Source organism: Limanda limanda, chromosome 15, assembly GCF_963576545.1.
Source record: "Limanda limanda chromosome 15, fLimLim1.1, whole genome shotgun sequence".
Lineage (NCBI taxonomy): Eukaryota > Metazoa > Chordata > Actinopteri > Pleuronectiformes > Pleuronectidae > Limanda > Limanda limanda.
This window is the reverse complement of record NC_083650.1, coordinates 6,623,834-6,912,191: the sequence shown is the minus strand read 5'-3', so window position 1 is coordinate 6,912,191 and position 288,358 is coordinate 6,623,834. Positions and strand designations below refer to the sequence as shown.

The following is a 288,358-nucleotide window of genomic DNA, read 5'->3' as shown; positions in this document are numbered from 1 at the left end:
GTCTTGCCCGTACACATCTGTCGAGCACCTTCTCAATTCTCTGGTGCATCAGTTTGCTGTTTGACAGGAGACGTGATACTGATTCTCAGGGAATTGGAAGAACAGCTTTACTGGGGAGCTATATTATGGTTTGGTTTCATTGACATCAAGTATCTTATGCTCTAAATACCTCACAGATACTTTCATGATCATTCCAAGCAGAGATTGGGAGATAACGGAGTACAAATACTTTGTCAGTGTACTTACTTAGTACATATGAGTATTTTTTACTTGCTACATTTAAACATTAATATCGGTACTTTCTACTCCTGACATTTTCAAAACATGTTTGTTGCTTTGGTTTTCATGTGTTTGAGTGAAAGATTCCACCCTAAATGGACAACAACAATAAAAGATGATTCCTTCTTGTGTATCAATCAGTGCATATCACTATATATACATCGACTACAATACTCTGATTACATTTCAGAGGCTGTACTTTAACACTTTAATAAAGAGGTTGAACTAGTACCCGTGCTTCTACTTGAGTAAAGAATGTGTGTACTTTTTCCACCTCTGACTTTAAGCATGTACATGTATACATCTGAGACATAAGAACTCTCTTGTAGAATGAGTGTGGGAGGAGACGCCCGAGAGGAATTGCAAAAAAACAGCCCAAAATGAAAAGGTTCTGAGATCAAAAAGTTTCGCCTCAGAGCGCTGCTGAAAAATGACGAGGTTAAGCTTCATCAAAGCCGCGCTCATTACCTGGCAGGTGCCGGCGCTTGGCTACCAACTCCAGCGAGGATCAAGGATCGGACAGTGATCCAGCAAGGCCAAGCCGATCGATGGGAGCCATTTCAAACATGCTAAACTGGGCTTTGGCTCTAATGAAATTTTGCTTCCCTGGAGGCCATAACACACATAACACCGGGAGAAGGAGAGGGAGAAAATGACTCCAGCAGAGAAAATAACTCTCGCATCAACTGTCCAAATAAGTGGAGCGCTGCAACTCTTAAGAGTTTGCACATCCTTGAACACAAACTTTTTGAATGGCCGTCCTCGGGCATGGAGAATGTGTATGAAACTGTCTTTTTAAAGGAGGAGGAACCTTGACTGGTGCTTTAACAGTCTCCTACTGCTCATTTATATTCGTGGCAATTGCATAACAGCGTGGCAATGAACCTCGCATTAGGATACTTAATGTTTCTGCAAAGCTTAGACCGGCATTCTGAAGGAATTATATTCATTGAGTTAAACATCCCGTACTGAAATCAATGAAAGGCTGTTTGTGAAGATTGTGAATTACATGCTTTGAAGCTTTTCAGGCCAAACAGACAAAGATACTTTGAATTCAGGGTTTTTCTGATGTTAACTTTCAATAGAAGGCAGCAACAACAACAAACTTGTTTTCTGGGTTACAGGATACTAATGACAGAAGTCCCCAGCCGCCACGGCACACGCCGGGAGGTGGTGACATATTTCTTACTGCTTTGTACTCCAGTGGAAGAACCTTTTCTCGTGGATTAGAAGGAAAATTCATACATCACATCCAGATATCGATTATCCTGAACTCTGGCTCTTGGTTTGAAGGCTGCGCTCATGAGGACAGCGAGATGTCCAGACAGATACATGCAGTCTCTGAATAACTGTCCATGAAGTATTGGAATTTTAAATCAAAGCGAAATCCTGAATTCATCTCAGGGTCCAAAAAGATGAAACTTGTTCCAAGGGAAAATAGCTGTAATTTATAATATTCAGCCGTTTCTGCTTGCATTATCACCTCAGACAACCTTCTGAGAGTTTGAGGCCAACTGTCACAGTTTGCTCATTGGCCTTGACCCACCAGATTTTTGTCAGTTACCCAGCAATGGTGTGGGACACATTGGAAAGGTTGAGGTGGGGCCCTTTCTGGCAAAAAGCGAGATCCGCTGATGTAGACCGACGCTTGACGTTAAGTGCCCTCACAGAAATGACACACGGGCAGAAGGGTGTCAACTCCATCAGGCAGCGGAGGAAATCCCTTTCAGGTCCGTTCACGAGATCTCGACTTCCTCCTCGTCTGCACGTGGAGCGACAGAGGGCTCGGCTCACAGTGACTTGGTGAGACGACCTCTGCTGTGCAAGTCAAAATGACTCAGCACCTGTCTCTCTCTCTCTCTCTGTCTGCTGAATTGAAATGATCCTTTAGAAAAATCAATTAGCTGATAAGTAGATTATCACATTTTAGAATCAATACATTTTTCCTCGCTCCCCTTTGTTCTACTTATACAGTTTATATTAAATATGAAGACTTGCGGCCTTGGCTGTTTTCATTGCAGAACTTTATTCAATTAATACATTTTTTAAAATCTCATTAATTGTCGGATTGTCGGGAAATTTTAGAATCACATGTTCTACATCTGTCAACAAACAGTGTTTCTTTGTTTTATGACTGAATCCATGCAAAACTTACATCCCCAGCTCAACTGTTTTACATGCTTATTGTTTATGGGCCAATTGTTAGCATGCTACCACCCTTATATAAAATGTGTTAGCATTATGTTCAATGTGGTTGATGATATTACCCACATATGTGACTACTGTCCTCATTATAATGGTTTTGTTTTGGTGCTTGTGTATATAAGTGTTTAATTTTACAGTCTTGTTTGTGAGGTGGTTTTATTAAACTGCATGCAGAATGTTTACCTCAGTGTATCATTTTCTAATTAATTTGATAGCATAGCAGAAAAATGAAAGGGTTGCAGGGCAAATTATTGTTTGTGTTGCTTTTAATTATTATTTTATGCATCATTGGATGTAATTTAGAAACCTTATGAACGGGATTGACTAATGGGACCAAAATAGAATCACGATCATCAACAAATTTGACAATTTCTAATTGTCTTTACTCCGAAAACATGCGAAACGTGCTGTGGCTTCTTCATTGTATAAATTAGCTGCAGTGCTCTGTTTTGATATCATTGTAATTTGTAGAGATGTATTGACAACATTTATCTACTCACTTTTTTTAAATCAGTAATTTGTATTTTATCAAATTGCAAAAAAAAATACAACATAATCATAGTTTTGAAGCTGGAATCTGTGAAGTAAGTATAGTTACACAAAGATATTTTGTGTTTTCACTGATATTCTTTCATATTTTCAACCAAAACGGTCCCTGAAAGGAGAAAATAACAGCAAATTAATCAATAAGTACAATTATTATTAGTTATTGCCCTTGTAGATGGAGTATCATAAGATCTTGTGCTGTTTGCTCAACAAAGCATCCTATGTTTTGCTTTTTTATAGATTAATAATTGATACAAATAATTATAATGATTGACAATAACAATATTTGTTATTTGTAGAAATCGCTTTCGTATGAATTGGCCTTTAAAAGTTTTTTGCTATGAACTCAGCTGGTCGTTGTTTTTATCAGGGTCAAAATTAACTGCGTCTCATAGTCTTTTCATTAAAAGTTTTGATGAATTTATTGTTTTTCTACTTTCCTCTTCTAGCATCTGTCCTCTGACTCTAACTCCAGCTCAGGTCTAGCAGTGAGAAGTTGCTGCAGCTGGTGTAACAGCGGTGGGCAGCAGTGAAAGGTTACCTGTCGACCGCAGCTCTTTAATACAGCTTGTCCTCATGATAGTGTTTGCCTGCTTATGTCTGTTCTGTTCTGGGCGAGTGTGTGAGGGGGAACAGGGGCAACTGTGAACTGATGCAGAGAGACGAGGCGAAGTTCACTCCCTGAAATATTTATCAGCGCAGGCCTGGGAACGACATCTCCCAAACTTTCACACTCATCCTCTCCCACAAAGGGCAAAGGGGCGATGTAGCGGCCGCCTGTGCATTAAATGATGTCTTCCGATCCAGCGACTCCTCGCTCTGTTGTCTTGAACGTTTTTTCTCTTATTTGTCTGGACAGAGAAAGTGCTACTAAAACGAGAGATGGCACGTTTAAATGTTCGGTGAGGGGAGCGTATCAGCTCCGCTTAACTTCGGCGGCGGAACAGCTCAACGGTAATGTGAGCAAATAATGTGCTTCATTTGAAGTAAAAGGCTCTGATTGGTCGAACTCTGCACAAACCGTCTCCTCTCACCTCTGCAGAGCGTCTGTCTCACAAAGAAGGAATTCAGAGTTTGTTTTCCTCTAACAGCGCTGAACGAGTCTAAATATGCAGCATATTGTACAATACACAATAACTTTGTGCTTCATGCTCCTAACTACCAGACGTCTGCCTCCACATCCAGACGAGAAAATTGATTCTCTTCTTCTCTTGAAGTTGCAGATGAACAGTGGTTACGGTTATTTTTAATACTGTTGGACTATTGTGTTGATTCATTATTTGATTTGATTGTTGAACATCAGAAAGCAGTTCATCACAACAGGGGTCATTTCAGTCGTTCTCTTGTTCCTTCCAACAAACAGTTGTGCGATATTCAGTTTGATAATTGTCCTTCCTTCAATAAAAGAGAACATTTTTAAAGGGACATCAATGAGTTTAATTTAAGAAACCATTTTTTTCTGTGTTGTCATCAGAAAACATTGAATATATATATTACATATATACATATTATAATATAAGCTTTAAATAAGATTTAATGTAAATATTCATGAAATGCAGACACACTATATTTGGCATTGGCATTCACATGATGTTGACTACAGTTAAAAGCAACGTATTACACTTATAATACATTTCAATTAAATCACTCATATGTAGAATAAAAAAACATGCCTATAACTACTTGCCAAATGGATTTAGATTATGTCCATAAAGAGTGTTTATGCCTCTTTTGTAACTCATGTTAACATATTTCAGTATATGGAATAAATGCAGCTGTGTCATAACAAGAAGTTGTAAACAAGTGGATAAATTATGGGAAAAGGGTCCAATCAATTACTTTTAATACTATATAATATAATATATAAAAGCTGTTCACACTGGACAAACAAACCCACGAACATATTCCCCTGGATTTCAGTCTGAAAGGGTCAAACGACTGCAGAAGTCACAGGTCGACTCTGGCTCCAAACGAGGAAAAGGAGGTAAATTAACTTTGGTAATTTTACCCCCTTTTTGCTGGACTTGCTGCAGCTCAGCTTCATCTGCGTGGGAATGCATATTGAAGCAGAGGGACAGATATGGGGCAGAGCGCTCATGAGCTATAATTCAAAGTTGGAGACGGAGAGGAGAACAGTCAGATGAGACGGAAAAGCAACAGCTTCGCCATTCGTCTTCAAAAGAATAATTGGGGAGTCACTGTAAAATAGACCCCAGCTTCCTGACAAATTATTGATACGAAGAACAGACAGTTTTGCTGCATAACCCTGGAAATAATGTGCTGTTGTTGCAACATCGCTCAACCTTGGGACTTAACTTGGGGCCAGGCGGCGAATCCTGGCTCAGATAATGTGCCGTGCAACAGTGCTGGATAATTATAACGAAACTATTGCTTTTAAATTACCAGCGAGGTAATGAGATGGTTGTAGGGAAAAGTGCTTTGGCCGTCAAAGTGATTCTGTGAATGCCGAGTGAAATGTGTGGGACATGCACAATTCGAGCTGGTATAGCTTCAGTGCAGAGCTTCACACACTGTGATTTCCAAATGGTTGTAAGAGATACGTATTAGCAATAGTGTTAAATCCCAGAAGTCGTGTATCCTGCTGGCTGTAAAAACGAGCGTAGAGAAAGATTAAATGTTGCTGATTTTTCTCTTTTTGGTTGATTATTTTCTTCCTGCTGTAAGTGAAACACGCTCCCTGACTCAGGTACGTAAATTCTTAATTCACCCTCTGTGTGCAGATCATAGACTGTCCTACTGTTGTACAGAAATATATCGAAAATACGCTGGACAGCTGCTTAAATCTACAAGAGCGACCCTTTTAGACGACAAAATCAACATCTGGAAATAAGCTGCTGTTTTCTGCTTCTGTCCTTGAAACCGATTTTTTCAAGATATCACTAATAATCATTTAATCCTTTGTAAAGGACAAATGTTCTGTGTGGTGCGGGAACTGCAGGGCGTGTTTTCCCTGCTCCTCAGGTGTCACTTTTTATTGGCTCACCAACTTGGATCAAAGTTTGCAGACCTGAACTTTACTGACTGTTAAACCCGTTTCCCCAGACCCATTTATTCAATATGAAATAATTATTAGGGACTTATTCAGCTCTTCTGCTCAGTAATTTCTGTTAATGCCACTGACATTTAAATCGGGGCTGTGTATCGCTCTGTCTGATTCTCAGGTTTTCTCGTTGAGGTGCTTACAATCAGGTTACTGCTTGGCACTGTGCTGATATGTCTTCATTAACATGCGTTTTTCACTTCCTCGGTTGGAGGAAGGAAACGTGCTGCGACTGTGGGAGGAGAGAAATCCTGTTCTGTGTTCAGACCTCTGACATCCACACAGAAATCTGACAGGAGGCTTGTGAGCTGAAAAAAACAGGACCATGGAAAACACAGACTTATGACTATTGTGTTTTTTTAGATGTGTTTTGTTTGCGCTCTGAAAGGCAGGAGCTGCTCCGTGAGAGCTTCTGTTTTCTCTCACTTGCTGGTAAGAAGACAGCGTCTGCCTGTTTAGTTGGCCGAGTCAGAGTGTTTCTTTGACCTGAAGGAATGCAGGTATCCGTGTTGAGAATGTGGTCGCTGAGGAGAAACCGCATTTCCTGCAGCTATTCTGTGAGTTTGGAGTTTTTAAACATCTTTCAGCATTTTTTTTTTTTTTTTTACACAGGCCTCCTTCTGGGTTATGCTCAAAACTATCCTGAAGTAAACTTCATCCTATAGTCTGTTGGCTCTAAGGCTAATGCGCATTCTTGCAATGTTGACGAAAGTGGGGGAAAGAAAGATCCTGATTCCGCTCACTTAATTGTTCCACTCCAAAAGTTAGTGGACTCTTCTTTGGTCCTTATCCCACTCCTCCACAAACTCTCAATAAAAGTGGATGTCCTCACTTTCCAAAAATGTCCTCACACTGTAGGGACTGTGCATAAGTTGGTCCTCACAAAGCCATAGGTACAGGAATGCACACACACACACATGTTTGTACCTCTATTTTAGTGAGGACACTCATTGAAATAATGCATTCCAGGGCCCTTTACCAGAACCTTAACCATCCAAACTAAATGCCTAACAATAACCTAAACCTAAACCTAGTTTGAACCCTAAACCTAAAACCAACTCTCAACCCTCAAACAGCCCATTAAAAAGTGAGGACCGGCCAAAGTGTCCTCACTCTGTAAGCGCAGGAACACACACACACAGACCAGTAAAAAGGTTCAGTCAGGTCAGGTAAAGTGGAGAGGATGCAATTCTGAGGCAATACGGTTAAACAGCAGTGAACTGTAAGAGAATGAAGTGACTTGTGGTATTTACGGGTTAGTGTTGGGTGATGGAAAAGTTTTTACGCTGAGACTTTTCTGACAACACCCACCTTGGCTTAAGACTTACACTGAAAAAAACGCTTGTTTGCCAAGATTTCAGTTGCCATGGTAAAGCAACACAATTCTAATTAACAGCAATGTTTATAGATCACTCAAATACAGCCAACGTTTTTTCTCACTTACACCTTCTTTAGTGATATATGTTATTAGACAGGAGATGATGTTGACATTAACTGATTGAGGCTTCACAATTATGCTCCTTTATTTATAACTTTTATAGACAAAAAAGAATGATCGAAAACATCACATAGATTTGCAGTGAGAAAAGAGCAGCCAAACTGGGGATGATGAACTGTAAACGAAAACACATGATGTCCACGGTTGTCAAATGTCCAAACCAAATTTTCCACACATTTTCTGAAGCTCATGTCTTAAAACTAAAAACTGACGATATGCTCCTTGTTCCATAATCATTAGTTGATGCAGAAGAGTTGAGGTTCTCTACGAAGCCTGCAGGAGTTTTGTGCTTTTAATGAACTAACACTGGATGTTCTCACTTTACCTTACCAATTTTTAAACAACATAAATGTTACATCATAGCGGCTCAAAAACATTACAAATGAGACATGACTAATAACTGTGTATAATTCCACTATGCATCTCTTCTTCTTGTTTGCACAGCGGTGACAACTCCAGCCAGAGGTACCATGTTGTCTGGGTGTCCGTCTGTCTGTCCGTCCATGAATGCAATATCTCGGTAATGCCTTGAGGGACCTTCTTCAAATTTGATAGAAATATTGACCTGAACTCCAGGATGAGATGATTAGATTCTATCGGTCAAAAGTCAAAGGTTAAGGTCTGTCTTGTGAGGAAATATATCAGGGGTTCTGGAGGGGATTGCATTGCATTCGGCACAAACATTCACTTGTTCGGACTCAGGACCACGGAGTGCATGCAGGGGACTGCAGGCCCAGAGTGGAGGTCAGACCCAGCTCTCCAGTCCACATTTCTGCATTATTGTCTTCATCGTTGAGTTGAAGTTCAGAAGCTGAAGAGGCTGCAGAGAAGGGCTGTTGATTTTGGCAAAATACGAAATCCTGATTATTTAACATGATTAATCATTGACTTTGGAAACATCACACATTTATTGAACGTTAAAGACAAGTAAATCAATATGCCTCGTCAAAAGATTTGAGCGTCTACACTGCCGGACTTCTCTCCTGTCTGTAGGAGTGTGTGTTTGTGTGTCTGCTCATCTCTGTCGCTCCTCACCCACAAACTGATAATCACATGTACATAGTTATTAATAATGATGTCCGATCATGAATCCGGATCATTCTGGCCACTGTAACTCTGATGTCCTGGCTTTTTGTTTGATTTGTCTCATAAACTGTTCAGGTCCTAATAAGTTCTGGTGAGAAGTTAGGACATGCGGCAGGGTGATACGGTACCAGGATACCGGGCGTATCATGTGTCTGCCGCAATCTTTAAGCAGTCATTTTGCAGCGAAGGGCCGCAGTAGTGTCCTGGCATTTAGTTGATTTCATACAGTCATCATACCAGAAACCTCATGCAGCTTTAGTGCGGCGCAGGAACTCACCACTCACGCAGGCAGTGTGCACCGGCCGGCAAAATTCAGAACCTGACTCATTGCAAAATGAAACACGGGATGAAAATCCTTTCAAATCGATAACTTTGTCTTCATAATCGTTGGAAGCCAAATCATTATTGAAATACAATTAATCGCCCAACCTTACTGGAGTGTCGCCAGCTCCACCACTAAGCTCCTGGGAGCCAGAGACTTGGCCTGCAAGAGGTTTATTAAATGCAGTAGCATTCAGTTGTTTATCCGTTCATGAAAATCACTTACAGAGAGATAGTCCAATGCAGGTCGGTGAAGCGAACTGGGCTAAAAACAAAATTATGTCCAACAGGAGTGAACACTATTAGAATTTGAATTGAGAGGATTTAATACAAAGTCCATTAATATCATTCATTGGCTAAAAGAGGTCAAAGCACAGGCTCAGGTAGATAAGTCTTCATAATTAAAAGTTCATCAGCTAACCTTAATGATTTCTGCCTCAGTCAGTATGCAGATATGTAGCGTTACACAAAATCTGAAAAAATGTGTATAGGTATTATTTCGGCCGAGCAGAGACAGATACAGAGTTGCTAATTGTATTTGGCTCTTCCTCATGTAAGCAGTTCTGCTGTTCTCTTTGAAGCTGGACTCTTCAAAGTGCAATATAGGCATCGGTCGTACCTGCTGCATTAACAGCCTTACGAGTTCTGTCCTAATTAATGTGGATATTTTACAAACGATGTTTTTAGCCACTAGAACAGAGATTTTTAAAAACCCTTACAAGGCCTCAAAATGATCATGTTAGCTACATCCAAATATAAATATACATGTGGTTGTGACGGGGCAACAAATGAAAATAACTGGCTTTCCAAACTCTGAATTGGTACCATTTTTTATTTCTTAATTGCACAAGGTCGTACCAGAGCTGATCGTCTCCTCAGATTTATCTTTCTTTATCGGTGCCAGTTGTTTCATCTGATATCCATGTGAATAATGGAACCAAGGAGGCTTCTTTACTGCTTTATAATGCATGAAATACTTAAGACTTTTAGATGAAGTATTCATGACAATTCTTCATTTCTTGCATATTCATTAGTGTTACAGTAAATCCTAAAGCATGATATTGTTACGTGACACTCTCATTGCAAAGTGATGTCTGAACAACAACTACTTCATATTCTGCCTCAATCTCGACATGAATCATTTTGAATAATATTTTAAACTGACGTTTGCGATTCCAATTAGTTTAATCCAGACACACAAACCAATAAACCTCTTTTCTTTAGATAATTGCTACATATCAGAAAAATCTCAAATGTAATTTGTGCAAGTTTTACCTCATCAAAGACTAAATAACGACTGTCACATCACTGAACCCTGTGTATGTAATACTCCTGGCACCGGTGTGATAGACGCTCATGTATAAAGCCTGCAATTTACTTCTATTTGTCTGCCACCACTCAGCACCACTTGTATTCCTGCTGCATGTCACAGAGAGTTCGCTTCATGTATATAGTGGGTATAGAGGGTCCTTTTGATTTTATGCAGCGGCAGAGAATATGCATTCCCCATAGGACCGTGATGATCAGAAATCCTAAACATGTACATGAGCCAGTCCTTTATCTTACTGACAGTGCTGTGTGCAATCCACCCCTTCATTATAAAGAGATGTCACTATGTGCTCATCTAATTGAATCTGCCGCAAATAGGACACATCCCCTCTGGGCACTCACTGCCTGACGCTTCTGTAAATGCGAATTGGTGGAAGACTTCACTGGTATTGCATAGAAAAACATTGGTTTAACGCTGCAGCTACTCTCTCTCTCTATATATATATATATTTATACTGCACATCTGAGGTGGAACTTGTAAATCGCCGGACAAACAGGTTTCTTAAATCTGCTGCCATTTCCGGGGAGGTGCAGTGCAGCCGAATGTTTACTGGAAAGGCTTCAGAGAGGCCTGTGTATGTTTGTCAAGAGGAAAGACTGTGAACCTGACGCCTCAAACAACAGCTCAGGTATCTAATCCATCAGCTCTTTCATCAGCCATCAGACGCCGTTAAAGCTTTTAGATGGGCAATTTTCAAAAGCTATTTTCAACCGGCATTTTAATATAAGTCCAAAGCACATAATGTCCTCTACAGACACAAGACTCCCTCACAGATCCTCAGATTATTCACCTCACTTCCTTTAACTGATCTTGTTTTATGTAACAGATTAATTGATTCTTATCCAATCTAATTTGCTGTCGGTGCAAACTGACGTGTCGTTTTGATAAATTCAGCACGTCAAGGGTTCATTCACACCTGAAACAAATTAGATTGAAGTTGAATTCAAACGATTGGGTCCGAACTTTCTCCACAGTTTTCATTTTGCACGTGAACAACAGAGCAACAGATTCTCAGGTCAGATGTGTTCACGACAACATGTGTATATCTGGATCGTTAGGCGAGGGTTCATCAGGCAGGAGACAGGACATGAGGTAGAAATTCGGCTGCAGATATCACGTGTTTTTGTCGGCAGGAGAAACGGTGCAAAGCCTTTCAATCAGACATTTGTCTGATTGACCTCCAGCTTAAGTAAATGAGCCTTTACTTCCTTTTACTTTAAAAAATGTATATAATATCTAATTTACCCAACCATTTCCATAAAACTATATCTGCAGCTGACCTACATAAATTATGTGTTTTTTTGGAAGCATCTGCTCCGACCTGAGATGGTGGATGTTCACCTAAGGCATAAGCACTCATCACATGACTTTTAATACCGCTGTGAAATTTCCAATATCTTTGACGCGGTAACAAAGGGACATTTGTTTCCGTGTTCGGGGCCTAATGTGCGTCGCTAATCAATAGAAAGTATGTGTTAATTCAGCAGTATTGCTTCTAGTTCATTATACAGACAAATGAAGCTTGATTCCTGAGTAAACCCTATCTATTAGGTGATAATGAGAAACTTGAGGGATGCATTATACCGTGCTATCACCACCCGCCGCTATCTTTTTCCTCTCATGCTCCGTCAATTGTCTAAACTAAACTCTTTGTTTGTGTCTATTCTCGAAAGAACATTTTGTCACTGGCTCTTTCAGATCTGACTTCCTGCACTCATCAGTCAGACACATTAAAAAAAAAGAACAACACAGCTTTTAATCATCATAACGGGTAAGCAATCTTTACTGCTTATGAGGCTCCTGAGTGGGAAGATAATACTTTCTATATTCTGCTGCTCTGTGTCCTCACATGTATCCTATCCATTATATTCCAATGTGAGAAATAACCCTTAAAGCAGGACATTTATATATATTAGTATTTTCAACTATCTAACTCAAATTTGAAACTAAGGATCTTGTTTATTTTAGGTATATATACACATCATTCCCGCATGGTTCTTGTCAGCTTTTCTTTGTGTTTTTTTTTAAACTTTAACTAGGAGGGTTTAATCGACCGTGATGTACTCGGCTCTGCTGGAGTTACTGTGGGTTTGATTTAAAGGAATCAAAACAAATAAAAGCACTGAGAAGACAACAAATCAGGAAACCAGGGGACTTATTTGAAGCTGCAATTAGACAATGATTACGAAACCATGTTAATGAGAGTGTTCACCAGAATAATTTTGGGAGATCATTGAAATATGAAATATTGAAAGATGCAGAGAAATAAAGAGAAAATGTGGGCCTGTTGCCATGGCGATGATTTGTAGTCACCACAGATACCCTTAACGAAAAACCACACGTACTTCATATGAGCAATAACATTGGGAAGCGGGGTTTTGGGGGTAAAATGGTTAAAGCACCTCTAAATACCCATGTGAAACCCATGTGATTACATGTGCACCATATGTTCTACCATGATTTTCACATTGTGGTGACGTGTCCACACAATAAAAATCATGTGGAATTTCCTAGTTTCTCTGTAAAGGTTGTGTGGTGCTTTTCTTTTTTCCTCTTTTTAAAAGCTGATTGAGTTAGCTGGCGAGCAGCAGAGCAGAATGCTGCAGACAGCCTATCCATTCCCCTGATTAGCCGTCCACTCTCCTCCATTTTTCATTCATTTTCATCATTAATGCCACAGTGGCCCGGCTTGTGCGTATCGGAGAGTGCTGTCAAATAAGGGACAAAAGTTTTCTTATCTGTTACTATGGCGAAGCTCAGAATAATGTTTCCATACAGGCCTTAGATTACCTCTGGCACCAGATTTGATGCTGCGGTAGAAATAAAACTCACAGTAGTGAAAAATCTCTTCAGCTGCAAATGTCATCCAGATACAAACATACAGAAAACTAAATGTACTCAAACAAGCAGTTGATTGATTACTGAGAGATTTATTTATTTCTTGATCTACAGAAAAGGAAATTGGCAAATATTTTTTATAATAACTTAAGTAACTTTTCAAACACAAACACTTAACTGTCCCACAGATTTAGTCTTTTAAAATATTTATTAATGTCTTAAGATATCTCCAACATGTTTTGGACTATTAATTATATTATAATTAATAATACATGATATACTATTTTTATAATTCCTGGATTTTGAATAAATAAACAATTGTTATTTAATTATTTTATTTTAATAATAAGTAAATCATACATTTGGACTTTTTAGCCAAAACATTTATATAAAATATTTTTGAAAATAGTGATAGGCAAAAAAAGATAGCATTAGAGCTGAAACAAATAATTGAAAATATAAAGTAGACATGAATCAATAATACAAATAAAATGATCAAATTATAAGGAACATGTCTTCAGTTTGCATGAAATTATTTTTCCACGGTGTCATTGGGTTTAACGTTATATAAAAACTACAGCACTGCCTGTTGTGTCATCATAACCATTATCTGAAATTATTGGCAGGAAGAAGCAGAAGCCATTGGACATGATGTGTGTAACATTACCTCATTAACATTTGACATGGTTCACGGCAGAAGCTAATCCAAAGTTTAGTCATCATAGCCAACGTAAATGAAAACCTAATGATATGCCATGGTGCATTTAATGAAATTTGAAATGGTAAATGTAATCACCTTGAATACACATAATGGCTGTTAGTTGTATTCTTGCTGCCCCATCACGATCGTTTAACATCTACACAATGGAAATGCCTGCTGGCAACTGGGGAACTGGAATCAAGCTAAACCTGCACTTACCAAGTTTACTGCCAGTTTAAAAGAGTCAAGAACAACAAGTCTTATCTTACATCAATTCGGACCATGTTTATTCAGAGAAACCTGTTCTAATACTTTGATACTTGGTGGAAGTAAATGTGAACCAACAGAGAAATGTGCAAGGACTGATGAAGAAAAGACAAATATTTGATGGTTGAAATTCTGCTTTTCATTGTGTTGAAATAGAAAAGCTTTACTTTTTGACGAAGAGTTTACACTTACCTGTGTTGTGCAATAGAAGGGTGACTCGATGTTGGCTAATTATCAATAATCATGGAATATGATTGTTGAAACAATAAAGATTATTTATCTAAAAATAATTAGATTATTAATTGAAGATGATCAGTAATCAAATAACAATAAAACTATTAATGAGTAAATGAGGAAGTTTAACAATTAAGAATTATTAAATCATTAATTTGAGAATAATAAAGTTTATCAATTAAGAATAATTAAATAATCAATGAAAAACTTAAGAATAAACAATCAATGAATAACAAACTATTAATGAAAAACAAGTAATTATCAATTAGAAAGTACAAGCTATCAATTAACAATGTTAAGGTTATCAACCAAGAATAATGAAATAATTAGTCAAAACAATAAAATTATCAATTGACTTCCGGTTTGGTTTCGATACGGAGTAGACGTGTGTAAGGGGAGCTCCATCCCGACTTTATAATTTCCCTCGCACATAAGACATTTAATCATCGTTTCGTGTACCAGAAGTGAACTGCAGCATCTTAGTCAAGATGAAGAAAGCTGGCAAAGGAAAGAAGCAGGACAAATGTCCCGGGGAGGACGACTTTGGCGACCACTGTACCATGCTAACAGACGCGTGCGAAGCTAGCGCTAATGTAGCTCGCCCTCCAGCTCCTACTACCATTGAAGACATCCTGACAGCCATAAACACGCTGGGCAGCAGGGTCGACATGAGGTTCACCGAGCTCAATGGAGTTATCTCGGACTTTAAAGCTGCCCTAGCCGAAGTCAGCGAGCGGGTGTCATCTACTGAAGTCGCCACCGAGTCGCACGAGGTGCGACTAGACGGGCTGGAGAAGCGATACGACGCGCTGGCTTCCCAGTACAAGCAGCAACAAGCCAAGCTAGACGACCTTGAGGCCCGCTCCCGCAGACAGAATATTCGGATTGTCGGGATTAAGGAGAAAACGGAAAATGGCCGGCCTACAGAGTTTGTGTCTGAGCTGCTTCCTAAACTGTTTGGAGAGGAACACTTCAGCCGCCCAGTAGAAGTGGACCGGGCCCACCGGAGCTTGGCTCCGGCTACAGACGGCAAAGCGAGAGCCATCATCGCGAGGATACACTACTACCAGGTGAAAGAGCTTGTGCTGCGGCTCGCAAGAGAGAAAGCTCCTCTACAATACGACGGGCGCCCGGTGTACATCTTTCCGGATCTCACTTCGGCCACGATGAAGAAACGTCAAGCTTTTCGAGCCATCAGGGAGAAATGCAGGGCCAGGGCGATCCGGTGTGGATTCCGACACCCAGCGCAGTTCGTGGTCACGGTCAACAGCAGCACCGGCATGTTTGCCACCCCGGCCGAAGCCGAGAACTTCCTGAGCCGCGAGGCTGAGGGATGGGATGTAGCCGCCGGCACCGCTGCGGGCCGGGCAGCGGACTAACATCCCGGACACATTAAGTGATAAATGCTGCCACATTGACGGATGATGTAAGTTATCATTGCTTAACAAAGACTGCCGGTTCATAAGGTATGCTCATGTTTAGTCTGTGCGAGGGCTAATAAGTTTTATTTTATTCTCGATGTTTGTTTGCGAAGCGGGGTGTCTCCCCCCTTTTTGGAGAGAGATGGATAGTTAAACCGCTAGTCCGGGCCACTTGTTGGTCCCTAAGCCTAGTTTTAACTTAAAGTTAGGGGTATGGAAGCACTACTCCTGTGTTCATGGGGAGGGTTTTTGTGTTTGTTATGGGGTGTTTTTTCAGCACATCTGTCAGTTTAAATGTAATGAGTATTCCTTGCCACACAGTCATGTTTTCTTTATATATGTACAATAGATACTTTCTATGTTAGCTGATTTACATAGACACAGCAACGGTGAAGTTAAGATAACTAGCTGGAATGTAAGAGGCATGAATAACCCACTGCAAAGAGGGAAAGTGTATGCACATTTACGGGCACTTAAATCTGACATATATTTTCTCCAGGAGACCCACATTAAAAAAACAGCAGCAAAAATACTTTGTCCCTCGTGGGCTTCTCAGGTCTATCAGTCAAACTTCAGTACAAAATCAAGGGGTGTTGCAATTATAATAAGAAAAAATATACCATTTATTCACTCTCAAATGACTTCAGATGAGAGGGGCAGGTATGTGATAGTTAGTGGGACTCTGAACTCCATACCGTTAATATTAGTAAATGTATACGGGCCCAACTTTGATGACCCGCTTTTTTTCCAGTACCTTTATAATGCTTTGCCAAATTTGAAGGATTCAAATGTAATCATGGGTGGTGATTTTAACTATGTTTTAGATCCCGTCCTCGATCGACAGCACTCCCAAACTAGTACATTTAGAAACAGTGGCACACTGAACAATCTTATGCAGTCTTATAATTTGGTAGATATCTGGAGGCTTCTCCACCCCACCACGAAGGATTTTTCTTATTTTTCCACAGTACATAAGTCTTACTCCAGGATTGACTTCTTTTTGATGGATTCTAAGTTGCTACAGTCAGTAGTTGACTGCACTTACCACAATATACTAATATCAGATCATGCTCCTGTCTCTTTAAGTCTTGACTTGAAACACAAGAGAGGTGAATATAATTGGCGTTTGAATAATACACTGTTAAAAGATGAAGAATTTTGTACCTATCTTTCTGGTAAAATAGAGCTATATCTAAGCACCAATGATGCGGGCGATGTAGATGATTCCACTCTGTGGGAGGCCATGAAGGCTGTCCTTAGAGGCCATATAATATCATATGAGGCAGCAGAGAAAAAAAAATCTAAGAAAAGATTGGCTGAAATTGATGATCAACTGACCAGTTGGACAGAGATATTTTGAGCTTGGCGACAAGCCGCACAGGCTGTTAGCTCGCCAGCTGAGGCAAATACAGGCTTCCAGAGCCATACATTGTATCAAGTCTGAGGGAGGTACCTTACATACGGACCCGATGAAGATCAATGAATGTTTTGCCGATTTCTATGCTAATGTCTATCAGTCACAGGGCGACCTAGATTTTCAAGCTTTTGATACATTTTTTGAGAATCTGGATTTACCTAAATTATCATTGGACTCGGCTGATGTGCTAGATAAAGACATCAATCTGGATGAGATCACGCAGGTTATTTCTTCCTTCCCTAATAACAAGGCGCCGGGTCCAGATGGTTTTAGCGTAGAATTTTTCAAAAAATTTGGCCCTAAGTTGTCACCTCTGCTCTTACGCATGTTCAACCATACGATGCTAACTTCAGGTTTGCCGCCTACCTTATATAGAGCAAATATTTCGCTAATCCCAAAGCCAGGCCGCGATCCTCAGATGGTGTCATCATATCGCCCGATTTCATTATTATCCATCGAAACCAAAATTCTGGGAAAAATTCTGGCCAATAGGCTTAGAGAATGCATATGTTCCATTATACATCCAGATCAAACCGGCTTTATGCCTGGTAGACATATGCATTTCAATCTACGCCGCCTCTTCAACATCTTATATGCCAAGCATTCAGAAGAGGCAGTTGTTATTTCACTGGATGCGCAACGCGCGTTTGATCAAGTAGAGTGGCCCTACATGATGTCTGTGCTCAAAAAATTCGGATTCGGACCCTCCTTCATGAAATGGATTGAAATAATTTATTCACATCCGACCGCATCAGTTATTACTAATCAGAATATCTCCCCTCCATTTGCAGTTCACCGTGGGACCCGTCAAGGTTGCCCCCTCTCCCCCTTTTTGTTTGCCATTATCATCGAACCACTTGCTGCTAGTATCAAGCAAAGCCCTTTAATCTCTCCCATCGACATGTTTGGTTATAAACATCATCTTTCGCTATATGCAGACGATATTCTCTTGTACATTTCCCAGCCACAAGTATCAATACCTCCTCTCCTGACTCTCATCGATAAGTTTGGCAGTGTTGACAATACAGCACTGTTCACACACATACACACACTTTAACGTGTAGTCAGATACACATAGCGTAAACACACAAACATAACACATAGTTCTTCTCCTGCTTCTCAACCTCAGAATGTTTCATACTCCTTAAAAAGGGAGTCTGGCATAGCGGACAGATAACAGGTTTTCAAACCTCTGGCTTCATGAATCACTTCATTATATTAGTTCTGCGACTCCCTCACACACACACAGCGGACAGATTAGACTAGAGGTTTTCATGCCTTTCTCACAGTTTTGTATGACCTCACTTCACTTCACACACACATAAAATAAGCGCACACGCGAGGCAATATGCTCATGAACTTTAGTAACCGCAACACGGCTTGCACGTCATCACGCAACGCCAGGAGGAGGACCAAACGACGCCAGGAGGACGACCCGACGAGATCCGACCAATCCCAATCCAAGAAGAACCTCTGTCATGCCCAGTATCAATATATAAGCTTTCTGCGTACTCTGCCTCACCGCCATTTTTTCCTGTACAGGATCAGTGGACCATGCATGATCATTTGCTAGACACCGCAGTTTCCTGACCTGTGACCTCTGAATAAACCTGCTTAATTTGAACTTGAGAACGACGCCTCCTGCCTTTGATTTCCACCCGCAACAAAATGGTAGCAGAGGATGGTTTAAGACGATTGGAAGAGCGGAGTGGAAACAACAGGTCGGGGAGGAGGCCGTCTCTCGGACGGGAAAGAACCGTCCTGAAGTGACTTGTATCGCCTTGGGAAACTGATCAAACAGCGCTGTACTATTAAAAGGTGAGCAGAGCCTATTTAATTGAAATCTGCATATTGTCGTGATAGAAAACCCAAATTTTTGATCAGTAGTACTGAGGTGTATACAAGTACATATGATAAATTTAACAAAGTAATTAAAATGGTCTGAAAATGCTGTGTATTATGCAATGGTGACGGTTGTATTTTAGTTCAAATTTTACACAAACACTGTAAATAACTGTGCCTGATCTCCAGGTCTGTGTTTGAGTACTATTTTCAATTTTCACACCAATAAGGTCTCTCACTCTAAAATAAAATTTTACACAAACACTGTAAATAACTGTGCCTGATCTTCAGGTCTGTGTTTGAGTAGTAGTTCAAATTTTACACAAACACTGTAAATAACTGTGCCTGATCTCCAGGTCTGTGTTTGAGTACTAGTTTATATTTTCACACCAATAAGGTCTCTCACTCTAAAATAAAATTTTACACAAACACTGTAAATAACTGTGCCTGATCTTCAGGTCTGTGTTTGAGTAGTAGTTCAAATTTTACACAAACACTGTAAATAACTGTGCCTGATCTCCAGGTCTGTGTTTGAGTACTAGTTTCAATTTTCACACCAATAAGGTCTCTCACTCTAAAATAAAATTTTACACAAACACTGTAAATAACTGTGCCTGATCTTCAGGTCTGTGTTTGAGTAGTAGTTCAAATTTTACACAAACACTGTAAATAACTGTGCCTGATCTCCAGGTCTGTGTTTGAGTACTAGTTTCAATTTTCACACCAATAAGGTCTCTCACTCTAAAATAAAATTTTACACAAACACTGTAAATAACTGTGCCTGATCTTCAGGTCTGTGTTTGAGTAGTAGTTCAAATTTTACACAAACACTGTAAATAACTGTGCCTGATCTCCAGGTCTGTGTTTGAGTACTAGTTTCAATTTTCACACCAATAAGGTCTCTCACTCTAAAATAAAATTTTACACAAACACTGTAAATAACTGTGCCTGATCTTCAGGTCTGTGTTTGAGTAGTAGTTCAAATTTTACACAAACACTGTAAATAACTGTGCCTGATCTCCAGGTCTGTGTTTAAGTACTAGTTTCAATTTTCACACCAATAAGGTCTCTCACTCTAAAATAAAATTTTACACAAACACTGTAAATAACTGTGCCTGATCTCCAGGTCTGTGTTTGAGTAGTAGTTCAAATTTTACACACACACTGTAAATAACTATGCCTGATCTGCAGGTTTGTTGTGTGAGCAGTAGCTAACTCAAATTCGGTATCCCACTTAAAAAGACAATATATATGACAATCAGTGTTGGAGCCCTGACACCACCCAGGGATGGAGGTCACGTGCCACCTGTGGATGTTTTGAGATTGAAATGTCAAGTTATATGAAGATTTTAACTGCTCTTACTGCAGCTCTCTCCAATCAGGTCACCAGGGCCCTGGCGACTGATCCGGAGGAAGCTGCAGAACCGAAGGTAAAAGTTGGTGACTGGGTAAGAGTCAAGGTTCACGATAAAGAGAAAGTGGCCAGAACCCAGGTGGACTGGACCGTACGAAGTGAAGGAGGTTACTTCACACTCGGCCCAGGTCAAAGGTAAATCAGGCGCACCTTGGCACCACCTGACACATTGTACCCCAGCACCTTCACCTTCCCGCCCATTGGCTGAAATAAGAACTGATTTGAATAATGCAACAGGAGCTTTACAAACCAGACACACCATTGTTTCAATTGCGCACAAATAACGGAAGGCTGTTACAAATAAGGATTTGAAAGAGGAAATTACTTATATAAAAATTATTATACTACTTTAGATTATATAATATAGAGAGGATGTGAAGTAACTAGTATGAATGGAAGTGTGTGGCTGTTGGACTGAGTGACTGGTAGAAAACGTTGGGTCGCGGCCCGTTGTATCTCAAAAGAGGGAGTGCGGTCTCTGCCCGAAATTTAAAAAAAAACGTGGCAGAGAGTGCGCTTGGGCTGTGAATGTTCGTGTGCTTGTGTGCAGGGAGATAACTCCAAGATGTGTGTGGGAGTAGGAGTGTTTGTGTGTGTGGAAACGAGAGAAAATATGTGTCAAGGTCAGCTAGCTGACTGAAGACACAGAAAAAACTGACGGAGCGACAAACTGACTGGAAAACGACTTTTTCCTAAAAAAGAGGTGGTATATGCGCTTGCCATCTGATATATGTTGTATGTATGGGTAGGAGGGGTAAATGTGTTTAGGACTTGCCAAAGAAAGATTAAGGATGTTGACTGAAGGTTTGAGAGATGAAGTAAGACAAGAAAGTTAAAGTTTAGGAGGAAGAAAGATCTTTAGGAGTGAGATGAATCTGGCCAGTGATATCTTGCTCTGAGATGGATAATAGAATGTAAAGCTTGAGTGGTTAAGAAAGTAGGGAAGAGAAGTGGGAATAGAAAGATTTAGTACATGCACATCAGAGGATGAAAAGGGGGAGATAAGAATGTTTGGGAGTCGGGTAAACCATCTGTGGAAGGCCAGCAGCCTTACAGCTTACAACTGGCGTTAAGATCACAAAGAGTCTTGGTTGTTTGTTTCTATGTTGTTTGTTTGTTTGGTTTTTACTATTGCTTCATTCAGAAGTAAAGAATTCCAGAGGGAATTGTTAAAATTACACTTTTTGGCACAAATTTGTTCTTTCAGATATTTCCAATATATCTATAAGAGGAAAGGAGAAAGGTTTTGGCCTCTAAAGTTCTACATGAAATCCAATCATTTAAATATCTTATTTAGTTTCTACCTGACACAGGTAGTTGGTTGTTGAAATGCTGTTTCATTGACTTTTATTTTCTTAGAGCTGAATAATGTGCTTTCTATATGAGCTGTCTCAATCATATTAGGATGAGAAATTCTAACTTAACTTTAAACTAAATTCTGTGCTGCCTAGAATTAGATATTTCTTTGTTTTCACCTGTAGTTGCTTTAATTCCATATTCAAATCATCCATTAAGAATTCAATAGTCAAGACATGTCAAATCTATTTACAGTTGGAATTTAAACTAGAAGTTTGATTCAACCCCCATGTAACGCTGGAGAGTCCTAAAATAAATATGTTTCACCATTGAAGAAGAATAAATTAAAATCCAGTTAAAGGTCAAATACACTTTAACTCATAGCCGGTTTCATCTTAAATGAAAAGCACAAGCCATAATACAAGCCCCTCTGTTTACACAGTTTATAGAATGTCATATCTTTAATTAGATTTCAATTTATTTTGGAACCTTTAACTTTCAAACTCTGGAAAGAAGGTTTTTATTTTGTTGTTTTGTTTCACCAGTTATCTTAACATCTAAGGCTCTTAATTTGAAAGGTGATGTTAAGCTCCAATTATTGTTTTTATTTCATCATGAAGGAAATTGTGGCAGAATAACTTTTAAATTGTTTTGAATTGTTTCAGCTGTCAACTCTGAGACGTTTGATTGAATCTAATCTCTCACACATTTGTATTTTGTATGTGATTCCTGTTTTATCACAGGACAGTTTGACGTCAAAGCTTCTGAATTATCGTGTTATGGAGCAGTCAATGAATTTTGGAAAATGGTTTGAACTCAAATACTCAAACACTGTCATATATGTTGCATATTGAAATTCAACTTGTTTAACCTTTTATTTTTAATGTCCACTGATTTGGCCGACCACACCTCAAAAGTTTTATGAAATTGTTGAATACCAAAAGAGGGTATGTATGTTTTGATTCGATTATTTTGTTTGTTTCTTTTAATTATAAATATATATAATCTACTTTAATCTCAATTACGCATCGCAGTAAATTAATAATTTTTCTGTTTGTCTTCCTTTCAAACTCTGGGAACTGGGCTTCATGAATTCCACAACTCACTCCCATCCGGTGTTAACTCCACCTCCTCCACCACGACCGATAATACGCCCTGCGCCTGGCTTGGTACAGTGCAAGCTCAAACACATGGCCTGTTGGCAAGTATTATTTCCACGAAAGGATCTTTACAAGGCTAAGATCCAGATCATTGACTCTTAAAGACTGAAAAAGCCTCACTGACAATTCTTGATAATTTTGTTCTTGGAGCAGATCTGAAAAAGCTGAAATCTGCACAGCTCGCTCCTGTACCCTGTTTGGTCACACAGAAACGAATGGCCCTGGCCCCTTCTACTGGCAGGAAGGGTTATGTGTGTGTACTGATAGGAAGTGATTGAAAGACACTTTTTCCAAACTGACCCTGGTGGCTGGGTGACCAGTGCCCTCTCCACCTCTACGCACCATGACATGACATGGTTGTAGACTCTGCTCTGATGAAGGAAAACGTGCCTCATCCCCAGCTGTTCTGTGGATGCTGAACTGGGGATGGGTGCTGTGGATGCGATGGGTGCTGTGGATGCTGAGTATGCTGAAAGGGAAAATGATGCTGTACAGCTGAAGCTGAGGAAGATGGAGATGACGACGCGACGATGATGATGATGAGGAGGGGGACGGGTTTGCACTGGATGGGATAAAGGTTGAGGGGTACATGAACTCGCCAGTAAATGGTCACACCCTAAAGGGGGATTAAGAGAGAGTCTGGAGGGATTTCAAACTTTTAACTATAGTCTGTGTCTGACAGAACTCTAAACAAATAAAGATAGAAGTAGTTTTTTAGTTTAGGCCTTCATACAAATGATTTTAATAAATGTTGCTGCTTAGTGTTAATAATTAACTTTTCTGATATTAAAGGCTTATTCCCTTAGATTCATTAAACTCACACAGAGATCCAGGAACTGCCTCTCCTGGGGCAAAGTCAGTATGACATTGTTTGGGTTCAGTTTGTTCCGAATGTTTACAGTCAGGTTTGTTTTGAGATTTTTTGTTTGCTGGCTGTGATTCAAAGAATCACAGCTATGTTTTGACGTTTTTGTGTTTTACTGAGTATTAAGTTGGGTTTGTTTTTCTGCCTTGCCCTTTTCTGCCCTTTGCCTTCCCAGTGTTGTCCGCACCTATCAGGTGCGGAAAGGGGGATTTGTTGACAATACAGCACTGTTCACACACATACAGACACTTTAACGTGTAGTCAGATACACATAGCGTAAACACACAAACATAACACATAGTTCTTCTCCTGCTTCTCAACCTCAGAATGTTTCATACTCCTTAAAAAGGGAGTCTGGCATAGCAGACAGATAACAGGTTTTCAAACCTCTGGCTTCATGAATCACTTCATTATATTAGTTCTGAGACTCCCTCACACACACACAGCGGACAGATTAGACTAGAGGTTTTCATGCCTTTCTCACAGTTTTCTATGACCTCACTTCACTTCACACACACATAAAATAAGCGCACACGCGAGGCAATATGCTCATGAACTTTAGTAACCGCAACACGGCTTGCACGTCATCACGCAACGCCAGGAGGAGGACCAAACGATGCCAGGAGGACGACCCGACGAGATCCGACCAATCCCAATCCAAGAAGAACTTCTGTCATGCCCAGTATCAATATATAAGCTTTCTGCGTACTCTGCCTCACCGCCATTTTTTCCTGTACAGGATCAGTGGACCATGCATGATCATTTGCTAGACACCGCAGTTTCCTGACCTGTGACCTCTGAATAAACCTGCTTAATTTGAACTTGAGAACGACGCCTCCTGCCTTTGATTTCCACCCGCAACAGCAGTCTCTCAGGATTCTCTATTAACTGGGAGAAAAGCGAACTTATGCCAGTCTCCGCAGCATTTAACAACGCATATTTGCAATCCATTCCATTTAAAAAATCCTATGAAGCTTTTAAATATTTAGGAGTGACTGTCACCAAAAACCCAAATGATCTCCTCCGAGTGAACTGGCAAAGCAAAATTGACCAAGCTAAAACCAATATCGAGTTTTGGAAAACCCTCCCAATATCCATGATCGGAAAGATAAATGCAATCAAGATGATAGTACTACCCCGCTTTCTCCATCTTTTCCAATCCATCCCATGTTTTATTGCGCAGTCATATTTCAAGCAATTAGACTCAATTATAATACCTTTCATCTGGAGTTATAAAACAGTTAGAATCTCTAAAAAACACCTATCAAAACCAAAGGATGTAGGAGGTTTTGCTTTGCCGGATTTTAAGTTTTATTATTGGGCTGCGCACTTATCCATTCTCGCATGGTGGAAGAAGGGTCCCGCTTCTGAGGCAGACTCCTGCCCTGCATGGTTGAGTATGGAGCGAATGCTTTGTAAAAAAACTTCACTGTCCGCTCTTCTTAACAGTCCCACTGCTGTTAAAAAGGCATGCTTTAATAACAGCTTTGTAATTGGCAACACCATAAGAATCTGGAAGCAGATAAAACATTACATTGAGGCTCCAAAAACCTACTTGGATACCCCAATATGTGAAAACCATTCCTTCTTACCAGGTCTGTCTGATAGTGTTTTCCTTCTCTGGAAGCGGAAAGGCATTTGCAACATAGGTGATTTGTACATTAACGGTATTTTTGCCTCATACCCACAACTTGTAGCTAATTATGACATTCCTAAATCTGACCTTTTTCGATTCTTTCAAATTCGGAATTATGTCAGGATGCATTTACCTGGCTTTGAGATACTGGTAGAGCATGAGGCCCTTGAGGCAATAAACAAATTTGAACCTACTGCTAAAGGGGCAGTTTCGTTCTTTTACCGGATCTTGCACAACAATACACAGTTGAACACAGCAAGTCTTAGACAGGCATGGACAGATGAGCTGAATGCAGAACTGGAAGATGAAGTATGCCTTATTCAGTTTAAGACGGTGCATAGGCTCTATTATTCCAGAGAAAAACTGCACAGTTTCTTTCCTGATGTTTCACCCATTTGTAACAGATGCAAGTCTATGACTGGTAACTTAACGCATTCTTTTTGGTTATGCAGTAAACTGTACACATACTGGAAAAGTATTTTTCACTGCTTCTCTACGGCTTATGGGAAATGTTGGGAGCCGGATCCATTTGTAGCCATTCTCGGGGCAACCACCCCTTTGTCTTCTGCCAATAAATATGAGAAAAAAGCTATCCTATTTGGAACTGTGATCGCGAAGAAGATAATTCTTCGTGGGTGGAAGTCTGACATTGCACCCACGTACGATCAGTGGTTGAGAGAAATGGCAAATATGCTTCACCTGGAGCGACTGAGACTTCATAATGAAGACAGGGGAGACATATTTGATAGGATGTGGGACCCTGTACTGCAACTGTTTCAAGGAAAGGACTAAAGTATGGATCATTGTGAAACGCCTGCTGTGTGTATCTTTTAGTTTACTCTTCACTTTGTGTAGTCTTTTGTAAATTTGTATGTTTAATTTATTGTCATGACTGTGGCTTCTGTTAATTCTTTACTAGGATGTGCTGATCCTGTTCATGCTTTTTAGTTTATTTGTTAGTTTGGGGTGGGAGTTTTTTTTGTTTTTTTTTTCTTATCCTTTTCTTTTTTGTTTGTCCTGTGTTCCTTTTTCATTCTGGAAAATAATAAACATATTTAAAAAAAAAAAAAAAAAAAAATTATCAATTTAAGAATAATACTATCTATATTAATACTCGAAGAGGGCACCACCCTGGTAACAGGGACCAACAACTTAGTCTATAAATATCAGTCTCATCTGATAAAGTTAAATTAATAACCTCAATATTTGATATTAACGATTATATAATTAACAGTGAAGGCTTGAATTCGAGCACTGGCTATAGTTATCCAACTGTGTTCACAATATCATGCACAAGTAATCACAAGACTCAAATACTTTAAGTATAAAAGAGGATTTATTAAAAAGATATAAAAGTCAATGTTGTTTAAAATGATTCTTCACTTAACACAATCCGCTATACATCATACAGTCGCATCACATTCATCACAATATATCACACTGCAATACTTCTGATAAGGCTGAGTGTGTATGTGTATGTGTGTGTGTCTGTATGTGAGTGTGTGTGTGTGTGGGAGCGTGTGTGTGTGAGAGGGAGGAAGAAGGGGGGTTGATGACTCACGAATCTTAAGAGGGCTGGCTTAACCCTGAGGGTTGACTACAAAATTGGTGATGTAATACGCCAGAACTACAACTCAAGATGGCGGAGTCGCCTAAGAAGTTTAGAGTCCTTAATAGAGGCAGGCCTCGATGTGTATTACAGTCGATGGCCGCCGGACCACGTGGCTTAGAATCAGACTGATCAAAGATGGCCGACTTGAACCCACGTGAGACTAAGGCTGAGTGAGAACAAAGGGATTCTTTATCTTAGCTTAGCTTTAGCCGAATGGCGTCGAGGGCTTAAGGCCGGCGCATGCTTCTGCGTTTTCACGGGCCCGGAGACGCAGGAGCCCTTCCGGGCCCCTCACGGCCCTTCCTACGTCCTTATGTGCGTCGGCCAATTTTTCTAACTAGACGGCAAAGCCCCGCAAGCGTCACCCGGCCGCGAGGGCTGTGATTGGTCTGCTGACTACATAATTTCCGGAGTCGCATTTCCGGTTCATGCCCGGAAACCACGGAAGATTTAGAAGAAAGAATATGGACCAGATAGAAGAGCACTTGGCAGAAGCGATCCGACACTATGTCCACTAGTATAACCCGTCACTAACCGGCGGATTTTTCCGCCAGAAAAAGGCTCTGCGGAGCCGCCGTGGCGATGTAAATAAATCGCTCTTCTTCGTGCAACACACGAAGAAGAGCCGACTTCGACAAGAAACATTACTGCGCCTAGTGTTCTGGCGGGGAATTGCATGGCAACACGCGCAACGGTTGGAGAACCATGAATGACAACGAGTCCTGCGTTACAGCTGCGTGCCTGCGGGCCCCTGACGACGCAGAAGCATGCGCCGGCCTTTAGAGCCAAGATGGTCAAAGATGGCCGACTTAAACACTCGTGAGACAAAGGCTGAGAGAGAGGACAAATGGGGTTCTTTGTCTTTGTTTAGCTCTAGAGCCGAACGGCGTCGAGGTGCGTTCAGGGGCCCTGGGTATCAGAATGGCTATGTATAAGGTGACTGTGTGTGTGTGTGCGTGTGCGAGGATGTGTGTGTCGGCGGATGTGAGAGAACAAAAGAGAGAGAGAGAGAGAACAAGCAGTAACACAGATCGGAGATGATCTTAAAAACGCCATCAGAGGCGATCTCACAGTGAAACCGGCAAACCAGTTACGTGAGAGGTCTCCTTTTAACAGATTCACAACTCAGTGAGGCCGACCTGAAGGGAGCCAAATCAAACCGGAAGCGCCGGGTCGTCACCGCGCGCTTTTCACAATAAGATCGACACGGCGGTCTTTCTATCAAATTACACTCAAATAAGACACACTAAGTATAAAACTAAACTATGCCCAGACATACGTCTCTTACTTCGTGTTGCTTCGCGGGGTTTCGTGCACGACCGTGGTAGCGCGAATTCCGGAAGGAGGAAGTTGATGATTTCCTGGCCTCGGAGCGATGATCACGGAGCCGCGGAGGCGGCGGTGAGATGACGCCGGGCCGAATTCGGAGAGGATGCTTCTCGTTCTCCGTGGCAAAGTCTGTGCCCTTCTGCAGGAAGGGACACCCGTGGCCGAATTGTCCGTAGATGGCGGGGGAAATGTCTCTGAGCTCGGCCAGCAAGTGAGGGGATTCTCTGCCGCGCTCTCTTCAAAATAAAAGCAACTTAAAAAGAAGCTTATTCAAATTAAAAGCTTTAAGAAAAACAATAGGGAAAAATAAGCTTACGATGTACTAAAGAAGAATAAGTTAAGCTTAAACTGGATTAGAAAAAAGTAGCTTTAGACTAAAAATGAACTACAGAAAGATAAGTTTTAGAAGTAAAACTTAAGAAAGGTCAAACAGCTGCAGGATGTGTTTCCTTTATGTCCTCTTAGATCACTAAGAACTAAACTGAGATGCTAGCTCTACTGTATCTGGAACCGGAAAGAAAGATTTGAGATGAGTCTGAAGTTAAATAGTATCTGTGAACTGGCTCCCCCCCTCCGGCGGGGCTAAAGGTCTCAGGCCAATAGGGAGGTCAGAGATCAAATCTGAGGCGCGGCTAGAGACACAGCAGGGGTCACTGTAGTTTGGGGGAGCTCACACTTTTCCCTCCAGAATACTCCTGGTTGGATTGGAATGTTACACAAGGCCTCATGTCTGTGGCCTCTTTTGTCCCTGTTAGGCCCAACACCTGTCACTTTTCCAAAAGGAGTGCGATAGCCGCACGGTACAAAGTCGACAAACAGCCTCACCTTTGTTCGACTAGGATTTAGAACACGGCTATTCTCGGATGCGTTGGAATGAATGTTCGAATTTCTAATATAAAGTGACATATCAACAGAATCTAGTAGGCAAACAGTCAAATGAAAAAAGCTTGAACTATATAAGAAACATCTCAGTTTTACAACTATGTGGGAAACAGCAGATAACAAGTCTAGGTCAGGATTTTAATTTTCTTTAGACTGAAAACACTGAACATGATGAGGGACATGTGTTTGTCCCTCATCGTTGTGTTGGTATGGTGATTCCCAACACAACCCATGAAATCAGCCTCCAGACGCCTCAAGTCAAACGTCAGTGACACATAACTTTGATCAATACATGTCACAGTATTATAGGTATTAAAAGATGTAGTCCTCACACATTCCCTGACCGGCACCAACACCAGAGTCCTTACTCGAGATGTTTTCCCGATTGCTTGATCAGCTTCATTAATTCTTATTGAAAACTGTAACCTGCAGCTGGATGATATGTGGCTCCGTACAATGAGGTGATTGGAGATTATACTGAACCATCTTTCTCTCTGTGCAACCGGAGGCTTTGAAAGGGAAAGGTCATAGTTGGTGGCATGACAAGGTCAGTGTATGTGTGTGTGTGTGCAGATTTTGCAGAGTACTTTGCTCTATCAAATAACTGCAAAATGAATGACCTTCCCATCAGCCTCTGTTGTTTGCTACTTTGAAAATGTTATAATGCTAACACACTAAACTAAGCTTTATTCTTCAAAGTACATTGTTTTAGTTTAGTCGGCGACTCATAATTGGTGCGGTTTGAATTGCTGTTTACCTCTGTATGTCAGCCCTGTGATAGACTTGTCGGCCCGGCCGCTTGTCTGCTGAAAACAGCTCCAGCCTCCAGCCCTCAAATGATAAATGTCTGGTTGAGCTTACAAATGGACGATTCTTCTGTTTGGTATTTGAAAACCAAAACAATTAATTGGAAAAAAACAAACATCATTAGTTGCAGCCTTACTATGTTGTGTGCTGTTGTCACAACTATTTGCTTTGTTAGTTATTCTTTTGAGCAAAGTCTGCAGAGTTGAAGCACTCAAAAGTCCAGTCGTTGTTAAAATCCACTGTGATCTTTTGTGAACTTATCCAGAGGCCTTGTCGTAGGGGCAGACCTTTCAACGGGGCCATACAATTCTTATTCATTCACTGATGAATCAATTTATCAGATCTTGGCAGAGTGGAAGCGAAATCTCAGCTGAATTAAATCCACTCGGCCACAAATATCAATGCATAATCTACCTTTGGATATGTAGACAGCGTTTATGTTCTTTTATCTGAAATGATATACACAAACTCACGATGCCCTCAAACTGCAAATTGTTTCGGTTTGGATGGTGCATTGCCCAAGTCCCTGAACGCCTCTCTCAGGCCGGTGTACAGACTTTGAACTGGTATCTTTGCATTATTCAGCTCCACGCCGCACACAAGGAATAACACTCCTGTGCATTGGATGGAGCAGCGTTCACCGAACACACGCAAGGACGGGAACATCTGCACCAAGTGTGAGCCGAACCCTTTCGCATCAACAGGGGAACAATAAATGAATGACAATGACGAGAGGGGAACCTTGTGAGACGTTGAGCCACAGCCAGATACGAAAGTGAGATTATTATGCACAACCTGGCCTTAAGTATGTGGACGCCTGGTTGCTGGAACACCTTGTCTCAAAACATGCGCATAAATATGGAGCCACAACAGTCTGCACTTTTCTGAGAGCATCTTTGGACCTGGCTGTGGGGATTTGTTCCCAGTAAGCCACGAGGGCATGAGGGATGCGTGTCACTTCCTCCAAGGTGTTTGAGTATAAGGCCTCTGTGCAGGCAAGTTCTTCTAAAGGATGGATTTGGTTTTTATTTACAGGGGACCTGTCATGTTGAAACAGGAAATTCCTCAAACTCTTTAGGGGCATAAAGGCTGCTGCACGCTAGAGGATAATTGGGCTGATTTTAGAGCTGATTCGCACCGTCCGACAATCGTGGACTGGAGGTCACTCTGTGCCGATGTCTGCCCAAATAATCCTGAAGTGTGAGGAGTTTACAAAATAATGTTAATGCTACCGATTTATTCGGCGCCTCCCTGATCTCGAAAACACCTTGGGTATTTCCGATAATCGGCCCAGACAGAAAATAGCAAGAGAAGAGAAGATATCCTGAGTTTTTGTGAGATTTCGTTTGCCAGTTTGAAGTCGTTTCCTACAAATGTGGTCTGACGTTCTGGCCAAATCATCTAGTTTGTGCGTTTTGAAGATTAAAAATCGGTTCAAACTTATGTAGTTAGTCGTTCAACAATGGATGAACTGTCATTGAATTACTTTGACGCTGTAGAAAGTATATAAATAAAATCTAAACGTTTTGTTCTGTTAATTTGACTTGAGAAGCACCAAAGGAAACTTGATTAAATAGGTTAAAATGTAATCAGCAGTGCAAAACGTTGGCTGAAACTGGCCAATAGTTCCTCCACATCCAATCAGACGGACGAGCACTGGCCAGGATTGCGTGTTAGAAGAAGGAGAAATAACAGAGGCAGATAGATAATGAAGAAGCTGGAGAAACGTGAATCCCACAGACATCAGCTACATCTCAGACCTGCATCAATAAAAGTGCTATCAGTCTTTTTTTAAATATTGAGTTACAGTCTGTGTCTGATAAGTAAAAACCGGAGAGAAAATTGAATAAAACCGAACATTGGAAATGTGGTCAAATGATTTAATGCGTTATACCATCACTATTGTGCCGTTAATTAAATGTTTTCGTGTGTATGTCCTTGTACCAACTCATAACCGAAGTAATCTACTGGACTTATCTTCACACATGCACTAGACGATGATAAAACCTCATTTGCAGATATTACAATTTCTCACACCATTTCTGGATTCTCCTCTGTCCTGAATCTCAACGTTTCAGTGTCTATTAAATTTGACACAAATGTAACTACATTTCCTATCAGTCCCATTTCGACCTCCGGGAACTGATGACCGACTCTAACATTACATCAAGGGACTCAATAGACCTTTTCATACCACTTATATCACATAGATCAATTCAAAGTAAAACGCTCTTTGGAAAACAGGCAGAGATCTGTCAGCTGAAAACGAGCCGGTAGGGAGAGGCTGGAGAAAATCAACATTCCATCGAGGAGATTTTCAGAGAACAATTAGACAAACTTAACAATGAGAGCTGCACTTCTCTACATCGATTACTGATAACAAGAACAACCCACACACTCCTCTCCAGCGTCAGCCGCCTCCTTATCCCAAGTCCTAACCTCCTTAACCTCCCTCAAGTAATGTAGTAAAAAATACCACTTAGAGAGTATTTTACCTCTCCAGAATCATTGTCCTCATTCAAACCTACCTGAAGGAAGAAACCCCCACACTTTTACATGCTTCAAATTCGAGCAGACTTCACAGGATCTGAAGCGTGTCTTTTAAAGCCGATTTATAAAGCACATTACACCAGTTTTAAGAAGCAGCAACCAGCAGGTGAGAAGTTATGCATCAATGTTAACAGTCTGCACTGCAGCTCGCTGGAATATTGTGTTGGCAAAGGGAAAATGTTTTTAGTTGTTCTTGTGGTAGTGTTTTTCGGTTTTAAAGCAGATTCATTTGTAGTCTTTACTGTAAAGGCTTCACATTACTGAGAACGAGAGGAGGGAGAGGTCATGGTTGAAGGTCAGAGGTACGGCCGACAAAGCATTTCCTTTGGTCTGAGATACTATTGGTAATGTAAAATACATATTTAAGTATGTGAATATGAACTGATTTATATTTATGTGCTTTTATCTGCTTTCTGTTTTTTCTTTATTCTATGTAAAGTGTCTTTGAGCATCTAACAATCATGGGATTTCATGATAACATATATTGTGAAACTGAAATTCCAAGCCTTAATTACATTCCTTTATCAAATGTACACACAAGTCTGGCTCTATATAAATAACCTCAACTGCTCCTGTAGGAACACAAGTATTTTGATAGGAGCTTTACAAAAACACAACATTGGTGAGCAAACATTATTGTATTGCATCGTCTAACTATTTCAGCAAAGTAAGAGCAATGTAAGAAGACAACACTAACACAACTCATGCATATGCATTATTCCCTGTTGTGTGCGCTCTCTCCATCTGCTGTTTGTTGACGACACGACGAGGAAAACACTGCGACAATAATCACTTTTCACTGCTTTACATTCTCACCCTGTCCTTGACTGTTGCTTTCAAAATCCCACAGTTTTATTTGGATTTTCCCGTCACATCACTGACGATGTTCCTCGAGCTGCTGGTGCAATAAAGACTGCTGACAGTTTTTTTCAGAGTGACATGACTCAGCAAAGACGTATAACTTCTATTGTTGCTCCGTCTTATCAGTGAATCTTATCAATTCCAAATGTAGCATTCTCTTTCTGCATTTATGGTCTTTTTATTGCGTTACATTAATGAGCTGTCAGGAGGATCATTTTGGGGAATTTGTTTGTTGCTTGCTGAAGAGGAAAAAGTTCATCCTCCTAATTACCTTCTAAAGATTTGGGTGGGGTATCATAGCTTTTTAATGCCATGTACAGATGTTGTCTAGAATTGTGTTTAATGAAATCTGATTTAAATTTAAAACTAACTTGTGTCATGTCTACCCCTATGTTAAAAGGAGTTTCCTAAATAATAATAAAATATCTACTTACAGGTCGACACCAAATAGTTGTTGAAATAGTTTATTTATGATCGTGCATCTTACTTAGATTGATTTAATTGAACAAAGTGCTTTGCAGTTGTTATATCACTGTTCAGTATATCGCAGGCTTAAGCTCTGAGCCTTTTTTATTTCTAAACAACAGATGTTCACCGATGTACATTTAAAGTCACTGTTGTGTGCTTGCTCATAAATATCACAACTCACTGACTTAATCCATCAATTATCGTTGCATATGCCTGCACACCTTTTATTGGATACAGTACCTTGAATTCAGTGTTGGGAAGGATACTTTCAAAACGTATTCCGTTACAGAATACAGAATACATGCCCAAAAATGTAATCTGTAACGTATTCCATTACATTAACTAATCTGAGTAACGTATTCTGAATACTTGGAATACTTCCGGTTTGTATTGCATTTTTTAAGTGTATGATTGCGGCGTTGTTATAGTCAGTGGAGAAGCAGCAGTTTAAACTCTCTCTCCAGCTGGATGTCCGGCTCCCATCCACTCCCACCTCTGTGCCGGCCCCACCGGAGGCTGAAGGACCCCCCCCCCTGCGCCAAAGCTGCCTCGCGCCGTGCTACGATCATTTCGGCGTCGAGTTTATTTTTTTTTGCGCTTGACGCGAGCGTATCGCTCCATGAAACACACTGAAAAATGATTTTAAACGATATTGATGACATTTTATATGATATAAATGATAAAGTATGCATCCCATAGTTTGCATTCCCCTTCTGTTGTCCTGGAGTTTTAATTTTACCAATTTTACCGATCACATTATTAAATGCCCCCCTCTGCCCATCCACTACAGACACACAAGCAGTCATAAAGATAAAAAGAGAGGGGGGGGCGGAGAATACGTAATTTACCCTCGACACCCGACATTGAACGGAGAGAACAGCGGAGAAGTTCTTGAAGATGGATGAAATTAAATTGGGACGCGGTTGCAGTTAATGTTGGAGCAACAAGTGACTAAATGCTTTTATACTACTTGGTCAACGGGTGATATTATTAGCGCTGCCCGGCGCTTCAGCGTCCGGTGTGAACCCGGCGTGCCTCGCTGGTCTCCTGCAGAGCCATGACAGCGGAGCTCTGGAAGCACAGGTCGGTCTTCTCTCACCAGGTGCTGGAAGGGCAGCTTGCGGATCAGCAGCTCCGTAGATTTCTGGTAGCGACGGAACTCTCTCAGAGCCTCGGTCCCGGGCCTGTAACGGTCCCGAGCCGGTCGCGGTGAGGCTCCTTCACGCCGCCGGGGGCCCGGGCGCTCTTACGGCAGCCCTGGTCTCCAGCTGCTTCCTGGGGGCTTTGCCGCCGGTGGATTTACGAGAGAGTGAATAAACTCGAGAAGTACCGTCATGTAATCCACTGATTTCAACAATGTAACTGTATTCTGAATACCATCTATTTAATCTGTAACTGTAACGGAATACAGTTACTCATAATTTGTATTCTAAATACGTAACGCCGTTACATGTATTCCGTTACTCCCCAACACTGCTTGAATTAAACAAATGAATCCCAGTGTTTCAAACGTTGGCCTGGGTGCAAATGTCCATTCAGGCCAAGTTCGCTTCTGTAGCTGCCAGAAACCATTTCCTTCAGAGTGTGTAACACCCACTTCTGTCCAGAGAAATCATCCGCTAACTCCAAACCCTGTGGGACAGAGGAACCCGTTTCAACTGTACAAAATTGTTTCGAAGGCCAAAGAATATAAACCAAAACACGCTGCTTTATATTCCCAGCGTCATCACTGCTGGGATATCAATTCAGTGATCTCCTCTACCTTTTAAAGTCCGGAAAAATATATATGTCTAAAGCATTTAAGCAGATCTCACACACTCTGTGATCCCGGTCAGGGTGCAGACAAAGAGGACACTGACTTACTGCATCACAGTGTGAGCTCACGCTGAGACGTCTCAAACCATTTCAGTCAAATTCTACAGGAGTTAGCAGGGGTCAGCACCACTCTGGGTTTTTGGACAGTTTGTTTCTTAACCACTGATGAACCACAAAGAGAAAACTAAGCTGATCCGACCATAACTTCAACAATAAATTCAGCACATTTCTGTACTTTTTATCCATGTAGAAGAAAACCAGGTTATTATTCAAAGTAACAATACAAAATGTTGGCGTTAACATCACATAATGACCCCTCAAAATACATATTATCACAGTAATTAGGTTCAGCAGGAATGAACTATTCCCTTCACCCTTCAGGCACAGTTGAATATAAAGTATCTACGAGTGAATGATCAATGGTTTTTCGAAACACAGTTAAAATAACTAATATAATATTTAATATAAACACATTTAAATATGTATCTCATTTATAAACAGTGTTTTAAACTGTACGGGTATTACATATTGTATTTGTCATATAATTTACAATATAGTCTGTAGTCGTCAACTTTTAAAGCTGTCGGGCAAAGTGAGTCTGTAGCTGGAAAGCAGGAAACTAAATACTAACATAACCACATTAATTGACGGAAACCATCTTTAAGAAAAAATTATTTGACTTCTGATTTTTTAGTGTGGTCTATGTACCATCCACTAAAATGGAGGAGGTGGGGTTTATAACCTATACTGCAGGCAGGCATCCTTTTGCAGTTGAGATGCTGTGGCTTCACCCTTTGCGAACCCATCATATATACACTGTCTATGGTTAGACAAACTATACAGGCCTTGAACAGAGTTTTGACATTTAAATAATTTCCTCAAACTCAATACTAATATATCGATGGTGTCATGTAGAGAAATCCTTGTGCCACAGGCTTTGTATTTTTAAAAGTTTAACACAGCAGAGAAATGCCTCTGTTCTCACTTTGATTGGTATTTAATTTGTATGGAGTAGTTCTGCATATATTCTGCCACCTTTGTGGGTGTATTTGTTAATTTTATTCACACAAAATTGCAAACATCTGTTTGTCAGAAGATGAATGATTCTCCTGCCGCTGCCAGATTGCTACCACCCACAAATTAGTCACTCGTCTATGACTTGTTAAAATCCATTAACTCCGTGAAAGAAGTTAAAAAGCCTGAGCTAAGAAAGACGAAGCTCACTGGAGCTATTCATTACAGAAAGAGGAGAGACAGGAAAAGAGGAAGATATTCTGTAAGGTCTCATGCTACGTGAATGGCACTGACCTATAGACCTCATTAAAACACAGTTTAGCCGAACGTGACCTCAGATCTGACTCGATATTTTACCAGCTAATCTATTCAGTGGAGAATACGGTCATGTTTGGCTGCTTAGTATTCTGGTGTAATGTAATGTCGGTGAGTGAACTTTAAACATGGTGTATAAGATTTACAGTAGAGGAGTTTGTGTCAAGGAACACAAAGAAATGTCATTAAAATGTCTAAAAAAACGACTATACATGTTATATATTTTGTTGATTTGTGTACTTACATTATCCAAAATAGTAGAGAACCCAAAGAAATCTCAGTTTTATTCAAGGTAACTGGACGTTGTCACCTTTTAATTGCGTCATATTAGCTTTACCGCTTTACCACCATCTTTCTTCCACTGTTGGTCACTCGTAATGGATCACGGTTATTTATTGTCGTTTGCTGAGTAACTTGAATAAAACATTGATGCATTACCTCATCCGTGAACAGGATTTGCGCCCGAGTCACGTCAGATAGTTTTTCATCGGCAATGGTGGTGAAGACAAAAACTCCCATGATCCCACAATGTGTCACAGCATCATCAAATGTCTAAACATGATATAAAATGTGTTTTTCTGACTTTTTCACTGCTCTGATGACGCTGTTATTTGTTGCATGTGACAATCAACACTTCCGAAGGCTGCCATCCCAGAATTGAGACACAGCTCAGTTTTTTTTTTTATTGTTTTGATTGAGAGACCCCTAGGTGCCATAGCTACATATATCAGTTTAAAATGCACAGGTGTTTTTTTGCATCTCTCTCAACAAGAGTTTTCTCTTGTCTTCTAGTAGCTTTGGTTGTTTGTCTGAGTTTAATCATATGAATGGTGAATATTATTATGATTGAAATTATTATTATGTTATCATTTACATCTACACACATACTTTGAAGTAAGAGCTGACACAGTATGGGGGCTTTTACAAAGTTATTATACCAACTTTAAATAATGTAAATGCTGCTATTTCAAACACCATTTAGGTTACTAAATAAAAGTCTTTACAAAATGTAATCACCATTATGAAATTATAAACAGACTTTGACTGACAGCACAGAGAAAACAACATTAGCTTGGATTACTTATAGTTATAGTTATATTTTCCATACGTGTATTCCTTTGTTTCTGTTGATTTGGCACAGTTTACTAATTACATCTCACATTCTAATATGTGTCATTTTAAAGATTGTGTTAAGGCTGGTCCAGCAAATATTTAATGAAATATGAGACCAAGGATTTTGAATCAATAGAAAGTTCTTGAGTGCCTAATCCAACAGTTGATTCAATTACTTTTATCTAATTAAAGAAATTAGTCATGACTGTGGAAACGAATAAGTCTTTAAATAAGAGTAACCCGGTCCTCAAGTAGATGTTCAAGTCAAGGTAATTATATTTTAATTGCATTTTGTGTAATGATAAATTCTGTCTAGCTGACAATTTTCATTATTGATTTTATGAAATTCTAAATCTCTCAAGGTTTGACTTTAGGAGGGAATAAAGCGCCCTTGGTCCTCTTGAAAGGCACCGTATAAATTCAGGTCATTATTATTAAAGGTGGATCACAGGAGCAGAGGCACTTTTAAAAGTTTTATTTAAAAACGTGTAACCATGTGGGAACAGATCAGAGTCCAACAGGTCGATTGTAGTTTCCCAGAATCCAGGTCCTGAGTTCAGAGCTGAGGCACTGGCAGGTGTCCAAATTAGAATCGTGGTAGTTAGAGCCGGATGAGCTTGAACATTTCATTCTCATGTCCATGTTTAATGGTCCAATATTTATTCCTTACTTGTGTATATTGCATACAATCCACAACAGTGAGCATATAAATATATGAATAACACAAAAACATGTTGAATTAACATGCTTAACCCACCTCATACCTCGATAATGTACGCACCAGGTTTTGACAATGAGGAAAAATTCCCAGATTAAAAAACGACATATATACCCTCACACCCTGACTATATAAGATATTTATATATTTTATAATGTCCATTGCGTATGCAAAGTACAGGGAACATTTTAATACTAATTGACAGTCAAAATTACAATTACAGGTCACTTTGCTCAATGTCCTCTTGAAGGTATCACTGGGCATTTTTGCTCGCTTGTACCTGAGAACTGTCCTGGATAAATATTCACAATAAAGAATAAAAAAAATCCAATCCTTTAGAAAACATTTCCATCCGCGCCACAGAAGCGATTCTCTCTCAGACGTTCTTTGACAGGATGAGACAAGTTAGATTTTCCTGGCAGATTGGTTAAAGGAGAAGACGATTGCAGCTGCCACGGCTACATTGATGCAGAGATGGAATCGATGTTCGGCTTTGATTGGACACTGAAGATAAACATCTCGCATGGATCACAGTCACTTAGGAATCGGCACGGTGGGGGTGCCAATAGGTTTTTCTTCCTCTCACACCAGAATTTCTTTGCTTTTCAAGTTAGAAAACTGTGAAAATCATTTTTTTCTTGCTTGAGTTACAGACATACCCCACATAAAAATATAAATAAAGAAAAGACGGTGACAGCCAAGTCATTCATAGAATTGACAAACCTTTCAATAAAGTGTAAGTAACCCTCAGCAGCAGCCTCCCACCCTGACGCGGATTCAGGTTCTTTCCTTTTCATGCAGCGAGGCATTAACTAGCTGGTGGTGACTTGACTTTGTGACCCTATGAAAAAAAAAAAAAAAAACACTGTCGAGAGCGGTTTCTATGGGAACAACTGTCATTGGCCCGGGTTTAGCGCCTCCTTTCATTTCACAAGTTGAAAGATAATCTGTGGAAACAGAATCAAAATGTAAATCTGAGAGAGAAATTAATCAAATTGAAATCATATTTTGTGTAGTGGAACCTCGCCCTGCGCGCACGGCTGACCCCTTAAATTGAGGAGCAACAGGTTTTGATTCGCACCCTTGATGAATATTTTGTAGTCCATTATGAGCCCCGGTAAATCACAGACGGAGCATTTGCATGCTGCGGAGATTTAAATGGCTGATGACATGTATAGAGGGCTGTTAATTATCTTGTAAATTGGCCGACTGTTAATACGTAAATATGCAGATGTCTAAGTGGCAAGTGTTCCAGTGCATCCCTCCCTGTGAGCACATAAACGGGGGTTCATGATCAGACCACTGTTACTGTCATTGAAGCTTCCTCCGATTTTTTATTTTCTTCACTCAACGTGTTGACTTGAGTGTTGTGTTTGCTTTTTGCCTGAATCGAATACAAACACCATCATGAGCTCAGCTTATTTTCAGGGTTTTCTTAAGCTTTTTTGTCATGTTTTTTGACAATGAGTTTATTCGTGCTAAGCTAAAGGGCTTTATTTATGAATTTCCTCCTTCTTAGGTTTTGAGCTCATTATTTCAGATCCTGAAACAGCGTTGAGATAATGGGGGAGGAAAAGAAAAAAGACCCTTTGAAAGCAATTTCAAGTGAAATGTCAGTCTAATCAGAAATGCAACCCTCTGAATCCATTAATCCAACCCAAATAAGCTTTTTTCTCTACTATAAATAATTTCACATGTAGACACTGAGCAGAGCTCTGTGATTATGTAATATATTTTCACGTCTGTTCATTTCTCTCCGAAACAAAATAATAAACAAGTATAATGTATACAGAGAGAATTGTATTGTGCAGCTGCTGAGGAATCGTAAAACCAACTTTGATAGTCAAAACACACATTGACATGCATGATATCATTAATTACTCTGTGCATATGCTGTGCAGATTGTTGCATTTCGCTCAGATTACAGAATAACTTCTGCTGTTTGCAGCTTGTAAGGTACCAACTGAAACACTGTTTGGAGTCAGTTTTACAAAAATGCAAATACAGCAACATGCAATGTGGACAAAAGACACCAGTCATAATAAGAGAGGAACTTTTCGGTATGCTCGCAGAAAGGTCCTGTCGCTTGGTTTTATGTTCTGTTTCTCTTTCTCTTTTTTTCCAAGAAGCATTTGGACAAAGATTTCTGAACCAGGATGAAAGTTGCGTGGGAGGAAGAGCCGCGGGCTGCTCCGTGGTGTGGATGCTGATGAACTGATGTAGTAATTTGCTAATGCGATCTAAGCTGTCTCCCCTCTCTGGATTTGTCCATATGAAGGGACATCTGCCCTGCCGGGGGCGCTGTGACGGAGCACTCGCCGTGTACAAACCGGTCAGTAGGTGTGTGTGTCTCTGTGTGTGTGTGTGTGTGTGTGATTAATGTGTGTAAGAAGACACGGACGTACACCGTTCTCACCTGACAGTGCCTCTGCTCGCGCTGCAGGGAACTGAACTTAAGGAGGAGGTCCAAACCCGCGAAGAAGCTGAGGCGTTCGACACATTTATAAATAGCACAGGAGGAAGGGGGGGTCAGAGCACAGACGTTTGGCAGGTTGCCCTTGTCAGTGTGCTGTGACAGAATCCTCTGCAGGCATTTTATGAACTGTGTGCAATTACTTAATTAGTGAATTCATTGAGTGTAGCACTCAACGTCATGCCAAAAGAACATTTTGGGGCCAAGCAGAGAACAACCAGAGGAAATTCTCGATAACTTAAACCAGCTAAGTGTCTGAAAACAGAAGTAACAGTATTGCGTGATATGATATAGTATAAGAAACATTCTATTGTTGTCACTAGCTTTTGTCATTTGGGTCGGAGCCTACTTGATGTCCACTTGGCGCTGACGCAGGGAATTTGCATGAGCACAAAAGGACGCGAGTGAAGGTGACACAGGATGAAACTTGACACACTCGGTTAATGAAACCGTGTTATCGTCCTGTTTTTAAAATGTACAACTCTACAACACGGCGCCATTCAAGGTCATGGTAACGAAGGCCCCTGTGAAGCTTTTGTCTCTCTATTCTTTTAAATATTTAACTTTTCAAACCATTTCCAGTGTCATGTTTTGTCATCCTTTGGTGTGAAAACTCCAAATTCATGTTTTTAAAAAATATAATTATGGAAATTTATGGAAATGTATCTTGCTAGCAGCTAATGAAAGGTTAGCAAGGTCGATGGCAAAAGGCTAAAACATCCTTTGGTGTGACAGAAAATATGACATCTGTGATAAGAAGAAGAGGAAGTTCTCTGTAGAAGCAAATTACAATATTAAATATAATTTTTGGAACATGACCATTGTTTTTAAATACAATAATTAAGCAATTAAATCTTGAAAATAACATAAATTATAAAATGTAATACTTTATACTTTAATTGTATGAGATAAATGAGCTGGAATTTATTAATGTGATACCTCTCACTTTCCTTTTTAATAGAATAACAATTTCTGTCCTTTAGTGTGATGTAATGTGCTCTAGTGTGATACACTTACATGGACCAAACATATTGGTATTTTAATTTTAGTTATAAATCAGTTTGAGTATTGAGCATATGGGATGATGTAAACAGCACAGTCTGAATCACACTAAGTTAAAAAACTGTTATTTATAAGTAAACCATTAAGATAAGAAAGTGTAAAATATGAAGATAAATATCTCTATTTATTACTTACATTTTTTTTCACAAAATATGGCATACATACACCCCCCCAACAAAACTCTATTGTATATTTGTTTTGTAAAAAATGTTTGCGTTATCCACAATTATCTTTATTTACATGGAAATGTCACAGTTAAAACTGGTGCTAAACCTTTCCCAATAAAATACAAAAACAAGTTTGTGCTTGTTTTTGAGTGATCACAGTTAATATACCAAAGTCATTTTCTTTACAGTAAATTAAAAAAATCTGTGTGTGACCTTATCAGGACTCCTGGCGATTTATATATTTATGCAAATAAGTGAAGATTTTAGTTTATTATAGAAGATAATGAATTACATCGATGAACAATAAGCTGTGTTCACTTAATTAATAATATAATGTTTAACCAAGAAGATATATAAAGCACCGCAAGCATCAGTAGACCATGTCTGTTATATTCCTCTATTTATTCGTAGGTGCAATTCCATCCAATAAGTGCAATATTTCTCATGTCAGGTTGTATATATATATTTATTATTTATATTTATTTAATAATTCAGCATCCCAATGTTGGTTTGTACCATATTTATCTATTTATGCTTTTATTGATTTTCTTAACTTTCGTACCTACTTAGAAAACCCATTTTTAATAACACTGGATGCAACTTCTACTCTGCACTTGTCTTGTGTAGAGACCATACAAGAATGACAAGTTAAGGCCAATTTATGCTTTTGCGTATTTTGTAAAACGGATAGATAAGACCGCCCTATCCGTCGTGGAACGCCCTCTCCGAGCGTGTCGGACAGCTTTACGTACACGTCTGATTTTTCTGACTCTCCGTCTTCATGTTGGAGACCCGACGGACAGCTCTTGGCTGTGATTGGTCCGCGAACGACATCATTTCCGTACGACGTCATTTCTGTTCGACGTCATTTCCGGCCTCAAACGTCCTGCTTGACAGCTAACCCAAACACAACTATGATTCTACGATTAATGTGACGTTTGTGTTAATCCAGCGGAGTTGTCCGGCTGACGGTGGCTCGTTCGAGCACTGACGGCATGTGTGCACGGTCACAGACGGTTAAAACGAGCTTTCAAAACGGCGCTAGCAGGCTAGGCTAGCGGGCTAGGATAGCCACCATGCTAACTGCGGTGGTAACAGTGCAAGAACCCGCCGTCACGACTTTAATCCCACTTCTATCATGACACTGTTTCTATAATACCGTCAGGTTAGAAGCAAACACTGGATAGTAGTAGTTAGTGCCGGGAGTCCCTGCTGACTGTGTGTGGAAGCTGGGGGGAGCTAGGTCCGTGTAGCTTCTAGCTACATGTAGCCTCAAGCAGATTCAAGCTGTGGAATCAGCAACACAGTTCGGAAACAAGCCCGGGGAACCGCCGCGCTAAGAAATGATAACATCAGCATCTTGACATGCTGGGTGTCACTTTATTTAGTTCTGTTAGTTGCCATGGTTCAGTGTGTGGGGACGAGCCGATAGATATAAACAGACACACGTGGACTTCTTCTTCCCAAATGGGGTAGGCTTCTCTGAGCTCGTCTTCCGTTGCGCCACCTATGGGTTTGGCGGTGAATTTTTTTCGACGTACAATGGTCGGATTAGTAAAAATCAAAAAGACCATTGCCCCCGTGGAGCCCTCTCCGAGAAACGGAGAACGTAGAAGTATATAAGAGCCTTAAGACAAATACTAGTCATCAATATCCGCGATGAGGTGAGTTGATCTCAAGGAAGAGGATTTAGTATCAAAGTGAGACGCAAAAGCTCAATTGGCAATATTTTTTAATTTGACCTAAATTCAAAAAGGAAAGCTGATATAATTAGTGAGTCATTCTGCAAACTGTGTCTAATGAAGGTGGAAGCATCTGAAGATAACATTTATAAATCTGCTAATCTAAACTAATCTACAAACACACCTTCAAATTGTCTGTCAAATCTGTGACTCTGGTGACGGCACAAATGTATCACAACACTGCTCATCTTAGTTTGATGCTCACAATTCAACAAGAATTCACTTTGAATTATTTTGCCCGAGCAGTGACTGAAGCTCACAGCTGTTTAGTTCTGCCCTGCTGCTGACACAAGCTGCGTGCCGCTAAGAAACTGCCACTTGGAATCGAGCCTGACACCTTCCTGCCCTCTTCACACACACACACACACACACACACACACACACACACTCTTGTCTGAATAAAGGCTGACTCACCCAAACTGTCAGCATAAACTTTAATTGAAGACAACTTGAACTTGGGACAGTAAGCATGGCTTCATGCGAAATGTTGCCTGTGTGTGTGTTTGTGTGTGTGTATGTGCATACCTGTATTTTTGTGAGGACCATTTTGAGCCCACAAAATGAGTGTGGACATTTTGGCCTGTCCTCACTTTTTTTAAGTCTTGGGTAAGGGGCTTCGGAATGCATTTTTCCAATGACTGTCCCCACTAAGACAGAAGTTCAAACATGTGTGTGTTTCTTACGTCTGTCTTTCCCCGTTTGTGTTAAGGAAAGTCTCTGTATCTGTCTGTTGTCATCTATCCCTCTTATCTGCAACACTTCTCAGATTAATATTCAAGCTGCACAGTCTTCCCAACACCATTACTCATACAGCATGTACATACAGCAGTTTGCACTACAAGGCCAACCAGCTCCACCCTGAGAATACCAATTATTTGCCGAACTTGTATCTCCGAAACACGATTCATCCCACGTGGCACAGTCTGTAATAGACAAATATTGCTTCTGACTTTTTGTAATAAATATTTGGAATTGTTTCTGTTTCTGTCAAGTCCCATTTGGTGCTATACAGTCATGATTTCTTCAAGAGGGGTCGTAAAAAAATCATCAGCCCAAATGGGTTCGTTTGATGCTGATTCTCGAATCCTCCACAGATTAAATTGCGGTTTTACAGTGATGGAGCTGTTTTAATGGGGAAAACAGTTGACTCTGGTTGTGAGCACATGTTAAACCAGATCAGTGGGGAAATGGATTACGTCAGTAAACAAGAGAATCAGCCCAACTCTGTCCAAACCACGGTTAGTATAAAACGTGCAGAGCAAGTTTCCCTCCTACTCCATCTCTGACCAGAGTTCTGACCTGAGGTTATCGCATGATTGAACCATCGACTGTTAATGGACGATATGCTTGCTTCCCAAAATTCTCAAAGGTTTCACCAAGTGGTTAAGACACTTAACAATAAATGAGGCTGGAAATTAGTATTCAAAGAAAAAAAAGGAAGTTTACATTTGCGGCTCTCGTTGCAGGATTGTGCACCGGATGCTGTTTCATTGTGTTGCAGTTGAGCAGAAGTCAACTCCAGCTGATTTACATCCCCATTGAAATTAATGAAGGGTTATTTTCTGTCCGAAAGCAGCTTCACCGACTGTTTTCATTCTTTGTTGGACTTAATGGGTTTTAATTAATTTGAACACATGAATACATAAGTAATGTGTAGTGATCTTCCTTTCATCCCATTGCAAAGCAATCTGTCAGACACTCTGGTGCTGGAACACCTCCATTAAGCAGGGTGAGCACACATGTGGCCAAAAGGTCAGGTTTCTCCAGCAAAAAGCACTTTGATCAACTTGCATTTTTCTCTCGTCACACTTTCTCCCTTACACAGCGTTTAACAAATATCTGTGCTGCAGAGAGCCGACACTAACCTGATTACCGAAATGTAAATGCATGTAAACTTACAAACTGTGAAGCAAAATCAAACCAAGTAAACAGATGTCGTGCAAAGGCAAGACGACAAATGCACTAGATTTATACAGTGTGTTTGGCACAAACAGCTAAAATGAAATGAGCCAGTTTGAAAAATGTCCCCTAATGCTTTCACTTTCCCCTTCTCAACAGAAAAGGACGTCATCAATCACCGCACCCTGTGTGTGAATCATTCCCTAAAACAATCCAGGTTTTCACTCGTTAGTTTAATGTCGGGTCGCACAGTGGATTCGTCTCGGACCCAGTCACACTTCAGACAGCGGAACAACACAACATTGTTGCATCAGTTTCTTATTCAGGTCAAAATTCTGTGCTGTGGATGTCAGAGGCTCTTTCCTCTGTGCTCAGAGGTTTGGTCACAGATGGTGAGCTCATGTGAAACAGAAACAATTATATAATCTTTGATGGCCAATCATTCAATTAAAGAAAGAACAAACAATAACAGGTTTTGACTTGATTTTTTATTTAATTTCATGTCAGCAACAGCCAGGAGGCATAACGTCTTCAGGATGTCTGTTTGTACAAATTATCACTTTGACTCATAGATGAACTGATTACAACTTGGTGGTCAGAGGTCAAAGGTCACTGTGACCTTACAAAACACAATTTTGTGGTTTGTGAACACAACAGCTCAGAAACAGCCACAGGGAATTTCTTCAAAATTGGCACAAACTTTCACTTGGACTTAAAGATGAACTGATTGGATTTTGGTGGTCAAAAGCATGTGACCCCATATTTTTGTGCACTTGATATTATAAAAAGCACCCTTCAGGAATTTCATTACACTTGACACAAACATTCACTTGGACTCAAGGATGAAGAGATTAGAACTTGGCAGGTCAAAGGTCAAGACCCCTGTGACCTAACAAACTTTAGCTTTTGAAGTGTGATCTCAAGAGAGAATCCTTTCAAATTTGGCACAAGTTTTCACTCAGGCTCACAGATTAACTGATTATATTTCAGTGGTCAAAAGTTACGGGTGGGATCATGAGAATCTGGTAATAAATTTATGTAGACTGAAACTTCACTGGTTGGAGGAGGCATACAACCACAATGTGGTAATTCTTGTTATTCTCTGGGGTGTGCAATATAACCTTAACACTTGTCTAACTTTCTGCTGTTCAGGAGTGCATGGAAAATGGAAAACTGCCGGTCTGTGTCTTTCCACTGTTTGTCAGAGAGAAATGAAACAAAGTGTGAAACAAGCTACCTCAGATGTTCTTGTTCCCACAGGTTTAGAAGTTGAAATGCCAGCTCTGTTCTGCAGAAAAATAATTGCTCCTCAAAAAGTCAACAGAATTTGCCAGAAGTTATCACATCAATTTGCATAGGAGCATATTTTCTGCAGCAGAGCAAAGGGTTAAACTTTGCACGGGAACATCAGATCTTCTTGGATTAAACAATCAGGTGGAACAAATGGAAAGAGTGTCAAGAGCAACTGCCACCCCCCTGAATTCTTTCAGACAAAAGCCACAACACAAACAGAAACTGAGATGACATTTGCTGGAATTATTTAGTTGCCTGAGAAGTAAAGAGAAAATCAAGTCAAAGTGAATCAGAGTGAATAAATTAGTTTATTTTTATTTTTATAAATCATTATTCACATGACAAGTTGTTGTTCTGTTTGAAGAAATCATGCATGCAAATTTGGCTTTAGAGCTGCATATTGTTCAGTTTAGCAACTGACAGAAAACATTTGACCTTTCATCAGAATTATAAATCTATGAGAAATATTTATTCTGTTGAAATTCCCATTAGGATTAAAGGGATTTGTAGTGTTTGAATATTTCTTACTTTCCACTCCACCAGTGGAGAATGACTACGCTGAAAACGTCAAATATTATCCCAGTTTTCACTGAAGTCTTATTTTTCCACAAACAATAACCCTCTTGCTTTCTCTGATTCAGAAAGTGACTGGCTATAATTTCCATCATTTGTAATGCAAATTAGTAATTATATGTATTAGGAGTATGATGATAGCTGGGGGTGGTGAATTTGGTAAATGACTAAGTAAATATTTCTGAACATAATCAACTCTTAGGCTCACTTGTCTAAGAGAGCGTTTCCTGAAAAAGTTAATTTGATCAAATTATCAAATACAGACGTGAAACACTAAAAAGCAGCGGCTTTTAAAAAATGTGCTCATGTCTGCAGATGGTGCAGGTTTTTTAAATAGCAGTAATTTCTCTTTCCAGTGTCTGAAGTTCACCTTGTTAACATTTCAACATCTGGTGGCCCTAACAAGAGACTTCATATAAATATGAATGATGCGTCTCCACGTCCTCCCACTATCCAGAAAGTCAATTACATTTTATTTGTGTAGCGCCAAATTAAAATGTACATTATCTCAAGGCACTTTACATAGTAAAGGTGAGACCTTAATAACTGAAATGAAGCCAAAAATATGCCCCGACACGAACGCTGCCATCTTGCAACGATATCCTTCTGGCCCAGTGCAGGACGAGGGGGGGGCGCAGTCGACCAATCATGAGTCAAACTAAAATGGGACTGACAATCTTTTTGCTTTTGCTTTGTAAAGACACAACTGGATTAATGATGCATAAGAGTAAACAGGAAGTGAAATGCAATTTATTTTACATTTTATCTTCACATCTCAGATATTTAATGATAACGTTTTTTTCCTGTCAGATAAAAAAAAGTACCAGTTAATGTCTGTAACTAAAGCTCCATCAGCTGTTGTTTAATGAGAAACTAACAAGGCTAAGTGCATGGAGATAATGACCGAGGCTGAACCAATTGATGTGCAACAACTTAAGAAAACAGACACAAATAAAATAGTTTTTCTAACACCAGTAATTAGGAGAAATCAGAAAATAAAGGCTGGTGATTCATCTGTTGTACTGTTAAGATCTATTTTGCTAATAGTTAGAAATTAAATAAATACGTTTGACATCCTTTAGTTCTATTTTGTTCATAATTAGACACTGTAAATGCAGCTGAATGGTTTGTGTGTCTGCAGTGGAAGTTAAACTGACCCTGCAGCAGCTCACATGGAACTGGATCAGCTTCCTGCTTTGAAATGCATGTCGCCTGCGGCCGCAGTAGCTAGGGCACACGAGGGCCGAGCCTTGGCCTCGGTTTGCCCTGAGCTTAGGTTCAGAGTGAAGGAAAACTGACGGCCCAGGACCTGGGACGTCTCTTCTGCTAAAACCCTGTCATGTTAATCCAGCTCAGAACCACTAATTTAAACATTCGTCTCAAGTTTGAGGCTGTTGTTGGGAAGAAAAACTCCAGCCCTGAAAAAAACACTAACTTCAACTCTTTGGTGGAACTTGTTTTGGTTGGATAATATTTTTGATTTGGTGACGACAAAGAAGTACAGAGGAAAGTGAGAATACCTGCAGACATTTTAGAATAGCACTTAAGCCGAAATGAGAAGAATTAAGAAATGAGAGAAAACTCTAATAAGACGCTACGTTACAATCAAGGTGTTAACATATCCATGTTCTTGTAAAGTAAATGATGTTAACATGGCAGTGACTCATATTGGTGTCCATGTAAACATTTGTACTGTGTCATTGTCCATTAGTTTTGAATGGGTTTGTGATTTAATCTTTGAATTTGCTCACTTACATTTGACGTCTTGAAAAATAACATATAGCAGCTGTAAACTATATCAACCGTTTCATGAGTCTACTTTGCAGTAGTTGAACACGTGTGTATAATAGAGCTGCTACTAATTGCAATTGGTTAATCTGCCGATCAAAACATTGGAAGTTCCTCATTGTAACTATCTTCAGTCAATGATACATTATCGTCAAATGTCTTGACTTGTCCAAGATTGCAATCATAGAAAACTGATAAAAATCAAGCTTCAGAGCCTGTGATCAGATAATTATTCAGTTATCCAGTTATTAACAAAGCTGCAGATTAATAACTTGTCCATCAACCAAGTAATTTATCGACCAACAGTCGCAGCCCTGCTGGAGATGAGAATTTATCCCCCAACATGAGTGAGCATGATGAATAATATTGAGACAAGAAAGTGATGGATCTCTGAGGTCTTGTCTTTTATTTTGACCAGATGGTTCAACAATCTGCTGCCCAAAATAAAACAAGCAACAGTCTCTGTCACGCACTTATTAATTATCATCCAAAGCTGAGTTTTTCTTTGTGTGTTATTCAACCTCTGCACTTGGGACACATGCTTCAAAATATCGTCTTCATTAAGAGTCCGGCTGCAGCAGAAGCTGAGATGCACACTGTGTGGGCGCAGAACAACCTGTTGGCAAGTTTTTTTAGGATATAAAAAGGAAAGAGAGAGAAAAAATGCCTCTGAATAAACACTGAACACAACACCAGCCAGAAAGCAGAGGCATTTTACCAATATTTTGAGCGGGAGGTTGAAAATCGAGACAGAAAAATATATTGAGATTCTGCCGGCTGCCCGAGTTGCGTCTGGTATTCAGTGAGAGAAAGAGCCTCGGCAGCATGAGGCATAAAACTTTCATGGCTCTGTCAGGATGCTGTGTTAATCCTGGATTATTTATCAAATAGTAAGAAGTTGTTTATCACACTGCCAATGCTGCTCTGCTCATGTAGCGCACGGCAGCTTCATATACATTAAGTGTCAGGACAAATATTAATCTGTTTTCCAGGTAAGAAGGAAAAAAAAGGTGTAGGAGGCACATTAATTTGACCTAAGTGTGAAATGAGATGGAGACTACACAGGTCGACAATGGAGGGTAAAAAAAACCCACTGGCGGCATAAATGATTTAATGAGGATATTATTAGTGATGGATACAGTCCAGTGTTGTTTTTTTTGCCTGATTTGAAAACAACAGTCGACACAAAACAGAAATATTGGAAAAAAATGGCACCCGGCTGCCAAAACAACAGGCGGACCCACAGAGACCCCCTGTTCTCAAACGCAGTATCTGCTGATGGGATCATGCTTCATCATTAATTGACCCTATTGAGATCCGAGGGCATTGTTTTGGCTGCACAACAAAGTCATTAAGGCGTCCTCATTAATCCCATTACAAGCTGAGCACAGGTCACTGAGGGTTGTGGGGTCTGGAGAGGTGGGGGTCGGCAGAGGCCCCTGCAGAACTGACCTGCCAGGGGCCAATTTGTTGTTAGGGTATGAACATGTGCCACAGGAATAATGGTAAAAATGTCATTTTATTGTAGATCGGTTAACATATTGGGCTAATTGATCAGAGTTTTAGCAAGTGATTAGCTTTTTCCAATATCCTTTTGTCCCAATGGTAAATCCAGTGAAGGTGGAGGTGGAGCGCCGTCGATTTCACAGTCTCTGTACGAGCTGGCAGAGATCACGCCGTAGTCCTGACTCTGTAAAAGTACTCATACTGACTCTGCTGAGGTAGTGTCACGTGTTCCCCGTTGAGTTTTCCTGTTCACAATGTTTTCAGAAAAAAGTGTTCCCCTAATTTCACTAACAAATGTGTTAAATGCATCTCCATCCTCATGAAACATTTGTAAATCTGATTGTCGGTTGTGTTCATCTTTTCACCGCCTCCGTCGGCTCTTTGCTGTTTTCTTACATCTTTCCAGCACTTAGGTGATTAAAACAAAGCTTTGCATCAAAGACACCAGCAGATGATACTCTGCCACAGCGTTCTTAAATCTTAGAGCAGATCTTAATAAAAGGAGGGAGACTTAAGGGTATTTGCAATATTACAGCTGACACTATGAATTCGACTGTCTTTGTGGATGGTGAAGACTTTACGGACGATAGTGTAAGAGAGTACGTGGCAAAGAGCGCTGCACACAACTATAAAATGCAGCAAAACACAAAGTTGGTAATCTGTTGTGTCACAATGAGAAGTGTTAAAAGCTTGTTGGGTTCATAATGAGAATGTTGCAGGACAAATTTAGAATATCACAGACGACCACAGTCTATATAATTAATGGGGAACTCTGCTTTGACACAGACAGATAGGACAGTAGCCTGGGTGGAGGTGTGCTCTCAGAAATGTTCTTTAGTTTGTGCAATGAGTTGTATTTAATAGTTACTGTGACGCAGTTCAGTTCAGCTTTGTTTTGCACACTGATGTTTATCAAAGAGAGAATATGTTTTGTGCTTTAGTAACCTGGACTTGTTTTATTTATGATGTCGTTATCCTCAGTTGAACCTATGTTTCATGTAGACATGTATTATTTTTAGACATTAAAAAACAGGAGCAGATACAGTGTAGGTGTCACACATATAAATTCCCCCTGGAATTTCCACAGCATCCCTCTGACCAGCAACACATAACAAATTCATGAAAACATTATGAATTGTGCCGCACAACAACAGAGCTCGTCGAGGTTCGTTCACACAAGGACCTACACAAAGGCCTGATCAACTTCAGCTTTAATCTCCCAAAAAGACTATTTATCTTGGAGCCCCGGCAGAGCACACGGACCAACTCAGACCTGAGCATAAAATACAGAAAATATATGTGCATACATAAATAAAACTTATGCTATAAGCTCACATGAAATATTAGCTTCACCAAAGTGCCAGCTTCACATAAAATCTGGAGATGGTCCAGAAGCCGCTGCCAACTGTTCATGGCTCCAGCACTCGTCTCCTTTCCACACAAGAGCAGACTGTTTGAAGAACAGTATCAGGAAATCAATGAGATAGTTTTTAATCATTTAACTCATTTGATTTACATTTTTCTCAACAACTTAACATAAATAAATGTGCCACGGTGAAGCATGTGACAGCTCATCAGGAAAACAGTAGTTTGAACTTAATCCTTGAGTAAGCCTGACAAATTTATAATTAATTTGATGAATTAATCAATGGTTTGTTCTATAAATGCAATTAAATATATTATAAGATCACCTCAAACATTTGGAAGAATTTTTCATGTTTTATCAACTTTAATGAGTTCTTCGATCAATATTTTTTGCAAGAATAAAAAGTGAGGCCATTTGAATTATGTAGATTCTGTTTGGATCTTTGTCAAATGATCTATTAATGAATCAACTAATCATTTCAGCTTCACTTAAGAATAAACTACATTTTGCGAGTCGTCAGTATGTTAATATCAGAGCTGATATTAACATCCATCCAGAGAAGGGGCTCGTCAGTGCACTGCAGCTGTACTGTAGAGAAAGATTTAACCATACAACAGAAGTATCAGCCATTATTTGGTGATATTGTAGCAGTGGCTGAAAAAACAAATCAAAGTATGGACACTGAGAAGCATGAAAATACGTTTGGTTAATATCCGCGTCTGAACGGGGCCATATTGTCAATATAGGTAATTGAAATTCTGGCTCAGTCGAGTTAAGATGTTGTCAAATTTGTCTGTGAAACAAGCAGAAGCAAGAAAAGTGTGACAGTAGCTGGTTTTCTTACTTCTATTTTCATTCATTTCAAGCCAAACTTGACCAGAAGACACATATCAGCCAAGTTTCAGAGCATCACCCCTTTAGATGTTTATTTAACTTTGACTGTTGCATATTTACTTGGAATAGTTAATGCTGCAGAGAAAATGGATTGGATTTCAGGGGCTCGAATCGTTTTTGGACAACACTGGAGGTCTGTGACTCAGAGGAATAATTTATACTGAGTCAATTTTGGCTGCACAGTCAGAACTCGTTAGTTGGATAAATTCTTTATGAGTTTTGGCCATTTCCGGGGGATTTGTTTACAACAATGAAAAGATGAGATAATGATGCCAGACGTGTCCTTTAACCCCTTCCGCTCCGCACATCTGCTAATGCTGCTAAATGTTGTTTACCGGCTGGAGGCTAAAGAACGTATTAACACCAGCCAACCATGCTCTGTTTGATTTGACTCGATTCACGGACACGAGTTAACCTCTTGAGCTATGAGAGATTTCAAACTGGGAGGAAGTACAACGTCGGATATTCACACTTTTGTTCTTCTCACTCCCACTCAGGGAATATTTTTCGTATTGTAAGGTGACCCTCAGAGCACGGTGCTGAGCTGTGTTTTAAATGCAGACATTATGCCAAAGTCAAACATGTTGGCCTCGACACAAAAAGGCAAATCCTCCAGGTTTGAGAAAAACTCTCCTCACCTTCTCTCCACGGCTGCGACAGAACAAAACGTTTCCAGGGTTTGTATATTTTTATGCAGGTAGTCAGATCAAGAAGACTTTACCGTAGGTGGACCACCAGATAGTTTAATAAGCAGTGACGAATACATAATTTAACAGCGGAGTTCTTGTGCAGCTTTATGAAATAACGTTGTGTAACACCTGTCCTCGCATAGCAGAGGCCCTTCAGCTTCATGAAAAATTCAACAGTTTTTAAGGACACTGTGTTTTTTATTATTATGTGAGGAATTGGGCGCGTGTTTGTTATTTCATTGTTTAAAGGAGCAGGTCTCAGTGTTTCTTCTCGTCCCAAAGGTTCACAGCATAAATATCTACTTTCCCCCACCTGGCTGAACCATAAAGTTTAATTTAATCCTATTTATTATCCTATTCTATTTCATCATTACTGTATTATGCAGGGAACACTTCCCTACTTTATTCAAGGGAGAAAAAATGATTACCATGGAAATTAATGCAGTGATTTGTGTTGACCAAAGGGGGGAACTTGCCTCTAGCGCCGCCATGAGGTTGAGTTTCCTTTTTTAGAGAATTAAATGATACATTTTCAAGTGTTTTTGTAATTTTTTGACTGTTCATCTTCTGTCATTATCAAGATTTGAACTTCCTTAGTACTTTGGTTGACTAGAATACAATAATATCTGAGCATTTTACTTATCAAGATGAGAATTCATCAGATTAAAATCTGTATTTGTACCAGTGGAGATTCTTCTCATAGACTCTGCCCAGAAATTTGCTGCAATCTGTCAGAAAAGGGGAAAGTCTGACAGTTTGAGGAAAGTGGCAAAGAGACAGTTTGGCACATATCCGCCGTCAAAATGACAAATTATCACTTTTACATTTGCTCAGAAAAGTAAAGCAAAGTAGTTAACTTCACAAAATGTCAAACTCTGCCTTCAGAGACCTGCAGTTGAATCAATTAATGTTTTCCAATTAAAGCTCCCATTCTGCTATTCGTGTATTTTAAGAAGTGATTTATTACGTTGTCCATAAATGGCTGGCGAGTAATAGATTGGCTTTAGAAAATCATCATTACCAAATACCGTCCTTTTAAAGAAGAGCGAGATCTCAATCAGAATGATTTAAACACACAAAAAAAATCATTATCCATTTACCTGTAACTGGTTATTTTGCATAATGTTGTACAATAAGTTGTATTTGTTCTAATATAAAGAAAAGCTAGGAGCCTATTTGACAGGAAACACTAAATATGGAAACCTCTAAATGAAAATCATTAAATCCAAAGTTTTGAGGGTGAAAGAGGCAAAGAGCTTTCCCCCTGGACCAGAAAGTGAAAGCCCTGTTGCAGTTTAAGGTATGATGGCTCAATGCATGGATAATGAGGCTGCAGAGGCAGCTGGACAGACGGTCAGTGATCTCCCCGCAGGGAGAATAGAAGTTATTTTACAGCAGATTGCCTCGCACTGCCCACACAAGCTAATTATACAGACTATTCATGCGAGTCATGTATGGCAGAATTGTACAATTACGAAGTCCCTGTTCTTGTGATAATGTGCTCCGTGAAAAAACTGGTGGAGACTTTGGTTTTACAAGTCATATAAGGCCATTAGGAGATTTCCTTCCATGCAGAACACATTAGCTGTATTTCTATATCAGGAGGAGATTGTGTATTAACTTCATTCTGCATTAAGAAATGTTAAAAAAAAAATTATTTTTTGGATGAACTCTTCACTAATATGCTCCGATGAAAGTTTTCTCAGTGGCTCCTCTGGAGAACTGGATCTGTATGTGAGGCGGCGACTCTGCGTGTGCTGTGTGTGATGCGGGGGTGAAAGAGGCCATGTCACAAGATGAGACTTGACACAAAGTGGTAGCAGTGGAGTGTTTGTACGAGGCACAAACAGGAAGTGCGTCCCTGACAGGACTCGGCTCCGCTCTCAAGAACAAGGTCAGTGGCTCCTTAGAGCGCAGCCATGGAGACTTCAGAGCTCTGCTCAGCACCACGTCCGAGACTGGGGGGCAGGATCGAGAGGCAGGAGAAGTGACGGGGGCAAATCAACAATCTCAACGCACATGAGCTCAGACAGATCTCCTCGCTCGGTTATGCTAAAATGCATCACACACACTCTCACACTGGAGGGAGGCAATTTTAAAAGCCTTACTTGCTTTTTGAACTTTTCAACTTTAGGGGGCAGGGTGCGGTCGAAGTGAAACCACCTCACCTGGACACACAATGTGCTACCTGCCCTTGAACCAGGCGTCGTACCGGTGTTGGTAGTGAGATATAATGTCCGTGTTGCTGCAGCAGTGACTCCTCCAGAGTTCTCGATTATTTTCTCCCGGTTCAACGCTTTGCCTTCAGGTGCAAACCAGCAGATGGAGGCTCCATGTGTAGAAGTGGAGGCAGATAATAGTCACCGGCGTCATCGGGACGAGAGCGTGGGTCAGTGATGGTGAAATACAGGAAAAAATAGCGAACAGTAAAACCTTAATTGACTCCTGCAGTCACCACACAGCTGATGATGGACACACATTTGTTTTTCCTCAAGTCGGTGATGGTGAAAAAGTTATTTTCAAAACTTCATGTCACAGAAAAAAAGTAAATAGTTGCATCTGTAGTGGTGAGCTACAAAAGAATACATCTGTTATATCTAAGTAGTAAAAGGAAATATGTCTTATATTGTCTTAACTAAATAGTAAAACTGGAATCAATGATTCTTGTAATATTTTGTATTATTATATTATATACACAAAATGATCCCTCCTGTTTTCAGTCATTATTTTAAACACTAGCAGCAGCATTCTCACGTTCATGTCAGTTAGACAGGTGTGTAAGAGACTGACATAATGTGAAGGGAAAGCTGCTGCCTGCTGTCAGCACTGAGTTTATTAAGTTAGAAACACAAATGTCTGAGACAGTTGCTCTGACTTTTTCTGCAACTCTCCGTGCGAGCCTCCGAATAAAATGTCCGAGTGAGTCCATGTGAGAATATAGCAGGGAAATTCTCAGCAAGTGCGTGAGCGTGTTCATAACGTTACCCTAACCCAAAGTAATGTAGTTTTTTTAGTTTATTATTATTGATTGATGATTTGGGGAAAAATAGAAGTAGTGAAATCGATTTTCCGAAAACCAAAGGGGACATTTTCAAATTACTTGTTTCAGGCAATAATCCAATACCATAGCAAAAAATAAATACACAAATATAAAGAGCTGGAAATGGTTAATGTTTTGAGTTTCATACAAATCAACAGCTGCTGCTTTATTTCCCATAATTTCTCTATTTCAGGAAGATACTTTTATCGTCAAAACCAGATATTTACTCATATCGGAAGTATTTTGTTCATGAATGTGTGACATTTCCTCTCGGTTGTTTTTTGTTTGACTGGATGAATTACAGTTGGTTGCAGATTCTGGACATCTCTACTGGACGTCCACCCAGCTATTGTCTCCATGTGGGGCCCCTGGTGCTGGTGCTGGCATCGGCCCCCCGGTTTGTTAACACAGCCCCCGTATATGTGTCCGTCTGGGCTGCTGATGGAGTGGAGGTGGCTTGTGAGTCAGCTCCAATGTGAGCAATTATCCTCTATTCCCCACACGGGCAGTTTTCTGTTTCTCTTGTAGATGTGTGTTGATAGATTTGCCAAGGTGGCCCTCAGGGTGGTTGTCAGGTGGTTCAATTATGAGTTGCTATTAAACGGATTAAAAACCGGTAAAATGGCCACTAGTGTTGTTTTGGGAGTCATTCTTGCTTCTCCCTGGTCGTCATTGTTGGTTGGAACTGGTAAAGATGAAATTCTATTTCAAAATAACCCCAACAAATGAAAATCCGGTGAAGAACTAACTCTTATTTTCCCCAAAGGTAGATTTAAAGTGATCTAATTTAAACTTATGCAGCCATTCACCTAAAACTTTTTCCTGAACATAGAAACCCATCAAGATTTCTGGCAGTAAACATAATTCAGGAACTCCTCCAGCATGGAAACCAAAGAGGGAATGAAGAGAGTCTGGGATGAGCTGAAGTTTCATTAAGTTTAAATTCAATACAATAAATAGGTGGTTGGGTTAGGATGCTTATTTTAAAACAACATTAACATTAATTTGTTTTAAATTTTTTGAATTAAGAAAAATAGTAAATTGCGTAAGCATTTCAGGCTTTCCTTGTTTTACACCTTTGTATAAATAATCCCAGAGTCGCAGATACTCACTGACATCACAACACCAATCCAAATGTTTTCAAACACACATCTGCATTTTTGTATCATATTTTTATTGTTTTCGTACGAAACAAGTAAATTCTTCCAATGTCGTTTAAGTGTGAAATGTCTTTTTTTTTATATCATCATGATTTCTTACAGTACATTCAGTTAATGTTAATCTGAAAGAAAACATCTTTGAACTTGGCACTTAGAAAACAACCACAAAGAATTGTCACCTTTATTCATAAAGAACAAAATTTACAAAGCCATTCAAACAGTCATTTTTTTTAATTTTTTTTTTTTTTTACTTTTGTGTTTTTTAAACTCAACTGTTGAGAATATTCAAAATACACTTTTTAATGTTGCTTCTATCTCTCTTTGTACTTACAAGTATGTACATTAAAGTCCCAGTGTGTTGTCACGAGTCCTCTTCCACTGACTCCTCCTCACTGGTGATAAAAATCCTTTTTTTAGTGTTTTATTTATATCTCCTCACACTGTCAGCTCTGTACAGTTCTCCAGTCTGAGCTTGAGTGTCTGTGAATGTTCAACGTGTTCAGATTGATGTCCCGTGGCTGAGCTCGCCGGCTTCTGGGATGGGTCCTCCTGGCACTGGTTGGTAGGACATTGGCATGGGCATCTTCACTGGGCTCTGCCGGAAGAGACCCCCGTTGGGCGCCCTGTGTTTGCAGCGGATAGAGGGCATGGTGGCACTGCTGAGGGGCAGGGGCAAGGTCCTGCCAGCCCCTGCACCCAGTGTCCTTCCTGGCCCGTGACCCTCCTGCAGGAAGGTGGTCACAGACATTTGCCGCGACCCCCGGGAGTAGTCCCGAGCAGACAGGGCCTCCAGGGACTGGCTGGGATGCATGCTGCCAATGTCCAGGGCAGAGATCTCGATAGACTGGCCCGGCAGCTGCTTGTGAACCAAGTCCTCGTCCAGGAGGCTGTGCAAACGCTGGTGGACCTGTTCCAGGTTCACCTCTTTGTCCTAGAGACGGATGAAAAGAAAGCCAGAGCCACAATGAATGTGTAGAATAAAAGAAGCCAGGAGAAAGGATGATGAGCAGAGGTTGTAATGGAAGGGAGAGCATAAATGTAATTAAGAGCAAGTGTGATAAAGAATAAAAGTGAAATGAATGTGCGGTGGAAGGGGTGAGGAGTTTAAAAGGAAGAACAGGATGGGGATAGAGAGGGAAAGAAGACAGAAGGAGACAGGTTATAAAGGTTGCTTCATTATCACCATCATAACCACCGACCACAGTACATGCTGAGCAGACTGCTCTTTCATTCAGTGAGACAAAGTCTAACACACAGCCAGTTATATTCATGTGCGTTTGAAGGATGCTGAAACAACACACTGGCTTATTTCTGCTTCATTTACAAAACCCAAACACATAAATTCATAATAATAGATTTTTCAAGCAGTTGACTTTGAGAGAGACATTACCCTTAAACACCAAGCCTTAAATATTGGGTTATAAAAAGCTAATGTCTCCACATCTGAAATGAACTTGAATGAAGATGTCTCTTCATGCAGAAGTGTGTAAATTTTCTCCTTAATTAAGTGACCACACATCGACTCTTGCATGAAAAGCATCAGCCGTTAACAAGGCTTCCAATGGATGCACCGATCCAATGAATTAGACTTTGTGACAATAAAACTCAAATAAAGACAGAGCAATTAATATCAGTTAATCAAAGTCATGTAAATCAAACTGAGGAATTCATCAATTTGTTTCACCCAGAAACAATAAGGCACCACAAATATTGGAGAAGAGGGAGAGGCCAAAAAGAGAGAGAGCATGTGTTTATTTCAAACTAGAGCCGGAGATTAACTTGTTTTTTAACCACACGTTCGCATTGGTATTTATTTGTTCCCATAGAGGTGATGTACTACTTGTGTAGTACGTATATAACCGGAGTATTCCTCTAGAGGCTGGTGGCTGGCTGCAGTGTTGGTCATAAATCCCGCCTACTCCATGTTAGCAGATGGGATATAGACAAAACTGAACAGTCAAAGTTAACTTTAAATTAATTGGTTAGACCGACTCCCGATTCCTTCACACGTGTATCGCCGGGACCATGTGACCGTGAATCCATCACTTGAGCGCTACCGTGCAGACGGCGGGTCCTAATGCTATAAGAGGGATAAAATAGACATTGTGATAATGGCGAGTAGCTTCCCTGACTGTTCCAGTACTTGGAACATTCTATCTGATGGACATTTTGCATTAATTGCTGAGTATGTGCACGTCTGACGCACCAAACCGATGCGGACTGCGAGGCAGACATGCTGCTTCCGCTTGCATACGCATGTCACACATGTTAAAATAAGCATATTTCCGGCTTCATGCTACCATGCTCACTTTTGACTGCACCCTCTCCTCCACACATGCACCCGTTAAAGTCAAGCCACCCTGAAGACAGGACAAAAAACAAGAGGGCAAACAACAGGAGGGACTATGGGGTGAGATGACAGATGAAACGACTACAATCTACCCCTGCCCGGCCCCCATGCCCCGCCCCTTCTCCCTGACACAGCCAATGACCATCCATTACTGTATGTCAGGCCTCTCCTGACCTTTGTCAAGAGCCTTGGCCTCCTCCCAGTCTCTCTCTCTCTGACTGTCCATATGTGCCGCCTCCCTTCAGGTGATGTGCTCGTAATGTCATTATATGTCAATGGACCAGAGACCCTTTCCAGACCGTAATCCTTAGTCACCTGCTGGAGATCAGACAATGATACATAACTCAAACGGCCCCCTGTCAATCTGGGTATTGACATATAATTGCAATTAATTATCAAAAAAGAATAGTTCAGCATTTTGGAAATTATTCTTTATTTGCTTTCTTACTGAGAATCGGATGAAAGATCTGTAACAGTCTGATTCAAGACTGGTGTCTAACTCTTTCAATCTAAAGTCTCAGCAAGAAAGCAAATAATAATATTTTCAAAAACCTCAACTATTCCTTAATAATGATTGTTGAGGCTTACAGTTGTTGGAAATGGCCGTCACAATGTCCACATACTGAGTGCTTGTGCTGTCATGATGCTTCGAACAATTAAAAAAGTGATTTACCTTCTGAATATTAAACACTTCAATGTAGGCTTGAATGAAAACTGTAAAACGTTGGTAGCAGGGAGCTTGAACCAACTGCTAATTAAAGTTTGCCACAGGGGCGATCACTCAATCACAATGGGACCAGGATGTCACACGACACATGCAACATAAGTTTGATAGTTACTAACATAGTAATGGTTACTAACTGTAAAATGAGTCTCAAATTTAAATAATATAATCATTTATCATTTATAGTGTTTTTTGTTATAATAGTAAACAAATGGGAGCTGAACAGACTGTAGCAGCAGCAGCAGCCGCAGTGGGGTTGGTTATTTGAGTTTCCTCTTAGCAATACAAGATGGATGGATTGTTTGTTTCACTGTCATCGATTGTGGTGAAAAATGATCATTGTAAACATCTTTGAATTTTGCTCTTTTTATCTGACAAAAATTAAAACTCTAGATTAAGATGAATATAAAACTGGAAAAAGGGAGACGTAATTTTTTGGTTTGTGCTTCTCACATGTTTAGTGTTTTCCCTCAATCAGTGGATTAAGCTGCTGTGTTCTGACAAATTTATAATTGACTTTTGATATATTTTCTCTTCCACTGCATTCAAATGTGTAACAAAGTACACTGCACATCTTTAGCAGTCACATTTCAAGCCTGAAGATAAGTGTTCAACGATCAAAAGATTACTGCATCAAATGTATTTGCAAACATACTCATGGTTGTACTGACAAAAACACATTTAACACGTCTTATGCTCCGTAAATGAGACCGTGATGTTTGTTGTAGGTTTTCTCATGACAGCAGTATGTGGTTATTATGAGAGCAGCTGTACACAGACGGAAATAGAAATCAACAGCAGCAACTCAAACTCTCGTCTGCACCAAAAAGAACAGCATTGGTGGAGCTCAATTGACTGTGATTACAGGCCTGGGTCTTAACCGGGTGTCCTTGGCCAGTGGTTTGTTGGATTGTTGGACTGTCGCGTCAGACAGGCGGGTCATGGCTCAGATTCTTTTCTCTATCTGCTTTTGCTCACACTTTAGTTTAGGGATCCATGTCAAGCCTTAGTTGTCTGGACGCCTCATGCAGAGGGGCTGCCCAGTCGACAGCAGCGAGATGAAGTCGGGGCTCTAAAGCATTAAGACTTGAATGGATTAGCTAAAGAGAGCTATTGTACAACTGAAGCACGTCGTGACTCAGAAGTACAATTTCATTATGTGGTTTTGAAACTGTAATTCAACAATATATTTGCTGACATCACTGCGGCTGCGGCTCTCTCACACGAGCACCAGTGACTGGTTGGTTTTCAGCCCAAGCTGTAGGCAGTGTCTATGCATCGGTATGAGAGAGAATCCCAGCGAGAGTGTTTGAGAGAGAAGCCTCAGAGAAGTCCCTGACAAAGCACCCCAACATGAGAAGGAATGAGTAGATCGACCACATGATGTCTGGACTATCATTAGGGGCACACCTATTACAACTGGGTGTACTGCAGCTCTACTAAATCGGGGCTGGCGTCGGCGCCTGCTGGATCCATAAAGTAGAGTGTGGCAGTGGCATCTCTGGGCAGGACCGGGGGGCCCGGGGGTCTGGGTCTCGACCGGGGCCTTGGAGGGGCAGGGGGACCCATGGTGGCCGCCATGGCCTGGTTCTGGGTTAGCAGGCTTAGGCCTGGGCCCTGGCCCGACGAGTTGTCAGTGGTCACCTCTTTGGGCTGCTCTCTTCGGCAGCGGTTGCTGTTCCACCAGGTCTCCAGTGCGGCCACCAGGAGGGCCAGCAGCAGCCCGGCAGCCAGGATGCAGAAGACACCGGCAAAGCTGTGGAGGTGCAGCGCCCGTCCCTCCGGCTGGGCGTCGGCGTAGCTCTGCAGGTCACAGCGGCCTTTCTTTGGCCACCACTTCTGCTTCAGGATGTCCAGGTCGCCTTTTTCCTGAAGCTCCAAAATCCTGTGGAGGAGAAGAAAGAGTGAGCGGGACTCTCACATGCAGCCGCAGCACAGCACCATGTGATAACACTCCAGGACACTGCACCAAGCATTCAAGAGCATTGATTCAGAAAATGTTCGATGCTAATTACTGTGCAAGTCAAATAACAAAGTAGGTGAAATAGGGAATGGAAAAATCTCATAATTTTCATAGACAAACATGAAGGCAGATAATAAAATACACTCCTCTGCATGACTGTAATTACATGGAGATCATAATGATGGGCCGTATTAGTATTGACTCTGAGTTTATTTAACACCCATAGGGAGTTAAATGCCGTTCAACTGCCGTTCGCACAGCAGCAGAGAATAAAACATTTAAGTGATGCAGTGCTGAAACTCCTCTTAAGAGCGGACAAGAGCTGAAAGACCAGTTCTATGTAAACAACGGGGAGGAAAACTACAGCAAGACGAATCGGTTTCACATCAAACTGTGAGCGCGGAAACCCAAGATGATCAAATACTACAGTCAGTCCATTAGTTAGCGTCCAGAAGGCTGATGTATGGGATGTCCTGGTGGAGACCGATGACGGCTGAGACAGTGAATCTGTCCCATCGGAGCGGTTAACTTCCTGCGCAGCATTATTCAACCTCTTCAACGGTGACTGGCACATATGCGCCCGAGCACGAGCCTGCACAATCCATTCAGAGCAAAAGGGCACACGCAGACATGTACACACAGCTGCCACGGCGTCTGACATTAAATAATAGGGAAACAAATGAAAGATCACAATTGCAGACGCCTTCAAATATTCACCAGTTTCTTTTCTTGCTGGTGATGTGTTTTGGATCTTTCACCATTGGAACAGTTTGAGTGATCAATCCTCCAATTTCAGATGTTGTTTGTTCTGAATTTAGATTTTACTTGGAGGAGAAAGCTTGCTGCCCCGATTTAAAATTCACTTATATCATTCTTGTAAGGCTGCACTGAAAAGACAGTCTGTCTTGTGTCTGGGGGGAAAAATACAGATTTAACAAAAACAACGGGCAAATGCTATGAACAGAGAATATAAAAAATGTTCCTCTAAATCTGTACTAAGCTAATATCTACACAGAATTAAAACAGAAACAACAGATTAGAAAAACTTGGATCATATTTTCACAGCTCTGGCCTTGTGTTGTCTTGGTTATGAAAATATTTTGCTCAGGAGGGTAATTACAGATGAGCTGACGTGTTATAAGCCTTCGATTTTCTCTAATTATCTCAAGCAATTTAAAGTTTTTTTTTTATTCAGACACCAGTGAGTTCAAAGTCCAATTAATGCTTCACAATCAATAAACATCACTTGGTTTTACAGTGTGTGGGATGTGATTACACGTACTTCTGAGAGAAGAGGTCTCTGTAAGGACTGCCGTGCTGCAGGGCTATGCCGTAGCCTCGGGTGCTCATGCTGCTTCCCGCCACGGTCAGCGTGCAGTCGTCGTCTGTCAGAGCGGCGTACTCCACCACCGCCATGTCCCACAGAAAGGCATAGGACTCGCGCTTCGTCTGGGAATTTGAAAATGACGCACATGTGTGTTTATGAGAGACAAAGAGTGACCAACAAATTGCATTCCCAACAATAGGAGGTCACTGTGACCTTTACTCCACAGAAATATAATCACGTAAACTTTGAGAATATGTCACGTGGTCAGAAATTGAAGGTATTCCTTAAAGCAGAGTTAATATATCAACGTGATGGCTTTTGACGTTGCACCCCCAAAATCAAATCAGTTCATTTGAGAGTCCAAGTGAAAGTTTGTACCAAATTTGAAAGGATTCCCTGGATGTTTTTTCGGAGATATTGCATTAACAAGGCAAAATGAATTGACACTGACCTTGAGCTTTGACCAACAAAATCGAATCAGTTTATTCTTACGTCGATTTAATGTTTGTCCCTAATTTAGAGATTTTTCATCAATCATTTTTTTTGAGAAATAGTGTTTTTTACAGACACAACTTAAAAACATAACGTCTCAGGCACCGAGGCATTAAAAATCCTCACTTCTCTTTATGATATTAAATACCATGTTCTTGAAGAAATCTACCTTATATCTCTGTTCATTTAAAATGTATTTCACACATCTAATTTCTTGTTTTCATGTTTAAATTTACTCAACTGTTCTTAACGTGTGCGTGTAGAGTTTTCACACAACACAATCATCTGCTGTGGCCTCAAGCTCAGACTGTGGAGAATATGTGGAACAACAACAGCTGAGATGTGTTGGTCCACACCTCTGTGGCTCCTCCCCCTCCAGACGGAGACAATGCTTTCAACAAACACACTTAAAACAGACTTTTCCACCTCACGTCTCATTAGTTCTCAAGTTCACTCACCTTAATTAAATACTACTCATGAAGGAGAAATCGTATTCCTACTCCACTGTGATTCTGACTCAAGGCAGAATGAGAAACATGCAATAGTTTGTTCGCTATAAATAACAATTTATTAATTTATCATCATTGAATATAGAAATACGAACAGAGTTAAAAAGGAGATGAGGGGGTTTTCCATTGATGTATGTAGTATCTAGGCAACTGGCCTGACGACAGTAAGCCGCTCAAATAATAAAGTTGTATAATGTTTTAAAGTGAATTTGTCTCGACTCCGCAGTGATTTGTTTAATTATGGATTATTCTTCATTCTGCTCTCTGCGAGTGTGTCTGTGTAGATGAGTGTGTGTTTGTTACTGTCTTTACAAAGAGGACGGAGAAGAGAGAGAACACATTAAAAGTTAATTGAGCAGCACACTGAGTTTGTGAGAATAATTAAAATATCTAATATTCCACAAGATTAAAAAATATCACTTTACTTACATTCGTCTGTCAATCAGGGGAGGAAATTACTGAACTAGCGTAAAGTTTGTTCCTACCTGGCGAGAGTGAAATGTTAATTATCATCAAGGCTATGCTTATGTTTGTATATTATTTACTTAGCAAGAAATTAATTGCATTTATCAACATTATTTTTTTTTTTTTCAGTTTGTGCAAGAAAAAAACAAGAATATTTGTTTTTGTTTGGTTTTTCGAGAAACAGCTTTTTCAAAAGAAGTCTGCAGAAATCTAAAAGGCAACATGAGTCCTATGGACACTAAAAACTTTATTTGGGACCTAAATTCTCACCTTCTTGATCCCATCTGATGGGCCAGAGACGGAGTTCTCGAAGCCATTGTTTTTGTTGATGGTCTTCCAGAGCTCGGCGTATGTGCTGTCCTGCTCCAGGGGGTTGGTGCCTTTCGCCCGGAAGTACTCGTACACGGCCGAGTCCCTCACCGTCCCGTACACCAGGTCAACCTGCTTGGACAGGTCCTGAAACGACCTGCAGCCGACATCGCACACCACAGACATATTAGTTCACAAGAGTTGATAGAAAGATGATTTGAAAAACGACAGGAAATAAGAAAACTATTTTCTATTTGCAGCTGGTGTGAGTTAGTTATAAAGGCCCAATTAACCATGTGGCTCTTTCCCTCTCTGTCAATGTGAAATGTATATAGAACAATTATAGACTTTTCACATGATAGACTTTTAAGGGAAAATAAACATTTCGTGTGGTTATATAATACTGTATCATACATAACTAATGCACAAGTCTGATGTCCCCTGTTTACAAGTGACTTGAAAATGCTTTATTTTGTTTTCTTGTTTTTGAGGTTATCTGTTTCCAATCTTGTGTTTCATAACAATTCACATCCTGCACCTTTACTATAAATTACCATATAAAATGTTACTGTTCCATTTCTTACATGCTTTACATGTACATTGCCTCCAAAGCTGTTGTGCTTTCAATATATTTGCTTTTAAAATCACAACCATGTTTCTCATTTTTCTACAAACATGATGCAAAACAACTCAGGAAACACTCCTCTCCACTTCCATTCATTAACCCACCTCAGCCTCTTTGTTTGTATCCTTCCCTATAGCAATATTTTCCCTATATTTAAAAAATCTAGCGTTAACTCCCTCCTGGTTCACTCCATTAAATCACCAAGCCGGAAACTATACCAGCTCCCTCTCTAATGCACAACGGAGCAAATCACTAATCAGCGTGCTCTTCATCAACTAAATTAGCTCCCTGTGTGACGCCTGCTGCTTCAGACCTCGATGCCAACACTTTCCCCCGTCGGCCAGTTTGTCCGGCTCTGCCAGCGACTGCAAACAGACCAGTGATGACCAGGTTGGCTGGTTGGGTTTCGTACTGAAATGATTGGACATTAACCACTAATTAATAGTCTGCAACAAACTCTCATCTACTTATTCACATACATAAACAAAACACACCACACACTCTATATGTGAAAACTAGTCCCTCCTGATTAAAATGCCTTTTATGCAGATGCTGTGTGGGCAGTGAGAAAGCAGCAGCTGTATTTTATATGTTAAGATAATTGGCAATTTTGTACAGCATCATATTTGCTAAATGCCAATGTCTTTGTAATTAGGGTTTGCTTCCAGTGCAACGACAATCCACCCAGAAGATTACCGGCTTCCTCGACATGCACTGGGTCGATTTGTTTGAAACTCTGCCTCGGCGCTCGTCCTGCATTTCTTTCTAAAATCCAAATACAAGAGAAACATCAGCATGTTTACAAAAACCAAGAATGTTCTTTCTCTGCAGTTTCCCCCCGAAAAAAATGAGACAATCCAATAGCTTATCTCAAGATGGTTGGACTTACTCAGCCGTTTAATTAGAAGCCTATATGGTGTAGCAGTGGTTGTTTTGGGGGAGGAAAAGCAAGTGAGAGAAAGAAACAACTGATTAGATGTTTCATGGTCTCGGGCTTATTCTGTCAGATGAAACTCCAGGCGTTACAGCACAGAGTAAAACGTTCAGCTTCAACAGCTTAATTTTATGCGAGTGCACAGTTATCTTGACCTATGGAGCACTGCGGAATTATAGATTTCGAGATAAATCCACACGCCGAATATTTAGATCTACAAACTGCAGTAAATAGAAGAACTAAAAGAGCAGATATATATATGAACAAACAATAAAGAGATGGCCCAGTTTCAACGATACCTAAAGAATTAAACGATTCACGAGTGACATTATCATGAAATTTATATTTGAAGGTTGATGCACACTGTGTATGTGTAGCGAGGACATTGTTAAGAGCTTTCCCTTGTTTGGCTTTCCTTTCTCAAAGCCATGCAACGTACACTTTGATTCACGATCAATACACAGAGGTCCAACCCGGCCCTCCGGTCATTAGTTATAATGGCTGAACAAAGATTAAACGAAGCAAAGCATGCACACACACACACACAAACACACACACACACACACACACACACACACACAAACGGAGAGAAACAGCCACACACAGCTATCCTTAGAAGGACTTTGCATTGACTAGCATTCATTTTGTACAGCTTATAACCTTAAACTTATCCCTAGCCTTAACCATTACGAATTCATACCTAACCATAAACGCAACCCACCCACAATTCAGATCTTACCCCTTCACTGAACCAAGACCTCAGCAAATGCTCATTAAGAGTGAACTTTGGTCCGCGTGAGGTGAACTGGTCCTGACAAGATCTGTGTTAATACTGGAAAAGTTCCTAAAAAGGCAACAAAAACCATAACCATCGCACTCAACAATCAAAGCACAATAACAACAACTAAAAAGAACAGCAGTGTTCAGTCAAAGAGTTCACGTAATAAGTATTTATCCATATGGTATCCTGAAGGACAAATAAAGAAACTAATCTGCCTTTTCTCTTTTGCTCTCTCTCACCGGAGGAACATACAAAGAGTTTTATGTCGCACTGTGGAAGGAAACAATTTCACCTCCGTGTCCTGAGGCATTTTATAAAAGCTTAAAAAAGGCCACGTAGTGTTAGACACAAAGAATCATACTGAAATCCTGGCTAAAGTACCTCAGACAATATTAATAATTATTCCTCTTCACTCCCACTCACTGCCCACCCTGAGACTTAAAAAGAGTTTTGTCTGATTTAGTTGTGTTTTTAAAATTATTTCTCCTGTGTATGAATCTGAAATGGTCCTAAATGCCTTCATTTGTCTTCATAGAACAAGGTTCACAACATCTAACAATTTATTTATTAAGCAAAAAGTTTGATTTAGAACAATTATGGACTAATGCAGAGTCGCCCGCCCTGTGATTTATGAGGCAAATTAGTAATAGTAAAGAAATGCCCACTTCTATAATGGTGAATGGAAGAACCCACAGTTTTTAAGTTCACTGAATCATCAAGGGGACAAGTGGAAATCTCAAGCAAGATTAAAAACAATGTAAATGGTCAATTTCTTTAATTAAGTACAGAAGAAAAGGTCCATTAAGGGTGTTGGACCTGAGGTGTAATTCCTCTTCTCAGTTACATAATAAAATAAGCAATCGAAAGCACTTCTGTAAGGATCTGGTACTAGACAGGTTCAGATGTGCACGTCAGGAAAAACGATGAAGAACAAATGAAAAGCTTGAAATGTAAAGAAACCAATATACATATTCTGGGATTTAAACTGTTTTTACTACAGGCTACGTAGGCTCCAACTATAGGTAAGAGATGGATGGATAACGAAAAGAATGTAAAAAAACATGTTCTGCAAAACAAAGCCAAGAAGTGAATCTCACATCTACGACGAGTTATACAAAGAAATAATAACAAAGTGTAATATTGGGAACAGCGCTCAGAGAGTCATGTTCATCATGTTTTGCTTGTTTCCATTTAAAAGTCACAGTCACAGTCCCCTACTCTCTAACTTCTAAACACAATAATTTGCAATTAGTTTGATTCCATTCCCCGAACAGTAGCAAACGCACTTTGAGAAAGTTCCAGTAATTGCCAATCCAAACATAAACACTCAAACACACACACAAAAACACACACAAACAGGGTGTCTTCGCAGGTGAGCTGGATGCTGCTTAGCATTCGCTGCCTGTCTCCACATGTCCACATGTGACTATTTGTTTTGCAGGAGACAGACCCAATGTAATCAAATGCCCCTCTGCCCATTCTTAAGGGAAAGACAGCAACAAATTGGATTCACTGACAAATAACTGACTTTGGACTGAGGACGGACTAGTTGTTAAGCAGCAGGTCAAAAATTACAGAAAGGCAGTCGGAGCAAACACTGTGCACAGAGAGCAGCAGATGAGAGATGCACACAAATCAACCTCCATCCACAGCAGCTGCTCCTGGGGTGAAGATATTGAAAAACATAAGGCATGCTACCTCCAGAAAACACTCAATAGAACATGAGAAATTCGACTCTATAATGGCCACAGTGCACCGCGAGGCACACGCACACATACGGTGCATTCACTGCAGACATGCATGACAACGCACAGAGGCTTTAAAGCTTAAAGCCAGAGCACAACGGTATTTGTGAAAACACTTGTAGAACGATTTTTTGTGTCACTGCTTGAAATCTGAAGAAATGTCTCAAGACAAGAAGTGAGTTTACCAGACTGAACTTTTTTAGTTCCGGTAGCATTGTGTTTAATGTAGGAACACATTTCTGCTTCCTCTTGCAATTTACATCCCATAATGTGATGCGGTTTCATTTGACTTTAAGGCATAATGTTAACTGGAGGTTGTGTTACCTGACGGCGTTGTCCATGCGTGACACTGTGAGGTAGGCAGCCAGGTTCGCTGTGTAGGACGAGCACACGATGAGGGTGAAGAGCCACCAGCTGCCCATCACGATCCGCAGAGCCACTGATCCCAGGATGGAGTCGCTGCCTGTGGACGTGAAGGTGGGGGAAGCATTCGCATTAAAACTGCACAAACCATCATCATCTTCACAGTGAACCAGCAGCATCATATGCTTTCCACCACACAAGATCCAAGCTCTAATCTCCAGTTTGGTGTAAATACTGACAAAATGCTGTATTATTTTATTATCCGGTTCTCATAGCCTGATGTTATTGTTTCAACTAGCTTCGATATCATGAGAGAACCAAGAAAATAATGTTATTTATTGGTATTAATGATCTTAATTAATGCTTTAAAAAGATTGTTTTTATTATTTCAAACAAGCTTTAATGAAATGTACAAATTCTATGAAAGAACAGACACATTTCTTGTCTCAGAGTGATGACTCTACATTTGCGCTTTACTTAAATAAATGGCTTAGTAAACTAGTGATGAGTGGGAAATCTAATGGTGCTAGCAGCTCATTGGTGTAATCCGTCATTTCAGAGATGATACTCACTACAGTATCATTTATTTTGTCTGCACTGAAATGTTTCTTTCAAGCTTTTCCTTTTCTATTATACATCTCAACCCTAATTAACCGTGTAATAATCATTAATTTTCCTTTTCTTATTGTTAGTTCCTTGCTATATTCCATCTTTCTTTGAGGGCAGAACACTGGTCTGTCACATGAACTTTGCCACCGTCACTTCTTCTCTGTCACTCTGACTCTTTCTCTCAAAATCCCCCCCCCCCCCAAAAAAAAACAGCTTGAGAGGTGCATGAGAAAAATGTCAGGACTCATTCTAATTTCAAAGAGTGGAGCCGCAGAAATGTCATCTGAAAGATTCAGGATTGTGAAATGTAATGAAAACATATTTGTCTGAGAGTGTCACAATCAACACGGCCGCACCCTGAGGACAGCTCGGGCAGAAACTGAAGGCCTTGTCAGATGCATCGCACTAAAGCATCAGTCACTTTTATTACACACGGCTTTGACTGATTTCTTAAGGTCATCAAATGTGAAGTGTGCATCTAAAGTTTTACCGGATCTTTCCCCGACTGCAACAATCCACTTTGTGGTGCAGTCACTTTCATCTTTTTTAATAAATTGATTAAACTCTCTGATCACAAGAGGGGACCTGTCTTGTTACTTTCTTTTTACAGGTTCTCCTCGACAGTTTCAGATGATTTCATGCATCTCCCCCTGACCTCCTTACAGAACAAAAGAAGGACAGTCCCTGTTTGAAGAAAGTCTGTGCGTCTGTGGGTGGATAGTTTAATCTGCAGTGGACACACAGCGAGAGACAGCCGAGTGTTGGCATATCATTACAGAATCATAGGGGAGGGGGACACTGTGGCCAAGTTTATGCTCTCTGACAAAGGCACGCTATGCATCAGCGGTCAGATCCATATCAAAGCGACCCACGTCTTCACGAGGAGCAAAAAAAAAATGCAATCCACTTGACTGGAACAAAAAGTGGCAACGGTGGAACACGAGCCGGAGACAAATAGGAAAGATAGGGAATGGACGTGGAATTTAGCTTCTCTTGAAATACAGTGGGTGTTAGGTTAAAAAAAGGCTCAAAGGCAAAGTGCCAGACTGTGATAGATGCACTTCAGGCTTTAACATCAGCTGCAGAAGTGAGTCATTTATCCACACCAGACACACCTGGATGTCCACCAGGCTAAAGATGGGACAAGGGCACCTCTAGAAAAACGCTGGGGTGGGCGTTGTGCCTCAAACTGACTCACCAGCGCATCAGCATTTATTGTCCTGTGACATTCACGTGTGCATTTTGTATTGATTGGACTTTTTCAATATATGTCCTGAATCCCTTCAAATATTTCTGGTTTATATCCAGTTTTGCATTTGACAACGGCATTTCTGCTGTTTCATGTGCCACTGAACGGAAAGAGCCATCAGGTTTATATTCATTTTAATAATGGCACTGACTTTAACACACACACACACACACAAACACACACACACACACACAGACGCACACATATGTTTGCTGTGTGTTTAGCAGGGCTGAAAAGCTGTCGTGCCTTGGCTGTCCTGCATCATGACAAATGCATACTTTATAACTGCTGTGCTGGCTCGTGGTTTGCGGCCAGAATAAAACTACATCACCCACCTTGTTGCACAAAAGCACCGTAGACGATCCAGATGGCACTCTGAAGTGAAGTGGAGACAGAAGGCGGCGGATGTCCTCCTGCACTGTTCTGGCAGCGCACCGCCTGGATGCGCCTGAGCAGGAAGATCATGATGCCCACTACAGGGATGGCTGCGGCGATGCACGCCCACACTGCCAGATCAAACGGTGCCAGCAGAGAAAAAATGTTGATCTTCTCCTCGGACTTGCGCATCAGGATTCCGACTGAGTAGTCCAGATAGCGCTTGCTGAAATCCACCACGCTCTCGCGCTCGGGGGTGATGGTGATGGCTGATATCGCCAAGTCCGCTCGCTGTGGACGGAAAGTCACCATTTAGTCATTTTCACTTTGAGGACTTTTCAAATGAACCAATAAACTTCATTCTAAAAGAAACTGAACTTTATTATGTATTTTTGTTTAGGAACATGATCAGCCCAGTTTTTCGGACAGATCTCTGAAGGAAGTGGCTAAATTGGAAGGAAACATAATGTGCACATTTTAAATCTGCTTCAATTTCAGTGAACTTTCCATCATTCAGTAAATGTACTTTCCCTGAGCTTCTTCCCCAGACGAACTGTGCACCTTCATTTTCTTGCAGCTTCATTAACTCCACAGTAAGAAAACATCATTAGGATTTTGTGCTCCTGCTTATCCTGGAATCAAGTCTGCATTATATACACTCAGTGGTATTTGAACATTAAAATCTTAAATCTTCACCAAATTGTGTTTCATCAAGTAATAAATATTTTCCCCTGAAACAATAGTGACAGGGATCACATTGAGACTGACGTGTTCAAAACTACATTGTTCTATCACACAGCTCCATATGATAAACAGTCATATATATAAATATATATGTTACTTAAGAGTCATAAACAAGAATTAACCCCCCCCATGGTCCTGATTAATGGAGTAAAATAATGAGCAGAAATTATGAAATTGGTCTTTGACCTTTTAAAATATGAAATCTCATCACTTCAGTGAATTACATATTGGTGTGAAAATGAGGAATAATTTGCAATTTAATTCTCAAGCTTTGAGAAATGTTGTGATTTATAACCTCAGCCTTTGACCTTCGACCTAGAAAATCAGTTCTTATTTGAGTCCAAGTATTTGCCATATTTTTAGCAAATATGAGGAATTCTCTAAAGGTCCTTTGAAAAGTTCCAGAGGCCAAAAAGTGTTTCTGGAGGTCACAGTGACGTTGATCCTTTGGCCGCCAAAATGTTAACAGTTATTCTTTGAGTCCAAGCAAAATAGTTGTTCCTTAAATATTGCATTCATGAAAATCCGACAGTCTAAAACTATTCTGCCTGAGGCCATGGCTGTGGCTGGCTCATAGGCTTAAAAATTTGAAATTCTCAACAGAAACATACATTTAAAGACCTTTAAGAGATAAATACTGTAGATTGCACATTTAAAATGTAAATATGTACAGACAAATATCATTTATTTAGCCATTATGTAATTGAAATCATGAAATCCTCGGCCTCTAACAAAACAACTGAACATCCCATTATCATCATGATCCATAACACCCTTTGTCATGTTCTGAAACTTTGTCAGATACCATCCAAAAATCTGAAATCCAAAATCCGACCCACTTCAAACAATCGATGATATCAACGACCGGAGGAAATGGATTTGCAGATAAGAGCAGTTGGCCTAGCAGTGTCTTTCTGATCATTTCCACTTTGCTGACCCCTATAATTGGTCCCCCATTTCAAAACAAGACAACATGGCTTGACTCCCAGAAAAATGATTTAGACCAAAGTCTGGACACTGACTGAGATAAAGGGAGAACACGCTAACCTTGCCAATGAGTTCTCCAATCATGCCATTCCAAGTTCCATTGGAGAGCGCCGAGCCGTACTTCCCGTCTCCGACCTGGTAGATGTCGTACTTGAAACCCAGGATCTTTGCGAGGGCGTCCAGGACGTCGATGGAGAAACCCTTATATCTCTTGGGTTGGCCCAGAATGTTTTCTGCCACCATCACAAAAGGTTCCTCCTGTTTGAAAGAACATTGCACAATTGGTTAAAGGACCAGCCTGTAGGATTTATGTGGATCTATTGGCAGAAACAAAATATTCACAATTATTGTTTTCATTAGTTTGTGATCACCTAAAAGTAAGAATAGCTGTGTTCTCTCCAGATGCAGGTTTCTAAATCAGAACATCTCACCACCATGTTTATAAAATAGCCCTGAATAGACACTGGGTGGAAAAAGGTCCCTTTGACATTATTCTGTTCCCTGAAGGCCACCGTAGGTTCTCACACATGCTCGGAAAAGGGACGGTGATGGTGGAGTCTTCAGTGAACTCTAGGTGTCACTAGATCTTACAAGCCGGTCCCGAAGAAGTTTCAGGGAAATACATTACGGTCATGATGATAATGCTGAGAGATGGGAAAGTGCATGAATTTTGTCTCTGAGGCCAAGAGCTGTCACCACACTTAGGAAAAAAGTGTTCTATGTGTGTATTTAATCACAGGAACGTCATTTATCAGGATGCGCCTTAATCTCCTCCGGGTCTGACTGAGGTGAGGACACGTTCAGTCATCTTAAGAACTTTGGGGTGACACCTTTATGAAGAGCTTCAGAGGTGATCGAAGTTAAACTCCGTCTTAATAAAAATAGTTTCCTCAGCAGCTGTTGACCCGTAACACACGCTGCCACGGAAACTGTTATGGTTCATCGACGCAAAAATTGCCATTTTGAATTTATTGCACCCAACCGTGGTTCTTCTTTACGGAGAGAAAGTGTCAGGGCAGGATTGAACGGGTGGAGGATTGGAGGAGAGGAGTCAGAGTGAGGGCTGTGAGAGAAGGGAAGAGGAGAGGGGGGTAAGTGTTAAGGTGGGAAGGGGCAAATGACTTGATCAAGTGACAGTGCCAGGAGAGAGCCGAGTAGAACTTATGTGAATAAATATGATGCAGGTAAATGAAGCGTGAAGAAGAGGGAAAACAGGAGAGTGGGAGGCGAAGAGTGAGACGTAGAGGGGGAGGGAATTGGGAGTTGGAGAAGTAAGTCGAAGAAGAGATGCTGCAATGTGGGATTGATTTCTTTTGCTCAGCTTTCCTCTGCTCCAGATTCACAGAACAAGCTGGAGATGAGGACCTAATATTCCCTTTTTTCCAAGAGAGAAGATGTCAGGGAGTAAAATCAAACCGTGAAAAGTTGATTATAAGACGTCCAGTTCTCCAACATCCAGCTTTGTTATTGTTGGCTCAGAATCCATGTGTGGAAACACTGAACGCAGCACAACCCGGGATTGGGGCTTCATCGTTCTATCTACTAATTCCAGAAATCTCTGTTTGCCTGTATCTATCTATAATTTTCATCTAATCGGCTTCACACAGCAAGTGCAGTGTGGAATTTGGTGGGATTTGGACACGTGATACTGGGATTCCTCATCCTTCATTAGAGTCTGCATGAGAACAGACTCTAATCCTCAAGTTGAGGATTCTACGTCGTCAGTCAGGCTTCACCAAACTTTGAATAGACAGGTGTTGGGCAAGGCCCAGTGATCCGACTTAGAACAAAGAGTCGTAAAACCTTAGGCCAGGCTCGGGAAACCCCTTACATTTGAAATCCAGCATGGGCCCTTATCTCCATGTGGCAGCAGGTCACTTCCTGGGTTCCCAATGTAAGCCCGCCCCTGGGGGCCAAATCCTGACCTTTCCATTGGCCGCAGGCCACACTGACCCCTGACCCCTCCTCCAAGGAGGCTGGCCTCCTCCCAGGGATACAAAACCCCTGGAATCAGAGAAATCCCTCTCTTCACTCAGATGCCCAAGCGACAACAGGACCCCTAGGGGTCTTAATAGTTAACTCGGTATTTTTAAGAGACTCTCTTTGTCCTCTTCTTTTTCACTCCAGCACTGACGTTCCAGTTAGGCCTCCTCCGGTCTGACCCAAGGTTCCAGTCGCTAAAGGAGGCGACTAACACTCTCTTTGTCCTCAGATGCTCAGGTCGTATCCAGACCCTCCAGGGGCCTAAACACACGACTCAGTAACTAAGGAGGCGATTAGACGTTTGTTTAAGACATTTATTTGAATTCATTTCATTTTTATTCTTTCATCTTAGTCGACGTTTTATTTTGGAAAGGACTTTTCCTGTTTTAACTTGAAAAGACAAAACAGGAATCTCACTCGGGACGAGTGAGACACGGACTTTTATTCTTTTTCCACACGATCTTCAACCGGCTCCACGCAGCCGCACATCCCTGCAGAAGAAGACCAAGCTTCATCCCGTCACGGAGCATGACTGATCCGCTCCGGTCCGGCCCAGCTGCGGTGCTCACGGGAGCTCGCCTGAGAGGCCAAGACATTGTTCACTGGACTTCCGGGGATTCGCGCCAAGTCGCATGCAACCCACGAAATCACGGTCACAGTAAGAGGCTTATGTTGTCTGGGCAGATGTTAGTTTTAATATGTAGCGTGTTGATTTAATACTTGAGTGTATTTTGTTGATGGAACTTCCGTGTTCCATTGTTTTAGCCGGCCACTACTCCGAGCCGCTACTTCCGGTTTCCGGTTTGATCGCAATGTTTTGTGTTGCAAGTAAATAGGGCCGCGAGAAGCGCCTCCGCCCGCACTGTTAACGTCTGTGTGAGTCTGCAGTGATATCACCGATCAGATCCTCGGCCCACAACGCTCGCTTGAGGGCTGAGGGGTGAATCCCTGTTAACTCATCTCAGGCGTATTTTTTTTAAGAGCTTCTTTGAACTCTCCTTACATGTTTTCTCATGTTCTCTCTCTCTCTCTCTCTCTCTCTCTCCTTCTAAACCGACCTATACACACTTCTGACCTGTATTTATAATACAGGTCATGTCACATAGTTAAATCTATGCTTAGAGAGGCTGAACACATCTGGAAACCATTCGGCCCCAAAGCCAAGCAGAGATAAGAATTCTCTTTGTCTAAAATTTCCTTTGTGTAATTCATGCCACCAGTGTGCGCTCCGGCCACATGGTGTCATTAACATATTCTCCATTTTGGATAACGTTAAGTTAAACCCACCATTTTGAGTCTATTATTGCCACGCCTCCGCTCTCTCTCTCCTCCCATCCTGGCTCTAAATTCATAACGGCTCCGCCATCTTGTTTTGTAGTCAATCCGCCATTTTGAGAGTTTTTAGGCCTTGATTCCACGAATCATGATCGGCCTCCATCTTAGATGTGATGTCACTACGCGTCATCGCCAACCCCCTTCTTTTTCTCTCTCTCTCGCACACACACACACACACACACACACACACATTGATAGACACAGACAGACACACACACACAGAGACACATAGATGGACCAGAGGTTACATGCGTGTTCTAAATTGTGATAAGCTGCTGTTGTTATCTTTGAAATATGGGAGTTTGTTAAGATGATGAATCATTAAATAACACTAACTTTATTTCACACACACACACACATAGACACACACACACAGAGAGACACTTTGACACAGACACACACACACATAGAGACAGACATACATAGGTAGACCGCAGGTTGTCATGTATTTTCTGAATTGTGATAAGTGCTGCTGCTGTGTTTACCTTTGAAATATTGGAGCTTGTTAAAATGATAAATCATTGAATAACATTATAACTTTATTTCCCCTTTTTAATAAATACTTTTGTAATTAAAGTATCTGTAGTCTGTGATTATTTGTGCATATGTATGTGATTGCAGCTGGATTATGATCGCCTGTGCTCGAACTTAGAAGCCTTCACTGTTTATTAAGTAATCGTTAATATTAAAATATTGACATTATTAATTTGACATTTATCATTATGAGACTGATAATTATAGCTTGACATCGTTGGCCCCTGGGAAACCAGGGTGGTGCCCCCCTTTCTCAATTATTAATATAGATAGTATTATTCTTAAATTGATAATTTTATTGTGTTGGACTAATTATTTTCATTATTCTTGGTTGATAACCTTATCATTGTTAATTGATAGCTTGTACTTTCTAATTGATAATTCCTATTTTCTCATTAGTGGTTTTATTGTTATTTGATTACTGATCATCTTCAATTAATAATTTAATTATTTTTGATAGATAATTTTTATTATTTTAATAATCATATTTCATGATTATTATTAATTAGCCAACGTCAAGTCTACTCCTATTGCACAACACAGGTGAACAGCTCTTTGTGCAGCAGCAGTGCTCTGTGCTCTGAGTCCTGCAGCCGTTCTTCACTTGCTCTATTGCTGCAGGTTTTTTACAGTTTGAGAAAAAGAAAACAAACGAGGCAAACAAACAACCCGATCCAAACAGGCAGGTTTACAGCAGGCTCTGCCCAAGCTACTGTCAAGTCTTAAAAAGTCTGCATCTTTTAAATTTACCTCAGATAAAATACAGGCCACTTTCTTTTTTATTCATTGCCTTCCTTCTGGCCTCTGTCTTCTTCACGTGTTAATAAGCTCTAACAGTTGTTTACTTTTAATCCAAATTCATTGTTTCTTTGTGAATTATCTGCAGAAATCGTTGCGTGTCCTCACACAGCCTTTTCATACTGATAAAAACAAGGCAAACTAGTATTTATAAAAAGGAAGTTATGGGTCTTTAGAAGCGCTTTTCTTTCTTAAATATAATTAACATGATTATTTGTCCTACGCAGGTCAGGTTCTAATAGATTCCGTTTACTCCAACAACTTACCAGTAACGTTACGATCTTCAGCGTCACTCCCTGCATCCCGCTCTCTATCCGATTCTCCTTCAGGCTGCCGTTCAGGCCACGAGTGGAGTCCCAAGACGCCAGCTAATGGGCAGAAAGAGAAATAGGACAGATGAGATTAAAGAGGCTTTTGGAGGTGGTGGTGGGGGGGGGGGGGTAGTGTGCAGGTCTTTGAGAGAAGATGATGCCTCATTAAAATGTCGATCACCGCAATAATGAAAGAGTAGAAACTGTGCAGCTGGTAAATATATGGCGAGCGAGCTACAAGTGAGGTAATCATCCGATAGTTGCGTTTTTGTGACTGGTCTGAACGGGTTTCCAAGGCAACACCCCTCTGAGGCACTTGAACCCTCCGTTCGTCACTGATTGTTGAGATGCGCTGAAAGACTTTGTCAACAATTTACATTTAACATTCAACCAAACAGACGGATGAGGGGAGGAGGATGATGAAGATGGTTGTTTATTTTTATCCAGTTGCTTTTCTCGTCTTTATGACAACTCAACGTCCTCAACAGCACATTCACACAAACATCCACACACTGAATCGATGTGCAGCTTCTGAAATTACTCATAACACCAGCGATTTGCGCATCAGCATCTTGCTCAAGGACACTTCAACTCGCTGAATGAGGGAGAATGCGATCAAACTGCAGATCTTCTTCTCCTGAACCAAAACCGCCCCTCTAATGATGATGATGTGATGATGACAGGAAGGAGTGTTTAACTTTAAGGAAGATTGAAAGAATAAAACCTCGGCCCACATGTAAAAATTGCGGACATGTTAGACATTGAAGTTCGTTCATTGAATTTTAAACATTCCTCATCTTTCCAACCCTCCTTCCACACCGTCAGCGTTCTGAGCCGTGTCTCAGGCTGCGGAGCTGATGTTTGTTAAATTCTTAATCAGCGCTGCTGGCCGGACAAGGTTCTCAAGGATCTGACACATCATTTTGAGTGGTCTTTGAGATTTGAGCTGACAGGACATGAACGGTGGCCCGAGGCCAGACGACAGGCCTCTTTGGTGTTACCCGGATACCTCTTCCCACAGACTCACACGTTCTCCGCAACAAGAGAGACAGCATTAAAAACGCAGGGCCTTCAAAACGTTACCATCTTTTTACTTTTGTTAAATACCTCAGGTTTAAATGTCTCCATTCTTTAAAGCATATTTTCTTTGTTCTAGCTTTTAACTTTGAATGTTTGAGGTTTTTTGATTAACACGATGCATCGCAATCATTTTGTAACTTGCAACTTGACAGCTCACTAAATATAACCAAAATAAATGCTTTTAAAAAATCATTTTTTTATCAAGGTGTTCCCACTGCTGCAGGCGAAGCTGCGTAACATGTCTAATTTACATGCTGCAGAATCTGAACTAGCAGCTTCTATGACTCACTTTCATCAGTGATGGGGGGGGTTTATACAAAATGCTGAAAGCCTGTTGGCCCCCGAGAAGATGGTTCTGGACGTACCGTTCAATATTAAGCATAACTAGGTAGAGATCAAAACGGTGAACGGGAGTAGGGATATTTTTAGGCTTCAAGATTTCATCTCAAGTCCTGCTCTTAACTTTGAACCCAAACTTCATGAAATATTCAGGTGTCTTGGCTCTTTAACGTGATTGGACACAGACAGCTGAGTTCGGGGGCCTGGAAATATCAGAAAAGAATAAACTGAACGTATTGTCCCCATTTCGTTTTTTTAAACTTGATGAGAAACACGAAATGAACAACCGAGCAATATGTGCAAAGGGAGAACTTGATATTACAAACAACTATACAATAAGGAGAAAAAACAATTACCGCAGCAACAAAGGCTTTCGACTGTGAATGAAATAGAAGCTCGCATGGAAAATGAAAGCGGCTCGGCAACAACTTCAGAGGAATATTTCATTTTATCGGCAGAGATCTTTTGTTCCTCACAAACCAACTGGTGAGCCTGCGATTCGCTCCGTACTTAAGTCTGAAGAGCTCTCCACCGCAGACTGATAGTGAATCGTGTTTATAACCTGCCAGCTTGTGTGGGCGTGCATAAACATTTTCTCTATATGCAGGATGTTACTCATGAAATCTACCTCCTAAGGGCCTTTATCTAAGCTCTGTGTGCATGTCAGCGATATGGAGATCAGTCCTAGCTGTTGATTGCAAATATAATACAGAGTTATGCAGCTTGTGCTATCTCGCCTTTGTGTATTGAAGAGCTGAACTCTGTCCGCTGTGCAGTTTGCTTGTAATATGAAATGGTCATATGTGGGTAATGAGTTCAATCCTCAGCACTGCACAATCTAATTCTAATAGCTTGTCTACTTCATCTGTGTATCAAGATGCATGCAGCTGTGTCCGATCTGTGTGTGTGTCTGTGTTTGTGTGTGTCTGTGGGGGGGTAAAATGTCAGCGTGCGTTGCCGGCTTCACAGCTATTTTCTCCATGAGCAGTTTTGTCCCCGGTAAAAAAAAAACGCCGAGCAATCTCTGCTCTGTAAAACTGAAGAACACTAAAGAGGAACACTTCTACTTCACAGAGCTTTGCACATCAACACGCCTCCGGGAAGGTCACAAACAAAACCGCCACGGCACCTGCATGTGAACGAGCGACACTCCACTGTACGCACTCTGCTCTCTGAATACCAGCTTGGATTTACGGATGAAGTTTTTTTTTCACTTTAACTGTGAACAAATCACACAGATATGAGATTTTCAAGGACACGACAGCGATACATGTATATACTTAGAAAGGATGCATTATGTGAAAAAAACATACTTAACGTGAAATGAAAGAAATCTTTTTTTTTTTTTTTTACAACTTTATTTATCATTTTTCCATACTGAAAACAGTTACATCATTAGTTATGCATTTCTTACAAAAATGAAAGAAATCTTGACGCCAAATCTCATCAAAGATTTTTTCTTCTAAGTGTCATCACGTCGATGATGATAAGGTTGAGACAGCCTTCCTGTATAAAGCCACAGCTATCAGAATCCAAGAGCTACTGTACTGTACTTTTCATCTATATCTCCTCTTCGTCCTGATGGGATTCAGCAATATCCCGTTTAAAAAGTCCCAAAAATAACAGTCCCGCAATTTACCTCATGGTCATGATGCATAATGCCCCAAAATGATCATCTATAATGGGGCTGGGTAAATGCCAATTACCGTTTGAAAATGACAAAGGGACTGCAGTCAAATAGCCCTGGATTCATGGAGCCCACAACGGCTTCAATTACTGTATCTCCTGGAAATGACCCACTTCCTTTTCATGGAACCTAAACTGCATCATTACAGATGCATAAGTGTAGATAGAGGTGGTTGCAGCTATTCTGCGTTTCCTTTTTCCAAGTTCAGTCCATCAGGTGCTCACATATTGACAAGACCATCATGCTACCAAGCCTCTTATTGACCCACGGGGCTTTGTCTGCCACACCAAGTCGATAGTCGAGACGCTCTTGTGTGCATGTGAGTGTGTGTACATGTGAGTGCGCTGAATATATTGTTTGTCGCATTGTCACTTCCTGCCTTATTTACTGCTCATGTCTTGAATCAGTTTTCTCTGCATCTGTCAGGGTTTCCACTGTTATTCTATTTTTTTTTTGTTCTGCTTTATTTGACAGTGACAGTAGAGAGAGGCAGGGAAGGGAGGTGGGGGAGAGATAGAGAGAGGGGGGTTACATGCAGCAGCAGAAGCTCCAGGCTGGATTTGAACCCAGGCAGCTGATGGGGTAAGGACTCTGTGTACACTCTGTGCACAATCCCCTCTTCCACAAGAGCTACAGGGAGAACCCAGAACTCCATTGTTCTACGGACTAAATGTTCTGTACACATGAATATACATGTATAGGTGTACAACTACGCAATATTATCATTTCTGCATAAGTGCATTAAGTACATATGTTCCCGACTGGATCAGTGCCAGTGGTTTAATAGCTAATCAACGGGAGCATGGTGAAAATCCAGGTCATTTCCATTAGTCAAGAAAAAAAGATCTGTCCTGGTTTAAATATATGATGCTCAAACGTGTACAAAGCTACATGATGCAGGACTGACTTTGTATCTCTGAGTTGGAAAATTAAAGTGAGTTAAAGTGGAAAGGAAATACGCATTAAGGATGAGAAGCATGAGAGAAGGAAACACGATTAAGTGTTCCTCGATTGAGCCGAAATCCCTCAGAAAATTAAATCAAAAAATTGTAGTGGCAAAATGAAAGCTTTGGGTGATCACACATTTCCCTGTGTTGCCTTAAGTATATCTGTGTCAGTGGTTGGATCAGGGCAGTGTACGCAGTTATCCTCGGCTCAGTTTCAGAGTAAACTGTAGTGTGTCTTGGAAAAGAGATGAAGAAAGACTGAGGCTCGCTACCTCGCTGCATACAGATCAGCCTTGTGATATCATGGCACAGTCTGGAAATGAACGTGAAAGAGTGAGCGGGGCTCAAACTTGCCAGTTCTCGTTAAAAAAATAATGGACTCTGTTTTCAACTCGTCGTATATGAAATAATAATATTTAATATTCTTTTTCTTCATCTTGTGAAGTGAGAAAAACAAAGGTCTGCAGGTGACGCTGTGAATTTAAATGAACTCTGTGGCGATAAGCTTGGTAACAAGTCTTCTCTTTTGTTTTAATAAGCACTTGAGGGATTCGGAGAAACATCATGCACATTTCATCCGGTTATGCAAAAGTCTCTGGAGGATTCAGGGTCAGGGTGGAATGACTGTGAGTGAACCCTGCCAGTTCGAGACGATAAAGCAGAATTATGTAAATAGAATGGCTGCATTTACAGCTCTGTATATTACAGTGTTACCATGTTGCAGAGTTATAACCTCACTGTGATACTTGACATGTGCTGCTGTGTTCGCTGCTGTTATAATAGACATGTTAGAGGAGCTGTGGGTTTATTTTAATGATGTTGATCGTTGGCTGAGGGATTTCAGTATCAACAGGTGTCTGGCACTGATCACCGTGGCTTGTTAATAAAATATAACTATCTCAGTTACCACTTAAGAGATGGGTAATTATCTAATGAGAAAACAGCTCTGGCAAAATAAAAAAAGAATTAGAATTAAATTTGAGGCGTTTAATTTGTCATGCCACATGCACGTGATTTGGAACACACACAGCGGCGAGCAGCAAGTAGAGACCCATCATCGTGAGGGAACCTTTAGAGCTGGGAGACAGAGGCTGACGTCTCCTCTGATTTGTTTGGTCACTTTCGAACTTCCACAGTCCTCGGCCTGTGGATAAGCCCAGATCCCATTTTTACTACTTTGATTTTTTATTTATTTCACGTAGAAAATAAACCCTTGATCACAAAAAACAAAACCATTTGCGATATTCAAACGTTATAGTGCTTTCTGTCCAGACAATCCTGGATGTGTTCACAGGCTAATCTTGCAAGTAGACACTCTTAGATCTATGGATACATTTCTATGCTCCTTCCTGTTGATGGATTTCTGCTTATAAATACTTATAGCTGCACTTGTATCACATGTATGAGAAAACATGCCTTGTTTTTAAGCGGTTTCTCGCTCATATTGCTGTTTCCTTTGTCTACACATGTAGGGGGAGGTTTCAGAACGACGCAGGTGCTAGAAAGTGAGTTCCTAAAAGCTTGACATCCCCAAACCTGGTCAATTAATCACTGGATCAACACCAACCCCCATGCAGATCTATTGTTGGCAAATGAGACTATTTTGTGCAATATCCCCTTGATAAGAAAGTGAGAAATAGGGTTAAATAATAGGATGATTATATCAGCCATAAACGACTACATGTTTTAAGGAAAAACTACATGTAATATTACACAAGGAGCTCATGAGACCAAGCCACTGATGAATACATCTATCAGAGGAGTGATGAAGGCACACTTGGCTCAGTTCAGGCAGCGGGAGACGATATGTGAGCTGGCTCCGGGCAGAACGTGGCTTCCAGATTTGGTTGTGGAGGGTATTGACTTGGACTAATGAGGGATGAGAACTGGCTCCAGTTAGAAGCACTTAAAACATCGTGGGGCATGAAAGCTGAATGAGTCACCAGAACATTTTAAGAATTCAATAAATCCTTTCACTTTTAAATCTAAGGCGGTTTCACTTTCTCGTTATCTTGGGCTAATGGCAATGCCACATGTCTCGGGCAACAATCCAATATATAATTATTTTCAGCACAGACAAGGTTATTTCGAAATAACACAAGAGATATGAATGGCGCCGTATATTTTATATATTTTACTTGAATGAAAAATGTATTTTGATGCACCAAAAAATAAATGTAGAATAGTAGAAATATGATTTTGAATAATACTCTAACACTGCCATCTTACTTTTGACATGTGCATGGAGATAACTACTGCATGACGCATTCCAGATAGGCAAGAAGGAACAATTACATTCAAATGAATTGACTTTCCTCTATAAAGAGGCTTTGGGTTGCGAAGCTGGAAGTCATTAGCAATATCTGCTTAGAGACAAACTGACACATCAATAAGAGCAAACTGGGAAACCAAAACAACAACAGCAGCATCGATCACTCTGCAGCATCGCCGGATGGTGGAGAAAACTCACAGTAGCCATCCAGGAAATAGTATTTCAGTCTTCATTACAGTTTCTAACCAGAAAGACGCCTCATCTAAGAGCCATCAGGCTGGGGAGAAAATGGACTGAATGCAGATAAACGATGATGGAGAGGGAGGAAACCGGGGCTGAAAAATGAGGGGAAAGGGTTGGGGATGAGAAGAAGATAGCGGAGAGAAGAGGATGGTTGATGGGATGAGAGGGGTGGGGGGGGAGAGGAGAAAGAGACAAAATGAGGATGGCTCCAAGGGGGTGGATGTGGGTCAGGGGGTGGAGCAGGACATGCAATCACAGTTAGACTCTACTCGGAAAAACACGACACGACATTACAGTACATTGCAGAGGAAAGCATGTAATGGCGTGTCGTTTCTCAGTGGCACACAGCAGCACACAGGGCGAGGAACATGCTGAATTCACTCTATTACAGAGAAACAGAGGAGCGATGCATGAATCTGTGTGTTTTCTCCCAGTAAACGTTCCTGCCAAATAGTGAGCAGAAACACAGATAGACATGCCAGGTAATGAACAACAGCACTGAATGCATTTGGCATCCCATTATCCGGCCTGGCTGTCCCCATTTTCCCTGCAATGATTCTGAGATAGAAATGCCCACATGTTAGTTTGCTCCCTGGCTCTGGCTGGCTGCTCGTCTGGCTGCACGCTCGTAGCATCTCCGTTCCACAACGCATGTTGGTGTGTGAACGCACTCTGGAGCTCCGCTGTGCTGTGAATGAATGTACGACTCTGCTGGTGAACATGTATGAGCAGGATGAACGGGAAGCGAGGTTCGTGAATGCTTTGATTGTTATGATAATGTTGTACCATCCTGCAAATACAGGCCTCCTGACCACAATCATCACAACACCTAATGAGAGAATAGTGTTTGGAATTATGGTGTTTACTGTATAGAGTGTTTATAAAGATGAATCCCAACATCTCCACTTCTAACCACTGTCCAGAAATGAAGCCAACAATACCCTGGTTATGAGCGCGGCCATTTTGCTCATTTGGAAAAGAGAAAGAAGTCTTTGGACCTCGAAGAACTGAAACAAACATGACAAATCATTTCATTCCGCAACCAATGATTCCCACTAACACAGAGGAGGCAAGGTTTTTTACCTATACTGAAGCCAGCCACCAGGGGGCAATCAGACACTTTGGCCTCAGTTTTTAGGGAGTAAACGTGTCGTCCATTTTTAAATGAAGTCATTGTGTTTGTTTTTCCAGTAGAGTTTGTGTGACTCGATGCCAAACAGCACTGATGCTGTTCCGGTAACATGTGACGATCCAACACCCGTCTGTAAATGTTCAGTGTTTGTGAAGTCTTCTATGTGTGTGTGTGTGTTTGTGTAAACACATGGCACTGTGCGTGGTGGGTGTCTCGTCCTCGCTAATGCTAATGGCCACATTATGATGAATTGGCTTCATGATTTCAGTTAGGCTGAGTGGTGATTAAATCTTCATTACCGCTTCTGGTCAGTCCTGCTCTACATAGATTGCCAAGAAACTCCATTTCTCTTCATTCTGCAAGAAGTCCCTGACTGAATCAGGACATCCACAGCGACAAACAAATTACAGCTCAGAGAGGAGAGCACAAATAAGGCTCTCAATCTCTCACTTCAGCTCTGCGGCGTTTAAAGAGCGGACAGGTCTCCCACCGAGGAGATGACGCTCGACGAACACAGCCTGCTCTTCATGAGGACAAAGTGGAGATAACTGTTCACATCACGCAACAGCGAATACAAAAGCAAGCCCTAGTATACAAACTCATCATATTTCTGTGTGCAGCGAACAGCAGGAAGCATCTGATGTATTTTACCCTCAGTGCCGCATGACACCTTGCGAGCCAAGATGGGTGATGTGGTGAAATGGTGGATTAAAGCAGAGAGACGTGGTTAATTCCAGAGCTCCAGTAGAGGGCACCCTCACACCTGACACCTCACTGACACATGTGCAAACCCTGTGACCACAGTTCTCAGGGACACAGCAGATTCTCTGTTCCACCTCCAAGTTACTCACATTCGCTGGACACAGAAAAAAGCAGGACCATGGATCTATTCAGAAATAGCACAAACAAAGCCAAAAAAAGAGACAGTTTCAAGCCTCCTGTGAAGTTTTTGTTCCTATCAGACAATCCATTAGACCCGCAGGACTTCTGAGTTAAAGGTGGTGCTCAATTCTGATCTCAGCAGACAGGCAGGTCTTTGCTCTTCCCTGTCGGTAAATGAGCCAGAGCAGGTATGTACTGTATCTACCTGACAACAGTTGTGGGAAATTAAGTATCAGGGGGGAACAAAAACCTGCAGGACATCAGTCCTCATGACTGAAATTGACTATTTAAACCAAAGAGGTTTGCAGGGGGGCCTTGAGATAATGAGCAACTATTTGGTTTCACTTCCGTATCACTCCTTAAACAGTGCGTGGTCACGTCCAGACAATGTCCTAGAAAAAGCTGTTTCCATCAGCAACTTCACAGAACCTGCTGTTCCCTCGACTCCCACCGAATGGACAGATTCGGAAGTCTAGCCAAAAAGGACTTTCTGTACAGATGCTTTAATCCAGTGTGGTCTCATGCATACAATCTATAACTGGGACACACCACAGTTGCTTTGTGAAATGAGAAATTCGGGGCGCCATGCCGCGGAATGCATTTCACTAATAAATAGCAGTGGATATATCTGACAAACCGAACGGAGAAAAAAGATAAGCCATTAATAATCTGCAGGGGGAAAAATAACAAAATATGGACACATAATCATTATCGCTGTATTATGTTTATTTACCACATTGTGAAATGTGTGTTCCCAAAGAAACAAGCAGGAAATAAACAGGTATAAAATATTCTGGACTGACCCGTTTCACATCTTTCCCAAACGTCTCGCTGTAGCTGGTTCCAAGAATCTCAAACTGGACGTGAGAGTTGGAGCCTTCGGAGCGGAAGTCCATCACTCCCGTCAGTCCACTGATGCGTCCCTGCAGCAACAAGAAGCGGAGGACATTTACTTCCTGTTTTTATTTGACTTTTAATTCTGATAAGGCATTCGTTATGCAATCAACTCATCTTAAACAATATCTTTTGTATGAACATTAATTTACCAACAGAAAAAATTAGTATGAGCATCAACACGAACATAGATCTAAGGAGAGCCACTGCTTTGTTGTTTCCTCATGCACGGTTTGGTCATCATACTGTATATGTCACAGTTGAGATTAAACCAGCATGACTCACTGGAGGAAGAGAAATTCCATTATCAGATTGAAATGGATGGAATCAAACCACTTCCCAGTATTCGCACCGTTATTTCATTGGGAGAACGAAGAGGGTTACACAAGCACAAAGAGATCAAAGCCCGAACATCTGACACAAATCCATCCCGAGGCCGAATCTGGAGATCACATTTAATAATCAGCTTCCTTCAGGGTATTTTCAAAATAATTGAATTTGAGTCTGATGCATCTTCCGCAGGGATTAGACTTCAAAGGACGTTCCACTGAAGTGTTTTGAATTCATAAACGTTAATATTTTATACTGTATGCTTTTCACATGTGCATTTATCTAGAGAATTCATAATGATAGAATACTGCAGAAGCTGCCCCCTTATAATTTCAAAGTAAAATACCTTCTGGATGGTGTCCAACATGGACCACCCTCCGTTCCATGGCTTGGTGGACTTCCTCATGCAGTTGAGACTGGCCATACTGTGCCATTTCCTGTCCTCCAGTTTCCTGTAGAAGGCATTGGCCAGCATCAAAACACTGTCGTACAGGTAGAGGTTGGACACCTGTTGGAGAGAAAAAGGAGGAACAGTTTTAATAAATGCATTATTTGTTGCTGTCGGTGCAACACAGAACACTATGATCATACAGCTCAGTGGGGAAGATATATGAATGAGGTAGTGGCACCAAAGCAGTAGGGAATAAATGGCTGCCTTTTGTTGGCAAGATTAAAACAGCAGCCTCTGACTCTCCATGTCTCTAAGTTGCCGTACTGAACAATCAGGGGAGTGAGCTGATTACATATGAAATTATTTGCACGACTTAAAATCGAGATAGTTTCTGTTTCAGTCATCATCCTAATGAGTTTCATGTTGCCATCAGCTCGGCTGTCTCCCTCCGACCGCCGTGCATGCTGTCAGATATCCTGTCTCCTGCCTCCCGTCTTGGAGTGACAGTAGATCTGATGGATCCTCTGGGTCAAGTCAAGTAAAATCCTCTCACTGAAAAAAGATCCATGGAGGCAATGCGAGCTGCCACTCCAGGCCCTCGCTTCACGACACATCTGGGCTTCGGTCCAAGCCTCTCGGTGGTTAGACATCATACAAGTCAAGACGACTTGCCTCGGGGTCACTCGCTGAGACACTATGTTGCCGTGTTTTCTGAGGTTACACCACAGCTGACTGCTTGTGACTTGTGCAGGAAAAGCACTGACTGACTCCTCTGTGTACTTATCCAATGAATGAAGCATTCTGATGAATGCTTTAACTGCAATTACCCGATATTTAACCCTCCTTTGTGTGAATTATTGAGAACTGTGGGTGAACACGCCACATGGTTTCGCCATCTGTCCGGAGCAGGGCTTGAAAGGAATGAGAACATTTCAGTAGAGCTACGGAGCCACTGCTTACTGGCTGGATTGAGAAAAAGAAAAGTCTAAGAGGTCTTAAGAGGTCTGAGGAGCGTGTGATGGGGCTGAAAAGCATTTCTTCTGTCTCAACTCTCACTGTCGTAGTGACTTCACCCTCAGGTTGGGCTCCTCCTGACAAACCCTTCATTCAAATCAATGCTAATCAGTTTGAGAGCATACAATGGTTTCCCCCCATGGTAAATCTCTATAAAGCTTGTGGCAACTCTGTACTTAATTAACAAACAATACGTTGCTTTTATTACAATATTCACAGTTTTGCACTTTAATAAAAACAAGCTTCTCTTTACTTTGAAACAATATTTCACTCCGTTCCTTATTCCCTAGCTACAGTGAGCTGCAGTCATTTATATTCATGGACACTCATGTTCGTCATAATTACCTTATCTAGGGAGTTTAATCTATATTCAGTTGCATACATAATCGCTTAATATTCATATTCATGTGGCACTTGGCAGATGCTTGTCTGTAGACCTGCATGTGCCTGCATACATATTATATTATGGGCTGTAGAGAGTGTGATCAAGTAGGAATCATGGTCTCACCACCTCTCAGCTCTTATACTCTACACAACATGAAAATAACACAAACACACTATCTAGTATTGTTTTCTTGTGCAGTCACTGCACTTGATAACAAGTATCCCTCCTGTTGGCCGCCGAAGAAAACATTCCGGTTGTTCCAAAAGCTCAAAGTCGCAGCAAATGGGATGGAAAAGAGGGAAGAAAAAAACACCCCCTTGCACCTAGTCTAATGCTCAGTGCAGCCTCATCCATCATTCTGCTTCACGGTGCACATTCCACCTCCTCAGAGCTCAGCATCTCCATTGTAAATGCCTATTTTTTGCTGAATCTATGCAAAATATACAGAGCATCTGCATGTAAAGTGGAGAATGTGGAGAGATTTGAGATTTTCCTTTGGAGGTTTTGATGCATTTTACTTCATGATACTTAGAATTGGTTTTCGGTAAGCTTCTTTTTTTGTGGGAGCTTGAAATACATAGCAAAGTTTTTTGTAGACTTAATGTTAAATATTTCAGAATTTAAACATGTTTTTTCATATCTGTGTCTCATAAGTCCAAGTGTGCTGGCCTCTGGTGTTGTATGAGAAAACACTTCGCTTTCTTCACTGTCCATTGCTGCATCTCCTCTTTTCAGCCTCTGTCTGTAAACCCCCCCCACCCCCCCCAAATGAAGTCCATTGGGCCCTAATGGCCAGCTGACCCACTCTGTTGTGATTGGTCTACCACTTCCAACGTTTTCTATGAGGGGGAGGTGCTCTCTTTGCCACATTTAAAGTTTGCAGAACTTTTACATATACGACAATACTCAAGGAAAGGGCAATCTGAAAAAGCATAATATATGTCCTTTGATAGCTTTCAATATAACTTGGTAGAAAGTTTTGCTGTTTTACCTCCAGGGACTGCACATAACCTTCCTGTGGGTCACAGAGAAGGGAGGAGATGCGATGGTTGTTCCTCATGCAGCGAACGTTGCTGTCCCTCCACAACGGGAAGATCTGACGAATAATGGTCATCCTCCCCAGAGAGCTGTGGACCAGCTCCATGATGTCGGGATCACTCACCTCCTGAATAAGAAGATAACACGAGGAGTTTATTAAGTATTTCCCTTTATTATAAGTCTAAAGTTTGTCGGCACTTTTTATTAGATTGGGATTTCAGTGCAGAGGGGAATCGTGACACGAACCATTTCAGTTTCTGAAAAGCAGTTTTCTGAGAAGAAATTCGGATTAGACACAAAATCTCTGTGGGGGATTGCGTTCGCTTCTCAGCAATTAAAGCATTGGATGACACACTGGGGGGGGGGGGGGAGCAGAGCGATTAGTTATGAGACAAAGTGAGGTAAAGTGAGGATAACTCCAACAAGGCTGCGGTTGGTGTAGCGACTGCGTTCCAGCCCGGCCCAGTGTCATCCCCTCTGGCCCATGTGTTTCATGCCTCTATCAAATAAAGCAGAAACGGCCACATGTAAAGAAATTAAAAAAAACTCGGCTAACAAAAGTTTTTAGGAAACAAACTTGAATGGCCCAACTGTCCACTTGAGATTCAACCACGCTGCACCAAACCGCTCACACTCATAAATATGAGTTCTCTAAAGCAGCCGGATTCTTTTTTCATCATAATCAATGAATTATTCACAAGGGAAATATGATAAAATGAGAAAGAGACAAAGCCTGGATCCAGCCCAGAAGTTAACGTTGTTTTTTTTATCCACACCCTGCACGTCCACCAAGTTTCAATTTTTCAAGAGGTTTTTCATGATCCTACTAAAAACAACAATGATAATGAGACCAAGGTTGAAAAATAAACTTTGCTTAAGTTGATTTAATTAATTTTATTTTCTCTGTTGCGGTTTGTTGGACATAAAATCACTGCACATTATCATTGATCTTATTAAAGTCAAGTCACATATGACTCTGTCCCGGCATTCAATCATTTCACCACTTGATTAAACCAAATCAAAATTTTCCGGCATAAACAGAGTAAGTGAATTTTAGTTTTTATATAACCACAAGTGTGTTGCATTCCTTTTTTTTAAGGTCCTGAGCTTCACCATAATCAATTTTCAATAAGATAGCAGAGAGCAGCTAAGGGTGCCATTATTTTTTAACTTATTGAGTTTCGTCACAACGTCTTAAAGGATCAACCAGGCAGTTCTTTCTATGTTGACGTAAACATATTCAAACTAAACCTGTGACTTGGCATTTTTTGCAGTTTTTTTAATTTCATTTATAAATCCATGTGCTGAAGATTAGAGCCTGAAAAACAAAAACAAATTCTTCTGCACTTGACTGTCCACCCACTCATCATGTATCCCGCTCGTCCCTTTGAGGGTCGCTAGGGGAACTGGAGCAATCCCAGCTGACTATGGGAGAGAGGCTGTGGTGAGTCCTGGACTGTTTGCCACTCCATCACAGGGCTGACATACAGAGTCTCATCTCATAGGAAACCTGCCTGTGTTGTTATTCACATTTCACCGACACATCAATGCATATTTCAAGTACATCGATCACAATAATAGTGCGGCTGATCTTTGGGGTTACTGAAAGGAGCGATGCATGTGTGGAGGGTCAGAGGCGATTCATCCTGTTAAAGGCCCGATCGATACCCAAGAGAGAGCGAGCGGCCTCCTGGTCTCCGGGGCAGGACGCTGGTCAATGCTCGGGCAGACAGCGAGTCTCCCGGGAAACGATGGGTTCATACGCTATCTGATAATAAAAGATGAGAGGGTCAAAACGTAAGCAGCTCTGGATTGATACAATTTTTCAGCACACGCCTGAATCCGTGCTCTCTATCCGTTTTCCTTATCAGACATTCTGATCTTTCCCCTTCGCATCGACCTCGCTGTTCTTTCGCCGGTCTCTGTCCTCGCTCACTGTTCTGTACGTGTGCACGGCCTTCCTCTGTTTCATCCATGTCGTTTTTAATTGTTCATTATCTTGCCTCCATTATTACTCAGCCTTTATATTCATGTTATCTTATTTCAGCTGAGTCAATCTTGATTTTGTTTGACATTATTTGTTCCTTTGTTGTGTTTTTTTTCCCCTTTTCCTCACGTTAAGATCTTGTGTCATAAACATGTTGTTATTTTCCGTGCAGCACCGCTTTAGGGTAAAATGCAAAATGAGTTGACAACATGAGAGCCGGTATTCCCTGTGATCTGAGTTGAAAACGCTTCTCAGGTGATTCCAGCTCGTCTTGTTTTATCCTCTGGCTTCTGACTCTTCACAGTCAGTCAGGTGGAAAAAAATTAATATTCATGAGTTGCCGTGGCACATTAATCAGACGAATTTATGCCGCACGGTTCACGGAGCCGAACCCTCACGTCCGAGCTAATAAGTTCCGGTGCCACCCGGTCCGAGCGCGTTGTCAACATCGCCGGTGACATCTGTGTCACACGCTGACCCGGTGGTGACACTGACCAACGGGGCACAACCAACAAAATGCGTGGCCTTAAAGTTCTGTTCCAGGAGAAAGTACAGACCATTAAGTCATTAAGGCACTTTGATGTATTTCACTTGTGCAATGGATAGGGAAAAATTATCTTAGCAATCGTACCATTAGTACATGAAGAGAATAAAAACTATGTGTATCAAGGCTTTGGACTTAAGTGGTCGTCCTGTGGTTTTAAGCACTAGAATCACTGGAGACACATTATTAATCTCACATTATTATTATCAACAAAAAGGACTAAAGAGACTTTGTTATGGAATTATAGCCTCAACAGGTGCTGAGCTCCTCGGAGGAAACCCACTCAGCACGGCCATGTTTCAATGACAGCCGACGACCAAAATACATTAATCAAATCAAGTTCAGCTGACAGATAAGCTAAATGATCCTCTTTGTGCCGCTCAGTCAATGTTATTAATCTTTTCACCAGAAATAAATAAAAAAAATGTACCCGTAATCATGACAGAAATTTAATTAGGAGTTAAGGTTTTTTGAAAGCTGCAGGCGACGGAACTGAGAAGCAATGCAAGTCAAGGCGGAAGAACAAAGCACCGTGTGTATGTCATTCCTTTGAGTTGTTTTTTCATTCACGTCCATTTTTATGCGCTTTCAGTGGATTGTTTAGAAATAAAAGCTCATTAGTAATTTAGAAAATAAGCTCAGGATTACTTTATTACTATATTTAGCGATTTATCTGATTATAGAAGCAAATAACTGAGGTCCTTTTGGCTTTTTTCACATGAGGCATTGATTTGAAAAGGTATAACAACGTAAAGTAACATAATACACAACTTTGTGTGATTTGTAAGACTGACATTTATCGGAGGTTTACATTTTCAGTACATTAACCCTACTATTGAAACATTTCTGCATATTGTGTTCTGAAAATGTAAATAACAATCATTACTCCTTGGCCTCAAACATTATATACATGCATAGGCGCTAAACATATAACTTTCTCTCTCTTTATATATTGAAAAATGTCAATTTTTGCAGATCTGCAAAAAATGTTATAGGTAGTAATTAATTTCCTCAAAAAGTGTCAGATATCTAAACACAAAAATATACTATGCAACTGATAAATAGGACTTAAATTTGATATTGTATGACAATGGTTAATAAAGAGTAACAATATCTTTACTGCCTCAGGTGACTCTGCAACTGCAAAGTTGAATTATTCGTTTTTTGGTGATTGTTAAAGCCTCGGTCGATCTGTTATGCTAATGATGATTAAGCTCGGGTTTTACTGGGCTTTAGTAATAATGCTCTCACACTCTGCCTGTAAAGACTTATCAGTTAAATAAACTCATCACAGCGTCAACTCTAGAATTATCTCTATAAACAGACTCTACTTGTGAATATGCAGAATCTGTCGGGATACGATTTCAGGGCCTTCTGGTTTCTGTTGCTGATTTGACTAATTACATCTGTGCAGGCTTTGGTCGTCCTCAGGTTAAAAGTGTGTGAGGATCAAAAGAGGCCGAACACTTTGATTGATTGCATCAGCTATAGGCTTTTCAATTTATCTGAATTCATATGTAGATAGCTGTTAATAGAGATTAGCCAAAAGGTGTGAAACATCCAGTTGTCTATGACGTCTCTCAACCCCCTTCACGTCTCATATTGCTATTCAGACTATAAACAGGGTTCAGCTAATGGAAGACTTGGCCTGAGTCTACAGTGTCTACACTAGAAGCTTCAAAATATTGGCCTTTGCCCCAAGAGGAAAATTCATCATCAGCCGACGGGCTCAGAGGTCGTCTCTGGAACACGATTAATATATGTCTGTGTCTGAGCGTCTTTACACAGACTGAAATAGAATCATTAGGGGAACAAGTTGGACATTTACCTCAGGGAGTGACACATGATTTTTTTAACAATTTCTGTGAGCAGCCGTGGAAGTGAATAAAACCTCCACAACTTCCTGACTGTCGGCAATGACGTGGTTATTTTATGAAAGAGGCAACAACTACAGCAGCATGTGGTATTATTAATATCTCCTATTACTGGTCAGACAAATTGAAGCAGTTCCATTCAGTTTATCGTATGTTCTCATGCACATTATGATTCCACAACTGAACAACAGTCTGGCTGTTCACAGTTCCTAAGTGCAGGAAGGGAAGCACTTTGAATGAAACCGAAACAAAGAAAGGACCATTTACACTTAGTCATGTGGTCTGAGAAGCCGGAAACTCTATGTAATTTCATACCAAATTACACTTCACTGTCATCAACATAATGATGGTGCTTGTGGTTTTTTCGTTGTGAGTCAGCCACTCACCACTCCCGCAGGAAACAACAACAATGAGGAGAGATCACTTAAGATTTTTTTGAGAAGCGGAAAAATGTATTCACATTCATTTTTATAAGCCTAGTATAAATGTGTAGGTCATCCCATTACACAGCCTTCGTTAACGAGACCAGTTGAGGAAGTAATGCACAGAGCAGCCCAACTGTAAGTGCAGAGTAAAGATGTGTTGGTTGTTATTGGGTTTTATTGCTATGATGGAACTTATATTACAGTGTGGAGGTGCGGCGGGGTTCTATTTAATTAAACATGCAGTGTGTAATTTGAATTGCCCACTTAATAACCTCAACTCCAAATGACTAACGGTAACATTTAGATAAGGTGGTTAGTGAAGGGAGACTCCTGTCTGTGCTCCTCCAGATTTATGACCATGACTACGGACGTCTCCTGTGGTCACCAATTGTGGGTTAGTACATCATTTTTTGACATCCGAGTGGAGTTTCAGGCCGGATGCTCCTCGTGGTTAATGATACGAAAGGGCCACACCTGCGAATCCCGTGTTTTAATAAATGCAATGCTACTTTGAACGAGCAATGAGCTAATTGGAGGAACGGCTGAAGCAGCGGCGGAGAAAGCATCGGTGGAATAAGGAATTGCCCCGGACATCAGTCACATCCCGACTGTCCTCCTCGGCTCTTGCTTGTCACAGCCGACCCCTCCGCCTAATCCATCAAACATTCTGAGGTGTCACCACTTCGCCTTTGAGGAGGGAAAAAAAACCTAATCCTCCCTGCCTGTGCAATCCATCTGAGTCCAGTAGACGGTGTCAGATGCAGATAACCTTCTGCGCACGAGCAGCTGCAGCACGCCGGTTCAGTGGGCGGGTTTCGGGGGGAGACGTACGCCTGCCTGTCACCCCCCCCCCCCCTTCTGCTCAAATCAAGTCCTGCAGCACTTCTTACACTCGATTTATGCAGCTTCTCTCTTTTTTGTGTACAGATTACTTTACTGGTCATTAGTGTGTTGAACAACATTTATACCCGTAGGGCTCATGAACTGTGTGTCATTCAAACCCACTCCTTTGGTTTTAAAAATGCATCAGGGCCACTCTCCAACTAACAACCAAGTGCTGGCAACTGAGGGAGAAGTTATTTTGAGAGAAAAGTTTATTGTGTTGCGCTCAAACTTCAGTTTTTTCTTTACACGGTCGTTCAATTTGACACATGACTGTTTTTATAACGTCGGCTGTGGCTCTGGAGGGAGTCGTGTTTAGTGCCATTACAGAAAAACCTGCATTCTTTGAGGATGTCAAAGTCCTGTAGCATTGAACCAATTAAGGTATCGTTAAAACGAAGAGGTACTGCATGAACTAAATGGCTTTTGTATTCATGTTTAAATCTGGCTCCTGCATTTCACATTTTCAATTAATTTCTCTTGATACAAACGTCTGGGCCGCTATTACCGTGAGGCTTGAGATCACCTGGTTAAAAATCAATGTTACAGATCAGTCATAACCAGGGGCAACAGTCTGCAGGCACCCTGCAAATCTATAAATCCAATAATCCCACTCTGATCCCAGTCTCATGTGTTTAAAGAAATTAAAAACCCTTGTGCACTCTGCGCCTCCAGCCATGTAAAGAGCTGCTAAGCAATGAAATCACAGGCTAATGGAAACAAAGTAGATTTGTACCCTCCTTTAAATCCAGTTCCCCTTTAGAGATAAGCAAGAATTATAGATAAATCTTTCACAGGTAGCTACTTGCCTGGATTCATTTTACACGATTATGCTTGTTGTTGGTGTAAGTATAAGAAAGAGAAGATGGTGGTCTATTAAAGTGCTCTGAGGTTTCACATTATTTTCCTCGAGACATGAGAAGAGCTCTGGAGACCAACATCTGTGAAGAAAATAGGTCGACACGAGTTGTAATTGAATTTTCTCGTTAGCCTTTTCAACATTTCTCCATTATTCTCATTTCAAGGTGATTATCAGCTTCATGGGCAGTTTATCCTGGGTGATGAAATGAAAGGCTGGCATTGAGAGAGAGAGAGAGAGAGAGAGAGAGAGAGAGAGAGAGAGAGAGAGAGAGAGAGAGAGAGAGAGAGAGAGAGAGAGAGAGAGAGAGAGAGAGAGAGAGAGAGAGAGAGAGAGAGAGAGAGAGAGAGAGAGAGAGAGAGAGAGAGAGAGAGAGAGAGAGAGAGAGAGAGAGAGAGAGAGAGAGAGAGAGAGAGAGAGAGAGACAGGACGGAAAAGATAAACAAAAGTGATTTTGAGAAAAGAAAACCGACTCAAATAAAGAGAGCAAGACAGAGGGGGCGGGTAGGAAAATGAAAAGTATATATTGAGGGGTAGAAAAAAGAGAGGAGAGAAGAGGGAAAATGTCTCACAGAGACAAACAGGCATCTTAGTTCCTTTCAGATGTTTTACCAGTGAGACAGAACTCCACAGTGAGCAACATCACATCAAACATCAGGGATGTGCTATAGAAAGTAACATGCTATTAGTTCATACTCCACTGAGTCTGATGCAATTAAAGATGATGTTTTGGTGGAGGTCTGTGAGAATTGACTCAGAGGTGTTCGATTGTGTACAGCTTCAGTTATTGTTTACACTATATGTATATAAACTATCATCTTGTTGGAAAACTCTGGATGCATTTTGGGAGAAATATGTGAATTGGAAGTTTATACACACAACGATTCTGATGTATGTTTGTGCAAAAGCATATTAATAAGAATAATCTGAAAAAAAGATAAAAAACTGAAAAAAACACATGTACAATATGAAAGTTAGATGTGTGCAATTAGAACGTCTCTGTATTTCAAATGTCATCGTCACTGTCGCACGTATCCAACAAGTACTTTGACTTAAGCTGCCAGACACACAAAGTTTCAAAGAACTCAATGTTTAATTTTCTGTGGTAAATCAATATTTGTTGTGTGAGTGGTGGAGCACACGGTGGAAACTATGTAAAGAAAAACAACAACACAAGGTCGTTTATTCCGTGAAAACTCATTACTGGCTAAAAATGAGGTAATTTTGCCTGCCAGATAGCAGAAGCTTTCCGACACATTGAGCCTCATTAACTTTTATAAATCAATACTTAAGCCACTGAAATGCAGCATGGTGAATTCATAACTAAAACAGAAATGACAACGGGTTGGTTAAAGTCTAATAATGTGTGTGTGTGTTTTCAACTTTTGTGCACAGAATGCATTTAGCACACAGTAGCAGAGCGTGCCTCCTCTACAGAGGCTTATTATCTCTGTGGGTGCTGCACAGACAACACGAGCATCCGGGGCAACGTGCACATTCATCATGCTCTCTGGGTGATGATCAATATGTGCCATGTTTTGGGTGGTGGTGGTGAGCGCAGGTTCAGATGTTGTGAGGAAGTGATATTTCATTCAAATGCACAGACTGTGATGCATGTGTGTGTGTTGGAGAGAGAACTCCTATTAGCTACGGCAAGGTACGGTTAATCAAGCGGCAGCAATGTTTTATCCACTGTCTCTTCGTCCCCTGCTTTTAGTATTGGGTCAATCCTATGACTCCCCCCCATCTCCAAATCACTTTGAATCAATTGAAATGCAGCAGCAAGGCACAAAGGCTACGGACGGGGTCGACTGCTCTGTATTCACAAAGTGCACCTGCATTTTGTGCTGTTATAGCCACTTTAGACGACAATTTAGGTCAATGTCAGACACACATAGCCCCGGTGCTGTGGGGGAAGAGGCACACTAACATCAACAGCTAAAGGCAGGGCAATTATACAATATCAAATAATGGTACAGTCCCTCAGGCAGCCAAGATAAAGAAATGAATAAAAAAAGAATGATGTGTCCCTAATCTAATTGGATATGAAAGCAAACAGTGACGGGCTTACAGGTTGCCATGTGTCTTGGTTGTGCCTTGGCAGCATTTAAGACTCTGTTTGACAGAGGCAAACTGACAATGAGGTCTAAATTCACTCTGTTGCAAGGTGCATTAAGTGTGAGTGTGTATGTGTGTGTGTGTGTGTGTGTTTAGCCTCACCTCATTGGCATAGATCCAGTGACTGTCCTTGGATGCCAGGTTGGTTTCCACAGCCTGAAGTGAAAGATAAAAAGGGGAGAAAGAACCTTTTAAGAAACATTTACATAATTTTTCAAGATCTGTGGTCCAATATACATATTTACTGACAGAACAAGCTCCGGGGTTGCTGCACAGCCTTTTACACAGAGTACAACTGTGTATACATTTTGTACAGAGAAAAAAGACCTGATGTGTGAAGAGTTATGTTTTAGTCAGAAATTGAAGGTAATCATCTGCGAACAGGGATATATTCTATCTCTTCTTTTGTATCCTGCAGCTCTGCTGTTGCGGCAAAGCTTTTCCTGTCTGGAGTCTTTATCAGGCAAATGCAAAAGACAAGTTACACCTGGTGGCACAAAATGTGAAGAAAGAAGAAAATCATTTTTGTCTACCTCAACGTGTATTTGAAGTGTATTTTAAATTCATACGATGATGTTAACTGTCTCAGTATATTTGCAGTTTCCATACACGTCCATTTAATTGTTGAGTTCTGCCACCTGTTAGATGTGTGTCCATGTTTGACATCTGTCATGCTTGATGGCTCCGCTGCAAATTGATGTCATTAGCGTCTAAACGATTTCCTGCAATGCATGTTGGTTTAAAACATTACAACATGTAAGAGAAGGAACGCTGCAGCATTTCCACTCTCGGACACCGTGCTCACCGATAATAAAGGGTGCAGAGCAAAACTACAATAACAAATCGATATTTTAACCTTGGAACTGTAATGATTTGATTTGAGTTCTCTTCTCTTGTCCAGGTTATTCTCATGAAAGGAACCAAGGACCATAATTGCAATGGTACATCTTGTGCCCTCACCAAAATAAAGCTGAACAGTGCCTCTAATCGTTTTATAGAGGTATGGTTTCATTTTGACGAAATGGTCGATCCCCTTCTTGCAGAGTGAGTAAAAACTATTTCAGACAAATCCCATTTGGTAAGGCCTTAAATTAAAAATTTGGATCTAACACATGCTCTGACACTTTGCTGCTGCAGTGAATGTTCATGAAATATCGGCAACTGTCATTCGTTGAGTGGCTTTCAAATGTGTTAAAGGTAGAGAAGAAAGAAAATATGTCACTACTGTGTTGCACAACCCCCGGGCCCGTCATAACACTGGAGGGCTCCTGCATTTGTATGTGTGAGTGTGTGTGCAAGTGGGCCGACTGTTTGCAGCCGCGGAATAAAGCTGGATTTAGAGAGAAGAAATGAAGGCTACAGCGCTAAAGGTAGATCTGCAGGGGCCACTTTAGGCAAAATGTGAACAAAGACAAAGAGCGGAAACAGACAGATGAAAGTGCAGTTTCCTCCGTGTGTGGGTGCATGTGTGCGGCCTTCTGGAAATAAAGAAATAGTCTTAGTGCTTCACGCTTTCAGTTATGGTTACCATCGTTTAATGGATTGTGTAAAAAAATATATAATTTTGCAGATGGTGCAAGGTCGATTTTTTCAAACAGAAAATTACATTAGCACAAGCACCATCCTTGAAACATATGACGCAATAGGTCTGTTTGATAGGATAAATAACTTTACAAAATTTTGCCATCAGTAAAACATGGTGTGTGAAGCTGCGACCTCACAGGCCTGACAATTGACTGTAAAGCTTTAGGTTAAATACAAAAGATCACCGTGGGGGATTTGTAATCTGATGATGGAATAATATCAGCCAAATCCAGCCATGTGTGACTAATCCATTAATTCAAATTATGATAATGTCTCCCTGGTCCGAAAGTAGAACCTGACAATGAGAACCATTGTCTGCCGCGAAGAGCCAACCTTGACATTCAGGAGAGCAGACAACTCCTTGAACTGCACTCAATGTTCCAGACAAAATCTGTCGGATGCCATGATGGCAAAAACAGAGTCAAATACTGTAGTGTGGGTTAGTTAATGTGTACCAGCTGGGACGCAATGTTTACGCCGAAGCCTTTGGGCAAAACAGAGCCCGCGAGAGGAGGTTCAGCACCAGTTCACAGCACAACCAAAACACTGACGCCTTCCGACATGCGAGAGAGAGAAAGCTTTGTTGAGCTAAATGCTGTTTGTGAGCTACTGTTTAACCTCAGCGCTAAGTGGACGTGACAAACACATAACCGCTGACACGGTGAGGTGTTTGAGAGCCGCCCGGACGGACCCAGAGCTCGGCTGGATTCACGGGCGATCCCTGCAAGGTCACTCTTCGTTACGCGGCCTCACCATTTTTCTCCAGCGGCACTCTGAGAAAGCCAAAGTGAGAACGACTACTTGAACCGCATGAGAACTGGAGCTTTCCTGCTTAGAAACGGACCAATGACCCGAGTCTTAACATTCACAGCCTGTTTTGTTTCCCTGTGAGACAGGATTTTAATTGAAAAGAAGTCCTGATGCTGAGACCTCTGAAATCACAAAGCCCAGGTTTTTCTATAGGATTCAAAAAACTTGCAGCTCTTAAATACAAAATCCCCTTGTGTCTAAGTACAGTTCCTACATTATTCTACCCAAACAACGCTTCTCTAATCGCCCACAGTCCTATTTCAGTTGAACTAAGCAAGGATTTTCCCATTTGCTTCAAATTTATCACACCAAAGCCCAAAAATCCATTTGAGACCTTAAATGCTATCGACATCCAGGCAGAGTAATTTCGCCTTTGTGTGTTTTCTTTCTTTCCTTTCACTACAGGAGATGATGTAAGAGTGAAACTCTGGCGAGAAACAGGCTTTTGGAGAAAGAGGCACAGTCGAGAGTCTGGAGTGACATCTGAGAAATATTCTATACTGTTGATACAGCCGCAGCACGGCGACAGTAAGATCTATAATCTGAGAGGCAAAGTACCCCGGGCATGTTCTTATGGAGTAGCGGTGCCACAAAGGCAGCCAGAGAATGCCAACTCCAATTTAAAAGTGACAGCCAAAAAGGAATGGAAGGGAATTGTGGTTTCGAAGGATGTGAATAAAAAATGGTGGGGGCGAAAGAAGGAGCTGAGCATGAATCTTCTGCATAAGAAAATGACAACAAACAGGTTTTAAATATTTCAAAACCATCATTGGAAAGCAAAGCCAATTTGGATTATTCACTCATTTGCTGGATCGTCAAGTGCAACCCACCTAAAGCTAATGCAACAGACCTGCAATACATCTTTAATTGTAATGTTTATGGTGATTGTGTTTAAGTACATTGTGTTAATACTCATAGATCCTTTTATCTGGTCCATCCTATTTATATCAGTGAGAGTAGTGAGGGTATAGAGAGAAACACCACAGCTGAACTCTATAAGCAGCATTCTGCATATGGTATATACTGTATGTATGAATGTATGAATGTATGCATGTCCCAGATGTCTCCAGCTACACAGCTGTATCAACTATGATTTAGACTTACACAAGACAGGCATAAATTAACAACATACTTATATTTCACACATAATATATATGGTCCTGTGTTTTTTTCTACAGGAAGTTAAGCATCTTTTACCCACGGCGTTTCTGCATAATTACAGAACAAAAGTTTGCTGCTCTCATTAAAGCAACGACCATGAAAACATCTTTTATGGTTGAATTCAATGTATTGGCAGTAAATAGAAACAAACCAGGGGCTTGAATTAAGTCAAAAGTGTCCAATCTATTACATGAACAGGAGGCTCCTCTTATTAACAAGAGGCCATTGTTGCATTACTTTATTAATCAGCGGGTGAATACAACTGAAGTGAGACGACCAATTAAGTTAAACAGCAAAGTGAATTGCTAATTATAATTATCGCTTGTGATCATTAACCAGTTGCTGCTAATCTGCACAGTGTTGAACAATATCTCTATTTCGCATTTATTGTATGAATTTCCACTGTGATGTTTCTACTTGAGCTGAACTAAAATCTGCTCGTGGAAATTGAAGCTAAGTATAGCGCAAAACAAAAAAAGAAGTGAAGAAAAACAGACAAAATCATAAAATCCCTTGTTTGTGTCGGACATTGTGTAATGATCAAGGTTTATTACAGTTTACAAATCACACATTTGTTGTAAATAACCGGAATAAAATCAAAAATGACATACAAGATCAGCTCTTTCGAAACGAGACAGTAGTTTGATACCATAAATCTTAGTTACTCAATCTATCTGTGTATGAATCATCACCTATCTGAATCTATAACTATGAAAGGGGTAAAGATTTATCGATTTGTCCTTATGCTACAATCTACACATCCGAGCACAACAATGCATTTGCGATATTCAAATGCACAACAAATTTAGACCCTTCAAACATCTCAATCAACTAGCTACTAGCAGGGACAGTCAGCAGAACATGAGTAGTAATGATAATTGTAACCGTGCCAAATCCTATAAGCAACCGAGCGATTAGCAAACAGCATCACTGAGATCACTTGATTCAGGGGGGGGACACTAAACTGCAACAAATTGTAACTCCATGTGTTTACTAGGTTGAAACAGCAAGACCTTTGTGGCTGATTCAAATTGTCTCTTAACCACAGGGTGCATCTGTCTGCTCTTCGAATATATATTTATACATATAATGAAGACATTACTGATTGTAATTATTGTCATCTCTCAAATAATCTCAGGATGCAGTCGTGGCCGTTTTACCCGTCCAACCCTCTCTCACTCACTCCTCCTTCTCGCCGCTCTTCAATGACCGGGGGTTTGTGCCTATTTGAGGCTAAGCACCATAGTTTTAAGGTCGGGTCTGGGGGCCTGGCAACCAAAGACACTCGGTTGTTTTGAAGTGGGTGTCTTTCGTGGAGTCTCAGTATTTGGTTATCATCTGGAGAGGGTGGACAATCAAGAAGGTTTTGGCAGCGGGGACACTTTCTGTGTTCTTCCGGTGCGGGCTGATCACAAAGACGCCAGGAAGCAGTAATGAGGTCTGTCATAAAAGATTCACAATAGTCCCTCTGAACCCAGCCTTGCCACTGTTGCTGTGGAAACACATCTTCAGACCACTCTATCTGCTCCATCGGCGCAGCAGTGAATACAAAGAGGCCGACAGCCCTGAATATACTTTTAGACCGGTACAGACAAACATGGTGCAAATGCAAACATATCAGAAATTAGACCATATGGGTTAAAGTCTGGACTCATCAGCACCACGTCACAATCAACTAATCCTTGAAGCCTGATTGATGCAGAAACGATGGAACCAAGAACGATGCCACTCAGGATACTGATGTGCGGTCCTCAGGTGATAATCCAACACCTGAACAAATCTCCTCTGACCTTCCACTGGCAATATCCACGACCAGGTGGCCGGGCCAAGACGATGGCACGTGTGTGATGCATTAAAAACAAATCAGGACTCCCATCTGCCACGGTACCGGGGCTGCGAGCTTCTCTCAGCATGTACTGTAGTTATCTTCCCACAGGCTTATGCTACAGCTATTAGCAGAATAGCTAATGCCCCCGCTAGGAGACTCAACAGTTGGCAAGTTAGCACATTAACCTCATTATAGGAACTAAAATTAGAGGAGACTTCGCTCCGTACCCAACGGCTGCAATGGTCTGTTCCTTGACTTATTCATGACACTATATATAAATATGCTTTGCTTTGATAAGAAAGGTTTCCCAATCCCAATGATACAACTGATTATAAAGTTGCTCCATCATCATCTTTGCTCCAAAACAGAGGGAAGCTGCAATTAGAGCATGCAAATATAAAACACTAGTAACGTGTCACAGTCTGTAGTGTTCACCTAATTATTAAATTGTGTGTTTGTATTGCAAAAAATGACTCTCTCTACTAGCCAACGAATAAAGGAAACCGTGCAAAAAATTGGTTTAAGTAAAAAAGAAATCTCATTATCTCACCCTCCTCCTTAAAAACAACTAGACGTCTTGGTAACACGATGATTCCTGTGCTGAAGACATCTCGCTGGTATGTAGTCGCTGCTCTTTAATTGTCCCTCTGACATATTCCCTCTGTGCTCGGCTCCCTGGATGGCGACTACAATGTGTGAGGAGCATTTCTGGCAGTAACAGGATTTATAAAAAAACGAGGTGTGACATTTCATGAGCACCACGGACGACTGAAGAGCGTCCCTTCCTGTGCAAAGGTTTTTGAAGCAGCTGCTGTCCTTGTACAGTTCACGGACATGGCCTGAAACCACCAGCCCCAGAAACACTTTGAGGAGGGGAAGAGAAGAAAAGAACTTGAAGTGGTTACTGTTATTTTCCTCTGATTACATTCTAAATTCATCCTCTGCAACAAAAATAACTGCATGGCATTAACAGGTTATTGCAATAGTTCCTGTGCAGCCAAATTGATTGATTGATTGATTGATTGTTTCGGGTTTAGTCCATCAAGGACTCAAACTACACATAATCCAAGCTCATAATCCAACATATTCTGCCAGGTTGTCACACATACAGCTAAACCAAATCTTAAACTCAATACTTTATGAGCCAGCCTTACTTCAAACTTTAATTCAAACATAGTTAGCATTTTAACAAGACACTAAAACACACTTCTTGAGCACCATATCTGAGCAGAGGAGGAATTACTTTGCATTTCTGCGGGGTGCCCTCGGGAACATTAACTAAACCCCTGCACCTGGGGGAAATTTATGTTGTGGATCTTTGATGATATTTTCAATTGAATCTTTATTGCACAGCTGATGGATGTAATTAACCAGAATAATTACCAGGGAACAAACTGATTATGTCACCAAAACTTACTTTATTCATCTGTGACTACAGTTACTTCACAAGGACGAGCAGAGAGATATAGATACAGAGGCAATGGGCTGTAAAAAATAACACGCTGGAGAACCCACGCCTATATTTGCAGGAAACAAACATAGATGAAGCATTACGTGTGAAAGACATTTAACGTAATGTCAAAGGATGGGATAATATATCAGAGTGAAAGCCAAACGAGGATTATTTTTAGCAACATGCAGATGAGATAGTGATCTTTCTCTACCTCCCTGACATTTCTTTTGTTTTCATTCACCTACTTCCACAGGACTGAGGCGGATCTGTGTTGCCCTTTAGTGTCATTAGTCAAGAACAATCCAGGCCAGACCAGACAAGAGATAGACGCCACGGGTCTGGGGAGCAAACTGGCAGGTGACCTCGGACAAGGACACCTGGCTAAAGTGGCAACGCACAAAAACAAGGTTGAAAAAGCAAAATCCTACAAATATAACATGCAAAGACAAAAGATAACACGGACGAACGCTCCTTTAATGCGACTGAATAATACATGTCACCATTATCTAACATTAGTCAAGTGACTTCAGGTGAGCAAAATACAGTAACTGCTTTCCATAAAAGCACTTTGTACCATTTCATGGCCATTAGCTTCAAATAATGAAACTTTCCTTTCACGTTGAACTTCTCACCCGAAAAACAAATCTTAAGCGAGAGGTAAGAGACTTTTATTTGGAAACATATTAATAATTAAGCTGTCCCTTGAATTCGGGACAGAACAGGTGGCTCCTCGCAAAAACAGGTTTGAGTAGAAAGAAGCGAGTGACAATTGCCTCTGTTTTTTTCCACATAAAAGCTGATTAGTTGGGAGCTCATCCTGTTTTATACATCCAGAAAATAACCGGCGTTGATTACGTGCTACAACGGCTGCACGAGGGCCCTTGTGGAGCATTTCAGTACAGTTAGAGCCCACTCACTATAGACACCACTATAATCACCACAATGCAGTGTCCCTACATGACGCCCAGGCCTGCTAAAGCCTCCCAGTCCTCACATGTGCTGCAGAGTTGTTTATCACGTTGCACCCAACGAAATCACTGCCCACCAGGTAAGAACACCAAGACACATATTCGCGGATGCCAAAAGACACACAGTGCTGTGATATCTGCCCGAGGGCACAAAATGACTGTGAGGACGCTGAAACACTGTCCTCCCAAGGGTGTCAGGAGAGAAGAGTGGGGTGAGAAACTTGAAAGAAAAGGGCTTGGTCGTAAGATATCATAGCTAAGTCGGGATGTGAGAGGAGCCAGGTCAGGAAAGGTTCAGCCGCATGTCACCCACGGGTGTTATTGTTGAATTTCTCTTTTTGAAGATTTTTTTAGAGACTTATTTTTTTCTTTTTCTTTAATTTCAGGTGGTCTTTCCATTGAATTTCTCAGACCTGTCTTGTAGTTTTTATACACATTTTGGACGCAAACAGAAAAGTAGTGCATGGTGTAATATTCCTGGAACAATCACCTTTTACTGTAATTGGCCTGAGTTTCTGTTAAACAATCTTAATTTATCTTTAGAGTCCTATATTATAATATATATAATCTTTCAATTTGAGTTTGTTAGCATAAGCATAGTTGTATTATTTACACTCACTGTGCATTTACTATTCATGTTATTTTCCAATCAGCCAGTCATATGTCAGCAGTTCAGGGCCTGAAATCATGAATCAGGTCATGAGCTTTATTGAACGGTCATGTCAAATGTCAGAATGGGGTGAAAATAGCATCTCTGTGACATGATTGTTGGTGGCAGATGCACTGGTTTGGGTTTTCTCTGAAACTTCTCATCTCCTAAGACACAGAACCGCTCGAGAGTGAGTAAAAAAAATGTGGGGAGGCAAAATAAATGGAAATAGCTTATTGATGAGAGCGGTGCGTGAAGAATGGCCCACAGAGCGGTTTGAAAACTCAGATGGTCGCCCTTTACATCTGTGGCGAGCTGAAAAAGCCCCTTAGAATGCAAAGCATGTCAGACCTTGAGGCAGATGGGCCCCAACGGCAGAAGACTGTGTCGAGCTCCATGCCAAACACAGAAATCCGCGGCTGCAGTGGGCACACACGCTCACCAGAACTGGGCAGCTGAAGACTGAAAAAAAGTGTAGCCCAGTCTGATGAATTTCAATTTCTGCTGAGGCACACAGATGGTCGGGTCAGAATCTGGTGTCGACAGCATGAGTCCGCGGACCCATCCTGCCTTGTCCAGGTTGCTGGTGGTGTTGGTGTAATGGTGTGGAGAATGTTTTCTTGGCTCACTCGGGGCCTTTTAATAATAATCAATCATAGTTTGAATGCCACAGCAGCGGAGCGTTGCATCCTTTTCTTCGACTCATAGAAGACACAACAACAGGTTTCTTTCCCTGGGCCACTGATTACATTGTATGGCTTTCTCTGGCGCCTTGACAATAAAGGCTTTCTATTCTATACATCACATATTTGTTAGATGTGCAAACAAACACAAAAGGCAATGTTTTTGAGAGTGTGATTGTCTCTACAGATTGGCTTGGGGTGTTTCATTGAATCTTACATGATACACTCCTAACTACACATTTACTACACTGCAAATGATAAATATACCTGTTATAGGCAGTGTACTTATTTTTTGTATTTTATTGTAAACGGTCCTGAATCTATTCAGTAAGTATCACATTTTTTTAAAATTTATTAATATTTGACGTAACAGGCTTTTATTTAGCAGAGGACAACTTGTGTACTTGAGTAATTAATCTGACTGCCAATAAATGAAAGGGGCTTTCTTTAAATTTTCTTAAATGTTGTTGCCAAAAAAATTGCAATAATTCAGAGCTATAACTTGCTAATAGGCTTGCTTGAATCTCCAAATTGTTGTTGCACATAAGGAACTGCTCCAAAATGCTCATTTGTGTGTGAGAAAATATGACCACGATTAACACATTTTCAAATGGCTACTTCCAGCACAGTAATGGACCATATTTCAAAGCCAAAGTCATCTAAAACGAATTCCATGAACATGAGCTAATTTCACCTTGATGGCCTCCTCCAGTCACTTGATCTGAATCCAGTAAAACACATTGGGACGCGGTACAATGGAAGATTTGCAGCTTGAATGTGCAGCCGAGAAAGAAGCCGGAGTCTTGGGTACCATTAAGCGAGGTGATTATACCAGTGCCCGGTGGCTAGAAGTATGGAACTGAAGGAGTACAACAGCTACCTGCAAGAGTGATTAAGAGGCTAAGAGATCCTGAAAATGTCCAATCAAGCTCAAACCTTCTCTTAAGTGAATCGCCACTGAATAAAAGGTGCATTGAAACATTTAGTCCTGCGTCTGTCCTTCATTCAATTTACAGAACAAAGCTCAAACTGCATTGCTCTAATCTTTAGCGCAGGAAACAGGAGCCTTTAGAAGTATAGGGCCAGAGGGACTGAGAGAAAGAGGAAAATATAATGATGCAAGAACAGAGGCCATAACACACGACAAACAGGTACATCAGGTACTTTGTGTTAATGATTTCTTTTCTCCTCACTAGATCTATTTTATTAAATACTGCAACGAGCCTGATGGGTCCGTATTGCTGCTGTTTTCCTCTTTTCTGAGAAATTAGGGACGTGTGTGTTGCCGCTGAGTGTTACAGGTCAGAGTAAATAGACAGGCTCTATGCACCCAACTCTGCCTGATTAGGCGCAAGCAAGCAAGATAAATGAGTAGGCAAACAAGAAAGAAAAAAGAACAGAGAGAGCAAGGGAGGTAGCTGAGGGAGGTTAGCCGGGCCAAAGATGAACATGTATCTCATCCTAATTATTTCTGCACAGGGTGAGGCATGTCTTCTCAGAACACCACGGGAAAGAAGAGGAGTTCTGGAGGGTGGCGGTGTGAGAGTTTAAGTTTTGACATAATGCTAATTCCGAACGGCACTGACAGCCGGGGAGGCTGCAGCCAAAGGGAGAGGAGGAGGTGTCAGCCCGGGCACTTTGCCAGCTCCATCCCAAAAACAATGGTGAGAGGTACTGCTATGAGATAGATTATTTGTTTTCTGAAGTTTCTCAGAACTGTGTATTTAATCCCCTTTTGGCCAGTATACTGGTATAATATCCCAATAAAACCCCTTGGCCCTGCCACTAGTTCTGTTGTGCCCTTGACTCGGTGGTAGTCCTTCAAAACTAAACAACAAAAAGTAAGAGTGAAAACTTATCCCCAATCAAAGGGGTTGGGTCAAGTGAAAAGGCAAAGGGATGGATTTGTAATTCAGTCCAAGGTTCCACGTCTGCCTTGTTTGGTTGACATGTCCAAACTAAAATAACCAAGGTCAGTTCCACCGGACCAAGATTTAGTCAGACTTAAAGAGGTGGTTTAGGTCTTTAAATAGATATTACAGTGGAAACACTGGCAATGAAGTGAATAAATTTTTCTCCAATCAAACTTTAAACAACACTCTTGGGCAATTAGAACAAGGTTTGAAGACCTTTCGATTGTACAAACAATAAATTAGGTGAATGTGATGCATCTGTACATGTCTTCTTTGTGTTCCCCCAATGGCCACTGTGGTCGAATCGAAGATTCGAAGAGATTCTGTCTCTGGGGAGTGGTTCACACTGCCGGAAAGGGAATCTAATTTGCCTGCATGCTCTGGTAGTGGCCTCAAGTAATAGTTACGCTGCTTTATAGCTGGCACAAGCTTTTCAATACACCTGAGAAGCACTTAAATTTAATCTGTCTCATCAGGATCAATAAATGTGTCTGAGCTGTGACTCTTCAGGACAGACTGCCTGTTAATAGGCCACAATGATTTTAAAGTGACCATTTTCCACAACCTAATATACGCCGAGCTCCAAAAGTGTGAAACTGTTTCCAAAGGGAAGGCGGTCTCAGAGTTTTCGACTCCACACTATGCAGTTCAGTGCTGCGCTATACAGAGAATACACTCTTATTAAGCACTGCCAGGATGTGCAATAGCGAAAAAACCCTCTAATGTACTTTAACAGGAGCATAGAAACGCCATAATAAGAAAAAGCATTCATTCTCACATACAACTCTCCCCGTACAGTTTGGAGCGAGGTGCAGATGGAGAGCTGTGAGAAAAGACAAATGTGGGAGGGTGGGGGGGAGAAGGGTTCCCAAAGCTGAGGAGAAGGCGGAGTTGTGGGAGAGGATAGAGGGTGCATGATCAAAGCCTATATTTTGAAATCACTTACTTCTCCATTAGTTTGATTAATGGGGCCAGCCTCACAATCAGACAGAGGCAAGGGGCTTGAAAAATGATGCAATTACTGCTTTTTGAATAGAGGGCTGAAAATGCCTGTTTGAAAGAAGGATCTGCAGGAGATTCTACAGGGCATCCTGGACAGCACACTACCTCCTCTTCATCTATCCATCCAACCCCCCCTCCACACACCCTGCAGGCTCGCATCACTACTGTAACCCTTCCCCTATGAGGCGGCTCTCATCAGGCTACAGCCATGCTTCACTGAGCCGGGGAAGCAAGTTATAAATTGTGATTAATATGCATCACATGCAGTATCTTTCAATATTTGCGCCGCATTTTGTTCTAATGCTCCACTCAGGTCCCTTAGTGTTCTTTTCTTCATTAAGTTGCTTTTTTGGGGGGGGCGACGTGTTTTTCACCAGTTTGGACTGACATTTAAAAAAAAATGATGCTCATCGAGCAACGTGAGAAACAGATGAAACCGTCTCAAGAGCCACTTACAAAGATGTTTAATGAGTAGCGGTGACAGCTTTGAAATCAGGTCCACTCTGATTTGATAGAAGTTATTACACACAATGCATACAACCAGGGAAACTGCCATATCCTCTTTTCCAACTTTATCTAGAGTGCCTTACATAAGCAGTCACAACCGCAGATGGGTTATATAGTGTGAGTATCATGTGGGTGGTAAAGGCAGTGCAGGTTTGTATATTTAACAAAAAGGGACAAATCTTGTTTGTCATATTTGGTGGATGTCTCATATCAACAACCACATTGACACCTACTTGTCTCTCGCCCCACATATAAGTCTGTTTAATTTAATAAAGATAATTATAAAATACATGACTTGAATAAACCTTGGATTATCAACGATCGTTGAACCTGGATGATCTTCACCACAGACGTCACCGGGACGATAACACCCACACGCTCGCACTGTGGCTGCTTTATGAGCCACAGTGTGTGGGAGGCAGACTACGGGACATCAAGCAACAAATTGGTCAGTTCCATTCAAGTTGCTAATGAGCTCCATCATTGAACAGCCAAGGGGGTGTGAGGAGGAGATAAAGAGTAAAAAATGAACAGAAGGAAAGAAACACAAAGAACAATTCACACTTTATATTCCAACGAATGGAAGTTTCCCTCTAAAGTTTACAACCTTTACCTTTATTCTGCAGCTTTGAAATGCCACCCGGTATGGCTTTGGTTACTACTTGGTTCCACCTCCCTGTTGTAGCTGTGATTGCACGGTGGGTGTTGCAATTATGACAGTAATGAGAAAACCAATGTCTGTGTTCCAGCAAAGTCTGGGAGACCCCTGCTTTGTCTGTTAGGTGTTAAATTACAGCCACTCACAACACCAGCGTCCAAATATAGCAGCAGAAAGAGCTGTCATGTTACACCAGCATGTAGGCCTGCATGCCGTATAATGCATGTCTGTATTTATGCAGGCAAAAATGCTTACTAAGCGTTTTGTAATGCTTACTAAGAGGGAAAGCCGTAGAGAATCACCCTTGGGACTAAACTCAGTCAGAGCACAGATAGATGATATCAAAAGCAGCACAGTTTTGTGTTAAATACTTTCGAAATGGTCCCTATTTGAATTTAATTGCGTTTTAAATATTTCAGCTCCAAATTATGGTTTAAATTAAACACAAGACCACGGGTAATTTTTTGGCACGATAAATCAAACAACATTCTTGGCAGCGTGTGAAACCGCAGTTCAAATTATTTCCCTCTGTGCTCATTTACACATTAGCATTTACAGTGTTTCTCACAAGAGTGCTCTTTGATTTTTTCACCAAAATCTGTTAAGGATTTCAGTCAACGCTTCCAATGCATAGTAAATCTGCTAATGCAATTGTAGAAAGCACTCACAGTCCCACGGAAAAACTCCCACAGGCTCGTGGGATAAACTCTCCACTGAGCGGCAGCTTTTTCAGCACTGAGGCATTAATGACCTGTTGCACAAATAACAGCTTCCCTGATTGAAAGGAGCAGATTCCACACTGTCCGTGATTATGAACATGTGGGCATCTGCATTCCTTTGTAACATGCTTGAATTCAATAGTCAATCAAATGGCTGCTCGCTCTGAACGCAAGGACAGTTTTTTTATTTGTGAATTTCGGCATAATCAACACCTGAGGCACACAAATCAGAAACTATGTAAAACTCTGTCATACATGAAAAACACACGGAAACTAAAACCATTTTATGTTGCTGGTGTATTTTATAAACTAAGAGATTATGGTCCCTTATTAAATGATGCCACCTGCATATCTTCACAAGCAGCACATATGCATAAATTAGATGCAGTGTATGGCCTTATCTTTCAAATGTGGGCGGTTAACACAGACCTGTGAGCGCGACATCAAAGATGAATATGCATGTGCACATGTTCAACACTGACTCATTCATATTTGTGTAAGAGCAAAATAAGGAAGGGGGAAGATTAAGCAGGTAACACAGGTAAGAAAAAGTGCGAGAAGACAATTGAGCTGGCGTGTAGGTATTTATATCCTTTCCACAGGGGCTGTACTTTAATTGAACATTTTCTCTGGAGCTTTTGGACTGTGATAGGATGTGTGCTTGGTACCAATGCAGTACTTGTTTTCCAAGTGGTTGGCTTTGCAATTACCCTTATAACTCTTTCTGTATTTGGAGTCCGCCACTTGGGAACTGGACAATAATCCTGAGCCCAGAGCAACAATTTCACAGAGACAGAACTTTTCAACAATATCACAGGGTTTTGGTATAATTGCATCTCATATTATCCTGCGGGGAGACAAATGTATGGTGATGAAGCTATTAACGTAGACAGACAAAGTGACTGTTTTTTCACCATTCCAATTTCTCAGGGATATGAAGTTCACAAGTGCTTTTGAAAAAAAAGAAGTTCTAAAATGGCTTGAATGCCTGTGCACCACCAGAAGTTATTATTCCACGTATTAGAGTGTACTTTTACATGTTGTAACCAGCTGGACTTTCTGCTCCCATCGTGCTAACTGATGCACTGAAACAACCAAATATGCTACTGTGCTTCCAACACTCACATACAACTCTAGAGGTCACTAGATGAGGAAGACTTCCCTGTGTGTTATGAGATTAACTATTTTCCCTCCTGAAGAAATAAAAAAATTGCTTGTGAGCCTTCCTGTTTCAATAATGCAGAGCATGACTCACGATCTCCCAACATCAATCAAAGTGTCTTACCATCTGTCAATAAAAGAATGTGTTTTGGGAGCTGCCCCTGAAACACACAGGCTGGGAAGGGGTTTGGTCCCATGCACATCGTTGAATTAGATATTTCCCCCTCATACTGAGCAGGGGCTTAAAGGACCTGATTAATGATCACAGGGGCTTGAAACCCATCACCCTCGGGGAAGCCGTGTCAATATTGTGGTTTTCATCATGGCCACAGGCAGGGTCTTGGAAATACTGAGCTTTTCATTTCCATCATCGAAAGTATGTGTATTTTTGCATAGTTATATACTGGATCAGAACAGCTTTAAAATGCATGTTAGTTGGCAGCAGTATAGATGATGTGGAAATTAATGATTCACAGAACAATCAGTTGTGAGATTTAGTTTGTGTTGAAAAGTCTGCAGTAGCTACTCTTCCTCTCTCATCTCCATCACCCCCATCCCTTTCCTCCTCTTATCCCATATCTCTTCCCTTCCCAATGCCGCAGCTTTTATTGAAGCTGACTTTTCATTTTCATCTGTGTCGGTGGAGGAAGTAAACACAGGGTCAAGTGATATCCATTAGCCGGGCCACTTATCCTTTGACGGGGGCTGGAGCTAATCCCTGCTCCCACTGAGCGAGAGGCGGGATGAACCCTGGACAGGTTGTCAGTGCATCACAAGGGATACGATATCAAGACAAACAACCACCCACAGATCCATTCTACAGGCAATCTCTAGTCCCTTGTTAACCTGCACGTCTTCAAACTCAAACTGAAGAGGCGAACACCGCTAGTCACAACACCACCGTGACGCCCGAAGGTCAATTTGATAATTATATGGAAATGTCATCAACCTCCTCTGGGATAATCTGTCAGTTAAGTTTCCATTGCCTCTGCCTCGGAGGTCATGTTTTCATCTGCATTCGTTCGCTTGTCTGTTCTGGTGCGGATCTGAAGGCGGGTCCAGGACAAATCGTTGTGAGATAGGAAATTGTTTGACATTTTCACAAATGTCCAAGGGAATGATTCTTGGATCTTGATAAAAAAAAATATATAAGGCACATCTCTTGGACTGATTTTTATGATTTCTATTAATTAAAGGGAATTAAGGGGATTGTTGGGCCTTGGCGGTGGGGGGTTTCAATATGCAGTCCAACCACTCGAGGTGAATTTTTTAAAGTCAGTCTGACATTGGATGGATGGAGTTAACGTTGATTCTCTTAAGCCGGCGTCACGGTGAGTGGTCGCTGGTTGACGACAGCAGACAGCTCTTCTGTCGAATGACGTCCGGGGCTGAAAAGCGTTGAAGAACAAGCAATCTGCTGGTGAAAGTCTCTGTTCACCTGTAACACGCCTCGGTGGTTTCCCCTGCCTGTCAGGTTTGTTGACATAATCAAAGAACAACCATGTTGACAAAAGATTTTGAAGTAAAAACATCATTCACTCCGCCCACACACAGGAGAACGTCTGTCCTCTGGGCTTTGTACAATATCTTCGCAGCCACAAAGCAGAATTATTTTTAGACAGGTATTTCATGCCTTGTTATGATTTTTTACACCCAAAAAACAACAATAAAACAAAGTGTACACCATGCTGACCTCAGTGCTGGCCACTTTCCTCCTCCTCATGATATTTAACTTTTAAAGGCATTTTCCAACATTTTCAAAAGACGTTGATAAATGTGAGACGATGAACCTCAACTAACCTCACTGTTTTAATTCTCCAGCGTTCCTTATGAAAAGGCAAATTATTTATGAAAGGCTCTTAAGCTTTAGCGGATGATTCATTCTGTTTGTAAGTAATAACAATCCATCAAGTAAAGAACTTGCCAACTGCCCCGGTTTCTATTTTAACCCTGGAGTTTCTATATAAACCCGTTCCTCTCGATTATTCTGACCGTCCCTGACATATGAAGAGCTTTTATCTTGAAAGTGTGAGACAAACATTACTTTTGACAAAACGCTGTGCTGCTGCACGCAACATATTGTCTGCATAGACATGTATCCTATTTCAAACTCGCAGCCAAACAATGTAGCTGAGTTCCTCACGAGCTCCCAGGAGGTACTACTAATTAATAATGGACGGAGAGGGAGCCATTTATTATTTACCTGTCAAACGGTGGCATTTATTCATCACGCAAAGCAATTAATGCTCCCTCTGTTTGCACTATAGCTTCTCCATGGTAACAGAACTTGGCTTAGTACAAAGGAAAATCACAGAGTTGCTGAATTTAGTCACAGCCGACTAAATTGTTCTGCTTCAAGCCAGGGATGGGATTGGATTATTTGTCGGGGTACACAAGGGCTATGAGATGACACACTACACATCTGCGACTAATGTTTGGCTCTATTATAGTTTGTTCTGCACAAGTTAAAGTGACTATTTCCATGTTACTGATTCACTGCAGGGAGGAAAAAGGGAGATGGTCCAATGGTCTAATGTACGAACCTATACCATAATGTATCTGTCCGTGACACGACTGGAGATGACAGAAAAAACGAGAGAATATTAAAGAACTAAACAAGTTTGTGGAGAGGGTAAGAATAAATGAACAGAAAGAGAAATGATGACAGAGACAATAGGATACAGTGCAATAAGAGAGGAGACAGAAGGAGATGAGGTTATAGGGGGAAACAGGCAAGGGCAGAGAGATAAAGCGCCCACGTAGAGAGAAACATGAAACCATTAAGACGAGGGGGGGGGGAGACACAAAGAGGGAAAGAGGGAATGTCCTGAAACTGGGACGGAAGGGGAAAGGGAGACAATGGAGGAGAGAACGGAGGGAAGAAGAGGAAGAGATGCGGGACAATGATAGATCGTCTCCTGGCAGGCTCAATTTGTCATGCTGTTATTGGGGAGGGAAAATGGAACGGAGGAGCGGCGGTGAGGGTCAGAGCGAGAGGACGGGGGTGCAGAGGTGGGAGCGTACCGCCGGGGGGGGGGGGGGGGAGCATCGCCTGCGGATGGTTAAGTGACTCCACACACCTCTTCTCCGACGACCCCTGGACCGACGACCCCTGAGGTCACAGGGCGCTGATGACTCCATCCCACGTTACCAGTGTCTCATCGTTCACTGGTTTAACATTGTGTATACGTGTGTGTTCGATGTTAGCTACTTAACATTGTGGGTTTTCTTCTTTACTGCTATTGACCGCTCCCAGACCTGTGGGCCATTTAATCCACTTTCAAAGTGGAAGCAGTGTTTGTGCTTTGTTCCTCCCACAGTCCTAACACAGGTAGGTTGGTGTGAGGCTAATTGGAGAATCTGAATCGCCCGTAGGTGTGAATGTGAAAGTGACTGGTTGCCTCTGTGTGTTCGCCCTGTGATTGGCCGGGCGACCCGACGAGGGTTTCCCCCCCCGAAACAATGTCAGGTGGGATTGGCTCCAGCTCCCATGACCCTGGGAAGGATAAGTGATACACATAATGGATTGATGGATGGATATTTGCTTTCCATCTGGCAGAGTTGTATTGAAATCTTCTAATCTATAAAACCCCGACTATGAGGAGGGCCATCACACTCACACATTATCTGGACTGGTCCCCAGTTGGAAAGCTGTTGGAAACCGCAAATTGTATTTTGTGCGTGTGACGATTAATTAATGTGCTGATCTTTCCTGAGCTGCAGTTTATTTACTTTTATCAGGCATAACAAATGGTTTCTTCAGGAGTTGTACAAGTGAACATGTACTAGATGACCTACAGGTATTAACAACCATTCACACCTTGACTCAGAGGACCCACTAGCTTGTGGGGGTTTCAACGACTGGCAGTTTAACATAATGACTCTCGAGGTAACCAGCCACACAGCTTAAACACCAAAGACCACCAACTAGTTAGTTAGACCTTCAAGAAACACAAACAAGTCCACTACATGGCACATGTACGCCACCTGAAGACACCTGGATGATCTAGAACCTTCATGGATATAATAATTATCTGTAGATGCCTACACTCAGAGACACAAAGTCACAGACAGGGAACTTGGCACTAGCAAGAAGCAAACAGAAAAAACTACAGAACAAGAGATGCAGTTACAGGCTCGGTAAGTGAGTCAGACACAATAGAGATAAATGCATCAGGTAAGGTTAAGCTCTGCCACTTTGAATAAAAAAAAAAAAAAACTTCCTTGGGTCATTCCCCACCCTTCCACAAAGTTTTATGCAAAGCGGATCAGTAGTTTTTTTCGTAATCCCTCAAACAGACATATGATAACGATCACATAAAATATTTTGGAATTTAAATGGTGACTGGTTTCCCATCAGCTAAAGTGACATTTCTTCCACAGGATAATCAGTAAACACGATTAAAATTCCCTCAGTGCAGCTACAGTCTGTTTATACACTTTATACATAATCTTGATACCAAATAGGCTCTTGTGATGTGTCCTCCGTTTAACACCTGCACTCCCCAGCTAAGCACTGACCATCGCTAATGTCTGTCCCATCTTTAAACTCCCCCAGCTTCCCTTCCCACATGACACCACTCAACCAGTAACATAGCGTGGCCTTCAAACACATTTGCCTCGCCGCTTAATTGAATCTCCCGGGTGGCTGCAAGTGTGTCTTTCTATCGAGGTTGAAAAAAAGAGAAGAAGAGGAAGAAAGTTGGTCTGGGAAGTAGTTTTGGAGCTTTTTAATTATACCTGGCTTCACTCATTAGCGCTGAGGGAGGAGGTGGAGACAGAAGTGGCAGTGATGGATCTAGCGAAGGAATGAGGGGTGACTCGGGGAAGGCGTGCACTCGTCGGGACATTCCTCCTCCGTGTGTGCATGAGTGCAGAGGCGTCTGTTTGAGCCAACACTCCGCTCCCCTGCACACACACCCTGCTCTCTGTGTCAGGTTAATGAGTCACGCTGGGATAAACGCTTCCAGGTCACGGCTGGCGTTATTTTGTCTGAGGAGGCAACGAAGTCCAGGTGCCAAGACGCGACTGTGCCGCAAGCTGGAATATTATAGAAAATGTGAGGGGGGGGTTGGAATGACTATTTAACACGAGTGCAGCTACAAGGATTTACCACTGATCAGGTGTGTGTCTGCGGGAAAGGAAAAGGAAAAAAAGGGAGAAACTGGAGCAACTATAAAAGTGGGAGGCAAATTGGAAAAAGGGAGCAAAAGGGGAAAGTACCGGACACGGGAAATGAAGAGTCTAGACACAGGGGATATTATCTGTTACTGCTGAGAGGGGCTGTGTAGGTGGAAAAGTGGTTTTGGACCTTTACCACAGTTTGATAACAAGTTAAAGTGCCGCAGATAGGAAGGAGCAACATTGGATTTGAAACGTGGGCAGATAAGACTGAGTAAATGTTTTCTTTCACTCAACAGTGTGGGTCTGCTGTCTATTATTGAAAAATAAAATAATTTATGGGGGGGGGGGGGGGGGGCAGGCTTCCAATACCATGATTTCTCTCCTATCGTTTTCAGCCTGTGACACTCTGACTTTGAGGAAACAATTGGAAGGACAGGTTGGAAAGTGAGAGATTATTGTCAAGAGGCATCATTGGCTTTCTTGTCAGCAAAATGTTGGTGAAAGTGTCTGTGTGTGTTTGTGTGTTTGTGTTGCGCTCAACCAGCCGTCAACCAGCAAAGGAAAACCATTATAGCTGTCTTCTTCCAATGCACCCCCCATAACAGCATGTCAGCTCAGGTCGCTTTTAAATCACCGTCCACAAGCGTTTCGTGACAATACTACGGAGGAGTCCTTGGCATCAAAACGCGATTCCCAGCAAGGGCAAATGTGTTTATTACATCTCACAGTCAAGTGTCACAAGGGTCCATTTTTAATCAGCGATTCATGAGCTCCAGTCCTGACAAGTGAAGCTGTTTCCACCTCCGCAGCCTCGTACGTCACACAGACCAGCGGGTTCACAGACGGGTTCCCTCTGCTTTTCTGTGCTCCAGACAAGTCCAACGTTTCACTGCCAGGTATTCCATTCTATGGTCGGCAGGATATTTAAAAAGCGAATGTTCAAAACACAAACAGAGGAGAGTTTATCTGCCGAAATGATTCATTTTCGTCTTTTTTCTCCAATTTCTGCTTAGTGATTTAATAGATGGTTAAGTATTCTGTTGGCAGAGATGCTCCTTAAAGCTGTAGATTAAAGAAACAACTGGAGCCACTCTCAGAAAAGCACGAACCTCCGCCAACAGTAAATGATGCAGCAAATCCATCATGTTTGTGTGGACGTAGTTCTTTAACTATTGAAGGCACATATACCCTCCTGGTTCCTGAATGAATCCTCATTATCTCAGCTACACATTGGTGGGAGTTAAAGGTTTGTTCTCTCTGTTACCGTACAGCGGCTGAAGGAATTCTATCCCCCAGCGTTAAACCACATTCAAAATCTGGATTTTTACTTGGATCTGCACCAAACTGCCCAGACTCATAGACATCAGTCACCTGAATGTACTTTCTTATCCTGAACATCCATATATTTTCCCCTGGAAAATCTGAAAAATGTCAAAAAACCTTGTTGTGTTAGACAAAGTGATAAATCATTGCTGAATCTGTTGGATTTGTTGGTATCTTTGAGATGCCAGATTGTAATGGATATTTTCTAGGCCCATGTCCCATCCTTCCACCAGGCTTCAGGAAAATCTGTTTTGTTAATATTGTGTAATCTTGCTGAAAAATAAACCAACAAACCAACAATAAACCAAACGTGTGCTTCTTGTTAAAAATGCTTAAGAGCACGATCTACAAGGTTAAAGAAGGTGCAGGGGAAAATCCCCAGTCATCCTCTAACACCAGTTGAGCAGGTGAAGCCTTTGTCCTGAATCTTTTTGCAGTTTACATGGAGCTCCGGCAATACTACTGGGAATGTCTGCTTTAAAAGAAATGTTTTATTCAGGTTGGAAAACCGAAATAAAAGTAGTATTTCCATCATATCGTGACAGATTCATGATATCTTTGTTTAAATATAGGGTTTCGTGACAAGCTGACTAATGATTATATTTACTCTCAAAGACAGCGACTGTATAATATTGTAAAGCCGGCACAGTTGACACAGCACTTCTGACAATTTTTCATCCCTGAGTAAAAAATAAGAAGGGGATTCTACACCGAGACTTCCTGGCAAACAACAGAGTCCATTATTTGAGAATGAAAGGGAGAAACATTGCTGGAATAGTGTTGGAATAAGATATGAGTAATAATGAGTGTTGTCAGTTGAATCTTACACTTGAGCAGCTTTACCCAATAAGATAATTATATCATTAGAATTACGAGTTCCTGTGCAATGTGCATTTTGAAATGATCTCACGTGACTTCTGATCCGAGTTCTTAACTCAAGCTTCAAGACAGAGATGATAACAAGCTACAATCTCTTCTAAGGTGATTTTCTCTTTCCTTAAAAAACAAACTGCACCTTCCTCCGGCTGAATTCACTTCAGCTGTCACTGCGGCAGAAAGGTAGGATAAACTTGTAAACATGTTTTTCTCCCTCCTGCATTAGATGTGCAGCCTGGGCAGCACTCACACTTCTCATATTTTATAGGTTTAAACGGTTACAGCTGTCAAAATCCATTCCCCTAATTATCCGTGGTCGCAAAAAGCCATCTTGTTTTTGTGTTCTCTCGCCGGTTTTCAAATGCCAGGTAAGTAGATGCCGTGTGTCGTCTACCGCACTCAGGTCAGTCTCCCAGCACTCGTCTCTTTTGTCTCTTTTCACTGCCATCTCTTCCATTAGATTCCACTCATTACGGCTTCAATCAGAGGTGCTTTATTATGTTCGAGGAGCCCTTTCGAGTCCCGCTCTCTTTCTCATCTCTGACCTTTCCGCCCAGCATCCACTTCCCAGTCCTTTATTTCTCGCTCTACCTTTGTATCCCTCATGGTTGTGCTCTCTCGTTCTCCCTCCCTCGCTTTGTCTCTGTCTACCTGTCTTTACCCTCCTGCCACCCGATGCAGCATCTCTCTCCCTCCCACCCACTCTCTCCTGGCAGCGGGCAGCACCTCACCCGTCCTCTCGGCTCCATCTATCAACTGGCCTGCAGAGCGGGCGTGCCAACTGACACCACCCGGTCTGTTTCCCCTCACATCAACACTTTCAGGCAAACACCGTCCCTCAAGCCTAGTGAGGGCAGATGCAGCGGAGTCTGAGGAGGTGTTCACAAATATTACATTTCAAAAAAAGTATGCAGACTGAAATACTTTCAGGTGTATGACGGTGTAAAAAGCATGCATGCTTACTTGTTAATCATAATAAACTTTAACTTTATATTTGTAATAAAGATTTAATATGTGTTAGTCCTACTATCAAGACATTCTGTACAGGTATTCCAATTGATTTTCAATCGTTTTAATCAGTGTTGGTGAAAATGATATACTATCTTCAAATGCAGGATCCCAGAGAGCCAAAACTCTAATTTGGGTGTCCTCAAGATATATAGCATGCAGCTGCACTGTAAGCAATTAATCGGAGAGTGACTTTGGTTACTCATAAAACGTGTCAAGCTTTTGTACCAAAATGTGCATCGTTTTATGCAAGTGATTTAGCAAATGCTCACTAATACAACCCAAGGACGCGGGAATGGGACAGCTGAAAGCCTAAAATCCCACTTTATGGCCCCTCTAAAAGCCTTTGCGTGTGTCGAGTGTGGTCCCCCCCCCCCCCATCATGACGGGAACAGAGAGTCACGAATGAGGTGCAGCCGGAGCTGACAGAATACGCTGCATCCTCTCACGGAGAATGTGAACGAGAGACGAGATGGCAAGTGTCTGCACGGGGGGAAAAACAAGGCCCTCCGAATTTCAGCATGAAAGCTCAGACACCGTCGATGACGTGTGCGTCTTGTTCTAACTATGAGGAATGACTGTGGCCTGGGAGGAGACCGGAGAAGTGACAACTGACTTGTGACGGAATATGTTACTCAGGGAAGTAGAGCATCATCAGAGTAGAAGAGAACAGAGCGGACGATGTGACCCAGGATGACTTTGGCTGACGCCCTTACGTCCTTTAATAGAAGTCGGGTGATTAAGAACTTGAAATTAAAAGTTATGAATATGATCCAGTTATATGAGTCGTTTGATGAACTGTCGTCCTTTCAAAGCTGGGTCTTTATTTCATCTGCCCAATGCATTTTGGGACATTTCTCTTCTCACACCATCTGACCTTGTAGAGGAATATGTGGGCATGGACAAATAAAGGAAACATACTTGTAGATACCTGTCATCGCCATGCATCTGTTAGTAGTTGTTGTGGGTGTCATAATTAATATGTTTAACCTTTTTGCAGCTGTTTTGCATCTTCCTGTAGTTTTGTCTCTTGTCATTAAGTCCTTTTGTGTGTTTGTAGTCATTTTGAATCTCCTTGTTTATGATTTGCAATATTTTGTCAGCGTTTTGCATCTCTTTACATTTGTATTATTGTGTGAGTCAGTTTCATATCTTTGCAGATCTGTTTTTTGTCCCCTCCATTGTTGTCTATTGTCCCTGTTGTCATCTCTTTGTGGTCATATTTCATCTCTTTGTTATCATCCTCCATTTCCTCCTTGTCGTTTTACATCTATTTGTGATCATTTTTCATCCCTTTGCAACTGTTTCATTTCTTTGTAGTCACTCGGCATATCTTTGTGGTTGCGTGTCTCTTTATAGATATGTTCACCCTCCATGTAAAGATAATGTACATTGGAAAATGAATGTGTAAGGTAGAGCGGAGCAGAAGAGGAGATAATGGAGCTGAACGAACTATGAAAAGCACAGCTGACAGATTGGGAAAAGAGCAGCAAACAGAGTGGGTCTCCGTGGTAAACAACACCATCGCTGTCCTGCTGCAACAAATCAACTCCACAGACTTTCACTGACAATACTTCACACTGTCTGAAGGTATTTTGTCACACCGAACACAAATCATTTGAGACAACCAAAGCCGTTAATCCCTGTGATTAACCGCATTCCTTGACACTGATATCACATTCATGAGAAAAAAAGATTTGTCGCCCGAGATGAGTTTTCGGGATCCGGAGTTCTGTTGACTTGTCGTCGCCATGGAAACTTTACCATTTTCTGTCTCTCATGCTAAAACGATTCAGGAGTGTTTAACTCTCAAAGGCATCATCATTATTCTCAATTCAGTTATCAGCATATTTGCATTTTCTCCCCCGGTATCTCTGGTGCGGAGCGAGAACGCTCAACAGTTACCGAGGTATTAATGAAGCTTCGGTGAATTAATAAATCTCCAGCACTTCTGATATATTCACATATTCACTGGGGCATTCAGGAGCTGTGCTTATTTCGCAGTTCCCACGATGCCTCATGTTAATTGTATAAGGGATGATAATTGATACTATTATATGCATTCTTTTGAGAAGAATAGATCTACAGGCGCATGTGTGTGTGTGTTTGTCTTTATTGGCGTACAGGAAAAAAGATCAAAGCAGTATGTAATTTATGAAACTTGAAAGCGTTGTGTATTCATAACCTGTGCACGGATCTTCTGGTCTGCAGGTGCTTCACTTTTGGAGTAACTCAAAATAACTCATAGCAGAGATTTTTTAAGTGAGTGTTAGTTTAGACTCTTTTGTATTGTTCTATAAAGAAAATGTGGGATGTGCATTGATAGTAAAACAACTGAGACACACACACTCACATGTCCAGAATTTTCCCATTAAAAGACATAGACACAGCTACCGAGTGTTTCTGTGCAGAATTTATGACAAATGAAAAGCCAAGATTTCTTTGCCATCATGGAGAACATTTCTACTCTGTTGAGATTTAGTTTGAAAAAGACGGGGTTGTCTATAATAAATTTATAGCCAGAGTCTGAGCAACAGCCATCGGCCGACACACACACACTTGACCAATTGCAAGTTGGTCTCAGCTGTCGTTCGTGAACATACATCAGTGTAATAGCTAAAATTACAGAAACCATCTTTGAGAATCTGACGTGTACTTTGACTTTTTTTGGTTTGGTCCATGTCCCATCCACCAACATGGGGGAGATGGGCTTTATACTGCAGCCAGCCACCACCAGGGGACTATCGAGACGTTTCGGCTTCACTTTAAAGGAGCTGTCATGTCGTCCATCTTTATACAAAGTCTATCGTCAGCCTGTAGTGAGTCTTTCTCCCCTGAAACTGTTTAATTAGCAGTTTAATCGGTTGCCACAGGAAAATAAAAGTGACGAAGACACTTTCTAACTTCTCCTGACAGAGAGCACCTGTCAAACAGTCAAGAATTACAGCTGCCACATGATGATGAGCTCAATCAGAAGAATACTAACTGTCAGAGGAAATGACTCAGTGAGAGGAACTGACTGACTGCAGTAACTCAGCCGGCTGACTCGTGACTGCGGCTTCTGAAAGAAATTACCTGCTCACAGACGTTCTGGTAAGTAGCCAAACACCGCCCCACTGTCAGACGACTGCGGGAGGATAAGAAAATCACGGTGCTCACGTCATCACTGAGCATATTTGTTTTGCTTCTCTTCTCGCTGATGTCTGAGTGAGCTGTGAGAAACAACAATCTGTGTTTTTCAACTGCTGCAATTAGCAAACATGATATGGAAAGGAGCAAACGCAGGAAGCAACAACAGCAATGTGAGGAGGATGCAAATCCTCTGTGGCGCCGCACAGTTGACTTTGACAAACTTTGCCTGGGGCTACGTGCAACGCTGCTGTGCACATCTGCAAATAAACTCCCCTCACCAGCAGTGTGGAGAAGACTGAATGTACATTTGACTGTAAAAATATTGCTCCGTCACATATGATGCAGAATGTTTTTTTGGGAGGGGGGGGGGGGGGCACCTCTCAGTCTGATCTCAGTCGATTGCTTTGGGTTTTGTCAGAACTCCACACGACAATTGCCTCTTGTTTCCTCAGTTATATCAGTGGAAGGCAAATCCCCAATGAAAACAAAGTGATTTATCTCTTTTGACTCAATTATTGTGTCATGTTTTTCATTCTGTGAAGCCGTTTGATCAGCTGTCAGAGTACATGTTTCTGCTCATTGGTCATCATGTTTACAGAATAAATGCTTGTTTCCTGTCTTTCTGATCACTTGATGAAGAAGAGTGTTTGTGCCTACCTGGTGGATGAAGACCTGCGCCCCTCGAGGGCTCATGAGCAGCACGGCCCGGCGCAGAGTGTCCCGGTAGCGGTTGAGCTCCTCGGTGCGCATGGTGTTGAAGAGGTTGGTAAACACGCGGCTAACGTTGCGGTCGACCCTCTGCAGGGACACGTCCAGTCCCATCCGGGAAGATTGGTCCATGAAGGTCTGCAAACCGCGGATATCTGAAGGGGGAGAAGCGGTGACAGGGAACAGGTGATGAGAGGAGACACAAATATAAACAGACAGAGAAACAAACAACACTTCAGGCGGAGCCATGTTATACAGTACGTTCCTCCTGCTGCATTGAATGAGAATTGTGGGTAAACAACGCGTACTTTCAACACGCTCTATATTCTCAGCCTTCGTTCCGAGGGCGTAAAGGCGGCTTCTGTTCTTTTCTTGTGATCTGAAGAATGACAAAACACACAGGCACTCCTGTCTTTCTGTTTCCCGGGGTTTACAGTATATGAAACTGCAGACAGGTAGAGCTGTCCCCAGAGATCTGTGTGTGTGTGTGTGTGTGTGTGTGTATGTCTGTTCACTATACAGGAAACCAACTTAAAAGAAGCCTGAGTACACACACACATATAAAAGGTGATGTGCAGCAGAGGACACACAATAAACACGCCAATCACAGCTGTCACTGTAGGAGACGCAGCCCAGCATGTGCCGAGCCGTGCCGCAATTTTAGAGAGAGGTTGGACAAAATCACTGGGGCCAGACCAACACCTGTGTGTCTGTGTGTGTGTGTGTGTGTGTGTGTGTGTGTGTGTGTGTGTGTGTGTGTGTGTGTGTGTGTGTGTGTGTGAACAAGTGTGCCTCCCATTGCATATGTAGGGGTTTGACGAGTTGTGCTTTCACTGAAGATACAGAGGCAAACAAAGGCAAAACTGTCTCCCATATACATATAGTTTGCACATTGATTTTACCAGGGGCCAAACTGGAAATTAAGCTACGATGAAAAGTCCCTGATCTGAGCACTGAAGCATTATAATGGTGCTTTGCCCCTGTTTCTACAACTTGGGGCAAAGCGAAGCATCAGAATGACTAAGTACCATATCAAGCAAATCATGAAGATATAGATGCAATGTTCGATTTTTCCTGCCATCCCTGTGTTGCAATTTATTCTTGGGAGGGGAAAAAATAATACTCACAGTTACCGCTGGATTCTCTTCAGAATGAAATTGTTCAAAAGGCAGAACAAAACCTGAAATTAAATCATTCATCATCTTGAAGCATCGCTCGCTTAATGCCGAACTTTTTCCTTTCCAAACACACACACACACACATATCATACACACACACACACTCTCACATGCCTCTCTACTTTTGTCTCTTAATTGAAATGGTTACCCCTGGTGATGTTACTCTGAATACAATGGACAGCAGCTCAGCCTCTGAGTAATCCCTCCTTTTGTTCGAGCACAAACACAATTTGGTTCCTTTCTTCCTGTCCCATGACTGGACCATTGCAATTAATTCAGGCGATAATATTTTTCTATACACAAAATTCCGCTGCAGTAACAGCAGGAGATATTAGCTAGAGACTAAGCAAAGAATCAGATGTTATATTCTTTTCTGGGTAAGCATCTCTGTTAGAGGAAATCCAGAGGCTGCAAAAGGTTAAACCCATCTAATATGTGGTGTCTCAATAAAGAAATTACCAACTCCTCCTTAGTTGGTAGGTGAGGACCTCATGTTACTGCAGAGTTTGGACTTTTTGACTTTGCAGATCTTTTTACATAGAAAAATCCATATAACACACTAGAGGAAAGAGAAACTGTTTCCTTTAACGAGTTGTAGAGTTTTCCTCTCAAATCACTCATCCAGTTCAGACTGGAACAACACGAGAGATCTGGGGAACTGACCAAAACAAAGAAGTGGTTTTTCGGCAGCAATACCATGTAGCAGTTTGGTGAAAAGCGTGTATCTCTCAAATGGGAAAATTGGAGAAATATCCAGTAAACAAATAAACAAGAGTTTTTAATCCCCTAGCGACCCAAGGGAAAGCTACCATGCGATAACTACTCGAGTACCCGATAGAAACACCGGACTTCAAAGCTGGCGTTCCAACACCGTGGCAGGCGTTCCGACGGACGGCCATGGACAGGGCTACAGAAAAGAGGATTAACGTGGAATTAAAGGTCTGATTTCGGGACATGTTTACCGGTGCATCACTTTTGAACACAAATCTGCTTCTAAAACTTTTCGATGTCAAAACTTAACCCTTCTCAAAAAACCTGGATCAGTATCCTGCTCTCTCTGTCTCTCTTTGGCTCTGACAACTCACTCATCAGGGTTTCACAGTGAATACCTGCAATAGTTTGACAGAAAAAATTGGGGTGACAATTGCTTATGTTACTCTGTTAGCGTTTGTATATTGTTTCACATTTTGGTCTCCTTGGTGCATCGAGTCTACGTTAGAATATTCTGCATAAGACATCATCTGCTGCCTGAGTTCTCCTCCCACTGGCTTCCAGAAAACTTCCAAAACAAAAATGGCACGAGAACTAAGTGAAAGTGTCAGAAGTGAAGTTGTTATTCGAGGCCAAAGAAAACCCTGGTCAGGCTACAGGGGTCTACGGTGCATGAAACTCTAAAACACTTTGCAGAAACTGGTTCAGCTGCATCCAAAGCACGACCGGGCTACAGCAACACCAGGGGATCCTCAACACTCTTTCACATTTACTGACGAAACCATGTTTTGGGATTTATGTCAGAAACAGAAGAGTGTACTGCACATAAACTAGAGAGAGAGAGAGAGAGAGAGAGAGAGAGAGAGAGAGAGAGAGAGAGAGAGAGAGAGAGAGAGAGAGAGAGAGAGAGAGAGAGAGAGAGAGAGAGAGAGGACGGAAAAGTGATGCTGCAGTGTATCAAACCCACCGTGATGGAGGGAATATTCAAGACCGGAGGCGTTTTTTTCCTTTTCTTCAGGTGGCCACCTTCGCTAAATTGACTATACCTGACATGCAGAAGCACCACTCCATTCTCAGAGACACGCTGTACCCTCTGGTTTGCAACTTGGTGGAGAGAGAGTCAAACTGCGGCAGGATAATGATCTCGAACACACCGCCGAGCTTCAAAAGAAGCCCATCAAAGTAGACGGAGGAGTCCGGACTGTCAATAAGGCAAAGGAGTGGAAGTACCAAATACCAAGATATTGTTCCAAAGATGCAACTTATCACTCAAACCTAAGCTGAAGGTATCAAAATAGAGTATTACTTTAAAACAAATGGGAGATAGTATTTTAACTCCTGTTTCTGTTTGAGAGGACAGGGAAGTAGATCTGCAGATCAAGGGAGAGCGATCATATAACCCATGAAGTTGCTTTTACATCCTTTTCAGCTCGAACTTACTCGAATCGTAACCAAAGTGGGACTCCCCCTCGGATCGGAGCAAAGCAGAAATGAGCATATCATGATAAAAGGACTCAGAGGTTTCCACTGAGCTGTCAAGTCACATTGGGATCCAAGCGGAAAAGCCAGAGAAACGGCTGCGCTGCTATACTGCACTCACTCAAAACATTGAGATGATTCATTTGAAGGGATTACTGGTGTTTTCCCAACAATATCACCAGTCAAACAGATGTTTTTTTTCTGTACTTGGCAATATAGATCTGCAATGTATAAGTGCTTTGCACAAGAGCAATTAGAGAGAAAAGCAGAAAAAGAGATACAACCACTTTTTTTACTGACTGCAGATCTATACTCCAAGTTCACAAAGTACTTATGCAGTGAATAAAAGGACAATAAAATATGTCAAACTAGAATGAAACTCACTAGAGCACATACTTCCCGCCAGAGGCTTGCAGTCCACTTAAAATAAATCCTATAGCCAAGGTCACATAATGTTTCTTAAGCTACACATTGGTAGTTGCAAGTTTCTAGCTGCTGAAAAAACGTTTACGCACCTGTAAAACATTTATATTTAGCAGTTACTGATTTTTATGTGGATCTGCACAAAATTGCATCAACCCCAAACCCCTAAAGTTGTCTGGATTTGTTGTTGTTGTCAAGATTTGCAGCATAATTCATAATTTGCATCATGTAATGTTAAAGGGACTTAAAGGGACTACACTTTTTTTGGATAAGGTTAAATTGGTATTAATAAGGTATGACACTCTAAAATGCAAGACAGACCCACCAGGAGTAAAAACAAACAATTATTTCATTCTCATAATATTTAGTGAAAACTTCAACCAATAAAATTCTTCGGACCGAAGGACCTTATTGGCCGACAGACCTGTCTGTTTGCTGCATGGACATGCAGGTTTTCCGTCTGCTTCTTGTGGCGCATTCGGGCCCGTCATCATATGTGAATGTAAATGTATATAACTTACCGGTGCTTCTGAATCCGAATCCATTGCTTTGGTAAACAAAAACTCACGTGCGCGGAGGCAGTAGGTTGTTAGTCTGCTTGTAAATAAAGTTTCTTCAAAAAAACACCGCGGATGGGAACGAGGGGGTGGGGCATTGGAGGAAGGCGGGATGATTTGAATGTGCTGTAATTCTCAAATGCAACAAAGGTAAGAGTCACTTTAAAGGAAGAGAAAATAATCCGGATCCAGATCAGGTTCTTCCCGACCACTGCCTTCCACCAAGTTCTGCTATAATCAGTCAAGTAGTTTAAAGTAAGTCAGATGGAAATTTGTAATCTTTATTATATTATTATATATAATAATATTAGTAAAGACTAATTTCCAATTGGATTTACTGACCAAATGCATCCAACAGTTTGAACTTTTGTTCATACTGACGGAAGACAGATATTAGTCTAATTCACACTTAAAGAAGAGCTCTTGAGGGAAAAGGGGAAATAATTTAGCTTTTAGAGGTTACAAAAATGATTGTATAACCATTTAGGATTTGTGCTGCAACTGCCGATTCAATTCAAATTTAATCCAAATGTATACATTCTCTGGTAAGTGAATAAACAATCGTGAAGGAAAATAATAAGCTCTGTCCAAGAAAGTCTAGACAAGACAGATGACTTGAGAAAGGATCTGTGCACATAACCAGATGTAACAAATTAGCCACTGATTCTATAATCAAAGGAGTCCCACATAAACATTTCTCTTACATGTAAATGAATAATTTACCCTTCACATCATATCGTCTGCTTCTTATGTGAGAGCAGAGCAGAGGAGGAACGAGTGGGAAAAAGCTTGTGCACATACACAGCCTCTGTATGTCTAGTGCATGTTACAACACGAGCTGCGGAGACACGTTTGTAGCTCAAAGAGTCTAAACCGGAGGAAAGCGCTGTCGACTAACTGGTTCCAATCTCATCAGTCTGGTCTGAATGTGCAGAGCAGGGTGAGCTGGTGACGCCTTTAAAGACACTGTACAATGATAGGATTCTTGGCTTGCATGTCTAAGTACAACAGGGGAATCCAATTTAATAATTAAATCAAACTCATTGCCTTAAGTTTGGCTGCCAGGCTTGTGGTAAGATACAATACTGTGTGTGGAGAAGGGAGCCAGCTAGACCTTGATGCAACCATTTTTTATATTCAAAATGTATCATTAAAAAAAAATTCTGTGGGGTTAAATTAAAGTTCTCTTCTTTTTACTTTACATTGAGGTCAAGTTTGATGTCGAAATAATCTGCTGACATTAAATTATGAAGATGCAGAAAAATGTATTTGAGACACTATGTTGAATTTCTGCTATTTGTCACTCGGCTGTTGAGCATGAGCACAGAACTATGCAAATTAGCTTTTAGCTGTTATTTTACCCTCTTGCAAAAAAAAGGCTACGAGCTTCTGTGAGCTCATGCAGAGTAAATTTCTTCAATTCTAACTAGTTTTTAACATGTATTAGTGAGGGTGAGAAAAACGTATAATATTGTGAGTGAGAGAGAGAGAGAGAGAGAGAGTTCTATACGTTTATATATAGCCCTCACTTCTCTATCATTCATACGCAGCATGAAATAAAGAATCACAATAGAAGCATTTGTCATTACAAAGAATCGTCGTCACTGCTCTCAAAGGACGCAATTTATTTATAATAGAAAATAGGCTTTATTTTCTCAGAGCTGTCACTATAACCCAGCCCTCACATTATACACTACACACATTTCCTTTGTGTTTGTGAACGTTCAGACGCTGCCTGTGTTCCAAATGCACTTTATACGTTAGAAACCACCTCCTCCTTGGGACCATAAGCAGTTGAATCAATCTCCCACCGCATCCCAGACTAATTCTCTCTTCCTCCAGCAGAGAGCCACTGACCACAGGGAGGCCAGAGAAAGATGCAGCAGCTCCACAGTCATTACTGAGCTCAGGTAGAATCAGACCAACGAGCCAAGGAGAAGACTGATGTTCACAAACATCCACCCTCCTCGAACGCTTCCTACAACCTCAGTCTCCTCTCATGGTCTCTTTGTTATAAAAAAATGACGAGGCAATTTTACAGGCGCTTTTGTTTGCAGATAGTCCGCCCACTGTCCATCCTCCCGTGCAGAATCAATAGCTGGCTCCCTTACACATGCACGGTCTTGTGAGTACACTGTAAGTATTCGCTTTATGGCATTTATAGAAGCACTATACATTGCAAACCTTTTAAACAAGACTAAAAGTCATACAATCGGCTCCGTGAAGCCACTTTGGCAGTGATTTGAGCTGAAGACAAACATCAGCATGTGAATAAGCTTGTAAAATGTTAACCAGCTAACTTAGTTTGGTATAGGTACATAGGTTTCCATTGTTGGAGAAACTGGACATTTGACTTGATGATGACGCCAAATGAGAAATTGGGGAAGTGATTCATTAATTTTCAGGTGGACATGAATATATGAATCAAATTTGATCGCAATCCGTGATGTAGTTATAAGGATTTTACACTCATTTCCCAAATAGAAAAGTGAATTATCGCTACAGTTATTAGAAATTAGTTTTAATGACTCTCCAGCCTTCTACTAAAGTCTGTCCAAAAAGTAACTACATTTGTTGCTGAGGGAAAAGAAGCTTAAGGGATCCGAAAAGTTGGCAAATCTTGTGACAAATTAACTTAGTTGGTGTGATGTGAGTACAACACTGTGACCAGTTGTGTATCCTCATCACTCATCAAAACTAGATCGTAGCTAGTTGGTCCAGCCAATGATGTTTAGAGATGAAAGGCACGGAAAGGGAAAGATAGAAAAAACGATGGACAAGAAGGAAATGGAAAGTAAGAATAAAACTAATCTCTGCATCCCAAGGAAAAGCAGAATCTTCAAAGGTGTAAAGTGATCACTGCGTGATAAGATTATCATATCATTTTGTTCTTTCCTTTTTGCCCGGAGGCACAAGAGGCAAAAGCACATAAGAAAGTTTTCCAGGCGTAACACAATAGAATCTCTGTCGAGCTACAGCAGTGTAAGAATAATGTTCTTTCTGTTGCTCTTGAAGGAAATGATGAAACATGCTCTCTCACAATGAAAAATGGAACGAGAGGAGGAGACGTCTTGGAAGTTGTTTACATAATGTGCTCTTCATACAACTGATACGGTGGTGGAGACTGGAATGAATTGGTTTCCCTGACACACCTCATTACACTGAGCAAGACTTTGCCCCTGAGGTCAGATGAACCAGCTGTTTAAGCTGTAATGGAAACTCACTCTGTATTCTCCTCCAGTGCCGTGTGCTGCTCTCCCCATCCCAAAAAATATGGATTAAAGAAATTATTTAAAACACTTGTCTAGAAACGTGGAATAAACTGCATGGTGATGTTTCAGGCATTTCTTTGTGCACAGGGCTACAGAACAACGCCTGAGGCAACAGGCAAGGACGAGCTATATCGTTCCTAACATCTGCTTTTTAGATTAATGCACCATCCGCAAATTGATGACACAGCAGCCCAGCGAAACGCAGCCCTCTCATACCTAATCCAGAAATCCATCGCAGGATGTTCCTCCCACTTCCCGAGTTCGATAAAGATGGCCATTGTGTAGCATGTACTTTCAATTACCTATATTTTACACACTTGCAGGGTTTTATTTTAAGTTTAGATATCAGTGAAAGAGATAAATCTGAGGTTGTAGGTAGCAAAAGCCATCTCAATGGAGTTCTGCTAAACCTCACATCCACTTCCAGCTTAATCTCCTCATCTGCTTGAGCCTCCAGGTCCTGACCTCCAACTCGGTGCTAGTGTGGGTCAACCCCAACCAGCATGGCCCCAAAGTCAGAGACCATCGGGAACGCCACAGAGCAGAAGATGGCGAGCAGATTACCTGCTGCTGTGACATGTGGAGTTTCGAAGGAAGATGTTCAGGACTGACAGTGACATTAGGTGTGTGTGTGTGTGTGTTTGTGTGTGGGGGGGGGGGATGACGGTGGCGTATATGGGGGAACTATAGTGGAACTGTCCTTCGCCTGGACACCAGCTGTCAAGCAGATTTTTTTTTAAGTTCTGTAACTCCAGGCAGTTGGCAAGTAACTGTGAGTAAAGCCAGTCTGCATTCAACAAACACACACACACACACACACACACACACACACACACACACACACACACACACACACACACACACACACACACACACACACACACACACACACACAGCCACAATAAAACCCAGTTTTCAGTGCGAGTGTAACTCACAAGATGGTTTCTAATGGGGCTGCACAGTTCTGAAAATGTTCAAATTGTTTCTCTCCTGTTATCAGCAGTTTCTTCTAGATTCCTTTATTTGTTATTTGATCCAATCCAAACTTTTCTCTCATTCATTCTTCACTGTCTTTCTTTGGCTCCATTCCACTGCCAGTTTTCTGCCATTCTGGATTCATGTCGTGATGGGTAATGCTGCCTTGTCATTGATTGATGGAGAAAGCAAAGACAATGCACCATTCATGGGGCGATTCAGATTCTTTGCGAGAGAGAGTAGTGGATTTCTCTAATTAAAGTGCAGCAGGATCGTGGATTAGAAATGAGATGGCGTTTCTTCTGATTGGACTTCTTCGACTATGTGCACCCACACACACACACACACACACACACACACACACACACACACTGTACCTGACTGATGTCTCCCTTACGCTCCTGTAACCTCGATGATTCTTTGTACAAAGTTTTCGTCAATCAGAGACCTACTGAAAGCACCAGTGCGCAACTTAAAGACAATAGACACTTCATCATCACCACAACGCACACAAACACAATCTCTGAGTGAATCTGGGTGAACTGCAGCAGCAGTTCCTCCCCATTCACACATGTTAAGTATGAATTCAACATTCACTTAATGCCAACACAGATCTGCCAGCAGTGCTCTTCTCTCTAGGCAGCGGTGTGGGTCACTGTAGTGCAGCTTCCACGCAGGCACCATGGGTATTTTGACTGTTCTGTGATGAGGATCCTAATTAGCCGCTACATTCCTTAATCAAATGAGTACGGAGCTAAACAGTGTAGCACAAGCACAAATGTCAATGGAGTTGCCTTCGTAGCAATTAATTATGCAGACTTAAACAAAATTCAAAAAGGCTATTTTGTTAGGGCCAACATTCTTTTTTTTTCAAAATCACTGCCTAGTTAAACTGAGCTTTCACTTATTAGACATAGTTTCCGTCTCTCTGGACTTGGGAGTGAGGGTTAGTGGGCACTGTGCTGCCGGTGTTAGATCTTGTAAATAAAGATTTCCCGGTGTGAAGGGAACCAGTGGAAAAACAGCTTGAAATGTTCTTAAAATGCAAATTGGTGTTCTTCTACCAGAGACTGATCTTTTTTCTTCTGGAAGTTAAAGTTTGCCCACGATAAAGATGCTGCATCCTGATTTCAAATAAGACTGCTCTCGAAAGGCCACATGCAGAGAAGGGAGAGGGAGGTGCAGATTGCTCCTGGCTGGGGAAACAATAAATAGCACTGACCTTGGTTAACATTTATGCTCCTCCAGAAACTAACTTCTCCTTTTCAAGAGGAGCAAAAGATATACCGAAGGGGTCTTGATGTGTGACGCATATCTGACCATGCACAAAATGAATTTGCATCTAATCGCTGTGACATTTCCAAAGCAGTAAACAAGAGAGTACACACATTACTCTCCACCTCACTCAGTTTACACAGCAGATTTGTCTACGTCAGTACTTTGAGTAAAGGCAGGTCAGGGATCAGTGACTCTGATATCGGAACAATGGATCCATGTGATCACGTCCTTGTAGTAACTGTCCATTTGGAGAACTGCCAATGAAATACAACGTCCAGGTTTAACATTGAGCTTTGTTAATGTCTATTCATTTAAAAGTTAATGAGTAGTTTAAACATAGATAAAAGAAAATGATGATGGAGAGAGTTCACCAGCACTGATGTGGGGTTGAGGCAAAGGGGAGAATCATAGCTGTAACTTTGATATAAATAATAATGTAAAGCTCTAATTGTTTGAGAGTGTGATTATTATCTCCTCACCAGTCTGCCGATAGAGGTGGTGGGTGAAGTGTCTGAGTCCAAAAAACATGTCTGGAGTTTCAGGGTTAAACAGTGTTGCATCCAAATCCAATATAATTGAAGTAACTGGTGACTTTGGAAATGGTAGTGGATATTTTGGCTCAAAACTTGGAGTAAATTATGTCGTTTCGAGTTGAATTTGAACGTCAGGGCTTACAGACACTTGGATGACAACACAGAAGCAGTTTGGAGGCATGTTCATTTTTTTCTGTTGTTTTTTTTACATTGGGAGACGTGGTCCCCATTTACTTCTATTGTACTGGATATGGCTGCTCCACTGTTTACCCCAAACGTGACTCAAACACTTCACCCACCCTTCCATCTACATGGTGGTGGGTAGATAATGAGTGAACTTTAATATATGGAACTATCCCTTTAACGGCACATGCACTGATGACACACGTGCTGGATGCATCTGCCAAGTCATTTGTGTTTGCTCCCCAGTGTGTTTGTTGGCTGGTTTGTTTGTAAGAAAGATTACGTACAAAACTACAGGACGGATTACCATGAAACTTTGAAGAAGGATACAGTATGGGTTGCATATGTGGCTGCGTATGTATACCTGGATCCAGGGAGTAATTCAGCAAACTATCTGGCACATTAGGGAACTAATATCTACGAAATTTGGTGCAGCTACATTGACTTGAAGGCGACTATGGGACTCGCTCGGCTGAGTGCCGCTCCAGTTCATCTGACATAATGTCCTCACATGATTTAAAGTCTACCCGAGTTATATCGTAGAGAAAGATGCTCCTCTTTAGCTCAGAGTGCTCTTTTTTACAAAGATGTCAGAAAAAACCCAACAGATAGATGTGATCGATTAAATGTTAAAACAACACACATGTGTCACACGGAGCAGTGACTGTATGCTGGGCTCACACTGTGTTGAGGAGGCTTGTTATGGGGACTGTGGCCCATTCCCTCGAGGGCTTGCTTTACTATACACTACATCAAGTGTAGCTCCAGTGTACTGAAAAAATAAAACAGATTTACACTCCCTTCTCGATTGCACTCTTCCAAGTAGTAAAAAGATTAGCCAGCAGTGGCAAAGTATCATCTGAGGAATGCCAATGCAGCAATACACTCCCTTCCTCTTTCTGACCTTGCGCTACCTTGCCAGTCGCTCTTCGATCCACAGACCTGTGTCTTTGCCAAACGTGGGTCAAGAAAGGACGAGTCCGCCGAGGCGTCATGGCGAGAATAATGGAGCAGGAGAATGATTCAGGATAAACAAAGTGCTGTGGGGACACGCCCTCGTTTGAGAAGCACAAATGAGCCTAGACTGGTCTTTTCCTGGAGCTGCTTTCATTGGGGAAAGCAGCAAAGAGACGTTGTTACTCTCCAGAGATTCTACTGAACATTGAGGTTTTTAGCAATGTGCATTTTAACAGCATCTGTCTTTGAGTGTGTTTGTGTCTATGTGTGTGCTTGTGTCTCTCTGTGTGTGAGTGATGATGCTCTTGCATCTCAGTTCCCACTCTGCACAATCTTTACAGGGGGGTGGGGGGGGGGATAACCCTACCAGATGAGATGGTTTTGGTGCATTTACATTTAAATGAAAGAGCTGAGATCATCTTACATACAAATGCCATGTTTATAGGACACGTTCAGCCGTCATCCCACTCGCGTTTGCCCCAACTCACCGTAGTCGCTCTCATAGAAGATGATGAACTTCTGCCAGTGCAGCTCAGACACTAGGTTCAGCAGGACCTCGTTGATCCGAACAGGCGGACGGGCGGCCAGCGTGTAGCTCTCTCCGTCCGGGCTGGGGTTGAGCTGGCAGGCAGTTCGGGGCGAGCCGTCCCCGTTCCTCTGGATGAAGAGATGGGGGATGTGCATGGCGTCCGTCAGGGACTGCAGGGCGCTCGCCGCGGCGCAGCCTGTGGACGTGACGAGAGCGAGGATCCCCTGGTTCATCAACTCGCATGCTGGACAGAGGGAAGAGAAACAGAAAGAGGGTGGAGGAAGAGAAAGAAGATGGAGATAGATGGAGGATGAGAGGTGGTGAATTTTTGGTAGAAAGAAATGAGAAAAAGAGAAGGAAAGAGATAAAACATTGTTAGATACGATTTAAAAGATTTAAAATCGCAACTATAATCAATTAAAAATGTTCATTTCATAAATCAGTTTTTCACGTTTTAAGATCGCTGCACATTATTCAGGAAAGTATGCTCAAGACGGTTCTTTATGTATCCTACTTAGGATTACATCTGAGCCTCTGCAGTTGAGAGGAGATCACAGAGAGGAGGGGATTGGTACTGAAGTAGATGCGTAGACAGTGGGGGGGCATCACCCTAATCCTTGTCCCCAGACAAAAGAGAGACAGCTGATTAAAGCAGAAAGGCTCGCTAAAGGTGAAAGTCACTTGAAAACCGCAGATGCATCAGAGAGCTGCCGGAGTCAGTGTCGGTGCCTCAGAGAAAGAAAGACACAAGGTGTTGAGCGAGTGGGAGGAATCTGTCAGAGATGAAAGTCAGCTGGAGTTTAGATGCAAAATTATGCCTCCCATGATTGTAAACCAAATACTGTTCCACCCTTCCCCTCCACGTGCACACAGTGTAAATCTGTAAACCAGCTCAGATTAAGACTCTACACACACAAGCTTGTCATGTCTGAGTCGGGTCTTAACGTCTTTATTTACATGTGTAATTTGGACAAAATCTGTTTTTGATCCTCTTGAGGTAGGTCAGTGTGTCTGCCGGCACAAAACGCCAAACATCCTCTGAAGATGAAAATGCCACCTCTGACATCATTAATACTTCAGAGAACAATGTTCTGTCTAAGTGGTGGTTAAAATTTCATAAGAGTAAATAGACTCGGCTGCTGTGTTATGGATTATTAGGCATTCATTATTATGCTGTTCAAATGATCTGACGGTTCATCAATAACCTAAAAAGTCAATGACGCCATGTAGTGCATATTTAATATTAAAGAGTTTATTACTTGATCCGAAGAAGCACTTGAACCACATTTTAAGCAAATTTGATCTACAACATTCCATTGCTATTTCTTTCACTCGGTTCTGTGTCAAGGTAAAATACAGTTTAAAAGGTTTGCTTTGTAACAGACAAATAACAATATCAGATAATTGATATCCAGTAATCGTGATACTAAATCTGTTATTAAACACAGACTGAAACCCACTGTACACAGAGTGAGGACATGGATATTTCATCCATCCATCGTCTATACTGCTTTAGTACTTTTCCTTGAGAGGTTCACAGGGGGAGCTTGAGCCAGAGGAGGGGCACACACCCTGAACATGTCAGTATCTCGCAGGGCGGACAAATGGAGACAAGCAACCATCCGCTCTCACATTCCCACCTACAGACAATCAAGAGTCTCCAATTAACACAATCTGTGTGTCTTTGGTCTGTGGGCGGAAGCAGGAGAACGCGGAGAGAAACCCACACAGACACGACGAGCACATGAACCACACACAGAGGAACCCTGCCAGAAAGATTTACAACCAATAAGATTTTCTCACTTCCAACCGCGGCTGATATTCCTCCCCTACACATCATATTTGACCCTGTTACTCTTGACCTGACATATTTGGCATCCTCTCAGCTTTCAAGATGCAAGGCACAGAAACAGGCAATTAGCAGGCAAGAGAAAGTGATGTAGATCCGAAACGCACTGCAGTTTAGATGTAGAATATTAAGCTCACATTTAATTTTAAGCTCCGTCTCTGTCATGAGCTGCATAATCATCTACCAGAGGGACTCCGAGGTCTAATTTGGCCTGTGACAGGCTACGACAAGAGCTTTCTTTAGAATTCAAGTCGCCACGTCTCACACACCAGGGCCCTGACAACTTCAGCACAAGCAGCTGAGCGTATTGTAGCCAACTGCAATTAAATATGCTGCATTTCGTAATACCACCTAATTATATGGTCTACTTCAATGCCGAGGCAACGGCACTGCAGTCCGAAACCCCATTATATCATACAAAGGCTCGGTATTCAGCATCATATGAAGCACAAGGTCGCTAACAACATGAAGATAACATGAGCGTGTGCAGCTAACGATACCATTACGCTGAATCTAATGTGATACCAGAGGGGGGTGAGGAGGGGGAGGTGTCGGAAAAAGGATGGTTGTGCCGAGAGCGCATTAAGGATGAGGAACGAGGTCTGAGGAGGATGGGCGAGGGGAGGAAGGTGATCGGTTGTGTGTGTGTGTGTGTGTGTGTGTGTGTGTGTGTGTGGCAGAGGGGGAGGACCATTAATGTGACAAATGACAATATCATCCACTGACTTCAAGCACAGCACTACATTAAGATGCTGTAAATCAGACAGCTAAACACATACTGAGGAGAGGTACGACTGTCAGGCTGTCGAGTGTGTGTGTGTGTGTATGTGTCTCCTCCTACTCCTGTCTTTCTCCGTGAGGACGAGTTTGTCTATTATTTCTTCTACAGAGTGAAGACATGTTGACCCGTCCTTACTCTGTGACACACCTGCTTCATAGGGTTAAGGTTGAGGTTAGAATTAGGTTTCAGATGCAGTAAGAGTCGGGGTTATGTTTATAAATATGATGATTAAGGGGCTATATAGAAGACTTTATGTCAATGAGTGTCCTCACAAAGGTAGAAATACACGTGTGTCTGCATGTGTGTGTTTGTAGCTGTGTGTGTGTGTTTGTGTGACAGGATGAGACTCAATGTGAAGGCCGACATGTGCGGTCGGCCACTTGACAAATATTCTGTGGTGCAGCGTGAAATCCTAATGCTCCGCTCAGCAGGGAGCTGTGAGACTGACAGTAATACAAACACAGAGCCTCCTCTTACACTGATAGAACGTCTGGATGTCTCTGTTTACCACAATAAACTCTACGACTCACTGCAAACGCTGTGTCTGCTCCTCAGAGCCGGTGCCTGTTGGATGCTGCTGTTTGCTAATACTTTACCATCTCACAACAAATTTGTACAGGGCTAAGTATGATGTGATGTGATGTTTGGAGCCTGGATTCAGTTAAGACGCTGCAGGTACAATTCTAAACACATATAAATTAGTAGAGCCCAGGCGATTTATCGTTATACTAATGTGTTTTTCACAGACATGTTCCTATATGCGTCAATTCTTGCCAATATGAAAACTCCTGTTTTAGAAAATAAATAATGGAGATAGGATGTACATATAAGTTTATTTTCTAAATTCAGGTTAATGCAGGTCTTTCTCTATTGTTATTTACAATAGGTAATGTATGATAACTTCGTCTTGGTCGCAAAAAATCCATATTGATCAGGCTCTGTGTTTTAGACCTGAAACGATTTGTCATTGGTTTCTTTGAGTTTTGCTATTAATTATATAATAAATGGTAAATATTCTCTGGTTTAAACTTCTAAAACATGGAGATTTGTTTTTCAAATGATTTCAAATGATTTCAAATGGAATCACTTTTGTTTTTTTGGACTGTAAGACAACAGACATCATCTTGCAAGTAAAATAATGGACAGATTAACCAATAATCATTATGATCATTTGTCGCAGCCCTAAATCACACGAAAAAGGACTTGATTGTGAACATATTTTCAATCTTTATTTTCTATAATGTACCCAAAAATTCTGCAGTACCATTTTGAGCTTTTATTTCTGTTCCAAGAAACTCGTAACCTTTGCTGACGTAACAGTGATCCAAACAGAATCCTTTTCTCCGCAGCCACTTTTCGTTAAGTGTGGCTAAAATGCGACAGCAGCCATTTTGGCTTCCTAATGGACACCCGGGCCCATTATACAGCAGACAGCCCAGTGGCAGGAGGGAGGAGGGGCCCACAGTCATTGGCAATGATGATAATGGTGGAATAATGACTCTTAAATGTTCCCTTTGAAGTAGACAGGCGCCATCACTCATCTCCTGCAAGCTATCTCACAGCCAATGTCATCACGTAACAGCAGTCTTACATACACCTTCAGGGAAAAGCTTCCTTTAGCAGGATAATGCTTATGAAATGTTCTTAAACCAGTTATAAATGATGACTATATATATTATGGACTAATCTCAACAAATGTCTTTTAAAAAGGAGTTACAATGGGGAGATTGTTTCTTTGAAAGAAGGGATTTACTAATCAATCAAACTCATCACGGAGAAACAACAATTTTCTTCTGAGTAACGATGTGGTTGATCGATGCTGCACACAGCGGAGGTGAATTCATTTTTTTAAACATGGTTAAACAACACCGCATTTTAAACCCTGATAAAAGAAACTCCATCACATTGACATCACGGATCTTTCCTCAGCCGTTCAACAATTCAGTCTCCAAATCAGCAGAGCGTCAGCAGAGCGTCAGCAGCGTCTCCGAAATGGCTCCAAAAGGACATCTGCCTTTCAGATTAGGTCTCATCAACTTAGAGGACACAGCGTTTTTGTTTTCCTTCAAGTCCTCGCCTCATCAGACCAGTTCTGTTATGTGCTAATGGCGGAGGGGGAAAAAACATCAAGACACCAGGCTGGAAGGAGACAACTTCTCCCCACACACTCTGTTTTCCCATAAAAACAAGAAGTCATCAGTGCCTTGCCCTCATTTTACCACTGTAATATGAAGGGATGAGATGAACCCCCCCACACCACTGCTGCAGTGAACACGGCACAAATTGGGGCTGTCGGGGTGATTACACAGTCTAAATAAGACAGTCTCATTTAGTTTGCTCTGACTCAGAGCACAATCCCAGGGTTCAAAGAGAGAGAGAGAGAGAAAGAGAGAGAATCACCGCTGGGATGAGTTCTACAATGTTGTCAACACCACTCTCTAACTTGTAGCGACAATGATGCAACACTGATCTAATCGAGACAGCTCGTACCATAAGATATGGAAAGAAAAGTCTGTTTTGTGTTAATCAGGTGCAGCTTCAAAGGCAGATAAATACTGTTTTTTTCTTTTCTTTTATCCCCAGATATTAAAATCTAACAGGGAAATTATGAGATAAGGAAGTTCCTCTACCTCATAATTTAAATTAAAGATGATGAAACAGAGAGTTGAAGGAAACCAACATCAGACATTAATCTCTTCTGCTTCTGCAAAGTGAACATTGGTTCTACTGATACATTTATACTCAAATTTGTACAATTTTGTGGCCAAGAAAATAAATATATATAAAGAAATTCGAGATCCACCATATATATTTGCATACATATCTATGTGGATTGTCAGTGCTGGATCATATTCAGCCCCTCACAGCACTTTACTAATGACAACATCAAGCACCGGGATGGAGAGACCCAACTGATGAATTAGTCATTGATGGTTTTTAGGTATTTAGCAGGGAACACAGTGCCATTTTTGTTTTGATAGAATATTCATAGGAGCCTTAAATGATCCACATCCCTCCGATAAGAGGAGAGTGGGTGTTATGTCAGTTCTTCGTTATATGAACAGAGCCTCTTGTGTTTGGAAGCTTCCTGTAACGTAACAGCTCTTCAGCACACAGAAAGGAAGAAGCAGGTAACTCACGGCGGCTGGACTACAGCTTGGCTCAACGCGGTAATACTACCTCTCCTGTAAAAACGAAGCGCCTCTTCATTGCTCTCTCTCGTTCACTCACTCCCTCTCGTTCTTTCTCTCATCTTTTGGGAAGATAAACACCCTTTGCCCCCCCCCATGCCTGCACTCCTGCTGTCAGGCTCAGATAAGAGTTCATATCCCCGTCAATACTACTGATGCCAAGACTGTCCGTGTCATCTGAACTATGATGGAGTATTTTGCTGCTGTAAATTATAGCTTCCAGACAACTGACTAGAGAGTAGACTAAGAGCAGCAGTTTGTGCTTCTAAAGGGAGTGGATGAAATAACAACAGGTCCCGTTTAGTGCAGAAGAGACTGCTGCATTGGTCCTGCATTCAAATGTTACCTGACTTTGTGTTGTGTTAGGTTTTCTTTTAAAACCATTTAACAAACTGAAACAAAGGCAAAAACAAGCACGTTAACTAAGAGCCATCTTCCTTTGCTCTCTGGTGACTGTGGGGAGTCGATCACTCGCACCGTCATCCCTCTCGCAACATTATTTTCTCTGACAGTTACAATTTTTCACACTTCAGTCTTTTTGAGCGCGTCATCTGTGACAGACGCAGTTTTCCGGCTGCTTGACAGATTTTTCTCCCCGGCTGATTTTCTTTCAGTAAAGACGACGGGAGACGCTGAGAATTTTTTCTCTTCACTCCTCGTGATTTTGTTTCCTCTCTGCAGCAGAGCATTTTACATGATGCCTTCGAAATACAAAATAAAACCCTCCTGCAGGTTCATCTGGACAAACAAACACGCAGACAGAACACTCACGAGGCTCAATAACCCTGATGCATTCACAATAGAAGGAGTTGAAAACAATTACAAGCCATAGCAACATAATAATGCTACATACAACCCATGATGCAACATGGTAAAATACTGCAGTACTTGCTGGATAGAAAACCCCAAACAAACATGTAATAAATGAACACGCAGCTGCCTAAAATGTAAAGGGTTTCTTTAAATCTATGTTTGAGATAAGCTATTGTATTATATCAAATACAGGATCTGCTTTCTCTCCAGAGTGATAGAGAACCAACAGCATAGTTATTCTGTTCTGACGTAGTGACAGAAAAACTTTAATCCCAGGAAATATGGTGTTTCTGAGTCATGGTGTTTAATAAAGGCCACAAGTATTGCTGCAGAACGTTGTGATGTCACAGTGAAATTGACTTTTGAGCTTTTGCAAAATGTCAACTCGACTCAAATTTGTTCCCGTGTTTCCGGCCAAAGATATGTTTTTTGACCTCCAAAGTTAAATTAGTTCACCTTTGAGTCACAGAGGATGTTTGTTCCAAATAATAAGGAACTCCCTCATGGCGTTATAGAGATATATATATTGAGCAAATGGATATATTGAAACAGATTGATCGAACACGATCTTTTTGAAACTAACATGTCAACATTTCTATCTTTCAATTTCCAAAATGAAGCAAGATTTCAAAAGTCAGTGTCTCTCGAGTGTCTCATTATAAACTTCTGAGATGGCTCCACCAACTCCACCACACTTTGTTTCTCTGCAGGTCTTTAAAATTATGCTACACTAAATCTTTTTCTTATCAAGAAAACTCAGAATCAAAAATGCTTTATTGATCCCCACATGGATCCACGCAGGGAAATACACTCAGGAGAGCAGAGGAGAGTAAGAAGTAAATAAATACTATGAAATAGTAATGAAAAAACGCAGCAAGTGAATAGAAAAAAGTAGTTAATGAACTGGGCCAAAAAATCCATCAGTTCGTCCGAATCCTCCTCATTTGGAGAAGCTTCTTAATCGGTGTATTGAACGTGGACTTGCAGGGCTTTTTTTCACCACATTTCTCAAATATTGAACCGTAACAACGTAAAATTCTCCCGTGGTGTGTATAAAAGAACCCATTACAGACATTTTAATGTTATCTGACCTGCACCATGGAAAGACCGGCCTTCCAAGCTCAAAGAGCTGCTGCTTTACTCTATGCGAAATCGAACGGACCATTATGTACAACAGTCATATACAGTATAAAGCTTTGTGGCTTGCAAAGGCGTAGACAATGTTTTGTAGTGTTCTGTCACTCTTTCGGTCTGGGGCTTTATGTTACGCCTGCTGCTTTGTGTTCTCTGCTGCAGAGGCTTCAATCAATCAGAAAAAGAAAAAAAGAGTATATTGGTTTGTGGGTTGACAATGAGACCCAGTTTGTTCTGTGGCGCTTTCATGTCTCCTCGCCTGGGTCCCTATGTTAAATATACTTATGAGAGCTGGTTCTTATTATTTCTGACATCGGAGCTGACAAAAGAAGATAGCTGCTGCGCCTCGTGAAATTTATGCTGGGGGATATTTTTCGACTGCTGCTACCCGAGGGGACATGACAGCAAAGGGCCTGCAGTCTAAATCTCTGCATCCTCGGAGGAGAGCATGACCTAATGCAGCTGAATCCACTCCTCATAAATTTAGTTAACAAAGTAAAGAAAGAAAAAGAACAAAACAAAAACTGGGGAGAATTGTTGCACTGGGGAGTCACACCCAGTGCACAGTTCTCGGAAAAGTGCTGTGTCACTGGCTGCCATCCCCACACTGAAACTGATGCCACCAGACAACAATACAAACAACAACACCAACATGTGATGCAACTAGCTACCATGTCTCATGGCATCCCATTCAGCTGTGGAACAATCTGAACTGACTGAATCCTTTCCCCCTGCAGCACGGAGCTTTTGGTCTCCTCCTCAGAGCAGACATGGGTGGGTGGGTGGGGTTTGGGGGTCTCAACCTATTAAATATAAGATTATGGGTTTACCTCCAAGATCATCTTTGTCTCTCTGTGTTTAAAAAAAACCCCTAACTCCCTCTTTCTTTGTGTTGGACTCTGTCACTTGTTCTCTCATCAACTTAGCACAACCACTTCCTTCCAGGGCTAATATGGCCAGTGTAATGTGCATAGCATAGTCTTTTGCATACACAACGGTGCTTGCTCCTATGCAGCTGACACGCAGCAGTTTCCGTGGTTGATGAAGTGCTCCATAGGCAGCACTGTGCTGAATGATGAAACAGGTGACTAGGGAAGGAGCCTGGCTTTACTATGGCAAACATATGTGTCGAGTTTTGAGGTGCAAAATTCAGAGGGTGTTATCAAGAAGGATAGCACTGTCGGAGGTTAATCATGACTCATCCACCACTGGGACTGGGACAGGCTGGGTGTTTGCTCCTGTGCTGGAATTAGGAAGCATCTCACGCTCTCTTGGTAATGTGTCATTTGCTCTGATATCATCTCTTTCTTTGTCGTCCCACCGAGCTCGTTCTCCACGTCTGCACGTCTCATTTCTCTGTGTCATCTCAACCCTCTGTGTTTGCCTTCGTCTCACCTTTTATGTTCTTTATCACAATCTGCTCTTGTCGTTCTTAGACCATCTGCATCCCAAGCAACACCCCAAACATACGAGATAAATAATGAATGACCAAGCGTTCAGTGTGGGATCCTCTCCTACTTTGTGGTTCAGCTGTAGAATATGAGAAAAACAGTGGAGGGGGTTTGAGTACAATTTTTTTTATATTTACTTTGAATAAGGCAAAACCAATGGTTGCGTGAAAAGTTATCAAAGGTCAATACTATGCCTTTTCTTTAAAATCAGAACCAAATGGCAACTTCATCCAGACTCAATTCCCAACTATCCTTCCCAGACCGTCATTCCTTAATTTCCTTGACAGGTCCAACGTGTGGTTTATGTGATATCGGAGTAAAGAGTTGGTTTAGGGGCTCCGGAGTATAATCTTTTAAAGTGCCTCACTGATTTATAGTTCTCTCCTGACAATTCACAGATTGAAGTTGTAGTTCTTTTGCCAACTGTGAGTTTGTTTTAGAAGTTAACACAAAATGTCTGTATCAGGGTTAGGGAGATGTCTACTGAATTGTCATATGCCGACTCAGTAGAGAAACATTGTAACCGGCGACAATGAAGACCTCAACCTATAGGCTCGCTCAGCTGCGATTGTAATACAACAATTAGCTTTAGCAGTGAGTATTAGAAATCATTCAGCTGCAGTTATTAATTAATTTGCTCGTGCTGAACATCACTGTCGCTGGTTTAAATAACAAACGTGTTGGTTCATCATATCAGCTGCAATTAACTTGACGTTGGTTTGTGTGAACGCCACCGTCACTTCTTGTCAAAGCTAATTTGTGGAGAACCTGCACATCACTGTACGGCCATCTGTGGACGTTGTGCAGTTGTGACACATCAGTGTTAATTTCGTTGACGATAACGATAACGAAAAATATTCGTTAACGCCCCTTTTCCCATGACTAAGACGAGACGAACACGTAACGAAATGGATCTTTGAAAATAAAAACTATGACGAAATCTATTTTAATTTTCGTTAACGAGACGAGACGAAACGAAAATGTTGGCGGTTGACTAAGTCACAACAATTTTTAAAAACATAATCGTATCAGGCCGTCATGAAGTACCCGGAGCTGCGAGTGTGTGTGTCTGTGTGTGTGTGCGTGTGTGTGTGTGTGTCCTGCCAGACAGCGCACCGGTCCCGAGGCTCCGCCCCCGCGCACTCGCTCAGAGAGACAGTGAGATCAGAGCTCGTTCACCTGAAGCAGGCCGGTCACTGACTCACCGGCTGCTTCTTAACTATGGAAACAGTGAAAACACAGAGTTTCTCTGGTCTCAGCTGCTCTGAGATCAGCGCCGCAGCTTCTGGATCAGAGCAGAGGCTGCAGCTGGTTTCTACCGAGCTTCAGTTTCCTCCTCCCGTCTGATCTGCTTTCACTTTTTGTTTTCACATTTCGCCAACGCCAACTAAAATATATACGCTGCAGCTATATGTTTTTATTTATTTCAAAATAGGGTACTTCTTATTTCATACATTTCCCACAAATATGGGGATGACTCAAATAACCCTACATAGTTCTGCGTTTAATTTATTTCAAAGTAGGCCTACACTTGCCTGTGTATTTTTTTTCTCCTCTTCATAAGCATTTGGTGTTTCCCTTTGTTGTAACAGGTAAAAATAAATAAAATGTCAACAGTTTTCTTTATTGTTTTTCTATAATTTCATAAATGCAATAATCTACAGATTAGTATAGTATAACTTTATATAAAATTGTATCAGCTTTGTTATCAAATATGTTTTGCGGCTCCAGACAAATTTTATTTGGGGGAAGAGGGGGCAAAATGGCCCTTTGATAGTAAAGGTTGCCGACCCCTGCTATAGACCTATAGGAGGGACATCTAATGGACAACCTAAGTACTGCAAGCTAGACTAGTACGCAGTTGTAGACACAACACAGGGGGTCCCTGGATCTGAGAAGGGAAGATAAGGAGTTTAATGTGGCTATTAAATGTGACTAAAACTAGACTAAAATGTAATTTGTTTTCGTCGACTAAAACTAGACTAAAATGTAATTTGTTTTCGTCGACTAAAACTAGACTAAAACTAAGAAGGATAAAAATGACTAAAACTAGACTAAAACTAATATGCATTTTCGTCAAAAGACTAAGACTAAGACTAAATCAAAAATAGCTGCCAAAATTAACACTGTGACACATCTTAGCATTTCGCTTCATGTAACCGTCAAGGATGGATTTAATCCAAATGGAACTCACATTCATGTCATGTCAATAAATTAAGCTCAGAGACTTCATATTTCTCCAACAATGACCAGGTCAGATACAGGCTATTTAATTACATAACATACATTTGGTATTGGGATCAGACTCTGTATCAGCAGGTACTCGAGAATAAAAAGATTTGGATTGGGGCTAAAATAATTTGATGAGGACTTGAGTAGAAATATATAAGAAATAAATCCCTGGATTTTATTAGGGTTAAAGCTAAGAGCCTTCAATTAGTAATATAATACCATTAGCAGCTGCTACGCTGAGCTTTGGTTTTCCACATCTTTGGGCGGACGTGACTCATTGGTCTTTGGATGTCAAGAGGACAGGACCGCAGGCAGCGAGGGACCACAGCTGGTTGTTTGTTCCAAGTGGAAAACACTTCACAGCTCGCTTGTTTCTCAGGGGGAAAGTGTAATGCGACAGTGTACAGGCTGGTCCAAGTTGTCACGTAATTGTCTGTGTTTATATTTTGGCAGGGGTGTGCATTGTTAACGTAGCGACCACAGGCTAAGCTGAGTTTTGTGTACCTTTTTTTTGGGAGGTTGAAAGGTTGGATATTTAATGGGAGCACAGCAATATTTCCTGCAGAGACTTGGTTGAAGGAGGTGGAAATATGATAAGAATAACAACATAATGTGTCATGTTATGCTGAAGACAATAACACCATAGATGACAAGAAGCAAACTAAAATAACACAACAGGGGCCAGGAGCATTGCTTGTTAGGCAGAAAAGCAGAAACATATAGAGACGTACCAATATATTTACTTCAGGATGTCTGGTCACCACACAAACATTTGTTCAGTGGTTGTCCTGAAAAGTTCTCTGGAGATCACACATAACCTCCTTGTTTGGCAATAAGCACAACGTGTCTAATTATGATCCAAATCCCTTTTAATACTACTCAATCTAATATATATATATGTTAAATTGAATTTAAATCAAGTTCAAATTCAAGATCGCTTTAATGAAGAGTGACAGTCAGAACTTCTTAAGGACCAGTGAGACCTAGCCTGGGTGCCAGACGAACTTAGCCCCGCCCACAACATTTGTTGTTCGGGAAGTTCGGTCTGGAGTCGCTCCGTTGGGGAGAAACTATGGCCGATCAGGAGCTGATCAGACCAATCAAATCGTCAGGGCGGGCTTTATACGATGATTGACAGATGATCTACAGTGACGTAATCAACCACGTCACCAAACAGCGCTGCCTGCAGAGCTGAGATGTGTAGATGCTTCCATCGAGTCTGTTTCAGAGACATCGACAGCGCATTCATTTTGAAAGAGGAACAGAGGAACGTGATCAAGGCATTTGTAGATCGAACAGTTTTTGCTGTCCTCCTACGGGATTCATAAAAAGTTTAATTTATCAGCTGGCCCAGATGCTGCAGCCACACAAGCAGTCATATAAATAAAAAGAGAGTGGGGGGGGGCAACTGACAACAACTATGCGTCGCTTGACATACGTCACATACTACGTTGCTCTGATTGGTTGTAGGTCTATCCAATTGAGCGAAGAGGCATTTTGTTTCCTGGTTCTGTTGAAAAACGCCCCATAATCACAGCCCAATTGAGCGGTCTCAGACTCATATTCTGACTAGAATAATGAGTATGACAACGTCAGGCTAAGTGAGACCAGTGCTATCCTCCATTGCCATGACGTTGCATTTACCAAACAGTAGACTTACTGATTGACTGTAGCTTCCACAGTACGTTGGCCATATTACTGCAACACGTCACCAGCTCTAATGAGGCTAATACTGGCATGATATCACAGCCACCTGCTCCCACAGCTTGAAGGAAGCCGGACATGTGTCCATATTCAAGCCTAGCAGCAGATTGACGTTCACCTACATCTAGATCCACCACCATCCTTTCCTGAGACCTGATTTATGGTAAACAACAACCTTCTTCTTTAGTGTTTAATCAGTTTGATGTGTTGAGAATATTGTTTCACTCTGCTGACCAGAGCAATATGTCAATGAGATGTCAAGACACAGGAGCTTTGAAATGTAGCCTCTGGCACTGGTTCTGGAGTGTAAGAAGCGTCCTTGCATCCCGTGGTAAATCTGCACAGAAACTAAATGTAGTGACAAGTGCTTCAGATAAAGCTTTCACATGTGACATGGACAGTAGATGTGCTCTGTATAGGGTTGCAAAGGGGCGGAAAGTTTCCGGTAAATTTCCGGTTGTAAGTTTCCGGTAAATTTCCAGAAACTTTCTATGGGAAGTTTAGCTCCGGAATTTTGGGAATTTTGAAAAACAAATAAATACGCAAATTAAACGCTGAGCAATAAAAACATCATTCAAAACTCTATTTTAAAGATGTATGGAATGCTGCACACGTTGCATGTTGAGTTTCAACCCTCCACTGTGCATTCTTCCATCACATGCACAGATAGTTCCCAGCATCCTGCACACTACAGCACTATTGAGGCCTGCTGTAGTGTGCAGGACGAGTCAGGTAAGTTTTGATGATATTACTGGGGAATACATATTAGCCTGCTTATGAGGATTGTGCATCTGTTCATCTAGCCTATTTCCATTAATTTATCCAGAAATTGTAAAATATGTTTACAGACGATTCCAATTGTTTGGCTAACTGTTTATATCTCTGGCATTGCATTAGCGTTTTTTTACAAACTTTTTCCTCATCTTATTCTACAGAACAATGCCACGTGCACTCATGTGTGGAGACATTGCACCCCATCCAATGTAGAAGGAAAGGCTGTGTACATTTGCAAATACTATGCAAAGACCTATGTTAAGAATGACACAACGATGCAGAAGCATATCGTCAAGTGCCCAAAGTTTCCTCAGGGCTCAAATCAGCCTATGACAAAACTAAATGTTTATATTTATGTCTGTATATGACAAGGTAAATACAGTTAGTATAAATTACTCACAACATTTCCAGTTTATTCCCGTTAATTCCCGTTAATTCCCGTATATTCCCGTTTATTCCCGTATATTCCTGTTAATTCCCGTTAATTCCCATGGAAAGTTTCCAACTTTGAATATTCCCGGAATTTTGCAACCCTAGCTCTGTACTTCAGCCTCGAAAGGGTTGGAGACCGAGAATTTAAGATTTGTAATATTCAAATTACATGTGTTTCTGAGGGGATTCTTTAAACTCTCAATTCCTTTGAGACTCTTACTTCCGTTACTTTAGTTTGCCAATCCAAGCTGTGATTTGCTCTGGCTTTAGCAATAAAAATATATAATAATATAAATTACTGTATAATTAGAAGATTTTGACATATAGGGCGCCAAAGATCCAATATATTCAGAACAGTCTGTGGCCAAACCAGGACTGAGCATCAGTAACTACTGGACTTGTGACTATTTAAGGTGATCACAGGTAATAATTAATAATTGGAACATTGATTATCTTGGCAAAAATGCAAGACAATCTAGAAAATTCAAAAATCATAGATAATCCTCCCTAATTTGAATAAAACAACGCAGCGGCGTGTTTTACATCTTAAAATGTATCATCTAATTTAAATAAATATGCAGTTAGCTGATTAAAGGAAAGACTTGAAAAGATGTTGTCAGCTATCAGATTTTAAAATGCACAGGGTATGATGCCAGCTGTTCCCATTACCCCTGAATGTGATTAAGTGTCGCTCTTTGCAATATCAGTCTGCTTAGCTGATGCTTATCACTTCTACTTTTTCCTTCCTGAGTGCTGTAAATCCACCATGTGTTAAAGGAGGCAAACCTTAATCAAATTTAGGTCTTAAAAGGAGATAGTGTTGGAAACATGTAGGAGTGACAACAGTCTCTGTTCTAAATAATGTGTTTCAGCTTTTAAAAGTCACATGGAAGAATTTAGGTACATCGTGCATTAGGCTGTTCATTACTGAAAATGACTCAAACTTTTGTCTCTCTCTCCTTCACTCTAAATGAATGGTAATCTGTCTTCACTTTCTTTCATTATCTGAAATTCCCAAGCACTGGTTGTACAAAAACAATCAGCAGCCAGCGGCTTATCCATTATCCATTTGATTTTCACAGTGAGTACCTATAATTAGGAAGGTCTGTCTTTAACGTCAATCACTATATACTAAGTAAAAGTAAAAGCAGGAATACATGATTTATGTTCTTCAACATGTAATGTGTGGTTTTGCTTCTACCAGTGTGACAACATGTTATCTGTTTGGTGGAAAAACGGCTGCTACGCTTCTACTCTCATCTTGCACATGTTACCATGACGTATTAAATAATGAGCCTATGCTTTCAACACGCACATCCAGAGTTGGAGCCCTAACTGAATACAAATGTGGCTGAGGATTGGGAGGACTGCGTCGTTTAGAACCATTCACCGCACAAAGGTGATGGCTCGGTCTTCAGGAGAAGAAAAGTCTCCCCGATCTATTGGCTCTCTTCTTAACATTAGCACTGTCCTGTGGAAAAACAAATTAGCTCATTATCCTTGGAAGGCTGGGCTCATAGGAGCAGCATGCGTGACAAGCCAAGCCTTTGGATGTGCCAAGCTGAAAATGTCAACATACTACCTGGAGAGTGCACATTAAACTCAGGCAGTAATGGCCGTCACAAGAGAGATCCCCATTATCATGTCCATTAAGGCACCACACTCCTTCCCATTGAAAAAGAAAAAGAAACACCCAACACCCAAGCAGCGAGATTTCAAAGTACGGAATGAGCATCTGTAGATAAATGCCAAGGTGACATATTGCCTGTTGTTCTGCCAATGACACACATTCCTGAGATCATTAACATTCTCCTGGAGGATCCGTGTGCCAAGCATACTTTTTTAAGTGGTCTTTCTCTGTGCGAATGTACGAGTGTGTGAGGATGTCTCGTGTGATGTGTCAATTGATTTGCATGAACACAAAGGCAGAGGCATGTCGGCACCTTAATGTGAGACACATGTGACTCTATCCAGTTCATCCAGGACTCATTACAGTCTGCTCAAAATAATATTGGCCAATCCCTTCGTGCACTGAATACACTGGGGTTTGAGGTGAAAAGATGGATATAGATAGATAGATAGATAGATAGATAGATAGATAGATAGATAGATAGATAGATAGATAGATAGATAGATAGATAGATAGATAGATAGATAGATAGATAGATAGATAGATAGATAGATAGATAGATAGATAGATAGATAGATAGATAGATAGATAGATAGATAGATAGATAGATAGATAGATAGATAGATAGATAGATAGATAGATAGATAGATAGATAGATAGATAGATAGATAGATAGATAGATAGATAGACTTTATTAATCCCGTGGTAAATTTAGGATATGAACGAATAAAGAGGAATTTCCACTTTTATTTACTTGTATTTACGTTAACATTGTTAAAACAGGGATAAAGGAATCACAATCAAATGCTGAAACATAGAGGCCGTACCACAATGTACATCCCACTGGCAGCATCTCACAAAGAAGAACAGCTGAGCAGCAAAAGCTCTGGAACACAATTCTGTGGACTGATGAAACCTTGGTTAACTTCCATCAAAGTCATGGAAAGGCCAAACTGGAAAAACAAAAGGGGTCTGTCCATGATCCCAAACATACAAGGTCACACACTGTGAGTCCCTTATCTTTATTGCCGATGGTAGGAGAAGAAAGAGTTCAGTCGAGTGTTGTGAATAATGTCCATTGTTAAATGAGGTGAAGTGTGTGCTGGCTAATAGCTGCTTGTTGCTACCTCACTGGTTTGGGACAGTGGTTACGTGTTTCTGTCCACCTTGTGGAGTATGTGAAATGACGAGAAAGTGATTTGGTTGATTGGATCCCAATCCATCCTCAGTGCATTCTGGGTGAACTTAACTTTACCCTCATCTGGTCAAGCAACATCCGATTGCAATCCAATCACCCAAAAGGCGTTTTAATGATAGGTGTGAATTGCCTCATGTCCTAAATAGCAAACCTCTTACATTTCACGATTAGGATCCAATTTCCTCTACGTGAACCCTTCTCTTTGTTCTGTTGTATTCTCTGCACTGGTTTTTTATTAATTTCCTCTTTTGGGGGATGAGTGGTGAGCAGAGAAATAACAAGAAGCAGAAGAGAGGTCCCTCATGCATGAAATGAAAGAGCTGGGGCCTCCTGCAGGGACCGACACTGACGTATTCACTACGGGCAAAAGCCTGCAGTCCCTTGTACCCTGCTAGGTTAGAAAACACAGATTCTCTATATTTGCAACTTTACATGGGTGTGTATACTGTTCGGACTATAGCATGTGGGTGGCTCCCTGGCAACCCCTTGACAACCGTTTCCCTGGCAACAGGCACATTCATGATGTTAACCCTGTTTGTATGCTCAAAGTTGTGTGTGTGTTTGCCAGCGTGTGCGCCCTGTGACTGGAGGTGGTAGCAGCCTACTAAAAACTAAAAAACACCAAAAACATTGATCAATATTTTCCGTACTATTTTTAAATATTATGGCCTGCACATGTGAGTCGTGGCTCAATGTTTTTCATATTTTCTCATCGTGACTAAGAGGTAACGTAAGGATTCAATCTGACAGCATATTTTATTACACACCACAGCCACAATAATACAACAGACTGCCATGCAGATGAAGAGAGGATTTGGTTGAAAGGAGGCTGCAGCAGATGTAATATATGATAATGTCAACTATTGAAAACTGAACCACACTTGTTTTCTTTGTATAAGAGGCACAAAAGCACAGATATCTGATAATATACAGAGGTTGCTGCATATATACAAGTGAGACATTTGCATTTGTCAATATTGAATATATGTAAAATTCTCTGCACATGAAGGAAAACAAGTTTATGTTCATTATTTCAGTGATATGAATAAAGTCTGGCGACTTTCATGATTCTTTGAACTGATACAAATGTACAAATCATATTAATTTATTAATATTAACCTCGGATACTGCAGGATTCATTTAGTTATATATTGATATGTTATCAGTGTGCTAGTGCCCTGTTTGTCTCAGTATCGTTTTAATCGTGTTGTGTTGCCACACCCGCAAACTAATCTCAGATGGTATCAGTAAAGTGTCGTCTAATCCGAGGCTCAAAGGGACGCGACGCCACATGTTTTTCAGCGTGCCAGTTCAACGGGCGAAGTGGAAGACACACAGATCGAGCCATCTGCTGGCGGATACTGAGGTAAATGTGAGCAGACAGAGAATCTAGTGGAAATATGATTTAGTTTATGTAGTCCCTAAGTAACCTGTCATCCCCCATAACGCATGAAGGGAGCAGGCAAAAGTAGGTCTATTACCATGTTGATAACATCAATTTGAAGCGTCAGTATGGGGTGAGCTAATACCCAGTCCTGCGATGCTCTCTCGTCGCCTGAGCCACAGGGTTTCCGCTTTGATTAAAATCACAAACCAGCCATTCTTCCATACACAATTCTTTCCAGTACCTCCGACAGCAATTAGATTCATTTCACACCCCCCAGGTATTTTCACTTCTGCCACATGAGAGAGAGGGAGTGTGGTGTCTGCCGGCGGAAATGTCACCAGAGGTGTTTCTGACGGTTCGGTCCCTGTCACTGATCTGGGTTCAGAATGTGACTGCAGCTGAAGTGAGAGTAAAGTTTGCCCGGACATTTTACAATCGGTCTAAATTAGGCCTCTGTGATGTCGGTTAAATCCAAATAAATGTTTGACTTCTAATGGAATAAAGGTAATAAAGTGAGGCAGACGGCAATGGACTGAACGCTCATGATGCCCCGGAGATTTCCACATTATTGTCCATTAACATGAAAGACGAGAATGTTTAATGTGGTTAATGAGCACGACTTAACTGCGCAATGTATTACAAGGGAATTTCAAAGCTTTTCAGGTGTTCAGAATTCAAAATCAAATTGTTTAGATATATATTTATAATTTGGCTTTTATTCAGATTTTAAGAGCCACATTGTTCCCGTTTAGGAGTCCAGTGATGTTAAGACGACATGGATCAACATTAGTATTAAAGTCTTATAAACTACTTATGCTTTTGGTAAAACCTGTTTTATTGACGATGACAGGAATTATGGTACATGGACACTGGGGGATAAGTCCTTGACTAACTGGTTTGGCTGGTTTAGGTAAGGTCAAGGATAGGGTGGGTAAGAATAGATAGTTTTAGGTAAGGTTTGGTTAGTTTAGATCAGGATAGGTTAAGTTAGATTGAGTTGGGTTAGGATAGGTTAGGTTTGATTAGTTTAGATTGGGTTAGTTTAGGTTAGGCTATAGGGTGAGGGTTGGATTAAAATTAGTTGATTTAGGATAGGTTAGGTTAGGTTGCATTGTTTTGGTTTAGGTTACGTGTCTAGCATTATCGTTAATAGAACTCAGATCCACAATGACAGATAGTTTGTTGCTGATTGAAAACTGTGTCTGAACACATATACAGCCGTGGCCAAAAGTTTTGAGAATATTGGTTTTCACAAAGTGTGTTGCTTCAGTGTTTTTAAATCTTTTTGTCAGATGTTACTATGGTATACTGAAGTATAGTTACAAGCATTTTATAAGTGTCAAAGGATTTTATTGACAATTACATTCAGTTTATGCAAAGAGTCAATATTTGCAGTGTTGACCCTTCTTTTTCAGGACCTCTGCAATTCGCCCTGGTATGCTTTCAATTAACTTCTGGGCCACATCCTGACTGATGGCAGCCCATTCTTGCATAATCAATGCTTGGAGTTTGTCAGAATTTGTGTGTTTTTGTTTGTCCACCCGCCTCTTGAGGATTGATCACAAGTTCTGAATGGGATTAAGGTCTGGACAATTTCCTAGCCATGGACCCAAAATTTCGATGTTTTGTTTCCCGAGCCACTTAGTTATCACTTTCGCCTTATGACAAGTTGCTCCATCATGCTGGAAAAGGCCTTGTTTATCACCAAACTGTTCTTGGATGGTTGGGAGAAGTTGCTCTCTGAGGATGTTTTGGAACCATTCTTAATTCATGGATGTGTTCTTAGGCGAAATTGTTACTTAGCCCACTCCCTTGACTGAGAGGCAACCCCACAGATGAATGGTCTCAGGATGCTTTACTGTTGGCACGACACAGGACTGATGGTAACGATCACCTTTTCTTCTCCAGACAAGCTTTTTTCCAGATGCCCCAAACAATCGGTAAGGGGATCATCAGAGAAAATGACTTTACCCCAGTCCTCAGCAGTCCAATCCCTGTACCTTTGACAGAATATCAGTCTGTTCCTGATGTTTTTCCTAGAGAGAAGTGGCTTCTTTGCTGCCATTCTTGACACCAGGCCATCCTCCAAAAGTCTTTGTGTCGCTGTGCATGCAGATGCACTCACACCTGCCTGCTGCCATTCCTGACCAACCTCTGCACTAGTGGTGCCCCAATCCCGAAGCTGAATCAACTTTAGGAGACGGTCCTGGTGCTTTATGGACTTCCTTGGGCGCCCTGAAGCCTTCTTCCAACAATTGCACCTCTCTCCCTGAAGTTCTTGATGATCAGATAAATGGTAGATTTAGGTGCAATTTTACTGGCAGCAATATCCTGGCCTCTGAATCCCTTGTTGTGCAAAACAATGATGACTGCACGTGTTTCCTTGCAGGTAACCATGGTTAACAGAGGAAAAACACTGACTTCAAGCACCACCCTCCTTTTAAAGCTTCCAGTCTGCTATTCTGTCTAAATCAGCATGACAGAGTGATCTCCAGACTTGTCCCCATCAACACTATCCCCTTTCTTAACAAGAGAATCACTGACATGATATCAGCTGGTCCTTCTTTGGCAGGGCTGAAATGCACTGAAAATGGGTTTTGGGGTATTAACTTCATTTTCGTGGCAAAGAGGGACTTTGCAATTAATTGCAATTCATCTGATCACTCTTCATAACATTCTGGAGTATATGCAAATTGCCATCATAAAAACTGAGGCAGCAGACTTTGTGAAAATGAATATTTGTGCTCAAAACTTTTGGCCACGGCTGTACACTATAATACACCAAGTTCACATATACGCAGATGACAATGTTCTACTGCTGAACCTAATTTTAACAACTAATAATTTATGCACCCGTTATGTTTGCAATTGGCAGCTCGCTCCTCCCATGCTGTGCAGTTTAGTTCTTTGTTTGCTATGAGACACAGGTGGCTCATTGCTGAATCACTCCTCTGTCCTGTGCTCCAGTGATCAACGATCTGAGTGACCCAGCAGACCTGAGCTGCCATCTGTCTGAGGACTCCCGCTGTCTTGTCTGGGTCCCTCAGATCTTTAAATGTTCTACGTGTCATGTTTCCAAACACCAATCCTTTTGTCCGTTTGCTTCCAGCCCCACTTTCCTTTCCTCTGCTGTTCATCCCCGTTCCCTCGTTTATTCTTGTGGTCCTGGAAAAGCAGTAAAATATTTTACAGGTATCATTACAGTATTTGAGTTCTAACTGAGAATTAATCACCGTCTCCAGTCGGCCCCATGATTGTCAGGGCTGCATATAATTAAACGAATGCCGACAGTACCACAGAGACTCTAAACCTATATAGGTAGAAGTACTGAGTAGCTGTGAATAATCCCTTTCCCCTGCAGGAATCCTGTATTTTACATTTCTCAAGGCCTGCTTCAATATAAGACATCCCTAGGAGACAATCACCCCCCCATATTTGACTATTCAAAAGATATGAAGCACTGAATATGGTAAATATTTCATATAGACTGTCACATGTGAATAGAATGTGTAAAATAAAACATACATTACAAGGTAATTGGATTTTTAAATTCAATTATTTATATGTATATATAGCGAACATAAGTGTATCAGAAGATATGGGATTTTCTCTTGGTCCTGTTTCCATACAGACCTCCCACACACACAGACACAGACACACACACACAGACACACACACACACACACACACACACACACACACACAGACACACACACTACTTTAGCTCTAACTGGACAGTTGTTTTTCCCTAATCTCTCAATTGCCTTCTCTTTTACTTTCTCCAGCAGCTCCACTGCTCACAGCATATCTTCGTATTGCTCTCTCTCTCTCTGGCTTCACTTAACTCCACTCCCTGGCCTCATCTCCAAGTCCATTTTGCTCCCTGGTTCTCACTTTCTCGTCGTCTTGCTCTCTCCATTAAATGAGCGAAACAAGCAGGCGAACACTCGATTTCCCACTGGCTGTGTGGTTGTTTTGCCCTGAGGTTGCAGTGAGAGCCGACTGAGCCGAGAGGGCGGCGCGAGATCAGCGACACTTATCCACTCTTGGGGGATTTGGCTGCCTATAAGATTATTTTATGTTTTAACAAGATATTACTGTATTAAAAGACACAGATTTGTCTGATTCCTTACACAGACGAGATGATTGACACCTCTGTGCTGTCTGTCTGTTAAATAACAAGTGGCGGTACAGGTGGACACCTTTCTATTATCAAGCCAATTAAATGTGATGTCTTGTTTGTTAAATCTGTGAGTGCTGGTTTGATGGGGGGGTGGTTAGGTGAAGGATTTTCTCTCTTCCCTTGGCTTGTCTCAACTAAACTCCAGATTTATCTGGCATGAAAACTGTTTTACTCACAGAGCCCATGAAATTCATGAACCAGCTTCGGTCGGGGGGTTCACTGGGAGTCATGACGATGTGGAGCCCAGCATGACAGCCAGGCACCCCCCCGCCCCCCCCCCCCCAGCTTTTGAGAATGCTGCGCCATCCCTGCCAGTGACATGAAGCGAAACACTAAGACGTCTCACTCGGTTGGATTTGCTGGAATCTCTCTCTGTGGAGTTGTGGTTCTGCCCTGACAAACTATCTTTGACAAGATATCCGTCATGATGATCACTTACAATCGACACAATGCAGCACCGGCACTATATTTTGACTTAATCCCAAATCCCTACTGGTTTGACCCTCGGGCACAGGCTAGACACTAAAAGCTGCAGCTGAATGTTTCTGTGCTACGAATGATTTCTGCTATTGGAGCTTTATAAACATGTAACCCCCCCCCCCCCCCACCCACCCACCCTCACTTCTTCATATTGCAAAGGCATTATGGTAATATGATGTAATCGTTGAAATTAGGACCCGATCCCTAAATGTGTGATTAGGTATTGAGCTGGCTACTCCAGAATCCAGATGCTAACGAGATGTTCCGAGTTGCCCACGTTCTCCGGCCCCATCGAACCACTAATAAGCAGACGCCCCCCCGCTCGTTCTCCTTCGCCTACTCCTCTGTTCACTTTATTAATTTGTGAGCCTCTAGTGCCGTCTTTATATGGGCCCTGTGTTGCTAATTGGCCAATCGTGCACTCCTGCTCTGCTGTGAACCTCCCGGGGGGGGCACAGACCTCGACAGGGATCCCGCCTCTCCTACTTAACCCGTCGATGGAGAGAGTAAATGCCGTGTTTCCCACACGGTCGCCTCAGAGCCCCGGTCGGTGTCGTGCAAAGCACACGCAGCAGGTCTCATCCATTCAGTGAATCCTCGAGAGACTCCAGTACAAACCACAGGGGCTGATTTCATTGTTTTTGGCACAGAATCACCAGTGTCAAAACTTTAACACAGAGACATATGTTACCTGTTATCAGAATAGAGTGCTAAGATTCCTCAGCTTTGACGCTTTTGTCCTCTGTTATCCGTTTTAAATGGATTAAAACAATGCGCTGGGTCTCAGTGCAATGGGGGAGGTGGCGGGGGGGCGGGTTCCAAAGGGGGGGCTGACGACACACCGAGCAAGATCAGGGTCTCCGTCGGCGGCGTTAATGGATGATTGACGACATCGTGCATTTCGGCAACTATCGCCTGAACTGACGTCTTCTCTGCAGATTCATCCTTGCAGAGCACCTGTAGTCGCAGCTCTCAGCCGTGACTGATGAGTGAGCATGAAAGCTCCCTTTGAAGGAACGCACAGCTTTCTTGTATCACCGCCACCACCACAGGCCATCTGCTTTAACAGGGTATAGACTTGGCACTGACGTCTGATACCTGATGGGATTCGCTGTCGAGTAAAGTAAGTTGAAAATAAAAATAGAATAACGGTGCTAACTACCTATAAATTCAATCAACCTTCTGGGCCTGTAATCCAATTAAAACGTTTTCTCCTCTATTTGTTTAACCCATATATTCTGCAGGAAATAAAAGGACAAATTAAAGGCTCTCTTGGATAACAGGGGGGGAATAACAAGGCCTGATTTTCCTCTGACGGAAGGTTTAACAGTGAAGGTATTTTTAGCTGAATCTCTTGGGTTTTTTGAAGGAAACAAAAAATAACTCAAAGGAGCGAACATGTAAAACACAATATTTCTACTTTATCGAAAGCACAACACGTCTAAAGGTGTTTTGTGTTTTTTGTTTCTGTGACTGCTGATGTGTTTTTTCAAGCGCTCTAGACGCGGTGCATGTGTTCAGTGTTCGAACATGGAGGCATTTTGAGATTTACGCTTTGCGACGATGCCAAATCCTCTCTCAATGTTTGAAATTGCCCTATCTGGCAGTGTTAAAGAAATTGAAAAACAAAAACCTGGAGTCGCACCAAATCCCTAATGGGTGTCTTCCCCTGACCCATTTCCACTTCCCTCCTCCTCAAAGTGTATCTGTGTCTTGTATTTTTGTTTCCACGACGGCTGCTCGTGTCTTTCAAAGCGCTCTAGACGCGTTGCATCTTCTCAGTGTTGGAACGTGGAGGCATTTTGAGATTTAGGTTTTTACGATTATCCCGAAATTCTCTCTCTTCTGTTGCCTCAGGTTTCATTTTACATCTTCTTTTACTGCTATTTCTCCCCAGTTCCAAACAACGATCGCTTTGGGCTTTCTTCTGCTGGGCTCAGAAGCAGATCCTCTGTTGAATGCCAGTGCAGTACAAAAAGAAGGAACATAAAAAAAAAATACATTTGATTTGTGCTGTACTAAATAACCTTTTGGCACACATCAGCTACCGTCATGAAGCTAATATCTGTTTCATTCACTGCCACTTTGGTCGCTCCCTATCAGTGAGGAGATCAGGCGTTTAATGTGTGTACAACTTGGCACTGTTATCCTGTTGAGTCCCCTGGGCCTATTTGTTAGCTGTCAGTGACTATCTACCTTCATCCCTGCCCCATCGTGTTTGCTGGCCCATGCTACCAGGAACTGGATCTGTCAAATAGCTGTCCCTGTGGGGTAATAGCAGAGCTCTGCATTTTGTTAAATCGATCCTGGGAGACGCATAAAGAAACAGCGAGAGTAGGAGAGCAGAGATGTGTGTGTGTGTGTGTGTGTGTGTGTGTGGGGGGGGGGTGATAACACCACACCAGGAAGCTAGTTAGAGGGAGATGCTGAGGAGCAAACAGACAGGTCCTGGGCTGACAAACAGAGAGAGACACGGAAAATAATAATAAGAGAACGGATCGTGAAAATGAAACTGAAGTATCAAGGGAGATCTCCTGGCACAACAGATGGCCGGTAGGTGAAAGGAAAAGATGAAATTATGTGACAAGGGATGAGATTGAGAAAGATATATGGAATTAATAAAAACAAGATGGGGAATGAGTGAATCTGTTTTTTCTCCACAGAGCAGTGGTTCATTGATATGTAACATCTGTGTTTAACCTTTGACCAACCCCTGATACCAAGGAACATGCTCATAATGCTGAAGACGTGTGTTTGTTTGAGTAAGAGAGGGAAAGAAAAATAACCCAGTGTAACAGAATCAGAGCAACAAGGGAGGAATGAACAGAACAAGTCCAGACTCTGCAGACGAGCGACCGCATAGAAGAGGGAGTTTCCACATGAACGTAGGGAGAACTGAGATCGTATGCATTTGTGCAGCAGGCCGGCCGGATGGCAGTCAGCAGCAATGGCCATACATCCTCATTAGGGACCCGGCTGGTTCCCCCAACATACACGACATCAGCAGAATCCCACTCCAAATGTTGAGAGGAGTCACACGCACAATGGAAGCCACTTTGCTGGCGGTGCAAATGAGCAAAACATGAGCAGGAGCCGGAGATTAACACAGTGTCTCCTGGGATGTGTTGAAACTAAAGTAGTTCACAGAAGTTGCCTCTGAAGATTATGGTCTATTCCTGCCCGGAGAGAAATCTCATTGGAAGTCCTGCAGCCTCCCCAGAGAGTGACCGACTCATGTGATCAGCTCAAAGGGATTTTCTATCGCAAACACGCCCCCCCCCTGCCTTTCATTAAGTCATTCCCAGACACACCGAGGGCAGACGCACTCTCACGTCTGACGGGAGGTTTGCGGTCTCTGGAGTGACGGGAGACGGACCGGCGTCAGGATGCGGACAGACAGCGACATCTCTCTGCTTCCCTCAGGCCCCCAGGGCATTGATAAGAGCAGACATTTTAATTTGCTCGGTCAAAACAAATGCTTCAAGACTCAGCTGGCAGGCCCAGGAAAAGCTAATGGGCTCTTGAGTACTTCGTTGGCAGAGGGAACACAGACACCCGTTCACAGGGCATCAATCTGCTGCGGTTTCTAATAGTCATCATTTTCTAATGGGTCCTGGGCCAGAAAACTTTAATGAACTAAACTAGAGAATGCACCATGTCATTTGTTTATCAGTACAATGCAGTGGGTACTATTTATAGTGGCCTGGATGTATTGCTCTTGATGCAGATTAAAGATTGCCGGAAAATTTTGATATTTCTTTCTTGCCCAGAGAAGATAAGAAGATCCATACGGGGGAAAGCTCGTCCAGCTCTATGCAAAGGTTAAAAATAAGCCCACCAGCACATCTAATGCTCTCTAACCCGAGACACTATCGCTTATTCCCCGGTTTCCCGCCTCTTTTGGAAGCTAAACAAACAGCATCTTTCTCAATCGATTAATCAATCGGACACTATTTGCCTCGAACTTTTCAAATCAGCCTTGTAAAGTGAACAGACTAAAAGCATCAGAACGTTATCCCCAAACCAACCTCCACCCACAGAGCAAAACAACAATAACAGGAACTGCTCTCTCTTCATATTTAATGGCCACATATTGAGCGCTATCGATCTTCTCATCCTGCTCTTGGCAAAACAAGCAAACCTGTGAAATTCCAAACTCTTGTACAACTACTTCAAATGCGTTTCACTGCTCAAGCACAGAAACGCATGTATAACACGTTCCAGAGTCTGATTCCAGAGAATATATCAGTCATTTTCAGCGACTGTAAACATGTACTTGAGCATTATTCACTAATCAATACAGATTCGTGCCCGACACAGTCATGTTCATCCGTGTTTCTCACCATCCTCCATCCAACTCTACAATATACTGCATTGTGTTATTGCATCAGTGTCAGTGACCAGTTGTATTTGGACTAATTTAAACTCTAGGATTGTGTGTATCTCTGTAGGAGAGGAGTAATGTAAATGCAAATCAACACCATGGGCCAGAGAGTCAGCTAAATCTTTCCAGACTTACTTTTTATTCTGCACTCGAATGTCCTTGAACAGCACCAAAGCTTCCACGGTATCATTCAACAGAGCCATTACACACCACTATGAAGAGATGCCCATAATATCTGGCTCTTCACAAATAGATGCAGGCATAATAGATCCTTAGATATTTCTGCATCAGCGTAACAACATGAAAATGAAATGATGTTCACAGTATAATGACACTAGACACCCACACACATGCTATCATCACACACACGCTCAGACCTTCTGTAGCAGCAGCACCAAGTTTATGAAAAGATTAAAAACTCCAAATACCTAAAATCCCTGTCTGATGTTATCCTTCTCAGACAAAACACTTAGCTCAGAGGAATAATATCTGTTCCCCTCCATATCCCAATAATCTCATACTAAACACCTATAAATTCAAATTGTTTTGTGTAAGCGATTCAGAAAGCTCCTATGTTCTTACAAATAAAAAGCAGAAAACCCCTTGAATTGAATGGACAAAAATACGGTGGCAAAGGCAACATTTATCAAGGAAACCACACGGTGCTGTAATGAAACCAGCTTGGCGTGAACAAGAAATATCACAAGGTAAAAAAATAGAGTCTGCAGATATCACAAAGCTATTTTGGGACTTTCTTGATGCAAAAGTGTTTTAATGTTGCAGCTGAAGATCGTCTAAGTTCTGTTTTTTGTTTTAAATTGGTAATTTGACACTTCTGGAACAACATATATCTTTTAAACACACAAACATTTAATTCCAGAAGCATTAAACTGTCAATTTAACAAGAAAATGTGGAAATAAATACGGAGTCGAGGTAAATAAGACTGGCATTTTCGTATCAGTCGAGTACCACATGAAAACTTCTGCAGAGGAAAAGTCTTTCTTTCATTTCAAGGTGATAAATATTTCGACAGAGTAAAGTAGGGCACCGAGACGTGCGGCTGTTGACTCAGAGGCATTAAAGAGTCAATTTGGAGCATTCTTTGATGCCCGGCCTGGTTGCTGAGATTCCTCGGTAATGAGCAGGGTTCAACGTTTTTCAGTCTCTCATCAGGGAGTCTTAAAAAAGCTCAAGAAACCTGCAGAGCAAGGTGAGCGCTCGCTGCGTCATTTTCAGAAATGAGGAGGGAAAGACGGAGAAAACATCCCTGTTGGTTTTTTTGGGGGGATTAAAAAACTGTAAAAACCAGGAGTGATAACACAGAAACACCGAAAGGATCAGCCTAAAGCCTAAAGCCCAAAGCCTAAAGAAAGGATCAGTGTAGGTACAAGTTATGAATTCAAAAGGGCTGGGGAGGTTTTTCCCTTTTCAAGTCTTTGTGTTTATCTCCTCACCTCTCAGTGCTCATTTGTCGGGCGTGACCGATGTCAGCTGTCTAGATTGTCCCATGCGATTTAAAAAAGAAAAATGCCTGATCCCTTTAAATTGTTTTGCAGATTGATCCTCATCAGACCGTCCGACAGCCAACGACCACTGCAGCAGACATAACTCAGAGGTAACAGAGGAGCCGGGGACGTCCTAATCATCATCAAATCCAATAACCGATCCATACTGAGTGATTTTAACTGACAGGCTGGTATCGACCTGAATGTTGACTGTCGAGCTCCATCATCCCCAAATGTTGTTTTTTGTTCTTTAACACTTCCAGCTTGACACACAACATACTGCTCTCTCTCTCTCTGTGTGTGTGTGTGTGTGTGTGTGTGTGTGTGTGTGTGTATGTGTGTCCTGTTTAATTCAATTACTTATATCTGCTTGTTTATGCTTACATGCATTTATGTTTAAATATCTGCGTTTCATCAGCGACAGTCAACACCTCTGTACAAACTGTCATTAAAAGATAAGCTTTTTATATTTTTCTAAGTAAAACACACATGATCTCAGACAGTCCACAGATTGAGTTTATTTTGACAGTCAGTGTCTTTTTTGTTTTTTTTCAGCAAAGATTTGTGTCAACTGTTTGTGGAGTTTGAGCCGGAAGGCAGCGATCCATCTTCTGCAGTGATGGATGAAAGGAATGTGACAACAAAATCCATCCATCCATCCATAGAGGAGGCAGAGAGACCGGCGATAGGAAAAGTAGGTTCATTTTCACCACTGGCCGGGAAATGAATGATAACAATAATTATCCCAATAGAGTTTTCATTAGTAGCAATAGAACAAAAGGTAACCTTTTATATAGAGAGTGGATAGAGGGAGCATATGGGGAATTATGTAATATAATTGGTTTAATGCCTCAGAGATAGAAAAAAAAAACAATCTTCACTCATTTTATTTTATTAAAGCTGAAAGAAATAATAATTTGGCATTTATCAGGATAATCATTCATATATAGACTGATAGGAATATTTTATGTTGATAAATGTTTTGGCCCACTTTCCCCCTGATGGACTGGGAGAGCAGACGCACACCACTGTAATTCAGCTGATGGTTACTGGGATGGTGGATGAACGGAATGATTGAATTAACTCGTGTTTTTCTCCAGAGAACAGTTTAAGACCCTGTTGCCTCGGGAGAAGCACCAGACACAAGGCATGTCAAAATGTCTGCTGTGAAAAACCGCCCACAGATTCATTATAGACGTCAATTTCTGAAAGAAGATTATTAAACATAGGAATTAACGAGGAAATCGTTCTCATATTGCTGCACGTTTAGGCCAATTAAACATTCGTTGCTACATAATCTGTTCAGGTGAAGAAGGACGACGTTCAGGAAATGTGCCAAAGATGAAAACATATTATCAAGATGACAACTGGAATATTATAAATGCAGAGTAGTAGGAGGAATTACGTGATCCATCCACCTTAGGCCTGTTCTGAAGGCATCTCATCATCCTTTGTGAGCAACGTACGTAGTTACCAGGATACGTGAGCGTCAGAATCTTCACTGTTTTCACTTATCTGTCAATCATCATCTTGTCATCATGTGCGTTTAAAGCTATAAACCGCACATTTATCACAATGTTTCCACCTACGTTTATACTTCGTTCTGCACAAAATGGACGTTTTCAAAAGACATATAGCCGAGACAAGATGATGAAAGTCTCCACATGATTTGAAATTACTATGATGGCAATTACATATAGAGCATGATTGCATAATGCTGCTGCTCAGTTCTGTGAAGACTCTGTACTGGCACAAGGTGACTTCCATAAAAATGAATCCTTGGATTACATCACAGTCCAATGGAGAGGTCAAATTGCACGAACACACACAGAAACACACACAAAGACAGACACACACAAACTCCTTGCACTGGCTCCTTGTACTGGAGTTGGGGAAAAGTCCCAGCCAGATACTGGCATTGACCACAGGCCTCGCTAACAATGCCAAAACAAAATGCTGCACTAATCCCAATTAGGCTTCTGTAATGAGGGGAGCCTGCACACAAGGAGGCAGCGCCAGGCTGCATCACCGAAACTCAATTACACAGCAATCCAGGCAAAAGAAAGCAGGGACAGGGACCAATAATGTGTGTATATGTAAATGTGTGAGGGCGTGTGTGTGTATGTGAGCAAGTTCACAGTTATGGCTCTAACAGTAAATTAACAACAATGGACACAGAGTGGCGAAGCAAAGGGATTGTGTGGGTGCAGCAGAGGCTCTGACTCCAGAAGGAGACACACAGAGAGAGGCTTAATTCAAAGTCGGGCTTGTTCTTAAAGGGAGCAGGAGGTTCATCCATGAAGAGCTGCAGCTGCAGGAATAAGCCGTTTGAAACAAGCAACAATTCAGCATTGTCCCCCTTAATGTTAATGATATGTTGTATTTCTAAGAAATTATATATATGTTGTTTTGCAGGAGAACTTTACGCAACAAGTTTGGGTATTTGAAGAGTTTTGTTGAAGTTGCACCACTGCAATATGTCCCACCCCCCCACCCTCCCCCGGGTGGAGCTTTTCTTACGCACCTGGAAATGAGATCTTTAAAAGGTGCCGAACTGCTGTAATTGAAGTGCTACCTTCATAGATAATAAAAATGTCGGAAGTATCAAGTCGGGTAATTTATAGCGTTAAGAATTTTTTTTAGCAAAGCTGAAAAGAGTATGAGAATGTCCGCCGTTCGGCGAGCTGGACTCAATTGTCAACTTTCTTTTTTTTCACGCAGGCTCGGCCATTGTTATTTCAGCATGCAGAGAAGGCTCAAGGTGTGAAGGCCGTTCTCTCTTTTCCTTAAGCAGTTTTACTCTGGGACCCAGTTTTTGTGATGTCCTCTCAGCTGTAAGAAAAAGCTTAAACCTGGCAGAATTAGGCAAGGTTATTTCATTTCAATACAATTACAGTCCGATGCACACAGATTCAGATGACCTGTGGACAGGAGCCATTATTCACAATGTGATACCGACTTAGTAAAAGATTGAAATTGATTTCCTTACCTTTTGTTTAATTTTTAGGTTTTTTTTGCAGAAAGTTTCTCAAAAGTCTTTTTAATCCTGTAGCTCACCGGTTCTCTCCGTCTGAGGGCGGGTATTAGCAGAGGGATGGAAATCTACAGCATTAACTCGCACTTATGATGCTTTCTCTTCAGGTGATGAATAAAATGTCCCATTTGATTGATGCCTCTTAAATTGGAGCAGGTGGGAATAGCCTGTGCTCTATTACCTGTCAATTTCACTAGGAGATGACAGGTAAAATGGCATATGGCGTGGTGATCTCACACTAACTCACCAGATTAACAGACCATGACTTTGTGTGTGTGTTTGTGTGTGTGTGTAGGGGAGAAGGAGGAGGTAAGGCGTCTCCTGTAAAGGTCACTCAGTCCCCGATTAGACACATCAGCGGGTTATTGGCAACAAGGGAACTGCTGCTTCCTTTCTCCAATCAATGAAAAGGATGTCACGTAAAAGGACAGTTACTACTCCCATCAGCTTGTACCCCCCCCCCCCCACACACACACACACATACAAATTTGCTTCTCAGTAGACAGAAGAAAACATTCACAATACGGAAATAATTTATCAGCACGATTTTGTAATGTATTGAAGTTTGGGATGTATAAAAATGAAATCTAGTTATTACAATAAGACTAAAACACTGTTTAAAAAGGAGATGTTTGGAAAAAGCTGAGTGTGTGTAAGAGACAGATGGAGAGAATTCGTGAATGCGTCCCCATTTTACTTTTAATTTCCTTATCATTTAATGTTTCAGGCAAACTTAGCCCTGAATTTTTCACACCCATCGGCGCCATTGAAACACTCAAGAATACCTCACCTCCAAATCCCTTCACACACGCGTGCACAGCCATAATTGAATTCCTCGTATTTTTCAGAGTAATCGGAGAGAGGCCCTCACCTCTGGCTATTTTTCCGTTCCATGTCGCTGTCATTCAAAGTTTGAATGACAATGGCATTCTGATGAGGTGCCTTTATGAGTACCCACCACACACACACACAAACACACACACACACACACACACACACACACACATAGACACACACATTTAATCACACTGTGTCTTTCTGAGAGGCGGCAGTGGATCATGATTGTGGACTATTCGATCGTGATGGTGGATCCTGATGGCTGCTGACCGTGGAGTATGATTACAACAAAATTGCTTGATAGATAGTATGTCTACTCAGATACTCGACCATTACTGACAATAATCCTACAATTCATTTACCTTCCATTATGCTACAAACTGTTTATTATAACCAATGCTGCAAATACTGTCATTTTTCTGATGTTCTCCTTTACACGTGGCATCTATTGCACTTCTATCCGTCCTGGGAGAGGGATCCTCACATGTGGCTCTCTCTGAGGTTTCTACGTTCCTTTTCCCCTGTTAAAAGTAGTTTTTGTTGAGGGTTAAGGACAGAGGATGTCACACCTTGTCAATACCCTATGGGACAAGCAGCGATCAAAACCTCGACAGGCTGATTGGACAGGTGCACTTAGTGGGGATTTATATGAATAGGACTCCGCAGGGAGGGCGTGGGTTTTGTTACGTGGTTCAAACTCAAGTATTTCTGTCAGTTCAACTGTGATTTCAACATTACACAATGAAAGAAAACCTCCAGTAGCCCGTCAGGCATCACACACACTGTATTATCCTAAGATAGCCCTTCACCAGCAGGATTAAAGTCATTGAAAAGACAAAAGTGTATTTGCATCCGGGTCCAGTTTTTGTGTGGCTAAAAGGGATTAGTGAGGGTTTACAAAATATTCAAGAACGAACAGTATGATTAGAATTTTTTTTTCTTGTTCACTGATCAGGTCAAGTGGGGACCGAACTAATGTTGAGAGTGTTGTAATAGAAGCCCGGTCATTTATCTTGTCAGTTTTCTAATCCGTTTCATTTCCTGTCAGTCTCGCTTCGAGTCGGATCTTTCTCACTTCCTCCATCCTCCTCTATCTCACTCTCACCGCTAGTCTCCCCATCTCTTTCTTTTCGGGGGCCTAATTTCATCAGCATGGGAATGTAGGACAGACAAACTCCTTTTCATCTCCACCTTGTGAAAGAATGTGCAACAAGGGGAGAGAAGCCGTTAGCCAATCGTAGGACAACTGACAATTAATCTTCCCTTTTTTTCTTCCACTTTCATCTCCTCTTGGTTTCTCTACTCTCTCCCGTCCGTCTACCCGCTGCACCTTCTGCACCCGGCTATCCGGGCCAATGAGGGAACAGGAGAGCTTGATGGTTATCTGAAATTCCAATTACAAAGGCACAGTAATTAGAGGAGAATCTGAGGTCGACAGACATTAAACTCCGACGGCCAATGCCAACGTCAAATGACTCTGCTTTAATTAGTCTCCGGTTCTTGAATAGAAGTGATGCATTATTCAAATGCCTGTTCCACCATTTTTGAATTAAGGGAAACCATGACCTGCCTTTTCCTTTTTTTTCTTTCTGAGTTGCAGTAACATGCTGACAGACTTATATCATTATGCAGAATACACATCCTCATATAGTAAATCCATTGGTTCCAATGCTAGGGTTGCAGGGAATAGACCCCCCATTAATCCACAGCTAACTGGTCAATTAAAATATTTCTATTGTTTCTCCTATTAGCAGAAACACATAATCATTCCTACACATGTGGTTACTTTTGAAAATTAGAAATATGAAGTGGAACACATGATGACTAAATGTATAATCCCCTGGGTTGTTCTCAATGGAAAGCTTGTGTTTTAATCACTTTCACTGCACAATGATATTAGCCTCGGAGCTTATTTAACTTTATGTGCCCCACTGAATGACTAGGCACGTACACGCATCCCAATTGAGCACTTTATTAGGAACACCATGTGAAGTGTGAGTAGGGCCTCTGCTCTCAGAGGAAGCCTCGGGGCTTCATGACGTAGATTCCACAGGATGTTGGAAACAGTCCTTTGAGAATCTGGTCCGTGCTGGCACATAATTTCTGACATATTGGATTCATATCTGGGGCTTAAAAGAAGAACACACCAATTTACATGTAAAAACAGGGAAATCATACAAAACATATGAACATTAAGGAGAGAAGAAAATAAGATTCAAACCACTAATGCTTTCTGTGCTTGTGGCCCCATAACTATTCCATGAGCACATTCCAATTGTAGGAGATACGGAGCCAGCTCGGTGGGTACGCGTTATGGAGCTCAGTGCAGATGTTGAAATGCTCGACTGATACCAGGATGTAGCAGGTGGCAGGATTCTGGAAAGTCTGACTTCTGCTTTTCCCCGATAAGCCTAAATATCCTGAGTCCTTTTCACCTTAAGCACAATAACAGGGCTACCTGATGGAATCATCCTAGTTGCTCGGCAATTTAGGAATGCATAAAAGTAATAAAATCATCTGATACCGCGCATATAAGTATGACAAGTTTTTGTGGGTAATATTGCTGCAGTGAGCGTAACACACACAGACACACAAGACACACAAGACACACACACACACACACAATGATTTCTCCAGTCCCCTTACCCAGGACATCTTCCCCACCTGGATTGTGAAAATAAACATTATCTGGAGATAAAGCCCTTGAAGCCTGGAGTTCTGTCCTCTCGTGTTGCTGTGACACCATTGATGAGCAGCTTCATCGAGCATTAACATTCATGAGATGCTTTGCATTGACCAATAATGAGCAAGTGTGGGCGTGTAAAGGGACGTGAACTCTGTTGCCATGACGGGTGTAATTGTCAATCTCTGCTAGGGGGAAATTAAATCTCTCATTTATTTGGTTTTCCATCTTCATTCACTCTGACCCAGTAATAAAGCTGCCTACACCTCAACACCTCGTCAGAATTTTAACAGTGTAACATTTATATAGATACCAAAATCATTCATATAGACCCTGTAGTTGCAGAGATATACATTACTAATTTAAGTTTTAAGCAGGGCCCTTGGATAGGGGCCTAGTAAATAAGACTAAAGAAAAGATGAAAGAGGGGTGCTCTAGAAATTGTAACCATGACTAATGTAACCCTTGTTCATTGTTAGGGGATGAATAGGAAGATAATGTTTTAATTGGAAAAGTGGGTGAAGTGACATCTGTATTTAGCTGTATAGAGAAGACATCAGCATGTGGGATTGGAGATCATATACAACATGATATAACAGAAGAGCAACTCAGAAAGGGATATAACATTTAGGTTTCACTGCATTAACACCAACCCAAAGAGGAATGCTCTCTTGAGAATTCAGTGGCACAAAAACCTCAGGCGCTGGTCCACAGAAGATTAATTCTTCGTGTGCATGTGTGGTTCACACCGAGAGGAGGAGGAGAGGACAGGCCTGGATGCTCGAGCTCTACCCTGAGGATATCTGGTGGCTCTGCTCCGCATTGGGCAGAGGTTTGCTGGCATGGTTCGTGTCCACTTGTCCGCCTAATGTGTGGGGTCACTGCAAATCAATACAAAGTTGTTCTGAGAGAAGACCTTTATCCTGCGATGAAACATTTGTATCACACAGGGAGTGGTCCTGTCCAGGATGGGGATTCACACATCCATTTGCCAGGGGGGTCGGGGTCACTGTATAGCTGAATAGCCTGATGAGTATGAAAATGAAGGGAATCGCACCTATGGGAGATTTTCAAATGATGTGAAGCAGAGAGCTCTCGACAACCGACATGAAAAGAGCAAATGAGGCAATATCTTTTGGATGATTGCTGATAATATCCCTGGAGTGGAGACTCCCCTCCTCTGAATGAATGCCAGGGTGCACTGATGCTGCTCTGGCGGCATATGGCGGCCCCACACCCAACTAAGTCACATGATTTATTTCTCCCTCGTTACCTGTTTGCATGTGAATGAAAACACGTCCCCACAAATCTCCTGGCCCTGATACGTGTTAATGTTTTTGGCTCAAGCAGATGATACAGAAAACTGATCCAGACGTCAGCAATCATTACCAAGAGTTTAATCTTCCAAGGACGAGAGCAGTTATTAGAATCGCTGAAACCGTACATCAACAATCATTTGCAGCTACCAGACTAAAAGTCTACCTAATAATTAAACATTTAAACGTCTGTTATCTGCTGGAGGCTATGAGTCATCTGGATAGGGTGGATATAAATGTTTTGAACTGATAATTGACTTTCAGTCCGTCTCAGCGGGAGAAATCAAGCACTAGGACGGCTGGACTCTAAAATAAGTGTTTCTTTCTCCCTTTTCAGTTGGAAACACCACTGATATGGAGTCACTCTTAATTATGCGTTTTGCTGGGTTGTCATCCACCTGCCTCAGCCGACTCCTCCGCTGGCTGCAAATCTGCATTATCTCGGCTTGTCCGATTTTTGGTGTCAAGGCTGAGAGGGGAAAACTAAGCCGCGGATTTGAGCGCAAAAAAAAAAAATCGGAGGGTGTGTGATCTGCAGAAAATGCCACGCTTAGCCGAGCCAAGCTGGCTTAGTGCTTTCAATGGGTGATCACATTTCGACTCTTTCCAAGAGAGGCAGGCTGGAGCATTGGAAAGTGCTTACTCACCACAGAGGAGCCGGCCCGCGCTGTGGCGAGAGCTTGCAGCAGCCGAGGCCATTCAAAATCAATTACCCAATGGGTGATGGAAATAGAAACGCTGCCTTAAAGTGACCAGTAAAAGGACACTATTTATCCTTGGTGCACCATGAGGTCAAAGGTCACAGTCAAACGAGTGGGGGATCGAAACAAACTACATCCATTACACATCCAGCAGACTGTGTCGTCTTATCAACCACAGCAGCGCAGGCAAGACGAAGGTCAAATCTACTGAAAGCCATTATGGCGGGTGCACAACAGTAAGGCGATCAATGTCACTTAACGCTTTCCAGTGAACCCAACCCACTTTAACGGGAGTGAATGATGGTGCAGTACTCGGCAATCTTAATTAGTAAAATATTAAAAGCCTCTAATGGGCACTTAAGTTTGATTGATGGTCTGGGATTGTCCCACCTATTGTAACGTCACACCCGTGACCCCCACCCCCCCGGTCGACCCGATGAGAGGAAAGGAAGCGGGAGCATCAGACGGCCTGTGGTCAGGTTTGAGAGATGACGCAATATAAGCGAGGTTCCATCTTGTAACAATCAGAAGAACAAAGAGGAATCGGTCCATAATGTGGTTTCATGCTGATCCCATCAAGTGTCTGAACCTATGAAATTGTTTTGTTTTGATACAGTTTCCCCTCTTTTACCTTTGGGTTAATATTATTACCCACATGGGTATACACATCTCACCCCCCCCCCCCCCCCCCGCCCCCTTCCATCCAAGTCCTTTCCATTTCCATTTCTGCTCTACTTACTAAATCAGAGACATGACCTTGAGCTGATGCTCAGATGGGAAAAAAAGAACGAGGCATAAAAATAAGAATGAAATCAAGACCAAAAGACCCAAGAATTGAAAGCAGGAAGACACTTCACTTCCTGTGGGCGCCTTTTCACCCATGACTCTGATGTGATGATGATCCCCTCTTAACACCACTGGACAGTAGTAATTATCCCTTCTCTCAATATCTCCTGGAGTACGGTGTGAGGTCTTTTACCTGATGCCATCTGTCGTCTATAACTCCTCGAGCCTCACAGGCGTCTTCACACTGCTTCTATATTTACTCCTATATTTTTATCTCCCTCCCTCTAGCTGACATGTATTAATTATGCTCCTCGTTAGATCATCATGTCTACAACACACAAAGACTAACGCATCACCTGCACATGTGGCATGGGCGATGTTCACACGATGCATTACACAGAGTGAGTCGCTTGGCCTGTTCCAGCTTTATGACATGCCGACGCAAAAAACTACTCACAAGCCTTTGTGCACAAATTAATAAAACATCTGAATAACTGATATTGGCTAAATTGTATATATGTTAGTAACTGCAAGATTTTCTGAAGGTCTTTAGTTGTTTAGAAGCATCAAAACCATGTGATCCACTTTACTCACATGCCTTCGCTCTTTATTTTTACCAGCTCATTCAAGATGGTGTGAATAACAAGAGCAAAGGTGAATTTACTCGTGTTTGGTTCTTACGATAAAAAGTATGTGTGTGTTGAATATGATAACAAAAATATGTTTTAATCACATCAGGAATGTGACCTTGTACCTTTCCAACAATTCAAATAAAGTTTAGGACAGACTACTTCACGTTAAGGCTGTTAGAACCAACTCTTTTTCTCGATTGATTGATTGAGTGCACGAGTCCATGTTGCAGAATGTTGTGTGCACGTAGGCATCCATCTATTAAAGACAAGAATATCAATGCTGCTTTTCAAAGGACGCATCAACTGTAGAAAGCTATTCTCTTTGCAGTCTTCTCTCGCGAACTCTACTGGAAGCTTCACGGCAGCTATGATGACAGAAATATATAGTAGTTGAGAGAGAGAGAGAGAAAACACCTGAGGCTCGCCTGTAATGTTTTGATGCAAAATGCATAACTCCTGTGCTTTCACATCAGAACCGTGCTCCTCCACACTGCTGCAGCTCTCAGCCAGCTGGGCCATTAGGGCTGCACTGTACTCGGAGACTGTGTTTACTAGTCAAACAGACTAAACATCTGTATTGACAGAGGGAAAAACAATGTGCAACAGGACTGAGCAACACCGGAGCTGAATCCTGAATACAAACACGGCTCAGAGGTGAAACAGGGTTAGGGTTAGGAAAAACAGAGGTCCCTATATAACTATGCAATCGAATGCAACTTCACCACAGGCTATAGCCTCAAACATATTGATAGAACTGACAGCTGTAGACCCGTCTCCCACATGTAGTATCTCACTCGAATGCAAGTAGAAATTCAGACTCAGTGCAGGAGGAAGAAAGAGCATTCACATAGTGCAAACATAAATATTTAGAGGTAAAGGTGGTGGTGGGGGGGATTGTTGTATAAATACGTGATGGTTGTTTGAACATTTACTTTAACATTCACTGGTTTTCTGGGTTTTATGAAAATAGACTGAATAAACTACAATTCATATCACAAGGATCCCTTAATTGAATGTATTTAATTAATTGAAAACATTATACCCCTGATCTGCTGTTTTTAATTGTCATTGAACATTTGAATCCATTAAAAAAAAACACGGTAATCAGATAATAAGGTCTTTTAAACTTAGTTAAGATACTTTAATGAATGTAAATGTGTGAGAATTGAAATTGTATTAAATATTTCAAATAGTCTGAATTCATCAATAATACAGTCATACGAAAGAAACCTGTGGATATTATTTAGAATGAGATAAAAAGCTACTATTGAAAAATATTCCCTTCAGGTGAAACCAAGTCACAACAGACTTTGAGAGTAAAACCTAGGGGTGTCAGTTTTTCCAAAATTAGAAAAATATTTGAGTTCCTGAGAACGGTATTGATGAAGAGGGTTTAAATACAGGACAGATTTCACAGAAAACCTGCAGGAGTCACAGTACAGATTGTACTGGAGTAAGAAGAGGATTCTTATTTTCCTTCCGACGGTTGGAGAAAGCTGAGGGAGGCTTTCCAACTCTGATTACCTTGTTCCAGCAGAAAATCACAGACACTTCAACTTGTTGAACACCAGATTAATTTGTTCTTTATTCAGTCTGATCGCCTCTCTCTCTTTTTACTGCTCTGAAATAAAACCTAAAAAATAACTAAAAGATAAAAGACCAAGAATAATGTGGACAACAAAGTGTAGAAAAACCAGGACGAGGAAAAAGGGAAGGTTCAGATAAAGGCGTTTGACAATTGAAAGAAAATGTTCCTTTTCTGATGTTTTTCTTGTTCCTTTCAAATGAAGGTTTGTCTGAAGGGTTAAGAATGGACCTCACTTGGGTTCAGGCTCAGAAAGAGGATGCAGACGCCAGTGTTACCAGTGACAGCACAGTTTAATAAACAGTAATCATCATTCCCTTATATTTCTGGTGACAGCATTTCTCAAACCAGCAGCCTGAGTGCTTTAAGGCAGGTGGCACTTCAAAGCACCTAATTCTGCTGGTACCTAGAACGACCAATTTAGCGAATGTGTGCAAATCCCAGGATTCAAACGGAAAATTAAATGAGCTTTAAAGTGCTTCGATTATTTCTCACAACACTAATAAATACAGGCTTTACTGCAGGCGGCCCAGGCAGCGGATAAAGGTACAAACAGGACAGAACGTTCATCATGCGACTTTCCACCCCCCCCCAGTTTGTTGGTCTTCCTGTGTGATTGATAGCCAGCATAACTGTGACCAACGTGTTGTCTGATTTAATTAGCAAAGATGAACAGCGGCGTGTTGGGGCACTGTCAGTCTTGTTTGTGGGGAAAAAAAGGAAAAACCAGTTCGTGGAAGGTTGCCCACCAGAAGCAGTGAAGAGGGAAACTGTAGAACGCTGCCAACACAGGTTAGTGTTCACCGCCCAGCGTGGAAGACGAGGGGAAAGTTGAGCCTCTTAGTGTGCACGTCTGTATTCCGGATCACTTCCTGGGACAAAGGTTCATCTTCTGTCACCTCACCTAACAGTCACCTTGATGTCTCACAGTCCTCTGTGGCGCTTCTTTAAAGGCCCCAAGGTTTCCTTTAATCAATCAGACAATAACCTCAGAGGCTTTGACCAAAAGTACCATCTGCTGCTCTCTTTTCTCATTCCAATGCTATGCAAACCACAAATAACTGGAAAAACTACTCCAAATACACAATGAAGGGAGTTCAAACTGTGATTTTAATAATTCATGACCGAAGCACGGTTGTGTTGCTGATTCATACAGTCAGAAATAGCACACGTTTTCACACCAGAGTGGCAGCAAATTGGAATCACTTTTCAAGCTGACCTTGTGCACCTGCTGTTAAACAGCCCACTCCAGCTAAGGATAGAGGCAGTAACTAAATTTAAAGACAGAGAGAGAACTACTGCATCATTAAACTCTCCCCACATTTATAACAACTCAAAGAATGCCCTGTTATGAAGTTGTGCGCCCTTCAGTTAGGTTTCCTTTTTAAATCAGCTTCTTGTGAAATTGACCTTGTGTAAAGATTAAGGGGAAGTCCAGAATGTTTTGCTAATGATGACACCAACACCACCAGACCACAAGCTGTGATTTTTGCACTAGTTTAAATGTCATCTGGCAACAATGACTTGCAAATGTTTTCTGTGGGGTGACGGCCTGTAAGAGGGGGGTCAGAGAGAGATCAAGTCCTGGGCTCATTAGCAAACTCCGCGGGACAGGCAGGATTCGGACACCCTGGACCTTGGCAAGCGGAATATGACACAGCATTAGCTCTGAAAAGCGGCTGTTTGATGAGGATGTGGCCTCTTCTGTTTGCGAGTGTAGTCAAACATGAGTGAGAGGCAGCAGGCCGGCGTGAAAATGCGGTTTTCCAGCTGGAGTTTTCTCACAGTGAATGCTTGATAGAACTGCTCATTACTTTTGGGAATACACTTTAAAGCAGTGCGAGAAATCTGCAGCCTGAGATCATTCCGTCAGGCTTAAATATTACTTTCTCAATTTTACTACACATATTTACAGCCAAACTAATCCCACACGTTCTTAAATATTTCTGCAGAAGCCGTACACTGTAAAAATGGTAACTAGTAATTGTTGATCTCATAAGAGTTTTCAAATTAAACTGACTCAGAAATAAGGCTTTGCAATATGCAATCTATAAAATCTTGTCTGTCCAGCAATTTTCTCTCGTTGTTGTCCTAACTACTATTTTAAATCAGCACAACAAGGATTTGTAAATTTTTGAGCAGATTTTTGAGTTAAGTTGGGCCAACTCAGTAGATTCCAGTTTAAACCGGTTTTAACGGCTCTCTGCTGAACCTGAGCGACGGACATTTTCTGTATGGACAACGACGTGGAGCCCACAACAATTTTGCTCAAGAAGGTATGGTAAGTGCGTTTTTACCAGAGGTGTGGACTCGAGTCACATGACTTGGACTCGAGTCAGACTCGAGTCATGAATTTGATGACTTTAGACTCGACTTGACAAAATGTAAAGAGACTTGCAACTCGACTTGGACTTGGACATCAATGACTCGTGACTTCACTTGGTCTTGAGCCTTTTGACTTGATGAGACTTGCTCCTTTCCCCAAAACCCAAAGATTAAAAAGTATGTTATTAAGGAACGCTCTGTATCTTTCATGTTGTATGTGTGCGTCAGGGGTGTAAAGTAACGAAAGGCAAGGCAATTCTCACTGCAGTGGTAGATGCTGCAAATAGTGGATGACGTTCCCTAACGTGCACATTCAACATATGAAAACTGATCGTAAAGTTCACTGTTCGCGAAAAATATGCGCGACATGCACAACACTGCACAGGGAGCCACTGCGGAGGGGCTGCAGAGCCGCGGGCTGCAGACCCCTGGCTACGGCGAAAGAGCGATTTGTTTGTTTGTTTACTGCTCCGCCGTTAAAGAGTGCGGACGTCAAAACATTAGTTCGGCTATAATATTAGATCCGCCTCTCATTTCCTCCTCCCGGTTGCGCGCCTGTTATGCCTCCGCGCCGCACCGGCGGGGCGCACCATACAGAGAAACACTGCGCTACACAGGGGCGGTCCTAGCATATTTGGCGCTCTATGCAAGAGCCCCCCCCCCCCCTCAACAAAAAAAAGTTGAAAACGGAATTGCAACTTTCAGACGGTATTTTTGCCCTTTAAGAAAAAAACACAACAACGATCACAACAACATGGTGCAAGCATTCGTTTTAGACAGAGTCTCTCCTCAGGAGAAGGAAAACATAATGATCTGTCAGCCTATGGTATCTGAGGTCCAAGAGAGGTGGCCTGCGCTGTTTTTGTCTCAGGAGGTAAGGATGTCCTAATTTATTTAGCAATTGTCTTATACAACTACATTGGCTTTTCTTGAAGAAGAACAGTATCTACTGGGGAAATGTGTCAATTCTGTCTTGCCAGTGTTACATTTAAATCTATGATCCATTAGATTCTGTGACCTGTCCTAATTTTCTTACCCTAACCATCTCACTCCTATGGAAGCCCATTTCTTCCAGTTAAAGAAAAAAAAAATCCCCATGCTTAATTGAAATTGCAATTACAATTAATTACAATATTTTGTTGATTGTCTTGTTTAGATATCTGAAGAATTTCGGCGTATCACCAGCAAAGACCTCCTGGGGACTTTTAATGCATCTCTTGAAAGATTTGGACCTGGCCTGCTAAAACTCTACCGGACTAAGAAGGGTGGTTTTGGCCAAGAAATGGAAGACCTCCTTGATAAACTCGATGATCAGGTGAGTGAAGTGCTCCTTTGCCTGGCATTTTTAGAAGAGCATGAATATACTTTCTTATAACAGACACAGAAAAAGATGTTGGCTGCTGTAAAAACTACCTTAGTGGATATGCTTCAGTAAAAATGGATGTCCGCAGTCCTTCCTTTGTGTTTTGGTGGCATTTGGTTTAACAGTATTTTAATTTGTTAAAGTAAAGTTGTGTGTGCTTCATCTTCAGTACTATAAAAGATTTCTGATTTTGCATTATGTGTATGTTCAGTACAGTACTATACTTATTGAAATACTTATTTTCCACTGGATACTCTTTAGACATCTGACATTGTTACACACCGAAAGACAGCAGCACTGAGAGGCTTGCCCATTTTCCTCCGCGAAGATACCAAAAAGGTTTTCATGAAGTGCTTGGTAAGTACTAGTAACTGTAGCAAAAAGATAAATACTTCAGGCCATGTAGCTAATTCCTCATTCTCATGAGATGTTTTAAAGTAGTAGTTCATCCAAAATGGAAATATACACCTCCCCAGTGCAGTTTATCAGTGCAGTAATCATATTTCTCTGATTTGTTCATATTTTCATACATTGTTCACACTAACTTTTTTACAATTCATGTAAATCAACCTCCTTTTCACAAGTTCTACTTCTAAACTACTAAATCTATTTTCAGCTATTACGTCAGCTATGTTGCCATTGCTTCATCAATTTTCTTTGGCTGTCAGGTTCCAGTGTATAGCTGCCCATTTTCTTCTGCCTTTTTAACATTTCAACTGTTTTTAGCCGTTATGAAGCCAATCATATCTCAGCCTACAAATTATTCTTTTCAGCTTTAGCACGGACCTTCTCAGCATTCACACACATTTTCTTCAGAAAATGCTCTTTCTAGTTTGTCAAGGCTCAAATGCATCTGTTATTTTTCCTCAGGACACTTACATTTTGGCACCAGTGCTGGAAGGGGCGTCTGTGGCCATCCACACCATCCTAGATGACGAAGCCGACATCTCACATGCTCGAGACCATGCAGTTGTTTTGGAAGGGGGCATCGTGCTGCATGAAATGGAAAACCTCTCCTCTGCGTTCGCCTACCTCTTTGGCCTTCTATATGCCCTCAATATAAATTACCCCAAACAGTTGAGGTATACATTTGAAGCCATCCAGACTATCTTTTTTGAGCTTGGTGGCTCTCGGTGCTCCCAGCGCACAAGATCTTTGAAAACGAAACTTTTATTTTGAATACACATTGTGTATGTGTTTGAATACACATTGTGTATGTGTTTGAATACACATTGTGTATGTGTATGTGTTTAAATATACATATTGTTGTATGTGTATGTGTTTAGATATACACATTGTTGTATGTGTATGTGTTTAAATATACACATTGTTGTATGTGTATGTGTTTAAATACACATTGTGTATGTGTATGTGTTTAAATATACACCTTGTTGTATGTGTATGTGTTTAAATATACACATTGTTGTATGTGTATGTGTTTAAATACACATTGTTGTATGTGTATGTGTTTAAATATACACATTGTTGTATGTGTATGTGTTTAAATATACACATTGTTGTATGTGTATGTGTTTAAATACACATTGTGTATGTGTATGTGTATGTGTTTAAATATACACATTGTTGTATGTGTATGTGTTTGAATACACATACACAATGTGTATGTGTCTAAATATACACATTGTTGTATGTGTATGTGTTTGAATACACATTGTTGTATGTGTGTGCAAAAATGGTTAGTCATTCAATTTGATGTTGCAAACTAATTTGAGAAGAATGTTTTTTTACAAAGGCGCTTAACCCGCCTGTTCAAAATAAATAAAAAAATATAAAGAAATAAAGAAATATTTCAGATAACATTCAGCTGTACTGTGTTTTATTTATTATCTGTTTAGCATTTTATAATAATAAAATTACAGCAACATGTTTATTCAACAAGAATATTTGTGTTTGGTGCATCTAGGAATATATGCCATTGAAGGGATAATTGTACGTTTATTCAACAAGAATACCTACGTTTAAAGGAGGTACAAATGCATGACATTGAGGGGCATAATTGTTTATTAATTCAACAAAAAAATCTGCATTTGGTGAAGGTAGAAATACATGGCATTCAAGCAAGAATTTCTTTATTAGTCTCACATGATTATCCTAATTAGGTGAACAAGAAGATCCAAGTTGGCAGAACTCTTTGCAGAACTTGAAAACCTTAGTTAAGTCAACAACAGCAGGCAAAAGTTGAGAAAACTCAAAAATCTCTTGCATCATGTTGCCTTGATATTTTACGTTTTCTCAACTTTTTCTTTTTTACAGTGTAGGAGCTGCGTAGTGTTAGCATGAAACAACTTCAAAATGCTGATCCTTTATCTTGAGCTGCCTCCATGCGTGAGAAATCAATTTTCAAAGATTACCTGAGCTTTTTTTCCATAGTTTATTGAGTGGATTGGTATAATGTCAGCATTTGTCACTAGAGTACAGAAAATGACACATTCCGTATTGTATTGCTGGCGGATTAATATTTGTGGTCAGTGTTTGAGTTTGTTGGGGATTGAAGAGTTTGTGCTGCACTGCTGCTACAGGCTATGGTGGAATAATACAGACTTTGGACATGTGATTGTCACTGCTTGTTTATCGACTGGTGCACAGATGAATATAAACATGAAATAACAAAGAAATGAATTGAATTGCCTGATCCCATAGATATGTCTGATACATGACAATCCAGCTAATTGACGGAGTATCAGGCCAATATCTGAAACCAGTATCAGATCGGTGCATCCCAATTTTGGGATAGCTTGAAAGTACTACCCAGTAAGTCAATGGGAGAAGGCAGGACACCACTTAGGCTTCTCTGAGTCAGGGGAAGGAAGGCAGTGCTGTAACAAATCAGCAGCGGGAGAGGCCGTCTCCTTGACAGATCACCAGGGTAGTCAGCAAGATCCTCAGTGACAAGGCTCTAAGAATAGAGGAGAGCTGACCTGTGCATTTGGAAACTCTGGATATCGTTCGACTACAGTGGCCGACACATCTCTTTAAAGCCAGTGCCCTGGAACAGCCCTAAGGGGGGTGGTGGTGCCCGTTTAAAAAAAGTTAGGCTTGAGAAAGTGTGTCAGGTTTCACACAATTGGGGAAAATCCAGTGATTGACGGCCACTTCTCACATCCAGAGTAAGAAGAAATATAAAGTGAAAACCAGATTCAAAACTATAAATTTGCTCCATTCAACCAAACATTGTTCTTTAAAGACAGCTTCAGTGGTGGTGCTTAAATTCTGTGTGTTTTATATTTTGCGAGGGATCAAAGTGGAAGAGCGTTGCTGCAAATGTGTGAGAAAATAAAGGAAAATCTTTCATCTTTAAATAAAATGAAAAAAAATATCCATTAACTGCAAAACTGAACTGAAAGTGAAATGTTTGTTATTGTGAGACTGGGGAGAAGCGAATTAGCAGATATAGGAATAATGATGCAGTTGTTTTCTGCCAGTGCTTCAGCCTCGGCACCAAAAATCACCCTCTGCAGAAACGTGATTGTTTCACACTGATGGTTTTTCAAATGATACATTTGCCCGACAATATTTGCATACGGCCGTTTGCGCTGCTTTTCATTACACAAAAGACGAAAAGCCTTTGAGGACTCATGAAACGCAATTCAACTAATCTAAATGAGTCGGGATTAAAAAGGTCAGAACTGTGGGAGCTGTGTGCGATGAGGATAAAATTATGCGTTAAAAAACTTCAATAAATTTGAAGAAAAGAGATGCTGAGACGGCGACTGACTCTCGAAGAATTATCTGTATAAAAAGAGCAACATAAAGACACTTTTTTGGTTATAAACTGTATATACAAATGCATTAATCAGATACATTGATTAACTGGATATGAATATAAATGCATACACTATATATATATGTATATATATATATATATATATATATATATATATATATATATATATTGCACATGAAATCTATAGACCTACGTTTGAGCCCAGAATATATGACAATGTGCTCTGGAGTACTTTAGCAGCAGCTGGGGGTGGATGTGCCGTGCTGACTTTTAAGTTTTCACTCCTCAGTGGGTTTGGGAGGATTGATGAAGACTCTGGGAAAGAGGCTGTGACTCAGTCTGTTTGTGTTGGACTCCTCTCAGCGCCATTATAAATATTTGTGTAAGATTTTACTCCTCTTTGCCTTTTTATCACACGCAGAAAGCCACACGGACTGAGGTCTCACCATTGGTCGACGAGCCAAGTGAGTTCAGAGGTGTTCTTTCAGCACAAATTGCTTCACATGGTGTCTGTTATGTCACAGGGAGGAACCAGTGTTACCAACTTGACGTGCTTGTAGCTTCATTTGCTGACTTTTCAGAGCCAAGACCAACTTTTTTTCAAAGAGGCACAGCGCAGAAGGCAGATGGCCCCCCCACCTTGTGACTGGTCACTTTCTGGTAAAAGGGACTTTTCTCCACTATCACCAAGTGCTTGCTAACTATGGCAACTGTGGAAACTGTTGGGTTTCTGTCCGTATCATTACTCGGTCTTGACCTTACTCTGCGGTGCCTTGACTTTTATCTATGTTGAGATTTGGTTGTCCAGACAGAGGCTGTGCACTGTGTGAGAGCTGCTTCCCAATATGCCCTGCAAGCTTTTCTAGACATGAGAAGTGTCATTTCTTATTTGAAAAAGTGAACATTGATTCGGGGGAAAGGTTCACAATCGAACTGTAATGACTGTTTTTACTTAAAAACAAATGTTTCGAGACGTAGTGTGACTTGATTCCGCTCTCTTGACCTATCCATAAGTTATGTTGCTTTGCATGAGGAGCAGGCAAAGTCGTTCTGAACTGACAATCACGATACCAAAGCATCTGAGTCGTGGTACGTGGAAGTATGTTGGGCTCTGTGCCATTGATTGCCTGGTCGCAAACAAAGTTGGTGTTTGGGGATTTGAACAAATTGAGAGTCAAAAAGCCTGGGGACACAATTCAGGAGATGCAAACTTACAAGCGGGGGACTCCTCACTCGGCAGACATCACAGGGACACAGGGTGCAACAAATCCTCTCCCGGCTTGAAGATTAGAGTGAACCAGGAACCTCTGTGTGCTTTAAACCTCCTCGCCGCCAGGTGAACTTGTAAATACATGTCAAATTCATTCAAACTTGATTGTTAGAGGAAGTGACAGCCCCACTGGACACCCCGGAGGAGCTCTGTGCGTGGAGAAAGTGGATCAGACATTAAACAGACGTCTCAGCCTGTCAGCTCCGTGACACAAAGTCATGTACTGTCCAATTGAGCTGATGTGTGATTACAGCAGGCCTTGCTCCAGAGAATTCAAAATGTGAGCTGGTGTGTTGATGACCTTTGTAGAACGCCTCCTGCATGTGCTACCCCCCCCCCCCCCGAACTAAACTCTCATCATTCCAGTGGATGTGTCTCAAATGGTCATTCTGTCTCTAACTGATGTGAATGCGCATTTTGTCACTATTGAAGTTTAAATCTGGATTTTAGCTGTGCAGAGCAGCAGCAGCTTGGAAACGGCTGGTTCACATGTAGTTGTAATAGCCCTTGTTTGAGTCAATATTTCATGCTTGTTCTTTTGTGTGACAACAGAAAACCATGTAAATGAGAACAGCCTTACTGGGAATCTGGCTGTATTGAAACACTCTGTGTGAGAACAGAGCGTAGGAGGGAAGCAAACAGAGATGCAAACTGTAAATTGCCTTGTAAATTTTCAGCTAAGTCTTCAATTTTGCACACTTATCTTACACAGCTCTGTCATACACTAGTTTTATTTAATCTTATAAAGTATAAACCCCTGCCCTGGTCTGTCAGTTCATACGAGTTCTCGCCTGGGGTCCTGAGGCGTAGTGCTCCATGTCTGTGTGGCGTCGCACTGACAAATGGCGACTTGTTTTTGCTCAGTCTACAACATTTATTATTAATGTGGTGATTTAGTTAATGAGAAACAAAAAGCATTTCGATGTCAGCACTGACAAAGGCACCAACGCGGCAATGACAAGATAAACAGCAATTACCGAAAAAAGTGTTAAAAAAACACCAATTTGCAGACACGCTCTCGACAGAAGATCAACGTAAAGACTAACAATCTAAAAAAAAACAAAACCACAAATATACTTCCCCCACCGACAAACTTCACCAGTGGGGATTCGGTTTTATTCGAAGCCCACAGTTAGTGAGGCTAGTAGGCAGGCAACACGCAGGTCCAGCAATGAGGGTTTCCTGTACACACACAAACACACACACACACACACACACACATACACACTGTATATCACTGTTAACAAGATATCCAGCCAAGCAAAGAGGATAACAAGCGGCATGGCACACATTCATCAAGGTGAAAAGACCACGACTCTTCTGGGTCAACAGCCATTTCTGAAATCCGCATTACCTCCCCGGTCGGAAAAAATTTCAAAAATGAGTCAGTTTGGTATTTTGTAAACACCACAAGCATAATGAGGAGCCGCTGGAAAAAGACTCTGACTGTTTACACACATAAACGTACATGTGCACACCTCGCTATCACGGCTAGCTAGCCTCGCGCCGACAGGGACAGATTATGTCGGCTTATAGAACCCTTTTTCCGTTTAAATGAGATCACGGCTCCACAGCAAATGAGGCATGTTGATAGGGGCAGTTGTGCGCAGCTTCAAAACCCTGTCACCTTGTGCTACACCGCAGCTTGGGTAAACAAGAATACACAACTCGCTTATACACACATTGTTTGGCTGCCAGACACTCATTGAACCATCAACACCTACTGAAGTCAACTAATCCGGTGGGTAAGACGGCAGCAAGCAAGCAACACCCCTTTCTCCATGCCTCATCTGCCCCGACAAGTCACAACACAAATAAAATACAAACCATGAATATTTACATGCGAACTACTGCTGCCGCTGGGGGGGCAGTCTGCATGCTAAGTGGTTTAATTGATACTATAGCTATTTGTTTCTAAATTATTAAAGAAGCAAAACATTTTTGGATGAGTAATAATGAAATAAAAGCCCCCGACCAAAGAAAAGAAAGCTTGTGAAGGCAGGAACACAATTACCTCCCAAAGGACAAATCTAAGCCAATGATAAGATATATTGGTTTAACAGATACAGATTTGTGTTTCATGAAGAATAGACTTAAAAGCAACCGACCCCACACCTGGGAATCCACTTCTCTCCGATGCTAATGACTGTTTCTCTTTATTAACTTTTCTATTTCACTCTTTGTTTTGCTCATAATAGAGAAAGGCCATTTGGAGATAGAGCGGGAATCCATTACGTGCCTTCACTCTCTCCCCTGACCTGTGAAAACACTTTGGCTTCATCCCTTCGAGGGAGGGGAGAGTTTCAGAGTGAAAAATTAATCATTAAAGTATGTGACAACCTCTGCCACGGCTGGGCTGTCACACCGAGGAAATGCAGTTAGACTGGGCCCGGACCCAAACCAGGGCAAAATAACTGGACAGACCTCTGACTCCTGTGACCAAAGAGCCACAATGAGGCCACCAGGGGCTGCCGGCTCAGCAATAATGCAGTGCACCACACATAGCCAAACAGAAAACTGTCTGAGAAATGTGTTGCTGTCTCTACAATGCACCCGCACAAGAGGAAAGAAATCTGATGTCATGTGAGGCATGGAAATCACATCAGGATGTAGAAATCTATGCAGCACTGAAGTGTGTAATGGAAACGGCATAGACCAGATAACCTTGGTTATGTCTTTGAAATGTTTGGTAAAGCTGCAATGCAGAATAATGTAAAATGCAATATGTTCAATTGAACATCAGGCATCCGGAGCACACAAATGTATTTGAATGTGCAAAGACATGGATGTAAATAGGATTTTAAAACAGGTTTTACTCAGTGGAGTCAGGATTTGTCACTTAATCTGGCTTTAAGTAAAATAGAAAGTAAGAACTAAGGCAAGAGGTGTATGGCTAAAGTTATGTGAGATGGCATTAAGTGTTAAACATTAAAAAAAGATACTGATGCATTTCAGTGTTCCACCAAAAACAAAAATAAGAAGAAAATAGCATCTTAACTCTAAAGTAAAAAAAGTCTCTCTCTCTCTCTCTCGCTCTCTCTCTCTCTCTCTCTCTCTCTCGCTCTCTCTCTCTCATATATATATGTATATATTGATTGATTATATAAAATTATACATGCATATATACATTGCACAAAAAATCAATAGACAATGTGCTCAGAAGCAGTTTTCAAGTTTCATTCCTCAAACTTAAATAAATACTTTTAATTTAACATCAGGCATCCCCATCCGACGCATGTATCGGAATGTGCAAGGACTCACATGGATGTGAACGGGATTTTAATTGCATTGGGTTTTTGCTCAGTGGAGTCAGGTGTGTTTTCATTAAATCTGGTAAGAACTGAGGCAAAAGAGAGAGAGAGATAGAGAGAGTAAGACACAGAGCGAGCGAGAGGTCAATTACACGCATGGCATGCAGAATCAGAACGGCTCTATCTAAATGCTTCTCTTCTGCTTCAGTCCCCCTCAGATCTGCTTCGGTTGAGTGAACGCATCCGAGGTCATTGACTAGCACACCTGCTGTTATTAACACAGGCCGGTACATACAAGCAACAGTCGTGGGAATAACCACAAGTTTCCACGTCTCGCTGGAAGCTACTCGCAGAAGTAATGAGATTCAGACGCCGTGCACATTTCTGCCAATCGCTCGCCTTTCTGTTACAAGTCAAGGTGCATGTAGTCCTCAAAATATTTGGAAACTTTCTGAGGGACATGATTTCGGGGCTGGTTTCCGTTTCTCGTTTTTCGGCCTCGGTCGGCCGCAGGTCCTCAAACATTTCAGTCATAAACTATCTCGAGATTGAGCAGAGTTCAACTTGCTCCTCCAGTCACACATTTCTTATTTCAATTCACACATAACCTTTCTTAATGTTTTCCCCAAGACAGAAGGTAAAGGGCAGTGCGTCGGCAAATGCCACAAACTGCAACCAAAACATTGAGACGCTCCGGTGTTGCTGTTTCAAGTGAAGTGCACGACTTCCGATTAAAATGGAATTAATGATAATTATGAAGAATTGCAAAACACAAACCTGGTTCATCTTCTGTTGCTTAGAATTTCCTCAGTTTGCTGCTAATATCAGTTTGACATGATTTGGTGATTCACTCCCTCTAACTGACAACAACACTTTGTGGAAAATTAAGGTTAAATTGAAGAAATCAGGCGACAAATTCGGTTTGAGCAAAATATACACGAACGATTATTGTGTCTAACAATATTTTATTGTTTTTGAAGAGCCTGCTTTTAAGACTTTCACTCACAATCATAAACTAAAAAACACAAACTCACAGGGGGGTTTTCATGTAAAATGATTATTAACCCGAAAACGCTTGTATTACCAGACTTAGTCACTGAAGAAAAAGAATAATTAATTATCCACAAACAATTATGTTTCAAGGGTTGTTCCATTGCAACAAAAAAGGATTATTGGCGAGTGTCTCATATTCTGAGTGAGTCTCCAGTTAGTTTTACTACAATTTAACTGCTGGACTCTTCATCGGAGAATCTTTTTTGAAGGATTTCCATTTCTGATGCAAAGCTCTGAGGAGTGAGATATCATGGAGCCAACATTATCATCCATGTGAAAGCAAAAAACTGATTCCCACAATAATCCATGAAGCCCAAACAGTCAGAGCTACAGTACGTCTTCATCCATGAGATTATTTATGATCCCAGCTCGCAGCCTTGCTTTGGTCTAATCCACCAACATGGAGCTTCACCACAGTCGAGTTCTGGGTTTATAGACAATGGGAATCGAGGCGAGTCAGAGAATGTCTCATATATTTTATAATTCTTAGGAAGAGGATGGACCCCGTGTGAATTTGGTTTGTTTTTCAGCATGCACACACCTGACTGTGTGCGCTCTTGTGTGCACACGAGTACACACATGTGTGTGCATAAGAGAGACCGAGCAGAACGGAGAACATGTCTGCTTGAAGCCCCCCGGAGCTCAGTCACAGAGACAGAATACTGATAGAGAAATCCACAGTCTTCACACTCCACTAGCTTCTATCCCTCCATGTGCTCCCCCACCCCAAAACCTCCCTCCACCCCGTTGTCTTCCTCTGTGCTCCATCCTTGATCTATCCCTTCCTATTTCACTCTTTCTATATCGTTTTTTAAATTTGATTGATACACACTCCAAATATCCACAGTCAATATTCTCCCCAGTAAACACCACTCTATCTATTCCCTCTCTGATTCTTCTATCCTCCATTTGACTATGTCTCACTGCCCCATCTCTGTCACCCACCTCATTCCCTTCCCACCCTCTATCTCTAAATGCTTATTAGCTCAAACAAGACTCCGGAGTCCCTCTAGCTTTGCCATTTCAATTAAGAGTCCGCAGCTCATTCGACGAGCACTTAATCCATAGTGAGGAGTAACATCAACTCTTCCCCCCCGAATAGAAGGAGTCTGTATAAACTTTTTGACAAACTTGTTCAGTGACGACATCTTTTATTGGATAATCTGTCAACTTCTTTTAAAATGTCTCCTCTCTCTTTTGGTTCCCACTGAACAACATGACGTGGAGACATGTTGTCAAAAAACCCCAACCAGATAGGCAGCTGCCGGATTTGCCACGGGGGGGTAAACCCGAGGCCTCCAGCCAACACTCACTCACGCCGGTGTGTTTCAGACCTCGATAAAAGGTGCAGAGGCATCTGTTTTCCCAATCCCCTCCTGCTCCCAAGGCTGTGCATCTCATTATAAACAGAGAAACAACCAACACTGCTTTTTAGGCACTCACAAAATGTAATTATGTGCACATATGGGCAGAGCCGTGAGCCCCCCAGTGTTGTGGCTTAGTGTGAGATTATGACAAAGTGGGCCCACGTGACTGTATTCAGCCTTCAAAGCCATATTAACACAGTGCTGCTGTGATGGGTGTGTGTGGTTATTTTTCAGGCCAGCAGAAAGCAAAGGTCCAGAGGCAGGTACACTGATGTCTCCTTCTACAGTGGTGCTGGGAAACTGATGTTTTTCTGTTAAAATCACATATACGAAAGTTCTCTATTGAGCTTGAGTAAAGAAAACACAACAAAACTTCTCTTACCTGGTGGAGAGGAATGGGAACATCAATCCAGAGCGTGGAAGAGACACAGATGGGCGAGAGAGAAAGATGGGGAGAGAGAAACAGAGAAAGGAAACACACAGTTAGTCGTGAACGCTATCAAATCCATTTAGGAGCGAATTAAAAGCATCACCGGCAAGGTGACATCTATCAATGTCATTGTTTCCACGTCCATATTTGAACAGTCATTAATCACAGAGTCTGGACTGATGTGGGTCAAAGTGGCACATGCCAGCTCCAAAGCCTTGATTATAATTGGCATGGACACCTAGTTTGACTTGAAGAAACCGAAGGTAATCTCACACTGCCAGGCAACTTTTGTGAAAACACTCACTAAGCCAGTAACCTCACAGCCGGGACTTTCCTGAGCTAAAGCAGTGATTTTCCTTTATGTTGGCTTGGAGGTGATTTGCTTTTTCAGCTCGAATGAGAAGAAGTCTTCCTCAGAATTCTGAGTTGTGCTCGTCATGCAGCCTCCTTGGGAAGATTTGAATATTTCAGGATTAAAATGTCTTTTATCTCAACACAAGCAAATAAAAAAATATCATTATAAAACACATTTGCTACTAATGAGACACACCACAAGTAGCCCAGACGAAAACATTATTATTGCAGGTGTCTGCCTAGCCTCAGCCTTTTGCGCGTCCCAGCACGGTTAACTTTTTCTTTGCCACTTGAAGCGTGTCTGTATTTCGTCATATTGTGTGTATTTGCTGTGCGAGTGGATGAAGATGTTTTCTTTGTTTGCTTGTGTTTTGTCTGTTTGCAAGTGTTGTTTTAAAGTTGCTGTTGTGCATTGAACTCTCTAGGCCACCGTATTGTGTTGAATATTGCATAGTTGCTCTGTGAAGAGCCGGGAGACGTGAGGTAAGTGGTTTCTGCCCGTGATGAAACAACTACTCCTTCAGAATACATTTTTGCCGAGGTAGACAGGGAGTCTGAATCTGATGCACTGCAAAGTGAGCTGAAAGGCTGGGGGCTTTTAGTCTCAGAAAATTAACTCTAACTAAGATTGATAAGCCAGGAGATGTACGTGGGCTTTTTAACTGATTTCACAGCCATGCAGTTCTACTTTCAGATGGGAACTGAGGAGCCTTCGCAGTTTGAGTGCATCACTTATAAAACGATAGAGATTGAAGACAAATGTGATCACCTATTCACTTTCATACAATATTTAACTCTGTCCATGTCTATATATGAGACAAACCTTATCTTTCTATGTTCTACAAACCAAATCCATCAGGCACGGTGACATGAAAAAAAGCACAGCTTTCTTCATCCACTCAAAAAAACAAGAGAAACCAAATTTCCTCTCAGCCTTGTTACAAATGAAGAATTGGCTTGGCCGAGAAAACCTTGTGATTCATGTGAAGATTGTAAAAAATTAACAATATTTGGGGAATGATTTTTAAAGAAACCCTCAAGGCACTATTGATGATTTTGTGATGATATATATTGAATATTACAACGAAAAACAAGGTGCTGCAAAATAAAGCTTATGTTAATGACGATTGATGTTTTGATGCAGTTACGGTGAACAGATACCTGGTGTAGCAGCCGGAGCTTGAGACCAATGGAGATTTGAAAAAATTAGTCAAAATACCCTGTAAGGTTAATGTGTTGTGGAAGGCATCCTCGACTGCCACAGTTACAAAAATAGGACCAGATGTCTGTACAGTGCCTGAAAGCACACTGTACATTTCTCCATAATGATCCCTTGAATTAATATGCTGGGTGAAATGATGCCTTTACTGATTAAGTCTCTAAAGATGGCAGCTATGGCCTTTTCATTCCAGTGCACCTGCTTGATAAATGACAGGTATAGGCCTGTATGGCTTCAGGCACAGAATGCATCTGGAATGATGTACACATCACAGTGAGGGGGGGGGGGGGGGGGGGGCGACCCGTGTTTTCTGCTTCACTCGGCCTAACTCGAGAGGACGTGAGTACATAACAAGGTGCTCATCTCATCACATTTAATTGCTTTAAGTTCCACACGAGGGATGAATCTTGCCTATTTTTGCACCACATTTAGCCTTCACCGTATTCAAAGTGAGTTTGCCACTATTTTTACCTTTTTCTTGAGCGGTAGCACGACAAATAGTGCAAAATCCTGTCTCAACAAAGCGGTAAACCCACAAATATATCATAAACAACAGCAAATCTCTTGTCTGCAACAGAAGGCAACTACAGGCAGTGTGGAAAAAGGGGAGGCAGAGACGCGTTCAGCCCCTTCTACGCTGCCGGATTTCACGCCACAGCCACCCATTTATTCTAGTTGCTCTATTTGGACAGGTAGCATTCAGTGGGATTGCGTGAGCTTGTTGGCTTTTGTTTTTTTGCTCTGTTGTGTTTTCAGCAACCCGAAAGCAGCAGAGCGATTTAAACTGGGGTAGAGAGACATGTGATATTATAGACATGATTTATACATAAATCAGTGGCAGTCACAGCTCCTTCACTATGGAATTGTGGGAGATACTGCTAATGCATTAAGAGCTACTGCATTATTGGGGGTGCGGGATGTTTTTAAAGCAAAATTTGTTGGTGGCTTTTATTGTAGCAACAGTTGGAAAAAAACAATGGTCTGGTATCCGTCCTTCCCTCTGAGGGGTGATAAGATACTCTGCCTATTTTGGCCAGACCATTTTGTCATCCCTTATCAACAGGTTGGATCATGCCTCTTTTTAAAATGGATGGCCTGAGAGTAAATGCTCATTGCTCTGCTCTCTCCTCACTGACCCCTCCATTGTAATAGTCAATTAGAGGCCCTGATACAGCCCCTGGTAGCCCTCTGCTATGGCCCCTCTAATCACCTTGACTCTGACCTTAGCTCCTATTGGCTGTCTAGCCGGAGGAAATGAAGCAACTCACACACACGCACAAACACAAACACGTACGTGCATGTAATTTCGACTCATACCTGATTAATCACAATTAGCATGCAATTACCTGCTAATAGCGTGTGAGCACCCGTGTTTGTGAGTGAGTTTACGCGTCTGCCTTGACCTTGTTGTGTGGTTTCTAATGGCTGTCAACATTTCAGTCTTTTGTGTAACTGCAACCTCCTGAACCCTGTGCAGCCCCCTCCACCCCCCCCCCCCAGTGTGATCATTACTGCAAAAACCTCAATCTCTTTGCACTGATTTAAAGAGAGTAGATTCAAGTTAACTTCTCTTAAAACCTCAACAGAGGAAAGCAAACTTAACACAGAATATCAAATAACATGGATCCTTGAAGACATCCATGACGTCCTTTTCAAGTGCTTCATAGAGATTGTGACATTTATTGACATTTACACTTTAATAACGTGGATCTCACAGTGTTATTTGTACGAGGAGCAATAAAGCTTCAATATTCCCATGTAGACATCCAGTAATTAATGTCGGCAACATGCGTAGGATGTGTGGGGAAGGGATTCAGATCTGGTGAGGATGCCATCAGGGGGTTTAACGGATTTGGTTTAGATGGCAGGGTGTATTTGTTCCTGTACTCTAAGTATTAGGTGTGTCGATCTGGCTCTGTATCCCACTCCACATTTGATTTGTTTGACTTTGCTGGGTATGAATAAAGTTATTGAATTTACTGAAATAGAACATTGGTATCAGGTTTGAGTTTTGACTTTCAGCTAAACTCTAGGTGTTCTCACAAAGAGTCAAGGTATTAGAAATAATCCCATTGATCCTGAGGTGATACAGTTGCAATGGAAGATTTCATGGAGTCAGACCAAGAGAATAGTGCAAGCAGCATCCAGGCTTCGGTAAAGGTTTACCTGCATGTTCAGGTCTGTAGTGATTATGTTAATAATGTCTTCTCAGTGAGATTTAGGCTACTCCACTCACACTAAAAGACTTGGCATTCAAGACATTCAAAAGGCAAATCCAATCACAATGCCCAAAAGCATTACTTAACACCGGTAGCTGCCAGAAAAGCTTTGCATGAAAATACAAATTTTTGCAAGGCTACAAAGATGGGACAATACTAGGGCACGAAAGCGCTCATTAGGTCTGTGACCATTATAAAGTAGAATAAAAAGAAAAGCATTTTGTGCATATGAAGCAGATGTTTAGTTCTGGAAGTTGACCTGTTATACAAGAACATAAAGGGCAACCCATTAAAAATGCATTGAAGGTCAAAAGGAAAATGCCACTTTTTGATACTTACAAGAAGGTGATATAATTCAGCTGAAACCAAATTTCTTCCAATCTGCGTTATACACTTATTTTTATCTGTGAAGGCAAAAAGAGCTGAGCCGGCAGAAACAATAAAGCAAGTGGAGCTAAAACTACAAATTAAATGCATATTTATAAATAGGCAAAATGCATTTTTAAAATTGCAATACAGCAATTTGTATTAAATAAACTGATAGGGGGGGGAGGGAGGGGCTTGTCTCTTGAAATAACAGTGGGTGCAGACAAGGACGATAGAAGCAAAAGATCAAGGCCGCTGCCACATCTTTCCTCTATCTTATCCCTTCAAACTACAGCTGCTGTCAATAAACAGTGGACATGTATCGAGGAGGTAACTTCCAGTCTCATTCAGGATGTCATGACAACAATGTGATATAAAATATACGGAATAAATAGCGACAGCAGACGAGACAAGATAAGATACCAGGGACAAAACATCCTTTAAGACCAGTTCTGTTGTGCATCCTTTCACAGGTACAGACACATTTACAGGCAGTGGCTCAGCTTTACTTGCAACAAGGTGCGACTTGAACAAAGGATTTTCCTTTTATTCGGAGAAAGCCAGAGAATAAAGACTCACACCACACAGCCGTGACCTGACAATTTTATAGCTGTGTTAGCGTTGGCTTCGGTGCTGCTCGTCCCGCTTTCCTTTGCCAGCACGCTAAATGTTATCAGAGCTTTAAATCTAAATGGTCCTGGGGGTGTTGGGGGGGCAGGATGGCTCAGTTACAGTATATCTGACAGAAACCTAACAAACTTTTACTATCGTGTGGTAGAATCGTAACACTGTTTTTTTACTGGTGCTGGATTTAGTTTTACAATCGAGAAATCTTCAGTTAAACTGTTATGTGTGACTGATCATAGGCTACGCTCTCTGCAGGGGGCCAACCCCATAATAATAATCCAACATTTACTGAAACATGAATCAAGGAGCATGATTACACCCTGAAGATGTATTAGAACAACTATTACAGTAACAGGAGCAGTCAGTCATTATTAGTGGAGTAGGAAAGCTGCAGTCATTGGCTACATACAGCATAAATGTGTACAGTGGTTTGATTCTGCAGTTAAATCAACAATTTGATGAAGCAGTTTACATTAAAACTCCAAACAGCAGTGGAGAAAACAGTACAGGACTCTCAGGGTTTGTATTTTTCTCCTTCAGTAATTGGGTTATTGTAGCTGGGTAGAAGTCCATCCATCTATTATCTATAGCATTTATCCTTTGAGGGTTTATAAAGACACATAGAGACAAACAACCATTCACACTGACATTCACGCCTACGGACAATTTAGGGGCTCCAATCAACCCAAACCCAAATGAACATGTCTTTGGTCTGTGGCTGGAAGGAGGAGTGTCTAGAGAAAACCTACATAAACACAGGGAGAACATGATTCATACCTCATCGCTGTGATAATCACTGCACCTGTTCGGCAGTAAAGCTCTGCGACCTTTGAAAGGAAGCCTGTACTATGCAAAATTCCCAGATTTTGCTCATTTTTCGTGGAAGTGTGGGAGGACCAGTTGTCCCATTACGGAGTCCATCTATTGTCAGTTTTCAGTGAACTATAAGGAAGGTGGTAAAAAGGAGAGTATACAAGTAGACCTAAGTAATTGAGGGTATATTAACAACTTGCAGCAACTAATAATACAAATCTCAAGAGACAGACACATGAATAGTCAAATTTTAATTTTATTGTGAATCAATATTCAAAAAGTGATTAAATCATCGAGTTCTAGTTCTGTGTCTTTTTTTCATATGTTTTCCGATGAGTGGAAGGTAATTTCTGTTGAGCTCTCACAAATGAATGGATTTAAAGGTTTTCTTTCTCTCTTCTTTCTGAAAGCAAGATATTTTCCACGTGTGTTGCTGCATTCAAAGAGATTTCTTCTTTTTCTCTTTGTTTTTGTTATGCACAGCAAGGTTGAAAAGATTAAAACGAGCAGTTTAAGTCTCAGAATAATTCAGATGCAGGCATCTGTCCCTATTGATTAGGTAACATTGTTTTGAAAAGGACGAGTGTTGGAACCGTACGATTAAATTTCTTTCCACGGTTACATTTCTGGGTGTTTTTCTGTGTTTTGTTCTCATTATTCATGGTTTCATGTAGGCTATGGTCACTTAGCGTTTACCTTCCAATTCTGTCCTTTCCTCTTGAATACCACTGTGTGTTTGAAGTGCCTGAAACTGGCAATGATGGTTCAGGGTGATCTGTTCAAACAATGATTGGAGACAGTGAATGGAGCTGGAACATGATGGTGTTAGGCTATGATTGGTCTTTGGATGGGTTGTCTTGAGGCATACTGGAGATTAATTTAGGCTTACTTTAGGCTAAAAATAAATGTACACTGCTTCATTTGTGATATTGAGAAGTATTCGTGAGGAATCTGCTCTGCCTGGTTGATCGAGCAGTGTGGTCTTAACGAGCAAATCATTGGAATAAGTTACGTAATGATGAGCTGGGATAAATGCAGAACTTTACACCCATTTGAACAATTGTAAGTAAATATCTGTGAATATCTTAACTGGAATTCTTGCAATGAAACTCCTTCATGTTACTGTGACTGTGAGTCTTAGCTTTTAACCTTAATTACATTGTCAAAACGACAGTAGGGTGGTTGCATGGGCTCACATGATTGAGCTTTTTCAGCACTATTCCTCAGATTTAAAGCATTTGTTCTAACTCTTCTGCTCTTAAATGTCCTCCCAAATGTGGTTTAATCCTTCAAATGTCTTTTATTAATATTTGTATCTCTCTTTGTTTGTTATTGATGTCATTTATTGTCTCGTGAAGCACTTTGTGCTTCACGAGACACTTTGTGAGTGGAAACACTTTGTGAGTGTTTCCAGAGATGAAGACTCAGGCATTGGCAGCTTTTTGTCACTTTTTACCCAAGGATCAACCTCAGCTCAAGCACCAGGACAGCGGCCAACCCCGGCTGCAGTCACTGTGCTGACTCAGCCCGTACAGTGCATGCTCGCCGGCGTCTGCTCCGAGGGGCTTGTGGCTGTGTGGCTGGGGCTTGTGCACTGTGTTGTTTAATGACGCTGTTTCATCGCTGTGAATCAGCTCATCAGGAATAGTAAAAAGGGGGGGTGGACCCTAGACATGCACATGAAATGCGTTCAAATGCTAATGATTCAGTCATAATAGCTGTGAGGCAGCGCTTTGATCACACTCCTCAACTTTCAGTTAAAGCCCTCAATTGAGCGGATGTAGCTGAATAAAAACTGAATATAGAGTAAGCGTAGTAAAATCAAATAAATGTTCAGCAATCATTCATGAAGTCATTTTTTGGGGGTCATTAAGGGAATGGGTTAGGAAGGTTAAGAAGTAACAGAAGTGTTGGCTCTTAACCACAAACACTTCTATCTGAATACCACTTCAGAGTGAGATCGTTGTTCTTGTCAGCAATGTGAGCGAAAATCTGTCAAATGTAGCGAAGCATTAGTTTTGACTCTCTCACTCATTGATGTAGCTTTGTCTCTGTGTGCAGAGCATATTTTCTCCCACCTCCTTTCTAAGACAAGCAGCCCTGCCTCTGATTGGCTCTGACCCTGACATTTCTCTTTGCTGAATGTGGGTGAAATCCACAGCTTGTGCTCCTCCTAACCCTGCAACTGCAGCGTTTGTGGCCCGGGCGTGAAATGAAAATGAACTATTGATTGTTTTTTCATCCTCAAAAAATGCTGCAGTGCCCATTGCCCTGAGCCTTGACTCGGGGAAGACACTGAAAAGTCGTACCGTCAAAACTATTCACCCAATGACGTGCACACCAACAAAGACTATTTTTTCCCAAACTGTATCATCCTATACTAACCTCTAGTTAGAGAAAATGTTCAATGCCAAATATGTGAAATCACACAGATTGAACAATACAGAGTTAAGACACAGAATACACAAAAACAGTGGAATTCAAAAGACTGGACCCCAATGCACTTATACAGATTTGTGTTTGTGGAACAGGACTGCAACCACGGATTTATCGATTAAATCCATTATCAGTTTGTCATTTGATTTATGACAGATCTGAAATTATGCTATAATAATGCCCAACGCAATAGATAGTCCAGTAGAGTCTAATATGATTCCATAAAATCTTTGGTTTTATCCAACCATCACTCCAATAGACTTGATCTTAAATGTAATACAGCATAAAAAAGCTGATCACATATCAGATCGTAGAGAGAACCTGGAATTGTACTGGAATTATGCTTATTTTTGCTTTGCTTTGAAACTGGACTTAAATGATTAGCCAATTATAGAAGTAGTTGCACATTGATTTCCAGTCCTCTAAGCAATTATTCAAATAATAACTGCAGCTCAGCTCATTCAATTTCAGAAAATGTGCCGTGGCCATGGCTAAAACCCAGGATTTATGTTTTATAGCGAGCTAACACCTCCACAAGCCTCTTTACCAATTATGATATGCTTCTTAAATGCTGCTCCGGGTCAATATTACACTGCAGTGATTAGTCTCTCACTCGTTGATGAAGACGTCGGTGGACAATAGCCTTGTTCATCAGCTATTTAAACAGCTCCTCGCTGCAGAGCCACTGGGTCGAATGTGTTGTTTTAAACTGACAATGGATTCGAAACAGCAGGAGGCAGAGTGTGAGGGAAAAGTCTGAACCAAGTGTTCTGACAGGGAGGTCTGTTTTGAAGTTTGTTTTCTCGCTCTCATAATCCACCTACTCAAACCCCTCAGGAAGGAGGTAGAGCTCTCTGCTGAGGAGACAGAGCAGTTTGAAGCTTGACAGGCAAAGAAACGCATCACAGTGCAAAGATGAGTATTTGGGAGAAACTGAAATTGCATTTAAAATGGTGCATTTAGGCTCAATGACAGCCACAAAAGTAGAAACTTTCAGGACAGATTTAAGGGACAATATGTCCAAGTATGAATGAAGTCACCGTGAAGGGTGCTCCTGTGTTGTTCCATGGGAAGTCCCCTCACTGTCTTCATAATGAACAGATTCCCATTGATTTTCTATATTTCATATATGCCGCTCTTCAAACGGAAACGGCTGATGAGCAGAGTTAATTAGCGAGCGGCGGGATGGCTCTGGGGTTTATGTAATGTTACACCCACTCTGTCAGGCCAGATTAGCCAAGAACAGAGGGGAAGGGGGCATGAGCAAGCGAATGAACAAGGGAAATAAAGGAACACATTCCCTCCAGTTTGGCTGACTGCCATGCATGCTGGGATACCGCTCACCGCAAATGAGAATTATTCAGGAGAAAAGTCTGATCCTGTAAAGGTTAAATAAGAATCAGCTCAGATTATCTATTTACAGGAGGCAACATACACAATTTCCTTCCTATTGCAACTCTGAGGTGAAGAACCTGAAAATCAGTTTGACAATAGGAAAAGTGGCTTGTGCAGTTCATCATCTCATCACTCCACCTGCCCATTTCAGTCTCATCTGGGATTCTGGGGCAGGTGGCGCATGGTGTCAATGCACATGGAGGTGAAGAAGCATGTTGACTGTACAAGTGGGAACAAGAGGCAACAGGCAGCAGCTCTTGAATGAGCCTCCAGGTAAACTGAGCTTTCTGCCACTTTTCCACTCAAATTAGCAGGTAAACGCAGGTTTTATGAATGCATTTAAACTGGCATTTCGATTGCCAGTAGAGGAGTTTGTCTTTGTGATTTGTCACCATTGTGCCAAACTCCGAGGCGCCCTCTCACCTCGCTGTCTTGCCAAATTAACGAGTTCACCCAGGTGTAATGTTTCCATCACTGCCGATCACAGCAGGTGCTGAATAAAACCTGTGTCTAGTTATTAATTTTAGTATCACTCCATGTTCCCCCCTTGTCATTCACACTTCCCCTTCCTGCAGTGGCTCTATGAATTGTTCCTGCCACTAAGAACCACTGCTCTGTGCTAACAGTTGACATCTAACAGCCGTTTAAAATTTAAAGTCCCTTTTCAAATCCAGTGAAATAAATGGTATTTGGGATCTTCCAGGAGCTTGGTCCCTTCAGGCTTAAAGGAATTAAAATGAGTTAAATGTGGAGTAAACTTGCAATATTTAAAATTGCTTTTGAAGCTTCAAGGTCGGGGAGCCGACACTCGGTTCAATTATCAGTTTGAACCACAATCGGAAATAAGTAACGGTTGGTCACGGTCAAAGCACTCATTTGACTCAGTGTTTTATACATAAAAAATGTGTTAGGATGAGCTCCTCTGGGCAAAATAAGTATTTTCCTTTATAATTCCTCATAATGTCATCGGTATGAATGCCCCTGCACTTAATTCAAAAATAATTGAGAAAGGCATTGTCTTCAGGGGGAGAATTTCTTTCTTTCAGAATAATGGGATTTAGGAGAAACTCTTAATTTCCATCTTATATTCTTGTTTTTGTGCCTGAATGAACACAATGCATTTGCTCTTTATAACGGACTTGGAGTAAAGCCAGCGTGATAACCGTTTCAGTGGAAATGGAGTAATCATAATCTGTGCCACCACCATTATGAGCTTCATTGTGCACAACTGCAGCAAAGCTGGCTCAAAAAAAAAAAAAAAAGCATATGAATATAAGAGGTAACAGCGTAAACAGGGGGCATGTTGAGAGTACATCATCAACAGCTATTGTCAAAACATCTGCAGGGCATTTAGCAATCACAGGGAGAATCATGACTTTGGACCTTGTGAGTCGAGCGCCACCCACTGTGATGAGTCTTTAAAAAGGGAAACTCAACCCTCGGCTGACCCCCCCCCTGCACGCAGGGAAGTCAGTCTGACCTTGGCATGCATATAAAACTCAAACACACACACACACACACACACAGGTAAAGCAGATTCGCTGCACAGTGGCTCCACTCAGGTCGGTGAGCATGGCTCCACAACAACATGCAGCTTTATACTCTGAGGAGCGGGAGCAGAGGATCAGGAAATGATGCTCTGACCTTCCACGGGCTCTCGCTCAGACAACTGAACGGAAAACCAATTCTATTCTAGGACGTCCAAGACAGAACTATTTAGCCTCAACAGAGAAAGTGACCGTCAAAGACAAACATTTCCCATTTGTTTCCTGCGACAAGTGCAGAGACGTAGCTCACAATGCCACTGACTCCCAAACCGGGATTAAATCACAATGGGGGATTTGTATGTCCAAAGGGAATCGACTAACAACACAATGCACAGTGGGAAACACCATGACTGAAAAAAATGAAACCAACTGGAAACTGATGGTATTAAATAATTCAAAAGTCTCCTGCATGAAGCTGAACAATTGAAATGCCAACTCAAGTGTCAAAAAAACCAACAGGTAAATATATTTTCACATTTATTATGCATCTCTGCAGCCGTGGAGATGTACCTGCACCACCAGTTTACTGGGAATCCTTTTCACTTTCTGTCTATTTTCCTGCCAGCTGTCTTTGGCTCCTGACAGCGACGCCTTAACGCCTCTCTTCTCCTTCTTTATGGGAGATCCTTGATCAAACAGGTTCTTTAATCAAAGCGTAGTCTGACTGTTTCTCAAATCTTTGTGTCTCACCTTGGAGACAAGTGGTACCTACTCCACATCATCTTCCCTATGTCTGACTTTTTTCGCCTTTTCCTCAGTCTCTCACTGCTCGGGCGCTTCATCCTCAGCGTTAATCACCTGCTAAAAGAAAACATAAGGAGACGGATGCAGGGACGTCAATAGGACCCAGGTGCTGCTCATCAGTTCATACTTTCGCATCCACTTCCTGCATCTTTTTGGCTCACTTGCGCCTGCATCCCCACATATTGACTGACAGCTAATGCTTGAGTTGTATCAGCGTGCCTGGAAGACAGCTTCACCAATCCCCTCCCACTTTTTATTCCATTTATGTTTTGAATTGTACAATAGCTTAGCCAAGGGAAGAGCGTCTTTAACGGCCTCATTTGAATAATCTTATAGCAGAGGAAGGGAACATTTACATAACCATAAGCTGGATTTCACTCAAGGCACCGGATGCCATGACTGCAACTTCTGATGCATTTCAATTTCCTACAATTGGCTGGAAAATCATAGTATTTTCCGGAATAAGAAACACAAAAAAGGGTCTGGACAAGAATTGAATTTATCCTGAAAGGTTTTCCATGCACGATGTCCTAAAGGGAAATGATATTCAAAATTATTTATACTGCTTTTGCTGTATGGATAAAACTACTCTATGTGTATACTTCCTACATGCAGCATCCTTTTCAAAAGGCTTTTGACTTATGCTGCCTTCATGTGCAGAGCCCACTGTACCTCGGCCTGATCAAAGCAGTGACTAACCCGCAGTGAGACAAGGCCGGAAGATCTCCACATAGATGAATAGATTAGCATCATTAATGGCAGTGACACAGGGATTTAATTGTGGCTCTTGTATTCCGGCTAACATGAACCCCGGGCGGGCGATCTCTCATTGGTGAAGCGCAGCAGACTCCAGCAGGCACAAAAAGCCGGGGCTGACTGATTGGCTGAGATGTTAATTTCATAGAGCTATATCCATGGCTACACTTCCATTTCATTTGGAGAGAGATGCTTGTTCATCTAGTTACGTCCACTTGACAAGCAAGCTAATTATCAGGGGCTGGGACTTGCCCCCAGATTGCCAGATTACTCATGAAGAAAAACTTTTTAAAGCTGGAGGAGCTCTGTTGTGTATTTTAAGGAAGAAAATAAAAATTAGGGGGTAAAGTGCTGGGAAGCAAATTATCCCCCTACTAATTGTCTGTTTTACTTTCTGTCTGTATGCTGAACACATATCTGAATCTGATTGTAGCCCTCATGGGGAGCGGGGCAGTGTGTCCTGAGTCTGTAGACGGAGATAAACTGATTTCTTCTTCATCCTCTGATAAACTACAGCCTTGGTCGGCACCTCTGTCAAACCCATTGGTCAACATGCAATCGCCAGGATCTCTTTTTTTTTTTTTTTTCACCATATTGGACGGGCACAGACACTCACAAGTGTAGCACTGCTTATCTCCTGCAATATTCAAGTGTTTTAGCTCAAAGCAAAATCACAACGTTTGTTTATTGCTGCAATGCTTTAAATCCAGCTGAATTACAGAGCTTTTATTTTGAAAAGGTTGTGAACCAGAAGATTGTGTCAAAGATACCCCTAAAATAGCCGACATGCAATGTATGAAAGAAATAACAGCAGTTTCTTTTTACGAAAATCACTGATTATAGAATTTTCACTTCAGATAAACCAGGTAGGATGAGCACAAAGTTGTCTAGCTTCACTCCGTACCATAGACAGCTTACAAAAAGGTCTTCACACAACTTTCAGTACACAAAAACTAAAAGTGTTATATAGAAGTGATGACAAGGCAGTAGCTCAAGGGCATCAACACAGGCGAAGCAAACAGAATGGGCACTGCACTGATGACTTCATTACTGAATTCTAGTTATAATGGCATCATCTTGCCAAGAATTTATTTTATTTAAGTCTTTAAAACCAGAAACTTGGTCTCAGTAACATATATGTGCTCTGTAATGAGTTGATCACGATATCATAGAGATTTGATATCAGGCCCAGAGATGGTTCTGTTGGCTGAGTGAGTTCTATTGTGCCAAGCAAACTTAATCGATGGCAGCAAACTATGAGAGAGAATATGAAGGTTTATTCAATACTGCTCAGCTCAATAAAATAAGATCATCAAATGAGCTGTGTAAAGAATCATAGAGGCTCATTTGGCTCTCAAGACTCCTTCTACTACTTTAACCTCTCGCTCTCTCTCTCTTTCTGCTGTACTGTAAGATCCCCATAGATGGGAAAACAAAAGCAAATGAAAACACCAGAGATAAGAGAAGAAAAGGAAAATGCAATGTAGGCACGGAAGGAGGCTCATTTAATATGTCCGGACCAAAGCATGACCAAAGCTTGGGAACACTATGAATAAATGACATGCATTATTTCACATGGATCTGCGTTGAATTTCTCTGTTTTTCTTAACTTTGGCAATTCCCTGCTCTCTCCGCTCACAGCGCCACGCCTGCACAAATGGGAGCTTCTGAAATGAGTCCAGAGAGCCGGCATGTTCCTCCTCCCTTTTGTCTGTGCTGTGGAGGATGTCGCTTCACCGCCGCTGCGTAAATGTCCCCTGCTCTGCTGATGGATCCTCGCAGGGTGGATCCAGGGTGAATTTCCCACCATTAGATTAATCTCCGGCAGACACATGAAGACGCCTGCGTAGATGTATAAATATTCATGTGTACATCCACATCAGAGTGAACATACTAACAAAACTACATGTCCAAACAGTATATAGAAGAAATATGTACACAGATGGCACATGTTTAGATACTTATATGGGGGCCGACACCAAAACTGAAATTCAGGATTTAGAAAATTCAGATTTCTTAATGATAGTCGATATATACTGTAGATTTAGGAAATTTGTCATTATCAAACTTTTATGAAAAGTAATTGAGACTTGATATTTTACCGTTTAACCAAACTTAAACCGAACCTTATATATAACTTTGAAAAGAACACACAAATAAAACCACATAAACAGAACTTGAATCAAGAAAATAGACTTATTTTTTAAGATATGATATTTACATAATACATATATTTCCTGTTATGATTGTTCAGTGAAATAATTAGAAGTGTGTAAAATGGGATTTATGAAAGGCAGACAACTGTTTTTCATAGAACTGTGAAGGTCAATGTTTTGTTGATTGTATGTTTGGAGCAATTTGTTCATAAAGAGTCTGACTTGTGATGCTCACATTCAAATTGCTGCCTTTACCAAACAATGTTCCATTATCAAATCCAAGATAAACCTATTGCATACTACAATAAAAAGACGACTATATTTATCATTACAACCTATGTGAGTAATGCCATGTCCTCCACTTTTAATGGATTCAGGCAGCTCTTGAATATATATATTGTTTGTAGGCTAGCAAGTCTATTTATTTATTACAACGAAAGAAGTACCTGTGATCCCCTGCTCTGCTGATGGATCCTCGCAGGGTGGATCCAACAGCAGGTTCTGATTGAATTTCCCACCATTAGATTAATCTCCGGCAGACACATGAAGACGCCTGCGTAGATGTATAAATATTCATGTGTACATCCACATCAGAGTGAACAAACTAACAAAACTACATGTCCAAACAGTATATAGAAGAAATATGTACACAGATGGCACATGTTTAGATACTTATATGGGGGCCGACACCAAAACTGAAATTCAGGATTTAGAAAATTCAGATTTCTTAATGATAGTCGATATATACTGTAGATTTAGGAAATTTGTCATTATCAAACTTTTATGAAAAGTAATTGAGACTTGATATTTTACCGTTTAACCAAACTTAAACCGAACCTTATATATAACTTTGAAAAGAACACACAAATAAAACCACATAAACAGAACTTGAATCAAGAAAATAGACTTATTTTTTAAGATATGATATTTACATAATACATATATTTCCTGTTATGATTGTTCAGTGAAATAAACGTCTTCACACCCGACCGTTTTGTTTTTTATCCCTGATTAAACAGACTTCTTATTTGCATCAGCCGTTTTTAAAAGAACATCGATCATGTGGATTAAAGTCCACACTAAACATTGCACTTGCCCTTGGACTCACCTGGGCACAGGCCGTGCATAAAAACTGTAAATATCTGAACTTAACAAGCAAGCAGCTACTCTTGAAATAATTTTCATAACAAGGTCTATTGCCAGACAGTATTTGTATTCAAACAGTGCCTCTCTTCAAACTGAGGTACCTACTTATTATAACCACAGTGCAGCAATATTTCAATAAGACTTGACGGCTTTGATTATCTTTCCTGATGCGATTGTACTTTGCAGGTGATTACCATTTTTTAAATGTGAAACCGTCCACTTTTCCAATTAGTGCGTACGGTTAGGCCTGCGTTTAATCTGCGAACAAAAAAACTTTACGAGAGTGATGTCGAGGTAGAGACAATTATCTTCTCGCTTTGAATGCAAGCAAAAATATAGTTTTGATACAACTGCAAGACATGTTAGGAAAGATTACCATAATCATCTTATTTAAAATGATGTATTTGTGCTACATTTGTGCTACAGTGAGCTATCAAAAACTTTGAACAGCCATCCGTTTTTTAATGATGATTATATCTTGTCTAATATTTGTGTCAATGCTCTCAGTGCCACTACATCTGGAGAGCTGTTTGGAGACTGGGTAAAAACACTTGAGAAGACCTACTTGTTCCTCGTGCATATGTTTAGAGGAAGGAAGAGTGACTTGTCGGAACAGTTGGTTCCCCGACACATCTGCTGGTGCTCAGGGAACGGTGTCAACTCTCCTGCAGACTCCACTAAACTCTCAGCAGCAGTTAATTCAGAACATTTTAACTTTTTGAAGTTTCACTGTGAAAAAGTTGCTTGGATGTGTCAGCTTGTGATCCAAACGGCCTGGAGATATGAGGTATGACAAGTTCTTTAGGGATGAAAGCTGAGTGTTAAATTTAAGCTAAACTTCTGATTTCTTAAAGGTAAGAGCAACATTTCCACCGAGGCTGACTAGAAGGGAAATATCAAAAATACTCTGAATACATTTGAGTCTGAAAGCAACGGTTTTCTTTCATCGCGGTGGGGTCCAAGGTAAGGCAGAAGGAATGATGGTTGATTTGAGATAATCTTATTTTGAAGACAAATTAAATGGAAGGTTTGAGAATATTTAAAATTTGTATATTTTTTCCACATCTTTTCATTCTGATGAGCTAAACGGTGCAGTAGTAGGATAACATATCCTCCATATTCTACTCAGATCATTAAAAACATAAGCAGTACTACATAAACACATATGTGGAAGGAAAATCAACATCAGACGGACCACGACTGCACTATGAGTATTTAAAAGGTACAATTCCCCTGCATATATAAGCATTACCCTGACAAACGAGGATGTCAGAGAACACTCCCAGCTTATTTTCGTAGCACGTGTCCTTGTCAAGGACAATTTGCCATAATGGAAGGAGACTTATACGTATGATCAAACACTAAAAGAACAAGAACAATGGCAGATAAGCCCCTCAACATGAAGCCACATTCAGACCCCAGCTTATGGTGAACAACTCTATCCTGGAGCAGCGATTATGAAAGTAGTTCTCTCAGGACAGATCATTAGCATCGCAAACCCATCATCAACGTTAAAGGGTAATTTCTCCCCCTGTTTTTTCCCAGCTACGTTGTAATTGACGCAGCATTTTGGACAAATGAGCAGGTACAGACAGTGAGGTCATGGAGGTGCTGCTGTTTTTCCACTTTCTCACCAGATGGCGAGCCCCCATCTCACCCCTTTATATTCCTCTCCAGGCTCATTTTTCTCAGTTCTACCACAGGGCCGAGGCTGTTCTAGCTGAGAGAGAAATCGCTTTGAGGAAAAGATGGCACCGCGAGGGCCGCCATCAAGTCAAATGAATGCAGATGCATTTATGAGATGCAAGCTTCTGTTTACAGCAATAATTCCCCCCAGTGGGGGGTTATCACTGTGGAGCACCCTGCGTATAGATCATCTGTTAAACACATCTCATCTCTCACGCTCTCTACCTTCCAACCTTCTTAAGCAATCGGCTCTACTCCGTTGTGTGCTAATTTACTGCAGTGTGTTCACGCCCATCCTCAAGTCTCTGAAGGGGATTGAAGACAAATGTTCCAACGCCATTGTTTTCCCATTTGTGTGTATTTATGCTCGTCAGTATGTTCCACCTGATGAAGACACGTCTTGCCCGGGATGATGTATGCATGATAAGCAACTGTGAATCAAATTTTGAGCTGAATCAAGGCACAGGAGAGAAAAAACGACAGAGAGAGAGATACAGGGGGTGAAGGGGAGAGATGGAGGGACACTGCAGAGAGAGAGAGCCTCTGGGCTGGGTAATTGTAATGGTGTCAAATGAATAAGGTCATTACCGTCTTTCCGGGCATTACAGTCTATTTGTTATGTCCTTTATACACCCCTGCGATGTCTGGACACAAAAGGCTAAAGTATGATTTACATCACTTGAATATATAACGGACAGATTGTCTTTCCGTTTTTATTGTCTTGCTTTTACACTGATGAGACAAAACATTACAGCCGCACTTGCCTGATTTGCTGTTGGTCCTCAACCTGATGCCAAACACAGCCCCTGACCCCCCCGAGACGTGGACTCATCAGGACCTCTAGAGGTGTCCTGCAGTGTCTGGCACCGAGACGTTAGCAGCAGATTCTTCAAGTCGTTAAATCCTGTAAAGCGGGAGTTGGACCTGTCCCGATTGGACTTGCTCCAACACTTCCCCCCCAACACCCTGCCGATGGCTTGTGGTTTGCTGGTCCTTGGCCCTCTCGCAGGTACCTGTGCTGAACCTGATCACCTCTCAAGCCTTGTTGTTTCTGAGATGATCAGACCGCAGTCATGATTACTCAAGGAAATAATTGGCAGTGTAATTGTTCTTGGAGAAAATAATTATTTTAAGCTCTGGTAGCTACAGTGCATAAAGGATTGCATACATATTGATAAGGAATGCTCCTGACAGAGCCCCTGGCTGCTGTCATGTGGATCTATAGGCCGTTAATGACCCCTGACTTAGTTGGATGCCCCCGGGCTCCGGACCGTCCCATTTGTGTACTTGATGGGGCCGACAGTCTGTCTACCCAGCAGGTCCTCTCAGGCCTTACTTTCAGCCACTGACCTGCACTGATGAAGAACCAGGCCGTCTGTTAGCTTCCTCCAGCCAGGCTTGTTGGCACATGAAGCGGCCCACTGCCTTCCACAAATACACTCTCATGCACACACTGCATATGAACCGTAAATATGCAGGCACTTGAGTTACGCAATTATACTGTAGGTTCATGCCCGCAAACACTGAGGCTCTACGGAGAATGGAGATTTCGGGCCAATGCCGATATTCAAATATGTAATTCTCAGGGCAGTCACAATAATAGATTTTTACTTCACGAATTCATGAATATGATATAATCAAAATATTTTAGAGGCTTATAAAAATGATAATAATGTTTTTTTAGTGTGCATTTTTATCAGTTTTTGAAAAGGTCTTATGCTGTGGATAGTATTAAATTACTAAATGAATTTGCCCCACTTAAGTCACGTGACTGCTTGTCCTCCATATAACACAAACACACTTGCCACCTTAGCATGACTCAGCTTGCACGGAGCGGCTGTCCGAACACCACGCCTCCTGCCATATGGCCGGTGACATCCTGCTCTTCATTAGGCCTCAAAGCGACAGACCTCTGGAGTGAGGCAGTAAGTCACTGGAACACACATCGTGGGCACGCAGCTTCGGCTCAAATGACCTAAATTACCTTCCGAACATTCATTGTAATGATTCGTCTTCGAGAGCGAGGACTCACTTCAAATATGTCTTTAGAGATTTGTCAACATTTCTCACAGCAGAGGAAAAATTAGAAGTGTGTAAAATGGGATTTATGAAAGGCAGACAACTGTTTTTCATAGAACTGTGAAGGTCAATGTTTTGTTAATTGTATGTTTGGAGCAATTTGTTCATAAAGAGTCTGACTTGTGATGCTCACATTCAAATTGCTGCCTTTACCAAACAATGTTCCATTATCAAATCCAAGATAAACCTATTGCATGCTACAATAAAAAGACGACTATATTTATCATTACAACCTATGTGAGTAATGCCATGTCCTCCACTTTTAATGGATTCAGGCAGCTCTTGAATATATATATTGTTTGTAGGCTAGCAAGTCTATTTATTTATTACAACGAAAGAAGTACCTGTGATCAGATCATTGTAAAATAACAGGTTCCCTCCTGCCTCTATAATCCTCTCTGCCTGTCTCACTTTGTACAAAAAAATGTAATTTGCGAACAGGATATTGAATATTTTTATCTTTATTTCTTACATTTCTACAATGTTCCTACTCATGTTTATAAAATGTTAGGGTTAGGGTACACTGTAACAGTGTGTAGAAAAGGCTGTCGTTTAAAATCAGACTTTAATTACCTTCCCACTTCTACTTTAGTTAACCGAAGCTGTGACTTTTTATAGTTGCATTTGGGCACCATTAATTTTTCATGAACTAATTCTGAAGATTTCAATTGATAAGATTATGGTGATGAATAATGGATTTGGACTTAAATTCCCTGTTCCTGTGCCATCCCACTGAAAAGGGCTGCGGCGCTCAATTGGTTTTATTCTGGGATAATCCACCAAGAGTGATCCTGACTGATTGATATTTGCTTTGTCTATACAATGTCAGCAAATAATAAAAAGTGCCTATTAGAATATCTCCAATGCAGTAAAATTGGTGTCATAGTGTCAAAAAAGGAAAAATAAGTTTTGTGCTTTGGAACATTACTGTCAGGGTCTAGAAGGCTAGGGTGGCTCAAGCTTTTTACAAACTAGCACATGGGTAATACAATACAAAGGCTTAACTACAGAGGGAAACATATGAGGCTTTGGGAATATCTATAGTTTCCTCTCATAAAACTCTAAAGAGAAAACCTCTATACGGCTAAAAATACAATTAATTATCATCCTATGGAAGATCAACTTCCCCGGCATCGACCACTTCTGAAAATGTCAGATCACACGTGACAATTCATTAAGTTCTCGGTCTGGGAATTGTGAACACCACCAGAGGAGTGTGGACTCTTCTCATGAACACGACTCCATTTACAGGCAGCTGACTGCAATAAAATAAAAGGCTTTTTGAACATAAGATGTGAAATGTGATGTGGACAAGATCAATATGGAGCAAAGGGGAAATCTCAAGATAAAACATGCTGTGAACCTCATTAACTTCAATCGAGTCACAGAAAAGGTCGGGACCGCCACACATATCACCTCAATTATCAATTTACGCTGTCATTCATGTACATTCATACACTATGACACGTGGTTTACCACTGCTGTCTGACAGGTGTGTGCGTCCAGAGGGCTCGTCAGATTAATAGAGCCACAGCCATGTCGCCATTCTCTGTTTGTCCCCAGTGTTTGCACAGTGACCGTATTTTATGATGAGGTCTAACTATGAATAAAACAAAGCAGAGATAAGTGTCGTAGGGGCGAGTTCGATAAAGATAAGAAAGTGAAAATCCATGCCAGATGGAGCGGGAGGGGGGGCGGAAAGGAGGAGGAGGAGCGACCCGGTATCTAACTTTCCTATCTGCTCTGCAACCTTGTAGAGATGATAACAGGATGAGGGACCTCTAGAAACACCCCTGTCAGTGCAGCAACAAGAACAAACCCCACCGGAGAGATAACAAGACACAGTGTACTTGTGATTTACACTATTATCATGATTTTTATTACATCCAATCTAATTATGTGTGTTGTTCTTCTCCCCCGGCGTCGTCACAATCCATTCAAAATGACAGATAGAAACAAGCATCACTTGTTTATTTCGGGAACTATAGATGATTACACGTTTGTTGTAATTGCAAATGACTGTTCAAGGCCGAAAGGCTTACGTTGTTATCCACTGTACTGTATCGCACATTGGTAATTGATTGTATTATCTAGTAATGATTGTATTTTTTCCATATACAACCATAATAGTACCATTTTAAAAATGATTGCTTTTGTCATATGCACAAATAAATGATTGCAAATAATATTGTGTCCAGCCTTTTCAGTTTACTGGCCCCACTGACCAATGGAGTGTGCAAATTAGGGGCAACAGCAGCTGTTCCCCCTTGAGTAACAAGAAAAAAAAGCATTGTTGCCTGCGACCATAGAGTCATAGGCTGTAATTGTGTTTTTGATTAAAAGCTTAGTAGGCTGATTGTTGATGCTGGTCGAGTCAATAAGCAGGGCTGGTGAGAGGAGTGCACCCCGACCCACCGCTGTGATTAACTACATGTTCCTGAATTTTATTTGTGATGAAGCATAGAGATTAAATGCAGCGAAGGTCAGAGAGGGAAACTGCATTAAAGAGGGACGATGCGTGCCGAGGGGTCTTTAAGTTCACTGCGGGCTTCTGCGAACACTGAGCACCTCGAGGAACTGTGTCTACCAGTTGAAGATCCGTGCTGGGGTTCTAACGCTGTACGTGACTGTTCATTCCTCAGAGCCGCCCGGTTTAATGGGCACTCTCAGCTCCATCCTTTCCTTCAGATAGCACAGCTCCGCTCCGCACTCTGAGCCCAGGGTTCTTAGAAATGAGATGGCACTGTCACACTGAGCAATCACACTGAGCTGTTGACATTTTGCAAAATCCCCACTGTGTCATCCCCGGTGAAAAATGATCTGCAGCTCGATGACGATCTATTATGGATCGGGTTCTGTGGAGACACTGAGGTCGCATATCGTGGGGTTATCGTCCAAAGAGGGGGCGGCGTTCATTTCCACCAACTGTCTCATCTGAACCAAAAACATCTCGCGTCACCTTTGTCCTAACGAGGATGAAGAAAAATCAATGTGAGTTATTCACATCATAGCTAAATCAATTCAGTGGATTCATTTAGAATCTGTAAACCTATTCCAGGAGGTTGTAGCTCAATACAAATAAAGATTGACGCCCCCGTGCCTCATCAGCACACAGAGAATGAGAACATACAAAATGTGTCTCGGAATATTCATATTAATTTACTGTGTAAAGACTAATATCAATTCAGGTACATGAGCTAGATCAGAGTGTAATTTTTTCCGTCCGAGCGCCCTGACCTAGAGAGAGAACTAACCGAGTCCGATCCGAGCCTGATGGGTCTCGACAGCCTTGAGTCTGGTCTCCACACTCTACACGTAATTAGTGTAGTGTATGTGCTGCACATGTTCTTCAACATGTATATCCTGTTGCTATCACATGTAAATGCACCAATACCTACATTTACAAGAGAGAACTATAGAGTACTGAAACGATTAGCCTGGTCTCAAACTAGAGACGCTGACCTCCCTGCTGCCTGCTTGAGAATACAATCAGAGCAACACACACACATTAACACACACACACACACACACACACACACACACACACACACACACACACACACACACACACACACACACACACGCACACACACACACACATCTGGCTCCTTTAATCTCTCGCCTCCTCTACCTCATCTGCCCTTCAACCCATCTCCAACTTGCCCTGCTATTGTTTGCAACAGCTGGGTTGATTTCACACAATGAACGATATTTTTTCAAACCTCTTTTCTGGCTATTAATTCATCCTAATCAAGTAGCATTGACTATGCATGACACTCCGAGTGTGTGGGCACTTACATCTGCATGCAAATAACATTGTTTCTGTAACGAAGACTGTCAAGCAGGATCAGGCTCATTAAACAGAACGGCTTCCACCATCGCATTGTTTTCTGACTGAAATCACATTCTGCTCCTTCACTTTAATTTACTCTCCAAACTCAAACTCAAGACAAGAATGACTATGTTAGCAAGCAGGGGATTGTGGGCCAGCATCAGAAAGCCTTCACACACAAGATGTATGTGACGACTGAACAACACAAGAATGAAAAATACCCACATGAATATTTCAAAATCAAAACTGTTTCATATCAGCAGCAGGTTAAAACACTTTTTCAATTAAAACATTCATTCTTGGGATAAATGACTTCAGCATCATCCAGTGACGATGACGATCTTGTCCTCACTCGAGAAAAGAGGAGATTTTCTCTTTTACAATGTGGAGAATGAGACGGAGAGTTCCACTGCCTGGTAAAAGGAGCTGATTGTCTTCCACAGCCCTGGTTCTTCACGTGGTTCAGGTTGGGACAGTTTGGAGTCATGAAGTAGATGCTAAGCCACGTGTGAGGAAGTAGAGATTCCTATTCAAGCAGCCTCTGCAAGTCCATATGAGCTACGTTGCTAACCGTCTTCGTAAAAACGAAATGTCGCCTTTTCGTTGAGAACTGTTTGGTATGTCGCCCCCTGGATTTTCAAATGCATTCCCTCAAAACCCTGCGCTTACACTCAAATAGCCCCTGCACATCTGCTTTTGGATTTCTCCTCTACATTTGTATTCTTGTCTTCCGCTCTTGGCTTGGTCGATCAAATTTCCCCGACCAAAAGAATACCAGGTTTAGTGTTGACGAATAGAATTGTCACCCCATTGTTTTGGGTGCGTTTATTTTTGCAAGGAAACCAGTGTAATAATACAAAAATGTGATGGATGGCAGTGTTTGAACTTGCTTAAAATAGCCGCTAGAGAAACAGTAAATGCACCCACAGATAGGACAGATCCACCATAGCTTGGTCCTTCACAAAGTCCTTGAGCCAGACAGTGAAGGCCGTGCTGCAGGGGGAGTCACTTAAAGCAGACCTTGAGCTCTCAGGTGTCATGTGGGAATCTTTTTCTATCAGTGCCTATAGAGAATCACTTCATGTTTAAACAAGCAGCAGCCAGGTTTGAAAACTAAACGGTGTTATGTAGTCTATAGTGTCAAATAAAACATGGGATTTGTGTTATGAAATAAATATTGGAAATCTCTTTCATACCAGTACCTGGGCAAATGATCTTTGGGGATTTTGTGGTTTGGGACGTTATCATTTGACTCTATATAATTGTATCATCTGTTTTTTCGTTTCATTATCTATAGGTGGGACATCTGACCTTTCCCTCTGTGTCGGATTGTTTCTAAAATGGTTCCTCGGAATTAAGCATAGAATATCGTAATGTGATGTAAGTAATGTTAGGAATTATGCAATTTAAAAGTATGTTTTGTAATTTATTTAAACACAATGTCAAAAAATGTTAACACACATTTCAGAGAAAGGTCTTTCTTGAGATGCACGGGACGAGTGCACACGAGCATCCGTTTGCATTCATGCGCCTCCATTTCTATCTTTCATGTTTGCTTGATGCGAGTCCATACAAGTATTTCCTCTGTGATTGGAAGGGAACTGCAGCACTGCACAAGCCCATCACTCCAGTTTTTCTTTTCTCCTCCAGTCACATTTTCATATAAACAGCTGACAGCCTATTATTGAGCATTATTCCAGCCACGCTGTCGGTGGCTTTTGGCTTCGTAATGAATACCTCCTCTTGAGCTGAGGCAATGTGAAAGTAAACAGTACCTGCTGCTCCTTTACACCTGTCACACAGAAATGCACCTCTATCATGCAAAGAAGCACAAACACACACAAACACACACACACACACACACACACACACACACACACAAACACACACACACACACACACACACACACACACACACACACACACACACACACACACACACACACACACACACACTGACAACTTGAATAATGGACTGATTTGGTACCTGTAGCTACTCAAGTATAATTTCAAGAAAATGCTTATTCACTTTTTGTTCTCTCCCGTGATCACACACACACACGCACACACACACACACACACACACACACACACACACACACACACACACACACACAAATGTAAATATTACGATTGTGTTTGGTATGTTTGAGGTGAAAAGAGCTGGGGGGGGGGGGGCACGGGTGAATACATTTGCAGGCATGCTGCAGTAATGGAACCAAAGACTGATGAGTGTGCGCACCAGGATATTTACTTCGCCTGCTTCCGAAACTGAAAGAAAAAAGCCACAATCCCCCCCCCCCCCCCCCACTATCTCTCCTCCGGCGTCCCCTTCCACCCCACCCTCAGCATTTGTCCCTCTGTCCCCCTCCCGCCCTCCCTCCCTCCCCCAAACTCTTGACTTAATCATTTAGAAATAATTAAATTCAATAAAGCGGAACAGATTAAATAAGAAACAGCGATTTGGTGTGAAGGGGCAGGCTGTGTAACGGCAGCTTCCCCCCCCCCCCACAGTAGGAAACAGTAAATGATGTGCTCTACCGCTGAGAGAGAAAGATACAGATGGACACAGAGAGAGAAAGGGAGGGCAAGGGATGAATCTCTTGCACGACAGGGACGTACAAATGTGTGCGGCGGCGACAAAAAGGTACGACGGAGAATAAGAGAAAAAGCGAGGGAGTAAAAAAGGAGGGGGGGGGCACGAGAAGAGAGCAGAGAAGCTGGAGGACTGGTTAAATATTCATAAAGGCTGTGTGGTGATGTGTGGTGACGAAGAGCGACGGGGGAGAGACAGGAGACCGAGGGAGGCGAATAATGAGACACAAAGACCGAGACACCCTCGTGCTTTACGACACAGGCACAGACTCACAAATACCAATGTGCAATTTACGGGGGGGGGCAAGCACATGGACGCCCTCGCACACAGTCTGCAGACCCACCTCCACGTGGAGCATGAGGCTTCTGGTCGTATCACGGCTAAACTTTGAGTGGTAAACAGCTGCATTTCTTCATTTTACTTAGTTTCAAGTGTTATATATTATATTATATTATACTGCATTACATTGCATATTGCAATTTGACACTGTTCACTGTTTTGCTTTTTGCAATTGGAATTTCCCTTTTTTATTTCACTTTTTATATCTTTTATCTTTTATATATTTTTATATAGATATGTTTATGTCTAAATAAATGCTACCTTGTATGAATATTAGAAAAAGTAAGTAAATAAGAAGTAAATAGTGATGAATATATATTGTTTTTTTTATTATTATTATTGTTTTTCTTATGTGTGGTGTATTTATTGTGTTTTTATGTTTCTATGTTCATTGTATGCACCAATAACCAGAGCAAATTCCAGGTAGGTGTTAACCTACTTGGCAATAAAAACCTTCGGATTCTGATTCTGATTCTGATTCTGATTCTGATTCTGATGATGTTTCAGTTGTGTTTCAATCCTCCAGATTTTCTTACACAGTCTTTTCTTGGCCCTCGAGTTCTTCTCCTGCTTCTTGTGGATGATGTAAATCTTCAGAGACAGGTCACAATGTGCTTATGGTTTCATTTAAAAAATACTACGACACAGAGGTAAATAGAGCGTTTTGATACGGTCGATTCTGAATGAACAGCGCCCCACGTTAGTCGAGATAAAAGCCAGAGTCATATCATCAATAAGGCCGTCACGGTTTCCAGTGGAGCGATGCAGCAGCGAGGAGTAAGCTGTGGCCCACACAGGTAATAACTGTGAGTACAATCAATTCACTTTTGCTCTTTCCGTGGGATTTGTTGACAAGAAGAAAAAAAAAAAAGATATCATCTGACTTATCCTTTAAGCATGAAGCAAATTGGTTTAGTGCAGGTTTTCCTTAAATTGGATTTCTATTGGCCTCATGCCTCCTGAGGGAAAGTACACCGCACCAGAACTGACCTTGATAACACATTTCACTTTCTTGCTGTGGTTCACACCGCTACACACAACCACTACTTCACATGTAAGCATCCTCACGAACACACAACAAAATCCCTCAACTCCCTCGACACCTTTCTTTCAAAAAGGATGAAGTGCACGTTGTGGGTCTGCTTGACACAGGGCGTTTCAGTTGTGTATCATTCTTTTAAAGTTGGCTCCGGCCCAAGTAAACCCCCCCCCCCCCCCTCCCTTCCTCGACGTGCACTGGAGAAGAAGCTATTGACCGGGCTGCACTGGATTGGACATAAACACTGTATTAGTGTGATTGGTTGGACAGAGCTGATCCATGCTGGGGGCAGCCTGTCTGCCTGCCTGCTGCCGCTAACCAATCTCAGAGGGAAAATCGGAATTCAATTAGTCTGGCCAGAGGACCTATCTCTCCCTCGCTCTCTTATGTTTGTTATCCAATCTCTTGGCCCCTCTCTAACTCGCTCGCTCGCTATTCTACCCATGATCTTTTTTCCCTGCTCTTCTCTTCCCCCGTTCTCCTCCTGTTTCGGTCAGAGTTTCCTTATGAATGCTGCTGCTAACCTCGCACACAGGGAAGAGTGGAATTCAATTAGTCCAGCCTCGGGGTCTCACTCTCTGGTTTACTATTCATCCCCGCATTCTCGCACTTCATCTGATGGTCACTCCGATCGCCCGTCTCGCTGCTCCACTCCATCTCGCCGGTATCTCCTCCGCCTGTTTTCCATCAGTCATAAAAAATCCTTATTGATGGCAGGGATGGAGCGATGGAGGAGAACAAAAAATAAATAGATAAATAAAATAAAGCTCGAGGGTGAAAGAGAGAACGATCGCCATAAGAACCAGTCGACATCCAGGGGGCTATTAAAAGAGAAGGGGGAAGATGAAAGAGGCGGGAAGGGCCTGGATGGACCTGTAAAAAGGAATGATGGGATAATGGAGTGAAAAAGTACGAGGTATAAATAACTGGTTATGATGGGGACAAGAGAGAGTGAGACGTACAGATTGGAGCTACGTGATAGAGTTATAGAGAGCGATGGACAAAGGCGATAGAATGAAACAGTGAAACAAAGGAAACTGGGGATGTACATATTAATATGTACAGTGGAAACTCGATAAAATGGCAAGACACGATAGAAACACAAAGAGAGAACAAGGGGGGAAAGTGTGGGAGGCTGATGTGAAGTGTATTCATTGTGAATATCTGACTCCTGACGCGTCAGATGTTCTGGAATCCAGTCGGCACCTCCACCCCCCCAAACCACCCAGTCCGTACATGTCACGCATTATCAGGCTCCTGCACACCCACAAAAAGCCGGAATAATAAAAGACGCATGCAGTACCATAGGTCGCTCCTGAGTGGCAGACGCAAACTACTTCCTCTTCAAACAGCGGTAAACTCAAGTCAAGCTGGTTGTTAGATGCCTCTTTTTCCCACCGAAACCAGTGTGATGTCCATCATCAGCGCACACCCACCTGTGGAGACTTTTATTGCTTTGCGTCTGCGGCGGAGGGAGAGACGGTGGGCGTCGCCGGAGAAGCACTCTGGATTTGATGAAGATTACTATGATGTGAGGTGCACACTGTGTTCCAGCAGCTGCACAGCTTGTTCAGCCCCGTGTTCCAGGAGCATCACGAGTCGCCTGCTTCTCTTTGACGAGCACCGGCTCTCTCGTGCCTTCCAGGGTTTCAAAGTTGCAGAGTTGTTTTCTGGTACTTGAACATAATTGAATATTACATCAAAGAACTGGGGTATTGAAAAGAGATCAACAGGTACAACATGTACTTGGTTGAACTGTGTAATCAGGTGCAGCACTATGTTTTATCGGGCTTTTCTTAAAGACAAATATGAGCTTTTATCTTGGATTTGCTCAGAAACACTTATTAAAGGCTACTTTGATTTCAGTTCAACTTATAGAATCAGGGTTAGAGCAACACTAATCTGCTTTTGTGCTGCACACGGCACGACGCTGCCAGCTTCCGGCACAGTGACAGGAGTTGTTTGGCTCGCTGGAGAAGTTGGAGACATGCAGCTTGTTACCTGCAGCTCGTCCGCTAACAGCTCGCTGCGGCTGTTCCTTCTGGTTTCATTACTCCCTAATACACGTCAAACTGAAAGATGGAGCAGTATGAAGGATGCTTGAACAAGTGTCTCTTTTAAAGTCGTAGATTTTAACCTGAAGAACTTTAATCTCCAGAGAACCTTAAATATCTTATTGATTTATAATGCATCATCTGGCTGGGTTATTATTTAAAGCTCAGAATGATGTGGATTTGACACATGCATGTTCATTTTCAGCAATTTCGATTCTGAGAAAATTAAATTTTCTTTACGTGTATAAAAAGTGCTGCTAAGTAGCCGCAGCTTTAATCTTAGCATTTTTGTATTGTACCTTGTACATTAACAACTCAGAATTATCCGAACCTTTCATACTCAGACCTGCTTTTTTAAGCTGTCTTTTATGAAACGTGCCCGTGTAGAAGAGGCTTATGAATATTCTACTACAATTACACTTTTAACTCAATGAACTCCCTTGACAGGCAGCATGTTGTTAAAAGGTCACAACTCTCACACCTTGAAAAAGGATTTTCAAACTTCCGTGACTTTGTTGGCAGTTTTTGTTCATGTGCTTGATGTGTGTTACCTGGGACTGAACGCCAACAAAACACTGGCACTAATATAAAAGGTGTTGCTTTTGAGACACCCAGGGCAAGGACTTAGACAAAGCTGCTGATCCCACTGAGAGATGGCAGGGTGCGACTGCTTTTTGATTAGCATGCTGTACGGGGACGATAAGATGGCACGGAGGTGCGGTGGAAGACCGGGGAGTTAAAAGGGTTTTCAAGACCAATCCTTCTCGACACCGTTTCTCTCCTTTTAAGGGGAATTGCCTCGGAGCAAGCAAATACAATTTGCCGTATTTTGTTTCTGGTTGTGTTAGTGTGTGGGCCATGAATACACCCGCCTGACGGGAGGCACAAACAAAGAGGGAGGAAGGTTAAGCAGAGAGGTTGTGCCGTGTACATGTACTTGTGTCTATTTGAGAGGGAACTTTTTTGAATCCCCAGAGGAGAAAAGCAGTTTCTTATCTATCCAAGTGTTTCAAGAGGGGGGTTGAAGCAATCTTCACATGGCATCAGCAGTCAAGGAGCACTTGAACCCAATCCCACCCCGTCAGACCCAAATGGACCACGGGAGACTTTCTGTGCTGAATGAGGCTTAATGCCAATCACACCGAGCGCCACATTCACACACATCAATCACGCTTTCTCGACACGACCACGGCTAATAAAGCTGCTAAAATTGGACATCGGTTGCACACATGAAAGGATCAAAATCAAACCCTCCCAGAGCTAACGGCTCAGCCTTCCTGCGGCATCAGACACGGCCAACCTGAGGTTATGTCACACCACCGGGGCTAATGCTCGTGTCGTCTTTGCGCTCCCTGGTGACTCTCCAGCGGAAAATCCTCCCTCGCCCACCCCTGTCTCTTCCATCATCCCCACAGTCTTTCAAGCTTTTCTCTTCTCCAGACGTCAGAGGCCACAATGCCACAGCAACTCTTAATCAGGCCATGCACTAGGAGGGGAATTACAGTGCTAAATGTCACTGGCAGCACAAAGCGGCGGAGGAAACAACATGCTGTAAACCCGGTGATAATGGACAAGGTTGAGCTAATTAAAATTAATGACCTTTCTGTGTGCCAGTCATAAGCTTGTGATATCATGCAGTTCATCACAGATAGAGATTAAATAAATAAAGCTTAGGGGCCATTGCAGGGGTGCCCTTCCTTTGTGTTGTACAGGATTTTAAACCATTTATGATTTGGGTTTGAATATAATTGACTAGAGGAACTGGGTCCAATAACAATGTCTGGTATCTTTAAACTGGATCATTTACTCATTTGTTGAATTTCCATTTCCTCTTTGGAAAAAAGACCAAAGAGGGAAATTTGTTGATTATTTTTCTTTCTGCGAGGTGAAGACAGGATTTTACTCACTATTACTAACCTGGAAACTCCATTTTTTGATTCACATGCATTTGAAAAAGAGGCTTTTGCAGAAAAGAAATACACAAGCTGAAAAAGAAACGCTCTATTAAATGGTTTAGTGTACCTGCCTTGGATAGATATTATGCTGGTGGAGGATCTAGAAGGAACTATTGTCAGTTTAAGGTTTTATTTCCTACATGCCAGCGAGGTATTATGTTTCCAGGTTATCCGTCCACCGTCTGTCTTATTCTTGTGAACATGATATCTCAAGAATGCCTTGGAGAAGGTTTTTCTGATTTGGTAGAAATTTTCAGTTGGATTCAAGAATGTAGTGATTAAAATGTGGTGGTCAAATGTCAAGGTCGCTGTGAGAGACTTTCTTACAATTTAGTAGAAATGTGTACCACCTCTTTTCATTTCATGGTTTCTCTGCTCAAGATTAAACATAACATCACCTCCCTTGTCAGTTATGGATGTGGAACACTGTTCTGTGGAGATAGAAGCAAAACAACCGCTGGAAATGTATAATGTAAAAATAGAGAATTTCTAGTCCAAGCGATTTTTCAGATCAAATGTAAAATGAAACCAGAACTTATTTCCTTTCCTGCAGAACGAGCCAGTTCCATCAGTGCATTGGGAGCAGATGCTTGTCCATAGGGCCATAAATGAATTGCCTGCAACCGTTGCAAGTTTCCCTGCATAAGCCCAATGGAGAGTTGGTTCAGTTACAAGTTTTAAGTTATACAACTTTTGCAGCCACGTATCAGACTCAAAATCTGAGGAACTGAAAGGAGAAATTGAAATTAGTGCACGGTCTTTACTCATAAAGTGGAAAGAGCAATCAGCAACAAAGGGCTGAATTAATGAGGAGTGAGGATTACAGTTATTTCAGGAACCTATAGAAATGTTCTGAGTGCAAGCATGTAGGTTATATAAAGTGTAGTATACACCTGTGAGCCAGTGAATGTCTGCTCTATAGGCTATCATTAGTTTCACTGAGAGGTAGAGATTGAGGTCAAACTTACAGTATTCATACAAATATCTGACACTTGAAGTACTTTAAAAATAAAATTATTTCTGACAGATATTATCCCACATTTAATGAGGCAATTTCAAGCTCTCGTTATACAGTAGAAGGCTTGATTTTTAAATGTGTTTCCCTGTTCAGAACCTAAAGAATCCAACTAGACGTCATTGCAAAGTGCAAATGTGATACATTTACTTTGGGAAATCTCTAAATTGATCCAGATTAAATCCTTGATTTTCAGTCAGTGTGGAAATTAGGACGTCTACTCATCTGAGATGTATGAGTTGTCAAGAATCATTTACTTCATTTTTTTTCCAGAAAAGAATATTCATGTCAATATAATCCAATTCATCTATTTTGAAAACCTGATGTGGTCACATCTGTACAGTTTATTGTGCTCAGGTGCAGTTCAGGTTTCATAGCCTCTTTTCAAGTGAGACTTTCATTCTGCAACACTTTAGAAAGTGAAAACTACAGAATAATGACGCTCTGGGCCGTTTCAATGTATTTAACATAAAGTCAGAATACCAGGGCGACTGGTGTGACCATGAATGAGCAGATGGTGGGTTGACCTCAATTAAAACAGCGGGGCATAACTGCAGACTTGTAGGTAACCATTAATACAATTGTGCATGTATATATACATTTACACATGTATTTACAAATGTATAAATCTGAATACATATTTGCAGATGCAACACACAGGTATATATTTCAGGATCCATTTAGTTTTTTTTTTTGCACATTTACAATCTGATTACATAATCGCAAAATGTGTTTTTAGGGCTTTGAGAGACAGTGTAAGATATTTTCTAAGAATCACATTCAGCTGGAGTCTTATGAATTATTAAAGAGATAAATCATGAGGGTCTATTCACTGACTAAAAGGGGATTATTATGAACACTTATATCCATTCTTCTCATCGGATTGGATTGGGCCGCACGCCGACATCTGTGTGTGTAACAACGACAAGCTCCACCTGTGCCCACTCAGATCCGGCTTGGGTTGACATGGAGAGGTCTGGAAGTGGTTCGCTGAGAGAGCAGCAAACAGCCACTGCCACGGCCAAATGACACTCGTCACGGTGCCAAGCTCCTCCGACACTGTGCGCCTCAAAAACCCGGCTCTGCTGTTATTCATACTTAAAGGATCAGGGCACAAAAGGTGGCACTTAAACCAAGAAAACATTTAGACAGCATCAGTGGGTGGCACATCCCTGCTGGGTAGCTATGGCAACATCATGTGGCGGGTGCAGCTTGGTTTGTGGAGCACAGGGAAGTTTGCGCAGATTCTGTCGCTGGCCTCTTGTTTGAACTCTCACTTGTCTTCAGCCCATGTTTATTGTCTCTCACTGTGTAAATGTAACATCCTGTATAAGTGTGTGAACCGACTCGGACATGAGGAAGAGCTCCCTCTCCGTGCATGTGCCGTTTCCTCCGCAGACATTGCTCGGTTTACCAGATGCAACCTTGAAACAACTTTAAATTGCTATGCTAATATATGCAAACAACATGATAGGACATACAAGCATAGTATTCAGTAAATACAAAATATGTTTTCTAAAAGAGAGAAAAAACTGAGAAAGGGGATCATAATATTTCACATTTCAACTTGAAATTCATGGAAAATGAAGGCCGGTGTAGAGCATCGTTCTCCGAGCCAAACTGACGCTTACTTTCCAAGATAAAAACCAGAGGAGAAATGCAAATGTGGGTCTCGAACTGCTGTTCCCTCCTCGCTGGTTGGCACGCTTGTTTTTATAGTTGTTTGGTAGCTGCAGTCGACACTGAGAAACTTGTTTAGCATTGTTCTGGACCAGTGTCTCCACAGTTTGGGTCATTTTGTTTTGACATTGTGTGTTTGTCTTCTCTTTTTTTAATTTTAGAGTCCTAATTCAACAAAGTATCACAACAGAACATGTTTGTCTCCTTATAGATTAGTTTACCTTTAATATCTTTGCAGCCAAGGTCACTCTCTTGGTGACTAAAGATCCCTTTTCTACTGGTGAAAACATCCAATAACATCTGGCTTTTCAAATGAATCTGCTGTAGATGCAGGTTTTTATCGGCAGTGATGGAAACGTGCCACAAGGGTTGACGCGGTAATTTGACAAGACAGCGAGAGGAGAGAGCGCCTCACTTTGTGTTCGTGATTTGAACATGACACACCAGGGACAAAACAGAGAGGAAAGAGTCAATACCTTTTTAAAAGTGGGTTTTCCCATCATAAACCAATGTATACCTGCTAAATGTTGGCGTGTAATAGCCTTAGCACAGCAGCCCAGACTTATTTAAATCGAGGTTAATCCAGTGATTTCCCACAAAAGTTACAAAAAACGTTGATGTCCCTCCTGCGATAAGAAAAAAACAAATAAATAAATAAATAAGACAAACTAATGAATCATCAATATAAATCCCATTGCCTTTTTTAAGATAATGGGTTTTGGACCCAAGAAGAAGCATTGAGGACATGGTTAATCATGCTATGGGCTCCAAGGATCGATTACCTATGGAGACCAGCAGGAAGGATTAATGGCTAAAACAGTGAACATGTCACAGCTCCTCACTTGTAAAAGTTTCCCTGCACTGTGTGATTCATGTGGTGCTGAGGACGCAGCAGCTTGTCAGACTGTGAGTCGGAGGAAACCTGATCCATGCTCATCATAGAGTCACAGTCAGTATCTGATCAGGATACCAATCACAGGAAAGGTTCTGTGATAAGCTGAGAAAAAAAATCACCCCCAACACTGTTCTGTGATGCATTCCCTCCGGCAATAGACACACAGCAGCAGTAGTTACAGCAGCAGGCGACCTTTCACCTTTCTGTTTAATACGCCGACAGGGGAGGAAATGAGAGGGATTCAGAAAGCAGGAGGTTTTAACACACTGATGGTGTTTATGCTCTTGGGTATATGTGTGTGTATGTGTGTGCATTAATGTACAGAATGTGTCTACATGTGCGTGTAATCGATACAGAGAGGCAGAGGGGTGTGTGCGTGTGTGTTTGTGTGTTTGTTTGGGTGTGTGTGTGTGTCACTGTGTGACAGTAATTATTAACAGATTAGCCCTCAGAAAGCAGCAGAGATGGAAAACAGATTCACAGAGCGGCCTCTCCGACTTTTGAGCTTTTGTCTTTTCGTTTCGATGTCATCTTGCCAACATCAGTGAACATCTACACACACGCTCACACAAACACACACTCATTCACACACACAACACACACACACACACACACACACACACACACACAAAAACAACGTCACAGATGCAACCAAGTATGCTCAGGCACCAAAAGAAAAGCACCGTTGGGCGGGCGGCTGGATATTCGTGGTGACGCCGGCTGGAGGAGTGACACAGAGTGTGTGTCAGCTCCAATCAAGGAGCATCCGTGAGCTTCTCTCTTTTGTCATGTTTTCCGGTGTTTGTATCCGGCGCCTCACACTCGCAGAGGCTCATCCAAAGTGACTGGGAGTTTAGTGGCTCACACGTCTAACAAAGGCCTAAAAGCACGAAAGGGACAGCTAATTAAATATGGATGCAGCTACACTTATGGCTCAGGACAGTTTGCCGGCGGTGGCGATGCGAGCAGAGAACCACTTCTTCTGCCTGTTGGTATCTATTTATTTCATCTTAACCGGCCTCATCTAATTGTGTTGCTGAGTCTTTATCAGCGGGAACAACTAACATCGCACATTTACTTATAAGGTTAAACTATATTCAAGTGCAAATATTAGGCACCTTGAGTATTTTTCAGCACTTCACAGGTGCAACTTCTCCTTTTTAGATGCCTATATTGCATATTTCAAAAACCCAACAGTTTTAGCTTGAGGTAACATATCAAATAAATCATTATCCATGTGAGGCTCATATATGCTGGTGATTTATTAGCAGTTTCAGAGAAGAAGTATTCTCATTTCAAACTTCTCAACTGTTTTAATTCATTCTAGAATGGCAAAGAGCTCATTCCTCCGCCAAGGCCAAACACTCCGTTTGTGAAACCATGTTTGAATTCATTAGGTCCAGATTTATATTTGAATCTTCACACTCTCACAACGTTAAATAAATTGAAAAGAATATCCTGGATGGATTCTCTGATCTGGATCTGCAGAGATATGTAATGGACTCTTGGGTCACGCCTCATACCTCCACAAACTTTCATGGAAATCAGTTGAGTACTTTTTCCTGCCAACAATCAAGTGCAGACAAAAGCCTAGCCCCCTCGGCAGAGGTGAAATATTCTCCTCAGTGTTTCTATAATAAAACATTTTTGGGGTCCAAAGAAATAAGCGAATGTTAGAGAATAGTTTGAAAACAAGATGATTGTTTTGAATTTAGTTATAATTCATTAATTAATTAATTTATTATTCTCTTTTAAACTTAGGACCAACCAGATCGATCTTGTGACCCTTCGGTGTGGGTGTGATGTCTCTGCATAATCTGTGTTTTCAGTTTCTAGCCTCACGTTATTTTTCCTGATACTTTCAAGCTGGACTTTTACTTGTCAAAGACTTTTTTACATTTGCGTTATTACATGATATGAATTGCTCTTCGACAGCTGCTGTTTATGAATCCTTGTTATGTGTACATGTGGTCGTGATGTGTGGGAATAATATGTTCCCCCACACGCTGGGTTCCACCTGTAGATTTTATGTTATCATATATGCGCTTCATATTTTATTACCACATATGGGCTCTGATGGTCCATCACAGAGGACCAGTGCACAGCGGAGTGAGGGGACGTCTCCTGGGAGCAACTCCTACATGCAGGCGTGTCTAAGCAGATGGCAGCCATGATGTGTGGTACGCCTGAGTGTACGTGACTTACAATGTCAAGTTCATTCACAGCGGTGAGAGGGTTTTGTAAATTGAACTTGAGAGGAAATAGATGGTTTAATTAAAGCCTCGTTTTAGTGTTAAAGAGGGACGGCATCTTCAGTGCATAGGACAACATTTAGGGTGAAAGCGAGAAGAACAAAAATCAGTGAGTCAGAGCCACAGCTCCTGGAGAGGGGAGCGAGTGAACTATGAAATAAAAAAACACCAAGTGTTAATATCACGGTGCCAGGAGAGATGAGACTGAGTATTATCTATTATCTAACCTCTGAGAGCTGAACTGATACGAGACGAGAATGACAAGCGGGGCTTCGGAAAAAAAGACTGAAAAGGGATAAAAGAGTAATTTTGATTTTGTGTCTTTCGGTGCCATTGTTATCTCCGTGTTACACAACCCTCACAGTGGAGCCAGCTATATGTCACATATTTGTGTACAGTGTGAAGCCATTTGCTGATGTAAAGCAAACACTAATATATTCCCTGTTGCCTTTATTTTCCTTCACCCTTTGCCTCTACACTCCATGCAGATCAGTTTTGACAACCTACACACATTACATCAGGCGCACGCTCACACTCCCGTACAGACAATGCAGGGACGCTCACGCTCGCACTGGGCATGGCTCATAAGGAACATCCATCAGGGCTGAATACACACTTGTGAATCTAATGCTCAATAAAGCAAATATAAACCTCCAGTTTCCGTTATCTGTCTTCAGCAGGAGCCAAAGCTGTGACAGAAAGCAGAGAAGAGATGAGAAGAGAAGAGAAGAGAAGAGAAGAGAAGAGAAGAGAAGAGAAGAGAAGAGAAGAGAAGAGAAGAGAAGAGAAGAGAAGAGAAGAGAAGAGAAGAGAAGAGAAGAGAAGAGAAGAGAAGAGAAGAGAAGAGAAGAGAAGAGGAAGAGAGGAGAGGAGATATGAGGAGGAGAGGAGAGGAGAGGAGATATGAGGAGGGGAGGAGGAGAGGAGAGGAAGGCCGAAAACCCTAATTTGGCATTCCTATACAGCAAATGCATGTTTATATGAGACCCCATTATCAGAAGACCACACTAACCAAAATACCTCCAGTGACATAATTCTATTCAAAGCCACAGACCCAACGGGAAAGGAATCGAATCCCGCGTTTCTCACGTCTCACAGTTCCTCTCGTCTCTTGTTCTTTTTGCTGCCCAGCTCTCGTCGTTTCTTTTCACGTGTCACCGCTGAGCTTTGCCTCCACAGTGAAGATTCCACGTGTTTCTCTTGCAGCGGCTCCACTGAGGCTTCGTACAACCTGCACGCTGTGTGTTTAACTGTGTGTATATGCACACTTCTATCAAACTTTTATGCAAATGTGTGATGCGTGTGAGGCGCTGGTGAATCTGCACAGCAGATGTGTCGAGCCTGTACTCATTACTCTTGAATGATGAGTGTAAGCCTTCTGTACAGGGACTGTGTGAATCACATAGACTTCATGTCAGAAATATATAATTATAATATAGTATAATAATTATAATAATGTTACTTTATTTATACAACACTATTCAAAACACTTCCACAAAGTGCTTTGCATAATTTAAACAGGTTAAAAACATTTCAGGGCTACGGCAAAATAAAGATTAGGGAATTAATTATTGCAGAAGCAAAGCATTAAATCCTGGCATTAACATATTAACCCTAACATAATAAAACAGACAACACAAGTGGTTAGTAAAAAAAGTGTACTAGGATTAATGAAAGGCTCATAAACATGTTTTTAATGTGTGTTTTAAAAAGCGGTTTGAAAGATGTCCCTGGCTCTGGCACCTCTCAAATGCTGTTAACACTGATGTTATACAACAAGACCGTGGATGAAGAAGCAAAAGTGACAATTTCCTCCGCTTTTTTTATTCATACTGACAAGGTTGGCGTCTTGGTCATAGCTCAGTTGTGAGAACCCACAGCACCGTGCAGTGTCTCTCCTGCCGCGGTGGTGACAGCAGCGTTGTCAGCCGACGCTAACTCGCCATGACGCCTGTAGTTCCTGTTGGAGCGGTTCTGGGCTGCCGGGCAGAGGTGAGAGTACCGGAGTGGGCCAACAGCCACGGGACACACTCACTAGTGACACACGTGTTTGCGTCAAATCATATGCAATCATTCAGCTTTCCCTTCCCATGAGGAGTTTTCATTCTCGCCACAGCACTTCTTACTCCCATTGGTCCGTGGTGGTGCATGAAGTGAGAGGAAGCAACAAGGATGTTTCCTGCAGGTAGAACACGTCTGGCATGTCACGCCACCTCAGCCTGACAGTAGGGCTAGTGTGATAAGGACTGTAGAACACAGAGAGTGTGGATGTTTTTTTTTATACTGGCAGAGATGAATCCCCAAAAGTGGATGAGGTGTGAAATTTGTGCAAAATGGGCTGAAACTCCAGGATTTTTTATCTGGAGCGGTGTTTGTTTTGACAACAGATAAACTACCTGGGGGGATATGCAGAAGTGTGGATGTGCATTTCCCAGCATGAGACACTTGTTTATTTCATAGACTCTTCCCTTCCTCAGTGTGTTGTTTGTAAATCCTGGGGTTAAAGTGGTTTATTTTGCCGCTCGACAGTCGATGGTCTCTGCTCCCCAACGAGAAAGGTCAGGCTTGAGTGAAATCCGCCAATAAGACTTCCGGCCGCCCCGCCCCCCCCCCCCCTTGTGGCTGTGGACCATAGACTGTATACTGTGGACACACGCCGCTGCATTTTCTCGAGCTAACCGCTTGACCATTAGCGATTTCCCACCCAAGTCTGCAGCCATTTATGACCCTGTGTTATCGTGGAGGCCACACTGCCCTGGAGGGGAAGAGGGGAGGAGAGACTGATAAGAAAGTGATGGAGGGAGAGAGACAGAGGGAGATATGAAAGAATGAACTGATAATGAAATTCAGGGTTGGACGTAGAGATAGAGAAGATGGAATCTGAGGTGCTCGATGCCACTGATATTTATTACCTGTGATTTCCCCCCCGAATTTCTGCACACACCGTAAACAGCTGCAGAGCATAACCGATCAGCATTTTTTCGCTGAGTTGTAAGCGCACAACAGTTTACAGCAACACTAGATTGTAACATATTGAGAAAATGTAGTGTTCAAGACGCCGTGGAGCCGGTTTGAGGAATTGGGATTCTCCGCAGGAGGCACTGAAGCACGATGTTACATTATCAAAGGATACTGCTGTCTGAGCGATGGAGATTTCCATCACACACTGACTGAGCTTGGCTGCAGCTGTAACTAATGCCTCCACATTTAAGTTAATCAGTTCCTGTGACGGCTCCTATACAATAGCGGATATTTGCCTCATTTCGCATTCGGCGTTCTCCTCCCTCGAGTGCCTCAGATGTCCTGTACTTATATTAGTGGAGGTAGTTCCACGTATTCTGCGGAGCATCCAGGGATGAAGGGTATTTTTCTTTGGATGGCGGAAGCTGTTATTTCCTCGTTGGGGGAGATTTACTGTGCTTTGATTCTCGCTGCCAACAATGTAGCTCAGGAGCGAGAGAGAAGTCAGCGCCCGCTTACACACAGAAGGAGCCGAGACGAATCCGGAGTCCCGGCTCTTCTATGACTAAGCCCTGTGCTCTTTGCGCAAGGATGCCGACCGTGATAGGTGACATTTGTTTTGGCATATTCAAACAATGACGGATACCCTATCGATCCGGCTATTCAAATTGTGATGTCATTGATATGCATGAGGATGTCTACAAACAAAGGGAAATATGTCAAGAAGCTGGAAAAGGGAAACAAAGGAAAGAGAGATAGAAGAGAGAAACATTAATGGGTTCAACTTACTGACGATGGAGAGAACTGACATATTTTCCCTGTGTTCCCCCTCCTCTTGTAGCTTCTGATAACATTCCACAATGATTATGTCTCACCAGTGTCATTTAAAAGAAAATATTGATTTACTGTGCATCATAGGTGGTTGAGTGTTTCAAGGCAAACACCACAATACTCATCCCTGTATCTATTCACAGCACAGGGAATAACTGTTTGCAGATATATATATATATATATATATATAGTCTCAACCACTGGTGAACCTGCGAGCAGTGTTTGATCAGTTAAAGATAAAAATAGACGCTGAACGATGCTACAGTAGAAGCAAAATCTCTCCCCACGTCATTATGTATCTCATGCTGCCCGTTTGCTTTCATCTTGTGCTTTACTTTCCTCTCGTGGCCATCGTGGGCTGGAACCCTAGAGGAAGTGGATATGCTTTTTTAAAAATATATATACAGTGTATATATGCATGCATCATTATACACATACAGAGACGTGTGAGGAAACTTGTTCTGTACTTTTACATCACAAACTTACTGTCTTGTGTCGTCGCTGACTCACTGAAATGATTGAGGTGAAACACCGGGTGGATGCGCTCGCCAATTGGGCAATTGGGAAAAGGTTACGCAAACAGAACCTACTTAAAATTTTGGCCATCTTACATTAAGAGCGAGTGACAAGGAAAAAGTATCTCCCCTCCATTGAGATGCATTCGTGTTGAATATCTCTCTAAATGTAAATTTTGAGATGACGTCCGTTTTGATGCACTGAATCAAGCTTTCCTGTGCAATGCTGGCGAGCAATTTGCGTTCCACTCCTCACTTTGAAAGCTCGGCAACATGTAGCAGCAGGAAAGCCTATTTATTTAGACTGTGTAGCTTCCCTTTCACAAATATGTGCAAGAAGCTTCTCTAAAGTTCAGTGCAGTAATATATATATATATATATATATATATGAGTAATTTATGAGGTTTTCCTTGAATTATCTTAAATTATATTGTTTAATTACAATCCACGCAATGTTTTAATGCGGATGTGTACATTTTCTTTTGGAGCGCGAGAGCTTAAAAGAAAATGTATATGTGCTCCTCCCAGCCCATCAATGTCATCAGCATTCATAACCTATGTGTCAGAGCAGGAAAGGGCTTCTGTTTCGATTAAACTTTGCTCAGTCTGGGACGACATTTACGTGAGAGGACAGCTGATATTTTCACACTGTAATTACAGGCGTAGGTCAATGAAATGCAGAGGCAGCTGCTCCACGCCCGGTTCGGACCCGGCCAGCGGAAGACTCAGTCCATTCAGAGGAGGAACAGACGCTCGAGTGCAACCCCGGTCAATGTCAATAACATGTTGAATGATTCAAATCTGTACTATTGTGCAGTGAGTGTATTTTTATAATGTTGGGTGTTTTATCTCAAAATTAACACTGGTTAGATTGTTGTTAATTCGGCTATTGTGTTTTCTAACCTTTTTTTAATAAAGTTTGTAAAAAGCTATTCTTGATCTAATTTGAAAGGAGAAAATAAATTAAGTTTCTTTTCGGTTAGTTCTTTGCCACTGTGATATTATTATGTGATTACCACTAGGAAAATGATCCTCCTGTAGGTTCACACTGTTGTTAGAGGTGAAGACCAGTTCCAGCTGCCTCTTTTTCTTCTTCTTCTGTTTCACAACATCTCAACTTCCTACCAAAAAGTGCTAACTATCCCAAAAAATGTTTTCACACTGCAGAAGACCTCCAGCATGGTTCAGTTTGATCCAGACAGAGATGACCTCTGTTGTCCGGACTGAATTTTTGCTCTTTTGATCCAGATTGAGTTACCGTGAACCTTTCACATCCGTTATCTGGGTTGTAACTCACCACTACAACCAGTAGATTGGGTAACTGGTCCATCTTTACATTACTAAGATTGTATTATTTGGACAGACTCGAGTGAAGGCCTGTCAATGGCTGAGGAGCGTTTGAGAGCGATTTGTTTGGCTGCATCGTTTAACCCTCTAACCTTTACTGATCGACTGCATTGATCTTGAAGTCAAAGTGTCAATGAACGAGAACAGAGATGCAGGTCTGGTGGATTTGCTGGAGCCAGGTCTGGTGCGTCCTCTTAACAATTACACGCTTGTGTTTCTTCCATTAATCTTTAAAACAAACTCTTAACTGTATTTGCATGTGTCATTTACTTAAACCATTAGCAAACATTTCAGTTTCAAATGCCTAATTAGATTCAAGTTAAAATCTAAGGTCACAAATCAGGGCTATTTTAATTAGGCTTTCTTTATGGAGTGAAGAGTTTTTCTTTTCTCATTTCACAACATTGAAATGTAATCTATTTTTGTTGTCTTCCATTGTCTGAATGTAGAAGTGACTCAGCACCAGTGCCCACCTGCTTCCCACATCCGTCAGAACGGACTGGATAAAAGAGGAGTGACGTTTGTTTTTCTGTTTTCTCTCTCCTGTCTGAGGGAGCTCAGCTGGGTCCGGCTGCAGAGTTACCTACTACTGCTCAGTCTTTTCATCAGCTGCAGACTGATGCAGGGAGACGCTGTGTTGGGCCACAGACACAAAAGAACAAGTTTAATATTTGACTGACGTTTTAACAGCTTTCCTCGGTCGCTTTAGCAAACAACAGGAGAGTCAAAACACCGACTGAAATGATCACAGCCGGAGTTGATCTTCTCAGAACAGAATTAGCATTTTTCTGCTGCTGTATTTACGCTGTATTTCCATTTAAATACAAAATCTTCTATTGTCATGGGACAAGACATAATAAGATTGAATTTGAAGTAGATGGAATATTGTGTTCAGACCATGGACTGTTTATAAAAAGGCTTAGACAGGAACCTTAGTTTGTATTGTGGACCTATGTGGTCAGTTATTTGTATTCTACATTATACAGATTCTGTACGAGTGTTTACTTTGAATAGAAGTGAAAACACTGACACCTGTGAAGAAATGTTTGTGTTGAGATGAATATCATCTGGGGTGAGTTATAACTGATCACTTGTGAGCATGAGAAACACAGTTTGACATTTTAAAGACTTCGTTTCAACAATGAGTTTTATTTTTATTGGCTGGGAGGACGTTTTGACTGTGTTTGAGTACGTTTTTGCAGAAGAAATTCAGAGATGTTCTGCACAGTATAAAATTAGAACACCGTGGAGTCTCCCCATGACACCACATTTAAATCCACAAGACCCGCACCAAATTGCATACTCTGCAATCCATGAATTATTATCTTTGAGAAATCAATGGCCAGGTTGCAAAACATCTTGCAAAGTTAAAAAGTGGATCCGCCCCCTGTGGCTAATCTGCAAAACAAAAATTGTATAGCTTCTTTTTGAGGTTGTGTCCCAGCCCTTCCATAACATTCCAGGGGAAATCGTTTTGGTGGTTTTTAATCCTGCTGACAAACAGACCTTGGCGGAGGTAATGATGTAGCGACAGAACGGCAGCTATTTGAGAAAATAGGCTGAAAAAAAAAAAAAAAAAAAAAACTGCATCAAACCAACGTGCTATTAAAAGCTCAATGACTCGGTGATAGTCATGCCTGTGAAGCACAGGGTTCAAAAAAGACCTGGATGCCCTGTCTTTCACCTTGTGCATAACAACACGGCAGTTAGGATTATCAGCACACGTGCAGCCTATACGTGCACACATGGTCAATGGAGCAGCGCACATATGTTAGTCACACGCAGACGTATCTTTTACGAGCACAAGCCATTTGTAGAAGCCTGCTGTGCCTGACGAGGCTGTGGCTAATGTTTGACGGGATGCCCGAGGGCCGGCAGGAATAAAGGGTTTACTGCATAGAGGGAGTGGGAGGGGGGGGGGCAAAATAAACTAATATGCCTAAAGCTACATAAGCAGACAATACACAACATAGTTCTTCTCTGTGGAAGCATAACCTTGTAAATACAGGCAGACTATATGGATATTGTGTCTTACATGTGTGTGTGTGTGTGTGCGTGCATGCATGTGTGTGTGTGTGCGTGCATGTGTAAGTGCGTGTGCATCCTGGGTTATTTGTAGATGTGTGCATGTTTGTTTGCTAAATGCTATCTGCCCGTCAGCATCCCTGTTCCTGCCTCCGTTTCCAAGTAACTGCTGGATGTGATCAATCCAAGCCGCACACAGCAGCAGGAAATCTATAGAGAATAGACGAGCTTCTATCCAATCCGCTGCATAATTGTCAGGTTAGAAGTTCATCCTGCCAGAGGCCTATGGGCAACGTGAACCTGGCATACATAAGATGGGAACACCGAACACGTCCATCCTCTGCAGGGGAACTGTTGATTTCTCCTGGTTGTGCGGCCTTTAGAACTCTTAGGATCTCCCTGAGTAACAGTAGGTGATATGTCATATTCACTTTCTCTCATGGTGTGACAAGTAGGAAACACGGGAGCGCTGAGGCGAACCTTAGGGGCGTCAAGGAGGATGACAATTTCATTTTTGGGTGAGTAATATATTAGCGTAGAGGATCCAGAGATTTGAGATGTGATGATCTGATTCACTGGCCATCCCGGGAAAGGTCTGAACTAAAATAAATGTCAACTGCACTGAATCTAAAGGTGTTGCAGAGACTTCAGGAATAAACACCAGACAGGTATTGACCTGTCGGCAGCTCAGGATTTCAAATGGCTGCTTCCTGCTGCTTAAAAGCCATTATCCTGTGACAGGCATTGACAAAGACATTCAAAAGACTGACTTTTATTTCTCCGGCTGAGTTGATTGCATAATGTTTGCTAAAGAAAATACCATGCCAGCCATAATAGAAATCAGAAGAAATTGATTACATAAAGTAACAGCTGAAAATGCCAGCTAGGGTCCCTATAGCATAAAGAGTGCATCACTTGATTTCCCTATGGACAGTATCAACCTCAGAGGACTCTTTGTATGCTAAAGCACTGCATTAGATGCACAGTGATTGATTTCAGCCCCCCCGCAACACTGACAGGGGGTGATGCAGCACCTAAAGGCTCCACTCCGTGCCAGGCAGAGGAGGACGGCTCGAAAGGATTTGGCTCAGGGAAGAGACGGAGATGACGGAGGAAAAGACAGAGAGAAATGAGGGTAATCAAGACAGAAACAGTGGAAGAATGAAGTGGATGGATGGATGGATGGATGGATGGATAGATAGATATGAATATGTGTAATTAACTTTCAATTGCATGCAAAACACCATATTTATGGATATATATTCAAATGTGTGTTTACTATGTTTGGTGTGAACAAATAACCACTCGTTTTTTACTTCACATTCTTTTCATACCTACTTAACAAACCAAATGTGGAGCTAATTTCATGCCAAATATAGAAAGCCATTAACAAACTAATGTGTTTTGTTTCGCGGATACAAAATGCACCTGACAAACAACTACACAACAAATTTCCAATAAATTATGCTTCAGAAACAAAAAGTCGTTCGCATTTCATCCAAATAGTCAAAAATGTGTCGTACACGTACAAAAGAATAATATTTACCGCACGTACACCACAAACAGTATCACCTTGTCACCATTTTTTCGCCATTGTGTCATTTTGAGGATTTTCTCACAAAACGTGCTGAGTTATTCACCCTCCAGGCCACAACAGCAGGTGTGAGACAATCTACAGGTACCGGGAAGTCAAGAGCCGAAAAAATGGAAACACAATCGTCACCGTCACACACGAACACACATGGTGGACGGGAGAGTGACGGCTACCTGGCTGTGGAAGCTAAAAAAACTAGATGAGTGGTGCAGGAGTCAGGACTGTGGTCACAGCAGCAGCTGTTTGTATCTCCACAGTCAAACCTGCGCCCGTACTTGTGTATTTGTATTTGTTTTGTATTTGTTAAGCATGTTTTATTTGTTTGTTAAGTTTGGGAATACTCATATATATTCGTGAGCTGGTTGCAACACCGTTTCTTACTCTGCACTTGTGTCTGAATGACAAAGTGAAGTTTGACTTAAAATACTAGAGTATGAATATTCCAGTAAAAACTAAAACTGATTTCTTATTTTTTCAGTTTAATTCATTTAGTGGTTCATTTTTAATGGTTTAATGCAACTTGCTAATGCATTTTGATAAATGTCTGCATGGTGCTGGATGCCGTTAACAAATGACTCATTCTCTCTCCACTTAGTTACAGTGGCTTTGCAGCAACAAACACTGTGAACAAGGTTTCAATTGATGGATCATACTTTCACTGGAGTGGTCAATACCATTTATGCCGACGTTCCCATTAAGTGATGCATTGTCTGTGTTCCCCCCTCAGCTTTACTTGTCCCTGGATGTTATGTTATTTGAACAAATGTGCACAAGAGGATTTCAGAGCAACAGGAATGATTGGGGAAATAATATGCAGTGAAATGCTGAGATCCACATGGTTAATCACAAGGATCACAACCTCACAGCTATGATTCAATAGCAGCTTAAAACATGTATATATGAGCGCTACAGCAAATAGATAGAAAAAGCAAACAAACGGGACAGCAAATGTGTGTCTCCTATGTGTGGTTGTGGGCTTATTTTTTTCCTGCAGGGACCCACAGGGACACGTGATACTGTGGTGACCGAAATAGAAACTCCCTTTTGAGGGTTAACACTTGGTTTTAGGGACATGCTTATAATTAGGATTAGTTTATTACTGGTTTTAGGCATTTAATGGGTGGTTAAACCCTTATAGGGATAGTAAAACTAATCTATGTGTGTGACTGAGGCAGAGAGAGAAAATGTATTTGCTTCTATCACTCTGCATGAAATCCCATCTCTGCACTTTCCTTCAGAGATGTTGATCTGAGTGATGACATAACTGTTTGCAACTTTCCATCAAGTAAAAATAAAACCAGTCTAACCTTATTTTTGCTCTGCTCCAAAACTACATTTTTCATCACCTGACCTTTCAACGAGTCACTTTTGGGACCTGTCCCCTGAACACCAGCCTGAAGAAACTGAATCCAATTCAGATGGTGGAAAATCCGACCTTCGAGTTACATTTAAAAAACGTATTTCATATAGAGGTGTTTTTAATTATGTGGGCTGAGACGCCTTCTGAGGAGTGTGACTGTGACTCATCGACATCTCTTGCACCTGTCAGGCCGGGACAAATGACACCATGTAATAAAACACAGCCAGGAGACCTCACACCTCCAACTTCCCCCCAACCTCAGCGAAAGGTTTAATCTCCAGATTACATTAAAACGACTTTTCCCTGAGGAAGAGCCCAATACCAAGAGCCTCTTATATTTATTGTTGTGATCACACCACTTGATATCAGCTCATTCATTCCACAAACTGACACATCTCGTGGGATACATCCCAGTGGGAGAAGCATCCACTTCACCTCGCGACCTCCTGATACGAAGACCGAGGAAAACGTGTCAGATTTGTTTTGGCCTTCTGTGGAATAATTTATAGTTCTCTCGATAACTCTCAAAGGAATCGCGAAGTCTGTAAGTGTCTATAGCACCTTCCTTTCCAAACACCTCTGAATGTCAAGCTATAATAGGCTGAGTGCCATGTCCCTCCATGATTGCCTGATTTGCCACAGTGACCAATTATATTACACAAGCCTGTCGGGGGGGAATCTCTGTGTGTGTGTGTGTGTGTGTGTGTGTGTGTGTGTGTGTGTGTGTGTGTGTGTGTGTGTGTGTGTGTGTGTGTGTGTGCAGTCCATAGAGATACTGGTCCTTACTGTGTTCCTGCAAATATCTGCATCCCAGTCCCATATGGCCGTTCTGTACATGTGCTGCTGTGCTTGCAAACGTGCAGAATTATCTCTATGTGTGTGAATTTCCCTATTCCTCCAAGATAGGCTATTATTAGGTTAATCCCAATAAATCCAGCCATCTAAATGATTAGGGCTCTCCTGCAGCAGAGTGATCAATACAGAGATGGGGAGGGGGGAGGGCAGTCAGCTCTCCAGATCCCAGATGCCTCCAGCTACGACGTGACGATGAACTCCGGTGAACAGGGAGGAGCTGAGGCAGATGTGAGGGGCGAAGGGGACTGCGGCGATTTTTTAATTTCTAGAGAGCAAACAGTCGGCGTTATCACCGTGTCGGGCGAGAACAGATTGATGATTCACAGGCTTTGAAGGGGTCAGTCTCTCATTTAGGAACACAAACACACACACACACACACACACACACACAGACTGAGTCAGATGTGCATCACAGCCACTAAAAATGATATATGCACGGATTTAAGTGAATCTTTGGCATGCACACAAGTTCTTACAATACACAATCGTTCATTACCATATCTGTTCAGCACCACAGCATATGCACTTGGGGCCAAATGCATATAAATGTTCAATTTTCATTATAATTCCATTCATGGCCTGCCCGCTCAGTGTTTTTCATCACAGCGTTCCTTTTTTCATCTTGTAAAATAACATAAACCCATTTGAATAAATCCGACAAAGACGTGTCAGTAGGCTGATGAGGGTCTAACGCTATATAACAACAGATTTTGCATCGTGCGGTCGCCTGTCACCTGCTGCTCACGTAGCTGAACACAAACTCTGAACAGCTTCTGTCACAATATTTGTTAAACCAATTCTTATGTATTCAGATTCTTCCAGGTGAGAAGCTGCTTTCTAGATGTTCGAAAAAAGAGATGTATTCAAGATATGAATTGATTATTAATATATGAACTTAATATATATGACCACGAGGATGACACTGAAATTATTAACTGAGATGGTTTAAATAATAAAAGCCAAAATTAACTTTGTGTGGGGACAAAAAAACAAACAGGAAACAACTGCTTTAAATCTCTGGACAGAAAAATTATGCAGGATCAAATTCAAAGAAGACTAATAATAAAAAGAAGTTCAACAAAAAATGCCAAAGAATGTGGTGAGCAAATTGGAAAACCTATTATTTATTCTACTCGTGTTAAGAAGCTGCTAAATGTCAAACATATTTAGCATATTTAGAAAAACCCACATGTTCTATTTCTTGGGGAAATTGGGACTTCTTCTTCTTCTTCTTCTTCTTCTTCTTCTTCTTCTTCTTCTTCTTCTTCTTCTTCTTCTTCTTCTTCTTCTTCTTCTTCTTCTTCTTCTTCTTCTTCTTCTTCTTCTTCTTCTTCTCTTCAAATTCCATTTATTTATCAGTTCACTTGAGTAAAACCATCAGTGTGTATCATAAACGTCCTTTGTGTGTGTGTGTGTGTGTGTGTGTGTTTGTGAGAGAGAGAGAGAGATCGAATACCTTCCCCCGTAGTTCACTTGTTGTCAGAAAGTCAACAGACGCAGCTGGAGGGCCTCAACAAGCTCAGTGGCATCTCATTGAGTTTTATCAGCCAGGAATGAACCGGTCTATAAACAGGACCATGTATGGAGCCTGCACCCCCCACACAGACCATCACTCTCTAACCAGCATCGATAGTTAAGAGCCACAGCATCGATAAGTGGAGTCACATCGCCTCCGGCCTGCATCTAACATCATGTCTTCAAATCCAAAAAATTACTTCGAGGTCACTTTATCCACCCTAATGGAGCCGAACAACCCCCCCCCCCCCCCCTACAGTCCAACCAGGGACCTTGAGAGACTTTAACTCTCCGACCACTCTGAGGGACGAACAGAGAGAAATGAGAGTGGACTCAGAAGAGATGATGGAGGAGCCACTGGGCTAATCACAGGAGAGCCAGGTAATAAGTTGGGCTGATGGCTTTGACACACGCGGTCACGAACCCCCACCCCCCCACCCCCCCCCCCACCCCCCACCCACCTGACACCAGTGAATCAGCCAAGGTTTCCCTGGAGTCGCAGCTCTTACGATTCATCGACCGACCACTCCATCCTAGTGGTTACATGGTAACTGCTGGAGACTCAAACCACACATTTACCAAGTCGTGTTTTTTAACGACCATTCCAGAAAGCACCTGAATCAACAGGAGCCATATTCAAGGGTTTCTTAACATTAACAGTCCTTTGATAAGACACCTAAGCTGCAGCACGTCAACACCGGCGTCTTCCAATATCGCCCAAAGCTCTTGAATCTCTCCTCTCCAAGTTGACATGTCCGCCTCCAAGTGTCTTCTAAAGGCTTTTTCATCCCGACATATTTGTATTGTTCTGCATCGGTCACGTGTTAGAAACATCATCAACGCACCCACTCGCTCACGTTTCATCTTAGTGATAATCTCTTGATTTATTCTCACATGGGTTCACTCGGACTTTATCCTCAGTTTCTACTGGAGGTGTCCACAGCAACTGACTCAGACATTTGCATTCTCTCATTCAGCCCCTCTGGATGATTTCAGGAGATTATCTAGAGTTCAGTGTTTGTCTGAAAGCAGTTCCGTCTCGAGACTTTTATTACAACAACTGATGTATGAAAAGAAGCTGGTTTGGCCTATTTGTTATTGATAACATCTACAACTACATGAATGAACATGAAGTGGCCTAAAATAGACAGACCCCCCCTCCCCCCCATGTATCCTTATTTATCCTGCTGTCTTCTTCATTAGGCATACTCCTTTATCTAACTAGACCTTTATTTTTAGCATTTCCACTTGACAAATTCATTTTGTGAATAAAACCCCTTGAAACCAGGTACCCGGCGTCTTGCAGAAGCTGATTTCTGCCAAAACCAAAACCGTGAGAGTCAATGGCTCCACAGGAGTGTTAGCACTACTCCGCAGGGTAATGAACTCAGTCAATTTCTGTGCAGAGAGCACATCTGCCATGAAATTTGTGAATGAAACAACTAACCTGGGATCAAAATACAAGCCCACTTTTTCTCATTAGGAGGGAGAGAGCTTCTGAGGAGAGGTGGAGGGAGCTGAATGGCAGAATTAATGCCGGAGAGAATACCGACTGTGAGAGGAATGAAGACAAACTGCAGAGGAACAGTGGGACATGGGCTCTCGGATGAAAACAGGGAGGTAGAATCCAGACACAAATGAGTGAAAGATCTTTTTCTTTTATCTCCCCGGCACAGGGATCCTCAGGTCACTTCTCTCTTTGACCACCTACCAACAGCCCAGCACAATTTAAACCTCACCTGTGGGTGCCCTCACAGCAGGGTTCCACACTGCGGCCTCACCTCCCTGGCTGCATGAAGAGTAAGAAACATGACCCCTGACCTTCTCCACTGTTCACTGCACTCGTGTTGTTTTTACTTTAATTTACACTCTCGCTTTTCCTTCTACAGGTTCCTCTTCTGTTCAGTGATAAAAAGCTTTGTTGAATAATGATAAGTGATAAAGGAAAAAGAAGTAGAAAAAAAGCCACTTCGAGATGATTAATGCGTAAGGAAAAAAAATCAAGAGTCTATCTTTAGTTTCTATACTTGTCTTGAAAGTGATTTTCTAGGGGAATAACATATATTTCATTATTATTTAAATGAAACGATGTGGGAAGATCAGAGAAGATAATCACTTTCATCTCCTGCTACGATGTCGTTGTGTTGAATAAACTCCTCCTTTACAACTCTCAACAAGAAATTTCTCATTAACACCCATGGTGAGAGGCTTATTAAGCGGGTCAGGCAGATAACATGAGTCCAAAGCTACAATTAGCCACGCTCCACACACTGCAACATGTGTACCGGCATGCTCTGCATTAGTGTAGTTAAGCCCTCTGTGCTTTGCTCATTCTTTAGCTTTGCTTGTACTCTACCCATGATGTGAGAGCTCTGCTGGAGAAGCTGCATAAAGAGGCTCATGAGCTTTAACATCATTCTCTGCAGAGGTCGATGTAGGGTTGCCGTGGGTCAAAGCCTATGAAAACAAATATCAACTGCTCGGTGTCAGTGCTGCGAATAAAACGTATTTACTCTGCCTAGTACTGGCAATCATTTTTATTATTAGTTGTTATAGATGAATAATTTGGCAGAATAGATACCTCCGCCAAGTCCCATTTTATCTGTAGAGATCCGAGAATTATTCTCTAAGAAATCAACATTAATATTGAAACGTGAAAAATACAAAAACTGGATCTGCCCCCTTGATTATGGATTCAACACGAAAAAAACCTCAGTTTTTTACCTTCCACCGAGTTTCTTGCTAATCCCTCTTGTCGCCAAATCTTCCACACAAGTCAAGGTATTTTTACAGCATTTGCCGCATATCATATTACAGCCAAATACATGACGAACTTGCAGGTTATCTAAATACTTAAGTGATCCTTAACAAGTCCTTCAAGTTGGATTGTTTGTTCCCCAATCAGCTGCAGTGCAGCTCTCGTGGAAGTTGCAGGAACCTGGTGTCTGGTTCAAGGAGGCTTGAGCAGAGGAGATGCAGATGTTTGATAACCCGAGGGCATAAATGAGGGACCTCTAGCCTGAGAGTGCTTTCTCTAATCACCACATCACTGCACTGACAGCCTCCACCAAGCCATTTTATAGATGAGACTGGGAAGAATGGGGAGAGGTGGCGGCTTCACCTCAACCTGTTGGCAGATGATGTGGTAGGAAGGTGAGGAGAGATTAGTGACCCCTTCTAACATGTGATATTTAATGGATTGTACAAGCGTCTGGCCCCGGGGAAAGAAGCCATGGAGGACTTATTATGCAGCAGCCTGGGAATTCGCCCTGTTTTACTGATCACGCCTCCATAGCTTCAAGGTGAACTAATCAAAAAAAAAAAGAAAAAGAAACCAGCATATGAAGCTGAGCAGTGAGTCACACACTACCACACTCCCCCATATCCATTATAAAACAAAGGGAAGATATGGGGTCATGTTTCTGTAAAGCTTACGTAAAAGTCTTTGTTACAACAACTGTTTTGTGTCTCTCACGACGCGGCGTCTAAGAGACACAGACGGGAAAACACGACGGAGTCGACAGCTCCGTGCCATCCGTAAACATGTGAGCAATAATGGATGTTTCCTTACACTCGGGTTCGTCATTTGTTCTCCGCCTGTTGTTCTGAATTTTGATGCCTGACACCCACTGTGCTGGTTATTGTTAAACTTTCTGCCTCCGAGCACTTCATTGAAAAGCCTCAGCGAAAATCATTATTCATCTCAAAATGAATACCGCAGGTAATGGTGACAGAATAATCCTGATTGAAAATTGTGTTGTGCGCTTGGAATAAAAGAAAAGCCGCATATTGCAAGAACACGGTGCTGTTCTTTTATGGTGAGTGTGAAACAATGGATCAGAGAGGAGGGTTTGGAATCGTTTAGGTATGTTTTGATACCAAATTGTTACTTTTAAAACAGTACAGGGCCTCGATAGTGACAGATGATACGTTTTCTGCAAGACAACGGTCGGCAATAAGAACTGCCTTTTTTTTTCTAAGCAAATTCGAGGTTTAAATTTAACATACAGTATACGCTGGTGGACGTAGATATGCAACTATAAAATAGTACAAAACTTTCAACAAATTTACATAACTAAATAAACCCAACTGTAATAAATTATACTAAATAACAGTTTCCCTGCTTAATATGGTGAAATAATAATCAATTGTCTCCTCACAGCCAGGCCTGGGACGCCCACACTGAAGTGTTCGGGAGGGGTCACGTTAGAAGTCCAACGCGGAGCTGTTTAGCTTTAGGCATTTTGTTGTCCTGTTGATTTGAGCTTGACGTATCTACTCGCTAACTGATAGCAGACGTAACCTGCTGCCAGAGACATGTAGAGCGTGTGTTGCCACCAGAGTTAAGAGTGTAATGTTAACTGGACACGTGAAATGGTGTCTATGTCGACTGTGAGCAGGGAAACTATTTCAGCACCAGGCTCAGGCAGTGAAACGAGACACTGTGCTGGGACTCGGTCCTTCAGGATTTCAGTGCACATCCTCCCCCCCGCCGGTGAGTGGTGGGTGATTTGCAGCACCGTCTGCTTAAATGTAGAAATAAACATGGGTGTTGTGCTTTTTAGGGCCCTTCAGCGTCTGACCTTGAAGAGCTCCTGTCGGGGCGGAGAGGGGGGTGCCATGGAGAGCTCTAATCAGCCTGTGACAAATCAGCCTCTTCTCCAGCTTGTTTTTCATTTGGATAATGCAAGCCTCCTCTCCTAAGTGATAAAACAACCTCTGTGGAGTGGTCTTTACACAGGCAGATTAAATGTGATCACCTTGCCAACATGCCCTGGAAGATTGCCATGATTAACAGGCAAAAGAGAATAATGATAATCATATGCGGGATAATAGCCCGTACCAAATGGCTGCGTGATCTGTACATAAATCACGGCCCATTTCCCACCCGAAAGGACATGGGTTTACCCTTTGGCTGGATTTCCCCAAGAACAATCTGGTTTTAAAACCCCAAAGTGACCTAGATCTGATTATTTCACTGCACGACATAAAACATACATACCGCTCAAAGTAAAATCTGTTTAAAAAAATGTGTTATTAAAATTCTAAAGATGCTGCAAACTGCAACCCACCTCGTTAATGTTATGTGGTTAATAACCTTGGGCAAATATTTGCTGGGCTTCAAACAACACGATAATAACTACATGAGAGGGGCAGAGTCGGAGGCTGATGCCTTGTCAAACAGCTTCAGTGTGTACACGCTACTTTAAAAGCATACGTTGCTGCATGTGTGTGTGTGTGTGTGTTTGTGTGCGAGGAGCCGGGAGTGGAAAATGTCACCAAGCGCAATTCTGGGTATTGCCTGTATAAAGGCCTAAGCACATCAGACAAGCTTAAGGCACACCCCAGTACTTTATTCCCCTCCGCAGGCAGAGGGGGTTTATTAACACAGGCTCTGTATCCGCACCAGGGAAAAAACTAAAATCTGCTGAAAACCGTCAACACCCCACGAATCAGAGGGAGTTCATCCACATAGTAGAACAGTGTGAAATTAATTAGCATCAACTCTATTTGTGATCTATGCGATACACGGGCAGATCTGGCATCCAGGTTAGACCTCTGACAGGCTTCGGCATTACCCACAAGCCCCGGGGGAAATCGACTCCAGAACTAATCCATACGAGTTGAGGGAGTTACATGATGAGAGAAAATGCAGAAACAGAGCACATTATTTGACAGGGGGAAGAAAAACGCACACAGAGAGAGAGAGAGAGAGAGAGAGAGAGAGAGAGAGAGAGAGAGAGAGAGAGAGAGAGAGAGAGAGAGAGAGAGAGAGAGAGAGAGAGAGAGAGAGAGAGAGAGAGAGGGGGGAAGAGAGAAACAAGTGGACCTGGATCTTAACATTTAGACTATAATGAGGCCTCCTCCTGAGACGACACGTGGGCAAAGGGAGAGAAAATGCAGAATAAACATGAAAAAAAAAAGAAAACACGACAAGAGAAGTTAAGCACGGGGGTCAGCGGCGTTCTGCGATGTAGACGTGGGACGGAAAAACAAATTGCGGCCTCGGTGGGCTGCTGCTCGCTCACTTTGTTCCGTTCATGGTGAAAAACAAAGGCGCTGCCAGGAAAAACTCTCCACTTTCAAGTTGCTGAAGGGAAAAGTCATTCCCCCCCTTTGAGACACAATTACCATGTGTAAATGGAAAGGTCACATTCGTCAGGTTACATCCTGTTGTTTGTAATAAAGCATGTGAAGTAAATACCAAATAGGAGGCTGTGTCTGAGTGATTGTGATGATTGGATGTGAGGCGCTAAACCTGCGTCACCGTGCATCGCTGCTTTTTTTCCTTTTTATCAGGACAAACTTTATTTGTATGTTGACAAAGACAATGAATTGCTGGAGCAGCTCCAGATGTACTAACAAGCTGAAAGCCAGGACATAGACATGGACAACAAGGTTAATCAAAGATAAGCAAAAAGCTATTGTGTGCTGTGAAGTGGGTGTGAAAGACATATCGTTTACTTTTGCCTACAGTCTGGCAGTTTATATATATCTATATATTATATATCTTTATATATTTATATATATCTATACAATGGCACCATGCAGTAACTGAAGCTGCAGACATGCTGTGAAGAAAACTGATTTTCTTTTCAGACAGATATCACTTTAGTTTTAGAGAAGAAAACACCTGCAGGTCCTTTTTTACTGGAAGAAGTAATAAAACTTGCATTAAGAAAACCTTTAGATTCGATTTGATGGTGGCTAAATAAATACAGGCTGTACATTACAGCTTGTTTGTTTCTTATGGCGAGACCTATCCATTCTTCTTTATTTGTAAACAGTAGATGTAAGTTGCCATATTGATTATCGCACTTCTCTAATGGGGAGATAATATTGGGTATCATCTATATCTATTACACCGCACAGGCTTTCAATTAAAGTGTGGTTTTGTCTCAGTTACTGTCGATGCTATTGTTTGGTCCTATTTTGATTATGAAAGTCATATTTTATGTGTTAAGCATTGTCGATATGAGGAGGCCTGGAGGAGGAGGAGGTGCTGATGTTAGAGAAGCCAATGGGAAGGTAAACTGCAGGGTTGTGGTGTGTACAGTCCAAATGCCTGGCAGTGAAAGGAAATTACATAGATTGTTAAATTACAGTAAATATAAAGGTGATTTAAAGCTTTAAATTGTATTGAATAAACACCGTAAACTGATGAATGCTTTGTCCACAGGTTTAAATTGACTTGTAGGTATTATTATGAGAGATGACAGCTGTAAGGCTTCATTTATTTCTATTGCGGTAAAAAATAATGGGATCCATAAAAGCACTTTATTGCAGAACAGTGCTGTTCAATGTGAGCGACTCTTACTGTGAAATCCCATCCATGGTAGGCTTTAATCTCATCCTGAAATATCCTGTAGAGTGTGTGGTTAGGAGGAACTTCAGAGGCTCTTTATTAATCGTGATCTGAACTCTGGGTTCCAATGATTTTCAGCTGACTGGCAAGAAAGACGTCTCTTTCTTTTGATCATCAGGGGCAAGAGGCGTAAGGTCACTTAGAAACACGATGTCTCCGTGCGACTTAACCAGGTGATCGTCCCATTCAAACAGTGGGGACAAGTAATGTTGTTCCAAAACCTCTGATCAGACTTAATCCCATGATGAGTCCAGGAATGAGACCAGAGTTGGTGCAATCTTAGGGGATCCCACATTCCTACAACACTATTAATATATAACATGTAAACAATATGGAGCTCATCGTGTGGATAAGACCAGAGACAAGATGCTTGTGAGAGTAAAATCTTTTGGAATACAAGGAGACGCTCACTCCATTGGTGAGACATTCTCCATTACATGAATGGGACTCTGTCCAAGTCACTGTCCCGGAGCCAGTCCCAAGATGGAGAGTGGCCCAGAGGACAAGAGCTGAGAGAGTGTGGATGGCCAAACTCAATACAGCTCATCCTAGAGGCCTGAATGAGAGGTGGCCCAGCTCAGTGGAGCAGAATGATGGCCAGTGCAATAAATTGTATCAACCTAAAACAAGCTCAGAGGGATGTACACCTCTGGAGCAGAGACGAAAGCCAGAAGTAAACAATCAACAGTGCACATTCATGTGTTTGTGAAGCTTTCACAAGAGGGTCAATTAGAGGGGGTGGGATGTTTCGGTTGCATTTTAAGTGTAGCCTGCTCTTGTTGTCTCTTCCAGGATAACCCACCCTAGCTTTAATTAGCATTTTGAACAGTTCATTGTTCCATGTCAGTCGTCTGTACGTTGCAAAGGTTCAGGAGAGATCATGGTTATAAGAAATAGAAATGGTTTTTTTACTCATTCAAATCTCACAGATAATGCAATTTCGAATTCAGGAGAACAAACGGACAATGTATTTTGTTTGTGGCTCAATCAAATAATCAAACTGATGAATGAACTATGCTCCACTGCAACATGTCACCTAGGACAAAATATTTTAAAGGTAAAAGACTGACTTTTCTTCTTTTTGATCATTTCTTCCCAGTGCCATCATACCTTGTGTAAATCATGAGGACAACCTTTCCAGGAACCAGTATCTGTACGATGTAGCCGTATTAACAGGTGTCCTCCTTTTCTATAAGCTCTATGGGCGTAAATAATGTGTGACCACAGCCCGTCAAAACATTGAATATCATTCCTCTACCACAAAGGGATGGAAGCCCCGAAGAAGCCAAACAAACAAGTTTAGTTTACAGCTGCAGCCTCACAATCAAACTAAACCTAATTTTGTGGCTAATTAGCAGTGTGCAGAACAAATACACAAAACACAAACAGATCCTTCCTGTCTGCAATGCTGACAAAAACAAATCCAAACCGACTGACCTGGTTCTGTTTCTGCTTTTATAGACAAAACCAAACCACTGCTTCACTGTTGGCAGTAAAATACTCATTAAATCAGCTAAATATGCTACTGTATCATCATTATAGCTCCAGGTAGAACAAGGATAGTTACTATCATTAATAACAGACATTTTTGGAATGATAACAAGTGATGAAAAGATCATGATACATATCTAAAGAAACTAAATTACTGATGAAAATAAATTATTGTCCAGCCCTAATAAAAATGTATGTGCACCAAAATTGAATAACACAGCAGCAAATTAAAGAGGTTTGTATTGCATGATGGCTTGTGAGATACATTACATGTCAATTATTGAGCTATATTTCTCCCAGCACCACATTTATTGAGTTCATGTTACATTCAATACACTCGCGCTGCCTCTTAAAATCACAACCCCTGTGTAGGTAGTTATCAATCCTGATCAATAATCAATGCTGGTCAGCTCAGGCTCTGAGAGCATCAAATGAAACACACATCCCTCGGGCTGCTATATCTCTACCCCCCCCCCCCCCCCCCTTTGTTTAAGCCCAACATTGATCCTCAGCTAAACCAGTGCCAGGTGTAATCCATTTCTGCTGAGAGCAGCAGCCGCAAAGTTTTTAAAGCCTTTTTTTCCTCTTTAGCAAAATAGCAGCCGGATAAACTCTGCACATAGAGTCAGAAATACTGCAAAGGGCTGACATTAAGAAGCAATACGAGAAGCTGAGATAGACGTTGTGGGATTGGAAAGAGTAAGAACAGCAATGGAATGGGCTTGTTCAAAGGGATAGCAAAAGCCAAAATGGCATTGACAGCACGAAAAGTGGAGGATTGAAAGGCATTACGGGACTATAGAGATTATTGATGACACATTTCACGAGTCTTTCCTGTTGAGACCCTGCGCTCCGATAAGGGGTGAACACATAATCAGAGATTTACACTGTTTAAGGCAATACCCTAAAAGCTGGGAGCCTGTTCCTCACTGGGATGACAGTGAGCCTTCTGCACAGCACACATGCACACACCAACACACAGCCAGACTCACACACAAATACGTGCAAACACATTAATGAACACAAACAGCGGCGTGATCCTGATCTGGCTCCTAACACAAGCTGCTATTAGCCCCTTAACAATTGGAGTTGATTCCAGACAGGGATTTTCAAACCTGAAAAAAATAATCTAAATCCCTTCCAAATGGTCTTAAAATAGTGAGAGCAGCTTGTCTCACTCGTTTTTGACGTTAAAACAAATACTGCCAAACAATAAACTATCACGATCTCCCCCCCGAGATCTATTTAACATGGATAATGTGTTGGATTAGGAAAGTGGGCTCAGAGGGGAACAGACTTTCGGCCTGTGGGGTTGAGGTCAACTCGTTTCCTGGTTAAATCAAATTAATAATGTTCATGTAAAGCTCCAGAAATCCGAACGGTTATAAAAACAAATTCGGCTTAAGTTCAAAATCCACTTAACTAAACAGAAAACTGAAACAGATGTGTGGTCTCAACAGATTTGAAGGAGACACAAAAGCAATTGAACCCAGGCCGTTGACATATTGAAATGTAAAGTCAGCGCATAAATGCAACGCAATAACTCCATCAGCATTTTATCCCTGGAGAACAAAGAGAAGCAAAGGAAATCTCATGAGACACAACCGTGGGGCAACTTTAACTTTCGGTCTGAAGTATTTTCTCTCCTCTGGGCTCAGAGGGTGAAACGGCCGAGCGTGGTCATTACCACCTCCTCGCTTTCTTTTGCGAGTTAAAGAAATGGAGGGCGAGCACTCCCTGATCCCTGATCCCGTCCCTGTTTCCTTCAAGATGCAGGATCTCATTATTTCAAGCATTCCTCAGAACAGAGTGGCTAATTTGAGGGCGCTGCATGGCACATATCCATTATGACAAACAGAAAATATCTTCCCTCTAGCTTCTGCCCATTAGCATTTAAAGAAATTCTCCGAGCATCCCTGTCAAGAGACTGACTTTATCATGCGTTTATTGAGATATCAAGAGATGGGAAATAAAACCATCGCTCCTGTGACAGATATTTAAAACGATTGGCCTCCTCTCGCTCGCTCATGCATGAACCTTGATTTTTATCCTGCAAAACACATTTCCATTCGTATCTCTTGCTCCGTTTCTCACTCGTCAACAGGTGGACGGGGGGAGAATTTGCTCTCTGGAGAGGGAAGCTGTCGCCACATCAACCAATGCATTGGATCAAGGCATTTGATTACTGGCTCCGAGTGCCATGTGAAATACGGTTCGTGGTGCATTTAATCTTGACCATGGAGCAGAGTTGCGCTCTGTGGCGCCCGTGTTCCAGGGTGGGAACTATGTACACTCAACATAATTACTATGTAGGAACGTTGCAATGTGATTTTCTAGATACATGGTTTAGATGCAGCCTCAGCTGAGCAGCAGCAGCCTCTGGTGTTAATTCTGTTGGGGCCTGTGTTTGGGAAGTTCTGTGGTTTTCATGTACAGAAAATAGCCTTTAAGCTGCTATGAGTATTTTAACAAGTATATAGCAATTTTCTATTTTTGGATGGTTTTGCATTTAATGATAGAACAGCGCAAGCAGGAAATAGGGAGAGAGAGAGTGGGCAACACATGCACCAAAATGTACTTAAATTTAGAGTTGCTAGTTGTCAGCAGTAACGACATAAATTAAATGATCATTGGGTTTCAACCGTAACCTGTAACCCTAACTATGTTACTTAAACCTGACCCTAAAGCTTAATATGAGAATCCATGGGGTCCAAACTGTTTTTGGTCTTGAAATGATGAGAAGCAATGTAAGCTGCCGCCATCTTAACATATCCAGTGTTAAATAGAACAAACTCAGGAATATGCAGATGCAATTGTTGCACCGATAAAAAAAGCTCTTGTCATGTATTTGGCAACAGCCATATATCACACGGTGATCCATTAACATATTGTTGTGGAGGGTATAAAGACATGCAGTTTCACTAACAGGCCAGTGCAGAAACACTACACAAACTAAGCCACAGCCACGTCCGGAATAACAAACACAGACTCATACACACAGTGAACTCTCCCCAAACACATACAAGCCTCTGACAAAAGCGCAGTACTGAGCTGTAGTGAATACGACTGTGTCCAGAGATCCATTTTTGTGCTGTTAAAAGAAGGCTTTGTTATGGCAGTGAGTGGGCATGCAGTGAGTCAGTGAGGGACAACTATTCGATGGGGAGAAGCCTCATTTTTCTAGCCGCTCCTCCCGGGTGCGTGGCCGGCCAGAGTGTTGCTAGGAGGAAGCTGGCACTGCCACAAATGATGACATTGCCCTGATAGACATCCTCCTGCTGTCCAAGAGAAAAGGGAAAGATATGAGAGATGATCTGAAACGCTGCTACATCCTCCTCCTCTTCCTCGCCGAATTCCCCCCTGCAGGCGATCTGCTTCTCTTCTCTTCCTACTCATCCCTTTTGTGTGTTTTCATGGTGGCTTTCAGGCATCTTTTTTTTTGTGATTATGATATTGTTGTTGTACAGCAAAGATAAGCTTCTACACACTGAAAGTTCATTTTTTGTTGTGTTCCCTGTGTTTGACCTCATGTTGCTCTCCTACTCAAGGCTCTTATATACTACTACTTGTCCGTTTCTCGGAGAGGTCTCAGCGGGAGACAAAGAGTCTTTTTGATTTTTACTTCTCCGTCAGTCTACGTCCGGAAAAAATTCACCGCCAAACCCATAGGTGGCGCAACGGAAGACGAGCTCAGAGAAGCCTACCCCATTTGGGAAGAAGAAGTCCAGAGGTTCTTGCACTGTTACCACCGCAGTTAGCATGGTGGCTAGCCTAGCCTGCTAGCGCCGTTTTGAAAGCTCATTATAACTGTATGTGACCGTGCACACATGCCCTCAGTGCTCTAACGAGCCACCGTCAGCCGGACAACTCCGCTGGCTTAACACACACGTCACATTAATCGTAGAATCATAGTTGTGTTCGTGTTTGTTGCTACATGTAAACAGGAAGTTTGAGGTCCGGAAATACGGAAATGACGTCATACGGAAATTATGTCGTTCGCGGACCAATCACAGCCAAGAGCGGTCCGTCGGGTCTCCAACATGAAGACGGATAGTTAGAAAAATCAGACGTGTACGAAAAGCTGTCCGACGCCCTCGGAATGGACGTTTCACGACGGATAGGGCGGTCTTATCTGTCCGTAATAGAAAAAACGGAGAGGCATAAATTGGCCTTCAGTTCATTCATTATTTTCCTCTCGTTGCCCGGGACACAGTATTTGCTGCTGTGCCAGTGGAGAAGGTTCTGACAACCAAGGACTTAACTGGCTGAGAATCACTAGAGCCAATCTTATTTTTGCCCAAGGGTGGGTTGGTTTGTGTGTGTGTGTCTGTGTGTCTGTGTTTGTCTGTGTGTCTACCTGAGCTGAGTCTTAGACACCCTGTTACTAAGGACACCAGCGCTAAATGCCAACCACATTGTCGTTTCGAAAACTTTGATGTTCCTTCTCCTGAAGTCCTTTCTCTTTTTTATACCTACAGAATGATTGCATTTGAAAATTAGCAGAAGAGAAATCTGCCGCAGTTTGATCCAATTTGATAATTTAAAGGCTCATTTGTACAAAAGCCATGATACTTGGGATTTCACTCTATTCCGAGAACCATGCTGAGAACTGGGACACGGTGACGCTGCCAGTATGCACATGAAATTCATATAACGGATGAGGATATGCATTATGTAATTCCCTTATGTGGGGAGTGTGGGCACAAGCTCATGATATTTAAAGCCACTTGTTATGTGCCTTCACATTCTGGTCTCCTATATTAAATGCATGCTGTTATCTAAGGGACCAACCCTGACCAGCCAGTCACATTCTGATGATTGACTCCCTTCTGAGGAGGAAATTAAGAAGGCTCTTTGCTCTGCGTGGTATCTATCATAGAGTTAATTTAAGCCGGCATGGGGTCAGTGACTGTATTTGCAAGTCTAGTAGGAACCACTCTCGGGGATGAAGCTGGTCACTTCTAATTTAGATAAAAGTGTAGGTAGAAATTAAAGGGTTTCTACAGTTTGAAATTTCTAAAGTTTAGTATAGTGTTCAGGGGGAAATAATTCAATAGGATAATTGTGATGGTCACTCAATGTCCAAAGATGGACAGGATGGATGGATGATGTGAGAAGTTCTCTAAGAGAGTCAGTGTCCTCTCACCTTCCTCCAGCTGTTATCTGTCCGTCTACCTAACTCAACCTTGGGTCCTACACATCTACAGCTGAGACAGTTGGACTAAAACACGAATATGTGATGATTTGGCTTTAGTCTATGTACTGTCACCCTGGGTTAGAGAGGCCCAGATGTAAGACAACGCATCCAAAGTGAAAAAGAAAGTATGAGCACAGACCAAATGGATACACATCTCCACAACATTCAAGAAGACACTCCCCATGTCGCTTTGGTTCATCTTGTGACGACCATCTACATCTGTAGATTGCTGCTTTTCTTACTGACTCAACATCCTTGTGCATTGTGTGACACACCTACACACATTGTGCTTATAGCACTGAAGAAGATCCCTGAAACAACTCCACAAGAAAATGAAATGGAGGTAAAAGAGGTTAAAAAAAAGAGGTCGGACTAGGTTTTGCTTTAAGTTTATGCATGTCTATCTGGACTTCTATCCATAAACCAGTGCTAATGTTTGTTCGAGCATGGTAACAGGCTGGAGGCTTGACTTCTGGGAGCTGAACCTGGGTCACAGCAGCTGCTTTTTTGTATATTATGACGCACGGTAACATGCAAACACGATATGTCAACGTTCAAAACCAGCTTGATAGGTGAGAGACAAACGCTGTAAATGCTCCGAAATGTACACTGTGATTATTTACACAATCCTGAATAGGCTTTTAATCCTTGGAGAGAAAAGTAAACACGCAGTGATTGAAGGGCAGCTGAGAAGTGTAGCTGCAAAGAGCTCGGGAAACCTGTTGCGTCTGAGCCAAACAAAACAAATTGTGTGTGTCTCAGAGTGACACAATAATGTGGGATGTTGAACCTGCTCCGTCTCATCCAAGTGAAATAATGGAATAAATCGCTCACATTACCTTGGGTTTGAAAAGGCTTAAAGATGCTTTATGCTAAACGATGCTTTAACACTGCTCCGTTCATCACCTCATTCTCCGAGTAAAGAGATTAACCTGTTTAACTACTGCCCAGCTGGAAGTCTTCACGTCTGACAAAATATCTGAGGGCCTGAACATACGAGGGCATGACACCTGTGTACCAAGCAAGAGCAGTGATGCTAACGACAGCTGCCACAACAGGACACATCACGGTGGACGGAGCCCTGATGCTCCACAACCATTCAAAACGGCCACAGCACTGCTTTACTTAAACGGGTTAAATCTGAATGTGAATGTAATGTTCTATGGTTTAGGAGGAATTTATTAATAGATTAACACATATTGTAGCTTCGATCTGCACATTTGAGTCACACGAGCAGCGTGACAGTTGTTTGCCAGTCACCACCACTTGTGCCAGTGTGAGGTATCTCAATATGTCAACTGTCGGATGGATTATCATGAAATCTGGTGCGTGCATGTTGCTCAGAGATTGAACCCAAACATATTTTGGTGATCCCTTCACATTTCCTCCAGTGCCACAGAGGTTTTAGATTTTTAGTGAAACGTCTCAACAAATTTTGGACGGATGACCACGAAGAAAAAAGAAACAAAGGAAATTGCCTGTCAAGTCGCCATACGTACGGCAGATTATAATCAGCTTTAAGTGCCTTGAACGTCACCTCGGGGCCTTGAAATAACACTGTCAGAGAACATGAAGGATCTGGGTTCTAGCACAGATCAGTGCCTCAACGTCAGAACCCCGCTGAGCGCCTCACTGGCTCCGGCTGACAGCATGAGCGGCCGTCACCATGGACCCGCAGACCGGTCATTTGCAACCACTTCTGCATAGAAAGGTGTTCGTCATCAGAGCGGCACACTGGTCGTCTCCGGCTTCTATAGCTTTTGCAGAAAGAAAGGGCTCCATAATTAACATCCACCTCTTTCTTGGTGGTGAATATGTCAGTGATGTGGTGTTTTTCGATGAATGAGGTCATCTATTGTGTTTAGAAGCTCTTTACATTGAGATAACAAAGGGACAAAGAGATTTAATTTGGTCTGTGGTGCAGGAGTTCCACAACGTGTTGTGATTAAAACCCAGAGATGACAACCTGCTTTAACAGAACCTATATAGATCTCATTTACTTGGTAAAAGTTGGCCCTGATGTGGATGGATTTGAAAACATGACCTACTTAATTCGGAAATATGTCATCAACATGTTTTTAGAAACAATAACAAATCAATTATTCATCAGGGACTTGGGGTATTTTTTTCGTTCCAATTAGCTGCGGAAGTGTTTTTTCTACATTTTCAGGCAAAAACAGGTTAAACGTCTGATGTGAAAGAAGAGAAACGTTTTCTCTCAGCTGTGATGAGATCTGTTCAAAGGGAAAACATTCGATGAATGAGCACAGAAAAGAGTCAAAGAAAGAATCAAGGTACAGAATCAGTACAGTGTGAGCAGAGCAATCAGCCTGATGGTTTTCACTGTAGAGGAAAAGTCTTATTCATCAGCAAAACAGTTTGAAGCACATTAATATTCGGATGCGCTTTTGCACTCCAAACTCAAGAGGTTCAAGCTGGTTTATGATTTCACTCAGACAGCGCTGACACACCAGCTCAGCCTCATCTCTGGACAAGATCCATGTTGCCTGGGCAGCGTAGACGACCATGGAGAGGCCGAGGCGCGGTGAGAAGGCCGAGGAGGGATTCGTGTGACAGATGGTCTCACTCTGTGACTGGGTCTCAGGGCAGTAACGCAAACAGTGGCTGCCCAAAAACCTTTTGGCATCTCTTCACCAATGAGTCTAGTAAGATGTTTAAAATGACTTTGCCCCACTTGTCTTCTTGTCTGTTTTATCTTTCCCCTACTTTCCCCCTAATCTCCATCAGCCCTCCTTCTCCCTCCTGGTTCTTCACTCTACTTCACCCCTCCAGCCGCAGTACGACTCCTATTCTTCCCCTCATCTCTCTCCTCCCTCTCTGAGCAGAGTGTGAAGTCGGAGATGGTCGCTCAGCACCTCTGCAGCCGACTCCTGTTTAGTCTCTAATGGTTTTTCTGCTGCTCGTTTTCCTTCCGGGAATAAAGTCCTCTTGCCGCCAATGGTGCAGGTGGTGGGTAGTAAATTATCCACACTTCCCTCCCCCCGAGCCAGTAGAGCGAGTTACACCCTCTCATCTCAACACTATTATCATGACACCACTGCTCACCAAACGACTGTAGCACTTGTCAGCAACAGAAAACACAAACTGTCATCTCAGCACATTATGCTGGTAACATGTGGGGCTGCGATGGAGTGCAGCGGACAGCGGCCGAGGGCCTCATCAGCATCAATCTGATTGGACATAACATCTCCTCTGGGCCTCTCTCTCTCTCTCTCTCTCTCTCTCTCTCTCTCTCTCTCTCTCTCTCTCTCTCTCCCCCCTCTCCCCCCCTCTCTCCCCGCCCATCCCTGTGTGTTTTGTGTGTCTAAGTCTTACTCCGTCTCTCTCACTCTAACAGGTAGAGCAGTATTGATGGCCGATCCCCAGCGGTGGTGGGGGGGCTGTTTGGGGTCATGGTAAAGCACCAACATCTGTCACAGTGTTCTCTGCAGCTTGTTATAAATCTGTCACACTGCAGAAGACAGGAACATGAATAAGACATGGGGCCAAGAGACCCGTGATGGGGGAAACATATGTTGCGTGTTCATGTGTATGTAGAACAGGCCGATCGGTGACTTTGCGTGTGGCCTGCTTGCAGGTGTTTTGATAATTCCACTCCCTCTTTAAGCCCTTCATCAGACATCAGGTGCCGCTGCTGTCATATCTGAAAATCAATGCAGGCGCTTAATGTCTCTCAAGCTGAGATACATTCAGAGCCAGGCCAGGATACAACTGGTTTCCTGATGCCAGCGTCTGTTGGCGGTAAAGGGTCCAAATTATATTGTGCGAAGCCAAATTTGAAAGAATCCTGCATCACAGGAAAAGGAAACAATCAAATTTGAATCCAGATCTTTGTATACTTTGCCAATTACCACCTATCTGCTGTTAAAATTAGTTTTCTCCCCATCGTTTTACCTTCAGAGACGCCACCATACCGCCAGGAAGCCATTAGTCTGCCTCATACACAGTGACCTCACAGCACATCCTCGATAAACACGGCAGTATGAGGAGCGATGAGGATGCTTTGTAATCAGCCCTAAGCTGTCTGCCAGTGTGGCACCACCGGGAGTGATGAATACACAAAGGCACTAAGATGCGATGCGACTGCCACTCTGTCTAATTAGCACAATACAGTGATTCTGTTTACATCGCAGACCGAACGTAACTTCCTCATTTCCTGAAAAACCGCAGCTCATTATTTATTTATTTACGTGTGCGTAGAAAACTTCTCTGTCGAAAACTTCCCCCCCCCGCGCTTCACAACCAATCTGGCCCCGTTTACTCAAATTAAAAAGATCCGTGCTCGCGGTGACATTTCGCACATGGACGATTATTCCTTTGAATGTAGATCAGACGTGGCATTTAAGTGAATTGATGTCGTTCCTTTAAATTAATCAGAAGATCAGCGGACACAGCGTTCTGACTCCAAAGCAGAAATCGCTCTACCGACTTTCAAGTCTTCACCTTTTCTTCATAATTCATTCCCAGAAATGTCTCTGTGCTGCTTTCAGGAGCGGCCTGAGAATGACCAGAAGAGACATCCGGTACCGATGTTGAGACTCTGTCAAACAGGAATCCCACTGCAGGAGCGAGCACTGACCAAGTGGCTGTTTCTCTATTTTAAAATGACACTTTCTCAGCCGAGCTACTCCACAATTTTCCTAGATCCTTCTGGCCACTGCAGAAGAAGCCCCCTGCAGGGAAATCACTGGTTTATTATCACCATCATTTTGAAATGGCTCAAGTGCATCATTCTCTTACTTCCTAATCAACCGCTTCCCTTAATAGAAGTTACATATTTTCTTTCCCATTACCTGGACCCCTTGTGTTGATTTGTGCACTGGCGTGTGAACCCCCAGCCGGCACCTAAAGGTTAACCCGATGTGTGGCTGCTGTATAGTGGGCTTCACATTGTGAAGGGATTAAATGGTACAAGGTAAGTCTCTCCCTCTGCTGCAGCATCACTTAGCCGATTAAGGTACCAGCAGCCCTTTATACAGCCCATTGAGGAGCTTATGATGGATTAAAATAACCATTGGGTAATTAACAGGGGCTGGTAAAATGGCCTGATCATCCTCTCTCTGTGTAGAGCTGGTCAGAGGAAAAAAACAAAAAACAAATCCATTACCAAGATTTATACAACATTATTAAATTCATGAGGACAATAATAGTGAAAGGGCTGCATTCCATCACGTTTAGCGCACATCTAGTAATGAGTTGTCATAAGCAGAGCATCAGATGCAGGATATTACATTACCCACGCCAACACTTGCAAAGGAACAATTATTTTGAATTTGGTCATTTCAGACTGAGCCAAGGGAAAAAAAGACAAAACAGAAATCCATCGGCTTAAAGGCACAAAAAGGATGGAAAACTTGTTCCTCCTTGAAGTTACCAGGGCACGGGGGTTAGATGTAAATGGAAGGTCCCTCGTATCGTGCCATGTGTGAAGAGATGGTCTCACTGGGACTATTCTAATGCAATTAATGTACATTACAGGGAACTACTTTCACTGACCACGGACCATTACTTGAGTCTAAATGTACGCTTTAAAATGTAAGTGGAACAATCAGGCTTTTCACACAATTACATGGACAATTTATCAAAAGTCCAGTGTGTAAGATTTAGGTCAAAGGGATATATTGGCAGAAATTGAATATAAAATAATCCTAATAAGGATTTCATTAGTGTGTAATCATCGTAATTGTACGAGTTGCAGTTGAATGGGTCCTTTACATTTAAACACTTTATATTTACATCTGGAGCAGCTCCTCTATACGGAGGTATTCAGCTGCAACATGCAACTTTCCCACTAGATGTCACTAAATTCTACACACTGAACCTTTAAAAAGTCACCTACATTTAATTCCCTGGTATGGATTGGAAGTCGATTAGTGTAAATAACAGAATATAATTTGTGCGTTTCCAACATTTTAGTTTAATCTGCGAACTAATGATTCTCTGCATATAACTGTTTGTCACAGGTTGTGATCTCTTCCTGTTTTCTGTTTTCCTTTGGTCCACTCCAGAGGGACGGACGTGAAATGTTGTGCCGACATTCAGAGATAAATCCTAAAGCCTCATGTAAACCCCCCTGCGTTTTTAATTTGCACCAGCAGCAGGTTGATCTTTTGTTTTGTGTGAAATATCTACACGGCGATCGGGTGGATTTCAGAGGAAAGAAAGATATTCACGGTTCCTGAATGATAAACAGCTTCGTCAATTCTCTGACATTTCATCTGGTGCAAACAAAAGATCAACGTGTAAATCTGTCAAATACTTTGTTTATGACCAAATACCTGCAAAACTAATGAAATTCCCACCTCGAGCACTTTGTGTTTAGTGCTAATCTACAGTTTAATTATAAGACAGTCGCAGAGAGCCTGGATGTGTTTGGACTCTACGGGAGAACACCAACATTTAAAAAATGAATTCTACAGTCACATGAAAGCCTGAGCAGGGAGTTTTAAATTTGTGCAAATATGTGACCATCTGTTGGATCATCTAAAGAGTCTGCAACAGTTTTTAAATGCTGTAAAGAAGATTAAATACGGGAGGTAAAACGAGAATTTTACAGTAGCGCGATTGTAACAAGACAAAACCATTTATCAGCATTTCTATTTCATTTGTTGACTCAACAAAACACAGCCACATGTTTGGCTTCATTCCTGAGCCGAGAGGAACATGATCAAACCAGCACACCAACGTGAGCATGAAAAAGGCATGTTAGCATTGTCATTGATAACACATTAGCATGTTGACATTTAGCTCCACACACTGCTGTGCCAGAGCAGCCTCACAGAGCTGCTGGCGTGGCCGCATGCTCTTGTTTAATCTCACTGTGTTTGACAATGCATCTGCACCAATGACAACTTGACCCTTTTGGTTTTCTGTCATTTGTATTACTGCGCATTTTCTCTATTTTTTAGGGGTTTCTGTAATTTACACCAATTGTTGCAGAAGTGCTTTGAGGTTGAGCCCTGTCCCTTCACAATCCTGACGCCTCATGTCGCCTCCATATCGGAGCAATAGGGGAAATGCTTACTTGGGTAATTTATTTCAAGAGGCTCTGCTTGTGTCCTTTCAGCAACTCCAGCAGAAATAGGAAATAAAAAAACTAACCTTACTGGAAGAACCTTTCCTGAAATATGCATAGGTTTGGATTTACATAATCACACAACAAGGTGGAATCTTTTCTGTCACCTTCCTCTTCTGGATAAAGCGCAAGACAGAGGAGCTTATAGAAGCTTTGTATCCGTCTCAGAGGACAGATTTCCACTTCCACACCAAGCGAGGGTCACAAATGAACAATGTGTAAAGTGAAGTGGGAAGTTTTACCTTGAGGCTTCAAACTTTTTTTTTTAAGGCTTTTACTGACTTTGCTAATGTTTTATATCCCTGTGAGACCCAGACTGTAACCGCTGAGCCATAATTGTCTGTGACGTGTTAAGATTGATCAGGATGGCTGGACGTGCATTTAAATACCTTCCCCTTCACGGAATTATGTATAGTTAAAAAAGAAACAGGATTTTGCTCTTTTTTAAATTCTAGCTGTTGCCTCACCTTGATCTCTATAGAGTATGTGAACTCAAAAAGATAAGCAGATATGAGTAAGGGTTGTTTCACCGATGTTTTATTTTGTTCTTCTCACTGTGTCGCAAAGCTGTTGGTATCTAAAGACCATCCCTCTCATGACAAGTATCGCTACTTGAGAGATAGATATTCTCCATTCTCCAGAGTCTCCAGCCTATAAATAGGACAGCATCTGCCAGTTGTGTGATCAGGCAGTTCATCCAGTCTGACTCGAGCTGTCATCTTTGAACGATAAGAGAATGGGCGGACTCAATAGTTTCTGTGTGACATCCTTGTTAATGTATGCTCCACCCGAGCAAGGGCGAAGGGAAGCAAATAAGGACAAACATGACGCTGCAGCTGCTCCTCTCACTGGGCTCGCAAATTTCCCCCCCATCACCTCGCCCTTATCTTAATTCTCCCTCTGCAGTTCTTTTGTCCACTCATGTTTATTAAAGTCTTGATCATCCTTCTCTCCTTTTCTTTCGCGCCACCTTACTCATGGTTATTCGTATCCTCGTTGCTCTCCTCACCCTCAATCTCTTCAATAGCCTCTATATTCTCCTCCATCAGCTCATCCTCATTCCCCTCACTCTCCTCCGTGTTTGTGCCCCCCCCTCCGCTCCCCCTCCCTCCTTGCCCGGCAATGGGAAGGACCTGACCGCCACTCACAGCGGGACGGCGGCAAACAAAAGAGCAAAGCAAAAAGGTCACCCTTTACTTTCAAGTTGTCACTTAGCACTCACCACCCTGCCTATGGTGTCAAGAGCAAGTCAGGGGGCCACACATTGATCCGCGTGTCATCGCCTGCACATTACTCCCCCTGCTCTCCACAATTCAAATGCCCACTAATCAGCCACTTCAGTGGATCTGTGATTATCAGGAGCCCGACTGTAAACAATAACTAAGCACGTTAAATGATGCCCAATCAAGGGCAACAACAAGGCAGTTCACTCAGAGAAAATGAGTCATTTTCAGTAACCACCACTGCAGTGATGAGCCCTCTTCAAATCTTCTCTGCTGTTTACAGCATCTACATCTTCTGTAAGCCTGCGATATTAAATATACATGTCGTGTAGGGGCTTGTCAGACTTTAAGATTATTAGTGTGAGTTCAGTGAGCTTATTCTCCACCAAGTGTGGAGGTTTAATGTGGATAAGTTTCACTGGTGGTAAATTATTTGCTGGAAAGTCGGCTTAATTGATGCACTTGCGTCTCAAGCAAGAGTAAATGAAAAATTTGTCAGGTCACGCGTGTGTTTAATATAGAATTTGTTATCGTATCTCTGCAGCAGAAAGCTTTGGGATTTTTTTTCTGTGTACATCAGTTTATTTAAAGAACCCGCCTGCTTCAAGTGAGCCTCATCGGGATGTAAGATTATAACAAACAAAAATCAATGTGAACTACAATGGCAATCAGTAAAGCACATACATCAGCCGAGGCAAAAATATCCCACACATGATTGTCTAGTTCTGGGAGGAAAGATATAAAAAAAAAAGGGAAGTGGTCTGTAAACCTAAATGTTGTATTTGTCATTAAACATTGTGCTAAATAGTGGAAAATCAAGATCCGTGAAATATTCCCAGAAAACTGAAATAAAAACAAAGAATCTGTATGTTGAGGGCCAACTGTTGGTCAGCAGGTAGAGAGGGCCTTCCAGTAACCTGAAGGTTGGTGGTTTGATTCCCAGATCCTCAAATGTGCATTCATCATTAAATAAACAGTGGAAAAATCTAAAATTAAGAAAAATTTTGGCGACTTTAGCTCAGGAGGTAGAGAGGGTTGCTCTCTCAGTCCGGATGCCAAGGTGTTCTCGAGCAAGATACTGAACCTCAAGGAATGTGCTGACAGTGTGCTATAGACGATTTGCAGCATATAGTAGAAGTATATAAATCTGTGTGTGCATGTGACTTGTTTGGCAGTATTACTAGAAAGGTAAGATATAAATACAGCCCAGTTACCATTTTACCATCTAAAGAAAATAAAAAATAAAATTCTGGATCCAGCCTTTAATCCACATTAACACCAACATGTTACGAGTTCTTCTCAGGCCCCATCCCTCAAACCAACAAACATAGACAGGTGAAAACATGACCTCCTTGGCAGAGGTAATAATAGTAATAACAATAATTATAATAATAGATATCTTTAACAAACACAGCAGCTAAAGGAAACTGGATATGTATAGCAGAAGGCGGAGCATATTATCATCTTTCTGTGCCTGTCAGTGGCCCCATGAATATCAATGAGTCATCAAGGCCTTTGTGCAACAGGGGACAAAAGTCCAGACTGGTAACTAAGAGCAGGGGACATAAACAGCCTTTGAAGGTCCCCGGGAACCTATTACAGTCCTAATGATTCTTTTCAGCTGAAGATTTTTTAATCACTTTTGCAATCAACAGTATGGGTCCAGCTTCCAACGACAGAGAGAGAGAGAGAGAGATATAACCTTGACTAAAAAAATATTTCATTGCTAATTTCCTGCCTGTGTGGTGGAGGTGTGTGTAGCCTACATTCTGCAAAAACTACAGGGAATCCATGATGAGGCAGACAAAACATGTCAAGGGAAAAAGCACTGAGGGCTGATAAATGTGCAAGAAGAGGATTGCAGTGCTCATCCTTCAAAACAGACATAAAAGCCATAAATGTACTTTCTCCCCTGTCATTGCGTAAGTGGCGGTCTGGTGCTGGAATCGCATTTTATCATCTTGGAATTATTTTGGATTTCACATCTCCTTATAGCTGCTGTGCTCTAAAGCAATGGTTCCACCTAGCTTTGCAACCATAAAATACACCTTGATTTGGTACAGCAGCGGCACACACACACACACACAGACACACACACACAAACACACACACACACACACGCGCGCACACACGCACACACTCGGCGGTTTTCCTCAGATTTACATGGGCCATTATCATTGCCTTGCTCATACTGCCATCGCACTGACTGATCAACATATGAATGAACACCAGCTCAAGAAAATCTGCGCAGTGGTGGTGGAGACTTTTTACTTGACTGAGTGAAGACGACCACTCTCACATCACCAAAAAAAAATTAAAAGAGCAGGGGGAGTTTATTGAGAAAAGGATCCAGGGGGAGCCACTCTTACCTTCCTGCACAGCCTGGAAAGGGTTGTTAGCCTCGATAAGTTTCACAGAGTGGGTTATTTTCTCGCTCTGCAGAATGTCGTCGTTCAGACTCAGGTCTGAGATGGCAAGTTGGAAAATCTCATCATCCCTCACTGCGTTTTCCTCAAATATGGCACCTGTTGAATAAAATGTCAGGTTATTCCTTGGGGGTATGGGGGAAAACGTCGAGGGAGTGTGGTTCGCACTGTGTGGGCTGGAGGTGGAGGAGAGGTGACTGAGCCAGACGTTTTGGCTGTTACAAGCTTTTTTAATGTGATTAACCTGTCACGGTGATGTATGACTCGATGACAGCAGTGGAAAGTAAATCGTATCTTTAGCGGTTTATTCATCCTCAAAAATTGCGCAACTTGTGCGCCTCCATCGCGCCCTGGAAGCATTTCAGCACCATGGAGAGCGACGGAGCCTCTTCACGCTGCATTACATAAAGAAACCAAACTTAGAAAATCTGCTCCACCAGTGAAACCCTGACCAGTGAGCAGCACAGGCCTCGTGTGGGAGGCACACTGATGCTTCACTGCCCCCCCCCCCCCGCCCCAAACTCCACCACCTCTCTATTTTATCAAAATGGCATCAGCTGCTGCTGGGAGACGCACATATATCACGGGGAAAAGGGTTTCAGGAAACGAGAAAGAACCCAAAACGTTATGCGGGGCATCAGCCAATATTATCTGGACGGAGTCCCACTGCTGTATTAAGCTGGTGACTGAGCACCTGCTGCTTGCCAGACTGTTGCAGTAAACTGTAAAGCGGCAGCAGCAGCAGAAATAGCAGCAGCGGCACCGAGACCAGATTTGATCTCATCGTGACATTGACGTTTTTAACTGAGATTTAAAAAAAAAAAACGTGATTATAAGTGGCTACGTGACTGCGTGCGTGCGTAAAATAGCAGCCACCGCAGACCAAGGCGGGTTATTCCGTGTATCTATGTGCGTGTGCAGAGGGGATGTCACATTTCAAAATTATAATAGAAATCTGTTTGAGGACAAAGATCGGATCAGACACCCGGGTGTCATGATGAGTCTAACGCGTCCCTGGATCATCCCCGGAGGGAGAGGCAGCTCTGGTTTGAAGTTTCAGTACAAAGAGGCTCTATGCGTTTCGCATCTCTAAAACCAAACTCCACTGACATTCCCTCCGTCCGGTTATTGACATTGCAGTCACGTTTCGGTGAAAGTTGAGGCTTGTCGGCTCCAGACAAGAGGTAGCTTAGTCTAAAAAAGCCTCAGGGGTCTGGGCCATTGGATCTTAATTTCGTCAAAGCTCGACTGACACGGGCCCTCATGCGTAATTTGGTTTGAATTCAGAACACAGGCAGTTCACAGGCCGAGGAATAAGGATTAGATGTGAAACCAACGCGAATGCAGTGATCAGCAAAGTGGAATCCTGCGTAAACAGGTTGAAAAATAACTAATAGTGATGAATAATGAGACAAGGTGAAGGTCTGCGGCGAAGCCATTTACAAAACAGCAACTTTTAAACTCGCTCGAGAGTCGAGGTGTTGCTCGAACACAGGATGCGAGCTGAATAGACGATTCATCCCGCCCTCTCGCCATAAACCCTGAGATGAACGCAGATCTGCGCCGGCTGAGCTTTACTCCCGCACCTCCTGCCTCTTGCACCTGTCTCCTCCAAACCCGCACGCGGATTCACCGGACGCTTACCGATGTGTATGATGGAGTCCGCTCTGGCAGGATTGCATTGCAATATCCACAGGGAAAGAGAGATCAGCAGCAACTCCATCTCGGGATTTCAACGAGGCGGCTCATCCAAGCTCCGCTCGGCTGTCCTGTTCTTGTCCAAATGGAGCACCGCAAAAAAGGGAAAAAGAAAAAACAGAAGATGATCAAAACCTAGTGCGTAACAGAAGCGCGTCCCTCCTCCTGGATGAGCAAACACCGCATGAAACCCCTCTGAAATGACCAGCTCTTTCCCTCCCTCTCTCTTCTTCTTAATGGACAAAAACAAGCCGACCACAGGAAGGTGGGCTCAAGAAGAGGATGAGGAGGAACCGGACCCGAGGTGAGACCGAAATACAAGACAGGCAGCCCGGAGAGGGAGACCGGCGTTACCTCACTCACTCTCGCCTCTCTCCCTGCGCTCCGGCGTCTCAAGCATGGCAAGCAGCACAAAATGCGGAGGAGGGACACCCCCCTAACTACACATGGAGAGACACTCGCTCCTGCACGCACACACACACATACACACACACACACACACACATAAAAACAACGCACTCCTCAGTCCTGTCTCAATCACGTGACTGCAGAGCCTTCACGACTCTGCTGCTGTCCCGACAAGCTGGATAGAAATGATTTGGACTGGAGCCGGAGAAAGACGCGCGGAGAGCCGACAGCTGAACTCAATGATGGAAGGTTCCAAAAGGCAAAAAAATATAATAATAACAATGATAATCTATCAGCTCTCTATTTGGTGGCTGAACAGAAAATGATAAAACGCTCACAAGCAAGAACAAAAAATGAATCCCAACAAATGCTCTGGCTGGAGGGATGAGGAGTGGACGGCGGTGGTTACTTTTTTTTTTTCTGGGAGAAGTTGGCGTTTGCGCACAGAGGAAGACTCTGGCACATTTGTTTTTTTTCTTCCAGCTCTCTACTTGAGTGGAGACGACGGCGGACCGCAGCTGATGGGGCAGGGAGACGGATTTACCTCCTGGAGGAGAGAGAGCTGATGGATGAGGACAAGGAGCAGCCACAGCGCTTGCATGGAGGAGGCGCACGGCGCAGGAGCTGCACGAAGGAGCGCAACATCTGGGTTATTTTTACCAAAGCTGTGTTGCTCAGTAATTGATTGTTGACGCCCTTCGCTTTTATTGCGGGATTATGTTCATTTCGGGCCAATTTCATTGTCATGCACAAATATTTTGCACGGGGTTGCCATGAATTCTCACTTTCACGCCTCGCAAGGCTCAATGCCAGTCGTGTGCAGAGCTGCGATGAAGAAGAGGAGGATGAGGAGGAAGAGGAGGACGACGGGAGTTTCTTGATGGGCATAATCTTACAATTAAAGGATATTTCTCGTGGCTGCAACAAAAAACGGAAATATCTCTTAATTGTCTGGTTAAGTCTTTCAGAGGCGCAGAGAACAAACTTCCAGCAGGACACGGGAGGTGCACAGATCCTCCACAGAGACGCATGAGAGAGGAGGAGGAGGAGGAGGAGGCACCTGTGGAGCAAACAGCAGCTCCCTCATAACTTTGTTGTTTATTTGTTGTTTAACATCAAGGAAATCATCGCTACTCGAGAAGACTAAAGAAATCCACATCTCTCATGTTTAAAATCATGTTGTGCATCATCTGCTGTTTCATCCCGGAGGAGAAATAAACATCCGTGGCTCCAAAGTTGTTGTAAAACCACACACTACCCCTGCTGGCCACCTGTGGATACTGCAGATGTGGTTACGCAAAAGAACATCTCCATTTTCATTTTTTTCTTTACTGGTCATGTTGTTTTTTTGTGATTTGAGGCTGAATTACTGTGTAATTTAAAAAGAAAGTATTCTGACACACTGTATTTTAGAACCAAGTGTGCCCAAAGAAATTTAGATAGTGCCTGGTGAACGCCAGCTCACTGTGTGATCAGTGTGTATATGTAATATTTGCTTTTACATCTGAGGGGAGGAACACACTAGGCTATAAACAAGAATTATTGCCCTGTTGAATCCGATTACAGCTCCTACAACACAGTAGATCGAATCAATTCGATTTGATTTTACATTGCGCCAAATCATAATAGAAATTATGTCAAGGCAGTTTACATAGAAGGTCAAGACCCAACAGTTCCCACAATTATCGATCTAGATCAATCCAGACTTGTTCCATTGGGATCAAAAAGGAAAAGGATTAGCATCGCTATTTGGGTTTGAGTTGACAGGTGTTCCAAAATACCATCAAATATTAAATCATAAGTTCATTGAACTATGAGGCAATATGTTTTTGAGATTTCACCAATAAATTATTGATTTTAAACCGGATTAACCGGCATTTCACACAAGGTCTTAAAACCATGTCATTCTTTGTGACTTCTCGTGTTTATTATCTCCGAGTGTGATGCAAATCTGACATTTCTCTCTTCTTCTGTTGAGGGAATAATACACGTCGTGCGTCTTGTACAAAATCTACATATGAATAAGAAGCAATCTGCTCAATCTGACAAACATCTATAGTCACAATGAAGACGAACAACATGCGTCATGCACCTATATATTAAATCATTTTAAAAGTACATTTCTTCACTTGATATCAATGTTATTCACGATTATGAAAAAAAAAGAATACACTATTGTGTTACAGGGTTTCAACTGAATGGTGTTATGTGAAATACACTCTGCATCAATGACAGTTTTGCTTCTTGTTGACTTGAGAGCTGTCACAATACAAACTGAAGCTCCGTCATGAATGAATAAGTGAGTGTAGGTTGTAATTCTTGCCATTTTCTTCCTATGTTATCCATTACCATATATCACACAAGCATTGTGAAAATAATGTATGTCCTCTAATATTTATTCCCTGCATATAGAAAGTTATTTATGGGATCCTTGAATGAATGGCGCTGTGTGCTTTGTGCCGTGAGGAGGCAGCTTCCATGCATTAATAAGTACACTACATATACTGGGATACAGGGATACGTTTCCATGGAAATTAGGCCAACAGTGGATAGTCACCTTGTATCCTTCATGCAGCTGATTACTACCTGCTCCGATTTGGGTCCAGAAAACGTCTCCTAATGATTATTTCCCAATTTGAGCGACCACTGCCATCTGTCAGTGTTCGGTTCCGTCAGTTCACCTCCTGAACCTCCACGGGTGTCGACACAAGTTAGTCTCAAAAGTGCAGCAAACAGTCACCGGGACATCGGGGGGGTAGGTCAGGCATGCTCTCAGCGACGAAGGTGGAATTTCATTGTCACACAAACCTGAGTCATAATGTTTATGGCTGTGAGCAATGGAGTGAAAAGGAAAGGCAGAGTTTTTTTCACCTTCTTTTTTTGCGACCAGGCCAAAAAGTGAATTTAGATGAAGAGGAGCTGTCACATGCTGGAGGAATCCAAGAAGAAGAAAAAAAAACACAAACCCTGCAGTTCGTTATGCACAGATAAGTACCACTGCGACACTCTGACCCCGCGCTAATGGACTAGTCTTTGATAAATCCATTTTTCCTTCATCTCAAATAATACGCTTTTCTAGCCAAAAGCCTGTGGCACATGTCTCGGCATGATTAATTGTTGCTATAGAATGGCTTCTTTGTGATGTGGGTCCTCAGTTCCCTCTGATGAGTCCCATCTCTCAGTTTAATCTCACTTTATTTTCTTATGCACGGCTCGGGGCAGTGCACACTGCTGCCTGCAAAATGATTTCTGTTTACAGGGTAATACACATGCCTCGCTCCTGTGTAGCTGCATGGTCTTTGTCTTCATTGATTAGTCATTCCGTTAGTGTTGTTGTGCCGCAGCTGCTTTTAACTCCAGAAGCACAAACCTGGTTTGCTTCTATTCAAACACAGAAATCGGTCATAACTCACAGTAACTACGGCGGTTTGTCTGTATCTTAAGCCCACAGAGCCGTGACTTTAAAGCTAGTGATGTGCAGTAGAAATAAATCTGAGATTCATTTCTTCATTAGCCTTGAGCTTAACATATCGTGGTGTTAGGAAAGATCTGAACAGAGCAGCATGCAGTCAATATAAGTCAACATAATTAGGCCAGTTACTGCAGTAGATGTCTGGCACACATATATTATGTTAATGCTGCTTAGTATTACCAATGAGGAATGCACTGCTGGTCTCGGTGGATATATAAACGATAGCATATTTATAAAGTAGCCGGCTATAATAACGAGAGAGATGATACTTTAATATTGTAATTCTGTCCCTGTGCAGATGGCCCCGTCCGTCCCATCGTGGACCTGGGTGTCCTCATATGAAAAACCCCTGCAGCAATTTGGAGAAGGGTTAAATCTCAGACAAGTTGAAAATCCATTCATGTCAAGCAGAGATGTGCAGGGAATAGCAATAAGTGTCTGCAGCACTAGAGGTGAATAAGCAAGACTCTCCGTTCCAAATACACAGCCCGAGGTAACATTATAGATTAATCATGTTATGGGAGAATAAGCATAACCTCCATCATAGACTCTGAATTTCAATGTGTGAATTGTTGACTACCTGCATCATTATGCATTTCAACTTCACACCGCACTGAACTGTGGTGAAATATGTACCGGGGTGATAAATATATAAATGTTAACATATACAACACAGAAGATAATACCAGTGGACGGAGAGTGTGAACCAGAGGGGGGGTGCAAGTCTCTCTGTGTTGCCCTTTGACAGCTGCCGGATCAGAGGCTCGGGAAGTTTGCCAGTCAGAGACACAGAGTTTGGATTCCGTCGTATTCAGAAAATACAACATGGAAACGTGGTCTCATTACTGGGCTTGTTACAATGAGGCGATGCGGCTCCACACATCCACCAGTTATTAGTGACCTAAAGTTAAAGTTAGTTGAGGAAAGTCGGCTCCAAACCAGTCTACAGCCGACGGAATCGAGATTTATATTCATATCTTGTTCTGTTATATTCCCACAAAACGGTAGGGAAGGAAGGGTTTTGATTAACAAACACGATATGCATGATAGGCTAAAGAATAGATTTTTAGTTTCTTTATAATCAGCTTTGGTTTGACAAATACCAAAGAAGCTTTTCTTGTTAAATTTACTGGGGGTTGATTGTGGTTTCACTCTGCTCTTAACCATTAAAAGCAGATGAGGACGAGCACAGATGTCAGGCGTGGTCGGGCTTTTCTGTTTTTGCTGTGCACTGCTCCTTGTTTACACCAGTCTGTGGGGGTGAGCTATCCTTGAAATAGACAATATGTTTACCTGTCTCTCTGTCCGTCTGTCTGCCTGATAAAAAAAGAACTAAACCACCTGCAGTTCCGAGAATGTGCAAGCTACTGTTGGTTTAAATAATGGTATTCATCTGGAAAATCGGCACATGAATTAATTATGGAATTAACTAGGTGCCGTTGTAGTCAGTGCAGCCTCCTTATTATCCAGAATTAGGAGGATCTGCAGAACACTAATTCTGCCTGCAGATATGTTTACAATTTATATTTAACAGTGACTGCTCAACCGTATGTTTTGGACGCCCGGAGCCGCGTTATTGAATCCAGTGCCTGTGTCAGCCACATTTCATTCCAGCTGTGCCTGCAAGACGGTCATTAGTGAATGAGGTTGTTTAAAGGGTAGCCAATTAGCAGGAACACATCCTACCTGCAGGAGAGATCTACCTGTGAAAATCTACACTTTGCAAATGAGCGCAACCACAAAATCCTCTGAGTATTTCATTTTCTTTATTAGAGCGGGTCAGGATTGATTCCTTATTAAGTTCGGCATTAAAAAGAAAGTCCCGATGTAACCAGAGAACACACACGGTGGTGAGACACAGAGAGGAGCATCCCGAAATGTAAAACATCTCTGCTGATGCCTGGTGAACATCTGTTATTCCAATGACCCACATTTCAGAGCTCGTGATCACAGACAATGTTGATGAGATTTTGGGCCATTATGCAAAACAATTATAATCTAAAAAAAGGCAATGTGCAAATTACTTTATGGAGATGGAGGCTGTGGTCGAGCAGCATCATCAGTCACCACTCAGGTTGTTTCAGTTAAGCTCCACAGGTGATAGTCTGTGCTTGTGGTCAGGATCATCAGCCATTATCAGACATGAGCTCCGGAAAATGTCAAGATAATTGGGCCGGGCCGGTCTCTGGAGTTTGCATTTCACATCTGAACAACGCTGAGCCGTCAGGGTGGATCTGGTGCACACATCTTGTTGTTTCTGTACGTTTTGTTGCTATGTAAATAAAGTTTGATTTCTATAAATCAAGTATATAAATAAAGCTTGATCGATTGTTACAAAACCTTGCAACACAGATATCACGGTGCAGATGTACGGATAAGAGCACAGATCCCATCAAATCCGCAGTTTTTTATTTCTTCATCCTCACGTCCAGGTTTCAGGCGCCTGCTCCGGGAAGTTGCCGCGGTGAAGTGAACTAAGAAAGTGTCCGTCAGTCTCTCAATGCCATTTTCCTCTCTCCCCCTTTCACTCTCTCTCATGCTGTTCCAATCTCACTCCTTTCCTTTTTTGTCCTCTCAGCGCCACCTTCACAGACATGCTTGAAAGATCCCTCTCTCTCTCTCTCTCTCACTCTCACTCACATTTACACACACTGTGTAAGAGGCCGAGATGACAAGACTCTTGGTATTCAGCTCAGTTCCCAGGTCCTTTTAACTCTATGGGGTTCCTCCCTTTTCCTTTGGCACCCCAAACTTACTTTTCAGACGCTAAAGCCTCGGGTCTCATGATAAAATCTAACACAATGAATGATACTGATATGAAGCCAAAATTGGATTTCCTTGCACCGGCTCCAGATGTATGCTTCCAAATCCACTTCTTGTGAAGCTCATCCTGAAACTGAGTCACCAGAGTCCCTATGCAGAAACGTCCCCCTGCAGCTGATCACTGCTCACATCCGAGATTTATTAACACCCTGGTCAATCCGTCACTTCCACACTGGAAATGTGCAGGAATATGCCTCATTTTCCTGATCAGAAGCAGAAATTATAAGGGGAAAAAAATCTCTGCAGTTATATTAGTGGCTTCCATTTGGGTAATTATCCCTCAAATTTGGGGTAAGTGACAGAGTATCCTGATGGCATCTGATTAATTAGAATGGGATTTAATAGGCATAGCCAGGCTGGATTGGATTAATTAACTGGCAGATGATATAGTCTTATGTTGCCGGTAATGGTCACGCTGCGTCTGATGACAAGGTGCCAAGTGAATCCATTCAGCGACACAAACACGGCGGCGGCGACACATAACCCCACACAGGGAGGCCTTAGATCATTTTAAATACACAGCACTAAGACTTTACAGTAATGGCAGAGTCATGAATAGTCGGATAAATGTATATTACCCCCCATTCCGAATGAAAGGGACTCCCCCTGCAGATAGGAGTGACCGGTCGCTCAGAGGAGATAGAGGCAGCACAGACGCATTGGCACTCGTTTTTTTTTTCATTTGCATATAATTATCTTCTGTCTCCTCTGAGCATCAGCGAATGAGACAAGAGCACGGCGAGGTGAAGCTGGGACCGATCCAAATATTGTTATCAGATATCAACGTAATGACCAATGTCACCATTACACACGCTGAGCCACATTCCATAGTCTGATGTTCTGATAGATTCTAACGAGGCCGTTTTAAGCCGACTGGCGAAATATTGCGGGATAATTAACAAATGCCTCAGTCATTCAACAGATCTAAATATATCCATTCATTCCCATTCTTTCACTACTTCTGAGCTCATGTATTAAAAATGTCTTGAACTTGATCGGTTGGAATTAGAGCTGTTGCCATGGTAATTTGCACTCTTTCACCTCTTAATATGCAAAACAAACTGAGCCACTAGTTCAAATAAGGTAATAACACACATTTGTATATATCTTTTAATGAGAAGTGTTGTGTGGATTGATAGAGTTTAATGTAACTTCACACATAATATAAATGGACTGGACTATATTTACATTGTTAAGTGCTTTTCCAGTATTATTGATCACTCAAAGCACATTGACATTCATAAAGCATTTGTATGACTGGGGTTTTTTCAATTTCACACCTCATATATATACTTTCAGCACAGCAGTCGATTCGGAATTCAGAGTCTTGCCATCAATGGACCAAAGAAGTCAGGGATTGAACCACCGACCCTCTGCAGGGGTCCGGTGGAAAACTCTCTGTTATACTGAGCCGGCTCTTGATTGGTGCCTATCAAATAGTAGAGCTGTTCTCGCCGGGAAAAATCCAAATAGAAATTACCACAATTATTATTATTATTACTATTTAGTAATATTCTCAAAAGTTAACACAAACCAACACTGACGGGAAAAATCCTCCAAATTGAACCTTCCAACAAGTTGACTAATACAATTTGTCACTGACATCCATCTCCACACCTCCTGCTGCAGAATAGTGGTTTTAAATTGATCTTCCAGTCTTTCTCCAAGTTGAGAAAAACCCTGTCAGCTGAGACTGGGCAGGAGGAGCAGGAGTTAGACCTTCCATCCGAGAACTGTCCTTCTCCATTACTCTGGTTCTCAGCAAACATGGCAGCAGTAACCAGCTCCTGTGAACTCTCCCCTTCCTCACCACACAGACAAGCGATGTGCTCGCCCGGATGCTTGTCTTCTTCCATATGCTCGACTGCAGCTCCATCTTCACATCTGCCCCCCCGCCCCGCCACCACCAGACCTCTACCTGTAGCTCAGTTTAACGCTGCCTGCCTGGTGTTAAGCCCAAGTTCCACCTCATTTCCCTCTTCTCTCCTCTCTATTGGCTGCTTGTTGCAGCGTTCACTCATTGAACACTGTAGTGGAGCCGGCCTTCAGGGCAGAGACGAGAAATGCTCCTTTCAACCGGTGAGCCATGATCACATCCTGCACTCCAGCCCCACCACAGCACTCGACCCGTCTCCGGACGATTGACTTTCACCATCACTCTGGAGTCTCTGCTCGCTCGTCTCAGACTAGACTCTCGCTCCGGGCCTGGTCGTTGTGGAATGACCTCCTCGCTGACCGCAGAGTCCGTGCCAGTCCTCCGCTGCCGATGGAGAACCCAGACAACACAACCATCCACCCCATGCTCGCAATGACAAAGCTACTTGTCTACTGCTAATTTTGAGTCACTTTGCAAACAAGGTTATTATTGGACTGGAGTCGAAATCAGTGCAGAGCTTACCTCCGCCAAAACCCAACGCTGCTCATGAAGTCAATCAAGCTGCACCAGATTTTACACTCTAACAGAAATCACTCCTATAAATGTGCTTGATGCTTTTCTTCAAGATCCAGGAGGTTTGTCTTGGGGAAAGTGGTGAACGTAAAACAACCTTTATATTGCAATGTTAAAGAAAGGGACAGTTACTGGATCAGACCCCTGATCCGGACCCGCGCGAGAATTTATGTTCTTTCCTGATTCAAACCTCATCCTCTCACCAAGTTTGGTTTTTGTGTAAATTTGCTTACAAACAGACAAACCAAGAAACAAATTGTAATATTTAATTTTATAAATAAATATAATATGTTAACAAGTTTGAAATGACATTACTGGCACTGTTTATTAATAACAAGTCAGAATCAGCCTGTCTCTGTGATGAGATCATCAGATATATGGTTGTGAATGTATTGCTGTTCATAAAACTGATTTAAACATCACGTGTGACAGCCGGTGTCTTGTGTTTTTTGTGCCCTGGGCCTTTTGTGGGAGGATAATATTTTATTATGTCTCCGTGTGTGTGTGTGTGTGTGGTCAGGGAAAATGTTTATGTGTTGGCTTGTGCATTTTTCAGTTACAATTTTGCCTGGGGGAATATTTAAATCTAAAAGACTGTGTTGTCGATTTAATTTTTTTTAAAGAGCATTAACTGTTGTGCTGTGACAACTGTTTGATCGCCGTCCTGAGTAAACACTTTGCTGAGTGTTCACTCGAAGGCGGGGCTGGCACATGATCAATAGCATAAACGAGTTTTAAATTTTCTTTAAAATGCCTGAACCCAACCCAAAAGCCCCTGAGAGGAAGATGTTTAGAAACGGATACTTCAATGTAACAAAGACAGTGCAATCATTACTGTATCAATCAGAGCTCACACGAAAAAGGAGATACACTTGGTATATATTTGGTGTATGCAGTTTGTATTTGTGTGCAAAATATATCAGCATTGCAGCGTTATTTCATTATTTAGTAGTTTGGAGAAAGCAGTGTGGTTGTGTGGATGTTGCTAAGCAGCAAGCAGAATGGTCCACAGGGTCTCCATCTCCCAACACCTCGCTGAGCATTAACCCTTACCTGTCGCCGGAGAGAGAGAGTGTGTGTGTGTGTGTGTGTGTGTGTGTGTGTGTGTGTGTGTGTGTGTGTGTGTGTGTGTGTGTGTGTGTGTGTGTGTGTGTGTGTGTGTGTGTGTGTGTGTGTGTGTGTGTGTGTGTGTGAGGAAAAGAGATAGCGAGAGGATAGAAGATAGGGTTTGTAGCATTTTTAACCAGCTCAGTGCTGAGCCACTGATGCGGTTCAGCGCTTCAACACCCCTGAGTTTATTCTCTCAAAGTGATGGACCTCAGCTGTTTCTTATTTTGCTTGAGTGTGCACGTGAGAGAAGCCAGTATCTCTCACGTGCACACACACACATGCACGCACACACACTCTCCAGACAGTCATCTACCAGCAGCTGAATCACAGCACAGTCTGCTGAGGCCGATGATACAAACAGGTAAAATGACTGGCAGAAACTTAAACGTGCACACACACACACACACACACCTTGTTCTCTTTAATTGTTTCACTGAGGGACGGTTTGATTGCAGCTGCATGGAAAAAAGTAGCTTGTTACGGTTGCATGTGGAAACCTTCTGACTCCAATTTCAGTCATTTTTCATGTTGCAGTTGAGAGCTGATAACCAGCAGCTCCTCAGCGGGGGGGGGGGGGGGGGGGTTATGAAACAATGACAACCGAACAGCTCCTCAAATGAACATAAAAGTTTCTCAAATCCCATCAAACAAACTTCAATGTTGAATTTTAAGCGATGAATATGAAGCTGTTCCTCTTCATTCCTCGAAATTTGCCACTTGATATCAAACATTGAGACCGAATCCACCTCGGCTGTGGAACGTATGTTGTGCTGTTAATTCCTCGTTAAAATGTTTTCTGCTTTTATTAAACCAGATATTGAAGAAGTAAACCTGTCCTGTCTTCACATTTTGTCCTTATATAACCACAGTGAGAGCCTTGTCAGTACCATCATCAGGAACTCGCGTGTCTTGTACTCGGCCTTGTTTGCATTTTTCATGGGTAGGATCTCAAGTATCTCTATTTATATATTTCATGGATCTGTACATATATTTATTTTGGGGTATTTTTCACTTTTACTCCAATTTATTATGACCTTTCTGAACAGTCTACCCCACTACATGTTTATGGATTCTTTTATTTTTAAAAGTGATCAATACAGTTGCCACCGCCATGACTCAAGGATAATGATGTAGTAGATTGTTGCATTAGAGAACAGGCAACTACTTCAGGTGTAAAAGTTAATGTGGTACTTTAACATTTAGTCAATTTGTGCCTATTTATTTGTACTTTTACTGGGAAAAACTGATGTTAAAACGTTTGAGTACCTCCTCCACCACTGCCTTCAGCAAGGACTGTGGCAGGTTGCAGCTTAATGAAGAGGTCTGCATGAGAGTCAGCACCTCCAATCCAGAGCCCATGATTCTCTGTCGGAAAGATGGATTTCCCCCCTGAAGTGAGCTTCTGCCCTGAGGGAGGAGGCTGCATCTCAGGGTCTTGTTCAAGAGTGAGAGTAAAAGAAGGCGTGAGGTTGGTTTAGTGCCGCATCAGCAAGAACTGTGGGCGCTGTACCGCATCAATGTGGTGAAGTGAGTTGACCTGAAGACGCTCAGTCACTATGGTGACCGGATAAACGACATGTAGATTCAAGATTCAGTGAGTTTCCTCTATAGGATGGGTGGGCTCCTCCTTAGAGAAAAGAGCTGCTCAGACAGCTGGAGGGAGCCTGGAGTGGAGCTGCTGTTCCTTCACGTCAAAACCCCAGATGGAGAGGAGGAGGAGATGGAAGGTGTAGCTGAAGAGAGGGATGCCTGGTCCACCTTGCTCAGCCGTGCTGTTCCTGGCTCTGCATAAACACCGTAAAAAGGATGGATGAATGGATTATAAAAGGCTGCACATGATTTAGTTTAGCAGCCGCTTTGTGTTCTGCATTGTAACTTTTAACTGCGCAGACGATTCAGGATATTACCCATTGGGTAATGCTTGCTTTTTTAGATAGATGCAGCTCGCATTATGTGAGAAGTTGAACTGAAAGTTTGTGCACAAGCAAAATATCAAAACCTCCAAATAAAATGGCCTGATAAATAATGTGCTCAAAGATGTATGTTCTATTGGAGAGAAGTTGTTCCTGAGTCTTTACATTTTGATGGACTTCAAAAGACTGAATGAAGGAAGTTGTTAAATATATAATATGTAACAATTCTTAATTAAAACGTCTAAAATCAACTTGTCCTGTGTCATATAATTTGTTGAATCGTGTATGTATTTCATCCAAAATGTCTCAAACGATTAAAAACCAGAGAAAAATCTTATTTTGTTCAATGTAACGGGGGATTTTATAATTTTGTCGCCTTTTAATGTCGCCACTTAACCTTTGGCTTTTAAGTTTCAGAAATGTGACCCTGGCTTGATTCCTCTGTTGTGTATCACTTTACTTCATGATTTACAGATTGTAGGAAGCCTGATTGTCTCCAATAACCAGACAAAGAGTGTGTGGGTGTGTGTGTTCTGCTTTCATCCTGGATGCAATGCTTATGAACTGACTTTTCAAAAGACATCACATTCAGCCAGCTAACAGCCACAACACACGCTCATCCAGTGAATGGCAATAAAGCAATTAGTGTGACCATTACACCTTCTGCCCAACCGCGTGTTTGAACTTACATGAGAAGAGTGAAAGTTAATTAAGGAGAAAATGTCTTTGAAATGTCTCTGACTTTGATGCACGTGTGTGCATTGAGTGAAAAAAGAAAAAAACAGTATCGTTTGTCAACCATGTTCAATTTGTGTGAGATGAAATTGAATATAAAAGTTAGGCTTTTAACCATTGTCTTCAAAACTGTTTTTTTCTGCAGGATCTGTAGGTATGGGACAATATTTACGGATTGCTAGCTTGTTTTCAAATTTGACCAATTTCGTTAGAGCAATCCAGTAAAATACAGCAGAACCTTGATATCAACATAAGTGACAGATGTTCTGTAAAAACCTGGCTGCAGCACATCACCCAGAAGATAAGAGCAGTTTGCTCCACACAGCGATGAAGCTGGTGACACCTTACAATTGACTCCGGAACCGTTTGATAAACCAGCAGCAAAATTACTCTTTCTCACACTCTCCTATTTCAGTCTCCTCCACCGTCGACACATTCAGACCTGGCAATGGGGAGAGAAAAAGCTGATCAGTCATGGAACACTTGCGTGACTGTGTGTGTAGGTGTGTGTCTGTGTGTGTGTGTGTCTTTCGGCCAGCCGGTGCTTTCTTGTGGGCCTGAGCGTCAGCGTGCCTGTCTGCAGCAGAGTTTCATTATCCAGTTGCTGATCCGCCACAGTAGCCACGTACCCTGATCTCAGCATCAGTCTCTCAGACTCTTAAGGGCCGGAGCTAAGAAATTCTTTCTATGGCACCGAGCTCAGGCAATCAGGGCAGGGATATCCATCAGAGAGCCGGCCACGCGGTCGTGTGCAGCTCACTGAGGCGATTTTGAGCCTCATGATACTTTCCAAATCATCGCTCTATTAGTGGAGGTAAACGGGGGGAGAGAGAGGGGGAGAGGGGTGCAGCCCGTGAGTGCGAGGGGCAGAGAGAAGAAGCGACAAATGAGACAAAGCTCATTGATTTTCCCTTTAGAAGTGATCATCCGGTGCAGCCAGGCGTGTTTGGTGTTTGTAGAGCTTCTGAGTGACGAGACACTAGAGGAAAGACCCCGGGGGGGCCGGTGTCTAACAGACCAGGCCTAACAGACCAGGCCTAACAGACCAGGCCTAACAGACTAGGCCTAACAGACCAGGCCTAACAGACCAGGCCTAACAGACCAGGCCTAACAAGGAGAGTCCACTCGGCTGCGAGATGTCCCTGTGATGGGTTTCACAAAGAGACTAAATTACTTAATGACTTTATTCAAATACAGCCTTCCTTATCAATTACAAGCATCTTGATTTGGTAACAACAGCAAGAGGCCAAGTAGCAACACATTACCCCCCCCCCTCCCCCCGACAGATGCTGACTTTACAACATGCCCATTGCCGGTCAATAACCATTTACAAGCAAGATTGGCATTTTACGATCTGTCTTTATTCGTATACATCAAATCATTAGATTCAATATTCCATACTTCATAAACCCGGGGAAATTAAACCGTTGAGGAGATCCTTCCACTACTTGAGACGTTAACCCAGAGCACCCTCCAACTTGAATTTTTATATCGAGTCGTGACAGGAGCATGATCGCCGAGCAGATTATGACGTTCTGTAAAGTTTTACATTTGAAATCCACGGTTTCAGCATTTCCCAGACTTATACCTCATTAAGATAAGTCCATTCACTGCAGAGAGATATAATGTGTGCCGCACTTCTCCTTTTTCCAGAGGGAGATTCTTTTTTCTCAGCGTGGCTAATTAGAAAAAAGAAGAAAATCCCCCTGTAGAAATGACAACATGACAAACTGTCAGACCATGTGATTAACACCACATCCATTTAGAATCTGACTTCCCCAGTCGAGGCCGCCCCTTGCCGTAACAAATTGGGAACCAGGTGTCTTGTGGGCAGCAGACTGAACACGGAGGAGATAAGCACAACCTCACCTTGCTGCCAAAGGACACGACAGATTATGGGAGAACTCATGCATATTCTGCCAACAACCTATTACTGCCGCCATCCTCAGAGAAGACAGCTACTTAATCGGACTTTTCTCTGCAAGACTTCAGGCCACAACGCACTCTGACCACCGACGCCATAACCAGCCGCCCCACAGCCCCCGGTTATGTGGTCGTAAAATAGGATTTCATGGATTTAGGGGTGAGGCAGGGGGCTAGTAATTGTTCTGCCAGAGTCCACCCATCATGCACATGGACAGCGGAGACAAATGAAGACACACGCACCATACGGACTGTCCATATTCTCATTAACACGGTTGCCTGCGCCCACATGTACGCTCACATACACGTGTTTTATGTGCAGTTGGGGAAATACAGAGCATAATTTCCACAACATTACCCCGTGCTTACTGCTTGTGTAATTATGTTTACAGATCCTTCTTCGGTTATAAAGCAACTTGGCACGATTCATTTTAAACTGTTGCACAAGAAAATTCTAGTGCTTAGGTTATGTTTCCACCCCCGGTCCGTTGGTTTTGTTGGTTTGTAAGCAAGATTACACAAAACCCACAGGACTGATTAGCATGAAACTTGTGCTACTGGTCCCGTAAGAAGACAATAATTGGGCATA

At 41.8% G+C, this 288,358-nt stretch overlaps 2 protein-coding genes across 4 annotated transcripts; one reads left to right on the top strand and one right to left on the bottom strand.

Annotated features, from left to right (window-relative positions):
• Positions 1 to 59,003: 59,003 nt before the first annotated feature.
• grid1a (glutamate receptor, ionotropic, delta 1a) lies at positions 59,004 to 272,961 on the bottom strand. Its single transcript, XM_061087538.1, has 16 exons — positions 272,883 to 272,961; positions 271,182 to 271,337; positions 140,689 to 140,973; positions 128,604 to 128,809; positions 101,490 to 101,543; positions 92,652 to 92,825; positions 90,217 to 90,378; positions 89,450 to 89,569; positions 80,020 to 80,121; positions 75,164 to 75,361; positions 73,329 to 73,663; positions 71,101 to 71,235; positions 66,653 to 66,848; positions 64,872 to 65,038; positions 63,271 to 63,511; positions 59,004 to 59,483 (listed from the first exon to the last, which is right to left on the bottom strand). Exons 1-16 carry the CDS (start codon positions 272,959 to 272,961, stop codon positions 59,052 to 59,054), a joined length of 3,042 nt encoding a protein of 1,013 aa, XP_060943521.1. The 3' UTR covers positions 59,004 to 59,051.
• On the top strand, positions 183,432 to 186,361 carry LOC133020823 (uncharacterized). 3 transcript variants are annotated; one of them, XM_061087543.1, is made up of 4 exons: positions 183,432 to 183,708; positions 184,914 to 185,072; positions 185,382 to 185,477; positions 185,991 to 186,361. In XM_061087543.1, the coding sequence occupies exons 1-4, from the start codon at positions 183,667 to 183,669 to the stop codon at positions 186,297 to 186,299; spliced, it is 606 nt and encodes a 201-aa protein (XP_060943526.1). In that variant the 5' UTR covers positions 183,432 to 183,666; the 3' UTR covers positions 186,300 to 186,361. The 3 variants fall into 3 exon arrangements, with proteins under 3 accessions (XP_060943526.1, XP_060943527.1, XP_060943525.1); XM_061087544.1 differs by having other exon boundaries at positions 183,433 to 183,713; XM_061087542.1 differs by lacking the exon at positions 183,432 to 183,708 and adding an exon at positions 184,442 to 184,631.
• Positions 272,962 to 288,358: the final 15,397 nt, after the last annotated feature.

Coding starts and splice junctions, on each gene's coding strand:
- LOC133020823 (XM_061087542.1), top strand. CDS start 184,512: ATGGTGCAAGCATTCGTTTTAGACAGAGTCTCTCCTCAGGAGAAGGAA. Junction 184,632..184,913: donor CGCTGTTTTTGTCTCAGGAG/GTAAGGATGTCC, acceptor TGTCTTGTTTAG/ATATCTGAAGAATTTCGGCG. Junction 185,073..185,381: donor TTGATAAACTCGATGATCAG/GTGAGTGAAGTG, acceptor GATACTCTTTAG/ACATCTGACATTGTTACACA.
- grid1a (XM_061087538.1), bottom strand. CDS start 272,961: ATGGAGTTGCTGCTGATCTCTCTTTCCCTGTGGATATTGCAATGCAAT. Junction 271,338..272,882: donor GGACTCCATCATACACATCG/GTAAGCGTCCGG, acceptor TTTATTCAACAG/GTGCCATATTTGAGGAAAAC. Junction 65,039..66,652: donor CATCAGATGGGATCAAGAAG/GTGAGAATTTAG, acceptor TCAAATTCCCAG/ACGAAGCGCGAGTCCTATGC.